Genomic DNA, 265,903 nt, shown 5'->3' on the forward strand with positions numbered 1-265,903 from the left:
AAGAAGGGTGAATACTTTTGCAAGCCACTGTATGCTTTATTGCTACACAAGATATTTTTTCATGTTTAAACTATGAACGGATGAACAAATAAAACACAGTCAGAGCCTTTGGGCCACGTTCCTATGATGAGTATTTAGTGACTTTTTTCCACTGTATATTTTTGTATGCAAGAAACACAACGTATTACAATTCCAGCAGTGCATATGGGATTTATATAATATCTCATGACTACTGTGCTTTTTTTGATTTCACACTGCAAAAACTTACTTGCAGAGCGAATTAGAAATCCCCAACCTTTTATTTTCTCTTGCGGTAAATATACAAGTTATTTACAGATTTCCCCATAGATTTGAATGAGATAAGGAAACTCTGCAGATAAAAATAAGCATGTAAATCCGCACCCGACATCATCAACAAAGAGTTATGAAAATAGCAGGAAGGTCAAAACAAAGCAGTTTTATTTAAAACATGACATACCAAAAGGAGACAAAATGCAGCTGAAAAAAGACCAAGAAACATAAAAAAAAACAAAACACTCAAATGCAATGAGAAAATGCTAGTAAGCTAATTTGGCGAATTGGTTCAGAAATTCTGCAGCTTCAAAAACGCACCAAATACTCATCATGTAAACTTTGGTATAAAAGGTTCAATATACAACTGATCAGAGGTTTCTCTGGTTGCCACCAACATGATACATATCCTTAAAATAAGAGGCCAGGAAATGTTCAGTCTTTTATTTAAAAACTATAAACAGTCACCAAAGTAAATAAAGCCATTCTATAACATAAACTGTTAGGTCTATATCTTTACTGCACATCCTACGGACACAGCAGAAATGGTGGTTGGGAATTTTTCCACATTTTTGGATGCTAATACAACAGGCAATAGGCAGTTATAAATGGATACACTTCACGCCAATGTGAGAAGGTGGGAAAGGAAAGACAAATTTAAAGACGTGAGCAGGATCTGAGCAGGAATGTGGTACAGTATTAAGAATGGAAGAATAATACAATAAAATTCCACACTATATTAAGATAGAAAAAGTAGTGAAGAAAATATCATACCTGCACATAATGCAAATATAACACAGGAGAAAACCTGTATAAAAATCCATGTATTTAAACCAATTTACAAATACAAAAAATTCTGTACAAGCTCTGAGCCTGCACCATGACAAACGTTTACAGTGGATATATGTTAGAGGGGAAACCAAAATACCTTCAAATAGTTTTTCTTCTACAAAAATGACATGTGATATATTATTCCATACTCTTTCAGCCAGCAAATGAGTTCTACAAGGTGTATAATACAAATAATAAAATAAAAAAAAGTGTATGGGTGGGGGAGGAAGGAGGGATATCACAGTTCCACAAAACTGTTTTGACTTTACAGCATCAGTACCTTTTCTGAATTATTTACATAGATTTAATGAACATTCATCCACTGCGTAGAATATATCACAATTAGTTACAATTGACAGGAAAGTTTAGAAAACTTTAGAACCTAGTTATAATGCTTCTAGGACACCACAGAATGCGTCTCTTCCAGTGGCTGCAGTGGCATGGTGCTCTATTCACAAATATTTACAGGATCTATTCAGACTGGTAATTTTTCTTTTTATGATAATAAATACGTGAAAATATATTGGCTCAAGTAAGAAAACCAAGCTACTGATTTCTAAACAAAAACACACAATCCATAGCAAGAAATTGGTGGCACCCACCAACATCAAGGGGTTACGGGTGTGCTGACATTTTTTTTTAATTTTTTTTTATTCAAACCAGCTCAAACAGTTTTGTAAATATAAAAATGTGCTCCTTTTTGGATAAAGATAAAAATATTTAATGCTTCTATTTCATCTGCTCATGTAGGTTTTACAACGCTTCCAAGTATACTCCAATGTGGATGGTACTGACTTTTGAATGCACCAGTTTCCTTCAGGACTGATCAAGTGTGAAATACACCCCGCAGACCGCTGGTTGAAAATCCCAATGGCAGTTACTTTCCGTCTTCTTACACAGAACAAAGGGATTCCGCTAGTGATCCGAGTGTGATGCGTCCTCCCTGCGAACGTGGGAGGCGGAAACGCCATCTATGATCTCCATTAAGACTTAGTGCTTTCTTCAGTAACAGTACTTGAAATGTTCTGCGATTCCCAGTCCTAGCTGCACCTCAGGCTCCTCGCTCACTGTAGCATTTCACAGTCTGTTTCTTGTTCTGTACTATGAGCTGTATTATTGAGTTCATAAAGGCATTTGGCAAGTGTAGAGGAAGCTTCCATATTACTAAGGGCTAGAACCGATAAGTGATTTTCATGTCTCTTTAATGATCTATGCAGAAACAAAAAGCCAATGTATAGGTCATATAGTAATGCACAATCACCCAAGAGGAAAATTGCTACTGTACAATTAATACCAAACCACTGTAAGGCTATGTTCACAAATTGGGTTTTTTTAAGGCAAATTTTAAACTGTGTTTTACAGTAACAGCAAAAGCTATGGCATTTCAGAAATCTCATGTACACACATTGGGTTTTTTCCTGACTGACTTGGAAAACTACTGCCTTTTTGCAAACTGCAGAATGTCACTTTTTTTCCAGAATTTTTGCAGTTTTTTTTACCCGTTGATAGCAATGATTAAGTGCAAAAACACATATAACAATGCAGGTATCAGGTTATGATGCGTTTTTGGTGCAAAAACCTTAAAAGAAGTTACATCATGATTATTGGCCACTAAACTGTATCAGCATGCATAAGAGACAACACAGCAAAGCCTACTTTTCATAAGCAGCATTTTTATTGCCAAGAGAGCAGGTTTTGCCTTGAGAAAAAAAACGTAGCAAACACGCAACGAGTGAACTTAGCCTACGCAGACTACATATTGTGGTCACAGGATTACAAATCCTAAAACGTTTGGTATAGGAGGGCTCTGTGTACATTAGATTAACAAATCACTGGTTTTGCACTTACCTACGACCACATTCTGAGTGTTTTGCAACATTTTTTAATATTAAGGCAGCTGTTAAACGGATGTGTTTTGTGATTGGTCCCTCTTTTTCATCCTTTACAGAAGAAAAATAAAATACAAGAACATTTCACCACATGATTTACAATATACACCAGCATATTTAGCTAATTTACGATTACACTGGCCAACAAAAAATGTTCTTCAGCAATATTTTATGTGTTATGACTGCCAGCATAGCTCCCTGCACACAAAGCCAGATCTCCTGCCGAAAGTTAATGGTCACCAGGAGATTCTGTATCTGATACATAGGAACTTTGCCATGTAGCCGAGTGCTAAAACTTTAGGCTTTTTTTTATTATTAATCTCTTACCGCTGCAGCCAGTTTTTATTTCGTCACCCAGCATTTCAAGAGACATAACTTGTTTTTTTTCCCCATCGACATATGCCAGAGAGAGTAAGACTTTACTATGGCACCTTTTAACCCCTTCGTGACCCCAGCTTTTTTTCAGTTTTGCGCTTTCGTTTTTTGCTCCCCTCCTCAGAGCCATAACTTTTTTATTTTTCCGTCCATATGGCCATGTGAGGGCTTATTTTTTTTGTGGGACGAGTTGTACTTTTGAACGACACCATTGGTTTTACCATGTCTTTTACTAGAAAACGGGAAAAAAAATTAAGTGCGGTGAAATTGCAAAAAAAGTGCAATCCCACACTTGTTTTTTTGTTTGCCTTTTTTTTTGTTGCTAGGCTTACTAAATGCTAAAACTGACCTGCCATTATGATTCTCCATGTCATTACGAGTTCATAGACACTAAACATGTCTAGGTTTTTTTTTTTTTTTTAATCAAAGCGGTGGAAAAAAATTCCAAAGTTTGCTAAAAAAAATTGTGCCATTTTCTGATACCTGTAGCGTCTCCATTTCTCGTGATCTGGGGTCGGGTGAGGACTTTTTTTTTGCATGCCGAGCTGGCGTTTTTAATGATACCATTTTGGTGCAGATACCGTATTTTCCGGCGTATTAGACTACTTTTTAACCCCTAAAAATTGTCCCAAAAGTCGGGGGTCGTCTAATACGCCGGGTACGGGTGCACAGAGCGATCCTGGATGGTTCCCAGGGTCTGAAGGAGAGGAGACTCTCCTTCAGGTCCTGGGATCCATATTCATGTAAAAAATAAATAAAAATAAAAAATATGGATATACTCACCCCTCCGACGGACCCTGGCTCTCAGCGGTGCAAGCGTCTGCCTCCGTTCCGAAGAATGCAGTGAGTGAAGGACCTTCGATGACGTCGCGGTCACATGAGCGGTCACGTGACCGCCGACGTCATCGCAGGTCCTTCACTCACTGCAATCTTAGGAACGGAGGCAGACGCTTGCACCGCTGAGAGCCAGGGTCCGTCGGAGGGGTGAGTATATCCATATTTTTTATTTTTATTCTATATTTTTTACATGAATATGGATCCCAGGGCCTGAAGGAGAGTCTCCTCTCCTCCAGACCCTGGGAACCACACGCCGTATAAGATGACTGGGCGTATAAGATGACCCCCGTCTTATACGGCGGGTATATCCCAAATTCCATATTTTATATGGAAAAGTTGGGGGTCGTCTTATACGCCCATACACCAGAAAATACGGTACATTCTTTTGATCACCCGTTATTGCATTTTAATGCATCGTTGCGGCGATCAAAAAAACTTAATTCTTGCATTTTTATTTTTTTTTATCGCTACGCCGTTTAGCGATCAGGTTAATCCTTTTTTTTTTTTTAATTCATAGATCGGGCAATTCCGATACAAATACAAATATGTGTAGGTTTGATTTTTTTTTATTGTTTTATTTTGAATGGGGTGAAAGGGAGGTGATTTAAACTTTTATATTTTTTTCATATTTTTAAAAACTTTTTTTTTAAATTTGCCATGCTTCAATAGCCTCTCTATGGGAGACTAGAAGCTGTCACAACTCTATCGGCTCTGCTACATAGAGGCGATGCTCAGATCGCCCCTATGTAGTAGAATTACAGCATTGCTATGAGCGCCGACCACAGGGTGGCGCTCATAACAAGCCGGCGTCAACAACAAAGAGGTCTCAAGGAGACCTCTGGGTTGTTATGCCGACGCGCTGATCACCCCGATCACGTGACGGAGGTCACCGATGAGCGCATTTCCAGCCGGATGGACTTGTTAAATGCTGCTGTCAGAGTTTGACAGCGGCTTTTAACTAGTTATTATTATTATTATTATTATTATTATTATTATTTATTGTTATAGCGCCATTTATTCCATGGCGCTTTACAAGTGAGGAGGGGTATACATAATAAAAACAAGTACAATAATCTTGAACAATACAAGTCATAACTGGTACAGGAGGAGTGAGGACCCTGCCCGCGAGGGCTCACAATCTACAAGGGATGGGTGAGAATACAGTAGGTGAGGATAGAGCTGATCGTGCAGCGGTTGGTTGATCGGTGGTTACTGCAGGTTGTAGGCTTGTCGGAAGAGGTGGGTCTTCAGATTCTTTTTGAAGGTTTCGATGGTGGGCGAGAGTCTGATGTGTTGTGGTAGAGGGTTCCAGAGTAGGGGTGATACGCAATAGTTAATAGGTGCGGGTGGATCGCGATTCCACTCGCGCCTATTGCGGGCACATGTCAGATGTTCAAAACAGCTGACATGTCCCGGCTTTGATGCGGGCTCACTGCCGGAGCCCGCATCAAAGCAGAGGATCTGCCATCGGACGTACTATCCCGTCTGAGGGCAGAAAGGGGTTAATACAGCATATAACAAACTGAAAATCTAAATTTTTTTTTTAAGTTTATTTTTTTAATGGCACTAATGGTTTATCTGGATGTAATAGTTTTTGCCAATTGACTATATAAAAGTTTATTGGTGTAGGTTTATTTGCCCGTTTATAAGGGCCGACACATGAAGCCTTTTTACATCGGGCAATGTGCTGCTGACAACAATGATTTTCAAGCCTCCATAAAAGACCTGATACCTCAAGTATGAATGCATTGGCCAATTCAGAATAAACATTCTTATGATTATCAGGTCTTCTAAATGGACCATTGCTGTGTGGTAAAAATGAGGTTAACTATTGCGTCCATATGTAAGGTTACAAAGAAACCAAATGAATGCTTTTTTTTTTTTCTTTTATGTTTTCAAATAATAAATTGTTGCCATTTTGTGAAATGTTATTTTTCCATTGATGAAGTTGTGCGATTACCGTATTTTTCAGATTATAAGACGCACTTCTCCCTCCCAAATTTTTGGGGGAAATGGGGGTGCGTCTTATAATGCAGATATACCTTACTGTTACCGTTGCTGCAGGCCGCAGGCTGGGATGAAGGGGTGTCCGGTGGTGCTGCGGGGGCTCTGCCAACATCTTGTGAAAGGCCAGAGCCCCCGCAGTTCCATGGTTTCCAGGGTGGTGGACTCTGGGGAAAATGGCCCCGGGGGTTGGCGCATGCGCAGCTGGAGATCTCAGGAGATGAGATTTCAGCGCCGAGATCTCATCTCCCGAGATCTTGGTGCAGAGATCTTCATCTGCCCCCCAGCGGCCATTTTCCCCAGAGTCCACCACACAGGAAACCATGGAACTGCGGGGGGGGGGCTCTGGCCTTTCACAAAATGTAGGCATAGCCCCAGCAGCAGCACCAGACACCTGCAGCAGCGCGCCGCACATAGGAACACCCCCTCATCCCAACCTGTGGCTTCACCCCACTCCTGCCTCCTCCAGCAGCGACCCTGGGACCAAGCGTCACCGCTGCCACCAACCCCTGTAAGCAATAAGGCACATGGATTATAAGAAGCACCACCATTTTATTAAAAAATATTTTATTTCCCTATTTTTCTCAAAATTTGGGGAGCTTTTTATAATCCGGAGCGTCTTATAATCCGCAAAATACGGTACTTTGTTTTTTAGGTGATCTTCAATTGTCCTGAACTTGCAGGCTGAGGTCAGCTCTATAGCACAAATGCGCACCTCCATGAAAGGAAAGGACTCGGTAAAGGATTAAGGTTTTGGGCCTCAACAGTTTAAATGATTAAGTTATCCAATTACAATATTTTCAAGTCTGATATCCGGCACGTTCAATTTAATCGCAAAGATACGGATATCAGAACTGAAAACGCAGCATCTGAAATACTAGTATCTAAATGATACAGGAAAGATAAATATCTTGGTACCGTGTTAGCCAGTAGATAGAAAAATATTTAGAATTGAGAGTCCTCAGTGGTTGATACCTTTTAATGGCTAACTGAAAAGATGGTAACAAATTGCAAGCTTTCGAGACTACACAGGTCTCTTCATCAGGCAAAGACTAAAAGAAATTCTGAAGAATCACATATTTATGCACAACACAGCACAGCACCAGATCACAGCACCAGATCACAAGAGCCAAAAGAATATCAAGGAATCACCCGCTACATTACAAAGCTAAAGAAGAAAAGAACCGTGTGCCTCTAGTAGTTACCTACAATCCAAATCTGGAGGTGCTAAGGGGAGCTGCACGGAAATTACAACCTTTACTACAAAAAGATGCCCGCTCACAATCCATTTTTCCAGACCCCCCACTACTGTGTTTTAGGCAGCCCCCCAATCTAAGAAGCATCATTGTCAGAAGCTCTCTGTCCTCTCCAACAGCTGCCGGTACCTTTCCTTGCAACCAGAAAAAATGTAAAACCTGTCCATTTATAATGACCACGGACAAGATAATGATCCCCAGCTCACATCAGGACTACAAGATCCCAGGTACCTTCAGCTGCATCACATCTAATGTGGTGTACCTAATTATTTGTAGTAAATGTCCAACTGGGGGTCTGTATGTTGGGGAGACAGGGCAAAAAATGAGAACAAGGATAAATTCTCACAGCCATACAATAAAAGAAAAAAGAATGGATCTACCTGTGGCCAAACATTTTTGTATGCCTGATCACAGCATTATGGACATGAAATTACTTGTATTGAAAGGTAGCTTCAAATCTCAGAGAGACAGGAGAATCTGGGAGTATAAACTTATGATGACCTTTGACACACTCAGTGCAGGAATTAATGTGTCGCATGGATTTATGTCTTTTTACATCAATTAAGGAGTTTGCACTTCAGACAGAACCAGACCCCAGAGGACAACAAAACATTCACTCCTAATGTAGGAACTTTCCAATATTGACAGTTCTGTGCTATGTTGTGTGTAAATATGTGATTCTTCAGAATTTGTATTAGTCTATGCCTGATGAAGAGACCTGTGTAGTCTCGAAAGCTTGCAATTTGTTACCATCTTTTCAGTTAGCCATTAAAAGGTATCAACCACTGAGGACTCTCAATTCTAAATATTTTAGTATCTAAATGTACATTTAGCAAGTATACGAATGAACCCATCTGGCAAACATCCTTTAAGGTTACAATTAAACATACTGTAAAGTCTCTAAAAACCAGGTTCCTTGATCCCCGCCTCAGTGCCATGAGGGCAGCACTTGGATGGTTCACAATCGCTTTTTGAGTTCGAGGGTTGGATGTCCCTGATGGGGTTTGTCTAGAGGGGAGAAAATGAATACTAGTTAAAATGTCAGCTCCTTATCTAAGACATTAAACATCTACATGTAGCTACACAATTCATCCTACACCAAGATTGTGTGCCATAGACCATCTACTAGAAAACAAAACAGCAGTATTGGCGAGTCTTAATGTAGCTTGTATGAAGGCATGAGAATATCTAACTTATTTACTATTACAAGGATCATCAGGAAATCACATTTTTGGTCCATAGGGTTGGAGCTATATAAAATAAACACCTCAATACTGGCTGCTATATCATTACTGAACAGGCATGAATGGACATTAAAGGGGTTGCTCATTACCATACAACACCTGCGTGAACAAATCAGGGCCCCAGAGAAAATAAAAACAACATAGTAACCAGCCACAACAGTGTTGTTCAGTGATTCTGAAATGGCTATTCCTGGGGAGTCACATGACTGCTAAAGAAAATCAGCAGCTACTGATCAGCTGCAGCTCATTCATTATTCTCAGAGCTAATGACAAAACAGTAAAGGCTGCAACTGATCAGCAGTAGCCGAATGGCTGCTGCATCCACTTGACACAACAATATTACACAATTACCCAGAAATAGCAGCTCCATCATCACTGGAATAGCACGTCACGCCAGTCCTGGGAGGGCCAGGGCTGACACCACTGGAACGTCACCGGGACCTAAGGTGCGTATAGGCGTTGTAATTTTACTAGGGGAAAACATCGAGATTCAGGAGAAATTGTACGAGTACTGGACAACCCCTTTAAGCAGGGTTTGTCCAGTGGTCATCCTTTTCCTGGAGAACTCCTGAAAGGCTTGTCTAAACAAGCATCTAGTAGTGTGAACAGTCAAAAAATGAACTTACCTGATTAATGCGTTCATGCACTCTTAATGGTATATAATTTGCTGCCAAGTACAGTACATATCAAATAAGAGATCTTGAAATAATAATAAGTTCAACAAAAGATGTGTCAAAAAATGTTCATGTGCCGAGATAAACTTATAAATGTGTTTCTGCTAAGTACTGTTATTTGCTGTGTCCAACCATACCGAGCTCCTCCAGTTCATAGTCCAAACAATCCACAGCTAATGGCCAGGGAAAGTAGCAAAAGTCTGCCTCTTATCACAGGAGTGAGGGTTTCTGCTGCTTCTTCAGTCATGTAAACTCATCATAAATCAAGTCAGTGACATATAAGTTTCGCACCTCATAGAGCTCTTATGTCACTGACTTGGTTTCCGATGAGCTCAGAGTGCTGGAGACATGGCAGAAACAGGTAATAAAGGAAGGTAGGGAAATGTGTTTTTTTACGTGAGAAAGTAGCAGAAACTTATGCTTCCTCCTCTTACCAGGAGCTGTCGTATGTGACGAACATGACACATACATACATATTACACCGCTCAAAAAAAGGGAACACTTAAACAACAGAATATAACTCCAAGTAAATCAAACTTCTGTGAAATCAAACTGTCCACTTAGGAAGCAACACTGTTTGACAATCAATTTCATATGTCACATGCTGTTGTGCAAATGGAATAGACAACAGATGGAAATTATTGGCAATTATCAAGACACACTCAATAAAGGAGTGGTTCTGGAGGTGGGGACCACAGATCACATCTCAGTACCAATGCTTTCTGGCTGATGTTTTGGTCACTTTTCAATGTTGGTTGTGTTTTCACACTCATGGTAGCATAAGACGGACTCTACAACCCACACAAGTGGCTCAGGTAGTGCAGCTCATCCAGGATGGCACATCAATGCGAGCTGTGGCAAGAAGGTTTGCCGTGTCTGTCAGCGTAGTGTCCAGAGGCTGGAGGCGCTACCAGCAGACAGGCCAGTACACCAAGAGACGTGGAGGGGGCCGTAGGAGGGCAACAACCCAGCAGCAGGACCGCTACCTCAGCCTTTGTGCAAGGAGGAACAGGAGGAGCACTGCCAGAGCCCTGCAAAATGACCTCCAGCAGGCCACAAATGTGCATGTGTCTGCACAAAAGGTTAGAAACTGGCTCCATGAGGATGGTCTGAGTGCCTGACATCCACAGATGGGGGTTGTGCTCACAGCCCAACACCGTGCAGGACGCTTGGCATTTGCCACAGAACACCAGGATTGGCAAATTCACCACTGGCGCCCTGTGCTCTTCAGATGAAAGCATGTTCACACTGAGCACGTGACAGACGTGACAGTCTGGAGACGCCGTGGAGAGCGATCTGCTGCCTGCAACATCCTTCAGCATGACCGGTTTGGCAGTGGGTCAGTAATGGTGTGGGGTGGCAATTCTTTGGAGGGCCGCACAGCCCTCCATGTGCTCGCCAGAGGTAGCCTGACAGCCATTAGGTACCGAGATGAGATCCTCAGACCCCTTGTGAGACCATATGCTGGTGCGGTTGGCCCTGGGTTCCTCCTAATTCAGGACAATGCCAGACCTCATGTGGCTGGAGTCTGTCAGCAGTTCCTGCAAGATGAAGGCATTGAAGCTATGGACCATTTCTCAAACCTGAATCCGATTGAACACATCAGGGACATCATGTCTCACACCATCCACCAATGTCACGTTGCACCACAACCGCCTCATCAGGAACATGCCCATTAATTGTAGGGAGGTCGCACAGGCCCGTGGAGGCCACACACACTACTGAGCATCATTCCCTTGTCTTGAGGCAATTCCACTGAAGTTGGATCAGCCTGTAACTTCATTTTCCGCTTTGATTTTGAGCATCATTCCAACTCCAGACCTCGATGGGATGTAGTTGTGATTAACGTTGAAAATTTTTAGGATTTATTGTTCTCAACACATTCCACTATGTAATGAATAAAGATTTACAACTGGAATATTTCATTCAGTGATATCTAGGATGTGGGGCCTTAGTGTTCCCTTTATTTTCTTGAGGTGTGTGTGTGCATATATTCTTTATTTTTATATAGCTCTAACATATTCCACGGTGCTTTACACACACAGACAACACACAATTGCAAAACGTTTTATTATTGTAGAAATTGTTATTAGTCCAAGATCTATTGTTTAAAACATTACTTTGTGGGAAAAACCCCTTTAAGCAATAAAACAGAGGTTCAGAACATAGGAGACCTATAAAGTGTGCTTTGGAATTGTATGGCCAATTTACAAAATTTGTGCTTTGGGCATGCAAGACATTTATTGTTCTTACTTAGTGGAAGTTTTTTGATTTCCAGCATGGGTCTGCTCTTCTTGTTTCAATCCAGCAAGGAGAGCTTCTCTTGAGCAATGTTTGTCCTGTAAGCACACCAGAATTATACAACTAATTCAAACACATAAAACAAAGCATTCTGTGCATAAATCATCATTTTATGTTAAAAACCCAGCTCTTTGCCCGCAACCCTAACAAATAAATTAAAAAACTACTTAAACAGGGTAAAAACAGACAATTTAGTGTTTCATTATGCAGATTATCAGCATGTATGGAAGTGACTTAAAGTGATCAAGCTGCCAAGTCTAATGAAATGCAGTAAAGCTCATTGCTTGATTCTTTAAAGGCTACCCGTCACAAGGTGAGACCAATATGAGATACGGCTACCACCTTTCAGGCCTGATATACAGCATTATTTTTATAATGCTATAATCTGTAAGAGAAGAAAAAACTTATTACACTCACCTGCAGGACAGTCAGGTCAGATGGATGTTGCTGGCCTTGGTCCGATGCCTCCCTTCTTAGGATCACCGCCCTCTTTCTTGCTTCGTGTGGATGACACGTCCCTATGTCATCCATAGTCTCCCCCGGCCTCGTGCTCCTGCACAGGTGTACTTTTCTGGCCTGTTGAGGGCAGAGTAAAGTACTGCAGTGCGCAAGTGCCGGAAAAGGTCAAAGAGCTCCGGCGCTTGTGCACTGAAGTACTTTACTCTGCCCTAGGGACGCGTCATCCACATGAAGCAATGATGGTGGCGATCGTAATGAGATGGGACGCGCCAGACCAACAAGAGCGACACACCTCCGACCAGACCGCTCCTCAGATGAGTATAATAACATTTTTCTTCACTTGCAGCTCAGGTTGGGGGCAGATATACAGCATTATAGAATGCTGTATATCAGGCATGAAAGGTGGTGACTTACCTTATGGTAAGTAACCTGGTGACAGGTTCACTTTAAGCCAGGTGAGCTCAGGTGACAGCTGTATATGGCGTATGGCCACTTTAGCCATACAGTAACTTACCTGTAAGTGAGTAATAAAAGAAAACCTCTGTCTCTGAAAGGGTTCACAACCTTCCCATAGGCACTGCCCAGGATATGCATCTTTACTACCATGCTCTGTTGCAGCATGGTAGAACACTTGGGACGGAGTTTCAAACCACCTTATAAAAAGCAGGGGGGAAAGATTACTCAAAAATTACAAAAATGTTCAAAATATATTTGTAATCTGCTAGCTGTAAACGGTTGTTACAAGACAGGCTGACTGAAGACTCTTCCCCAATATCTGACTTCTGGAAACCCCCGTATAAAATTACAATGTCCATAAGATGTGGAAGCATTTAATAGGTATATAAGTGCTTAATAAATAAAAAAAAGATTAAGAAGCACATTGCTGAATGTGAACCTCATTTCATAACCCTCATACCTTTTGCACGATTGCCACAGGCACATGAAGTTTTGTCCTGGTTTTTTCGTTTGTTCTGCAGGGTGACTTAATGTTGTGGTAGGAGGGTAAGGTGAGGGCTGAGAACCAACTATATGGCCGTGAACTTGTAATGCTGGTAGTGCCGTTACTGGAGTCGTCTGAAGATTTGAAAAATATTTATTGTTATGTATAATCATCAAATCCTTGCATGGCACAAAACATATCCAATTTATTCTACAAGCAAACCTAGTCAAACGCAATCCATTTTATTACACATGCGTAGAGTTAGGAATACATTTCTACAGTTCAAAGAAGACAATCCATAATGTACAGTACATTATCAATTAAACGGCAATCCTACAATTCAAAGTTAGCCCTTATCCACAGATCGAGAATAATTCTATGATCGCTGGGGTCTGACTGCATGGACACCCACCAACAAATCCCAAGATCACAGCACTATCTGCAATTTTCTTCTACATATTTATCAAATTTCTATCTTTAAACTATGGACTGGTATACCCTTACAGACAGACATATTAGACTAACGTTATTATACGTTTCCCACATGTGTACTTTATGTCAGCATCATTTTTCAAATCTTATTTTATTTTGTAGGATGTTAGAAGAATTAACACTTTAGCAGCAATTTATATTCTCAAGGAAATTGACAAAAAACAGACCTATTCAGTTTAAAAAGAACTTTGAGGGACCTATATATTGGAAAATCCTCCAAAGTGATAGCATTTTAAAAATTGAACCACTCAAGTCATTCAAAACTTCTGTCAGGAAGATTATTAGCCCTTCAAATATTTCACAAGAATTTAACAAAAAAAAAAAAATTTTGGGAACTAAAATATTTACTTAGCCTTGGGTTGACATAGGATCCATAGGCATCCCATTGACAATCACAGGGTGTGGCAAGGAGGTTGAAGAGAGTGCCCGTTCGCTCTGTTAACCACTTAGATGACGCTATTGACAGAGGCATACAATGATTTAAATGGCCACGATCCAAGCTAATACAGATCGCAGCCAATGCAGCCGTGTGTCAGCTATAATACAAAGTTGTTATCCGCTGTATTTTCACCTGTCAAGGGGTATGCTGTATACTTATTTCTAACAGTGTTTTTGGTTACCATACAGGAAAGAAATATATCTTGGTACCGTGTTAGCCAGTAGATAGAAAAATATTTAGAATTGAGAGTCCTCAGTGGTTGATACCTTTTAATGGCTAACTGAAAAGATGGTAACAAATTGCAAGCTTTCCCCTGGTAAAGGATACACCCAGCTTCATTCAGGACACAACTGACCTATTGAATAAACTATCAGCAATAGGTCCTCTACCAGAAGGAACCATCCTGGCCACCATGGATGTGGAATCTTTGTACTCCAATATCCCACACCAGGATGGATTAATGCCTGCAAATTCTTCCTGGAAAACACAGGGACTGATGCAAATTCTGTGGTGAAACTTATAAAATTCATCCTCACCCACAATTACTTTGAGTTTGACAAGAAGATCTATCTACAGGAGACTGGCACAGCAATGGGAAGTAAAATGGCCCCACAGTATGCAAATCTTTTCATGGCCAAGCTTGAAAGCGACTTTTTGTCCTCATGTCCCATCAGGCCTCTGGCATACTACCGCTACATTGATGACATTTTAATCATCTGGACGGAGTCTGAACCACAGCTAAAGACGTTCCATGAACAGTTTAATCAATTTCATCCCACCATCAACTTGACACTCAACTACTCCTGCACTGAAATTAACTTTTTGGACACCATCATTAAGCTGCAGAACAATAAAATAGAGACATCCCTGTATCAGAAGCCAATCGACCGTCCAACATACCTTAAATGGGACAGTTTCCATCCAAAACACAAACTCCATTGTCTACAGCCAAGTCATCAGATACAATCGTATATGTTCCAACCCAATGGATAGAGATGAACACCTTGGTCGCCTCAGAAAGACCTTTTTGAATCAGGGCTACCATCCAAGAACAATTGAAAATCAGATCACAAGAGCCACCAGAATATCAAGGAATCACCTGCTACATTACAAAACTAAAGAAGAAAATAACCGGGTACCTCTAGTAGTTACCTACAATCCAAATCTGGAGGTGCTAAGGGGAGCTGCACGGAAATTACAACCTTTACTGCAAAAAGATGCCCGACTACAAGCAATTTTTCCAGACCCCCCACTACTGTGTTTTAGGCAGCCCCCAAATCTAAGAAGCATCATTGTCAAGAGCTCCCTGTCCTCTCCAACAGCTGCAGGTACCTTTCCTTGCAATCAGAAAAAATTTAAAACCTGTCCATTTATAATGACCACGGACAAGATAAAGATCCCCAACTCACATCAGGACTACAAGATCCCAGGTACATTCAGCTGTGTCACTTCTAATGTGGTGTACTTAATAATATCTACTAAATGTCCAACTGGGGGTCTGTATGTGGGGGAGACAGGGCAGAAACTGAGAACAAGGATGAACTCTCATCGCCATACAATAAGAGAAAAAAGAATGGATATACCTGTGGCAATACATTTCTGTCTCCCAAATCATAACATTATGGACATGAAATTACTTGTATTAAAGGGTAACTTCAAATCGCAGAAAGACAGGAGAGTCTGGGAATATAAACTGATGACGACCTTTGACACTCTAAATGCAGGAATGAATGTGTCACACGGATTTATGTCTTTTTACATCAACTAATGAACTTGCCCATCAGACCATGTGGGGTCATCACAACAGAACCAGACCCTAATCACAGATTAGAACCAGACCCTAAGGACAATAAAACAATCCTTATCTAAGAATTGGCCCAATATTTATGGACGTAACTGTTTATCACCCATGGTAATTCTGCTTCATGTCACCTGGCTTATCCATGTTTTTTTTCCCCTCTCCCCTTTTTTTTTTTTTTTTCCTATACTATGTTGTGCATAAATATGTGATTCTTCAGAATTTGTTTGTCTTTGCCTGATGAAGAGACGTATGTAGTCTCGAAAGCTTGCAATTTGTTACCATCTTTTCAGTTAGCCATTAAAAGGTATCAACCACTGAGGACTCTCAATTCTAAATATTTGGTTACCATAAAATCTGTTTCTCTGAGCCTTCACTGGGGGACACAGGAAACCATGGATGTGTGCTGCTGCCACTAGGAGGCTGACACTATACACAAAAAAGTTGGCTGCTCCTCAGCAGTGTACACTCCACTAGGTTAATCACATAGTGAGAAAGCAGTAGGAGAAGCAACATGTAAAAGAGAACGAAAACACACAAACTGTAACAATATAATACAGTAAGGCTACTTTCACACATCAGTTTTTTGCCATCAGGCACAATCCAGCGAATTTTGGAAAAACGGATCTGGAGCAAACTGTGATAAACTGATGCAACAGATACCTTTATTTTTTTCCACCCCGGGATAGAGTTTGGACTTCCTGTTCCAGGGAGAGGGAGAGAACCAGAATGGAAAATTCAGGATTTCTGTAAATAAAAAAAATGGATTCGGTCGCCGGATGCGATTATTTCACCTCATGTTTCGTATGTTTTTAGCTGGATCCATCGCTGGCCGTTTTTTTGCTGGACAGAAAAAACGTTCCTATGTACGTTTTCTCTGGCCGCCGGAAAACGAATTTTAGACGGATCCGGCAAAAAACAGATGAAACGTGAGGCCATCCATAGCAATTCGATGCTAATACAAGTCTATGAGAAAAAAATGGATCCGGCGGCAACTTTTGCCGGATCCGTTTTTTTTTTTTTTCAAAATTCGCCGGATTGTGCCTGACGGCAAAAAACTGATGTGTGAAAGCAGCCTAATGGTGTTGTTTCCCCCAATGAAGGCTCCGAGAAACAGATTTTTACGGTGAGTAACCAAAAATTCTGTTTTCCCTATCGCTTCATTGGGGGACACGGGAAACCATGTGACGTACTAAAGCAGTCTAAGGCGAGGGAACAGCAGAAAACTCCATTCAAGCTGGAGAACGCACCACTGCCACCTGCAAAATCCTTCTACCTCGTTGGCGTCCACCAAAGCGTAGGTATGGACCCTGAAAAATTTGTTGAACACGTGGATGGAGGACCGGTTGTTGCTCTGCAGAGATGCAGGGCGGAGGTCCTATGTGTACTGCCAGTAGGTGCCCACTGCCCGGGTAGAGTGTGCCTTAAACCCAGGAGAAGGCGCTCTGCTCTGATCTGACATGCCTCCAAATTGCCGTCTGGATCCAGTGAGCAATCGTTGACATGGAGGTTGGAAGGCCTCTATGCGCACCCTCAGGAAAGACAAAGAAAGAGTCCGTCTTCCAAAAGGGGGCGACCTGAGCCAGGTAGACGCGCTTCACCCTGATCATGTCTATCCTGATGAGAGAATGCTACGGAGGACGAGTCAGAGCCAAACGAAAGGGAAGGGAGGATAATATCCTCATTTAGTTGAAAGTGGAACACCAGTGGATAAGGAAAGAAGGCATTAGATTGCAAGCCACCTTACCCTGGTAAAAAAAGCTACCAAAAAGGGAGGAGACAGAAAAGAGCCACCATCTCCGAGACACCTAATGGAGGTGATGGCCACAAGAAACACTACCGTCCAAGACAGAGACTTCTCGAAGTAGCTCAAAATGCGAACTCCTAAGGGCCTCCAGGACTAGATGAGGTCAAGGGAGTCCAGAGGAGTCTGATACAGGGGCATGGCATGCGTCACCAACATTTCTGGTGACAGATCGGCACTTGGGAAAAAAAGATTCAGTCTGACTGGGAGCCTACAGGGGGCGTCCGCGAAAAGAATGACGACTTTTGTGAAACAAGACCTCCTGGGCCAATTTGATGCTAAATGAGAAACCGGCACTCCTTGAAAAACGAAATTCGAGAATGAAGGACGGATCCATGATGAGAATGTCAGCGAGGTAAAGGAAAGGTAACAAACTGAAAATGGTCCTGCCCACCGCAAAACGCAGGAGTCTCTGATGCCCTGAAGAAATAAGGACATGGACAAAAGCTTCCATGGAGAACAATAACTCCTGCGCTTCCAAGGAAGCAATTACTTAACGAAGAAACTTCATCCTGAAATGATAAAGACTACTTTGTTCAGTAATCTAAGATCCAGGATGAGTCATGCAGAGGAAAATCTAACAGGACTGGTCCAGGGGGGGTCTACCCTGCGTGTTACGGAATCGCCCGGAGGAGGGGAAACGCCCTGAGGATTTAAAGTAAATCTTTTCCCTAACCTGGAAAGCATGTGGCATGTACCTAAACTCGTGCATCAAAAGGAGAACGGCATGGTTTAGCCTGAGAAAGGAGAGAGCTCGCCCCTCCGATGGCCTCCTTAATAATTTGGTCCAACTTGGAGCCAAACAGATGGGAACCCTGGAAAGGCGAGCTGGTCAGAGACTTCTTTGAAAATAAATCCGCCTGCCACTCATTAAGCCAAATGGTCCTTCGGATGGCCACTATATTGCTGTACGCCCGAGCAGCACATGAAGCAGCGTCCAGGGAGGTGGATACCATGTACTTCCCTGCATGAGTACTTTGGTCTGAGAGGTTGGCCAATTCCTCTGGTTAGGCTCCAGAAAGAATGCCCTGACCGAGCTGCTTAACCCATGCCGGTATAGACTTTGCCACCCAGGTGGAGGCAAAGGCAGAACACGATGTAGAGGTGGCCGTTTCAAAGGCTGACCTGGAAAAGGACTCTATGAGCCCATCATTGGAGTCCTTGAGAGATGCTGCATCCTGAAAATGAAGGACCATATTGGTGGACAATCTATAAACCGGAAGGTCCACATTTGGTGAAGTGGTCCAGTTTGCAGTGAGCTCAGGGGAGAAGGGATATAGGATGCAGAGGCGCTTCCCTCTTTAGCGCCCTGTTCCTTGGAAAGTACCTTCTCAAATTCTCTATGAGGGGCAAAGACCTTAGGAGCTGGTCTCAACCGTCTAAACAAAACCAAATGTTCTGCAGGTTCTGTATCAGTATCCTTAAAGGGTACCTGTCACCAGGTATGGCTGATACGAGTTACGGCCACCCCCTTTCAGGGATTATATACAGATTTCTATAATGCTGTATGTAAGCCCCCGATCCGACTTGTAAGAGAAGAAAAATAGGCTCCCTGGAATCACGCTCCTGCGCAGGCGTACTTATCTGCCCTGTTGAGGGCAGATAAGTATGCCTGAGCAGGAGCGCAATTCTGGGGAGCCTGTGTGTAAGACGCGGGGAGGCGTCATCCACATGAAGCAAGCAGGAGGACGGCATCACAAGAAGATGAGATGCACCGGACCAAGACCAGCGACACCCATCGGACCAGACCACCCCCAGGTGAGTATAATAAAAGCTATTTTTCTTCACTTACAGGTCGGATCGGGGGCTTATATACTGTTGCATCAGTATTTCCACATAATCTTCTTTTCTCATGAAGCCATGTATTTTATGAAGTGCACCACTCTCTCCTGCAGCAAAACAACCCCACAACATGATGCTGCCATCATGTTTCACAGTTGGGATGGTGGTCTAAGGGTATGTTCCCGCAGTCAGTAAACGCAGCGAGTTGGACGCTGGGTACATCCACAGCGGCCAGATGTTCCAGTATTGTGGCTGGGATTTCAAGAAATTCCATGCCCACTATGCGTGCACTGGCAACAGATGCTTCACTGCGGAGACGGACATGCTGCGCATCTTTCCAGACCACAGCATGTCTATTTATCATGCGAAGACGCTCAAGTCTCAGATGTTGCAAAAAGCTTCCAAACACATGACATCATCATATGGGGGGCCAGAAATGTTTTTAAAGCATAGTAATCTTAGTGTATGTAAACTTTTGACTTTGCAGTAAGTAATAAAAATCTTTAAAACATATTCTCTCTCACATTATTCTGGCATTTGTCAAATAATAATTATGGTAATCCTAATTGACCTAAAACGGGAAAGGTTTATTCTGATTTCATTTCAGATATTGAGAAAAACATACATATGTGTCTTTTTATATAATGTATGTAAACTTCTGGTTTCAACAGTACATGGAAGGCAATCATGTGACCCTTAGTTAAACTGTAACAAGTTACATTTATAAGATATGGGGCAAGTCACTGCCTATCACTGCTTACAAAACCAAATAATACCAGTGCAGAAAAATGGTATACCAGTTGTGCAATGCTTGCATGGGCTATCTAAATTAAACTAAAGCCCTGCATTCAGTTTATCAACAAGCCATTACGTGAATGAGGACACATCCATTCATATGGTAACTTAATTGAAATCAGCCCTGATCAGGTCATAGGACTTCCGGCACATGTCATGTGATCACAACCAAGTTCTATTATTCAACCCTATAAACTATGCCAGGGGTTATCACTGCGTTCTATGACAATGTTAGAAGTGTCCTGCGTGCCTATTGTCTATACTTACGGAGTCTAGTGCACGGATATAAAAAGGTTTGTGGGCAATATTGTAAACTCATGTAAGTCCCCATTTTATAAAAGACCAGAATATGCCTTGAATGCATAGATATTGTTAATAGGGTTGTTCACTACTTGGACAACCCTTTTGTTAAAGGGAACCTGTCAGCAGGATTGTGCACAGTAACCTACAGACAGTGTCAGGCAGGAGCGGTAATACTGAATACAATGATACTTGGGTTGATGAAATCCGTCTTGTGGTTGTTGTTTAATTTTTTAATTTAACTTAATGGGATTCTGGTGCTCTGGAGGCAGCCTATGGGGGGGTCTTTATGTAGTGCTCTGCTTACATATTCATCTGTATAGCTTATGACAGACAGGTCACTGATCCATCACTGACTTGCCCCCTATTTTACATACTGCATAGAATATGTTTTGAAAAAAAAAATGCCTGAGTTGCAGCATGATCACATGTATAATATTAATTGAATTATTTTATTTGGTGATATAAATTTCTTCAGAAAAAATATACATATCTCTCTCAAAATGGTGATGCTTCAGCAGAGCACCACAAGAAGACACCCCCATTGTCCACCCTGTAGCATGAGAATTTCATTAACTGAAAAAGATTACACAAAAAGACTGATTTAATCAGCCAGGTATCATTTTAATCAGTATAATGGCGCTGACCTGACATACTCTGTAGGTTACTCAGCACAGTACTGCTGAGAGGTTCCCTTTAAATTCTGCAGTCCAATTAGAAAAGGGGGGGAAAAAAAGCTGATACCAGCAATCCTGGCACTCGTGTGATACTGTTATGTCATGTGAATGCTGCTAGCAAAGTCATGCGAGCGCTGAGAGACTGGCACTGTGCGTATTAAAAGAATAAATAAATACCTTTATGTTACTAGTAAATACTTGGATGTATTATATATACCCCTTTTCACATGTAAAGCGCCATGGAATAAATTGTGCTATAATAATAAATAATAATAATAATGTAATACTGGAGCTACCAGGGGTGCTGAGGTAAGAATAGGCTGCCCACACATTTGCCAACAGTCCTTCTGATCTAATACTGGAGTTGGCAAGTGTTGAAGTAAGAAGAGGCTGCTCACACTACTGTCCACCCCATCTAGCTTATCCAATAGTGAAGATACCAGGGGTGTTAAGGTCTGAAAAAGATGCTCACACTGCTGTCCACCATGTCTTTGTGATCTAACACTGGAGTAACAAGGGGTACTGTGGTAAGAAGAAGCTGCTCACACTGCTGTCCACCATGTCTTTGTGATCTAACACTGGAGTAACAAGGGGCACTGTGGTAAGAAGAAGCTGCTCACACTGCTGTCCACCATGTCTTTATAATCTAACACTGTAGTAACAAGGGGTACTGTGGTAAGAAGAAGCTGCTCACACTGCTGTCCACCATGTCTTTGTGATCTAACACTGGAGTAACAAGGGGCACTGTGGTAAGAAGAAGCTGCTCACACTGCTGTCCACCATGTCTTTATAATCTAACACTGTAGTAACAAGGGGTACTGTGGTAAGAAGAAGCTGCTCACACTGCTGTCCACCATGTCTTTGTAATCCAACACTGGAGTAACAAGGGGTGCTGTGGTAAGAAGCTGCTCACACTGCTGTCCACCATGTCTTTGTGATCCAACACTGGAGTAACAAGGGGTGCTGTGGTAAGAAGAAGCTGCTCACACTGCTGTCCATCCCGTCTTTCTGATCTAGTACTAACAATACCAGAAGTGCTGAAGTAAGAGGTGCTTATTCTGCCTTTCTGAATGAAGAGTGGCTGCTGTGACCTAGAGATAACTTGACAGTACAAAGTTTAGGTTAAAGGGATATTCCCATCTCCAAATCATACCCCAATAAGTAGTAGATGTAATTATATTAGAAAATACCTTCAATTAAAAATGTAGCATAGTTCTTCTGATAAGCTAGGTCACTTACCCCATGTACAGGACATTTCAGTAGAGTAACTATGGATAGCTAAGCTAATGCACTGGACGTGGGTAAGTGACATAGCGAATAAAAAGAACTAAACAAAATTTCTAATTTGAGTTACTTGTTAATATTTTTATTACTACACCTACTACATATTTTGGACAGGATCTTGGATTATCCCTTTAAGAGTCCAATCCACAGCAGCAGAATTTCCGACTGCACATGCTCACTGGTACCTGCCCTATTAACATTCTTAGGCCAGGTTCACATTGCGTTAACAGCAGCCCGTTCAACACATGCATTAACGGGCTGCTGTTAACACAAGTGCCGGTATGTCAGCGCGCTAGCGCAGATAGAGCTAGCAGATGCTCTATCTGCGCTAGCAGTGACCCGGAAACGCTTCAGCCTGCGTCCCATGGTCTGTCACTCAATGACGGCACATCGCTAGCGCCCGCCCATTGTGGGCGTGCGCTAGCGATGCGTCCAATATTGGACTTAATGGCAGCGTTAACGGGCTGAGTTACACCGCGTTATGCCGCAGTGTAACGTAGTCCGTCTAACGGACGCCTCTAGCGCAATGTGAACCCAGCCTTAGACAGATTTCTGTTGCTGTAAGGCTATTTTCAAACGTTGTATTTTTGCAGCTTTCTAAAATGTTTTTATGCAAATTTTCAGCTGTGTTTTACAGTACCAGCAAAGGCTATAAGGTTTCAAAAATCTCATGCACATAGCTTATTTTGATTCCAGTTTTGTCAAAGAGCTGCGATGTTGCAAAATGCAGCATGTCACTTCCAGCATTTTTTCAACATTTCTCATTAAAAGCAATGGGTAGAGCAAAAAACGCTGTAAAAAAAACACAGGTATCAGGTTGAATCAGATTAATTTTTTTATGCACTAAACTTGATCAGCATGCACAAAAGATAAATGTACCCAGACAAAAACGCAGAATTAAAAAACAAACAATAAGACGCACCGGACTATAAGACGCACCCAGGTTTTAGAGGTGAAAAATAGGGAAAAATATATTTGAAGCAAAAAAGGTGGTAAAATATTTAATAACATAAACATACTATTATATGTGCTGTTGTTATATATAATAGTATGTTATTATGTTGGACGCTGCGGGTAGAAGATGGTGCTGCGGGACCAGTGTGGTGTCTGTAAAGTGCTATATGAAGACGCTGGAGGGTGAGTTTAAGAATGGGGGCACAGGGCTTATATTTAAAGCATCACTCCAGCACTGAAAAAATAACACTGGAGTGCTGCTTTGAGATCCCATTGGGAGAACTATAACTCCCAGCATGTCCTGCAGATCCTATGGCTATGGAGTTATAGTTCACCACAGAAGTGGCAGAGTGCTTTATTTTGTGTTTGTAGTGACTAATCTTTTAATTATGGCAGCCAGCCAGCTGTGGTGAGGTAAAATGCTGGAGCATCCCATCCCATGACACCACAGAGCGCTCCCTCTTGTTGCCTCTCCACAGCACAGGAGTAAGCTTGCAGATTGTAGTGTGGTGTCTGCAGGACCTGTGATGACATCAGAAGAGGGAGGGCTCTGTGCTGCCATGTGATGCTCCAGCCCGCCCACTCTTGACATCACACAGGTCCTTGTGCTGGAGCACTCAGCATCCAGCACAGCCCCGGCAGTCAGGTATGCAGCGATCTTGTCCCCTCTGGTCCCTGCCTCCTCCTCCACCAGACACACAGATCTCCCCAGCTGCTGCAGGAATCCAGCGCTGGGGAAACCATGTGTGTCCCTGTGAAGCAGTATTAATTTGCTGCTGACAGGTGGGCGGGGAAGCAGCTAATGAATATTCACTGCACTTTGATGATCGGGACCATGTGGTTTCCCCAGCACTGATTCCTGAAGCCAGGCAGGGACATTTTTCTGACTCCTGCCTCCCAGTGCAATCCCACTCACTGCTGCCCCCTCCCCACGTTACATCCCTACCATAAGACGCACCCACACTTTCCTCCAAATTTGGAGGAAAAAAAGTGTGTCTTATGGTCACAAAAATACGGTAATTATATTCTCGCTGCAGTCCGTCACTTCCAGTTATAGAGGAAGGGTAGGGATCAGTTACAGTCACACCAACTCACACTGAAGAGCGGACAGTGAAAGTGCCAGGCAGCGTTTACAGCACACTCACCGTAAACTGCGGGAGCAAGTGGCTGCGGGGAGAATATAAAACTTCATCTTCCGTAGCAGCTAATCCAGTAAACTGGTTAGACAGGATTTAAGGCCCCGTCTCACTAAGCGATTTACCAACGATCACGACCAGCGATATGACCTGGCCGTGATCGTTGGTAAGTCGCTGTGTGGTCGCTGGGGAGCTGTCACACAGACAGCTCTCTCCAGCGACCAACGATCAGGGGAACGACTTCGGCATCGTTGAAACTGTCTTCAACGATGCCGAAGTCCCCCTGCAGCACCCGGGTAACCAGGGTAAACATCGGGTTACTAAGCGCAGGGCCGCGCTTAGTAACCCGATGTTTACCCTGGTTACCAGCGTAAATGTAAAAAAAAACAAACAGTACATACTCGCCTTTCGGTGTCCAGGTCCCTTGCCGTCTGCTTCCTGCTCTGACTGAGATCCGGCCGTACAGCGAGAGCAGAGCGCAGCGGTGACGTCACTGCTGTGCTCTCACTTCTCACTGTACGGCAGGGAGTCAGTGAGAGCAGGAAGCAGACGGCAAGGGACCTGACGGACATCAGAAGGCGAGTATGTACTGTTTGTTTTTTTTTACATTTACGCTGGTAACCAGGGTAAACATCGGGTTACTAAGCGCGGCCCTGCGCTTAGTAACCCGATGTTTACCCTGGTTACCAGTGAAGACATCGCTGGATCGGTGTCACACACACCGATTCAGCAATGTCAGCGGGGCCTCAACGACCAAAAAAAGGTCCAGGCCATTCCGACACGACCAGCGATCTCGCAGCAGGGGCCTGATCGCTGGTACGTGTCACACATAGCGAGATCGCTATGGAGGTCGCTGTTGCGTCACAAAACTTGTGACTCAGCAGCGATCTCGCTAGCGATCTCGCTATGTGAGACGGGGCCTTTAAACACCATTTACCTGCAGATGACCTCTATCTGTAGGTAAATAGTATTGATGGAGGTGAAAGATTCTCTTCAAGTGTTTTCCTTCTCTCTGCATAAATTCTGATAAGGTAGAAGCCATGCTTTCAGGAGAATCCCACTGATGTCAAAAGGCATAGCTGCATGGTCTTACAAGCACTGCCACTGTGTATCTAGCATAGCTCAAAATTGTATCATATGCAGGAGTATAATTTTTGAGGCCCTCATCAATTACATCCTTCATTGTGTATCCAGGTATAGCAATATGTATACACAAGTTTTATTGCATCAGAGATTAGCCAACAATGACAATTTTGGAAAGCTCAGCAGGTGCATGAACTATCTTACTGTAAATCACATTGCACTCTACCATTCTGATGATAAACACATTTCATTTAGAAGTACTCGGGGATTTACAAGGTATTGCTTTAGTGTGTACACAGGTTTCATGAGGGTGGAAAAAACATGAGTGGTTATTAACAGCATGAAAAAAAAAAAACACTCCACAAGCCTTACAAGCAGTAATTAATGACTCTATACACACTAACATCATGGCTCCAGTTTATAAAGGAAACCATAGCACTGTGACAGGTACAATTTTAAATGGACCAAAACTCGCACCCCCTAATCCAACGGACTATAATGGGGAGTATCAGGCATACAGCAGGTTTGACAGAAATGAAGTGTTGAACGCAGCAATAATCTTTCCATAAAGAGTAGCGGAAGGATTGATGGAATGCCCCCAATTATAACGGTGGAAAAAAGATGGAAATCAGAGTACACTTTCCCACAATACCAAAATGTCTTAACAGAGATACCAACATGTGTGTGATGTTCGGATAACACTAGAAACACTACAAGATTTAATGCCGTTGGGCATGCCTAAAATTAGAATGGTAATTTACATGGAAATTAATTATTCCATTTTTTTTTTTTTTTTTAATCAGAAGCAAAAATTCCAACGCAACTATGGACGCCAAGGATTACCATGACACAATGCAATCAAAATTGGATATGACAAGTCCAATGTTACTCAGCTATATATGCAGATTTATGCTTTAGAATGAGCATCAATGATAAAACGACAAACACTTGCATTGACTGGGCTTTCTAGTGAGACTTACCTGTGCAACAACTGTCTGTACAAAGGTATGTGGATGCTGCTGCTTTTGCTGAACAGCACTTTCTATTGCTACTTTAGCTACAGTGCTTGGATCTACGCCTGCTGGCACAGCGACCATGGTAGCACTGCAGCCAGCATTATTAGGGTCACTGATTGTAACAATCCTTACTCCCACTTTATTGGGAATGATTGGGACAGATTCCCGGTCATTGTCCTCTACAGGTCGTTTAACAGCTTTGCATTCTGCTGTGCCATTGGTAGAACGGGTATCTGTCGGCAGAGCAGGTTGGGTAATCCTAGTTCCTATATGGGGCACTGCAATAACTTGATGACCCGGTAAAACAGAAGCCGCAGACTGTGTTGAGACAACTACAGTCGGACGTTGCTGAGGCACATCTGAATTCAAACTGGAAACTAAAGGTCCATTGGGCAAGTCTGTTACATTACCACACTGTATCTGGATTGCAAGGTTAGAAATGTCATTTGTACTACTCGCAAAATGCGCCAAACTGTTGGGAAATATAGGTCCATTGGAAAGCTTCTCCACTTGATCACCTTTGGCAGTAACTTGAGCAGAATCCAGAAGGTCCTTTTGCTCCACTGGAGAGATTTCACCATTTCCTACATGATTGGAAGCTTTGTGATTAGGAATGTTTTTGCTCAAATGAGAAGAGTCTCCCTTTTCAAAATCACAAACCCCATTAAGCTGTGGCTTTTTTAAGTCTGTTTTAGCATCCTGTGGATTGCTCTGTTCAGGGTTTTGTTTTAATGAAGCTCCATTTTCCCCCAGTTGCACAGATGTCCCATTAGTGACCACTTGACTGGTCTCATTCGGAGTTTTCCCTGAGTGTGAAGGAGGTAGACTGGAGTCAAACTTTTTACCATTCAACAGGTTTCCCACTTGAACTTCATTTTCATTAGCTTCCCCATTGCTGGTGCCAACAGAACCTTTCGGACAAGAAGGATTTTCCATTACTTCAATTTTACGTTCATGCACGTGTAAGCCAGTAGCTTCTTTTGCCTCTTCCTCCTTTTGGCAAATAATTTTATCACCCTTAAAAGGGGGAGAAGCAGCAGATGCGGGTAGTTGCCCACCTGGTTGTGTAAGAGCAGCTGGAAGGGTTTGTACCTGTAATCCAACTCCAGGTTGTGTCCCACTCATTGGTGCAAGAATCTGAGGTGTAGTTCCCTGGCTTACAGTTGCAGTAGCAAAACTGGTGTTTGGCACAACTGTTATTGTGACTTGGTTGCCAGAAGTTCCTTGAAATATTGTAGCTGGAGAGTTCGAGATCAATTGACCTGGCAAAATCTGTAAATTTGAGATTGGAACAGTCTGTACAGCAGTTTGATTCTGCACTGTACTCTGGACTAACTGCACATTTTGTTGCCCCATCAATATTTGTGAAGTCGCAGTTTGCCCTTGCACACCAAATGAAGGAGTCTGATTATTGGCCACTTGATATACCACCTGAGGGCTTGGTGCTCTTGTGTTGTTGGGAGGTGGTATCTGCGGAGCAGGAAGGATGAGTTTTCCTCCAGGCGTTGAAGGTCCTCGTTTGGGAAGCAACAACTGCTTAATGAGGCTGGACTCAGCAGGACTGGAGAGTCCAATACCTCCACTTTGGGTCTGCTGCTGAACCTGTACTTGTACCTGTTGGGACGGCTGTGATTGCTGAGCCTGCACTTGTGCCTGCGGTTGTTGCTGCACTTGTGCCTGCTGTTGGTGAGGTGCTGGTGACAACTGTTGCCTTTTTACTGAAAGCATTTGGCTAACAGTAGGAGGGGGTCCTTGTGACAGTGCAGTGGTCTGAGGAGAAGTTATTACTGGGGGGAGTTGATTATTTTGAGTTGGGATTGGGGAAGATGAAGGTGTTATACTTGTCTGTCCAGTTAACTGAACAGTTTGTCCAGCCTGAATTGCAGTGGGATTAGTAAGAACTATTTGGTGAATGGCTGGTGCGTACGCTTGTCCAGGCTGAGCTGGCTGACTGACAATGACTACACTCTGCTGGGGTTGCTGCTGTGATGGTTGTTGAACTACGGCTGTTGATGTGACTTGATGAGAAGAAAGAGGTTTCGGAGCAATGTTTTGAAACCCAATTCTAGAGGTCTGAGGGCTCTGAACACCAGCTATTGTCACCACTTGCCCTGTTGCGACGTGAAAACTTTGTACAGTTGTAGCAGACACAATGTTAGAAGATGAAGTAGTAACATATTGTTGTGGAGTTAGGATAACTGTATCTTTTTGCTGGTTGGAAGCTGGGGATTGTTGGGATGGGACATGAACAGTTTGCGATGATGTGGTGATTAATTGTTGACCATGTGGAAGTCCAGATGTACCTGCTGGCATACTTTGCACCCTGCCAAATATATGTCCTTGAGGGACAGTTTGTTGTATAACAGCTACTGGAGTGCCCGATGCTAACTGGCCAGGTACCACAGTGTGTAAAGGTGATTGCTGCTGAATAACAGACGGATGGTGAAACAAGGCCTGAGAACCCACAACTGTAACAGATGCCTGATGCCCTGGATTGCTGCGATTCTGAACCAGAGAAGCTTGTGTCGATCCTCCCAAAGCAATACTGACAGGAACTGCTGAATGTTGTACAGAACCCTGTATTACTGCTGCCTTCACTACTTCACATGAAATTGGAGTTTTATTCTGTATAACAGTCACTGTGGTATTTTGCTGTTGCGGGGCCTGGCCGTGAAGATTATGTGGCATACGGCAAACTGTCTGAGCCACACTGTGGACACCTTGAATAGGGAAAGACATCTGTGTTGCAGTTAGATTAGGAGCCTGATTAGCTGCTACAGTTCTCTGGAAGGGACTTCCTGCTCCTTGTGGCACTGCTGGGAACAAAAAAATATAAATAAAAATCAACAAATCATTGATTACATGAAACAGACAAATAATTGTGCATGTATCTGTATAATGTATCTATCTAAATAAACACACATTCTATCGATTTTGTTGTATTTATCAGATACTATTTAAATATATACAAGTATGTACAGAATATTTTTGTCTCTTAAACTATGTAGATTGCATATAACTGCTCACAAATAAGCAAAGTAGAAAAAAAAAGCCTTGTACACTTACCTCCTGCATTTGTGTCCGAAGGTACATTAGAAGTTGGTTGCTGCTGATAGTACATCTGGATTGGAAGTGGTAAGGTCCTTCGTTTCACACCAGACACATGAATATGAGCTTGTCCATTATTGCTTGCATCTTCTACTTTCTTGATGTTGTGGTTTGGAAATACAGACCTGTAAAAAAAAAAAAAAAGTGTATACCATCAAGCACAATTCCTGCAATCTGTGTTTCCATACAACATTCTGGGTAAGTCCTGGTCACTTTAGTATAACAATTCCAAACATTTAAAAAGGTGGGCAATCTGCTTACATAGTAGCAATAATCTGGGAAGGACAAGAGTACAAATAAAAAGTAAAATTATATTCATGGAAAGAAGAAAATAAACACAAAAACATACCCACTTCACTAAAAGGCTATTCACCTTTCTACATATTTTGTTATTTATTTTAAACTCTGCTGCACATACACATTTTTATTTTATTTTGGACTCTGTATTATTGTTTTGAGGAACAGTATCTGTGTCTTATAATATGATGCACAAAAATCAACAGCAAGTTGTAGTACCGTAGGCATTTGTAGAATCCAGATGAAGTTAGAATTCCACCTCTAGCCAATTTACTACAAGTAGATAGATATTCAGAATACATATCTGATCTTGCCATTGAAGAATCTGGATTCACTTCAAAATGTGCATTCAACCTGCAGGAAAGACACAATACAACACATTTAAATCAAGATTAAATGGGAATGTATCAGACTGTTCACCACCCATTCCTGTAGACTGCTTTTGTCTACTGACACGTTTCTGAATAACAATGCTCATCCATTACTGTGGCCACAAAGCAAACACACCCTGCAGTGTTCTTAACCATCCTAAAAACACAAATTCATATTTTATTTATTTTTCTTTAGTTTATATGGTGCTTTACAGTTTTCTTTTTTTAAATCCATCTTTCTAAATTTTGTAATATCTTTCCTTTACATGGAGTAAAAGTTTCAATTTTATTTACGGCAAAAAATATATAACTTTTGCTTAGATACATTCTGGAGTTTGAAAATGTGTTGTGGGTTGTTAGCGGCCACTATTATCTAATTCAGTAAGATCTCATTTAGACATCTGTTTTTCACACAGAAACACAGAAAGAACACATTCATTATTATAAGGCTGTTCGTGTATTTAACAAATTTTTTATTTTTATTTTTTACAGCAACCTGTTAAATTTTCTTCCCAAGTCACGGATCCAAATCAACCATTCAAGTCCATGAATGTGTGAAAGTCACTTACAGCACATTGTGCCATCTGTCTGATGTCCACTTTTAACACTGCAATGGGTAAGAGAAGCTTTGCAATTATTTATTTTTATTCTCTTTATACTGATGAAACATTAATGGTGAAAACAAACACTGACCAAACACTGCTGAAAATCAGACCCAAAACTGATGAAAAGTCACTTCGATGTCTGAATGAGTTAGGCTACATGTGTTTTAGGAACTGCATTTTTCTTTTCCATCATAGCAGCAAAGCAATTTAATGTCTTGACAGATTAGTTACAGGATATCCTTAATAATCTACATACTTTGGACAGAAAGTAATAGCACAGCATGCTGCAATATTTGTTGTAGCATGTTTTATGCCATCTGCCACAGAGACCTGAAGCCGAGCAGCCAACGCGGATGTGAAAAAAAGGCTAGTATCCCAACAAGAGGGTCTAGCGGGTTCCTATGAAAATAGAATAAATCTTTTTGTTTACCTTTTCTTCATAATAAAGAGCTAGTAAGCAAAAAAAAAAAAAGGCTGATGAACTAACCCCATTGTTCCAAGCTTTCCTGCTGCTTAGTCCTCCCTATGAAAACTGTCCCCCAAATGTGAGCAGTGTCCTAGGCATTACCCTGAAATTCTGTGGCCCAGAAATCCCTTCATATGGTTGAATTTTTTATTTAACGTTTCTACATAACTCTATTTGCTGTTCCGGAGAGATTAAGTAATTAAACAGGGTCGATAGGATAAGTGTCTGATCATCACTAGTGGTCCCACGAGTAGAGCTCACACCTTAGGACAGTGGGGGTGGTGAGCCCTATTAAAATACAGCAATGATGCATGCGCACTGCTTCTCCATACATTGACTGTGGAACTGACAAAAAAAAGCGAAGCACTGTACTTTGCTGTCTCTGCCAGTCCACAGCAATAGGAGTGATTTATGTGCACTTATTGATTTAGTCATATGAATGGGGCTTGTAGAAATCTATGGGCCTGCAGCCAAAATAATCCCACTCAGATGTGTGAAATAGATTTTTAGCTGCGTAGACTTATGAAACAAACCTACCAAAAGTAAAATTCACTCTTAGGCCTGGGTTACCCAGCAATGTTTTTTGTGCTTTTGATTGATTTTTAACTATTTAGTGGCAGCTGCATTCCACCCAATTGCATACTATTCAATAGATTGCTTTGGACTGCAGCTGTAGCTAAATAGTTAAAATCAAATCAGTAGTGCTCCAAAACGTTTGTGTAGCGAAGACCTAATCTTACCAGATTGATCCAAAACCCAACACTTTTGCAGCCATATAGACGGAGAACATTTGCTATGGTATAAATAAAATGGCTGATTGATACATAAAAGGAATTGACCATCTTTGGGGACAACTTTTTTTTTTCCTTTAAATGCCAGCATTTGGGGCTACAATCATTTTTGAAAAATCATATTCCTTTAAAAATGTTGCAGCATTTTGCTTTTACAGGCTCGGTTTCCCTTTGATTTGGTCTGTGATTATAGCGGAGAGGGAATCAGAAGAAAAAAAAGAAGAAAAAAGTAGTCTTCCGGTCAGTCCATAATAGCAGGCATTGATTCTCAGTAAAGCCACTCTGCTGCCAGCAACAGTCAGTACAACACAAAGGCTACAGAAGGCAAACTGCAACATTTTTAATTAAACTCCATTGCAAAAATGATTTTTAGCCCAAAATACATGGATTTAAGTAATTTAAAACAAATTGAAAGATTTTTCAGCCCCACATTGCACTTAATTGTCTTAACTCCAGTAACATCCCATTTTCACACAGGGCTTGAGCTACTTACCATTGACATCCAAACTTTTCACTGTCTATTTCCACAATTCCAGGAGGAGGCACAGCATGTGCATTAACTGGTCTGGAAGCTGAAGGTATAACAAAATGATGCATTATCTATATAAAGTGTCTACATACAGCATAGTAGTCCTACAAGCAAGTCGTGGACCACCAAGTGTGATACCTTGGTAATAAGCAGATGAGATATGCTAGACAGGATGAGCTTATAGAACTCAATGGATGTCATATATCAGTTAGAAATAAGACTTATGAAAATCAAACAAATAACTATTTTGCGGATTAGAATAGGTTTATAATACATTTTGGAGTGCAAAATAGGGATTTTTTTTAATATAATGGTGTTGGGTCTTATATTCCCTTTTAATGGTAGCCTAGCTGTGGGGCCGGCTGCAGTGGAGTGGGGTCACAGGAGGCAGGGTTGCTGCTTCAGGAGGCCGGCAGCGGCAGGAGCAGGGCGATGATGTGATGCCTGGGAACTCAGAAGGTGTCGGCGCTGGTGAGCGGAGTCCATTTTCCCAATGATATCCCTGGTGTGGGCTTAAGGAAAATGGACGACGGAGGGGCGCATGCGCAGATTGAGATCTTGAAAGATCTCAATCTGCCCATGTGCCGCCAGAGGAGGCCATTTTCCCAATGCCAACTGCAGGGATATCATTGGAAAAATGGACTCTGCTTACTGGTGCCAACACTTTCTAAGATCCCAAGCACCACAGCATCGCCCAGCTCCTGCCACCGGTCTCCTGAAGCAGGGACCCCACTTCCTGTGACCCAGCTCCACCGCCGTCGCCCCCCGTAAGCTCACCTCAGATTATAAGACGCATCCCCATGTCCTCCCAAATTTGAAGGGAAAAAGCATGTCTTATAATTAAAAAAATACGATAATGTCTTACATAAAAAGGGAAAATATTCAATTCTAACCTGGAGCAGGGTTAGCATTAGCAGAAGGGTTAACATGCTCTACTGCTTGAGGACGAATCTCAGAAACCACTTGATGACTGGAGCTCTGATGTTCAATAAGCTTCACTGCCGTTAGAGCATCAGGGCCAAACATTTGGATGTCCATAGAAATAAGACAAACCAAGGTGTCTACAAAAAAAAAAAAAAAGTAGAATATTGACATTTATGACCATACAAGCAGAATTTAACATCAAAACATAGTATTAGCTGCATAAAAACAAGCCACCAAGGTACCAATTTGGATCTAGTGGAACACATTTTCTTTCTTAACATTGTTTTATATAACGTAATGCACACTAGCATACATAAACATATGAAATGTAGACATGTTTTACCTATGCTTCGCTCTACATTTGCTATCTTCACACAAGCTACTTCTCCCAGTTCTGTAAGCATGTAGAGCACCTCAAGAGTGGAGATTACAAGTAGTACATCCGGGAGAGTAAGATGACACATGATTTCCTTGTAGCTGTCCTGATCCACATACTCACATATAAGAACTCCATTATCTTCTGCCTTACATAAATTACTTAAGATTTCCATGCCTTGCAAAGCAAGAAAAAAGTCTTAGACACATCAAATAACATAAGTTATAACAAATAAGTATGCTTAAAAGATTTACCTCTCATTTTTAAAAATCTATCCTGTGACATTAGACATTTTGTTATGGTGTGGAACATTAGGTGAGTGGTTTTGAAATCAACAGGATCTAATTGAAGCTGTAGAAGAAAGACATAAAAGGAGTTATTATGCTGCAAAAATCAAATAGTAATGAATATCACAGCAGCTAATATCAATTATAATGATTATAGACACACAAAAAGGTACACCATGCATCTGACAGGTGGGGCTGTTATTTCAGAATTCACCCTTGTTTTCTGATGATTTTTAAACTCAAATCATACACACGTTTCTAAGAATAAATTACCACATTACGGCCATTGAACTAAGAGTGGCCATACACTTCAGACAGCTGATGGTTCAGCCCAACAGTTATTCCTCCTGACCCCATACACCTGGGCTATACTTGGCATCATATGTTCTCAATGGGGAGAGGGCAAAATTCCACTGCCAGACAACTTGGGCTGTGGCTTACACCCTGTGAGAACATCATATCAGGCATGCCCCATACACATTCAATTGTCAGCTTTCTTTATGGCCACATATTTATATCAGCACTTCCCTCCTGTATGCACTTTGATCAAGCAAAACTACACATCTATACCAGATGTATACCAATGTTACTAGATGGTGGCCCGATTCTAACGTATCGGGTATTCTAGAATATGTAGGTAGTATATAGCACAGGCTACATACTATATTGCACAGTGATGTAGTATATAACACAACCGACGTAGTATATAACAGAGCTACGTAGTATGTAACACAGCGTACGTACTATATAACACAGCCACGCAGTATATAACATAGCCACGCAGTGTATTGCACAGCTACGTAGTGTATTGCACAGGAACGTAGTATATTGGTCAGCCACGTAGTATATAGCAAAGCCACGTAGTATATAACATAGCCATGTAGTATATAACATAGCCACGGAGTATATTGCACATGCACATAGTATACTGCACAGCCACGTAGTATATAACACAGTCACGTAGTATATTGTGGAGGCACGTAGTATATTGCACAGCCCACGCAGTATATTGCACAGCCATGTAGTGTATATCAGAGCCACGTAGTATATTGCACAGTCACGTAGTATATTGCGGAGGCACGTAGTATATTGCACAGCCCACGCAGTATATTGCACAGCCATGTAGTGTATATCAGAGCCACGTAGTATATTGCACAGTCGACGTAGTATATAACAGAACCAACACAGCCACATAGTATATTGCACAGCTACTTAGTATATAACACAGAGCACGTAGTATATTGCACAGCCCACGTAGTATATTGGACAGTCACGTTGTATATTGCACAGTCACGTTGTATATTGCCCAGCTACATAGTATATAGCACAGAGATACTATAACACAGTTCCCCCTTTGTATGTGGGGAAACAAAGGCATATACAATGGAATAAAATTGAAAATACTTTATTAAACAGACGATGAACAACAATAAAATCCATGAAAATAACCAAACAACGAGTCTCAATAAAAACAAGCAGACATAAGGCCAACACAAAAAACCTAGTCACTAAAAAAAGGGATATTATTGTGAACCTATTGTGAACATTTAAATAAACACCAGCCAATGTTTTGTATAGACTAAAAAATTAGTCATACAATAGAATGTATATTACCTGACCACAAGCAGTTAAGAACTGCCAAAAGATAGCGGACCTGTAAATAGCAGTGTCATATGACCAAAGTTGTGTGGGCCATATAAATAAGCTGAAATATATGTATACAGCCGAGGATTATAAAACCAAAGCCGGTGCAAATATGGAGAAAATAAGCTTAAATTGAAATATGGCTGTAAAACTAGGTTTTAATATGAAGACTACTGCAGCAAAACAATCTAAGTTTGTATTAAGGATATGCCGTATAGTGCAAACAGTGCTAAAAACCTACGGTTGAAATGCAACCTGATAGGTACAAAACGCTATCCCTGTAAGGATACTGCAGATGTCATAACATCTATACAAATTGAACAACAGCCATAAATCAAAAAGTGGTTCACATATAGATGAGGTTTAACTTACATGAATACAGTGACCGGTATCGTGTGCCTATGCTGCAACCCCGACAGCGCCGTTTCGCCGCTCAGGCTTCTTCCATATGGGGGCAAGTGTGCTGTGTATGGGAAAGTGCTCTTTATAAATGGCAAAAATCAGCCTAAGTGCTGCGAACAGCTGATAGCTACGGTCGCGTCCCGGATGTTATACGGCGCATGCGCTGGTTATGCGCCGCTCATGCAAAGTAAGTGGCTTTCCAAATCCCGCCCCTGACACGCAAGCGTGTAACGCTCGCGTCATCCTGTGGGCGGGGCTGGAAGTCACTGAGTGGCCAAATCCAGGGCATGCGCACTAATCCAAATATGCGATCAATGTATACAAGTATCACTGCTAAAGGTAAGTATCGCTGCTAAAAAATTGCAGCTTGTGAAAGACGTGATGAAATATGAAAAATAAATATAATTCATATATCTTACCATAAATTATACCAAAATATAAAGATAATAATCCTAATATGTATATGAAGAAAGAAAAATTGCACAGCTACGTAGTGTATTGCACAGGAACGTAGTATATTGGTCAGCCACGTAGTATATAGCAAAGCCACGTAGTATATAACATAGCCACGTAGTATATAACATAGTCACGTAGTATATAACATAGCCACGGAGTATATTGCACATGCACATAGTATATTGCACAGCCACGTAGTATATTGTGGAGGCACGTAGTATATTGCACAGCCCAAATAGTATATTGCACAGCCATGTAGTGTATAACAGAGCCACGTAGTATATTGCACAGTCAACGTAGTATATAACAGAACCGACACAGCCACATAGTATATTGCACAGCTACTTAGTATATAACACAGAGCACGTAGTATATTGCACAGCCCACGTAGTATATTGGACAGTCACGTTGTATATTGCACAGTCACATTGTATATTGCCCAGCTACATAGTATATAGCACAGAGATGTAGTATATAACAGAGCCCACGCAGTATGTAACACAGCCCACGTAATATATAGCAATGTGGGCACAATATGCGTGGTTAAAAAAGACTTAAAATAAAAAATAAACATATATAAAAAATAAACATATACTCACCTTCCGAAGGCCCCTTGAAGTCCTGGCGCCTGTGTGCGGTGCACGCGGCAGCTTCCGGTCCCAGGGTTGGTATGAGCGCAGGACCTGTGATGACGTCGCGGTCACATGACCGTGACGTTATGGAAGGTCCTTCTCGCATAGCATCCTTGGCACCGGAACCTGCCGCTTGCACTGCCAAGGACAGTGCATGACGTCGGAGGGTGAGACTAACCTTTTTTTATTATTATTATTATTATTATTATTTGTAACTTTAGATCTTTTTACTATTGATGCTGCATACGCAACATCAATAGTAAAAAGTTGGTCACACAGGGCTAATAGCTGCGTTAACGGAGTGCGTTACACCGCGGCATAACGCAGTCCATTAACGCTGCCATTAACCTTGTGTGAGGGCTGACTGGAGAGGAGTATGGAGCGGGCACTGACTGCGGGGAGTATGGAGCGGCCATTTTGCCGCCAGACTGTGCCCGTCGCTGATTGGTCGTGGCTGTTTTGCCACGACCAATCAGCGACTTGGGATTTCCGTTACAGACAGACGGAAGTTACCCTTAGACAATTATATAGTAGATTCTTGCAAAGCTTGATCATTTTCTTTTGTACCTATAGTATAAGATAAAATGTGGTCACTGCTTAGCATCTCTGTTAGACGTCAAGTCACTTATTAAAAAAATATAAATTTAAGGATATCCTTTATTTATTTATTTTTTTTAATTGCCACATCGTTAAAGTGAACCTGTCAGCAGGATTATGCAGTGTAACCTACAGAAAATGTCACATTGGATACTGATTACAGTGATACATTGGTTGATGAAATCCGTCTTGTGGTTGTTGTGTAATCTGTACTTTCAGTTTTGAGTTGATAGGATTCTCGTGCTCCGGGGCGGCTTCATGTGGTGCTCTGATTAGGTATTCATACTGATGGCTTATGACAGGTCACTGATCCCTCAGTGACCTGCTCCCCTATTTTACATACTGAATATTGTATGGATTGAAAAAACAAAAATCACATTCAGCAGGCAGGAGGTGGCGCCTGCGCTGCAGCATAATCACATTAAATAAATAACACACAGTGTACCCACAGTTGGTTAAAAAATTCTTTCCATCGTATTGTCTCTCAAAAAAAAGGAGGTAACTTAATAAAATTTAAAAATATTAAAACCACCAGGGTGCGCTGTGCCCGATTGCAATGAAAAAACCACTGCACAAGCATATACCAAGACAATGCAATACCACACGGACCAAAAGAAAAAGAATATATACAAAGCGTAGGAATATTAAAATACGGCTTTATTTAAGGAAATGCCAAATAGTTTACATAATCAGGAAGAATACACAGTTTTTGTTTTTTTGTTAAAAAATATATAAACAAACACAACCGCGCAGCAACAGGATTATAGGGCTGTATATATTAACCAGCAATATGACCCACAATACCAGGATTCTTTAGGGGCTGTACATTACGTACTATAAAGTGCAAGTAAGGGGGAAACCGAACATGTAAAATTATCTTCATATAAAAAATATAAAATATTTTGATGATGTGCACATTACTCACATAATAATATAAAGTGCAATAGTATATAATGTGTGCTACACAAGTGAAACTAAAATCAAGTAAAACTAAAATCAGCCAATGTGTACAAAATTATATATGGGGAAGGGGTTATTATAACCCTATAATGTAGATCACAAAACCTCAAATAAAGTGCACTCAGAAAAAAGTGACACAGTGCAAACCTACTCCAATTCAGTGATGTGCACACTTGCAAGCAGTACCAGATTTAAAAAGTGATGCCGTCCACCCAATTAAGCATACCTCAGTATGCAACTGTACAGCCACAATAAAGCAAATGTTACCTATGCCTGGGTTTTTTTTTCCTGTACCAGCGCGTGCCCGACGCGCGTTTCGGAATTATCCTTCGTCACCCCCTGACGAAGGATAATTCCGAAACACGCGTCGGGCACGCGCTGGTACAGGAAAAAAAACCCCAGGCATAGGTAACATTTGCTTTATTGTGGCTGTACAGTTGCATACTGAGGTATGCTTAATTGGGTGGACGGCATCACTTTTTAAATCTGGTAGTGCTTGCAAGTGTGCACATCACTGAATTGGAGTAGGTTTGCACTGTGTCACTTTTTTCTGAGTGCACTTTATTTGAGGTTTTGTGATCTACATTATAGGGTTATAATAACCCCTTCCCCATATATAATTTTGTACACATTGGCTGATTTTAGTTTTACTTGATTTTAGTTTCACTTGTGTAGCACACATTATATACTATTGCACTTTATATTATTATGTGAGTAATGTGCACATCATCAAAATATTTTATATTTTTTATATGAAGATAATTTTACATGTTCGGTTTCCCCCTTACTTGCACTTTATAGTACGTAATGTACAGCCCCTAAAGAATCCTGGTATTGTGGGTCATATTGCTGGTTAATATATACAGCCCTATAATCCTGTTGCTGCGCGGTTGTGTTTGTTTATATATTTAAAAAAAAACAAAAAACTGTTTTCTTCCTGATTATGTAAACTATTTGGCATTTCCTTAAATAAAGCCGTATTTTAATATTCCTACGCTTTGTATATATTCTTTTTCTTTTGGTCCGTGTGGTATTGCATTGTCTTGAGCATAATCACATGTATAATATGTATTAAATTGTTTTATTTGCTGATATAAATTTATTCAGAAAAAAAATCTGTCTCAAAATGGCCCGGCCACGCCTGCGCAGTAGCATCTATGACAGTGCCATTTTGAGACAGAATTTTTTTTCTGAATAAATTTATATCAGGAAATAAAATTATTAAAATGCAAGTTATACATGCCATCATGCGGTAGCGCAGGTGCCACCACCTGCCTGCTGAATGTGATTTTTTTTTTTCAATCTATATAATTATCAGTATGTAAAATAGGGGGGCAGATCCCCGAGGGATCAGTGACCTGTCATAAGCCATCAGTATGAACACCTAACCAGAGAACCACATGAAGGCCCCCACAGAACAAGAATCTCATTAACTCAAAACTGAAAATAAAGATTAAACAACAACAATCACAAGACAAATTTCATCAACAGAGATATCATTTTAATCAGTATAACGGCGCCGACCTGACACTGTAGGTTACTCAGTACAGTCCTGCTGACAGGTTCCGTTTAAGGTTACGCTTACGCAGAGTACTTTGCAATATCTACTATATAATTGTCTAAGGGTCACTTCCGTCTGTCTGTCTGTCACGGATATTCATTGGTCGCGGCCTCTGTCTGTCATGAAAATCCAAGTCGCTGATTGGTCGTGGCAAAACGCCCACGACCATTGATACGACCAATCAGCGACGGGCACAGTCCGGCGGCAACATGGCCGCTCCTTCCTCCCCGCAGTCAGTGCTCGCTCCATACTCCCCTCCAGTCAGCGCTCACACAGGGTTAATGCCAGCATTAATGGACCGCGGTGTAAAGCACTCCATTAACGCAGCTATTAACCCTGCATGACCAACTTTTGATGCTGCCTATGCAGCATCAATAGTAAAAAGATCTGTTACAAATAATAATAATAAAAAAGGTTATTCTCACCCTCCGACGTGGCGCGGTGTCCTCGGCAGTGCAAGCGGCAGGTTCCGGTGCCAAGGATTCTACGCGAGAAGGACCTGCCATGACGTCACGGTCATGTGACCACGACATCATCACAGGTCCTGCGCGCAAATGACCTGCCATGACGTCACGGTCATGTGACTGCGACGTCATCACAGGTCCTGCGCTCATACCAACCCTGGGACCGGAAGCTGCCGCGTGCACCGTACACAGGCGCCAGGACTTCAACAGCACTTCGGAAGGTGAGTATGTGTTTATTTTTTATTTTACGTCACTGGGCAATATACTACGTTACTGGGCAATATACTACATACTACGTGGCTGGGCAATATACTACGTGGGCTGTGCAATATACTACGTGGACATGCATATTCTAGAATACCCAATGCGTTAGAATCGGGCCACCATCTAGTGAATAAATAAAAAGCATGAAAATCCAGCACGTTACAGGCAAGACAACCTAAACTCATGCAACCTGTTCGCTTTTGTTATTGCACAGAGCAATTCTAAAGGATAAGAAATGAACAAAAGCCCTCACCCAAACACTAAAGCACAGAGGAAGCCAATATTCTAGGTAGAATAAGTAAAATCATTCTTTCACATTGAACCGGTAACAGTTTAAAATGCCGATAGTCAAATCTAAATTACATTTAGAACTTGAACATATTTTATGAGGAGTCCATTAGGAACTCAATATTGGGTACAGATAAAGAAGAAACCGTATCAAAAAGTAAAAATGTTACTTATTACACGTCATTACATATCTGCCACATGTACACATCTTACCTCTGCTGCTATATTCCCCAAAGTATCAAGTCCGAGTTGTCGGAGAGAAATAAAGTGACTATGAGCAGACAGTAACAAGAAGCGGAGACATGTCCGATTAGCTGCCAGAAGTTTAACGTTGCTTTCTTCAAAGGAAAGATTCCGCAAAATTACTGCTATCTGGAGAACACGTTGTCCTTCAATATCATTAATGCCCAGCTTTCTAGGAGGATGAAATAAGGAGTCCCATAAGGACTCTGGAGATGTACCTTCTGCAAAACAAAATATATAAACTAGTGTAGAAAAAAAAAATACATGTACAAATACAAAAGATGATAGGGCTGTCCTACAATTCCAAGTAGTAAAGAACTAGCTATGCTGCGTCAAAACATTTACATTCTAAAATATAACATCTGTGAAACAGAATGCTAAGTAGTGGTTTTATTATTGTATTCGGCTTAAATTGTACAAAACTTATCAATTTTGTAACAATTTTCAAGGTAATTTTTTTGGGAAAAGAAAAACAGCAAAATATACCTCCCCAGTCTGATAATATCAACTCAAAGCTCTCTGTCTGTTTTATCTTTGCTGGTTACCAAAGATGAGGGGATTCCCACATCACTGTTTCATTTATTAGGTCAATTCATGTACAGTAGCTACACATGCAAGGCACTGCAAGTGTAGCTTAATAAAACTGAAAACTGCCTTATTTGTATCTTTTTCCTGTTTGTTTATTAAACTACTTAAAAATTTATTTTAAATAGAAAAAAGGCACTAATCATATATTACATGGGTATCTATCTATCTATTTACCCCATATCTCTCTATATATTTGCACACCTTTAACACCTAAAATCTTTAATTTCTATTTTGCATTCTGTTTAGGGATGTGTCACACAGATGGCTCAGCCTCCACCTGAGGTTGTAAAACAGTTAAATGCTGCTATCAATCACCGACAGTGGGGTTTAACACACACCAGACAGAAGTGCATCATTCATACGGCCCATGTCACGTGATCACGAGGAGCCGAGAGGTTGACATAACAGCTGAGGGTCTGCTGAAGATCCACATGCTTTTCCTTACAATACTCTTAGTAGGTGTTCATAGAAGATTGTTATTTCTGCTATACATACACAAGTGTATAGAAGAAGCAATCGGATGATTGTTTACTAGTACCCTTAGAACTAAGCTGCAAAGTTTCATTTAAAAAAAAAAAATGTAAAAAAAAAAAAGTATGAAAAAAAAAGTTCAAATCAAAAAGGGGGTTTTGATGCATTAAAAATGAAACAAAAAAACCACACATTTGGTATTGCTCTTTACAGAAATGTCCGATGTATCAAAATAGCTAACACATTAATCCAATCTGTAAATGGCGCAACAAGAAAAAAATAAAAGTGCCAGAATTATGTGGGTTTTTGGCAGCTGCAACATTGTAATAAAATGCAATAAGAGGTGATCAAAACATTGCATCTACCCCAAAATGGTATCGATAAAAACATCAGCTCAGTGAGCAAAAAATAAGCCCTCACTTAGCCCCAGATCCCAAAATATAAAAATATTAGGGGTCTCAGAAAATGGTGACAAGCAAAATAATTTTTTCTTACAAATTTCTCCCCAACGTAAAACCTATATATGTTGGGGAGGAAAAAACGAAAGCACAAAAACAGAAAATCGCCAGGTCATAAAGGGGTTTATTAAAACTTCCCTAGCATCTTATTGCGTACATGCTTATTCACATCAAGTTTTTACATCCAGTAGGAAGGTACTGTTTTTCTTTTCCAATAAAAAAATTACCTTGAAAATTGTCAAAAAAAAAATCAAAGGTTTGTTGGATGGTAGGGGGAGTCAGGTGGTTATATAACCAATGATGCACAGGAGCTTATTAAGGCCATGGTTTTAGTTGACACAGGACAAAACTGGCGGCAGGTTTTCTTTTCAGCTGATTGCAATAGTATAACCACCCCTTAAGCATGTTGTTTCACAGGTATGTTTTTTTTTTTTTGTAATATAAATGTTTTCATATGCTTAATAGCTGGTTCTTTATAAAAAAAAAATAAATAAAAAAAAGAGTATTTTTGTGTGTGTTTTTTTATTTTATTATTCCACTTCTAAGTCAGCTGCAGGCTGGTATTTTTAGGCTGGGAAGGACCCAATAGCCAGGAACCTTACTGGCCTGATAATATAAGCTCAGACCAATCACAGTGATTGCTGTATGTGTTCAAAGATGTTTGGTCCCGGGTTGGCTAGCTGTAAAGATGTTTGGTCCCGGGTTGGCTAGCTGTAAAGATGTTTGGTCCCGGATTGGCTAGCTGTAAAGATGTTTGGTCCCGGGTTGGCTAGCTGTAAAGATGTTTGGTCCCGGGTTGGCTAGCTGTAAAGATGTTTGGTCCCGGGTTGGCTAGCTGTAAAGATGTTTGGTCCCGGGTTGGCTAGCAGTAAAGATGTTTGGTCCCGGGTTGGCTAGCTGTAAAGATGTTTGGTCCCGGGTTGGCTAGCTGTAAAGATGTTTGGTCCCGGGTTGGCTAGCTGTAAAGATGTTTGGTCCCGGGTTGGCTAGCTGTAAAGATGTTTGGTCCCGGGTTGGCTAGCTGTAAAGATGTTTGGTCCCGGGTTGGCTAGCTGTAAAGATGTTTGGTCCCGGGTTGGCTAGCTGTAAAGATGTTTGGTCCCGGGTTGGCTAGCTGTAAAGATGTTTGGTCCCGGGTTGGCTAGCTGTAAAGATGTTTGGTCCCGGGTTGGCTAGCTGTAAAGATGTTTGGTCCCGGGTTGGCTAGCTGTAAAGATGTTTGGTCCCGGGTTGGCTAGCTGTAAAGATGTTTGGTCCCGGGTTGGCTAGCTGTAAAGATGTTTGGTCCCGGGTTGGCTAGCTGTAAAGATGTTTGGTCCCGGGTTGGCTAGCTGTAAAGATGTTTGGTCCCGGGTTGGCTAGCTGTAAAGATGTTTGGTCCCGGGTTGGCTAGCTGCAAAGATGTTTGGTCCCGGGTTGGCTAGCTGTAAAGATGTTTGGTCCCGGGTTGGCTAGCTGTATGGTATGTCTCCGATGTAGGTGCAGTGAAAATTTAAATCAAACAGGTTTGGCGCAATGCAGTAAGGCACTGCATCCCTCGACCCGCATGTATGTGACTTTGCATTTAGGGATTGTTCAACTTTGGTACCAATATTAGTTTACTTACACAATATATTTTAGACTAAAAAAAAAACAAAAAAAAAAACAATCGGTCTTCATTACAAATTTGGGGTCATTTTGCTTTTACAGGCTCTTTATTTCTCTGCACATTCAACTTTGATGTCTTCTGTGGCCATAAAGCAGCTGAGAGGAGCTTAGAAAAAGACAGATTAAAAAAAAAAGTGTTACATCCATCAGTGATCTTGTTCTGACAGTCTAACAAGAAAATGTCTAACTTTTTATCTGTTTTTTTCAGAGATCCTCACCCGATTAAGGCCACAAACTAAGCTAAGGTTGAGTTGAATGTGCAGAGGAAAAACCTTTTAAAGCAAGATGTGTAATGAAAACCAAATGCAAAAATGTTTTTAGCATAAAATACATGCATTTATGTAAAAAATAAATAATAATGTATCCCTAAAATGTGGAAAAACCTTTTAATTTTATATTGCATTTAAAAGGCAAATGAAGAAGGATACAAATCTAGTGTGACAGTATGAACATCTGGTCATTACAAAGCAAAACTGTGCTGTAAAGATGAATACATTTTGTTTATGTAGTTTTCTACAGATGAATAGAGAATCCCACCTTGAGATCTGCACTTGTCATATATGAGGTCACGTACTTCATTATCATCAACAATATCCTTCCAGAACTAAAAGGGGAATAAAAAAAAACATTAACGATATATAAAGAACTAAAGTCAGAATTATCAGCACAAAAAAACAACAACTTTGAATTTTATGTTTCAGCACAAGCTTCCACCCCCTCTCATCTCATCACATTCGGATAGCCATAACTTTTTACAGGAACTACCGGATGACAGGCCTGGGTGCCTAGATTAGGCCTTTTGGGTGCCCCGCCTCTCAAAAGGGAGCCTGTCAGCAGGATTGTGCACGGTAATCAGTGGTTGTTTAATCTTTATTTTCAGTTTTGAGCTAATGATATGCTCGTGCTCTGGGGCGGGGCTGGAGTCGAGGTAGTGGGGGGCTTCATGTGGTGCTCTGCTTAGGTATTCATCTGTATGGCTTCTGACAGGTTACGGATCCCTCAGTGACTTGTCCCCTAGTAGTTTACATAATGATTTTATATACATAGTGCGTGTGTGTGTATATATGTGTGTGTGTGTGTGTGTGTGTGTGTGTGTGTGTGTGTGTGTGTGTGTGTGTGTGTGTGTGTGTGTGTGTGTGTGTGTGTGTGTGTGTGTATATATATAATATCTATATATCTATATCTATCTATCTATCTATCTATCTATAATCACCAAAGATAAAAATACGAGCGGCACAATCTTTACTCCGAGACTCTATCCAGGGTCTATGGCCAGATGTCACTCATCCATATGCCGCTGACTTACGACTTCGGGTGCTCCTCCAGAAAAAAGACTTCTATGTATATAATCTTTATAAGGACAACAATGAGGGCACTAACCAGTCTACAAAAAGTCACTTCTTTATTCACAACAATATCCAGATAAAATTCATGGCCGGGGGAGAAGGAGTCGAAGCTCGTGCGAGCAGGGGAGGACGACGGCCGTTTCGCGTTGTGCCTGCGCTTCTACGGGTCGTGACTTTTTGAAGACTGGTGAGTGCCCTCATTGTTGTCCATATAAAGATTATAAATATATATATATATATATATATATATATATATATATATATATATATATATATATATATATATATATATATATACACACACACACACAAACACACACGTGTATATATATACTATATCTATATATACACATACATACATACACATACAGTTATATGAAAAAGTTTGGGCACCCCTATTAATCTTAAGCTTAATGTTTTATAAAAATTGTTTTTTTTGCAAAAGCTATTTCAGTTTCATATATCTAATAACTGTTGGACACAGTAATGTTTCTGCCTTGAAATGAGGTTTATTGTACTAACAGAAAATGTGCAATCTGCATTCAAACAAAATTTGACAGGTGCATAAGTATGGGCACCTCACCAGAAAAGTGACATTAATAATAAGTAGATCCTCCTTTTGCAAAAATAACAGCCTCTAGTCGCTTCCTGTAGCTTTTAATGAGTTCCTGGATCCTGGATGAAGGTATTTTTGACCATTCCTCTTTACAAAACAATTCCAGTTCAGCTAAGTTTGATGGTCGCCGAGCATGGACAGCCCTCTTCAAATGATCCCACAGATGTTCAATGATATTCAGGTCTGGGGACTGGGATGGCCATTCCAGAACAGTGTAATTGTTCCTCTGCATGAATGCCTGAGCAGATTTGGAGCGGTGTTTTGGATCATTGTCTTGCTGAAAGATCCATCCCCTGCGTAACTTCAACTTTGTCACTGATTCATGAACATTATTGTCAAGAATCTGCTGATACTGAGAGGAATCCATGCCATCCTCAACTTTAACAAGATTCCCGGTGCCGGCATTGGCCACACAGCCCCAAATCATGATGGAACCTCCACCAAATTTTACTGTGGGTAGCAAGTGTTTTTCTTGGAATGCTGTGTTTTTTTGCCGCCATGCATAACGCCTTTTTGTATGACCAAACAACTCAATCTTGGTTTCATCAGTCCACAGGACCTTTTTCCAAAAAGAAATTGGCTTCTCCAAATGTGCTTTTGCATACCTCAGCCGACTCTGTTTGTGGCGTGCTTGCAGAAACGGCTTCTTTCGCATCACTCTCCCATACAGCTTCTCCTTGTGCAAAGTGCGTGGTATAGTTGACCGATGCACAGTGACGCAAGTTGATGCTGCAGCTCTCTGGAGGTGGTCTGAGGATTGTCCTTGACTGATCTCACCATTCTTCTTCTCTGCCTTTCTGATGTTTTTCTTGGCCTGCCACTTCTGGCCTTAACAAGAACTGTACCTGTGTTCTTCCATTTCCTTACTATGTTCCTCACAGTGGAAATATCTCTGAGACAGCTTTTTGTATCCTTCCCTTGAACAACTATGTTGAATAATCTTTGTTTTCAGATCATTTGACAGTTTTTTTGAGGAGCCCATGATGCCACTCTTCAGAGGAGATTCAAACAGGAGAACAACTTGCAAGTGGCCACTTTAAGTAGCTTTTCTCATGATTGCATACACCTAGCTATGAAGTTCAAAGCTCAATGAGGTTACAAAACCAAAAAAGTGCTTTAGTAAGTCAGTAAAAAGTAGGTTGGAGTATTTAAAACAAGAAAATGATAAGGGTGCCCATACTTACGCACCTGTCAAATTTTGTTTGAATGCAGATTGCACATTTTCTGTTAGTACAATAAACCTCATTTCAAGGCAGAAACATTACTGTGTCCAACAGTTATTAGATATATGAAACTGAAATAGCTGTTGCAAAAAAAAAACAATTTTTATAAAACATTAAGCTGAAGATTAATAGGTGTGCCCAAACTTTTTCATATAACTGTATGTGTATGTATATATAGATCTATATATATAATTGTCTAGGGGTCACTTCCGTCTGTCTGTCACGGATATTCATTGGTCGCGGCCTCTGTCTGTCACGGAAATCCAAGTCGCTGATTGGTCCCGGCAAAACGCCCATGACCAATCAGCGACGGGGACATCCCAGCAACGAAATGGCCACTGCTTACTGCCCTGCACACAGTGTCCTGTCCATACTCCAGTCAGTGCTCACACAGGGTTAATGGCAGAGTTAACGGACCACATTATGCTGCGGGTAACACACTCCGTTAACGCTGCTATTAACCCTGTGTGACCAACTTTTTACTATTGATGCCTATGCAGCATCAATAGTAAAAACATCTAATGTTAAAAATAATAATAATAAAAAAATGGTTATTCTCACCTTCCGACGTGGCCCGCTATCCTCGGCAGTGCAAGCGGCAGGTTCCGGTGCCAAGGATACTATGCGAGAAGGACCTGCCATGACGTCACAGTCATGTGACCGTGATGTCATCACAGGTCCTAAGAGCATAGCAACCCTGGGACCGGAAGCTGCCGCGTGCAACGCACACAGGCTCCTGGACTTCAAGGGGCCTTCGGAAGTGTATGTTTATTTTTTATTTTAATTATTTTTTTACCACGCATATAGTGCCCACATTGCTATATACTGCGTGGGCTGTGTTACATACTGCGTGGGCTCTGTTATATACTACATCTCTGCGCTATATGCTATGTAGCTGGGCAATATACTAAATCGCTGTGCTTTCTACTACGTAACCTGTGTTATATACTCCAAGCAGTGTTATATACTACGTGGCTGTGCAATATACTACGTGGCTGTGCAATATACTACGTGGCTGTGCAATATACTACGTGGCTGTGCAATATACTACGTGGCCTGTGCTATATACTACCTACATCTTCTAGAATACCCGATACGTTAGAATCGGGCCACCATCTAGTATGTGTATATATGTGTGCGTGTGTGTATGTATATATATATATATATATATATATATATATATATATATATATATATATATATATATATATATATATATATATATATATATATATATTTTATACATATATATATTTTATACATATATATATTTTATACATATACACACACTAGATGGTGGCCCGATTCTAACGCATTGGGTATTCTGGAATATGTATGTAGTTTATTTATGAAGTTTTCAGAGTAATGAAATGTATACAAAGGATTCGTCCCGACCAATTAGCGAAGCGCGTTTCAAACTCCACACCAATTTGCGGGCGGACTGCGACTGTCGCGGATTGGCCCCCCTCTTTAACACATACCACGATTCATGAGGCACAGATACAGCAAAGAAATATACCACAGCCAAGTAGCATATAACAAAGCCCACGTAGTATATAGCACAGCCACGTAGTATATTGCAGAGACGTAGTATATAACACTGCCCATGCAGTATATAACCCAGGCCACGTAATAGAGCACAGCCACGTAATATATACCACAGCCCACGCAGTATCCAACACAGCCCACGCAGTATCCAACACAGCCCACGCAGTATCCAACACAGCCCACGCAGTATCCAACACAGCCCACGCAGTATCCAACACAGCCCACGCAGTATCCAACACAGCCCACGCAGTATCCAACACAGCCCACGCAGTATCCAACACAGCCCACGCAGTATCCAACACAGCCCACGCAGTATCCAACACAGCCCACGCAGTATCCAACACAGCCCACGCAGTATCCAACACAGCCCACGCAGTATCCAACACAGCCCACGCAGTATCCAACACAGCCCACGCAGTATCCAACACAGCCCACGCAGTATCCAACACAGCCCACGCAGTATCCAACACAGCCCACGCAGTATCTAACACAGCCCACGCAGTATCCAACACAGCCCACGCAGTATCCAACACAGCCCACGCAGTATCCAACACAGCCCACGCAGTATCCAACACAGCCCACGCAGTATCCAACACAGCCCACGCAGTATCTAACACAGCCCACGCAGTATCTAACACAGCCCACGCAGTATCTAACACAGCCCACGCAGTGTCTAGCAATGTGGGCACCATATCCTTGTTAAAAAAAAGAATTAAAATAAAAAAGTTATACAGTCACCTTCGGTTGGCCCCCGGATTCAGCCCAGGCGTTTACCGATGCTCCTCGCGACGCTCCGGTCCCAAGAGTGCATAGCGGTCTCGCAAGATGATGACTTCGTCATCATCTCGTGAGATTGCAATGCATGGACCAGAATGTCGCGAGGAGCGGGAAAGGCCTTGGCTGGATCCGGGGTCCGACAGAAATTGAGAATAGCACAATTTTTTATTATTTTTAACATTAGATCTTTTTACTATTGATGCTGCATAGGCAGCATCAATAGTAAAAAGTTGGTCACACAACCCTGCATACCGCGGTCCGTTAATGCTGCCATTAACCCTGTGTGAGCGCTGACTGGAGGGGAGCATGGAGCAGGCACTGACGGCAGGGGAGTAGGGAGCGGCCATTTCGCGACTTGGGATTTCCGTGACAGACAGACGGAAGTGACCCTTAGGCAATTATATAAAAATATTATATATATATATATATATATATATATATATATATATATATATATATATATATATATACACACATACACACACATACATATATATGTATACATACATATATATACACATATATATATATATATATATATATATATATATATATATATATATATATATATTATATACACACACATATATACATACACACACACTACGGTTATAAAGTTTAGGGTCACCGAGACAATTTTGAATTTTCCATGAAAACACATACTTTTATTAATCAACTGGGTTGCCAAATGAATTGAAAATCTAGTCCAGACATTGACAAGGTTCGAAAAAGATTTTTACTTGAAATAATAATTTTCTCCTTTAATCTTTGCTTTCGTCAAAGAATGCTCCCTTTGCAGCAATTCCAGCATTGCAGACCTTTGGCATTCTAGCAGTTAATTTGCTGAGGTAATCTGGAGAAATTTCACCCCATGCTTCCAGAAGCCCCTCACACAAGTTGGTTTGGCTTGATGGGCACTTTTTGCGTACCATATGGTCAAGCTGCTCCCACAACAGCTCAATGGGGTTGAGATCTGGTGACTGCGCTGGCCACGCCATTACAGATAGAATACCAGCTGCCTGCTTCTTCCCTAAATAGTTCTTGCATAATTTGGACGTGTGCTTTGGGTCATTGTCCTGTTGTAGGATGAAATTGGCTCCAATCAAGCGCTGTCCACAGGGTATGGCATGGCGTTACAAAATGGAGTGAAAGCCTTCCTTATTCAAAATCCCTTTTACCTTGTACAAATCTCCCACTTTACCAGTACTAAAGCAATTCCAGACCATCACATTACCTCCACCATGCTTGACAGATGGCGTCAGGCACTCTTCTAGCATCTTTTCAGTTGTAGCATCTCACAAATGTTCTTCTGTGTGATCCAAACACCTCAAACTTGGATTTGTCTGTCCATAACACTTTTTTCCAATCTTCATCGGACAAAGGTCTGTGTTCTTTTGCCCATATTAATCTTTTTCTTTTATTAGCGCACTCCGATATGGCTTTTTCTTTACCACTCTGCCCTGAAGGCCAGCATCCAGGAGTGCCTCTTCACTGTAGACGTTGACACTGGCGTTTTGCTTGTACTATTTAATGAAGCTGCCAGTTGAGGACTTGTGAGGCGTCGATTTCTCAAACTACAGACTCTAATGTACTTATCTTGTTGCTCAGTTGTGCAGCGGGGCCTCCCACTTCTTTCTAGTCTGGTTAGAGTGGTTAGAGCTTGTTTGTGCTCTCCTCTGAAGGGAGTAGTACACACTGTTGTAGGAAATCTTCAGTTTCTTGGCAATTTCTTGCCTGGAATAGCCTTCATTTCTAAGAACAAGAATAGACTGTCGAGTTTCACATGAAAGGTCTTTTTTTCTGGCGATTTTGAGAGTTTAATGGAACCAACAAATGTAATGCTCCAGATTCTCAACTAGCTCAAAGGAAGGTCAGGTTTATAGGTTCTCTAATCAGCCAAACTGTTTTCAGCTGTGCTAACATACTTGCACAAGGGTTTTCAAGGGTATTCTAACCATACATTAGCCTTCTTACACAGTTAGCAAACACAAAGTACCAAAAGAACACTGGAGTGATGGCTCTTGGAAATGGGACTCTATACACCTATGAAGATATTGCATTACAAACCAGACGTTCGCAACTAGAATAGTCATTTACCACATTAACAATGTATAGAGTGTATTTATGAATCATTTAATGTTAGCTTCATTGTAAAAAACTGCTTTTCTTTCAAAAATAAGGACATTTCTAAGTGACCCTAAACTTTGGAACGGTAGTGTAGCTTGGAGAAAAAAAAAAAAAACCTTCTGCAGGCAGGCGGAGGCACCTGCACTGGTGTCTGATCACATATCTACTGTGCACATAAATAATTTGATGTAATTCTGATATTCATAAAAAAAAAAAACATCTGTTTGAAAATGGTGCTGGCCACGCCTGTGCAGGAGGAGCTATCAGCAATCGCTGATAGCTGCTACTGTACAGGCGCAGCCATCTTGGAGCAGGAATTTTTTTTCTCTAGCAAGATGGCATCGCCGATGCCTGTGCAGTAGCAGCTACTGGTGATCTGATAGCTGCTACTATGCAGGCACAACTGACGCCATTTTCAAACGGATTTTATTTAAATGAATATAAGGATTACATCAAATAAATGAATTATATGCACAATAGATATGCGATCATGCTGCAGCGCAAGCGCCGCCACCGCCTGCCTGCAGAAGGGTTTTTATAATGTTCATCATGTAAACTAGGCGGCAAGTCAGAAGCCATACACAGGAATACCTAAGCAAAAGCCAACAAAAATCTGAGTGACATCATATTTCAAAATATTGGTACATATTCAATAATAATATCATCACTACTGATAGGACTAGTAAATGGCCAATCATCAATTACCAAACTAACAACCAAACGAACAAAGGATGATTTAAAGGCCCAAGTATGATGAAAAAATATATTTTTATTAGACACAATTAAAAATACAAAAGTGAAATAGTGGATGAGACCACAGTGCATATAGACAACAAAACCGGGATGGGTGAACCGCGGCTGTAAATAATAATAAATTACAAATACATTTGTGCAAAAATGCACATAAATAGATTCACAGTACACAAATCATTCTGTTACCCCCATATATAGCCAATATAATCAGTGTTTCTGCCGATGGTCATGGCTAGAATAAACACAAGAACGAATCAATTGAAAATCATGGAACATACCAAGTTAGAAAAGTACCAGACGCCCGTCCAGCTAACAGGGGGTGCAGAAAGGAGCCAGCAGTCACCACATCACCCCGATGCGCGTTTCGGCGCACAGCCTTCGTCAGGGGGCATGGAGACAATTGAATGTGTGCACCTTAAAAAGAGGGCCCGAACCAATGGCCGATAACCGGAAGTGATGGCATGTTACCATAGTATCGGACTGTTTTGGAAATGCCGCACAATTAACATCATAATAATAATGATGGTACAATTAACATAATAGTAATAATGATAGCACTACTGCCCAAAATTCACAAGAATAGTGCCAACCCACCCGGACGTCCCATTGTCTCTGGAGGGGGGAATTTCTTGGAACATGTCGGTCGGTGGATTGATTCTATCTTGCAACCAATCGTAGAGAGTCTTCCATCATTCCTGAAAGATACAGGCGCCTTCCTCAAATTGATAGATGGCATCCAGATTGACCCTGGGGCCGTCATGGTTGTAGCAGATGTTGAATCGCTTTACACCAGCATTAGGCACCCTGACGGTCTCAGGGCCATTAAATACTATCTAACTATGTCCAATTTTCCTATTTCTTTTCAAAACTTTATATTGGAGGTACTTGAGTTTTCCTTGACTCACAATTTTTTCACCTATATGGGGGTAACAGAATGATTTATGTACTGTGAATCTATTTATGTGCATTTTTGCACAAATGTATTTGTAATTTATTATTATTTACAGCCGCGGTTCACCCATCCCGGTTTTGTTGTCTATATGCACTGTGGTCTCATCCACTATTTCACTTTTGTATTTTTAATTGTGTCTAATAAAAATATATTTTTTCATCATACTTGGGCCTTTAAATCATCCTTTGTTCGTTTGGTTGTTACATGAATACCTAATCAGAGCACCATATGAAGGAACCCCCCCCACAAGCCCGCTCCGGAGCATGAACATATCATTAACTGAAAACTGAAGAAAAAGGTTAAACAACCACAACATGGATTTCATCAACCAAGGTATCATTTTAAATCAGTATAACGGTGCCGACCTGACACTGTCTGTAGGTTACTGTGCACAATCCTGCTGACAGGTTCCCTTTAATTCTGCAGCCTTTGTAATTGCTGGGGCTATCAGGGTAATTAAAATGGACCTTTCTATTCTGGATGATGCAACCAGTTTTTAATTTCGGCATCTATCACCCATAGAACCCACAAGCATTTCACAAAACACACAATCCAAACATCTAGCCAAAATGTATAGGTTACTGAAGCAGTTTCCACTATTACAGACACTACTAAATTCTACGGTAACACAATCAGGAAGAAAATCAAAAACTGTCTAATAGCAACACTGGCTCAGTAAAACGTAAATAATAATAACTAAATATTAATTGTAACTCAAAATTGACAATAAAACACTTGAATGATTTTGCTGAACTTGTAAAGATTTTTTTCCCGGCATTGTATTATTTATAGAGAAATATTATATAGCAAAGAGGAACTTAAGAGGCATTCAGTACATCCATTGGATCTTATGCAAGCAGCTAGTAGTATTACAACACATTTGTTATTTCCGAAAACGCAATTTATCCAGTCCTCTATTCTAATGGTGTTGTCCAACAACCCTCTTGTTGCAAATCATAGAAACATTTTAGGATAGTCACTTAAAACTTGAGGTTACCTGTACAAAATCACGGTCCGTTTTTTCCTTCCATTCATCACCAAACACTGCAGAAAATGTTCCCAGGGCTATTGAATAATAAACAGAATTAGGTCACAATAAATAAGGACAAGAAATTTTTCTTTTGTTTTTTTTTTTTTATAATGGATTAAAAAATTTTTTTTTCCCAAAATTAACATTCTTTGATAGAGAATTTTGCTGTCGGAACTTAGAGAATTCAAATTAATTTTTTTTTAACTCAAATAAATTTTTATTAAGAATAACATTACAATTAACATGTTACATTCTTGTTTTCAGTACAAAGTTTTCCCCCCAAATGAACCCCGCAATCCCAACTTATCCCGCCCCGCAATAAGACAGCCCACCTTGATTAATAGCTCCACACTCAAATCAATAGGATGACTATCCCCTCAGTTAAGACCATAGGCCACGTGTTATATTTTCACCAATTCAGGGTCTTGATTCACCCGGTCTCTAACAAACCTATCCCATGGCAAGCCACGGAGACCACAGCTTATCGAACATTTCAATTTTCCCTCTTTTCTGATAAAACCCCTTTTCCAGTTTCAGGCCCTGCTTCACATATTGGAGGAATTCTCTTCTTGAAGGCGGCTCGTCCTTAATCCAATTTCGCGCTATTACCTTCTGGGCCATATACAGCAATCTGGCAATAGCGGTCTTCAGGTTGTTATCCACTCCAATGTCATCCACGCACCCCAACAAGCACACCATCGGGTCCCTTGGCACCGTGCATCTATATGCTCCTTCCACACGACTCAAAACTACCAACCAAAAAGCAGCCAGTCTCGGACACGTTCACATCATCTATAATATAACGGTGGGAGCGTCACTCTGTCCGAAGCCTTTATAGACTGCACAAGCGCCGGCGCAGTCTGGACCCCACAGAGCGACGCTCCCAGGAGATCGCGGTATGCGTAAGCGCTGAACGCACACCGCGATCTCCAACGGAGAAGCAGGGACGAGCCAGGAGGCGGAGGGTGAGTATACTTACCTGTCCCGTTCCACCGACGCGATTCCGGGCCATGAATGTCCCCCTGCTCCCGGAATCGGCGCCTGCACAGTCCGCGCTTTCTGGCGCCATTTTATTGAAGACACATTGCAGTGTGTCTTCAAGAAAAGGCGCCGGAAAGCGCGGACTGCACAGGCGCCGATTCCGGCACCAGGAGGACACAGAAAATGGCACCGGAAATGAATGAGGTAGCGCAAGTAACAAATTGCTGTGCCATGAGGCTGTGGCACTTCATGCCACAGCTATTTGTTACTTACACCACCTGATTCATTTCCGCCGCCATTTTCTTGGTCCTGCTCCCGGAATCGGCGCCTGCGCAGTCCGCACTTTCCGGCGCCATTTTCTTGAAGACACATTGCAGTGTGTCTTCAAGAAAATGGCGCCGGAAAGCGCGGACTGCGCAGGCGCCGATTCCGGGAGCAGGACCAAGAAAATGGCGGCGGAAATGAATCAGGTGGCGACAGCCGCCGCACCCAGCACAGCCACCCACAGCCGCCGCACCCAGCACAGCCACCCACAGCCGCCGCACCCACCACAGCAACGCACAGCCGCCGCACCCAGCACAGCCACCCACAGCCGCCGCACCCACCACAGCCACGCACAGCCGCCGCACCCAGCACAGCCTGACCACACAGCCGCCGCACCCAGCACAGCCACCGCACCCAGCACAGCCACCCACAGCCGCCGCACCCAGCGCACCCAGCACAGCCGCCGCACCCAGCGCACCCAGCACACCCAGCACAGCCGCCCGCACCCAGCGCACCCAGCACAGCCACAGCACCCAGCGCACCCAGCACAGCCGCCCGCACCCAGCACAGCCGCCCGCACCCAGCACAGCCGCCGCACCCAGCGCACCCAGCACAGCCGCCCGCACCCAGCACAGCCGCCCGCACCCAGCACAGCCGCCCGCACCCAGCACAGCCGCCCGCACTGATGGGGGCGCAGGATGGAGCAGCACGTGATAGGATGGGGGCGCAGGATGGGAGCACATAACAGGATGGGGATGCAGGATGGAGCAGCACATGACACGGTGGAGCAGCACATGACAGGATGGGGATGCAGGATGGAGCAGCACATGACACGGTGGAGCAGCACATGACAGGATGGGGGCGCAGGATGGAGCAGCACATGACACGGTGGAGCAGCACATGACAGGATGGGGATGCAGGATGGAGCAGCACATGACACGGTGGAGCAGCACATGACAGGATGGGGGCGCAGGATGGAGCAGCACATGACACGGTGGAGCAGCACATGACAGGATGGGGGCGCAGGATGGAGCAGCACATGACACGGTGGAGCAGCACATGACAGGATGGGGGCGCATGATGGAGCAGCACATGACAGGATGGGAGCAGCACATACCAGGATGGAGACCATATACCAATATAAATGCTCGCCACCCGGGCGTAGAACGGGTTCAATAGCTAGTATGAAATATATCAGCATCTGTAGATTTACACCTCGGACACTCAGAATCATCACGCAAACCTGCCTTATATAATACCTTCGGAGATTTGTAAACTCTGTGTATTACATAAAGCTGTGACAGCCTATACGGTTCGCTCAGAGACAGCCATGGAACCCACTCCAGCACCGACTCCCAAGTTTCATTCTCCATTGGGCCCAGATCCCTCTCCCACTTAGCTCTCGCCAGTATTGGAAACCTTAATAGGAAAGTGTGCAGCAAGTCTTTATAAAGAGTGGAAATAACCCCCCCCAGTAGTCCCTTCACCACACAATACTCTAACACTATATCCCTTTGAATGCTGATGCCGCCGTCCCTATTCTGAGCTCCAAATGCGTGTCTCATCCTCAAATATTGATATTCCCCCGCAGACCCGAGATCAAATTCCACGTGCAAATGGGAAAATGATTTCAACTCTCCCTGCTCAATTATCTGATAGACATATTGAATCCCCCCTTGGCCTGCCATTCTGGTAGTACCCCCATTGCCACAAACTCCTTTAAATTATTATTATGACATAGCTGGAAGAATCTGGTCAGACCCGTAATCCCACGTATATGTTTAAGTCTACCCCACAGCTTACATATCAATAACAGTCAGATACAATTTCCCCAAAGCCCCCAGGGAGCCATCCTCCAGACATTGTACTGCTGGCCTTCTTTTTGTCACCTTTTCCATTAATTGCTGTACCGCCCCGGACGACCCTTCATGCACCCAGCCCTTTAAGTGCTGACTCTGGGCTGCAAGAAAATATACTTCAGGGTTAGGCAATGCCAAGCCCCCATCTTCCTTGGGTCGCTGAAGTGTCTCCAGTCTGATACGTGGATGTCTCCCCCATACCAAATTCCTGAACAGGGAGTTAATCTGCCGAAATTTCCCGCGCGGTATCCAAACTGGCGCATTATGAAGAACATACAGAATCTTCGGCATCAAAATCATTTTGATAAGATTCACCCTGCCCACCACAGATAAATCCAGCTTAACCCAAGCATCCACTTTTGCCTTAAGAACACCTAAGATCGGAGTCAGATTCCTATGTATGTAATCCATAACCGGCATAGATACCCATATCCCAAGATATTTAAATTGACTTACCACCTTCAGTCGCCCATCCTCCAGCAGCTCACTCCCCTCCTCTCCTACGCCGTCCACTTTAAACACAATAGACTTACTCCAGTTTATCGTCAGTCTTGACAGTGAGCCAAACCTTTCAATAATCCCAATAGCCCCCCCAAGGAAGATACCGGGTCAGCTAGAAACAGTAGAATATCGTCCGCATACAACGCCACCCTCTCTTCAATCATCCCATATTTAAACCCAGACACCTCGTCAGACTGTCGAAGTTTAGCAGCCAGTGGCTCCACGGCCAGAGCAAACAAAAGAGGAGAGAGCGGACACCCCTGCCTCGTCCCTCTAGCTAATTGTATAGTCCGTGATAACTCCCCATTCACCCGGACTCTGGCCATCGGCTGCGAATGCAGCAGCCGAACCCAGGACACAAACCGCGAGCCAAACCCCATATATTGCAACACCTGCCAGAGATATCCCCATTCCACACTGTCGAACGCCTTATGGGCGTCTAAAGATGCAATAACTCTCTGGCCACAGTTATCAGACCTAAGCTGCAGATTCATAAATAGCCTCCGTAGGTTGATCGCCGTGGATCTATCAGGCATAAAGCCAGATTGGTCTGGGTGCACCAGGCCGGAGATCACACTCGTCAACCTCATCGCCAACACCTTGGCCAGAATCTTGACATCTATAGTGAGCAAGGAGATTGGCCGATATGACTCAGGTTGCCCCAAGTCTTTCCCCTCCTTAGGAATCACCGCTATTATGGCTCTCTCATGGATGTAGGCAGACACTCCCTAGTCTTAGCCTCCTCTAGGACCGCCTTTAATCTGGGAATTAGCACCTCCCCCATATGTTTATAGATCTCAACAGGAAACCCATCTACTCCAGGCGCCTTCCCATAAGCCATAGACTGTAATGCCCAACCCAGTTCCTCCTCCGTGATAGGAGCCTCCAAGCCCTCTCTATCTGCATCACTCAACCTCGGGAGCTCCAGTCCCTCAAGGAACGCCACGGTGTCTCCCACCGTCCCATCCACCCGTGAGGAATATAGGTCCTCGTAAAAATTTGCAAAAACCTCCAAAATCTCTGGAGTCTCAGAGACACTCGTACCACTTCCGGAAACCAGAGAATGGACAAACGAAGTACTTCTCTGTGCAGAAGACACCAGCGACAGCATGTGACCTACAGTTTCACCCTCCTGATAATAAGCAAGCTTCATGAATTCCAGCTTCCTTTCAGCTTTACCCAGCAAAATTTATTCCAGATGACTTTGAGCTGCCTTTAATCTCTTCCCAGCTTCCCGGGTACCCAGTGTCACCATCTCATCCTCCGCTGCTTTCAACCCATCAATCACTGCCTTCTCTGCCTCTCTCGACTTCCGCTTACATCTACTAATGTCTCTAAACAACAGCCCTCTTAAGTACGCCTTCATGGCTTCCCATACAGTAAGAGTATCTACACTCCCATCATTCAGCTCAAAAAATTCCACCAACTCCCGTTTTATCTTATCTAGATCTATACTGTGCAGCCAGTTAGGGTGAATCTTCCACTCTCTCCTGTTCACGGCCCCTGTCCCCATCGGCTGAAACTCCACCTCAATTGGACTATGGTCTGAGAGGGCCCTAGGCAAATATCTCACATCCCCTACCATCGTGTCCAACAGACGGTTGCCCAGTGCCAAATCGATTCTGGATAGAGTACCATGAGCCGATGAATAACATGAATACCCCCTTTCTGCAACATGCCTAGCTCTCCATAGATCAGTCATACCCACCTTCACGAATATAAGTCCCAAACGAAGTAATGTGTCCCACTGTCCTATTCTGGGAGTTTTTATTTTTATCCCAAAAGTCATCACATATATTATTAAGATCCCCAATAATTAGAAATGACATCGGGCCCCAGATTTCCACCCTCTCCAGCACCTCTCTAATTTTCTTACTTGAGTATGGAGGCGGAATATACATCGCCGCTATACACATCAACACTCCATTTATTTTGCATTGCACCACCACATACTGACCATCCACATCCTCCCGTACCGTCACCTCTTCATACTGCACTCCCACAGGTACCAACACCGACACACCCCTAGAGTACGTAGAGAAGGTAGAATGGTATGCCCTCTGTACCCAGCGCCTGTTCAATACATCCACCTTTTCCCGCACTAAATGTGTCTCCAGCAGGCATATCATTGAGACCCTCTGTTCTCGAACATACTGCAGACTAGCCGCCCGTCGAGTTTTATCCACTATGCCTCTTACATTCCAACTCAATATTTTAATGCGGTCCCCCATCATACGGCTCATCATCCTTCATAGTATCCACTTTTCCAAGTATGAGCTGTCTAATCCATCCCACCCCCCCACCAACTCCCAACTTGCCCCCCTAACCCACCCAATACAACACATTCTTCCTCTCATCAAGAGTGGGGCTCCACCGCCCATTGCGAACACTCTCCCTTACTTAACCCTCTCCATGCGCCTCTCGCTGCAGTAACAATCCGAATTTCCCACAGTTTTTGTTTTTTTCCCAACATTCCAACTTAAATAACCATGTGGAGAAATTACCAAACCAATTTGCAGTACCCGGCATAACCCACCTCCCCCATACTTATTAATCATTACTATCCCCTCCGGTCAATCACTCAATATGGCACAGCCGAGCCCTCAACAGCTGCGCAACCCTTTAACCAATGTGCCATTAAACGCAAATCTCTCCTCCAGCAACAGAGAAACAACTCCCGTCCGGATCTCGCCGAGATGTCAATCGCCCTATCCCTTAAGTTTTTTCGCATTAGTATCAATCCACTGGGTAGCGTCCTCTGGTGTCAGGAAAAAGTGGGTCTTATCAAAAGCAACCAGTCTCAACTTTGCGGGGAACAGCATAGAGTATTGCACTCCTAGTTCCCTCAGTCGTCTCTTCACCCCAGTGAATTTCATCTGTTGTTTCTGAACTGCAGCAGAAAAATCCGGGTAGATGGCAATCTTTTGACCTCCAGCCGTCAGATCCTCCATTTCTCTAGCCTTTCTGAGGATAATGTCTCTGTCCCTGTAGTTCAGTATTTTGGCAAGCATGGTACGGGGATTCGCTCCTGGGGCAGGGGGCTGCGGCGGGACTCTATGAGCTCTTTCAACAGCAAATACTTTTGTCAGCACTGTGCCCCCAATTTTCTCCAGCAGCCAGCTTTCAACAAACTCTGTGGGGTTTCTCCCCTCAGTATTTTCAGGCAGCCCCACTATACGTATATTATTCCTTCTGGATCTATTTTCCAGATCCTCATTCTTGGCAGCGAGCTCTGATATTGCTTGGGCAAACTTTTTCTCAGCTTTTTGCAGTTTAACTATGTGGTCTTCTGCCGTGCTCACCCTCTCCTCCACAGCTCCTATACGTCTGTCCATCTTTTGCAGGGCTGCATTAATCTGTGCTGTGTCCCCTTTTACCTCCGGCATCTGCAGGGCTAGGGAGTTCAAGGATTGCTGGCACGAGGATATCAGCACAACAACGTCTCTGTGGGTCGGCTCCTCTTTCTGCATTAAGCCTTCAGGTCCCCCCCCCTGACCCCACCATGCTGCCTCTCTCCTTCCCCCTCTGTACCTCATGCTTTGCAGCCAGGACTGTATTCTCCTCCTACTAATCAGCTCCAGCTCCGGTTCCTTGCTCTGCCTCCTCCGCAGCTTCCACTCTGGCATACTGCTGAAGCTTCGCCGCCACCTCCATGCGCCGTTGACATGCGGTGTTCTTCCTGTCAGCTTCTTCTCTGACCTCGGCGCCATCTTGGCTGGCTCCTGCATCGCCAGCACCTGCGTCCTTCTGCCTCCGTCTGGTCATTGCCACTGATGCCGGAACCAGCACTCAGCACCGCTTTGCTCCCCAGACCTTCAGCTAACCGGTTTGTGGCAAAAAAGTCCGGAAATCAACGTTTGCACAGGATATTTGTACCTTTAGCAGCGGGAGCACTCTTCCCTGTGTCCACTCACATGGCCAGCTAGGACACGCCCCCCAGAATTCAAATTAATTTGATTTAGTCCTTTAGTCCGCTTATCACTACATATGAAATAGGTGACATCCAGGATGCCACTATACTAAAAATGGTCGTAATTTAGCAGCTTTTGTGTGGCTATAAACCAAAGCGCCAAAGGGGTTATGCAGGACTTTAAAATTGATGGCCTATTGTTAGGATAGGTCATCACTGTCTGATTGGTGGGGGTGCTTCACCCGGCACCCCCGCCAATCAGCTTTTCCGGTGTTGGTTGAATAGGGGCTGTGGCAGAGTTATGCACATTCACCCTGCAACCACTATACAGTTAACAGAGCTGTTCTGTGCAGCTCCTAAACTGTTCCCCTGACATCGGGAACAGCTAATCGACGAGGGTGCCTGGTAGAGATAAGCGAATTTGCTTGGGTTCCCTCTTATTCAGCAAGCTATAGCGCTTGCCAAATAAGCTGCAGAGGGAACCCAGCTTCCTGGATCGCGCCGGCCGATCAGCGCCGCAGCTGCATGTGTTGCGGCTGTGTCGCAGTCACGACACATGCATGGAGAGCTCAACAAACAGGTTCTCCATGCATGTGTCGTGACTGTGACACAGCCGCAAAACATGCAGCTGCGGCACCAATCGGCTGATCAGCCGGCGCGATGCAGGAACCCGAGAAAGTTTGCTCATCCCTATTCTAATAGGCCATCAATGTTAAAGTTCTGGAAAACCCCTTTAAAGAATCTGTCAGCACAAAATGACTGTTCAAACTAAACCATAGACTCCTGCTGCACCATTGGCTTGGCCAAACAGTTCAGTGCAGTCTCAACCTATAGTCTTGATTCATCAAAACCACCAATTTTCACACCGGTCTTCAGGTTTGGAGTAAGATGTTAGATTCAATAAGAGGTGTACGCCTCTTAAAGGGAACCTCTCACCCCGGTTTTTCACTCTGAGATAAAAATACCGCTACATAGGGCATGAGCTGTGCTTTACAAACGTGTTTTTTTCTACCCTGATTCCCCACCTAAGCTGCCGAAATTACTTACCAAAGTCACCGTTTTCGCTTGTCAATCATGCTGGTCTGATCTGATGGGCGTGGTGACAAAGCTGTTTCTTCCCCCAGATCTTGCTTAGGTTTCCGTTGGTGGCGTAGTGGTTTGCGACTGCGCAGGTGACGAAAAAGAGCGCCATCTGTGCTATATCCCTGGTGATCGGTGGGGGCGGCCATCTTCCTGTGGCCGCGCGTGCGCAGTTGGAGCGCTCTGCTGCCCGGGGCTTCAGGAAAATGGCCGCGGGCTGCCGCGCATGCGCAGATGGAGATTGCGGCGGCCATTTTCCTGAAGCAGAGTTTTCCTGAAGCCCCGGGCAGCAGAGCGCTCCAACTGCGCACGCGCGGCCACAGGAAGATGGCCGCCCCCACCGATCACCAGGGATATAGCACAGATGGCGCTCTTTTTCGTCACCTGCGCAGTCGCAAACCACTGCGCCACCAACGGAAACCTAAGCAAGATCTGGGGGAAGAAACAGCTTTGTCACCATGCCCATCAGACCACACCAGCATGATTGACAAGCGAAAACGGCGACTTTGGTAAGTAATTTCGGCAGCTTAGGTGGGGAATCAGGGTAGAAAAAAAACACGTTTGTAAAGCACAGCTCATGCCCTATGTAGCGGTATTATTATCTCAGAGTGAAAAACCGGGGTGACAGGTTCCCTTTAAAGAATCCTCAGTATCTGACAAATGGTTTGAACCTCCGTATTTCTGGCGTGAAGTACTCCAAAGCTCGTCATTTTGACGGAGCTGGATAAAACTGGCATGAAAATAACTTACATTGCTTTGATGTAAAGGAGCCTGTGTGTTTTGAATTTATATTCACCACACCTCTTCCTTGACTGACAGACTTGTCATCACAGGAGCCAAATAAGGAAAGAGATAGATGAAAAATAAGTAGGTGGACCTAACAAAGAGGCAATCCCTGCATGTGCTGCAGCTGTCAAACAGCCACGAGACATGTAGCTGCGTGGACTTGAACATGTTTTTCAAGCACGCCGAAGACACACTGATACTACACAAGCATGCTCGGATAACACCTTATCCAGGCACGTTTGCTCATCACTAATTAATACTCAGCTTACCGATCATCTCGGCTGCTCGATCTCCCTTGTACAGTCCTCGGCACCACTTACCTCCACCAAGTGATGAAACCCCTGTCATTTTCATAAGCTAGGACTTAAAGCCACGATTAGGTCCGGGATGTCCCTCGCATTTGAGCTTTGACATTAGCAGGGACACTCTAGGCCAAGATATGTCTGTACATGCATGTTGTAGGGTTGTGACGTCACTGCAACCATACAGTGTGCCTGCATAGTGATACCCCAGGCCTAGCCCTGAGGTGCGTACTCTAGGCCGGGAATTCTGGATGCAACTAGTCCCGGGATGACACTTAAGTTGTGGCCAGAATTCTCAACCTAGTATGAAGAAGTCAAGAGTTTTCAGCATGTGGCAACGGTAGCAATAGATGCAAAGGACCGCATAAGGGACTAAGTACATGAGTGGTGAGGAATTAAAGTTTTCAGCTTTTTTTAATACATCTTGTGTTTAATATATCCTGGGATTTCTTCAAATCTCAGAACATATTAAGGAACATTCAATTTGTGGAGAATAATTTTGCTGCAAATCAAATTTCTCTGTAAAATCAGTGTGATTTAAGGAATATATACCGTAGATAAGTTATAGATGCCAAATAAAATGTGTGTTTTATTTCAGGATAACTCAATATCGCAGCCATATATTTTTCCCTAAAAAGACACGTGTGATCTTCCTGCAGCTAGTTATCTAATAAACTAATACAGGATAAAGCCAGAATACTTGTAAAATTATCTACAAAACCTGCAACTATCCATTGAAAAATGTTGTCAGATCACAATTACAATACGTTTGCTCTTCAGTAGTGCACAGATTATTCAAACATATGGAGTGTACGAAACTATACATTTGCTGGGTAAACGACATTTAAAAATAAAACACGAACATAAAAAGACTAAATTTTGTATCATTTCAAATAACAAATGGCTTTACTGTTTAAATCTTCAAAAGGTAGTGACTGGAATACAAGCCTCCTGGAACAGGACACCAGATTTCCTAAAGGCCTCAATTTCATAAAGAGATTTATTAACAGACTAAAGCCATAGTAAATAGGAGGGGGACACGTCTGCCCTTCTATTAGCCACATAAAAAGGTTCCTTAGGCTTCATTTACACTTACCGGGTTTTTTTGTGGCCCGTTATTGCGGGCCTTATCGCCGCTATTTTCACAGTCTGCCGCAATAACGGACCGCAAAAAACTTGCGGATCGCTGTTTTACGGGCTCCCAATACTATAGCAAAAGTATTGGGGAAAAAAAAAAGCGGGCCGCAAAAATGGAAGTCACGGAGCACCGCAAAAACAACCTTCCGTTATTTTTGCGGCCCCATTGATTTTCAATGGGGCCTGTGTCTGTAAGCTGTGAAATATATAGAGCAAGCTCGTTTTTTTTTTTCACGGCCGTAAATACAGCCCTCACGGCCTTACGGCGTACGGTGCTCCTATGAATTTTTGCGGCCCCATAGAAATGCATTGGGGCCGAAAAAACAAGGCAAGTGTAAAACCAGCCTTACAGTTAAAAGCAATCTAACACTGGACATTTAACTATCCAACACAGTGATGAAGCACTCTTCCCACTGCACACAGCAGTGACTGACAGGTGGCTGCATATATCAGCATAAAAGCAGCCGATCTGTTATGGTCCTGAGGGTTGGTATATGTACAAGGCAAAAATCATACAGCTGTTCTGCACAGATGTATACAAATGTGTGTGGAGTCAGATAAACAAAAACTCAACATATACTCACTATCATCAAATACACCAGCATTTGCAAGCAACAAAGTGACAATTTTGGGGTCCTTTTCAAGCTGCATAACATGCTTGCTTTCATTAGACAGTAGGGTGCAAACATTAATTGCAAAGTCCACTTCATTCGGGAGCCCGGATAATAGTGAAAGCACCAGTTTGTTGTAATCATTTGGTGTATTGAAGTCCATTGTAAGCCCATAACTTTGACGCAAATAATCTGTTGGAAAAAAAATAGATAAATAAAACATAGAATAAAAAAATGTACTTTATTAAATGCACACAACTAATTGTAGTGATTCACATAACATTACAAGACCACTATTATTTCTTTTAGGGCACCAATGATTCCAGGGTGCTGTAGAAAGGAAGGGGTAACAAACAAAGGAATATAGATTACAATTGACAAACTAACAATGACAGACAGGTACAGAGGGGAAAGGGCCCTGCCCTTTTGGGCTTACAGTCTACAGAATAATGGGGAAGGAAACAGTAGGTTACGGGTTGCGGCAGCGTGTCATTGCTGGTGGTAAGCTTTCTTGGAGACATGGGTTTTCAAGTTTGGAAGTTTCGGACGAAACTTCCAAATATGGTGGATAACTATACAAGATGGGGCACAGAATTTCAGAGGATTGGGGGTACTCGAAAGAAGTCTTTCAGGCAATTGGGTGAGGAGCGCACAAGTGTGGAGGAGAGAAGGAGGTCTTGGGAGGACTGGAGATTACGTGTGGGAAGATATCGGGAGGACCTAATAAGTTCCGAAAGCTGGATGTGTAACATCAGTTTTTTTTTTTTTTTAGCCATTAAAAGGTATCATAACTACAAGATCTTGTTTTTCACAGTGAGAGCATTATTCAGTCGATAAGGAGCACGGACGTCGGCGGCTCTGGCTTGCTGGACACGATTTTCTCTGGTGCCTGAGGGCCGCACTATGGAGCCTCAGGGGCTGCATGCAGCCTTGTGTGTTTTGAGGCCCCTGGCTTAGGGTACTGTCACACATTGAAATTTCGATCGCTACGACGGTACGATTCGTGACGTTCTAGCGATATCGTTACGATATCGCTGTGTCTGACACGCTACTGCGATCAGACACCCTGCTGAGAATCGTACGTCGTAGCAGATCGTTTGGAACTTTCTTTCGTCGCTTGATCACCCGCTGTCATCGCTGGATCGTTGTGTGTGACAGCGATCCAGCGATGTGTTCGCTGGTAACCAGGGTAAACATCGGGTAACTAAGCGCAGGGCCGCGCTTAGTAACCCGATGTTTACTGTGGTTACCAGCGTAAACGTAAAAAAAACAAACAGTACATACTCACATGCCGGTGTCTGTCCCTCGGCGAAAGCTCCTCTGCACTGTGTAAGCACCAGAGCCGGAAAGCGAGCACAGCGGTGACGTCACCGCTGTGCTTTCCGGCCGCTGTGCTTACACAGTGCAGAGAAGCACAGCGCCGAGGGACAGAAACCGGCATGTGAGTATGTACTGTTTGTTTTTTTTACGTTTACGCTGGTAACCAGGGTAAACATCGGGTTACTAAGCGCGGCCCTGCGCTTAGCAACCCGATGTTTACCCTGGTTACCCGGGGACTTCGGCATCGCTCCAGCGCCGTGATTGCAACGTGTGACAGCAGTCTACGACGCTGGAGCGATAATAGTACGACGCTGCGACGTCACGAATCGTGCCGTCGTAGCGATCGAAATTTCAATGTGTGACAGTACCCTTAGAGGAAAAAGGAAGATATGGCTGATAAGACACTCTGGGATTCTGGACAGCAGAGAGGTGACGTCTGGGCAAGAAATATAGATCTGAGTGTTACTAGCAATATAGTGGAGGTGACGTCTGGGCAAGACATATAGACCTGAGTGTTACCAGCAATATAGTGGAGGTGACGTCTGGGCAAGACATATAGATCTGAGCGTTACCAGCAATATAGTGGAGGTGACGTCTGGGCAAGACATATAGATCTGAGCGTTACCAGCAATATAGTGGAGGTGACGTCTGGGCAAGACATATAGATCTGAGCGTCACCAGCAATATAGTGGAGGTGACGTCTGGGCACGACATATAGATCTGAGCGTCACCAGCAATATAGTGGAGGTGACGTCTGGGCACGACATATAGATCTGAGCGTCACCAGCAATATAGTGGAGGTGACGTCTGGGCAAGAAATATAGATCTGAGCGTCACCAGCAATATAGTGGAGGTGACGTCTGGGCAAGACATATAGATCTGAGCGTTACCAGCAATATAGTGGAGGTGACGTCTGGGCAAGAAATATAGATCTGAGTGTTACCAGCAATATAGTGGAGGTGACGTCTGGGCAAGACATATAGACCTGAGTGTTACCAGCAATATAGTGGAGGTGACGTCTGGGCAAGACATATAGATCTGAGCGTTACCAGCAATATAGTGGAGGTGACGTCTGGGCAAGACATATAGATCTGAGCGTTACCAGCAATATAGTGGAGGTGACGTCTGGGCAAGACATATAGATCTGAGTGTTACTAGCAATATAGTGGAGGTGACGTCTGGGCAAGACATATAGACCTGAGTGTTACCAGCAATATAGTGGAGGTGACGTCTGGGCAAGACATATAGATCTGAGCGTTACCAGCAATATAGTGGAGGTGACGTCTGGGCAAGACATACAGATCTGAGCGTTACCAGCAATATAGTGGAGGTGACGTCTGGGCAAGACATATAGATCTGAGCGTCACCAGCAATATAGTGGAGGTGACGTCTGGGCACGACATATAGATCTGAGCGTCACCAGCAATATAGTGGAGGTGACGTCTGGGCAAGAAATATAGATCTGAGCGTCACCAGCAATATAGTGGAGGTGACGTCTGGGCAAGACATATAGATCTGAGCGTTACCAGCAATATAGTGGAGGTGACGTCTGGGCAAGAAATATAGATCTGAGTGTTACCAGCAATATAGTGGAGGTGACGTCTGGGCACGACATATAGATCTGAGCGTCACCAGCAATATAGTGGAGGTGACGTCTGGGCACGACATATAGATCTGAGCGTCACCAGCAATATAGTGGAGGTGACGTCTGGGCAAGACATATAGATCTGAGTGTTACCAGCAATATAGTGGAGGTGACGTCTGGGCAAGAAATATAGATCTGAGCGTCACCAGCAATATAGTGGAGGTGACGTCTGGGCACGACATATAGATCTGAGCGTCACCAGCAATATAGTGGAGGTGACGTCTGGGCAAGACATATAGATCTGAGTGTTACCAGCAATATAGTGGAGGTGACGTCTGGGCACGACATATAGATCTGAGCGTCACCAGCAATATAGTGGAGGTGACGTCTGGGCAAGACATATAGATCTGAGTGTTACCAGCAATATAGTGGAGGTGACGTCTGGGCACGACATATAGATCTGAGCGTCACCAGCAATATAGTGGAGGTGACGTCTGGGCAAGAAATATAGATCCGAGCGTTACCAGCAATATAGTGGAGGTGACGTCTGGGCAAGAAATATAGATCTGAGCGTCACCAGCAATATAGTGGAGGTGACTTCTGGGCACGACATATAGATCTGAGCGTCACCAGCAATATAGTGGAGGTGACGTCTGGGCAAGAAATATAGATCCGAGTGTTACCAGCAATATAGTGGAGGTGACGTCTGGGCAAGAAATATAGATCCGAGCGTTACCAGCAATATAGTGGAGGTGACGTCTGGGCAAGACATATAGATCTGAGTGTTACCAGCAATATAGTGGAGGTGACGTCTGGGCAAGACATATAGATCTGAGCGTCACCAGCAATATAGTGGAGGTGACGTCTGGGCACGACATATAGATCTGAGCGTCACCAGCAATATAGTGGAGGTGACGTCTGGGCAAGAAATATAGATCCGAGCGTTACCAGCAATATAGTGGAGGTGACGTCTGGGCAAGAAATATAGATCTGAGTGTTACCAGCAATATAGTGGAGGTGACGTCTGGGCACGACATATAGATCTGAGTGTCACCAGCAATATAGTGGAGGTGACGTCTGGGCAAGAAATATAGATCCGAGCGTTACCAGCAATATAGTGGAGGTGACGTCTGGGCAAGAAATATAGATCCGAGCGTCACCAGCAATATAGTGGAGGTGACGTCTGGGCAAGAAATATAGATCCGAGCGTTACCAGCAATATAGTGGAGGTGACGTCTGGGCAAGACATAGATCTGAGTGTTACCAGCAACATAGTGAATCTCCCTTCGAGAGTTCTGTCTGAGTCATGTACTTCAGAGACTTAGACGTTAGACGAAAACCTCGATGTAAGTGTGCATTGTAGAGCTCAGAATATGAACTGAGCCTTGTTGCAATCTTTAGGAGGCAGAACGAATCACCAGCAGTTGAAGATTTATTTTTTTTTTAAGACAATTATTTCTCAGGTCAGAGACACCAAATGTCCAAGAGTTTAAATAAAAATATGTTTTTTGATGCATCACCATATTTTGCATTTTTTTAAATCTTTTTGCATGTCAACAGTATTGTGAGGGCTTGATTGGTACTAGGTACTAGATTAGGTTAATAGTATTTTTCTGATTGTGTTGTATTCCAATTTGTTTCATTTTTTTTCTCTTAATTATGCCTTTCACCGTGCAGTAGAAAGGATGATATCGCTTTAAACAATTACAATGATTCCACATTTAAATAAATTATTTTTTATAAACATAAAAGCTAATAGAAAAAAAAAAGTGCCACTTTTTTTTTTTTTTTTTTTTTTAATAGTGGTCAGTGTAAGGCTGCGTTCACATTACGTTAGTGGTGTCCGTTAGACGGACTACGTTACACAGCGACATAACGCATTGTTGAATCCAATGTCGGACGCAACACTAGCGCCCGCCCACAATGGGTGTGCGCTAGGGATGTGCCGTCATTGAGTGACAGACCCCGAGACGCGGGCTGCAGCGTTTCTGGGTCATCACTGCTAGCGCAGATAGAGCTAGCAGATGCTCTATCTGCGCTAGCGTGCTGCCATACCGGCACTTGCGTTTACAGCAGCCCGTTACCGTATGTGTTGAACGGGCTGCTGTAAACGTAATGTGAACCTAGCCTAAGGGGTTAAAAGGTGTGACATTTTCTACATCAGGTTGTTCAGTACATGGTGATACAAAATACGTATACTTGTTCTGGTTTGTTTGTGAAATGTGCATTTATTGGCATAATATTTTTCACTCATATTGTGGGGTTCATTTTAATAGTTTCGATTTTTTTTTTTATTTTGCTTTTCTTTTTTGAAACTTAGTCCCTCTATGGTTACATATAGTTACATAGTTATTAAGGTTGAAGGAAGACTTTAAGTCCACCTAGTTCAACCCATAGCCTAACCTAACATGCCCTAACATGTTGATCCAGAGGAAGGCAAAAATAACCCATGTGGCAAAGAGTAAGCTCCACTTTGGGGAAAAAAATTCCTTCCCGACTCCACATACGGCAATCAGACTAGTTCCCTGGATCAACGTCCTATCAAGGAATCTAGTGTATATACCCTGTAACATTATACTTTTCCAGAAAGGTATCCAGTCCCCTCTTAAATTTAAGTAATGAATCACTCATTACAACATCATACGGCAGAGAGTTCCATAGTCTCACTGCTCTTACAGTGAAGAATCCGCGTCTGTTATTATGCTTAAACCTTCTTTCCTCCAGACGTAGAGGATGCCCCCTTGTCCCTGTCTCAGGTCTATGATTAAAAAGATCATCAGAAAGGTCTTTGTACTGTCCCCTCATATATTTATACATTAACATAAGATCACCCCTTATCCTTCGTTTTTCCAACTAAATAGCCCCAAGTGTAATAACCTATCTTGGTATTGCAGACCCCCCAGTCCTCTAATAACCTTGGTCGCTCTTCTCTGCACCCGCTCTAGTTCAGCTATGTCTTTCTTATACACCGGAGACCAGAACTGTGCACAGTATTCTAAGTGTGGTCGAACTAGCGACTTGTATAGAGGTAAAATTATGTTCTCCTCATGAGCATCTATGCCTCTTTTAATACATCCCATTATTTTATTTGCCTTTGTAGCAGCTGCCTGACACTGGCCACTGAATATGAGTTTGTCATCCACCCATACACCCAGGTATTTTTCATTGACGGTTTTGCCCAGAGTTTTAGAATTAAGCACATAGTTATACATCTTATTACTTCTACCCAAGTGCATGACCTTACATTTATCCCCATGGGGAATCTAACTTTTATTTGCCGGATGACTGATTGCTCTAATGCACTGCAATACACATGAATGCAATGCATTAGAGCTGTGAGTGACACTAACAGAACGCATTTTACACAATGCTAATGGCATGGTCTAATAGGCCACTGTAGCTGGCAGACCCGGAGGTAGTTATTTGATCTCTGGCTGCCATAATTAACCTCCCTGTGGTCTTGTTGTGTGGGGTGTTGATGGGGTAAGAAAGGGAGCAACCTCCCTCCCTCAACCTTCTAAATGCTGTGATCACTATTAACAAAAAAAAAAAAAAAAAAAACTATGCATGTTTGTAATCCCTGTGAACATAGTGACCTGAATTAATCATATTAACAGGTCATGTTTACTGTGTATTCAACATTATGAAAAAAGTGCAATTCCACAATGGATTGTCATTTTTCTTTACCATTTCGCCACACTTGGAATTTTTTCCTGCTTCCCAGTCTATCACTGAATAAAATGAATTGAATAGCGTAATTCAAAAGTACAACTTGTCCCACAAAAAAGTAGCAGTCATACGTCGACAAAAAAAAATTCATATCTCTTGGAAGAAAAGAAAAAAAAGAAAACTCAAAAATGGAAAATAGCCATGTCAGGAAGGAGAGAATACTCTGTGGAACGATATGATTTATGTATGGATTGTGCTCTGATTTTCCGGCTTTCTCCGGCCTGTAATGTCAATCCCGAGGAGGAATATTATTTTTATTCCCAGGTCAAAACACTGGGTATGGTCATTGTGACTCACTCTCAGTGGGGCTGGCACTTAGCAGAACGTCCTACAGTGACTGAACGGAGGCGGGAGAGACAGGGTCAGTGTAAGGGTGCATACACACGCCTGCGTTTCAAGGTACATGTACAAATTGAATTTTCAGTAACAGCCAAGGGTCTCTTGACGTGAACTCTTCAGCCAATGCAGAAATCATAGTCCACACTCAAATGTGTGAAATCAGCAAGTAACTGCAGCTTCAGAAAACTTAAAGATATGTCATAAGGGCGTTACGACGCAAAACCGCTAAAATGAAGAGCTAGTAGGGGTCACCTCAGTGCTGCACTCTTCTTTTGAGACTGAAGATGGACTCTGTGACAGTCTTCTAAATCCGTGTAATACTGTACATTCTCAGTTTTGAAAGACGATAGCAATCTCACCCTGAGCGCTTCTGTCTCTTAATGTTAGCAATCAGTAAAAGTCTCATCATTCAGACCCCCACAGATAAAAAAATTAAAAAAACCTTATGCGTCTCTGCTACTCTATAGGACAACTTTGCATACCTGGAACAACATGCTGCTGGTAGTTGTATGTGCATGGTATTGCACCAATGGGGAGCTGAGGTTTGGGATTGCCAGGCTGGACTTCCTCATCATCTTCACCAAAATGATGTACTTTTTCATACTTTTCCAAGTAGCTGCAAGTAAAATATAATATAACATCTGTTAATAAAAAGAAAATATGTGCACACACTAGGATATCAGCACTTAAAATGACTCAGTAAGTGAAGTACAAATAATTATGACTCACACTGACGGAACTCCCTCTAAAGGCGTATACACAATGACAATTTGGACAAACTCGTAGAAATGTGGTACAACCACTTCCAGAAGCAAGCTTCAGACCATGTTTACATACAGTATCCAGATACCGTATATACTCGAGTATAAGCCGACCCCCCTAATTTTGCCACAAAAAACTGGGAAAACTTATTGACTCGAGTATAAGCCTAGGGTAGGAAATGCAGCAGCTACCGGTGAATTTCAAAAATAAAAATAGATGCTCCATACCGTTCATTATTGCCCCATAGATGCTCCATATAAAGCTGTGCCACATATAATGCTCCATACCGTTGATTATTGCCCCATAGATGCTCCATATAAAACTGTGCCATATATAATGCTCTGCACCGTTCATTATGGCCCCATAGATGCTCCATAGAAAGCTGTGCCATATATAATGCTCTGCACTGTTCATTATGGCCCCATAGATGCTCCATATAAAACTGTGCCATATATAATGCTCTGCACCGTTCATTATGGCCCCATAGATGCTCCATAGATAGCTGTGCCATATATAATGCTCTGCACCGTTCATTATGGCCCCATAGATGCTCCATATAAAGTTGTCCCATATATAAAGCTCTGCACCGTTCATTATGGCCCCATAGATGCTCCATAGAAAGCTGTGCCATATATAATGCTCTGCACCGTTCATTATGGCCCCATAGATGCTCCATAGAAAGCTGTGCCATATATAAAGTTCTGCACCGTTCATTATGTCCCCATAGATGCTCCATAGAAAGCTGTGCCATATATAATGCTCTGCACCATTCATTATGGCCCCATAGAAAGCTGTGCCATATATAATGCTCTGCACCATTCATTATGGCCCCATAGAAAGCTGTGCCACATATAATGCTCTGCACCGTTGATTATTGCCCCATAGATACTCCATGTAAAGCTGTGCAATATATAATGCTGCTGCTGCAATTAAAAAAAAAAAATCACATACTCACCTCTAATCGCTCAGGACGCCGGCGCTTTCAATTTTTACCTGTTCCTCGTGCGGCTCCGTCTCCAGCACTGACGCTCAGCAGAGGGCGCGCACTGACTACGTCACCGCGCCCTCTGACCTGAGCGTCACAGCCAGAGGACGCTGATGACTGAGCCGCACCGGAACGAGGAGCAGTAAATATCGCGCAGCGCTCCCCTCCCCGTATACTTACCTGCTCCTGGCGCTGTGTCCCTGCTTCTTCCACCGCTGCATCTTCTTCCTGTATTGAGCGGTCACCGTTACCGCTCATTGCAGTCATGAATATGCGGCTCCACCTCTATGGGAGTATATACGGTAAACTAGAACATCTTACAGAACAGAGTATGCTATAAATTGGAGTATCTGCAGGTCGCCCTCAAATCTTGATTTTGTTTTACTCTGCATTAGGCCACGTTCAAACGTTCAGTATTTTGCATCAGTATTTGTAATCCAAAACCAGGATTGGGTGATAAATACAGAACTGGTGACGTGTTTTATTATAGTTTTTCTCTGCTGTTCAACTCCAGATTATGGATTACAAATATTGATGTAAAATAGTGACCCAATACTGAACATCACAGTAACATTGGATTTTGTATCGTGTTATTAACTTTTATTGTAGAAGAATGTTCAAAAGCTAGTTTTCACCTTCTACAGATTTGTATGGTATTTTTCACTACATACAACCTTTGGGAGGATGGCAGGTGTCTTTTTAACATCATTTGACATAGTATAAATAATACAATTTTATTCCGGTGGCTCAGCGGTTAACACTGTTGCTTCGCAGTGCTGGGGCCCTGGGTTCAAATCCAACCAAGTACAACATCTGCAAGGAGTTTGTATGTTCTCCCCGTGTTTGCTGGGGTTTCCTCTGGGTTCTCCGGTTTTATCCCACACTCCAGAGACATACTAGTAGAGAACTTAGATTGTTCACACCAGTGGGGACAGTGATGACAATATCTGTAAAGCGCTGCGGAATATGACGGCACTATATAAGTAACCATAATAAATAACATTCCATAGGCTGTTAAAGGGGTTTTCATGATTTTACATTTCTTCACCCAAAAGACTTGCGCTAGATAACAATAAATTCAGCGTTCCTCACCTTCCTCTAGAGGAACAGCAGCTCTGTGCTGCTGCTCTCTACTGCAGTGATATCGCGACTATAGCAGATGTTACCGCTGCAACCAATCATTGGGCTTAGCGGTATTGTAGAGGTCTCTGCTGTAGCCTGTAAACAATCACAGGGAGCAATGGCGGAGTGCCATTGTGTAAACTTACGCTAGTTATTCTTTTTAGCTAGTGGAAGCTTATGTTTTTAAGAAACTTGAAAGTGGATTAAACCCTAAAGATTGTGCATAGAAAGGTAGGATATCAAACCCCCAAAGATATGCAATTTTTATGTAAAAATGTTATCACCGGGGGGTGGCACGAATATCACAGGGGGCACATAGCTGAGGGGCACAGATCACCAGCAGAAAGGCACAGAGCTGTGGGCACAGAAACCACCAGCACACAGGCACAGAGCTCCCGGCACTCGCTCTGGACTCTCTGGCAGCAGCCAGACAGGAGGACGGGAGCGTGTGCTGCGTGGCACGAGTGCTATAGGTTCGCCATCACTGGCCCAGGCCATCTTTATGTAGAGCAACAATTTTTTTTAATTTTTTTTTAAAGGTCCTCAGAGTTCTTTGCATGAGGCGTCATGTTGAACTTCCAGTGACCAGTATGAGAGCAATAACACCAAAATTACCACACCTGCTCCCCATTCATACATGAGACCTCCTAACACTAATGAGCCACATGTTTATTGCAGAGTTGAAGAGTGTGTCTATATATTTTGCAGAGGGTCAGTGTGTACTTGGGGGCGGGGAGAGTATTAGGCAGTGAAGCATTGTGTATGTGTATATGTATTTTGTAGAGAGGCAGGGTGTGTGTGTGCGCGCATTTTGCAGAGGGCCTGTGTGTGTGTTTGTACACTGCTCAAAAAAAATAAAGGGAACGCTTAAACAACAGAATATAACTCCAAGTAAATCAATCTTCTGTGAAGTCAAACTGTCCACTTAGGAGGCAACACTGTTTGACAATTTCACATGCTGTGGTGCAAATGGAATAGACAACAGATGGAAATTATTGCCAATTATCAGGACACACCCAATAAAGGAGTGGTTCTGCAGGTGGGGACCACAGACCACATCTCAGTACCAATGCTTTCTGGCTGATGTTTTGGTCACTTTTGAATGTTGGTTGTGCTTTCACACTCGTGGTAGCATGAGACGGACTCTACAACCCACACAAGTGGTTCAGGTAGTGCAGCTCATCCAGGATGGCACATCAATGCGAGCTGTGGCAATAAGGTTTGCGGTGTCTGTCAGCGTAGTTTCCAGAGGCTGGAGGCGCTAACAGGAGACAGGCCAGTACACCAGGAGACGTGGAGGGGGCTGTAGGAGGGCAGCAACCCAGTAGCAGGGCAGCAACCCAGTAGCAGGGCAGCAACCCAGTAGCAGGACCGCTACCTCAGCCTTTGTGCAAGGAGGAACAGGAGGAGCACTGCCAGAGGCCTGCAAAATGACTTCCAGCAGGCCACAAATGTGCATGTGTCTGCACAAACGGTTAGAAACCGACTCCATGAGGATGATCTGAGTGCCTGACATCCACAAATGGGAGTTGTGCTCACAGCCCAACACCCTGCAGGATGATTGGCATTTGCCACAGAACACCAGGATTGGTAAATTCGCAACTGGCACCCTGTGCTCTTCACAAATGAAAGCAGGTTCACACTGAGCACATGTGACAGACGTGACAGAGTCTGGAGACGATGTGGAGAGCGATCTGCTGCCTGCAACATCCTTCAGCATGACCGGTTTGGCAGTGGGTCAGTAATGGTGTGGGCTGGCATTTGTTTGGAGGGCCGCACAGCCCTCTATGTGCTCAGCAGAGGTAGCCTGACTGCCATTAGGTACCGAGATGAGATCCTCAGACCCCTTGTGAGACCATATGCTGGTGCGGTTGGCCCTGGGTTCACCCTAATGCAGGACAATGCCAGAAGTCATGTGGCTGGTGTGTGTCAGCAGTTCTTGACTGAGCATCATTCCCTTGTCTTGAGTCGACCACTGAAGTTGGATCAGCCTGTAGTTTGATTTTCCACTTTGATTTTGAATATCATTCCAAATCCAGACCTCCATGGAAAATTAATTTTGATTTACATTGATCATTTTTATTGGTCTCAACACATTCCACTGTGTAATGAATAAAGATTTGCAACTGACATATTTCATTCAGTGATATCTAGGATGTGGTATTTTAGTGTTCCCTTTATTTTTTGAGCAGTGTATATCTTGCCGAGAGGAAGTGTGTGTGTGTATTTTGCAGAGGGGATGTGTGTGTATTTTGCAGAGTGGCTGTGGGTGTGTGTATTTTGCAGAGTGGCTGTGGGTGTGTGTAGTTTGCAGAGGGGATGTAGGTGTGTGTTTTGCAGAGGGCCAGTGTGTATGTATATATTTTTAAGAGGGCCAGTGTGTGTGTGTGTGTGTGTGTGTGTGTGTGTGTGTGTGTGTGTGTGTGTGTGTGTGTGTGTGTGTGTGTGTTTTGCAGAGGGCCAGTGTGTGCATATTTTGCAGAGGGGCTGTGTGCGCATATTTTGCAGAGGGGCTGTGTGCGCATATTTTGCAGAGGGGCTGTGTGCGCATATTTTGCAGAGGGGCTGTGTGCGCATATTTTGCAGAGGGGCTGTGTGCGCATATTTTGCAGAGGGGCTGTGTGCGCATATTTTGCAGAGGGGCTGTGTGTGCATATTTTGCAGAGGGGCTTTGTGCATACATATATTTGGCAGAGGGGCTGTGTATATATTTTGCAGAGGGGCTGAGTGTGTGCATATATTTGTCAGATGGGCTGTGTGTGTATTTATTTTGCAAAGGGGTAGTATGGGTGTGTGTATATTTTGAAGAGGGTGTGTGTGTATATTTTGAAGAGGGTGTGTGTGTAAATTTTGAAGAGGGTGTGTGTGTAAATTTTGAAGAGGGTGTGTGTGTATATTTTGAAGAGGGTGTGTGTGTATATTTTGAAGAGGGTGTGTGTGTATATTTTGAAGAGGGTGTGTGTGTATATTTTGAAGAGGGTGTGTGTATATTTTGAAGAGGGTGTGTGTGTATATTTTGAAGAGGGTGTGTGTGTATATTTTGAAGAGTGTGTGTATTTTGAAGAAGGTGTGTATTTTGAAGAAGGTGTGTATTTTGAAGAAGGTGTGTATTTTGAAGAAGGTGTGTATTTTGAAGAAGGTGTGTGTTTATGTATTTTGAAGAGGGTGTGTGTGTGTGTATTTTGAAGAGGGTGTGTGTGTGTATTTTGAAGAGGGTGTGTGTGTGTGTGTGTGTGTGTGTATTTTGAAGAGGGTGTGTGTGTGTGTGTGTGTGTATTTTGAAGAGGGTGTGTGTGTGTGTGTGTGTGTGTGTGTGTGTGTGTGTGTATTTTGAAGAGGGTGTGTGTGTGTGTGTGTGTGTGTGTGTGTGTGTATTTTGAAGAGGGTGTGTGTGTGTGTGTGTGTGTGTGTGTGTGTGTGTATTTTGAAGAGGGTGTGTGTGTGTGTGTGTGTGTGTGTGTGTGTGTGTGTGTGTGTGTGTGTGTGTGTGTGTATTTTGAAGAGGGTGTGTGTATTTTGAAGAGGGTGTGTGTATTTTGAAGAGGGTGTGTGTATTTTGAAGAGGGTGTGTGTATTTTGAAGAGGGTGTGTGTATTTTGAAGAGGGTGTGTGTATTTTGAAGAGGGTGTGTGTATTTTGAAGAGGGTGTGTGTTTATGCATTTTGAAGAGGGTGTGTGTTTATGTATTTTGAAGAGGGTGTGTGTATTTTGAAGAGGGTGTGGGTTTATATATTTTGAAGAGGGTGTGTGTTTATACATTTTGAAGAGGGTGTGTGCTTATATATTTTGAAGAGGGTGTGTGCTTATATATTTTGAAGAGGGTGTGTGCTTATATATTTTAAAGACGGTGTGTTTATATAATTTAAAGAGGGTGTTTGTGTTGCATGCCTCCTGTAATGTTCGCACCAGCCCCAGGTTAAATTGCTGTGTGGGCACTTTGAGATAAATAAGTGGGTTTTGGGTTGCTGTTTGGGCACTCTTTCTCCAAAAGGTTCGCCATCACTGCCCTAGGATATCACAACCGCAACAAGTATGTAGATTGAATTATGATGCATTTGTTAGGTAAAGCTCAACTATGCCGCTTCCTGCGAAGTACCATCAACTTTTCAGAAAAATGCCTGTTAAAGGGAACCTGTCACCCCCAAAATGGAAGTTGAGCTAAGCCCACCGGCATCAGGGACTTATGTAGATAAGCCCCCGATGTAAGCCTTACTTATGTAGATAAGCCCCCGATGTAACCTGAAAGATGAGAAAAAGAGGTTATATTATACTCGCCCATGGGCGGTCCCGCTGCGGTGGGCGTCGCGGTCCAGGGCCTCCCATCTTCTTACGATCACGTCGCTGCTCCGGCGCAAGCGTACTTTGTCTGCCCTGTTGAGGGCAGAGCAAAGTACTGCAGTGCGCAGGCGCCAGGAAAGGTCAGAGAGGCCCACGCCTGCAGTACTTTGCTCTGCCCTCAAGAGGGCAGACAAAGTACGCCTGCGCCAGAGCAGCGGCGTGAAGACAAGAAGAGGACGCCATCCTATGAAGATAGGAGGCCCCGGACCACGACGCCCATCGGACCGGACCGCAGCGGGAACGCCCCTGGGTGAGTATAATCTAACCTCTTTTTCTCATCTTTCAGGATATCAGGATACATCGGGGGCTTATCTACAGCATTACAGAATGCTGTAGATAAGCCCCTGATGTCAGTGGGCTTAGCTCACCTTCCATTTTGGGGGTGACAGGTTCCCTTTAAGTAAAAAGGTCAAAAGATTAAAGCTGCAGTTACACTGCAATGTTAAACAACCGTTGATAGTCAATGGTGTGGGTGTTGGTTTATTGGACTGTTTAGATACACCAATTCGGTTTCAGATATGCACAGCTCGATCTGTAATAGATGGTTCGGTGTTCATAGGCTGCCATTGTTCTCTGCAGCACATGTACTGTTTGCACAGGACTATGCACTCCTGAGAATGATGATCTTTTGTGCAGTCCAAAAGATCATTTCACCTCTCCTTAACAGGAAAGGAGTGCTCGTATTAATACCCATAAGGTTCTTTTACCCTGCACCTTTAAGGGGCCAATTCATCAAATAGTTTGCAACAGAATTCTGTCCCAAAACTGAAAGGTAGTACAATTTTTGCAGAACTTGTAGTTGCACTACAAATTCAATATATGCCAAATAGTGTTCTCTTTGCACACTGTGTTCCAATGTTTATTTGCATATATTTGTTATTCATTTTTAATTAAATAATAATCTTTATTTTTAGATAGCGCTAACATATTCCGCAGATGTTTACAGTTTGCACACATTATCATCGCTGTCCCCGATGGGGCTCACAATCTAAATTCCATATCAGTATGTCTTTGGATATGCATACATATTTTTTCATATTAAAGTGGCTAATGTCTATTTTCCCCCAAAAGTATAAATCATGTAACCCATATTTCCTTTTTACAGGTCTTCATACACACTATAACAGTTATTTTCACAACGTGCTAATTATAGTTGACATGATCGCATTATTAACCCTTTCCTCAAATTTGCCGTACACACATGTTACATGAGGGGTGTGGGTGTATGGAGCGCATACCATCCTCAGCAGATGCTGGCTGTGTTTTACAGCTAAGCTCTGACTGCTGCTGGTAACTCCTTTAAATGCCACTGACAAGTCCCCTGACTGCGGGGCGATTACAGGGCTCCAACTGACAATCAGGTTGTTACCCGGGATACCCAGCCACAGGCTAAGCTATATAAGAGATTGTGATTTTACCTACCTACTATAAATACTATGGTACTGCAGCATATAGATCAAGCAGTCACACTATGAAGGTTAAAGTTCACTAAGAGGACTAAAGAAACTATCAAAAAGGTTTACAAAATATTAGAAAAAAAAAAAATCACTCCCCTTTTTCCAACTCTACAAAAAAACATTCAGTATTGCAGTGTCCAGAATAGATAAAAACTTACTTAACCGTACGATAAATATCGTGAAGAAAACAATTTTAAACAACAGAATTGCGTTTTTTTCTCTGACCTCCCTCACAAGACATAATGCAATAAAATGAAATCAAAATACGTCCCAAAAATGGTACTAATAAAAACATCAGCTTGCCATGCAAAAACAAACCACCAGACAGATCTGTTAGCATAATTATTAGGCTATGTGCACACTTTGCGGTGTGCTCTGCGGGTTCTCCCGCAGCAGATTTGATTAATCTGCAGGGCAAACCCGCTGCGGTTATCCCTGCAGATTTATCACGGTTTGTTCCGCGGTTTCCACTGCGGGATTACTCCTGTACTATTGATGCTGTATATGCAGCATCAATAGTAATGTTAAAAATAATAAAAATTGGCTATACTCACCCTCTGACGTCGCGATCTCCTCGGCGCTGCACCCGGCGGTCCGGTTCCAAAGTTGCTGTGCCGAGAAGGACCTTCGTGACGTCACGGTCATGTGACCGCGGCGTCATCACGGTCATGTGACCGTGACGTCACCGCAGGTCCTGTTTGCACAGCAACTGAGACCGGGCGGCCACGGGCAGTGCTGAGAGGTGAGTATAGCATCATTTTTTATTTTAATTCTTTTTTTTTTACACTAATATGGTTCCCAGGGCCTGGAGGAGAGTCTCCTCTCCTCCACCCCGGGTGACAACCGCGCATTATCCGCTTACTTCCCGCAACGTGGGCACAGCCCCATGCGGGAAGTAAGCGGATCAATGCATTCCTATGGGTGCAGAATCGCAGCGATTCTGCACAAAGAAGTGACATGCTGCGGGTTGTAAACCGCTGCGTTTCTGCGCGGTTTTTCCCGCAGCATGTGCACTGCGGTTTGCGGTTTCCATAGGGTTTACATGTTAATGTAAACGCTATGGAAACTGCTGCGGACCCGCAGCATCAAAATCGCCGCGGATCCGCGGTAAAAACCGCGAAGTGTGAACATGGCCTTAAGGTTGAAGGAAGACTTTAACTCCATCTAGTTCAACCCATAGCCTAACCTAACATGCCCTAACATGAAGATCCAGAGGAAGGCAAAAAAAACCTCATGTGGCAAAGAGTAAGCTCCACTTGACTGAAAATAAGAAACAAAACAATATTAATAAATTTATATATAGATATATATATATATATACCGTATATACTCGAGTATAAGCCGAGATTTTCAGCAGCAAAAAAATGGGCTGAAAGTGCCCCTCTCGGCTTATACTCGAGTCATGGAAGGTGGGGGGGGGTCGGCCGCTGAAGGGGAGCGACGCCTGTCAAATACTCACCTGCTTCCGGCGCTCCTGATGCGGTCCCTGCATGTCCCACGTTGTTCAGCGCGGCAGCTTCAAGTTCTTCCCCTCTTCAGCAGTTACGTGGTACCGCTCATTAAAGTAATGAATATGGACTCCACTCCCACAGGGGTGGAGCCGCATATTCATTACTGTAATGAGCGGTGCCACGTGACCGCTCACTACAGGAAGCTGCCGCGCCGTACACCGTGGGACATGCAGGGACCGCGTCAGGAGAGCCGGGAGTAGGTAAGTATATTTACCTTCCCTCGTTCCACCGAAGCTCTGTCTTCCCGCCCTCTTGCTGTGACTGTGCAGGTCAGAGGGCGCGATGACGTACGAGTGTGCGCGCCGCCCTCTGCCTGAACAGTCAGTGCGAAGAGACAGGAAGCTGAGGAGCAGCGACGAGAGGTGAGTATGTCGTTTTGTTTTTTTAGTGCAGCAGCACTACATGTGGCACAATGCTATATGGAGCGTCTATGGGGCCAAAAAGAACTGCATGGAGCATTATATGGGGCATCTATGGGGCCAGAACTGCATGGAGCATTATATGGGGCATCTATGGGGCCATAACTGCATGGAGCATTATATGGGGCATCTATGGTGCCATAACTGCATGGAGCATTATATGGGGCATCTATGGGGCCATAGCTGCATGGAGCATTATATGGAGCATTATATGGGGCATCTATGGGGCCATAAAGAACTGCATGGAGCATTATATGGGGCATCTATGGGGCCATAACTGCATGGAGCATTATATGGGGCATCTATGGGGCCATAACTGCATGGAGCATTATATGGGGCATCTATGGGGCCATAGCTGCATGGAGCATTATATGGGGCATCTATGGGGCCATAACTGCATGGAGCATTATATGGGGCATCTATGGGGCCATAACTGCATGGAGCATTATATGGGGCATCTATGGGGCCATAGCTGCATGGAGCATTATATGGGGCATCTATGGGGCCATAACTGCATGGAGCATTATATGGGGCATCTATGGGGCCATAACTGCATGGAGCATTATATGGGGCATCTATGGGGCCATAGCTGCATGGAGCATTATATGGGGCATCTATGGGGCCATAACTGCATGGAGCATTATATGGGGCATCTATGGGGCCATAGCTGCATGGAGCATTATATGGGGCATCTATGGGGCCATAACTGCATGGAGCATTATATGGGGCATCTATGGGGCCATAACTGCATGGAGCATTATATGGGGCATCTATGGGGCCATAAAGAACTACATGGAGCATTATATGGAGCATCTATGGGGCCATAAGTGCATGGAGCATTATATGGGGCATCTATGGGGCCATAACTGCATGGAGCATTATATGGGGCATCTATGGGGCCATAGCTGCATGGAGCATTATATGGAGCATTATATGGGGCATCTATGGGGCCATAAAGAACTGCATGGAGCATTATATGGGGCATCTATGGGGCCATAGCTGCATGGAGCATTATATGGGGCATCTATGGGGCCATAACTGCATGGAGCATTATATGGGGCATCTATGGGGCCATAGCTGCATGGAGCATTATATGGAGCATTATATGGGGCATCTATGGGGCCATAAAGAACTGCATGGAGCATTATATGGGGCATCTATGGGGCCATAGCTGCATGGAGCATTATATGGGGCATCTATGGGGCCATAACTGCATGGAGCATTATATGGGGCATCTATGGGGCCATAACTGCATGGAGCATTATATGGGGCATCTATGGGGCCATAACTGCATGGAGCATTATATGGGGCATCTATGGGGCCATAACTGCATGGAGCATTATATGGGGCATCTATGGGGCCATAACTGCATGGAGCATTATATGGGGCATCTATGGGGCCATAGCTGCATGGAGCATTATATGGGGCATCTATGGGGCCATAACTGCATGGAGCATTATATGGGGCATCTATGGGGCCATAACTGCATGGAGCATTATATGGAGCATCTATGGGGCCATAGCTGCATGGAGCATTATATGGGGCATCTATGGGGCCATAGCTGCATGGAGCATTATATGGGGCATCTATGGGGCCATAGCTGCATGGAGCATTATATGGGGCATCTATGGGGCCATAACTGCATGGAGCATTATATGGGGCATCTATGGGGCCATAACTGCATGGAGCATTATATGGGGCATCTATGGGGCCATAAAGAACTGCATGGAGCATTATATGGAGCATCTATGGGGCCATAACTGCATGGAGCATTATATGGGGCATCTATGGGGCCATAACTGCATGGAGCATTGTATGGAGCATCTATGGGGCCATAACTGCATGGAGCATTATATGGGGCATTATATGGGGCCATAACTGCATGGAGCATTATATGGGGCGATAACTGCATGGAGCATTATATGGGGCCTTAAAGAACTGCATGGAGCATTATATGGACCATCTATGGGGCCATAATTAACCGCATGGAGCATTATATGGGGCATATTTGTATATGGAGCATCTTATGGGGCCATAATGAACTGTATGGAGTATTATATGGGGCTCCTGACTCATTATGGATATTCAAAAACACAACCTACTGATGTCTCAATTAATTTTACTTTTATTGGTATCTATTTTTATTTTTGACATTTACCGGTAGCTGCTGCATTTTCCACCCTAGGCTTATCCTCGAGTCAATAAGTTTTCCCAGGTTCTTGTTGCAAAATTAGGGAGGTTGGCTTATACTTGTGTCTGCTAATACTCGAGTATATACGGTGTGTGTGTGTATATATATATATATATATATATATATATATATATATATATATATATATATATATATATATATATATATATAAAACCCGTCCATTGGCTGTTTTCAGTCCATATATATCACAAAAGCAGGCTTGAGAAAGGCTCAGTCAGAGCCGAAACGTTGCATGGAGATGTGGGCTTAATAAACACCTGCATATTGTCTCAAAGAATATGGAGTGCTGCCTGCTTTTGTGATATATATATGGACTGAAAACAACCAATGGACGGGTATATATATATATATATATATATATATATATATATATATATATATCTCTATCACACACACTATCTCCAATCTGTTGGAGAATCATTTATTTATGCTGAGCACTGTATATAAAATACACACACATGTATGTATGCATGTAGCGTATAGATACAGCTATATAATATATACATACACAGGAGTGTATAATGCCTCTGGGTATATACACACATATACCTGTGTATAATTTGTATGTGTATATATAGATATATTTATAAGATACATATCTATGTTATAAATACACTCAAGTGTATACCTGTATGTGCAGCTAGGTCTAGAAATAACTGGTCAGCGACACAAGTTTTTGGCATTTTAGCGTTTTGCCAAAATTATCAAGATACAGTTATGTAATCAATACGTGCTTAAAGTACAGATTGTTCGCTTTAATTTGAGGGCAGTCACATCCTAATTGGAGTAGGAGTTTAGGAATTACAGCTTTTTATTATATGTAGCTGCCTCTTTCTCAAGTGACCAAAAGTAGTATGACAGGAATCTCAAAAGCTATTTAATAGGCTGCATGGGCTATTCCCTCATTAATCCATCATTTCCATCAATTAAGCAGGTAAAAGGTCAGCAGCTGATTTCAGGTGTGGCATTTACGTGGCAGTGGATGCTGTTGCTGTGAACCCACAACATGCGGTCAGGGAAACACTCAATGGAAGATAAAAAGATCCACATGAGGCTGAAAAAAGAAGAAATGTATCTATCGTATATACTTGTGTATAAGCAGAGTTTTTCAGCACATTTTTTGTGCTGAAAACGCCCCCTCGGCTTATACACTAGTCAATTGTCCCAGAGGGCCAGCGGTGGAGCAACGGGTCACAGGAGGCAGGAGCAGGCGGCTGCTGTGCCCGCTGCTAAAGAGAAATGAATATTCATTTGTCTTATAGCGTACACAGTGACATCCGCAGCCGCCGGCTTCCAGAAGACATCCTACTCACCTTTCTGAGCGCCCTCGCTGCATCTCGCTGGTTCTGGCATCAGCAGAAGTTCTGGCATCAGCAGAATTTCTGGCCAAGCGATCACGTGGCCCCGCTCATTAAGGTGATGAATAGGCACACCTCTCCACTCCCATAGGCGTGAAATGAATATTCCTTACCTTAATGAGGGAGCCATGGATACAAGGATAGGGGGATAAGGAGCCATGCATCCAAGGACAAGGGACGGGGGAGCCATGCATCCAAGGACAAGGTATTGGTGAGCCATGCATACAAGGAACCGGGGAGCCATGCATACAAAGACAAGGGACCAGGGAGCCATGCATCCAAGGACAAGGGATCGGGGAGCCATGCATACAAGGAACCGGGGAGCCATGCTTACAAAGACAAGGGATCGGGGAGCCATGCATACAAGGACAAGGGTTTGAGGAGCCAGGCATACAAGGAACCGGGGAGCCAGGCATACAAGGAACCGGGGAGCCATGCATACAAAGAGAAGGGACCGGGGAGCCATACATACAAAGACAAGGGACCGGGGAGCCATACATACAAAGACAAGGGACCGAGGAGCCATGCATACAAGGACACGGATGGGGAGACATGCATACAAGGACAGCGATGGGGGAGCCATGCATGCAAGGACAGTGATGGGGGAGCCATGCATACAAGGACAGGGACCGGGGAGCCATGGATACAAGGATAGGGGAATAATGAGCCACGCATACAAGGACAGGGATGGGGGAGCCATGCATCCAAGGACAAGGGACCGGGGAGCCATGCATCCAAGGACAAGGGACCAGGGAGCTATGAATCCAAGGACAAGGGACCCATGCTTACAAGGACAAGGGACCAGGGAGCCATGCATACAAGGACAAGGGACCGGGGAGCAATGCACACAAGGATAGGGGATAATGAGCCATGCATACAAGGACAGGGGAGCCATGCATACAAGGACAAGGGATCGGGGAGCCATGCATCCAAGGACAAGGGATCGGGGAGCCATGCATACAAGGACAAGGGACCGGGGAGCCATGCATCCAAGGATAGGTGATAAGGAGCCATGAATATGAGGACAGGGATGGGGAGCCATGCATACAAGGACAGGGATGGGGAGCCATGTATACCGGGGATAGGGGTGAGGGAACAATGCATACCCGGCTTATACCAGAGTCAATAAGCTTACCCAGTTTTTCGTGCCAAAATTAGGTGACTCAGCTTATACTCAGGTCAGCTTATACTCTAGTATACACGGAAAGTCTACCATAAAGAGAAATCTTCATTACATCAAATACAGAGGGGGCTCAGTGCAAGGTGAAAAATCAGCCTTAAAAATAGAAAGGCCAGATTAGACTTTTCCAAAAAAAATCTAAACACAGCCCAATTCTGGAAAGTATTCTTTGGACAGATGAAACGAAGAATGGTGGGAAAAAGTATAGAAGAAAATATGGAGAAGGCTTGAAACGGCTCATACTCCAAAGCACACCACATCCTCTGTAAAAAGTGGTAGGCAGTGTGATGACATGGGCATGATTGGTTCCATTGGCACTGGGTCACTAGTGTTTATTCATGATAGACTGAAGCAGCCAGATGAATTCTGCAGTGTACAGGGCTATACGTTCTGCTCAGATTCAACCAAATCTAGTAAGGTTGATTGGACGGTGCTTCACAGTACAGATGAACAAAAACCCAGAACATACTGCAAAAGCAACCCAGGAGATTTTAAAGGCAAAATAAGTGCAATATTCTGCAATGGCCAAGTCAATCATCATATCTCAACAACAGCAAGCGTGCATTTCACATGAATAAGGCAGAAAGAACCACAATCAACAAGTGAAGGCAGCGGCAGTAAAGGCCTGACAGAGCAACACCAAGGAGGAAACCGAGTGTTTGGTGACATACGTGGCTTCCACACAGTCATTGCTTGCAAAGGATTCTCTAAAAAGTATTAAAAATGAACATTTTATTTATAGTAAAGCTAATGTTTCCAATTACTTTTGAGCCCTTGAAATGAGGCTTTATAGAAAAACGGTTGCAATTCCTAAACGTTTTACAGGATATTTTTGTTCAACTCCATTAAGTTAAACCTGAAAGTGTACACTTCAAATGCTTCTCAGTTTAATTTGAAATAAAAAAAAAATAGTGGCAAGCAGAGGCCAAATCACGATGATTCAGTCAGTCACTGTCCAAACATTTCTCAACCTAACTGCATACGCTGCATAACTTATTCCCAGTCTAGTGTTACCAACTGAAGAGTACATGTGTTTTTACAAAATGGTTGCTTTACAAAAAAATATATATTGCTTTACATTTTCCCCTTCTAATCGGATGAGGCAATATAAAAAGACCAAAGGCCCCCATACACAATAGACTAACATTGCAGGGCTTGGTAGACAGTCTAATGTGTATAGAGGCGTCTCTACCCAAATAAATTATGTTGAGGGAAATAAGGATTAAGAAAGTCGGATTTCGCACTGCCAATTCTTTTGTTTGCAGCGAGATAAGTCACCGCCAGGTGTCGCTCTCTCATAGAAAACACATTACACTTTAGTGCAGTGAGTGCTCTTGTGACTGGAGGAGTTGGGAAAGATGGGTGACCTCAGAATAAGAGGAGCAATCATCTTTCGACTGCTAGCTATTGTATTTGGGGTCCCCGACTTTTCAGAAGAGAAAGGCACAAGCCGGCGAATTTTGAAAAAAACGGATCCGTCGCAAATTGTGGAAAACTGATGCGACGGATCCATTTTTTTTGCCGGATCCTAGTTGCTGATCTGGGGAGAAAATCCAACTAGCTGATCTGGGAGGGGAGAGGAGAAGAGACCACAATGGAAAATGCAAAAATCGGTGCATGCTCAGTTTAAAAAAATGGAATCCGTCGCCGGATTCCATCATATGAGGGATCCGGCGCCATAGGCTTCCATTCTAGCAAAAAACGGATGGCCAGGATCTGTCGCGGTCTGTTTTTTCGACGGACACAAAAAACGTTACTATGTCAGTTTTCTCCAGCCGCCGAAAAATAAATTTTGACGGATCCGGCGAAAAACGGATGAAACGTGAGGTCATCAGGCGCAATCCGTCACTAATACAAGTCTATGAGAAAAAAAAAAACGGATCCGGCTGCAACTTTTGCCAGATCTGTTTTTTTTCAAAATTCGCCGGATTGTGCCTGACGGCAAAAAATTGATGTGTGAAAGCAGCCTTATGAACGAGTTCTTACACATGAAGATTGTGAAGGAGATTTGACAGGTTATCTATGAACCGAAGTCTTCTCAAGCTGACATCTTAACCAAAAAGTAAGAAAAATATTTACAGAAAGATTTTATACTCCATTAGCAAATAATGGGCCCCATAGCGCTGGGGACAAAGACTGTTCAGAGGGTTAGCTCAGATTGCAACTACAGCACGATTCCTCTCCATATAGCCTCATACTCATAGCAAACTAAAACAATCAGATTGCTGCTTCCATCTTTCTAGTTATCCAATTTCTTGCTATGAACCAATGCTGGTAATTCCACTAGTCAGTATAAAGTGTTTTGCATACTTTTCAATATCACAAAAAACTGACCAGCACCTCTAACAGAACAAACCAAGTGTGACCAGGTATAAGCAGCTAAGATTGCAGCACTCTGTAAGGCTATGTTCACACATTGAGTTTTTGATGCGCTTTCTTCCTAAGGCAAAACTTGTTCTCTTGCCAATAAGAAACTTGCTGCAAAAAAAGTATGTTTTGCTTAGCTTTTGTCAGGGTAAATTTGCCTCTTGTGCATGCTAGGGCAGCACGGTGGCTCAGTGGATAGCACTGCAGCCTTGCAGCGCTGGAGTCCTGGGTTCTAATCCCACCTTGGACAACATCTGCAAGGAGTTTGTATGTTCTCCCCGTGTTTGCGTGGGTTTCCTCCCACACTCCAAAGACATACTGATAGGGAATTTAGATTGTGAGCCCCAACGGGGACAGCGAAGATAATGTGTGCAAAACTGTAAAGAGCTGCGGAATATGTTAGCGCTATATAAAAATAAAGATTATTATTATGCTGATAATGTTTAGTGCATAAAAAAAAATCTAAAAAAATTCTTCTTCTGGTTTTGGCACCAAAAGCGCAGCCATAAGCTGATACCTGAGTTTTTGTAGTGTTTTTTACAACACACATTGCTTTCAATTGGTGAAAAATGCTGAAAAAAACGCTAAGAGAATTGAAAGGCTGCATTTGGCAGAAACCAAGGTATTGCACAAAGTCCAGAGAACAAAAACACCAAGCTGTGTGCATGCTGGTGCATTTTGCTGGTACTGTAAAACACTGAAAATTTGCATAAAAATAAACACGTTGAAAATAATGTGAACATAGCCTAAGCACTCTATTCCCACACAACTAGACGAATATTATAAATGACTTGGATAAAACGTCACTATTTATTAATACTAATTAGGGGATTGAAAACCTGCAGGGTTCATACCCCTATGAACTTCACTCACATTGCAATTCTCTGTTAACATGCAGTGATAGAAGGCGGCTGTACTGCCCTCAATTGTGCATCACCTCCCAGTTTATCAGGGCATAACACCAGGGAAATCCACAGCAGCAAATCTGCGAAAGGTTTCAATTTTGTTGTGGTTTTGCCAGATGATTTTAAAGGTCGTTAGTTTACAACAGAGCAGGGCAAACTGCGGCCTACAATCCGCTTTCACCACTATTGTCGGGTGTCCCGGGATAGGGGGCTCCTTCTATGTCCCTAAGGCTAGGGAACCCTAGCTTCCCGGATTACTTGTGAGCGTGAAGATGCCGATACCACATACCTTGCCTTAGCTCCTGAATCCGCCCTCAGTCTGTAACCCTCCCCCACCGAGGCAAGAGGGGAATAGTAGTCTGGTGGATGTATTACTATACACCAAGGTAATACGAACCGGGATAACGGAAAATACTAATCATACAAATATGCACACAAACAACAGGGGAGTGGAGATTGGGGTTAAACCAACGTAGGAGAAGAAAAGGAATTATCCCACACCAAGCAAAAGTCACAGATCCACCAAACCCTTTCTCCAATAACAACCACCTACAACCACCAGCCATGCAGCATAATCTAGCTCTGACAATGAGTGCTAGCCAGAACCCAGTTTATATAGGATATGGGAGAGGCTATTAAATCCTGCACTGCTAAAAGAAACCTGCTCGGTTTAATATAATAATAATAATTTTTATTTATATAGCACCAACATATTCCGCAGCGCTTTACAAATTATAAGAAGGTGAAGTGGATTCTAATCAATGCAGCAGAAGAAATCTCACACTGCATTCTTCTGGCTTCTCTCTGTCACAGTAGAGCCATGACAATCCCCCCCACCCCACCCCCCCCACCCTTCCACGAGGGACCTCCGGAACCTCAGAACCGGGTTTATCAGGATGTACCACGTGAAAAGACTGGATCTGTCTGGCTGCATGGATGTAAGGTGCTGGTACTCACTTCCTCTCTTCAGGTCCATATCTCTTCTAGTGTACCAGATACTGAAGCACCAAACTAAGAGAATCAATGATCTTAGCTATTTGAAATTCCAAAATTCCATCTGCAATGACTGGAGATGGCAGTAGCAGTGACGGTACAGAGGACGCAACATATTTTTGAGTAGAGATCAATGAAACACATTATGGATCCTAAAAGTGGACCGCAAAACAAGGAGGAATGCTACAGGATTGAAGACTGTCACAATCTTATAAGGGTCGATGAACGTGGGACCCACTTTCCAAGAGGGAATCTTCAACTTAGGGTATGTGCACACGTATTCTTGGCCACTTTGGATTTTTACGCAGCAGTTTTGATAAATCTGCAGGGCAAAAATGCTGCGTTTTTGCTGCAGATATATCAAATTTACTGCAGTTGTTCTGCGGTTTTTACAACTGCGATTTTCCATAGGGGTAGCTGTAAAACCGCTGTGTAATCCGCAGAAAGAAGTGACATGCTGCGGAATGTAAACCGCTGCGTTTCCGCACGTTTTTTTCTGCATCATGTGCACAGCGTTTTTGGTTTCCCATAGGTTTACATTGAACTGTAAACTCATGAGAAACGCTGCGGATCCGCAGCAAAATCTGCATCGTGTGCACATACCCTTAATGTTCCTTGAGGACAACAACACCAAGTCACCAACAGTCAGGTCCGGACCCACCAAACGTCTCCGATCAGCCACACTCTTATATTTGGACCCAATCTTCATCAAATTATCAAAAACACCTTGCCACATAGACGTAATTGATAAAGAAAATCGTTCTTCCGGTATTCCAGAAGAACGCGTCCTATTAAATGCGCTGAACACAGGATGAAACCCGTATGCACCCAAAAACGGGGACTTACCAGTAGACTGATGACAAAGCTTATATACCGCATATTCAGCTAGAGGTAAGTAGGTAACCCAATCCTCCTGATTCTCAGACACAAAACACCTAAGATAAGTCTCAAGATTCTGGTTAACCCGTTCAACTTGCCCATTAGACTACAGGTGAAATGATGAAAAGAACGACAGATGGATCCCTAAAAGAGTGCAAAACGACCTCCAAACGGTAGGCATCCATGTAATTTTACAATCTCTCTGATGAAAATTTGCGCCAAGATCTTGGAGTTAGAAAAAGCGGGTAGCGTAATAAAATGTGACATTTTACTGAATAAGTCCACCACCAAAATTACAGTATTACTTGCTGACATGGGTAGATCAGTGATAAAATCAACCGATAAGAGGAGTCCAAGGTCTACTAGGAATCATCAATGGTTGGAGAGACCCCGACGGACGAGTATGAGAGGTTTTAGAACATGTAAAGACACTGGAGGCGGCTACATTCTGATGCATTCCTGACCACCAAAACCGCCGAGTAAGAAGATCTGTGGTGGCTTTATTACCTGGATGTCCAGCCAAGACTGAATCAGGATGTTCACTAAGAACTCGCACACTAAGAACTCTCAGACGGAGATTCACAGGTACAAACAGTTTCCCTAATGAACAGGCAGCAAGTGCATCCCCCCTGAGCCTCAACAATCTCCTTCTCAAGATCGGAGCATATAGATGCAATAACCACCCCTTTTTGTAGTATAGGAAGCAGTTCACAATTATCTCCACCCACAAGAAAACAAAGGGATAAGGCATCTGCCTTAATGTTCTTGTTCCCCTGCCTATATGTAACAAAAAAGTTAAACCTGGTGAAAAACAATGCCTATCTTGCCTGTCGAGGCGTTAAGACATTTCACAGACTCTAGGTATACGAGATTCTTATGATCCGTGATTACCATAACAGGATGAACTGGCCCATACAAAAAAAATGACACCATTCTTCAAAGACCCACTTGATTGCCAAGAGTTTCCGGTTACCAATGTCATAATTTCTCTCCGCAAATGGCAGGTTTTTTTTTGTTCAGACAAGTCAACTTTTACAATAAAAGGCTGAGTGACGTCAGGCTGTATGAGAATCGGCGCAGATGCAAAATACTCCTTCAAGGTATCGAATGCCTCCCTGGAGGGACTGGATCACTTGGAAAAGTCTGTCCCTTTCCTTGTCATAACCGTCAAATGTTTGGCCACTAACGAAAAGTTTTTGATGAACTTACAACGGTTTTTGGATTTCGCCAACTACTACTGTAATTCCTTCAAATCCTCAGGACGATCCCAATCCATTACCACCCGGACTTTTGTCAGATCCATGCTAAAACCGGTGGATGATAAAACATATCCTAGAAAAGCGATCTCCTCAACCGAGAACATACATTTTTCTAGTTTGACAAATAATTTATTGTCTTGGAGTATCTGCAAGACTTGTCTGACATGTACCTGATGTGACTCAAGGTCAGGTGAATAAATTAGGCTGCCATCACACTAGCAGTATTTGGTCAGTATTTTACATCAGTATTTGTAAGCCAAAACCAGGAGTCGGTGATAAATGCAGAAGTGGTGCATATGTTTCTGTTATACTTTTCCTCTATTTGTTCCACTCCTGGTTTTGGCTTACAAATACTGATGTAAAATACTGACCAAATACTGCTAGTGTGACGGCAGCCTTAATGTCATCAAGGTAGATTACCACAAATTTACCTACCAGGTGACTAAAAAGGTCATTTAGAAAGTGCTAAAAGACGACGTGAGCATTAGTCAACCCAAATGGCATCACAAGGTTCTCATAGTGTCCCTCAAGAGCATTGAAAGCAGTTTTTCACTCACCCCCTCTTTAACCCTCCGTCAGGGGCAACTGATCTGACAGGTGCAGCTCACTTAGTTTCATTTCTCTATTTTCAGTGGTTTGTCTGGAAAACACCCTCCTCCCAGTACCTTCCTAACTTTAAGGCTATGTGCACACGTTGCGGTTTTTACCGCGGAACCGCAGCGATCTTGACGCTGCGGGTCCGCAGCAGTTTCCATTGCGTTTACAGTTACATGTAAACCTATGGAAACCGCAATCCGCTGTGCACATGCTGCGGGAAAAACCGCGCAGAAACGCAGCGGTTTACATTCCGCAGCATGTCACTTCTTTGTGCAGAATCGCGGCGATTCTGCACATAGGAAAGCATTGATCCGCTTACTTCCCGCATGGGGCTGTGCCCACGATGCGGGAAGTAAGCGGATCATGTGTGGATGGTACCCGGGGTGGAGGAGAGGAGACTCTCCTCCAGGCCATGGGAACCATATTTGTGCTAAAAAAAAAAAAAAAAAAAAAAAAAGAGTAAAAATAAAAAAATTATGATATACTCACCTCTCAGCGCTGCACGCGGCCGTCCGGTCGCAGGGTTGCTATGCGAGCAAGGCCTGCGATGACGTCGCGGTCACATGACCGTGACGTCACGAAGGTCCTTCTCGCACAGCATCTTTGGAACCGGACCGCCGCGTGCAGCGCCGAGAAGATCAGGACGTCAGAGGGTGAGTATAACCATTTTTATATTATTTTTAACATTACTATTGATGCTGCATATGCAGCATCAATAGTATAGGAGTAAACCCGCAGCGGAAACCGCAAAACAAACGGCGATAAATCTGCAGGGATAACCGCAGCGGTTTTGCCCTTCAGATTTATCAAATCCGCTGCGGGAGAACCCGCAGAGGACCCTCCCTACGTGTGCACATAGCCTAAAGGCTGTGTGAAACCTGAGAAGCCACTTGTGCTTCAGAGCTGCAGGAGATCAGATATCAGTGTTTTGGCTTCTCAGGCTCATTGCCCCTGAATGCGTCACACCTTTGACAGTTAAAATTTGCTGTTTTTATTCATCTCAATTGTTTTTTTAGCTTGTCTTATGAATAGCTAGTGCTAAATTTGTGGATTTGTCATAGAAGGTTTTGTTAGAAATAAGAGTGTGCTTCTCAGGCTCATTGAGCCCTAACACATATTCTCTCTCTTGCTTCAGCTTTTCTTCCGAAATGGCGAGGAGAATATTTGACTTGTCAAATGCCCTTCATGTTGAGCAAGTGCAAAATATACTGCTTGATGAGACAGACCCCTTACAGCTAGAAGATTTAGGGGAAGAAAGTGACATTGATTCAGAAGATGATGTGGTAGAATGTGCAGATGTGTCTGATACAGATCAAGATGGAGAGAGTGAGGAGGATGCTCAAGACATAGAAACATATTACTTTTCTGGTTATTAAACATTTTTTTTTCCACCCGATTATGTGTATTCTCATTTATTACATTCCTATTAAGGTAACTGATCACTTTTAGAGCATTGAAATTTTTAAAAAAGGAAAATAAAGCCAATTTTCTAGCCTGTGCCGGACAGGCGCAATGCCCCTAAACTCGTTATGAAACATATTGCCCCTGACGGAGGGTTAATAGGAATGTGATGATATGCCCACTAGTGAGGAGACAGTATACTTGTTGCTCGGGTTTTCCCCAGCATGCTCGGGTGATCTCCGAGTATTTATGACTGCTCGGAGATTTAGCTTTCCTTGCCTCAAAAAGATGATTTGCGGCTACTAGACAGCTTGATTACATGTGAGGATTCCCTAGCAACCAGGCAACCCCCACATGTACTCAGGCTGGCTAACAGCCATAAATCATCCAGCTGAGGCAAGGAAAACTAAATCTCAGAGCAGTCATAAATGCTCGGAGATCACCCCAGTATATTCGCTCATCACTAATGTCCACTGAGATCCAGTTTAGAAAACCATTTTGCTCCTACAATCTGATTAAAGAGGTCCAGGGAGAGAGGGAAAAGATAAGTATCCCGGACGGTGATCATATTGAGTTTGCAGAAATCTAGGCAGGGGTGTAACCCCCCCCATCTTTCTTCTTTACAAAGAAATTCCCTGCAGCAATGGGGAATGAGGATGGTCTGATATGACCCTTTGGGCTCATACTCACATGCGATAAACTCGGATGAGTCTCGCACGTCAATACCCGGCACTCAGGAGCGGAGCGTGCGGCTGCATGTATTGCTACATGGCCGCACGTTTCGCTCCTGAGTGCAGTGCCGGGTATTGACGTGCGAGACTCATCCGAGTTTATCGCATGTGAGTATGAGTCCTTTGTCAAACTATCCACAATATAGTCCTTCATGGCCTGCCTCCCTGGACCAAAGATATTAGGCTATGTGCCCACGTTCAGGAAAGTGTGCAGAATTTTCCTGAGTAAATCTATTTTCGCAGGAAAACCGCACACGTGTTTTTTGCGGATTTTTCACTTTTTTTCTGGAGCTTCCCATGCAATAAAGAGGGAAATACGCGAAAAATCTGCAAAATTAATGAAAATGCTGTTTTTTTCCACAATCCATTTTTATAGCGAAAAAAACGCAACATGTGCACAAAAATTGTGGAATGCATAAAAAAATGATGTGATGCTTAATGTAAACGTTTTTGCAGCGGAAAACAGCCTAAAAAATGCAAAAACAATGCGGAAAATCCAGAACGTGTGCATATAGCCTTAAGGTACCTTCACACTAAGCGACTTTACAACGATAACGATAGCGATCCGTGACGTAGCAGCGTCCTGGATAGCGATATCATTGTGTTTGACACGCAGCAGCGATCAGGATCCTGCTGTGATATCGCTGGTCGTTGCTGAAAGTTCAGAACTTTATTTGGTCGTCAGATCGGCGTGTATCGTCGTGTTTTACAGCAAAAGCAACGATGCCAGCGATGTTTTACAATGGTAACCAGGGTAAATATCGGGTTACTAAGCGCAGGGCCGCACTTAGTAACCCGATATTTACCCTGGTTACCATTGTAAAAGTAAAAAAAAAAAAAAACAGTACATACTCACCCTCTGATGTCGGTCACGTCCCCCGGCGTCCGCGCTGCTGCACAGAGCTTCCTGCACTGAGTGTGTCAGTGCCGGCCGGAAAGCAAAGCACAGCGGTGACGTCACCGCTGTGCTCTGTACTGCCGGCGCTTACACAGTGCAGGGAAGCGGACGCCGGGGGACGCGAATGTAAGTATGTAGGGTTTGTTTTTTTACATTTAACACTGGTAACCAGGGTAAACATCGGGTTACTAAGCGTGGCCCTGCGCTTAGTAACCCGATGTTTACCCTGGTTACCCGGGGACTTCGGCATCGTTGGTCGCTGGAGAGCTGTCGGTGTGACAGCTCTCCAGCGACCAAACAGCGACGAAACAGCGACGCTGCAGCGATCGGCATCGTTGTCGATATCGCTGCAGCGTCGCTTAGTGTGAAGGTACCTTTAGTCTGCTCTTTGGCAACTTGGCCACAGAGACCAGAAAAAAAATCTTCCACTGTGTGAAGCCACTGAGATTCAGACAAGAGAGAGAATGCCCATACTTGGGTGTTACCCTGAAGGAGAGAGATTATTTTCCCCACACATTGCTCCTCTGTTCCTGAGGAACAAGGAAGCACCCTGAAGTATAGCTTACAGGCCTCCCTGAAACAAACTTGTCACGCCCCCTAGAGAACCTGTTAGGCAAAGCAATCTTGGGCTCCACTAAGGGTTGCCTGGGAGTCATGGTCCCCAAACCTGATGTGTTGGAGTGCTGTAAAATGACAGTGCGTAGATCTGCAATCTACAGGTTGAGCTGCTGCAGTTGTCCTGTCAGAGCAGTGATAGGATCCATAAATCGATCAAAGACCGGTTTCCGTCAGAGCTAATGTCACAAGTCTGCTGTCAGGTGTCCCGAGACCAGGGGCTCCTTCCATGTTTCTAACAATAGGGGTGCCCAAGCTCACCCTGTTCCCTGGATTACTTCTAATAGCGAAGACAGCGGGGCCCACGTACCTTGCCTTAGCTCCAGAATTTACCCTCAGACTGTAACCTTCCCCCACCAAGGGAAGAACCATAGTACACCAACCAGACTAAAGGTACCTTCACACGAAGCGACGCTGCAGCGATAGCGACAACGATGCCGATCGCTGCAGCGTCGCTGTTTGATCGCTGGGGAGCTGTCACACAGACCGCTCTCCAGCGACCAACGATGCCAAGGTCCCCGGGTAACCAGGGTAAACATCGGGTTGCTAAGCGCAGGGCCGCGCTTAGTAACCCGATGTTTACCCTGGTTACCAGCGTAAAAGTAAAAAAAACAAACAGTACATGCTCACCTGCGCGTCCCCCAGCGTCTGCTTCCTGACACTGACTGAGCTCCGGCCCTAACAGCAGAGCGGTGACGTCACCGCTGTGCTTTCACTTTCGGGCCGGCGCTCAGTAAGTGTCAGGAAGCAGACGCTGGGGGATGCGCAGGTGAGCATGTACTGTTTGTTTTTTTTACTTTTACGCTGGTAACCAGGGTAAACATCGGGTTACTAAGCGCGGCCCTGCGCTTAGTAACCCGATGTTTACCCTGGTTACCAGTGTAAAACATCGCTGGTATCGTTGCTTTTGCTTTCAAACACAACGATACACGGCGATCGGACGACCAAATAAAGTTCTGGACTTTATTCAGCGACCAGCGACATCACAGCAGGATCCTGATCGCTGCTGCGTGTCAAACTAAACGATATCGCTAGCCAGGACGCTGCAACGTCACGGATCGCTAGCGATATCGTTACAAAGTCGTTTCGTGTGAAGGTACCTTAACAAGGTAATATGATCAGGGATAACGGAAAATACTAATCATACAAATATACACATGTAAACAACAGAGGCAATACACTGGGGAGTGGAGGATGGGTTTAAAACAAAGTAGGAGAAGAAAGGGAATTACGGTATCAAACACTCAAAACCTAGCAACAATCACAGATAAATCCAACAAACACCTTCTCCAAAAACAACCAACAACTACAACCAGCCATGCAGCATAAGCTATAACTAACAACAGATATTTACTATGCCCAGGCAACGCCGGGCTCCTCAGCTAGTACATATATATATATAGATATATACACACACATATATTCTATGTGTATATATCTATTCTAACCTGTCAGAGTGATTTTACTGTATGCGCACAGGAATTGCCAGCTTTTCTATCCATTCATCAAATAGAGAGATATTATTAAATAAACAAAAATATATATATACAGTATATATCCCTAGACAGCTATCAAGCCTCCTATTAGCCTTCTTTTTGCAAGCTAAACATTCCCAGATCCTTTGACCATCCCTCATAGGACATACTGTGTATGCTCGTGTATAAGCAGAGATTTTCAGCACTTTTTTTGTGCTGAAAATGCCCCCTTCAGCTTATACACGAGTCATTGTCCAGAAAGACAGCGGGGGAGGGAAGTGGCGGAGCAGCGGCAGGAGCCGGCGGCTGTGACATCATACTCACTCTCCTCGCGCCGTCACTGAACGTCCCTGCATCTCCGTTGTCCAGTTGCGGCAGCTATCCCTGTGCTGAGCGGTCACGTGGTACCGCTCATTAAGGTAATGAATATGCACGCGTCTCCACTCCCATAGGCATGGTGCGCATTTTAATTACCTTAATGAGCGGTACCACGTGACGGCTCAGCACAGGAGAGAAGAGCTGCAGGGACAACGGAGATGCAGGGACGTGCAGCGACCGCGCGAGGAGGGCAAGTACGACGAGCAAGGACGGGGGAAGCCCAGCCATGCATACAAGGACAGGGAAGCCTAGCCATGCATACAAGGAAGGGGGAGGACGGGATGAGCCCAGCTATGCATACAAGGATGGGGGGAGCCCAGCCATGCATACATGACGGGGGAGGACGGGGGAAGCACAATCATGCATACAAGGACGGGGGAGCTCATCCATGCATACAAGGATGGGACGGAGGGAGCCACACAGACCAGGACAGGGATGAAGGGACAATGCATACCTGGATTATACGCGAGTTGTTAAGCTTACCCAGTTTTCCGAGGCAAAATTAGGTGCCTTGGCTTATACTCGGGTCGGCTTATATTCGAGTATATACGGTACTTTACAGTCCGCTCACCATCCTGGTAGCTCTTCTTTGAACTTGCTCCAGTTTTTCATTTTTTTTTTTTTTTTTTAAATGTGGTGCCCAGAACTGAACAAAGTATACCAATTGAGACCTGACACACACACACATATATATATATATATATATATATATATATATATATATATAGTCTGGATCACGTGAAGTAATTATCCCCCTGTACTTCCCATCTTATACATACGCCAATTCTGGCACTTAGCCTCGCTCTTCCCATTTGCCCTGTAGCGGTGGCAAGTGGGGTTCATGTCACCTTTGTATTGTCAGGTGACATCAAGCCCACAGGTTAGTAATAGAGAGACATCTATAAGATACCTCTCCCTTACTAACTCCATAGTGATATTGTACAAAACACAGATACCCAGAATCAAAAAATAATAAACCAACATATAATACTATCCTGTCCAACACAGTCCATTTAATACCGAGTGTCCCACGGTGATTTCACGTGTAGAACAGTCACATTGGGAGATGCGACCGCTCTACCCGGCCTCCGGCGATACATTGCGCAAGCGATTACCTTCTGTCAGTGTATCACTAAGCTGCCGTGAGAGTTCACAGGAGTTCATCAGGTACGGTGCTCTCACTTACGGCAGTATCGCTGCGTGAGAACTTTCTCATGCAGCAGTGCCGTAAGTGACAGCACCTCAGATGATCAGCTGATGAACTCAGGTGAACTCTCACGGCGCCTCAGTGATATACTGCAGGAGCGATCACCTCCTGTCAGTGTATCGCCGGCGGCCGGGTGAGATAGCCGTGGGACACTCGGTATTAAATGGACTATGGCAGAAAGGTGAGTATATGTTGGTTTATTATTTTTAATTGTTTGCAGGAGACACGTGCATCGGGGATTAGGCGATCGGTGATTATGTATTTTGTATGCGAGTATGTATGTAGTTATGTAAATGTTTTTATTTTTTTTATTTTTTTATACAAATGAACACAGGCGCCGGATGATGAGACTATTCTCCCATCATCGGCTCATGCTGTCTATGTGACAAAAGACGTAGCCGGATGGGAGTAGTAGTCCCATCAGATGACGCCTGGGCACACACACACACACACAGGCACATATTCTCCGCCCACACACACACCCACATTCTCCGCCCGCCCATACCCACATTCTCCGCCCGCCCACACCCACATTCTGACATAATTTCCTTTGACAAATTGCAGCGTTTTTGGCAGCAAATCTAAACCAAATAAGCAGATATACGCAAACTGTTTTACACCTGCGTTTTTGCTGCAGATTTGACTGACTCAATTTAAGTCAATGAGTCAAAAATGCTGCAGAAATGCAAAGATAATTGTCATGCTGCAGAAAATAAAATGCTGCAAATACGGATGGAAATTTACTGATCATGTGCACAACACTTCAGGATTGTCATTGCATTACCTTGCAAAGTATTCCATTGCGTTTTTGGACCATTTACGTGCGTAAAAAAACGCATCGTGTGCACATAGCCCAAAACTTAAAATAACATCCTCATCAAATGTTTTATCTTTTTAGTAATACTTACCAATCACCTTCTCTGCCCATGACTTATAGCATTCTGGTCACTTTTTGTACCATGTGACCACAATTCAAATTGATAGCGACTTGCAGTCCACAAATATGATATGTGAGCTGACATGTATGAATTGTAGACACATAGTGCAGAAGGGGACAGGTACAGAATAAATCATGGAGAAGGCATTGATCAGTAAGTATGCTAAAGCTAACCTGTCAGCTGATGCTTGCTGCCCAAAACTTGTCATTTGTAGGAGACTGTTCCAAGCATGCTCTGACAGGTGTTGAGATCACCATGTAGAGAGGTAGGGACTTTAGAGCTTAACAGTATGTTGCAAGACCGTGACGGGCTATATACCATTACTTGACAATATGTTAAAGGGGTTTTCCGTTTTCAGAAAACCCCTGCCCTGAGGTTTAGAGTATACATCAGTGTTTCCAATCAGTAATTCAGAAACCAGAAGAACCTAGGTTGTCTGTATTTGATCATCTACAAAAAAGTCACCTCTACATCACCTTTTTCAAACTAAAGATTACTATTTCAATTAGTATGATATTTCCTGAACCTTTTCAACATTATTTTCAATGTTTATCATACACTTCCAAAGCTTTAGGGTACAGAAGGTACATTATGTAATGTAAATTGTGTGACACTACACCCAGCAAGTCTAGGCTTCCCAGCCCTTGGGAATGGTGTGACATGTAGTAGGTATGAAGCAAGACAACTATGTGCCACTCATTTTGGACCACTTGGAGTTCCACAAATTAAGGTCCAAGGGGAAATGTTTCTCCTTGTGGAGAGTGACATGCCTTGCCTGGCATGCCAATGTGAGTAGACTCTTAAGCCTTGCAATGCTCCTCTTGGAAATTATATATGAAAATTCCCTCTTCAGAGAGGAAGAGGACTAGAACTCTAGTGCAGCCTATAGGAAGTACCAATCTTCAAAGTCAATACTGACCCTTTAACGGGCACCGTTCTCATCCATGCAATTATTCAAATACATACTATATATGGAGAACTACAGGGAGCGTATTATACTATATATGGAGGACTATGGGGAGCGCATTATACTATATATGGGGGACTACGGGGAGCACATACTATATATGGAGGACTACGGGGAGCGCATTATACTAGATATGGAGGACTACGGGGAGTGCATTATACTAGATATGGAGGACTACGGTGAGTGCATTATACTAGATATGGAGGACTACGGGGAGTGCATTATACTATCTAGATGACTATGGGGAGTGCATTATACTATATGGAGAGTGCACTAGACTACATGGGGAACTATGGGGAGTGCAATATACTATATGGAGGCCAAAACGCAGTGCATGTAAATACAATTAAAGTGTTTCTGGGTGATGGGGCCCCACTTTGTCTAAAACCCGCCCCGGTCTGCAGTAAATGTTGGCGAGGGAAAAGTTTAGGAACAAAGTCAGACACAATTTTTTGGTAACTGAAATCTGATAGCTAGATGTGAACAGTGTCACTTTCCGCACAGTGCAATAGGAAAATACAGCAAATAAATTCAAATCCTTCTTTCATTTTTTGGGGGGTGGGTGGGGTGGGGCTATTTATGGTGTCCATTGCATGATAAAAAAAAATTGCCTGTCATATTTATTGATACTATTTGAAGGTATGTACACACTGTTTTCATTGGTAATGACATTTTTTTTGAAGGTGTGGTGAATGAAAAATTGCAATTCAGGATTTCAAATATTTTTCTGTTTAAGGCATTTACCATAAAGGCTCATTTTACACTTTTACAGCCTGGACTTTTAACGATGTGTTGATACTATTTTTTTTATTTATTGTTAACCCCTTCAATACGTGGCAAGTTTCTATTTTTTCAATTTAGTTTTTCCCTCTCTTCTTCCAAGAGCCAAGAGGTTTTTTAAATAGCTTTATTTGTAATGGGGCAAAAGGGGTCGATTAGACATTATTTAAAACTTTTTTTACTGTATTAAATAAGCTGCAACCATGTGATTGCTTGTGCCATCACGATCTCCTATGAATGCCAGTTAACAGCTTCAGCAGACCTCTGGCTGTCATGACAACCCATCGGCGCTCTGCGATCACGTCATGGGCACGCCGAGAGACTGATCGTGGGATTTAACAGATTAACAGCTGCTGGCGAAGCTCCGCTACACCTGTGGCTGCTAGAGGCACAATATAGCTGATTAAATTGTCTGGGAAAAATGTGTGCTCTGTGTGCAAGCCGGCGTATGACATACCGATACGATTCATTTTTTGTATTCCTCAGACCTGTGTAACGAAGTACAAGTGTATTGATAATACTCACGGATCACCATTTTCACTCTATGCAATTCTAAACAGCCAGATCACACAGAGCTCTATGTGCAAGTCGCTATTACAATATGAAGCATCAGAACGAAGCTCAGAATGACCCTCCATACACTTCCATAGTAAGAGCTACGGTACTTGCAGCTCACACATATAACAACGTGTGAGCCGGCTGTTCAGAATACCGTATTTTCCGGCATATAAGACGACTGGGCGTATAAGACGACCCCCCAACTTTTCCAGTTAAAATATAAAATCTTCTTAAAAGTCGGGGGTCTTCTTATACGCCATATGTCGTCTTATAGGGCCGGTGACTAATGTGCCTTTTGGGGGGGAGTGGTCCTGATGATGAAGAGGGGGCATCTCACAGGAAAGTGTGAGTGGAGTATCCCCCATTACCTCATTGTAGCTGCAGTGTGGGGTGCTGGGGAGCGGCGGCGGCCACCGCCCCACAGCACAGCACCCATGCGGCACAAAGAGGAGCAGCAGCTGCCGCCTCTCCCCAGCACAGAGACCCCATGCTGCAGCTACAATGAGGTAATGGGGGATATTCCACTCACACTTTCCTGTGAGACGCCCCCTCTTAATCATCGGGACCACTCCCTCCCACCCACCATATACACATTGGTGTCTGCATTCGGCGTACAAGACGGCACCCGGCGTATAAGACGACCCCCGACTTTTAAGAAGATTTTCAGGGGTTAAAAAGTAGTCTTATACGCCAGAAAATACAGTAGATATCACGTGACTGAGAAGAGCACTAGAGCGGTGCTGAGAAACAGGTTCAGGGTAAGTTCACACTAGGCGCTTTTTCATTTTTTTTTTTTCCTGCAACAAAACCGGAGTTCTTGGCAGGATAGAAGCTGCAGAAAAAAGCAGGTTTTCCTTGCGCTTTTTGCTGTGGTTTTGGAAAGCTAGATTTGTCTCTTGTGCATGCTGATAAAGTTTAGTGTTGGAAAAAAAAAGTCCTATTGTATAGAATCAGGTTTTGGCACAAAAAATGAGCAGCAAAACCGGATACCTGCATTTTTTTTTTCAGAGTTTTTCAGCACCCACTCATCTCAATGGGTGAAAAACGCTGAAAAACAACGCTGAAAGAAGTGACATGCTAAATTGTGCAAAAACCATGCAAAGAACAAAATTCTGATGACAAAAGACAAGCTACGTGCATGAGATTTCTGAAATCTCAGACTTTGCTGGTACTGTAAAACGCAGCTGAAAATTTGCACAAAAAAAAAACATTAAAAAAAAACACTGCAAAAACGCCTGGTGAGACCTTAGCTTAACCCCTTTCTGACATTGGACGTACTATCCCGTCGAGGTGGGGTGGGCCCGTATGACCACCGACGGGATAGTACGTCCAGCGCGATCGGCGGCGCTCACGGGGGGAGCGCGGCCGAGTGTCAGCTGACTATCGCAGCTGACATCCGGCACTATGTGCCAGGAGCGGTCACGGACCGCCCCCGGCACATTAATCCCCGGCACACCGCGATCAAACATGATCGCGGTGTGCCGGCGGTATAGGGAAGCATCGCGCAGGTAGGGGCTCCCTGCGGGCTTCCCTGAGACCCCCGGAGCAACGCGATGTGATCGCGTTGCTGCGAGGGTGTCCTACTTCCTTCCTCGCTGCAGGTCCCGGATCCAAGATGGCCGCGGCATCCGGGTCCTGCAGGGAGGGAGGTGGCTTACCGAGTGCCTGCTCAGAGAGCAGGCGCTGGTAAGCCTGCAGCACTGTAAGTCAGATCGGCGATCTGACAGAGTGCTATGCAAAAACGTCAACTCGTCCCGCAAAAATCAAGACCTCACATGACTCTGTGGACCAAAATATTGAAAAATTATAGGTCTCAAAATGTGGAGACGCAAAAACTTTTTTGCTATAAAAAGCGTCTTTTAGTGTGTGACGGCTGCCAATCATAAAGATCTGCTATAAAAAATGGTATAAAAGTAAATCAACCCCCCCTTCATCACCCCCTTAGTTAGGAAAAAATAATAAAATTAAAAAAAATGTATTTATTTCCATTTTCCCGTTAGGGTTAGGGCTAGGGTTAGGGCCAGGGTTAGGGCCAGGGTTAGGGCCAGGGTTAGGGCCAGGGTTAGGGTTTGGATTACATTTACGGTTGGGATTAGAGTTAGGGGTGTGTCAGGGTTAGGGGTATGGTTAGGGTTACTGTTGGGATTAGGGCTAGGGGTGTGTTTGGATTAGGGTTTCAGTTAGAATTGGGGTGTTTCCACTGTTTAGGCACATCGGGGCGCTCCAAACGCGACATGGCGTCCGATCTCAATTCCAGCCAATTCTGCATTGAAAAAGTAAAACAGTGCTCCTTCCCTTCCGAGCTTTCCCGTGCGCCCAAACAGACGTGTACCCCAACATATGGGGCATCAGAGTACTCGGGACAAATTGGACAACAACTTTTCGGGTCCAAGTTCTCTTGTTACCCTTGGGAAAATATAAATTTGGGGGGCTAAAAATCATTTTTGTGGGAAAAAAAAGGATTTTTTATTTTCACGGCTCTGCGTTGTAAACTGTAGTGAAACACTTGAGGGATCAAAGCTCTCACAACACATCTAGATAAGTTCCTTGGGAGGTCTAGTTTCCAATATGGGGTCACTTGTGGGGGGTTTCTACTGTTTGGGTACATCAGGGGCTCTGCAAATGCAACGTGACGACTGCAAACCAATCCATCTAAGTCTGCATTCCAAATGGCGCTCCTTCCCTCCCGAGCTCTGCCATGCGCCCAAACAGTGGTTCCCCCCCACATATGGGGTATCAGCGTACTCAGGACAAATTGGACAACAACTTTTGGGGTCCAATATATCCTGTTACCCCAGGGGTGGGATTCAAATTTTTAACAACAGGTCCTCTAAGTCGTGGCGGCGGGAATTTTGGCCACGCCCATTTTCAATAACCCCGCCCATACTAATAAGCCACGCCCAGTGGCACGATTCTCCAGACTCTGGGAGTCTGGAGAATAAAAAAAAACCTCTCAGGGTGATTGGCAAAAACCTGGCCATAGTATGAGAGGTAAATTAAGGAAGTGGAAAATCCCTTTAATGTCTGTTTGAAATCTCAATTTTATTGGAGGAAATAATTTGCATAGATTTTAGGACTTATTGAACATGATGTAAAAATCTGCAATAAGTTATGGATTTCTTCTCAATTCCAACCTAAGCAAAGGGACGTTACAAAAGTGAAATACAACCTGCAGTGAACACGACCATGGATAGAGTGGGAATTCATGCTGTTAGGATGGGCATGCCACAATGTAAAAGCTGCTAATAATTTCCATACATCTATTACACCCACAGAATAGGTGATAACTTGCTGACCGGGGGGGGTCCGGCCCCTGGGACTCTCACTGAACCTGAGAAGGTGGCTGTGACATGCCCCGACAGAATGGCGTGGTGGCGACCCATGCATGCCACCCCTCCACACATTGGCTATGGGACTGATGCAGAAAGCTGAATGCTGTTCTCCTGAGGACTGGCTAATAACTTGGATTGTTGAGTTTAACCCTTTAAAGTTCTGTTCACATTGATGTTCGGACACTCCATCTGACTGTTCTGTTTAAGGAACAAACAGAATAAGTGATCCGCTGTATCAGGTATGCCAGTGGAGACGAGAGAGGCCTCATTGATAGTTATGGGGTTTGTTTGGATTTGGTTTCTTAAGGACTTTTTTCTGTTCTAAAAAAACCAGACCCAATCATGATCACTGGGGCCACTCTGTCAACAATGAGCACGAAGGATGCAGCAGATCACGTATTCCATTTATTGGTCCCTAAGACAGAACAGACACCGGGAATGTCGGCGCACCATGTGATCAGAGCCTTATTATAGGAAGATGGCAGACGCCCCCGTGCATTGCAGCTTGCGGAGTGCGGGCAGTGTAGCTGCACATCACATATTACCCGAACGACAGATGATTATCATGGATGCATTGTATACACCGTATCACCAAGCACAACCATCATTAGCCTGCAGCGAGGCAAAAGCATCATCCATACGGCGGAGAACAACAACTGCAACCACCGGTATAACCAGATACGTACACTCGTCAGTCTATCTACACAACATCAATATACAGGTCCGCTAGACACCTGCACATACGGAGGTCTGTAACTGGGGGCACTGACATTTCTCCACTTCCTGTCACTAACCCCAATGAAGAAAACTACCATCAGTTTCTCCCTAGAATGGAATGGCTGCTACCAGAGAACAGTAGAGCATGAAGGCCAGATCCTGCACACAGTGTGGAGAGGAGCACAGGCAGCCATCTTAAGGTACCGTCACACTAGGCGATATCGCCAGCGATCCGTGACGTTGCAGCGTCCTGCATAGCGATATCGCTATGTTTGGCACGCAGCAGCGATCTGGATCCTGCTGGGATATCGCTGGTTGCAGGGAGAGTGGACGAACTTTCTTTCGTCGCAACTCTCCCGCTGACATCGCTGGATCGCCGTGTGTGACGCCGATCCAGCGATGTCTTCACTGGTATCCATGGTAAACATCGGGTTACTAAGCGCAGGGCCGCGCTTAGTAACCCGATATTTACCATGGATACCATGGTAAAAGTAAAAAAAAAACACTACATACTCACCGTCTGTTGTCCGTCACGTCCCCTGGAGCTTGCCGTACTGACTGTCTCAGCGCCGTCCGGCCGTAAAGCAGAGCCCAGCGGTGAACCTGCAGTAACAGCGGTTCACCGCTGGGCACCGCTGTTACGGCCGGCCGGCGCTGAGACACAGTCAGTGCGGCAAGCGCCGAGGGACATGAAGGACGACAGAAGGTGAGTATGTAGTGTTTTTTTTTTTTTTTACATGGGGACTTCGGCATCGCTGAAGACAGTTTCAGCGATGCCGAAGTCGCTTGGTCGCTGGAGAGAGCTGTCTGTGTGACAGCTCCCCAGCGACCACACAGCAACTTACCAGCGATCACGTCGCTGGTCGCGATCGCTGGTAAGTTGCTTAGTGTAACGGCACCTTTACATGATGCGGACAGTGATCGGCACAGCACAGCTGCAGGACAGGAGAGGTAACTAGTGACAGATCTGCTGCCATCACCATCATTACCAGGGGACGCTCCGCTCAGGGTCTTCTCCGCCCGGTGACAGCTGCGGCCCGAAAGGTGTGAAGCCCCCGTTCCTTGCGGTAGATCAAGGCCTCGCCGCTCGTACAGTCAGCGGCTGCATCCTCGGCAGGGTCCGGACCCCGGCCCTTGCAGGCTCCGCTGCGCAGCTGTTGTGGGTCCAAGCACTGACGTCTGTTACGTCATCACCCGGCGCGGGCTCTGGCGCATTGGTTGGAACAGTTGGCAGCGGGAGGGGACAGAGCCGTGCGCTGCCTGCTGTAGCCATGCGACCCCGGAGCGGCAGCCCGTCACGTGCCTGCTGTCAGTTGCTATGGCCCCGGGGGCGTGGCAACCATTTTCAATTACCGGAACGCTGGCAGATAGAAATTTTAGTAAACGGCTGCCCCGTACCGGGTCGTACCGGCTGAATCCCACCCCTGTGTTACCCCTGTGAAAATACAAAACTGGGGGCTAAAAAATCATTTTTGCGAAAAAAAAAAAAAAAAGAATTTTTATTTTCACGGCTCTGCGTTATAAACTGTAGTGAAACACTTGAGGGATCAAAGCTCTCAAAACACATCTAGATAAGTTCCTTAGGGGGTCTACTTTCCAAAATGGTGTCACTTGTGGGGGGGTTTAATGTTTAGGCACATCAGGGGCTCTCCAAACGCGACATGGCGTCCCATCTTAATTCCAGTCAATTTTGCATTGAAAAGTCAAATGGCGCTCCTTCCCTTCCGAGCTCTGCCATGCGCCCAAACAGTGGTTTACCCCCACATATGGGGTATCGGCGTACTCAGGACAAATTGCACAACAACTTTTGTTGTCTAATTTCTTCTCTTACCCTTGGGAAAATAAAAAAATGGGGGCAAAAAGATAATTTTTGTGAAAAAATATGATTTTTTATTTTTACGGCTCTGCATTATAAACTTCTGTGAAGCACTTGTTGGGTCAAAGTGCTCACCACACATCTAGATAAGTTCCTTAAGGGGTCTACTTTCCAAAATGGTGTCACTTGTGGGGGGTTTCAATGTTTAGGCACATCAGGGGCTCTCCAAATGCAACATGGCGTCCCATCTTAATTCCAGTCAATTTTGCATTGAAAAGTCAAATGGCGCTCCTTCCCTTCCGACCTCTGCTATGCGCCCAAACAGTGGTTTACTCCCACATATGGGGTATCGGCGTACTCAGGACAAATTGCACAACAACTTTTGGGGTCCAATTTCTTCTCTTACCCTTGGGAAAATAAAAAATTAGGGGCGAAAATATAATTTTTGTGAAAAAATATGATTTTTTATTTTTACGGCTCTGCATTATAAACTTCTGTGAAGCACTTAGTGGGTCAAAGTGCTCACCACACATCTAGATGAGTTCCTTAGAGGGTCTACTTTCCAAAATGGTGTCACTTGTGGGGGGTTTCAATGTTTAGGCACATCAGGGGCTCTCCAAACGCAACATGGCGTTCCATCTCAATTCCAGTCAATTTTGCATTGAAAAGTCAAATGGCGCTCCTTCCCTTCCGAGCTCTGCGGTGCGCCCAAACGGTGGTTTACCCCCACATATGGGGTATCAGCGTACTCAGCACAAATTGTACAACAACTTTTGGGGTCCATTTTCTCCTGTTACCGTTGGTAAAATAAAACAAATTGGAGCCGAAATAAATTTTGTGTAAAAAAAATGTAAATGTTAATTTTTATTTAAACATTCCAAAAATTCCTGTGAAACACCTGAAGGGCTAATACATTTCTTGAATGTGGTTTTGAGCACCTTGAGGGGTGCAGTTTTTAGAATGGTGTCACACTTGGGTATTTTCTGTCATATAGACCCCTCAAAATGACTTCAAATGAGATGTGGTCCCTAAAAAAAACGGTGTTGTAAAAATGAGAAATTGCTGGTCAACTTATAACCCTTATAACTCCCTAACAAAAAAAATTTAGGTTCCTAAATTGTGCTGATGTAAAGTAGACATGTGGGAAATGTTACCTATTAAGTATTTTGTGTGACATATGTCTGTGATTTAAGGGCATAAAAATTCAAAGTTGGAAAATTGCGAAATTTTCAAAATTTTAACCAAATTTCCGTTTTTTTCACAAATAAACACAAGTTATATCGAAGAAATTTTACCACTATCATGAAGTACAATATGTCACGAGAAAACAGTGTCAGAATCGCCAAGATCCGTTGAAGCGTTCCAGAGTTATAACCTCATAAAGGGACAGTGGTCAGAATTGTAAAAATTGGCCCGGTCATTAACGTGCAAACCACCCTTGGGGGTGAAGGGGTAAAGAGAGCAATTGGCGAGTATATCAATACACTTAGGGTATGTGGACACGTTCCGGATAATATGCGTATTTTTTCGGCTGTTTCCCACGGCAAAAACGCATAGAAAACACATACATTAAGCAGCCCATCATTTTGAATGTATTCCGCAATATTTGTGCACATGTTGCATTTTTTTCCACGGTAAAAACGCATCGCGGAAAAATAAGCAGCATGTTCATTAATTTTGCGGATTTATCACGGATTTCCCACTATTTAATGCATTGGGAAGCTTCGGAAAAAAAACACGAAAAATCAGGAAGAAAAACCCATTCGGATTTTATGCAGAAAATCTCCGGTTTTGTTCCGGAAATTTCTGCATAAATTTCTGATATTTTTCCATAAACAAACACAAAACATATCAACCTAAATTCACCATTATCATAAAGTATAATGTGTCACAAAAAAAATCTCAAAATCACTGGGATTTGTTGAAGCGTTCCCGAGTTATTACCACATAACATGACACTGGTCAGATTTAAAAAATTTGGCTCTGTCACTAAGGGCTTAAAGTTTTTTTGTTTTTTTTTAACTTTATTATTTTCTCTGAAAAAAGCACTATGAAGTTGACTGACAGCAGTAAAGCCTCATTCAGACATCAACACATCTGAATGAGGACTTCCACTGACTGAGCAGAGATGAGTCAGTGTTCAGAGCGGGGTTATTTCACTTCTGTGAGCTCAACACTGCTTTGGTTAAAGCAAGTCGGGCAGTCTGGTATTGTCCTACTTATGCGAGGCTACCAACCTGGAAGAAGTCACCCCCACAGTACTACTCAGAGAAGATTGGTAGAAGTAACGTCATCCAGTGGTGAGAACAGCTTACTGGCCTGGCATAAGCTGGACAAAGCCAGGCTGCCAACCTTGCTCACCGTCGCTGCCCTCAACCTCCTGTCAGCTCTTGCCATTGAACACTGTAGCACTGGGCCATACATTGGGCAGCCATAAGTATAGTAGATGCAACCATAGTCTCCTATGCTCTGTGTCTGCCATATTCGTGGTGTCGTGCTGAGACACATACCAGCAAATAAAAATAGCAGCCCCCCAGTGGCTGCAGAAATTAAATTAAAAAATAAACATTAAAAATATTACATTTTATTATCGTTTTAAAAATAAATGCTAATATAGTTAATAATTAATAAGAAAAAAATAAAAATCGTGACACATTCACCTTAAGGTCACAAAGCAAGACAATATTTTGGTCAATGTATCAAAATTTGCACACAAACACCAGGAGCAGAATCAAAACACAGAAGTGGTGCTAGTAAAGTTTCCATTATAGATTTGCTTTGTTTTTGTTCCACTCCTGGTTTTAACTTACAAATACTAATGCAAAACCCTCACTAACATACTGCCATCTGGGGGTGAATGTAGGATCTTACAGTCAGTGTCTGTTGCTAAGCAGTGGACAGAATATATAATTAGGCGACTGCCCAACAAAGATGACAAGTCACAGAGCTCAAGGAATGTTCGTCTTGATACATACATAATACAGGAGGACTGGATCCTGTACTCACTTCAGATTTGCCCATAATGGCCAGGATAAGCAGTGATTCTTTGAGACGTATATTACATTTTTTTGCAATTTTGCCCATCTCAGTGATCTGTATGTATATTTCTTTCATTCTAGATAGAGAAGCAGGAGGGCACCGCATATCAATTCAAACAGGAGAGTTCACCATGGGTTTGCAGAAAGACATTACAAAACCAAGAAAAGATCATGCCCATACAGATGGGAACACCTCACAATATGTATAAAAAATGCAATGCTTTATTGGTAGAAAATAACACACAGCACAAAGACCATTAAAAACATTAAAAGTACAAAGAAGATACCTATACAAAGACCATGCCCAATTATGGGAGCAAGGATGACTCACACCAAAAATCCCCAAAAAATATCTAAGTACAAATGACGCATTTAATATGCAATAAATATATTTAAAAAATGGCTCCCAAAATGTTCAATTTTAGTATAAATAAGTCTGCATCACAATGGGCAGCTTGTACACCAAATCACAGTACCATATGAGTTTAACCCCTTCACCCCCAAGGGTGGTTTGCACGTTAATGACCGGGCCAATTTTTACAATTCTGACCACTGTCCCTTTATGAGGCTATAACTCTGGAACGCTTTGACGGATCTTGGCGATTCTGACATTGTTTTCTCGTGACATATTGTACTTCATGTTAGTGGTAAAATTTATTCGATATAACTTGCGTTTATTTGTGAAAAAAATGGAAATTTGGCGAAAATTTTGAAAATTTTGCAATTTTCCAACTTTGAATTTTTATGCCCTTAAATCACAGACATATGTCACGCAAAATACTTAATAAGTAACATTTCCCACATGTCTACTTTACATCAGTACAATTTTGGAACCAAAATTTTTTTTTGTGACGGAGTTATAAGGGTTAAAAGTTGACCAGCAATTTCTCATTTTTACAACACCATTTTTTTTTTAGGGACCACATCTCATTTGAAGTCATTTTGAGGGGTCTATATGATAGAAAATACTCAAGTGTGACACCATTCTAAAAACTGCACCCCTCAAGGTGCTCAAAACCACATTCAAGACGTTTATTAACCCTTCAGGTGTTTCACAGGAATTTTTGGAATGTTTAAATAAAAATGAACATTTAACTTTTTTTCACACAAAATTTCTTTCAGCTCCAATTTGTTTTATTTTACCAAGGGTAACAGGAGAAAATGGACCCCCAAAGTTGTTGTACAATTTGTCCTGAGTACGCTGATACCCCATATGTGGGGGTAAACCACTGTTTGGGCGTATGGCAGAGCTCGGAAGGAAAGGAGCGCCATTTGACTTTTCAATGCAAAATTGACTGGAATTGAGATGGGACGCCATGTTGCGTTTGGAGAGCCCCTGATGTGCCTAAACACTGAAACCCCCTACAAGTGACACCATTTTGGAAAGTAGACCCCCTAAGGAACTTATCTTGATGTGTGGTGAGCACTTTGACCCACCAAGTGCTTCACAGAAGTTTATAATGCAGAGCCGTAAAAATAAAAAATCATATTTTTTCACAAAAATGATCTTTTCGCCCCCAATTTTTTATTTTCCCAAGGGTAAGAGAAGAAATTGGACCCCAAAAAATGTTGTGCAATTTGTCCTGAGTACGATGATACCCCATATGTGGGTGTAAACCATTGTTTGGGCGCATGGCAGAGCTTGGAAGGGAAGGAGCGCCATTTGACTTTTCAATGCAAAATTGACTGGAATTGAGATGGGACGCCATGTTGCGTTTGGAGAGCCCCTGATGTGCCTAAACATTGAAACTCCCTACAAGTGACACCATTTTGGAAAGTAGACCCCCTAAGGAACTTATCTAGATGTGTTTTGAGAGCTTTGAACCCCCAAGTGTTTCACTACAGATTATAACGCAGAGCAGTGAAAATATTTTTTTTTTTCTCTCAAAAATGATTTTTTAGCCCCCAGCTTTGTATTTTTACAAGGGTAACAGAATAAATTGGACCCCAAAATTTGTTTTCCAATTTGTCCTGAGTACGCTGATACCCCATATGTGGGGGGTAACCACTGTTTGGGCGCATGACAGAGCTCGGAAGGGAAGGAGCGCCATTTGGAATGCAGCCTTAAATGGATTGGTCTGCAGGCGTCACGTTGCATTTGCAGAGCCCCTGATGTACCCAAACAGTACAAACCCCCCACAAGTGACCCCATATTGGAAACTAGACCTCCCAAGGAACTTATCTAGATGTGTTTTGAGAAATTTGAACCCCCAAGTGTTTCACTAAAGTTTATAGCGCAAAGCCGTGAAAATAAAAATTCTTTTTTTTTTTCACAAAAATGATTTTTTAGCCCCCAGTTTCGTATTTTCACAAGGGTAACAGGATAAATTAGACCCCAAAAGTTGTTGTCCAATTTGTCCTGAGTACGCTGATACCCCATATGTGGGGGGGAACCACTGTTTGGGTGCATGACAGAGCTCAGAAGGGAAGGAGCGCCATTTGGAATGCAGCCTTAAATGGATTGGTCTGCAGGCGTCACGTTGCATTTGCAGAGCCCCTGATGTACCCAAACAGTACAAACCCCCCACAAGTGACCCCATATTGGAAACTAGACCTCCCAAGGAACTTATCTAGATGTGTTGTGAGAACTTTGAACCCCCAAGTGTTTCACTACAGTTTATAACGCAGAGCCGTGAAAATAAAACATCTTTTTTTCCCACAAAAATGATTTTTAGCCCCCCAAATTTTTATTTTCCTAAGGATAACAAGAGAACTTGGACCCCAGAAGTTGTTGTTCAATTTGTCCCGAGTACGCTGATAACACATATGTTGGGGTAAACCCCTTTTTGGGCGCACGGGAGAGCTCGGAAGGGAAGGAGCACTGTTTTACTTTTTCAACGCAGAATTGGCTGGAATTGAGATTGGACGCCATGTCGCGCTTGGAGAGCCCCTGATGTGCCTGGACAGTGAAAACTCCCCAATTCTACCTGAAACCCTAACCCAAACACACCCCTAACCCTAATCCCAACGGTAACCCTAACCACACCCCTAGCCCTGACACACCCATAATTCTAATCCCAACCCTAATCCAAACGTAAATGTAATCCAAACCCTAACCCTAACTTTAGCCCCAACCCTAACTTTAGCCCCAACCCTAACTTTAGCCCCAACCCTAGCCCTAACCCTAACCCTAAACGTGACTGAAATACATGGCACTGAAATACGTGGCACTGAAATACGTGATACGTGGCACTTAAATACGTGGCACTGAAATACGTGATACGTGGCACTGAAATACGTGGCACTGAAATACGTGGCACTGAAATACGTGGCACTGAAATACGTGGCACTGAAATACGTGGCACTTAAATATGTGATACGTGGCACTGAAATACGTGGCACTGAAATACGTGGCACTTAAATACGTGGCACTTAAATACGTGGCACTTAAATACGTGGCACTTAAATACGTGGCACTTAAATACGTGGCACTTAAATACGTGGCACTTAAATACGTGGCACTTAAATACGTGGCACTTAAATACGTGGCACTGAAATACGTGGCACTGAAATACGTGGCACTGAAATACGTGGCACTTAAATACGTGGCACTTAAATACGTGGCACTGAAATACGTGGCACTGAAATACGTGGCACTGAAATACGTGGCACTGAAATACGTGGCACTGAAATACGTGGCACTGAAATACGTGGCACTGAAATACGTGATACGTGGCACTGAAATACATGGCACTGAAATACGTGGCACTGAAATACGTGGCACTGAAATACGTGGCACTATGACTGTCAGAAAATGTTCATTAAACGGTTAGGGGTGAGGTTAGGGGTAGAGTTAGGGTTAGGGTTTGGATCCCTTTATCACCTTGATGGTGGTGGGTGGCTTTTCAGTGTGTTTTCTGTTTTTTTTTCGATAAAAATGCATGCGTTTTTAACGCAAACAAACGCATGTGCTTAAAAACGCAAGAAAATACTGCAGGTTGTATTTCGGAAAATGAACGCATGCAGAAAAAAACCGCATGCGTTTGAAAACGCGACCAAACGCATACAAAAAAACCGCATGCGTTTTCAATGTTAAATATAGGGAAAAAACGCATGCGGTTTTTTGTGCAAAAAACGCTACAGACAAAAACGCAAGTGTGAAACCAGCGACGCTTTTTATAGCAAAAAAGTTTTTGCGTCTCCACATTTTGAGACCTATAATTTTTCCACATTTTGCTCCACAGAGTCATGTGAGGTCTTGTTTTTTGCGGGACGAGTTGACGTTTTTATTGGTAACATTTTCGGACACGTGACCGTTTTTGATCACTTTTTATTCCGATTTTTGTGAGGCAGAATGACCAAAAACCTGCTATTCATGAATTTCTTTTGGGAGAGGCGTTTATACCGTTCCGCGTTTGGTAAAATTGATAAAGCAGTTTTATTCTTCGGGTCAGTACGATTACAGCGATATCTCATTTATATCATTTTTTTATGTTTTGGCGCTTTTATACGATAAAAACTATTTTATAGAAAAAATAATTATTTTGGTATCGCTTTATTCTCAGGACTATAACTTTTTTATTTTTTTGCTGATGATGCTGTATGGCGGCTTGTTTTTTGCGGGACAAGATGACGTTTTCAGCGGTACCATGGATATTTATATCAGTCTTTTTGATCGCGTGTTATTCCACTTTTTGTTCGGCGGTATGGTAATAAAGCGTTGTTTTTTGCCTCGTTTTTTTTTTTTTTTTTTCTTACGGTGTTTACTGAAGGGGTTAACTAGTGGGGCAGTTTTATAGGTTGGGTCGTTACGGACGCGGCGATACTAAATATGTGTACTTTTATTGTTTTGTTTTTTTTATTTAGATAAAGAAATGTATTTATGGGAATAATATATATATTTTTTTTTTATTATTTATTTAGGAATTTTTTTTTTTTTTTTTTTTTTTTTTACACATGTGGAAAAATTTTTTTTTTACTTTTTTACTTTGTCCCAGGGGGGGACATCACAGATCATTGATCTGGCAGTGTGCACAGCACTCTGCCAGATCTGCGATCTGCTGTGCAGGGCTGCAGGCTTACCAAGTGTCTGCTCTGAGCAGACACTCGGTAAGCCACCTCCTTCCCTGCAGGACCCGGATGCCGCGGCCATCTTGGATCCGGGACCTGCAGCCAGGAAGGAGGTAGGAGACCCTCGCAGCAACGCGATCACATCGCGTTGCTCCGGGGGTCTCAGGGAAGCCTGCAGGGAGCCCCCTCCCTGCGCGATGCTTCCTTATACCGCCGGTACACTGCGATCATGTTTGATCGCGGTGTGCCGGGGGTTAATGTGCCGGGGGCGGTCCGTGACCGCTCCTGGCACATAGTGCCGGATGTCAGCTGCGATAGGCAGCTGACACCTGGCCGCGATCGGCCGCGCTCCCGTGAGCGCGGCCGATCGCGTATGACGTACTATCCCGTCGGCGGTCATACGGGCCCACCCCACCTCGACGGGATAGTACGTCAGATGTCAGGAAGGGGTTAAAGAGATCCTATTTGTATACTAGCAGAAAATTGCAATGAAAGAATAAAGAAGCAAATAAATGAAGAGGGCTGAAGCGAAAAGATGCCCAGTCCTTACGCTAGTATATCCTAACTTCCATGGTCCAGAGGTTTAGAAGCGAAGCCAACATTGATAATAGGGGACAAGAGGTGTGGGACAGGATCCCAAGCGTATCGCCGCAGAAGGAGCGGCTTCCTCAGGGAAGGATCGCAACCTATTTATACTAAAATTGATCATTTTGGGAGCCATTTTTTAAATATATTTTTTGCTTATTTATTCCATATTATATACCTCATTTGTACTGAGATATTTTGGGGGGATTTTTGTTGTGAGTCATCCTTGCCCCCATAATAGGGCATGGTCTTTGTATAGGTATCTTCTCTGTACTTTTAATGTTTTTAATGTTCTTTGTGCTGTGTGTCATTTTCTACCAATAAAGCATTGAATTTTTTATACATATTGTGAGGTGTTCCCATCTGTATGGGCATGATCTTTTCTTGGTTTTGTAATATATTTCTTTCATTGTAACTAAACATATCATTGCATATGTCTGCATTGTATATTTTCTAATGTATGTAGAACACGGGACGTGATTAGAACCTTAGCAGCACATTTATAAAGCTAGCAATGCAATTTGCTTTTTTTTTTTTTTTAAATAATTCATACAGTTATTTGGGCCTCGCTTTTAAGGTTCAGTAACATTTAGGGGGCAAAAAATCTTGAATCTTACCAATTAATAAACCTAGGGAACATAACATAGTGGAAATATAGTACAAGATACCACGTAGCAAAGTATTAGCCACGCTATATGCACATATAGCAAAAAAGCCCAAATACTCGTCGGCTCCTATTTGTGAATACTGTATAGTAGCTGACCCGTGCACCCAAATTCTAACTTTCTACTAATAAGCAATTGGCAAAAGACAAGAAACAGGCAGCTACGCCAAGATTTCAGAGTAGACCTACGAAACCCAGACTGTGTACGCTGCTGTAGTCACTACAGATTCACGTGTGGAGTCAATCTAGGACAGCCAATAGGAAGGCAGCCTGAGCAGCGAGAGCTCCTGGAGCCAGTAACACAAGCCATGTGTAGGATGCGTGTGATGACAGCCTGAGTATACACATCGCCTCTCTCAGCTAGAAGGACGCTACATACAGACTACCCGAAGCTCGTACAACAGATCATGAAGGCAAAGCCTAAACATATCACAAAGTGACAAAGTACTGGGCAAAACTAAAAGCAAAAAAAGACAATACTATCATATAGCAAAGCAATCAACATGCCTAGCACTCTGTAAATATGGAGTTAGAAGACCAGCAGTATTCCAAAACTAACATGTCACAGTGCTCTATCATGGTAAGATAAGGAAAACTAACCTGTGTAACAGTAAAAGTAATATGACTGAATCCAAGTACTAGAGAGCCAAAATGTCCAGCACAAACTACGTTAAGTTGGAAGTGATCTCCCTAAACCAGAAGATTGCTCTATAGGCAGGACAAATGTTATGTGATGCTTTGATGCAACTGTGTTCTCAAATCAGTTTAGAGGTAGAAGGCTGAAATCTGGCTGCTATAGGCCACAAGGTCAGGCAATATTTTCTCTCAGATGGTTTTAGTAATAAAAATCAAAAAATTAACAGAAAAAAAGTGTATATGTTATATGCGTATAATTAAAAGGGTCTGTCAGCACAGAATGAGGGTACTTTCCCACGACCTGGAAGTAGCAGTTCTTTGGATGCAGGGTATTTTCGCTGCGTCCAAAACGCCAAGTTCTAATCAAATCTGCTTGTGTTCAGTGACCCTCACGGATTTACCGCTTCCAAATACATTCTACTGTTGACATTTCTCTTGTGGAGACTAGCATCTCTGCAAGACAAGTTGACATGCTGCGGCTCGTAAACCCGAGCCGCATGTCAGTCTCCGCGGGCGATCAGCAGGTGCACATACACGCACAGTGGACATGGGAATTCTAGATATCTCCTCTACTATGCTGTAACATCTGCACACTGCAGTTTTGACGCTGCATAAATACGGAGCGTTAAAACCACAGCAATTCCTGACCGTGGGCACATACCCTGACTGTTCAAACTAAGTCCTGCTGAACGGTGAACAAAGGTGGGGCCAATCATTTATACATACCCTTCCACCGGCTTGTCCTGCCTCAATCTCCAGCACCTCACCCCCTCTTCCATGATTGACAGCTCTAGCTTCAGAGCCAGAGAAGGACGGAGATATAGGGAAAACAAACAGATGGGAGGGTTTATTTGAGTCACTGGCCACGCCATAATGCACTAAGCACCTGTACTCGCTTCTGTTTGAACAGTCATTCTGTCCTGACAGAGTCACTTTAAAACCAAGTACAGGCGCTTGGAGCTACACGGCGGGGCCAGTCACTTAAATTCACCTTCCCACTTGCTTGGTTTTTCATCTATCTCCTCCCTTCTCTACCTCTATGGAGCCAGGGCTGTCAACTAAAGAAGAGTTGGGGCGGAGATTGAGGGAAAGGTGTATATAAACGATTGGCCCCGCTGTGCAGCTCTGAGACGTAGTTTGAACAGTCATTCTGTACTTACAGATTCCCTTTGAAGGGGTCGCCAGGCACTCTAATTTGACTAAAGATTCATGACACCATGTGGTATGCCCACAGGCACGCTTCACCAGTATTCTGCATGCATGTGATTGCTTACCTGCAGTCACGTGCCAACAACACACGGCCAATTTCTGTCAATAGAAGTGAATTGAGAGTACTCAGGGGGGTCTCATCAGAACATGGCTCCAAGTATGCAAATCGCATACATGCTATCATGAGACCACCTGCTCGCAACGGGAAGACCAGGGAATCGTGCCATTGTGCACACCACACAGTTACAATTTGGCAGTCTCCAGTCACATAGCGACTGCCTTTAGACACTTGCCCAAGCCTGGACAACCCCTTTAAGATATTCATAAGGCTGCCTATGTTAGCCAGTAGAATGAAACTCTCAAAAATTACACATTGTTGCACTTTTGTCATTATGAAATGCTTCTTCAGCATCCAGCACAGGTAGCCAAGTACAAAATGCAGCATTTCTTTCTGCCGATTATTATCCAATAACAAAACAGAGGGGTAGAAGGAAAAGTCAGCTCACCACATGAAGCAGCACCTTGGTTGTATGTAGATCATCGCACGGAACCGTCCTAGTCTGGGATGTGGAAATTCAACAGGCAGAAAAAAAAAAGAAAAACTTGTCCTCCAGAGATGATTGGTTCAGTTAAAACCATAAAAAATATTTATTTATATATTGTTAAAATGAAAAAAATACACTGGTCACCATAGAAATCCAGGGTACATAACTGAGGCTTTTTAGCTACAAGCCTAAGGGCTTGTTCACACTATCCTTTTTTTCCTGCGGATTTTTCAGGTCCTGATTTGGAAATCCCACAGTGCAAAAAAGCAGTGGATTTCCCTGCGGTTTTTTGTGCGGTTTCTTCTGCGGATTCCACTGCGGTTTTCCAACTGCACTTTCCTATTGGTGCAGGTGGAAAACAGTTGCGGAATCCGCAGAAAGAAGTGACATGCTACTTCTTTTTTTCCGCAGAAAATCAGTGCGGATTTTCCAGCGGAAAAAAGCAAAGTGGGAACAGCGGATTTGGTTTTCCATAGGGTAACATTGTACTGTACCCTGCATGGAAAACGTCTGCGGATCCGCAGCAAAAACCGCAGCGTGTGAACATAGCCTTAAAGGGACACTGTCACCTGAATTTGGAGGGAACAATCTTTAGCCATAGGGGCGGGGTTTTCGGGTGTTTGATTCACCCTTTCCTTACCCGCTGGCTGCATGCTGGCTGCAATATGGGATTGAAGTTCATTCTCTGTCCTCCGTAGTACATGCCTGCACAAGGCAATCTTGCCTTGCGCAGGCGTGTACTATGGAGAACAGAGAATGAACTTCAATCCCATATTGCAGCCAGCAGGTAAGGAAAGGGTGAATCAAACACCCGAAACCCCCGCCCCTATGGCTAAAGACTGTTCCCTCCAAATTCAGGTGACAGTGTCCCTTTAATCACCATTATCTAAATAAAGATGGTTTTTGCTTATTTACCTGAACCAAGCATTGCTGGAGGACAATTTTCTCTTTTCTTCCGCCTGTTGCTTATTATCCAATGGGTCACGATTTTTAATACAAAGAATGAATTTAGTCCATACCCACAGGCATTTCCCTTCTGCTTGTAAACATTTCCTTACAGTTTTTATGGAACGGATGGTGAGGCGAGAGGAAAAGCCCAAATGCTGCAAAAACAAGTGATGCCTTCTGACCACAGCCTGATTACTGACCTGTGACACCAACCAGCAATTCCATAAGAAGTGAATATTGTGCCACGGCCACACCAACAGCTAAAGAACCAGAGAGGACAACCCAGAAGGAGACATTTCCCAAAGCGGCAGACATATCAACGCCAATATGTGATCAAAATGTACAAAAAACAACGCACAAATCATCGGCAGCACAAACGGAGAAGTCCAAAGGCAAATGCATGAGGTAACGGGGGCCGATAGCCCACTGGGCACATACTGTACCTGGGGCTGGCCAGCACACAACTCACCGCAAGTAATACTGTTTGAGAGCAAAGGCAGCATTGGCGCAGGCCCGGGGGAAGCCGAACTCCTCTGCGATTTCTCCCCACTGGTTCTTCTCCGAGATCTAGGACATGAAGCAGAGCACAGCTGTGACAGAGGGCGGGGCCGCAGCGCAGTGTGTGAGCGCACCGGCAGGGGGCGGGCGGAGGCCGGGCGGCCCTCCCCCAGCCGAGCCGCCCCTCCCCCAGCCGAGCCGCCCCTCCCCCAGCCGAGGCGCCGGGCTCTGGGGACGATTAGCGATGTGGAACGCTTTGCCCGCTAATTTTGACTTGCGCGTAAAGTAGTGAGTGAGGGAAGCTGCACACATGGAGCCGCGGCCGGCCGAGGGCCAACTGGCATGTACGCCGCGGCCTGGATTTCCTGCTAGGCCCACAAGTGCCTCCTCATACAGCTGGCCTGGAGCCCCGGGGACGCTGCCACTACCAGCTCCACCGACCCACGGGGCTGACATAGGCACAATTACGGGAAACCGCCCTGATAACACTGCAGTCATGTGTTACCTCTCCAGAAACAGTCATATCAGCTGGGCAGGGGTAAACATCAGCTGGGCCCATGTATACAGCATAGAAATGGGTATATATATCAGCTGGGCACATGTATACAGCATAGAAATGGGTATATATATCAGCTGGGCCCATGTATACAGCATAGAAATGGGTATATATATCAGCTGGGCCCATGTATACAGCATAGAAATGGGTATATACATCAGCTGGGCCCATGTATACAGCATAGAAATGGGTATATATATCAGCTGGGCCCATGTATACAGCATAGAAATGGGTATATATATCAGCTGGGCCCATGTATACAGCATAGAAATGGGTATATATATCAGCTGGGCCCATGTATACAGCATAGAAATGGGTATATATATCAGCTGGGCCCATGTATACAGCATAGAAATGGGTATATATATCAGCTGGGCCCATGTATACAGCATAGAAATGGGTATATATATCAGCTGGGCCCATGTATACAGCATAGAAATGGGTATATATATCAGCTGGGCACATGTATACAGCATAGAAATGGGTATATATATCAGCTGGGCTCATGTATACAGCATAGAAATGGGTATATATATATCAGCTGGGCACATGTATACAGCATAGAAATGGGTATATATCTCAGCTGGGCCCATGTATACAGCATAGAAATGGGTATATACATCAGCTGGGCACATGTATACAGCATAGAAATGGGTATATATATCAGCTGGGCCCATGTATACAGCATAGAAATGGGTATATACATCAGCTGGGCACATGTATACAGCATAGAAATGGGTATATATATATCAGCTGGGCACATGTATACAGCATAGAAATGGGTATATATATCAGCTGGGCTCATGTATACAGCATAGAAATGGGTATATATATCAGCTGGGCTCATGTATACAGCATAGAAATGGGTATATATATCAGCTGGGCTCATGTATACAGCATAGAAATGGGTATATACATCAGCTGGGCACATGTATACAGCATAGAAATGGGTATATATATATCAGCTGGGCACATGTATACAGCATAGAAATGGGTATATATCTCAGCTGGGCCCATGTATACAGCATAGAAATGGGTATATATATCAGCTGGGCACATGTATACAGCATAGAAATGGGTATATACATCAGCTGGGCCCATGTATACAGCATAGAAATGGGTATATACATCAGCTGGGCACATGTATACAGCATAGAAATGGGTATATACATCAGCTGGGCCCATGCATACAGCATAGAAATGGGTATATATCAGCTAGGCACATGTATACGGCATAGAAATGGGTATATACATCAGCTGGGCACATGTACAGCATAGAAATGGGTATATACATCAGCTGGGCATGGGTATACAGCATAGAAATGGGTATATACATCAGCTGGGCCCATGTATACAGCATAGAAATGGGTATATATCTCAGCTGGGCCCATGCATACAGCATAGAAATGGGTATATACATCAGCTGGGCCCATGCATACAGCATAGAAATGGGTATATATATCAGCTGGGCACATGTACAGCATAGAAATGGGTATATACATCAGCTGGGCATGGGTATACAGCATAGAAATGGGTATAGACATCAGCTGGGCACATGTATACAGCATAGAAATGGGTATATATCAGCTGGGCACATGTATACAGCATAGAAATGGGTATATACATCAGCTGGGCACATGTATACAGCATAGAAATGGGTATATATCAACTGGGCATGGGTCTACATCAGCTGGGCACCTGTATACAGCATAGAAATGGGTATATATCAACTGGGCATGGGTATACATCAGCTGGGCACATGTATACAGCATAGAAATGGGTATATATCAGCTGGGCATTGGTCTACATCAGCTGGGCACCTGTATACAGCATAGAAATAGGTATATATCAGCTGGGCCCATGTATACAGCATAGAAATGGGTATCTACATCAGCTGGGCACATGTATACAGCATAGAAATGGGTATATATCAGCTGGGCACTGGTGTATATTATATATATATCAGCTGGGTATGGGTATATATCAGCTAGGCATGGGGGTGTATATATATGCACACACACACACCAGCTGGGAACGTGTAGACAGCATAGAAATGGGTATATATCAGCTGGGCACATGTATACAGCATAGAAATGGGTATATACATCAGCTGGGCACATGTATACAGCATAGAAATGGGTATATATCAACTGGGCATGGGTCTACATCAGCTGGGCACCTGTATACAGCATAGAAATGGGTATATATCAACTGGGCATGGGTATACATCAGCTGGGCACCTGTATACAGCATAGAAATGGGTATATATCAGCTGGGCATGGGTCTACATCAGCTGGGCACCTGTATACAGCATAGAAATGGGTATATATCAGCTGGGCCCATGTATACAGCATAGAAATGGGTATCTACATCAGCTGGGCACATGTATACAGCATAGAAATGGGTATATATCAGCTGGGCACTGGTGTATATTATATATATATATATATATATCAGCTGGGTATGGGTATATATCAGCTAGGCATGGGGGTGTATATATATGCACACACACATACCAGCTGGGAACGTGTAGACAGCATAGAAATGGGTATATATCAGCTGGGCACGGGTGTATAATGTATAATTATATATATATATATATATATATATATATATATATATATACACACACACATCAGCTGGGTATATATATATCAGCTAGGCATGGGGGTGGGTGTGTGTGTATATATATATACACATACACACACACATATCCACATCAGCTGGGCACGTGTAGACAGCATAGAAATGGGTATATATATCAGCTGGGCATGTAAACATCATAGAACTGGGTATATATCATGTATATATTGACTGAACATGTATACAGACTAGAACTGGGTATATATCACATATACAGCAAAGAAATGGGTACATTAGTGTGTAGTATAAATATAATGTGTACATGTACTATATATATATATATATATATATATATATATATATATATATATATATATATATATATATATATACATACATACATACACACACACCCACTTCCATACTGTGTACATGTTCCCAACTGATAAGAGGTATGCGGTATATATCCATCTAATTAGGCATACACATATACATTTTCCAAATGGAAATGTATGTGTGTATATATAATATACACCATGCTGTGTACACATGCCCCGCTGATCTCTACATTATCTGGACGTGTGTTAATACGGAATGTTTGGTGTGTATAGGGATACACATAGCATAATCTATTGTATACAAACACACAGGTTCCTCCTAAGGATCAGATGGTGTCATGTATACTGGGCTTAGTAAAGACCAGACTGTGTGCGTTATGTATACCAACACCCTGCTGTGGCAGAAAGTCGACCCGAAAGGACCATAGACATGTGGCAGGTTCCTAATGACTGTGCGGAGGGATAGTAAGAACACATAAATAACATGTGGAGTGCATACAGAGATTCATCTTGGTTAGGATACAATATATGCCCCAGGGTCATGGGTCAGCAGACATCTGCACCACATGGAAAGTTTCCTTACCTTTGCAAAGCCTCCCAAAGTAGTGACCCTGGTGTAGAGAGTGTGCAGGTCCAGCTCTCTGCCCCCAACCGCAGGGATCTTCCGGAAGCGGGACCTGCTAAGACATGGAAAGGAGCGCAATGTGAAAGCCAGTGTATGGGCTATTCGCATTCAGTATATTCTCATTATTGCTTTACAACCTGCAATAGGTGAGGCCTAGCTTACCGGGGGTTTCCAGTATTGTAACATTTCGATAAAATATAATTGCTGTAAGAAAAAAAGGCACCCATCCCCAGCCTGGAACTAATTTCTATAAGTAGGCAATGCAGCCATGGGTGATTATTCTTTTTAGGCTCTGATCAGCTCATGCTACAGTGATACATCGGAGGCAACAGCAGTCGCAACTCTGAATACTCAGCGCTAGTGTTACAGGTACTTTTAGACCCGTGGAGTTTGATAAAGGTCATTATTTACACATTATATACTGGACCACACAAAGAATTCTTGTATCATCTACCCAAGACTGCAGGATTCTTTTCCACATGTATATTTATGGGATGGGGCCCTATCTGAGCACATATATACCTCAGGAGTAGCGGTGGACATCCCATTGGTGGTAACTGTGCAGCTGTATAGGGGCCCAAGAGGCTATGGGGCCCACTTTCACCTCGAAAGCTGCTTCTGTCAGAGACATTGACCTGCAAAGCGCCCATATACTGCTCTTGTACAGGGGCCCTCTTCTGTCTGTGTCCATCCCTGGGTATACATCAGTATTCCCCAACACGTAACTCCAAAGTACGTCACTGCAAAGCCATACAGTGGTATTTGTCGACCACAGGCCTTATTTTTTCCTCCAAGTTTTTTTTTTAACTTTAATTACATGTGCATTTTGCTGTTCCTTTCTATACAGAATGTGAAAAAACTTGCTGAATATAAAAAACATTGAAGGCCAAAGGTCACTTTTGGCCTAAACTAAGTCAATGGGAGCCTATGGTTAAAGTTGGTGTAATTGGCAGGAGTTTTCCCAGATGTGTATGCTGAATAGGTTCACAAAGCATACGCAGTGTGAACTCAGGCTTATCTATGATTCCAGTGGTCAAACTCACCATCAATTAGATCTGGCACAAGTAAACAGTGGCAAGTGCAAAAATGTCCTGGATAACACCTTACATATGGCAGTATGCCAACATTCAACTGCAAACAGCTGGTCTCAGAAAGCCTGTGTGTATTCTATTTCTATGGTAATCGGTGTGGCAGCATATACGCGTGTGTATGGACTACTAAAGCAAAGTATATACCCCCGCAAGCTGTGCGGCATCTATATACACGAGTGCCATGTTCTGAAATGTGGGCGATCCCTGCCACACAGATGAGCTGTTATTTATGGGTCAGGACCTGCATACAGGTGGAGCTGTACAGCCGGCAGTATGTGTATATACACTGTACATAGAGGGGTCACAACGTCATGTGCTCATTAACAGGAACACAACAAAGAAGCTTATATATCTCCTGTCGATAACCAGGGACAAGTTAGTGTCATGTCTGGCCTTCTCCATCCAGCTATGTGACAACACACAATGTACATTATATACCCTAAAAGACATTACAATATAAAGACGTAATTCAGAACAATATAACCCATGGCCTCCTAAGACCCAGACCAGACTATGAGTTTGGGACTTCTGGGAATTGTAGTGTATAAGATATTGGGTTAGTTTTCCAGTCAGCTGTCTCTTCTGAAATCCACGTCTATGAGGATGTATCTCATACATGATGATGAAATTATCATGATGTATGTATGAGAGTATGATGATGTATGTCATACCTGATGATCAGAGTATAATGATGTATGTCATACCTGATGATCAGAGTATGATGGAGTATGTATGAGAGTGTGATCAGAGTATGAAGATGTATGTCGTACCTGATGATAAGAGTATAATGATGTATGTCATACCTGATGATCAGAGTTTGATGATGTATGTATGAGTGTGATGATCAGAGTATGATGATGCATGTCATACATGATGAGTGTATGATGATGTATGGGAGTATGATGATGTATGGGAGTATGATGACATATGTATGAGTGTATGATGATGTATGTCGCACCTGATGATCAGAGTATGATGATGTATGTCATACATGATGAGTGTATGATGTATGTATGAGTATGATGATGTATGTATGAGAGTATGATGATGTGTGTCGCACCTGATGATCAGAGTATGATGATGTATGTATGAGAGTATGATCACGTATGTCGCACCTGATGATCAGAGTATGATGATGTGTGTCGCACCTGATGATCAGAGTATGATGATGTATGTATGAGAGTATGATGATGTATGTATGAGAGTATGATGATGTATGTATGAGAGTATGATGATGTGTGTCGCACCTGATGATCAGAGTATGATGATGTATGTATGAGAGTATGATCACGTATGTCGCACCTGATGATCAGAGTATGATGATGTGTGTCGCACCTGATGATCAGAGTATGATGATGTATCTCATATGGACGTAGCGGAGCTAAATCTCATTTTCCAGCTCTTACAAACTCATTGTAGGACACAATACACATGTAAAGTGAATCAAGTGCAGCTCAGTATTTTCCTTACACAAACTAAAATCCATACTGAATCCCACAGCAAGGTAATAGTCTACAGATGGGCGGCTACGTCACCTGTAATGTAATAAACCTGCTGGAATAATTGAGCCCTGCTGCCAGGATCACCAATGAGGAGTCAGACAGCGCCTGCTCGCTTTCAGTAGAAGAGGCCACAGGTTGTATTGATCCGGGGTTCGCACACTCTGCTGAGAGTTGTAGTTTCCCAGAAAGTTCCCAGCAGGGCAGCCCGTGGCCATAGTAAATAACATTCCGGCGTGCAGAGTTGCCCGTGTGTGACACTAGGTCACCCCCACAGTCAGGGGCCCCCTCCGTGTACACACAGGCATGCACACACAGGCATGTGCACGGTCTCCCTCCATACATACCCCCGGTTAGCTCCCCTCCCCCCGGTGATCAGTCCCGCTGCATGTGCAGCACTCTCACCCTCGGCTCTCGTGGAACTGCCGCAGCTCGTCCAGGAAAGCCTGCCCCTTCCTCCGGTGATCGGGCTCCGATTTTACCGTCGAGTTAGACATCGTGCGAGCTGGCTGCAGGAGACCGGGCAGTGTCCTCAGATAACCGATTAGTGGTGTGGAGGTGCAGGGAGCGCTAGTGACTGCGGGAGGCGAGCGGCTCCGAGGCGAGGGGTGGCGGCCTCCCGCTCCTCGGCTCTCAGGAGAGGAGGGAGCCAGCGGCCGGCCCGAGCCCGCTCATGGACCGCACAGGAGGCGCTGGCAGGAGCGGGGGAGCCGGTCCGGGGAGAGGGGGGCACACGGAAAAGTTCAGGCCGCGGCCACAGAGGGGGGCTTCACGTAGATAAGTGTTCGGCGACGGCGGAGGGTCGGCCCGCCGCTGACCGGACACCTCGGTCTCACGGTCTCCCTTCTTCAGCACGGACACCCGGCTGACTGCTGCCTGACACGGGGCATGTTTTGCCGGGCCGCTGCGGGCTCCAGGTCTCCCTTTGTGTTAACGGCTGGGCTGCGTGTGCGCTGCTGTCCGCGGCCTCCTGCGCTCTCCGCTCGGCGGCTTCTCTCTCATGTACCCGCGCTACGGCGGCTGAGCTGAGCTGCCGCGGAATCGAGCGCTCCTCACTCTGCCTCACAGACAAAAAGACCTAAGGCCGCGGCGGCCACTGCTGCTCCTGCTGCTGGTGGTGGAGAGGGGGCAAAAAGCGCAGAACAGCGACCCCTTAGCGTCGGCCGCTGGTACTACAAGCAGGGCCTGCACCTCGCACAGAGAGAGCGCGACCCCGCGTCATGCTCGCGTACGTACCGGTGAAGAGGGAGGACGTGACCGAGCACGAGGGGGAACCACTGAGGGCACACGTGAGCGCGCGTCTATCGGGGACTGTGGCGCGGTCGCGGCGGGAAACAATAGGAAGGAAAAGCAAAGCTTGTGTGCTGCCTTAGGGGAGGGGAATAAAGTGACGAAAGCGGTAGAGGACGAACCAAACTCTCACAACATGAAAGCGACCGTTGGGACCGCCAAGGGACTGTGGTGAAAGAGTCACCAAACTGTAGACGTCACGCTCCACGCTGCTGTTTGCTTTGGCTGAGAAGTGATGGCCATGTGGAGCCCGGAGCCGTGATGTCACGGTGTGGCCGAGGTTCTCCTCAGCCGTCAGTGGGCATAATATACATCCATGTCTGTGTGAGGAAGGGAGCATGGAGAACTCACAGGAAAGTGATGGCCGTTACACATTGTGAAAAACTGATGCGATGGATCCGTTTTTTCGCCGGATCCAACTAGCTGATCCGGCTAATTGAATCCTAAAAAAGCAGAGCATGCTCAGTTTAAAAAACGGAATCCATTGACGGATCCGTCGCTGTTTGTTTTTTCGACGTACACAAAAAACGTTACTATGTCCGTTGTCTCCAGCCGCCAGACAAGCAATTTTCGAAGGATGCGGCGAACGACGGATAAAACGTGAGGCCAACCGTCGCTAAGACAAGTCTATGAGAAAAAAACGAATCCGGCGGTATCAGTCTCTGGATCCGTTTTTTTCAAAATCTGACAGATTGCGACTGATAGCAAAAAACTGTTGTGTGAAAGGGGCCTTAGGTCACCACAACAAGCAAGACACAAAAAAACAGCAGATCCAATTGGTGGTCGTGTGGCGTTTACAGCGACCTACTCACTTATATCGCACTGTGATGTAGCAGCGACACCTGGAAACCTTTGGCCCGAACAGGTCACTGAGCGAAAGAAATCATATCTGATGTGTGTAGGCCATAATTCTTGTGAGGACATCCACACTGTTCACTTTATAAAAGGATGATCACTTCAGTCACAATACTAGTTTCAAAAAAGTCACAGACTCATCAACTTTCTTATTTCAATGGAAATAAGTGCCCCAGTTTTCCTGATTGTCCGGGAATTTCTGGAGGATTAGCATCCCTGGACTTTATTCAAATAGTTACCATATGGAAGTTTGTCAATCATTGAAGAGCTACTGTCAAAAACTGAAGTTATTCCTCATGCACTGGATAGTATTGGGGGTAACGTTAGCCCCATCGTAAATGAGCGGAGGTGTGTACGAGCAGCCTCCTCTCCATTTCATGGTTTATAGGACTGTTTGGTTTCTTTATGCTATTGATTTCTTCCAGGTTCCGGGGCGTGTGGTACCTGGAAGAAATCTTTGTCTCCTGTTTAAATTTTTGTACCAACTCTCTCCCAGCAGCACCACAGTGCCCTGTGACGTGTAATGGTGGCCCCAGAATCCCGCACCCCTGCTGTGCACAAGTGTGATTTTTATGCATGCCTTTTCTGCCCGTCTATGGGCATTGGCTTCAGCTTTCTTCAGCGCAGGCGTGCGTAGCTGTAAGGTGCTCTCTCCACTTCTTTTCTCCCTGCACAGGTAGAAACCATGAAAACCCACAAATACGAGCAAGTATATTAAGGAAAAAACATTCTAGAGCAAGGGGTCTCAAATTCGGCAGAGTAAATGGGCAGCACATAAAAAAATATTTAAGTTGGCGGGCCGCATTCTTTTCAAACTTAATACAATACACATAGTATATAGCAGCCTACGTAGTATATAACACAGCCCACGTGGTATATAACACTTCCCACGTAGTATATAACAGCCCATGTAGTATATAACAGCCCACGTAGTATATAACAGCCCACGTAGTATATAACACAGCCCACGTAGTATATAACACAGCCCACGTAGTATATAACACAGCCCACGTAGTATATAACAGCCCACGTAGTATATAACAGCCCACGTAGTATATAACAGCCCATGTAGTATATAACAGCCCATGTAGTATATAAGAGCTCATGTATATAACAGCCCACATAGTATATAACAGCCCACATAGTATATAACAGCCCATGTAGTATATAACTGCCCACTTAGTATATAACACAGCCCACATAGTATATAACAGCCCATGTAGTATATAACACAGCCCACGTATTATATAACAGCCCACATATATAACCGCTCATGTAGTATATAACAGCCCATGTAGTATATAACAGCCCACGTAGTATATAATAGCTCATGTAGTATATAACAGCCCATGTAGTATATAACACAGCCCACGTAGTATATGACACAGCCCACGTAGTATATAACAACTCACGTAGTATATAACAGCCCACATAGTATATAACACAGCCCACGTAGTATATAACACAGCCCACGTAGTATATAACAGCCCACGTAGTATATAACAGCCCACGTAGTATATAACAGCCCATGTAGTATATAACATCTCATGTAGTATAACAGCCCATGTAGTATATAACACAGCCCATGTAGTATATAACACAGCCCATGTAGTATATTACACAGCCCACGTAGTATATAACAGCCCACGTATATAACAGCCCACGTAGTATATAACAGCCCACGTAGTATATAACAGCTCACGTAGTATATAACAGCCCATGTAGTATATAACAGCCCATGTAGTATATAAGAGCTCATGTATATAACAGCCCATGTAGTATATAACAGCCCACGTAGTATATAACAGCCCATGTAGTATATAACAGCCCACTTAGTATATAACACAGCCCACATAGTATATAACAGCCCATGTGTTGTGAATTTGCTTTTTGCTCCCTCTAGTGGTTACTAGTTTTTTGACTCTGGTTTTTCTGTCATTCCTTTTATCCGCACCTGGGTCGTTAGTTAGGGGTGTTGCTATATAAGCTCCCTGGACCTTCAGTTCAATGCCTGGCAACGTAGTTATCAGAGCTAGTCTGCTGTGCTCTTGTCTACTGATCCTGGTTCCAGTTATATCAGCTAAGTCTGCCTTTTGCTTTTTGCTATTTGTTTTGGTTTTGTATTTTTGTCCAGCTTGTTCCTAATCTATATCCTGACCTTTGCTGGAAGCTCTAGGGGGGCTGGTGTTCTCCCCCCGGACCGTTAGACGGTTCGGGGGTTCTTGAATTTCCAGTGTGGATTTTGATAGGGTTTTTGTTGACCATATAAGTTACCTTTCTTTATTCTGCTATCAGTAAGCGGGCCTCTCTGTGCTAAACCTGATTCATTTCTGTGTTTGTCATTTCCTCTTACCTCACCGTCATTATTTGTGGGGGGCTTCTATCCAGCTTTGGGGTCCCCTTCTCTGGAGGCAAGAAAGGTCTTTGTTTTCCTCTACTAGGGGTAGCTAGATTCTCCGGCTGGCGCGTGTCATCTAGAATCAACGTAGGAATGATCCCCGGCTACTTCTAGTGTTGGCGTTAGGAGTAGATATATGGTCAACCCAGTTACCACTGCCCTATGAGCTGGATTTTTGTATTCTGCAGACTTCCACGTTCCTCTGAGACCCTCGCCATTGGGGTCATAACACCCATGTAGTATATAACACAGCCCACGTATTATATAACAGCCCACATATATAACCGCTCATGTAGTATATAACAGCCCATGTAGTATATAAGCCCATGTAGTATATAAGCCCACGTAGTATATAATAGCTCATGTAGTATATAACAGCCCATGTAGTATATAGCACAGCCCACGTAATATATAACAGCCCATGTGGTATATAACAGCCCATGCAGTATATAACAGCCCATGTAGTATATAACAGCCCACGTAGTATATAACAGCCCACGTAGTATATAACAGCCCATGTAGTATATAACAGCCCATGTAGTATATAACAGCTCATGTAGTATATAACACAGCCCACGTAGTATATAACAGCTCACGTAGTATATAACAGCCCATGTAGTATATAACAGCTCATGTAGTATATAACAGCTCATGTAGTATATAACAGCCCATGTAGTATATAGTACAGCCCACATAGTATATAACACAGCCCACGTAGTATATAACACAGCCCACGTAGTATATAACACAGCCCACGTAGTATATAACAGCCCACGTAGTATATAGCAGCCCACGTAGTATATAGCAGCCCACGTAGTATAGAACACAGCCCACGTAGTATATAACAGCCCACATAGTATATAACAGCCCATGTAGTATAAGACGCAGCCCACGTAGTATATAGCAGCCCATGTAGTATATAACAGCCCACGTAGTATATAACAGCCCACATAGTATATAACCGCCCATGTAGTATATAACAGCCCACGCAGTATATAACAGCCAACGTAGTATATAACAGCCCATACCTTGTCCTCCCAGCCAGGCTCTGCATCCCCCCCCCCCCCCGCAATGCTTTGCTCCAGCCTAGTGCACGCTAGAAGAGAGGAGGCGGCACAGAGCTCTGGGAGTTTCGCAGCTGCCCACAATTCATGACTCGTCGCCATGGATACGCAGAGTGACTTCCGACCGTCACAGGTGCTGCACACTGCTGCACGTCTTCCTGCTTGGCGACACGCGGTTTCATTATCCATGGCGACGCGTCATGCATTGTGGGCAGCTGCGAAACTCCCAGAGCTCTGTGCCGCCTCCTCTCTTCTAGCGTGCACCGCGGGCCGCAGATGCCTGCCTCAGGGGCTGTATGCGGCCCGGGGGCCGCGTGTTTGAGACCCCTGCTCTAGAGGCACACTCCAAGGTAAACTATACAACCAACAGGAAAGAATGAGTGTAAAAAGTCTCATAAAATTAACGTATTTATTAATAATAAAGTTACAATGAACAACATACAAAAAAAAGAGATCAGGGTCTTCCTAAGGTATTGGGCCAGTACACCCTTGAAGTGTATATCAATACATAAGGTTTAAAAAGGTGTGAGTTTCCAGAGTGTAATGAATCCCCTAGTCTAGAGGCTTATGCTGAGACTTGTCCATAGAGGACCTGGTAGTACTAAATAGGTAAGTAGTACTTACATCTTAGTGATGTGTCCAGAGGGGAAAGGTATATGTGACAAGAACCAATGGCCCCAACGGGCGTTTTACCCGCAGCTTCGTCAGGGGGCGTGTTAAGAACCATACAGTTTCTGATGTCCCGGTCATCCATATATGCATGCTGGAGAGAGCACCTTGTCACCATGCACGCCGGAGGTCACTGCAATGAAAGTAGCAGTGACTCGCCTGCTCAGAAGAATGCTGAAGCCAATGCCCATAGAAGGGAGGAATAGGTACATATATTCGCTTTATTGTGGGGTGCTGGATTCCGTGGCCACTATTACACGTCACAGGGCACGGTGACACTCATAGGAGGGGGTGGTACACAATTGAAGACAGGAGGCAGAGATTTCTTCCAGGCAGCCTGGAAGAAATCATTAGCATAAAAGACAATTTATCAACACAAAACCACAGATATGAGGCATATCTTAAAATTTCTATCAGCTGTGTGCCCATATTAAGAGGTTATATACAGGTGCATCTCACAAAATTAGAATATCAAAAAGTTAATTTCTTTCAGTTCCTTAATACACAAAGAGAAACTCATATATTAGTCATTACATACAGAGTGATCTATTTCAAGCGTTTATTTCTGTTAATGTTGATGATTATGGCTTACAACCAATCAAAACCCAAAAGTCATTATCTCAGTAAATTAGAATACTTTATAACATCAGCTTGAAAAAATTATTTTAAAATCCTAAATGTTGGCCTACTGATATGTATATTCAGTAAATGCACTCAATACTTGGTCGGGGCTCCTTTTGCATTAATTACTGCATCAATGCGGCGTGGCATGGAGACAATCAGCCTGTGGCACTGCTGAGGTGTTATGGAAGCCCAGGTTGCTTTGATAGCAGCTTTCAGCTTATCTGCATTGTTGGGTCTGGTGTCTCATCTTCCTCTTGACAATACCCCATAGATTCTCTATGGGGTTAAGGTCAGACGAGTTTGCTCGCCAATCAAGCACAGTGATTAGTGTTGAGCGATACCGTCCGATACTTGAAAGTATCGGTATCGGAAAGTATCGGCCGATACCGGCAAAGTATCGGATCCAATCCGATTCCGATACCCGATACCAATACAAGTCAATGGGACTCAAGTATCGGACGGTATCCCTGATGGTTCCCAGGGTCTGAAGGAGAGGAAACTCTCCTTCAGGCCCTGGGATCCATATTAATGTGTAAAAGAAAGAATTAAAATAAAAAATATTGCTATACTCACCTCTCCGACGCAGCCTGGACCTCAGCGAGGGAACCGGCAGCGTTGTTTGCTTAAAATTCGCGCTTTTCCTTCCTTACGTGAAGTCCCAGCTTGTGATTGGTTGCGTGCCGCCCATGTGGCCGCGACGCGACCAATCACAGCAAGCCGTGACGTAATTTTAGGTCCTTCAGGATTTTAAAATTACGTTCTGGCTTGTGATTGGTCGCGTCGCGGTCACATGGGCGACGCGACCAATCACAAGCCGTGACGTCACGGGAGGCTGGACACGCGCGCATTTTAAAATGCGCGCTTGTCCTGCCTCCCGTGACGTCCCGGCTTGTGATTGGTCGCGTCGCCCATGTGGCCGCGACGCGACCAATCACAGCAAGCCGTGACGTAATTTTAGGTCCTTCAGGATTTTAAAATTACGTTCTGGCTTGTGATTGGTCGCGTCGCGGTCACATGGGCGACGCGACCAATCACAAGCCGTGACGTCACGGGAGGCAGGACAAGCGCGCATTTTAAAATGCGCGCGTGTCCAGCCTCCCGTGACGTCACGGCTTGTGATTGGTCGCGTCGCCCATGTGACCGCGACGCGACCAATCACAAGCCAGAACGTAATTTTAAAATCCTGAAGGACCTAAAATTACGTCACGGCTTGCTGTGATTGGTCGTGTCGCGGCCACATGGGCGGCACGCGACCAATCACAAGCCGGGACTTCACGTAAGGAAGGAAAAGCGCGAATTTTAAGCAAACAACGCTGCCGGTTCCCTCGCTGAGGTCCAGGCTGCGTCGGAGAGGTGAGTATAGCAATATTTTTTTATTTTAATTCTCTCTTTTACACATTTTTACATTAATGTTGTTTCGATACCGATACCCGATACCACAAAAGTATCGGATCTCGGTATCGGAATTCCGATACCCGATACTTGCGGTATCGGAATGCTCAACACTAACAGTGATACTGTTGTTTTTAAACGATGAATTGGTACTTTTGGCAGTGTGGACAGGCGCCACGTCCTGCTGTAGAATTAAATTTCCATCTCCAATAAGCTTAGCGGCAGAGGGAAGCATGAAGTGCTCTACAATTGACTGGTGGACGGCTGCGCTGACTTTGGTCTTGATAAAACAGTGGACCTATACCAGCAGATGACATGGCTCCCCAAACCATCATTCATTGTTGATACTTCACACTAGACCTTGGTAATCAATGTCCCAGAGTCTGAAGGAAGAGTGGAGAGGCACACAATCCAAGCTTCTGGAGGTCTAGTGTGAAGTTATCACAATCAGTGATGGTTTGGGGAGCCATGTCATCTGCTGGTATAGGTACACTGTGTTTTATCAAGACCAAAGTCAGCGCAGCCGTTTATCAGGAAATTTTAGAATACTTCATGCTTCCCTCTGCCGACAAGCTTTTTGGAGATGGAAATTTCATTCTCCAGCAGGACTTGGCACCTGTCCACACTGCCAAAAGTACCAATACCTGGTTTAAAAACAAAAGTATCACTGTGCTTGATTGGCCAGCAAACTCGCCTGACCTTAACCCCATAGAGAATCTATGGGGTATTGTCAAGAGGAAGATGAGACACCAGACCCAACAATTCAGATGAGCTGAAGGCTCATATCAAAGCAACCCGAGCTTCCATAACACCTCAGCATGAAGGTGTTATAAAACCTATATGATAGCCTCCATACCACATCACATTGATGCAGTAATTGATGCCAAAGGAGCTCCGACCAAGTATTGAGTGCATTTACTGAATATTAGTGATGAGCGAGTATACTCGTTGCTCGAGATTTCCCGAGCATGCTCGGGGGGTCTCCGAGTATTTGTAAGTGCTTGGAGATTTCGTTTTTGTTGACGCAACTGCATGATTTACAGCTGCTAGCCAGCATAAGTACATGTGGGGGTTGCCTGGTTGCTAGGGAATCCCCACATGTAATCAAGGTGTCTAACAGTTGTAAATCATTCAGCTGCGTCAACAAAAACTAAATCTCCGAGCACTTACATATACTCGGAGACCCACCGAGCATGCTCGGGAAATCTTGAGTAAAGAGTATACTCGCTCATCACTACTGAATATACATTTTGGTAGGCCAACATTTTGGATTTTAAAAGCATTTTTTCAAGCTGGTGTTATAAAATATTCTAATTTACTGACTTTTGGGTTTTCATTGGCTGTATGTTAGGGGTTGAGTTCCTGCCTCTGCACAGGGGGAATCTCGGGCCATCTCCGCTGCGGTCTCCCATTCTTCTCCTGCCGCAGTGGAGCCTGCTCAGCAGAGACGTCGGTCCCAGCGTCTCGCTCAGTCTGACTCTGTACAAAGAGTTACTGCTGCTTTTCCTGCTTCTGCTATTGAAGTCAGTGCTGGGCAGCGGCGAGCAGACGCTTCTGGGACTAAGTCCTGCTTTTCTCGTTCTGAGCATGCCCAGAGTAACATCTCTCAGTGGAGATCGAGGGTCACATGATCAGATACTGCAGCTAAGGCCATTGGTCCTTCAGGAAGGTCCTGTAGGTGCTCACGCTCTGTGGCAGCCTCTCATTGGTCCTAGGAAGGTCTTGTACATGCTGCAACTATTTAAGGCTCGCATGGCCGCACGGCCATGCGCTAGTATTGTTCTATGTTATGTGCTTTGCGCCAGTGTGGTCATGTGAGTTTGTGTTCAGGGACCAGGCTGAAATAAGCCCCTAGAATGCTGGCACCTCCGGCGAGGAGTTTGTGTGCATGCATGACCACTGACTGCTCTCTGTTTGGGCAGATAGCCTGTGCCTCTGTGAAGTCAAACAGGGTGCAGTGCTTTGAGTTCACGGCTACTCTGTGAAGTAACAGAGCTAGCTCATACCACCATATAGTGAAATAGATCACTCTGTTTGTAATGACTCTAATACATGTTTCACTTTTTGTATTGAAGAACTGAAATACTGTAAATTAACTTTCTGATAATATTCTAATTTTGTGAAATGCACCTGTATGTCCCAGGGGTGATAGATTCCCTTTAATGAATGGAATCTAATTGGTGTTGTACCAGGTGGATCTAGCAGAGTAATGGCTAGATTGCTGTTAAAGTGAACTTGTCAGAAAGATTTCGGAATGTAAAGTACACATAGCTGTAATGCAGAATAATTTGATACCTTTAGTGAAGAAATCCATGTTGTTGTTCATTTTTATGCACTATTTGAAGTTTTCTGCAAATTAGACTTCAGTATACAGGGTCGGACTGTACTCTGGGAGAAGACCTTGTCTGTGATTCCCAGACTCCTCTACCTGCTTCTAGTCTTTGAATAACAGGTCACTGCCTTTCCAGTGACCTGTCTCCTATGTTTGAAAGTGTTATGCACAATTGGAGAGAGACACAGCAAAACTGGTACACAAGCAGAAAAGACGCAGCCACAGACTAACTTTGCGCAAGCTGCCCCAGCTAAGCGAACCTTAAAGGGTCGGGATACTCTTCACCTAGCCTCCAGTAATTGGGAGGGGGATATTAGTAGAACCCTTCCCAGGCCCACTGTCGCCAGGCAACTGGCATCTGTTTATGTGGTCGGAGCATAGTCAAGAAAGTAAATTCATCTGCGAGAAACCCTGGGAGTGCAGCACAAAGAGAAAGGGAAACAAACCCGAAGACCAACCCTGAAAGAAAGCAACCAGTACTTCAAGCACCGCTCACCACCACAACACCTAGGGACTGCAATAAACAGCAAAGACTTGTGCTGAGAACAGGGTTAAATAGCCTGCCTGATGCTGAAAGAAATGATCAGGTGTTGAATACCTCCCAATCATCGCCAGACAACCATTTCCTGCTAACTAGCACAGCAGAATGTACACAATCTCACCACTCCCTACTGCCAGACAGAGCAGCTTCCTGCGTTGCCTGGCAACCAGGGAATACAATGTCTCATCTTCCTAGGGCAGTGAAATCTGTTGGAGATATGGCGTCGCATGTCCACACACATCCTACTACTCCAGAATGCAATGCTCCATAATGTTGGGACTTTGTCCCTGCACACATTGTAGCTCCACCTCCAGGGTCAGGACAGTTCCAGCACATGTGATGGGAGTAGTTTAGCAGCGGACCTTATCCAATCGAAGGTGGGAGCACAGAACCACAATTCCTAATGGTACCCCACTCCCTAGGAGAGGCCTCTGGGCTCACCATCCACCTTGTCTGGGAACCTCTTATGGAACTCAGCGATGAGATGCCATATACAGTACAGACCAAAAGTTTGGACACACCTCATTTAAAGATTTTTCTGTATTTTCATGACTATAAAAATTGTAAATTCACACTGAAAGCATCAAAACTATGAATTAACACATGTGGAATTATATACTTAACAAAAAAGTGTGAAACAACTGAAAATATGTCTTATATTCTAGGTTCTTCAAAGTAGGCACCTTTTGCTTTGATGACTGCTTTGCACACTCTTGGCATTCTCTTTATGAGCTTCAAGAGGTAGTCACCGGAAATGGTTTTCACTTCACAGGTGTGCCCTGTCAGGTTTAATAAGTGGGATTTCTTGCCTTATAAATGGGGTTGGGACCATCAGTTGTGTTGAGCAGAAGTCTGGTGAATACACAGCTGATAGTCCTACTGAATAGACTGTTAGCATTTGAATTATGGCAAAAAAAAAGCAGCTAAGTAAAGAAAAACGAGTGGCCATCATTATAAGAAATGAAGGTCAGTCAGTCCGAAAAATTGGGAAAACTTTGAGAGTGTCCCCAAGTGCAGTTGCAAAAACCATCAAGCGCTACAAAGAAACTGGCTCACATGAGGACCGCCCCAGAAAAGGAAGACCAAGAGTCACCTCTGCTTCTGAGGATAAGTTTATCCGAGTCACCAGCCTCAGAAATCGCAGGTTAACAGCAGCTCAGATTAGAGACCAGGTCAATGCCACACAGAGTTCTAGCAGCAGACACATCTCTACAACAACTATTAATAGGAGACTTTGTGCAGCAGGCCTTAATGGTAAAATAGCTGCTAGGAAACAATTGCTAAGGACAGGCAACAAGCAGAAGAGACTTGTTTGGGCTAAAGAACACAAGGAATGGACAGTAGACCAGTGGAAATCTGTGCTTTGGTCTGATGAGTCCAAATTTGAGATCTTTGGTTCCAACCACCGTGTCTTTGTGCGACGCAGAAAAGGTAAACAGATGGACTCTACATGCCTGGTTCCCACCGTGAAGCATGGCGGAGGAGGTGTGGTGGTGTGGGGGTGCTTTGCTGGTGACACTGTTGAGGATTTATTCAAAATTGAAGGCATACTGGACCAGCATGGCTACCACAGCATCTTGCAGCGGCATGCTATTCCATCCAGTTTGCGTTTAGTTGGACCATCATTTTTTTTTCAACAGGACAATGACCTCAAACACACCTCCAGGCTGTGTAAGGGCTATTTGACCAAGAAGGAGAGTGATGGAGTGCTACGCCAGATGACCTGGCCTCCACAGTCACCAGACCTGAACCCAATGAAGGTGGTTTGGGGTGAGCTGGACTGCAGTGTGAAGGCAAAAGGGCCAACAAGTGCTAAGCATCTCTGGGACCTCCTTCAAGATTGTTGGAAGACCTTTTCCGGTGACTACCTCTTGAAGCTCATCAAGAGAATGCCAAGTGAGTGCAAAGCAGTCATCAAAGCAAAAGGTGGCTACTTTGAAGAACCTAGAATATAAGACATATTTTCAGTTGTTTCACACTTTTTTGTTAAGTACATAAATCTATATGTGTAAATTCATAGTTTTGATGTCTTCAGTGTGAATGTACAATTTTCATAGTCATGAAAATGCAGAAAAATCTTTAAATGAGAAGGTGTGTCCAATCTTTTGGTCTGTACTGTATATTACCTTCTGAGACACAGGACTGTACTCTCTTCCAATGAATCAAATACTGAACGGTGTTCTGAACTTTGAGAGTCCACAATACTTTATATCTCAAGTTCTTCAGTATTGTCTACCAGAATAGGAGGAGGAGGATCCTGGGTCACAAGCGGAGTAACCACCTTCTTTAATAATGTCTTGTGAAAAACATTGGGAACTCGCATAGAGGAAGGCAGACCTACCCAAAAAGCCACCTTATTGACAACCTCGTTAATGGGAAATTGTCCTCTAAACCTTGTGAGCTTAGGAGATGGTATCTTAATCTTGAGATTCTTACTAGCCTCCCAAACTCTTTCCCCCTCTCTGAGTTAGCAACCTTGCTGCCGATGCCTATTGGCCTTCCTCTTCATGCTTTCCCCTGCTTTCTTGAGATGGGTACAGGCCTCCTCCCAGACCTTCTGGAGGCGGTGGATAGTTACAGAGGCCGCCGGAAGTACATAGTACCCTCCCTCAAAGCATGGAGACCTAGGATGATATCCTTGATTACAGAAGAAGGGGGTCATTTCCAAGCCCTTGTGGTGTCTATTGTTTAGGGCAAACTCTGCCAAGGCTAAGTATGATCCCAAATCGTGCTGAGTATGGGAGCCAAAGTATCTTAGATAGGACTCAAGACACTGGTTGGTTCACTCAGCTTACCAATTAGATTAAGGATGGTAAACGGATGAAAATGAGAGTTTCAAGGCTTTTAAAGAAAGCCATAAATTCACTGAATTATTATAAACTAAATATCTCCAAGGAATATCACCAATAATTCACTGTCTAATCTAACTGAAGTGAAATGTAGAGTTATAAAACCTAACTTTTAATATTTAATTTTAAAATGGATAAACATACATTACAACATCTATACAAAAGTTCAAAATTCTTTCAGTACACAGACTATGTATCATTTTATTTCTGTAACAAAGTATTTGGGCCTGCCCGACTATATTAAATGGTTAGTATATTAATATTCTGACCTCAATAACCCTGGTCAAACATAACCACTTATTCATATTAAAGGACACCATAAAGCTTCAATCAACTACTAGAATATACTATCCTTAATTTAGCTTTAGATATCAGCTATATTGAATACTAAAATAACTGTTCACTATAATCAATAGTATCTTGATCAATAACTAGACCCATAGCATGGGTGTCCAACTAGTTGTTTACCAAATAGCAACCATTGCTATTTTGATATACAAAGGAACTCACAAACCCTTAACAGCACTAATCACTTTTACAGAATCATAGCCTTAAGACTAGAAATATCCCTATGCGTTTCATCAAGCATAGTTTGCTGCCTTGATTCACCAGGGGCTGGCAGTGTTTCCCTATAATACTGTATGCAAATTGCTTCTTCAAAGAAAAAGAGGACTTAAACTCTATAGCGCCACCTGTTGGAAGTAGCGATCCTACAAGTCACATTCAACCCTTTAACGAGTCGTGCAATATGACAGGATAAAAGCCAAATCAGTATCTCAATTCACAGACACAGTGTTTTGGGCTGTTGGCCCTCGTCAGTGCGAAGCATGGGAACTATGTTGGCTAGGTGAGAGGCTCTGGACTGAGGTCTAAGGGGTAAGATTTCTCCTTGTGGAGAGTGACATACCAGCTTTGGCTTATCAAGGTAAGGAGGCTTATTCGCCGTGCAATGCTCCTCTGGGAAATTTAAAGGGAATCTGTCACCCCAAAAATCGTATATGAGATAAGGCCACCGGCATCAGGGGCTTATCTACAGCATTCTGTAATGCTGTAGATAAGCCCCGGATGTAACCTGAAAGGTAAGAAAAACAAGTTAGATTATACTCACCCAGGGGCAGTCCCGCTGCGGTCCTGTCCGATGGGCGTCGCGGTCCGGGTCCAGCACCTCCTATCTTCATACGATGACGTCCTCTTGTCTTCCTGCTGTGGCTTAAGGGCAGAGCAAAGTACTGCAGTGCACAGGTGCTGGGCCTCTCTGACCTTTCCTGATACCTGCACACTGCAGTACTTTGCTCTGCCCTCAACAAGGCAGACAAAGTAAGCCTGCGCAGGAGCCGCGGCAGGAAGACAAGAAGAGGTCGTGATCGTATGAAGATAGGAGGACCCGGACCGTGACGGCCATCAGACCGGACCGCCCCTGGGTGAGTATAATATAACCTGTTTTTCTTACCTTTCAGGTTACATAGGGGGCTTATTTACAGCATTACAGAATGCTGTAGATAAGTCCCTGATGCCAGTGACCTTATCTCATATACGATTTTTGGGGTGACAGATTCCCTTTAATATGCCTGAAACCCGTGTCTGCAAATTGAGGTACTGATTTGGCTTTTATCCAGTTATATTGCACAACTCCATAAAAGGGTTGATTGTGACTTGTAGGATCGCTACTTCCAACAGGTGGCACTATAGAGTTTAAGTCCTCTTTTTCTCTGAAGAGGCAATTTGCATATTAAATTTCCCAGAGGAGCATTGCACGGCGAATAAGCCTCTTTACCTTGACAAGCCAGAGTTGGTATATCACTCTCCACAAGGAGAAACCTTACCCCTTAGATCCCAGTCCAGAGCCTCTCACCTAGCCAATTTAGTTCTCATGCTTCGCACTGACGAGGGCCAACAGCCCGAAATACCGTGTCTGCAAATTGAAATACTGATTTGACTTTTATCCTAAGTCATATTGCCCAACTCCATAAAAGGGTTGATTGTGACTTGTAGGATCGCTACTTCCAACAAGTGGCGCTATAGAGTTTAAGTTCTCTTTTTCTCTGAAGAGGCAATTTGCATATTAAATTTCCCAGAGGAGCATTGCACGGTGAATAAGCCTCCTTACCTTGACAAGCCAGAGCTGGTATGTCACTCTCCACAAGGAGAAACCTTACCCTTTAGGGTATGTGCACACGTTGCGGATTTTGCTGCAGATCCGCAGCGGATTGGCCGCTGCGGATTCGCAGCAGTTTTCCCTGAGTTTACAGTACCATGTAAACCTATGGAAAACAAAATCCGCAGTGCACATGCTGCGGAAAAAAACGCACGGAAACGTAGCGTTGTTTATTCCGCAGCATGTCAATTCTTTGTGCGGATTCCGCAGCGGTTTACACCTGCCCCATAATAGGAATCTGCAGGTGTAAAACCGCAGGTGGAATCCGCACAAAATCTGCAAAAAAAACGCGATAAATCCGCGGTAATTCCGCAGGTAATCCGCAGTGCGGTTTACCTGCGGATTTACCAAAAGCAGTCCGGAAAAATCCGCACCACTTTCCGCAAGTGTGCACGTGGCCTCAGACTATAATACTGATAAGTGATGAAATATCATATTGGCAAGATTGCTTTAAAAGAAAGCCCTCCAGAAACACCGGAGATAAACTGGGACCCACGGTCGGAGACAATATTCATGGGAACCCCTTGTTAGCTTACCACCTGAACAAATCTACGAAGTCTTATGCTAAAAAAATAGATTTTTATGGCCAGTAAGCACTGTGAATGGGTGCTTAGGTCCCTCAAGGAGGTGCCTCCATTACTCCAAAGCTAACTTGATGGCAAAAAGTTTACGACTGCCGATGTCATAATTATGCTCTGGTGGTGAATTGTTTGAGAAAAAAAAGCTTGAGGCCTCAAATGTGTTCGATTGTGGATCCTTGGGAGAGCATCGCTCCCACCCCTACCTCGGAGGTGTCCACTTCCACCACAAAAGGCTTATTGACATCAGACTGGAGCAGAGAAGTTTTTCAAATATTCCCGAATATATTCCTTCATGGCTTGCCTTTCGGGTTCTGACAGGTTAAAAATGTGGCCCTTTGACAACTTTGCTCCCTCAATGAGCAGCCATAAGTTCTATGTGAAGGTAATTTCTAGTAGGCCTCCTCAGAGAACATCTGTGGGAACTCTGCCATATACTCTACCAGAGCCTGGGAGGTGGAACCTACTACCTTTTGGGGGCCTAATAATACAAAAGGATTGGCAATTGGAGGACCACTTAACAATATCCCCCTTCTCCTAGTCAATAATAGAGTTATGGATGTGAAGCCAAGGTTGACCTAACACCACAGCAGGAGAAGGATCCTGTAAAATATAAAAGTATGCCTCTTCCTTGTGCAGACAACCTGTGGTGATAGACACTTGTTCTGCATTACCGCCATAGAAAATGGGAAACATTGCTATAAAATTACAGTAAAAAAGACCTAGCCAAAGCAGTTCTCATGCTTCGCACTGACGAGGGCCAACAGCCCGAAACACCGTGTCTGATTTGGCTTTTATCCTAAGTCATATTGCACGAATCTTTAAAGGGTTGATTGTGACTTGTAGGATCGCTACTTCCAACAGGTGGCGCTATAGAGTTTAAGTCCTCTTTTTCTCAGAAGAGGCAATTTGCATATTTCATTTCCCAGAGGAGCATTGCACGGCGAATAAGCCTCCTTACCTTGACAAGCCAGCTGGTATGTCACTCTCCATAAGGAGAAAAGTTACCCCTTAGACCCCAGTCCAGAGCCTCTCACCTAGCCAAATCAGTTCACATGCTTGCATTGACGAGGGCCAAAAGCCCGAAAGACCGTGTCTGCGAATTGAGATACTGATTTGGCTTTTATCCTAAGTCATATTGCACAACTCGTTAAAGGGTTGATTGTGACTTGTAGGATCGCTACTTCCAACAGGTGGCGCTATAGAGTTTAAGTCCTCTTTTTCTCAGAAGAGGCAATTTGCATAGTAAAAAAGAAGGTGATTAGTGCATAGATTGACCAATATATGTGTGCCCAACTACCAACGTCAAGGTGTCCTTCAAAATTGGGTCCACGTCCTGATACGTCACCTCTCCTGGGCAAAAAACCTACAATTTATGGGGCAGGAATGGACCAGCTAGCTACTTAACATCACCTGTAGCTGATGGGAGTAGGTGTGCACATGTCTAAAAAGGGTTGATTAAAATAGAAAAAAAAGGACCAGGACACCTAAGCTGGTCCTTTTCTTAGTATTTCATGGTGCAACCTTATAGTTTTTCACAATAGACACTGGTTCGGCTGTGGGATACTCACTACTCTCGACAAGGGGAGAATTATCAAGACAATCTAATAGATGCATCCAAGGAGATAAGAGAATTTTCAACTCCATGGCCATGGCAGCATTAAAAAACATATCAGCCCCGCAATCAACAAAAAAATGACCCTCCACACTCTTACCGTTAAAAGTGACAACAATAGGTAAAAGTCATAAAGTCATATTTTTGTTAGGGATACTTGAGTTCCTAGATGGGGATCTCTGAACCCAGTTATGCGCCGTCATTTCCCGCTGGCTCCAGACGTGGACACTCATAAACTAGGTGATGTGAGGAACTGCATAGAAGGCACTGTCGCTGACGCTATCTTCACTGCCTTATCTCCTGAGAGGTACCAACTCCACCAAGCTGTGTGGGTTCTCCCTCAGCCACAAGACTGGCAGAGGGTATGGATGAACTCCGTCTGAAGAACAGTTTCTCCTGAAATCTCTCCCATCTTCTCCGATAAAGTCACACTGCTAATGTCATGGCGGCCTCCAAAGACCAGGGAGCAGAGTGGTTCCCTAGCATATGTTTAATATGGTCATTAAGCCCAGACAGGAAGGTACTGTGAAGAGCAGCATTGTTCCACCCTATGTCCCACCTACGGAACTGTTAGCAGTAGTCCTTCGCTGTGAGGTCCCACTGACAAGAATCCTAAAGGTTGGATTCAGCCAAGGTCAAACGGTCTGATTTGTCATAAATCTGACTCATAGCCTCAAAAAAATTAATCCACTGATGAGAGTATGATTGCTCCTTAGGGTAATCAAAATGCCCAGAACTGGGGATTCGTTTGAAGAAGTGAAATAACAAGACCAAGCCGAGTACCTTCGTTACCAGAGGAAAAAAGGCAAAGTTGTAAGTATAATTTGCACCCCTCCTTGAAATGATTACAATGTCCCACCAAAAAATCAGGAAGGGGCACCTTAGGTTCTATGGGAATGACCCCGCTGCAGGACTGGGGTTAGAATTTACCTGTGTCTGAGGAACCCCCTGAGCCAGTGTCTGGTTGTTCTGGTTCACAGTGCCCACCAAATCCTGAAACATTCCCAGAAGACCCTGCATCTGGTCCTTAAGCTGCTTGACTGTATCCATTTAAAAAAATAAATAAATATGGCTGTTTATTCTGTTATTCATAAGTGCAAAGTAACCCAGTAAGACTGGCACCAAACCAGCAAAAGCACAGCCACAGATGCGCTGGCACAAGCTGCCCCAGCTTAGCGAGCCTGCTCCCAGTAATTTAGGAAAGGGACTTAAGCAGAGCTGTTGTGAACTGTGTTTCTGGGCTCCCTCTGGTGGTCACTAACGGTATTGTGTTAGGTATGTCTTGTTGCAGGCCTGAGCTCCAGCTGTGTCGTTAAGCAGCGGGTGTTTCCTATTTGAGTCTCCTCTGGACTCAGTCTCTTGCCTGGCATCGTTGTATCCAGACCTATTTGGTCTCCTCCGGATTCCTTTCAGTCTGCCTCATGCAAGAAAAGCTAAGTCTGCTTTGTACAATTTGGATCGTTTGCATTATTCAGTGTTTTTGTCCAGCTTACTTTATATTTGATTTTTGACTCGCTGGAAGCTCTAGGGGGCTGATATTCTCCCTCCACACCGTCAGTCCACTATCTATTTTCTGCTATCTAGACTATTGGGCCTCACTTTGCTGAATCTAGTTCATCTCTACGTTTGTGTTTTCCTCTTGCCTCACCGTTATTATTTGTTGGGGGCTTTCTATATCTTTGGGGTTCAATTTCTCTGGAGGCAAGCGAGGTCTTATTTTTTCCCTTTAGGGGTAGTCAGTTCTCCGGCTGGCTCGAGACGTCTAGAACCAACGTAGGCACGTTCACCGGCTACTTTTAGTTGTTTGTGTCAGGATCAGGTATGCGGTTAGCCCAGTTTTCCACCTCCCTAGAGCAGTATTTATATGTTTTCTATCTTGCCGGAATATCAGAGATCCTCTGCCATTGGGATCATAACAGAATGCCAGGCCTAAAAGAAAATGTTTAATGCATCGCAGAAGCGGGATTAAAAAGAAGTTCTGAGTTTTTGTTTTTTTTTTGCTGCAGTTTTCTTAGCTTCTTCCATCCCCTTTTTCTCTGAGTGGCCGAAACTCTGCTGCAGATATGAATGTCCAGACTCTGACTTCTAGTGTGGATCAGCTTGCTGCTAGGGTGCAAAGCATTCAGGATTTTGTTATCCATAGCCCTATGTCTGAACCAAAAATACCTATTCCTGAGCCGTTTTTTGGAGATAGATCTAAATTCCTGAATTTTAGGAATAATTGTAAATTGTTTCTGTCTCTGAAGCCTCGTTCCTCTGGTGATTCCGCTCAGCAAGTTAAGATTGTTATTTCCTTCTTGCGCGGCGACCCTCAGGATTGGGCCTTCTCTCTGGCGCCAGGAGATCCTGCATTGGTGAATGTTGATGCGTTTTTTCTGGCACTTGGTTTGCTTTATGAGGAGCCTAATCTTGAAAATCAGGCTGAAAAAATGTTGCTGGTTATCTCTCAGGGTCAGGACGAAGCTGAGGTATATTGCCAAAAATTTCGGAAATGGTCCGTGCTTACTCAATGGAATGAGTGTGCACTGGCCGCAAATTTCAGAAATGGTATTTCTGAAGCCATTAAAGATGTGATGGTGGGGTTTCCTATCCCTACAGGTCTAAATGATTCAATGGCTCTAGCCATTCAAATTGATCGACGTTTGCGGGAGCGCAAATCTGATAATCCTTTGGCGGTGCTGTCTGAACGGTCACCTGATTCTATGCAATGTGACAGAATTTTGACCAGAGCCGAGCGACAAAATCATAGACGTCAAAATGGGTTGTGTTTCTACTGTGGTGATTCAACACATGTTATCTCAGCATGCTCTAAACGTTTAAAGAAAAAAGTTAATCCTGTCCGCCATTGGTACTTTTCAGCCTAAGTTTATTTTGTCTGTGACTTTAATTTGTTCATTATCTTCTTACTCAGTTATAGCTTTTGTGGATTCTGGTGCTGCTTTAAGTCTGATGGATTTGTCGTTTGCCAAGCGCTGCGGTTTTATCCTGGAGCCTTTGGAAAATCCTATTCCTCTTAGAGGAATTGATTCTACGCCATTGGCAGAGAATAAACCTCAGTATTGGACGCAGGTGACCATGTGCATGACTCCTGTACATCAGGAGGTGATTCGTTTTTTGGTACTGCATAAAATGCATGATGATGTCGTTTTGGGTCTGCCATGGTTACAGGCCCATAATCCAGTTTTAGATTGGAAAGCTATGACTGTGTCTAGTTGGGGGTGTCAGGGGATTCATGGCGATTCTCCATTGGTGTCTATTGCTTCTTCTACTCCTTCTGAGATCCCTGAGTTTTTGTCAGACTTTCAGGATGTATTTAATGAGGCCAGGTCCAGTGCCCTTCCTCCTCATAGGGACTGTGATTGTGCTATAGATTTGATTCCTGGTAGTAAGTTTCCTAAGGGACGACTCTTTAATTTATCTGTGCCAGAGCATGCCGCGATGCGGAGTTATATAAAGGAGTCTTTGGAGAAGGGACATATTCGCCCATCCTCGTCCCCTCTTGGTGCAGGATTCTTTTTTGTGGGCAAGAAAGACGGGTCTCTGAGACCTTGTATTGATTATCGTCTTCTGAATAAGATCACTGTTAAATTTCAGTATCCTTTGCCATTGTTGTCTGATTTGTTTGCTCGGATTAAGGGATCCAGTTGGTTCACCAAGATAGATCTTCGTGGTGCGTATAACCTTGTGCGCATAAAGCAGGGAGATGAATGGAAAACGGCATTTAATACGCCTGAGGGTCATTTTGAGTACCTGGTGATGCCTTTCGGATTATCTAATGCTCCTTCTGTGTTTCAGTCCTTCATGCATGACATCTTCCGGAAATATCTGGATAAATTTATGATTATTTATCTGGATGATATTTTGTTTTTTTCTGATGATTGGGAGTCCCATGTGAACCAGGTCAGGATGGTGTTTCAGGTTTTGCGGGAGAATGCTCTATTTGTGAAGGGCTCAAAATGTATCTTTGGGGTACAGAAGGTTTCTTTTTTGGGTTTTATTTTTTTCCCCTTCTACTGTGGAGATGGACCCAGTTAACCCCTTCACCCCCGGAGCTTTTTCCGTTTTTCCGTTTTCGTTTTTCGCTCCCCTCCTTCCCAGAGCCATAACTTTTTTATTTTTCCGTCAATTTGGCCATGTGAGGGCTTATTTTTTGCGGGACGAGTTGTACTTTTGAACAACATCATTGGTTTTAGCATGTCGTGTACTAGAAAACGGGAAAAAAATTCCAAGTGCAGTGAAATTGCAAAAAAAGTGCAATCCCACACTTGTTTTTTGCTTGCCTATTTTGCTAGGTTCACTAAATGCTAAAACTGACCTGCCATTATGATTCTCCAGGTCACTACGAGTTCATAGACACCTAACATGACTAGGTTATTTTTCACCTAAGTGGTGAAAAAAAATTCCAAACTTTGCAAAAAACAAAACAAAACAAAATTGCGCCATTTTCCGATACTCGTAGCGTCTCCATTTTTCGTGATCTGGGGTCAGGTGAGGGCTTATTTTTTGCGTGCCGAGCTGGCGTTTTTAATGATAGCATTTTGGTGTAGATACGTTCTTTTGATCGCCTGTTATTGCATTTTAATGCAATGTCGTGGCGACCAAAAAAACGTAAATCTGGCGTTTCGAATTTTTTTCTCATTACGCCATTTAGCGATCAGGTTAATGCTTTTTTTTTATTGATAGATCGGGCGATTCTGAATGCGGCGATACCAAATATGTGTAGGTTGGGGGTTTTTTTTATTGATTTTTTTTGATTGGGGCGAAAGGGGGGTGATTTAAACTTTTATATTTTTTTTATTTTTTTCACATTTTTAAAAACTTTTTTTTTTTACTTTTGCCATGCTTCTATAGCCTCCATGGGAGGCTAGAAGCAGGCACAACGCGATCGGCTCTGCTATGCAGCACCGATCATAAGATCGCTGCTACACAGCAGAAATGCCGGTGTGCTGTGAGCGCCGACCACAGGGTGGCGCTCACAGCCACCGGCGATCAGTAACCATAGAGGTCTCAAGGACCTCTATTATACAATGGAGGAGCATCGCCGACCCCCGATCATGTGACGGGGGTCGGCGATGCGCTCATATCCGGCCGCACGGCCGGATGCGGTAGTTAAATGCCGCTGTCTGCGCTTGACAGCGGCATTTAACTAGTTAATAGCGGCGGGTGATCGCGATTTCACCCGCCGCTATTGCGCGCACATGTCAGCTGTAAAAAACAGCTGACATGTCGCGACTTTGATGTGCGCTCACCGCCGGAGCGCACATCAAAGCGGGGGTCCCGACATGTGACGTACTATTCCGTCACATGTCGGGAAGGGGTTAAGGTCCGTGCCATTCATGACTGGACTCAGCCCACGTCTGTTAAGAGCCTGCAGAAGTTCTTGGGCTTTGCTAATTTTTACCGTCGTTTTATCGCTAATTTCTCCAGCGTGGTTAAACCTTTGACGGATATGACCAAGAAGGGTTCTGATGTTGCGAATTGGTCTCCTGCGGCCGTGGAGGCCTTTCGGGAGCTGAAGCATCGGTTTACTTCAGCGCCGGTCTTGTGCCAGCCGGATGTCTCTCTTCCCTTCCAGGTTGAAGTTGATGCTTCTGAAATTGGTGCAGGGGCTGTTTTGTCGCAAAAAAGTTCTGATGGCTCCGTGATGAAGCCATGCGCCTTCTTTTCAAGGAAATTTTCGCCTGCTGAGCGGAACTACGATGTTGGTAATCGGGAGTTGTTGGCCATGAAGTGGGCATTTGAGGAGTGGCGACATTGGCTCGAGGGAGCTAGACATCGTGTGGTGGTCTTGACTGAACATAAAAATCTGATTTACCTCAAGTCTGCCAAGCGCCTGAATCCTAGACAGGCCCGTTGGTCGTTGTTTTTCTCCCGTTTTGACTTCGTGGTCTCGTACCTGCCTGGTTCGAAGAACGTGAAGGCTGATGCACTTTCTAGGAGTTTTGTGCCTGATTCTCCGGGAGTCTCTGAGCCGGCTGGTATTCTCAGAGAGGGAGTAATTTTGTCTGCCATTTCCCCAGATTTGCGACGAGGGCTGCAAAAATTTCAGGCTGATAGGCCTGATCGTTGTCCACCAGAGAGATTGTTTGTCCCTGATGGATGGACCAGCAGAGTCATTTCTGAGGTTCATTCTTCGGTGTTGGCGGGACATCCTGGGATTTTCGGTACCAGAGATTTGGTGGCCAGGTCCTTTTGGTGGCCTTCCTTGTCGCGGGATGTGCGTTCTTTTGTGCAGTCCTGTGGGATTTGTGCTCGGGCTAAGCCTTGCTGTTCTCGTGCCAGCGGGTTGCTTTTGCCCTTGCCTATCCCAAAGAGGCCTTGGACGCACATTTCCATGGATTTCATTTTGGATCTTCCGGTGTCTCGGAAGATGTCTGTCATCTGGGTGGTGTGCGATCGTTTTTCTAAAATGGTCCATTTGGTGCCCTTGCCTAAGTTGCCTTCCTCCTCTGATTTGGTTCCTTTGTTCTTTCAGAATGTGGTTCGTTTGCATGGCATCCCTGAGAATATTGTATCTGACAGAGGATCCCAGTTTGTGTCCAGATTCTGGCGATCCTTTTGTGCTAAGATGGGTATTGATTTGTCTTTTTCGTCGGCTTTTCATCCTCAGACTAATGGCCAGACCGAGCAAACTAATCAGACGTTAGAGACTTATTTGAGATGTTTTGTTTCTGCTGATCAGGACGACTGGGTTACCTTTTTGCCACTGGCCGAGTTTGCCCTTAATAATCGGGCTAGTTCTGCCACCTTGGTTTCACCCTTTTTCTGCAACTCTGGTTTTCATCCTCGTTTCTCCTTGGGTCAGGTTGAGCCTTCTGACTGTCCTGGGGTTGATTCTGTGGTGGATAGGTTGCAGCGGATTTGGAACCATGTGGTGGACAATTTGAAATTGTCACAAGACAAGGCCCAGCGGTTTGCCAACCGCCGCCGCGGTGTGGGTCCCCGACTTCGTGTTGGGGATTTGGTTTGGTTGTCTTCTCGGCATGTTCCTTTGAAAGTCTCCTCTCCTAAGTTCAAGCCTCGCTTTATCGGTCCTTATAAGATTTTGGAAATCCTTAACCCGGTGTCTTTTCGTTTGGATCTTCCAGCGTCTTTTGCTATTCATAATGTGTTCCATAGGTCCTTGTTGCGGCGGTACGTGGTGCCTATGGTTCCTGCTGTTGAGCCTCCTGCCCCGGTTTTGGTTGAGGGCAAGTTGGAGTACGTGGTGGAGAAGATTCTGGATTCTCGTATCTCTAGACGGAAACTCCAGTATTTAGTTAAGTGGAAAGGCTATGGTCAGGAGGATAATTCCTGGGTTGTCGCCTCTGATGTTCATGCGGCTGATTTGGTTCATGCCTTTCACGCTGCTCATCCTGATCGCCCTGGGGGTCTTGGTGAGGGTTCAGTGACCCCTCCTCAAGGGGGGGGTACTGTTGTGAACTGTGTTTCTGGGCTCCCTCTGGTGGTCACTAACGGTATTGTGTTAGGTATGTCTTGTTGCAGGCCTGAGCTCCAGCTGTGTCGTTAAGCAGCGGGTGTTTCCTATTTGAGTCTCCTCTGGACTCAGTCTCTTGCCTGGCATCGTTGTATCCAGACCTATTTGGTCTCCTCCGGATTCCTTTCAGTCTGCCTCATGCAAGAAAAGCTAAGTCTGCTTTGTACAATTTGGATCGTTTGCATTATTCAGTGTTTTTGTCCAGCTTACTTTATATTTGATTTTTGACTTGCTGGAAGCTCTAGGGGGCTGATATTCTCCCTCCACACCGTCAGTCGGTGTGGGGGTTCTTGAATGTTCAGCGTGGATGTTTTGTAGGGTTTTCTGCTAACCGCATAGTCCACTATCTATTTTCTGCTATCTAGACTATTGGGCCTCACTTTGCTGAATCTAGTTCATCTCTACGTTTGTGTTTTCCTCTTGCCTCACCGTTATTATTTGTTGGGGGCTTTCTATATCTTTGGGGTTCAATTTCTCTGGAGGCAAGCGAGGTCTTATTTTTTCCCTTTAGGGGTAGTCAGTTCTCCGGCTGGCTCGAGACGTCTAGAACCAATGTAGGCACGTTCACCGGCTACTTTTAGTTGTTTGTGTCAGGATCAGGTATGCGGTTAGCCCAGTTTTCCACCTCCCTAGAGCAGTATTTATATGTTTTCTATCTTGCCGGAATATCAGAGATCCTCTGCCATTGGGATCATAACACAGAGCCCTTCCCAGGCCCACTGTCGCTAGGCAGCTGGCATCTGGTGACGTGAGCCTAGTCGAGAAGGTAGATTCCTCTGCAACAAACCCTGGGAGTATAGCACAAAGAGAAAGGGAAACAAACCCGAAGACTAACCCTGAAAGAGAGCAACCAGTACTGCAAGCACCACTCACCACCACAGCATATAGGAACTGCAATACACCGTGCTCCAAATTATTATGCAAATTGGATTGAAGTGTCATAAAGATTTAATTGTTTTGTTTTTCAAATAATCTGATGGATGGTATTGTGTCTCAGGGCTCAATGGATCACTGAAATCACATGAAACACATGTGATAATTAGTTTTCCAGGTGATTCTAATTAAAGAAAAACTACACCGTGTTCCAAATTATTATGCAAATGGGATTTAAGTGTCATAAAGATTTAATTGTTTTGTTTTTCAAATAAACTGTAACAACCCTGCTGGCATCACTGCATCGCCTCCCATCCCTCACCTGCATTACACTCAAACTCACTTACTTCTCTGGGCCTTGTTGTGACTTCTCTCTGCTGCCAGCTCCATGCTGTGTGCCTCATGTCTGCTGCTTGCTCTGTGCATGCTCTGTCTGTGTGCATAGGGGGCGGCGCCAGCAACTCCTGTGTCTTATTGAGACTGTGCACCTTGCTAAGGTGTCCCCGGCCAATTGCCATAAGGCTTCCTGTATTTAAGACTTCCCCACCCATTGGTGGGGGCCTGTGCAGCTTACTCCCTCAGTCAGTTCTTAGCTGCTGAGGTGCCAGGCCCTGTCTCTGTTAATCTTGTGTCTGCCACCCAGGGGGGGGGTGTTGTACCCTGGTCTGTGTCCTGTGTAGCCACCCAGTGGGGCTTAGTACCCTGGCCTAAGTCCTTGTGTAGCCACCCAGTGGGGATTCGTACCCTGGCCTATGTCCGCCACCCAGAGGGGCGTCGTACCCTGGCTTGTGTCCATGCCTCTGTGCCTTGTCCTGTTCCTGACTTTGTCTTAGCCTAGTCCTGTCCTGTGTCCGTTTATATCCCTGCCTTGGTTTCCTTTCCCTGCTGTGCGTACTTTGTGTCCTGCTTTGCTCTGCTTTTGGCTCCTCTCTCTGCGACCTTGCTTTGCTCTCAGGTCTGCACTCTGTGTCTTGCTCTGCACTCAGCTCTGCACTCAGCTCTGCACTCTGACTTTGTTCTGCTCTCATCTCTGCACTCTGGCTTTGCTCTCAGCTCTGCTCTCTGTAACTTTGCTCCTCACTCTGACCTTGCACTACACTCTGTGGCTTTGCTCTGCTGCTCCGCTCAGCTCTTGCTCTGCGGCTCCGCTCCTTGCGGTTCTACCTGGCTCCGCTCCTTGTGGTTCTACGTCTCTTGCTCTTGGCTCCGCCTCCTGCGTTTCTGCACTTGGCTCCGCCTCTTGCTCTTGGTTCCGCCTCCTGCGTTTCTGCACTTGGCTCCTCCTCCTGGCTCCGCCTCCTGCGTCTCTGCTCTTGGCTCTAGCTCCTGTGCTGTTGCTCTGCATCCGCTCTTGCGATCTTTCTCTACCTCTTAAGTCCTCCTGTCTGAACAGTTCTTACCTGTTTTACATACCTGCCTGTAGACCGGTCCCTACTGGTTCTTCCAGTGTACCAGCCTTGTCCGCCTGTCCTGCCAGAGAGCCAGCAGTACCTGCCTGCCTACCAGAGAGCCAGCCGTGTCCGCCTGCCTGCCAGTGTCTCTGTTGTACCCATCTGCCTGCCTGTGTCCCAGCCGTGCCTGCCTGTCTGCCAGAGTGCCAGCTGTGCCCACTTGCCTGTCTATGTTCCATTCTCCGGTGGGATCAGCAGCCACAGCCAGACACCACCCTGGAGTAGCACATGGTAGCTTCCTGCCGCACAAGTCTGACCTTACCATCATTGGCTCCAGCGAATACCAAGGAGGCTACTTAGTTACGCCCCTTCCAAGGTAGTCTGGTCTGTGGTCCAGTGGGGCCACACCCTCGCACGCACACGCCAACCAGTCTGGGCGCGAGCGTGACATAAACTCTTGGATGCTATTGTATCTCTGGGCTCAATGGATCACTGAAATCAATCTTTTAAACACACGTGATAATTAGTTTTCCAGGTGATTCTAATTAAAGGATAACTACTTAATGATGTTCCACATTATTAAGCAGGCCACAGTTTTCCAGTAATATGAGAAAGAAAAAGGATCTCTCTGCTGCCGAAAAGCATCAAATAGTGGAATGCCTTGGTCAAGGGATGAAAACATTAGATATTTCCCGAAAACTTAAGCGTGATCATTGTACTGTTAAGAGATTTGTGGCTGAATCTGAGCATAGATGTGTTCATGCTGATAAAGGCATAATGAGGAAGGTTTCTGCCAGGCAAGTTCATCGGATTAAGAGAGCAGCTGCTAAAAAGCCATTAAAAACCCGCAAACAGATATTTGAAGCTGCTGGTGCTCCAACCTCAAGGTGTAGGATCTTTCAAAGGCTTGCTTTGGTTAATAAACCTACTGTTTGGCCACCCCTGAACAGTGTTCACAAGCAGAAATGGTTGCATTGGGCCCAGATATACTGTACATGAAGACTAATTTTCAGTCTTGTTTACTGATGAGTGTCGAGCAACCCTGAATGGTCCAGATGCATGGTTGGTGGATGGCCACCATGTCCCAGCAAGGCTGCGACATCAGCAATGAGGTGGAGGAGTTATGTTTTGGGCCCGAATTGTGGGGAAACAACTGGTAGGGCCCTTTAAGGTTCCTGAAGGTGTGAAAATGACCTCTGCAAAGTATATAGAGTTTCTGACTGACAACTTTCTTCCATGGCCTTCAGGAGCAAAATCATCTTCATGCGTGACAATGCATCTCATGCTGCAAAGAATACCTCTGAGTCATTGGCTTCTATGGGCATAAAAGGAGATAAACTCATGGGTGGCCACCATGTTCCCCTGACCTCAACCCTATTGAGAACCTTTGGAGTATCATCAATCTATGAGGGTGGGAGGCAGTTCACATCAAAACAGCAGCTCTGGGAGGTTATTCTGACTTCATGCAAGAAATACAAGCAGAAACTCTCCAAAAGCTCACAAGTTCAATGGATGCAAGAATTGTGTAGGTGAAATCAAAGAAGGGTTCCTATGTTAACAAGTAACTTGGCCTGTTAGGATGTTTTAGAGTTAAATAGCTTTTTTGTTCAGTGAATGTGACCTCCTAATGCTGCAAATTCAATAAATGAGCATTTTCAGTTCTTTAAAACATATCAAATGTTTAGAAATTCTACTGTGCCTAATAATTTGGAACAGTGCATTTTGAGTTTTTATTCATTTTGGAGATTATACTGTTATCATTGGGAGGTTTCTTCAATAAAATTCGATGTATACTCTAACGGGTGATGACTTTTATTAGACTGACTGTCCTTTGCACCGACCATTTAGGAAAATCCAAGAAAAATATCATTTGCATAATAATTTGGAACATGGTGTAAACAGCAAAGACCAGAGCCTGGAACAGGGTTAAATAGCTCGCCTGATGCTGAAGGAAATGATCAAGTGTTGAATACCTCCCAATCATGCCCAGACAACCATTTCCTGCTAACTTGCACAGCAGAATGGACACAATTCCACCATTGCCTAGTACCAGAAACAGTAGCATCCTGCATTGACAGGCAACCCGGGAACACAGCGTTCCTTGGGCAGTGAAATCCATTGGAGATATGGCATCCCATGTCCCACACATTCTACTACTCCAGAGCGCAACACTCCTTAATATTGTGACATTGTCCCTGTGCGCGTGGTAGCTCCGCCTCCAGGGTCAGGACAATTGCGGCGCTTGTGACAAGAGTAGCGTAGATCCGATCCATTCCCAGGTGGGAGCATAGAACCACAATTCCTAATAGAAAGCTCCTCTTCAAACAGCGGAGGCAGGTGGAGGGCTTGGAAATCACAGAGAGAGAAAAGAAGACCTAGAGTATAATCCGGCCACTGTGCACCGAAATATGCTGATGTTGCTGTTAAACTCTAATTAAGTGAAAACTACTTCCAGTAAGATATATTTCACTGATTTAAAGATCTCTCTCACTACTTTACACTGTTCAATAGGTCAGCCACAAAACAATAGGCCACACAAACTTGAATGTGAATTCAAAGAATTATGCAAAAATAATGAATATATAAAGAATATTAGTAGGTAAGAATACTCCTATTGGGAGGAAAGGCATTGAGATCAATGTAATCGAATATGGCACAAAATGAGGCACATAGAAAAGATGTACCACCAGGAGCTTAACAAAAATAGCCACATTAAACGAGTAAATGAACAGCCTGATGAGACCAAGTTCCCCACGCATATCGCTACATGGCTGTAGCTTCATCAAACGGGCATAAATTCTCATAACTGCTCTCCAAATTCCTGTGGAAAGTCTCTTTGGAAAAGTGATGTCCGTAAAAGCCATAAAGGGGGGCCCAACTCCATGGTAAGTCCAATAATTTTGGAGTGGGATTTTTAACCTACCCAGTGTCCGCATACCTTTGGCCATACAATCTTGAATGTTTAGAAAATAAATCCTCTACTGAAACTCATTTTGTGCTTTTTTGTAATCAAACATTTTGGTGGCAAAAAGCGCTGCAGTTTCTGCTATTCTTTGCCTTAAACATAACAAAACTGCTGACAGAAGCCCTAAAGGCACATGGTTTTATTACACCTTCTTTGTATGGAGTCTCTGCACACTGTCCAGGCTCCATGCAAACAAACTGTGAAATGTGTATTCATGCCAAAGGTCCACATACACATAGATGAAAATAATCTGAAACTATCAATTTCAGCTAGACCAGCTGAATGTTTATGTCGTCTTCCTGACTCTCCCCAACAATTAATGGCGGAGAGAAGAATCCTCCAATTGAAATTTCAACTCCAGATGTTTTTCTTTTCAAAGGAGATAAGTTGTCAATAATGGTACTTTTTAATGGATGGTTATAGTGTTCTACGGGTGTCCAACTGGCTATCATTGATTAAACAGAGAATTGCAATAGTGGAATTCTATGCACCCAAAGGATCATTCAGAAAAACATAAGTTTTTTACGCACACTTCCAGACCTTTCACTTTAAGCAAAAAGCAGTGTACATAGTTTGGTAGGGTGGAGAAATGGCAGAACACAGTCATTTGTTAAAACCCCTACCATTGTTGCAGAACGATTTAGAGCTGTTGCAATATATGATACTAGCTATTGAACATGTTCTATGCTCGGGTGGCGAGCATTGTTCTTGGTACATTTTTGTCTCTCTCTTTCTGACTCTCACTCCCCACCCTCTGTCCTTACCCTCTCTCTTTCTCTCTCCTCACCCTCTCTCTCTCCTCACCCTTCTCTCCTCTCTCTCTCCTCACCTTTTTCTGATCACCCTCTCGCTGATCACCCTCTCTCTCCTCAACCTCTCTCTCCTCTCTTTCCTCATCTTCTCTATCTCATTACTCTCTCCTCACTCTTCGGACAGAAGGACACATCTCCTGTTATATCATAGATTTGTTGAAGGGTGGTTCCATCTAATCATGTATGTTACTTCTCAGAAAATAGGTTCTGGCCCAAAGTAAAAGGTAGTGTACATGCTTTGGTGGGGGTGGGGAAGTGGCAGAACACAGGATATATGGTCGATGAAAAAAAAATCAGTAATTTGTTAAAACCCCACCATTGTAGCAGACTGATTTCGACCTGTTGCAATATAGGATACTAGCTATTGAACCTGTTCTACTCCTGGGTGGTGAGCATTTTTATTGGTACACTTTTGTCTCTCTCGCTCTTTCACTCCTATCGCTCTCCTCATCTTCTCCTCACCCTCTCTCTCCTCACCGTCTCTCTTTCTTTACCCTCTCTCTCTTTCCTCACCCTCTCTTCTCACTCTCTTTCCTCACCCTCCTCACTCTCTCCTCCCTTTCCTCACCCTCTCTTGGTCTCTGTGTCTGTCTCCTCACCTCTGGTGAAGCTGCTCTTACTGACGACTTGGAAATAATGACATTGTTGTGCTGCATGCGCTGACTCCTGTGGATGCGCCAGAGGCTTCGGATAAAAAGACACATCCGGTTGCATTATAGATTTGTTGAAGTGTGGTTTCATCTAATAGTGTATGTTACTTCCCAGAAAATAGGTTCTGTCCCAAAGCAAATTTACATGAGTAGAACCAGAAGCCACTTCATGATCCAAAAATAGTTGTTAAATGCGGGACAATAGGTGCATGGATTGTGGGTACCGTATTCTTTGATTAAATTGTGAACATGGACATCTTTCAGCAATTCTATGCATAGTTAACTCATCACAAAGAAGAGTACTGTTTTCTAAGTAAATATACTTCTAAAGGTGCTATTAGCTTGGATTGTCACCAGATGTCGGTAACAATCCCTCCAAACCACACAAGCAAAGAAATCAAAACATAGATGTCCATAAATTAATTTATGTGTAAAAAGTATTTACCACATGAAGAAATAGAGGTGCAAAAAGACATGGAACATCATGACACCAGTGTCTGTCACGCAACATGTAGGAAAGGCTAAGTGCAACATGAAGGGATAAGCGAAAGGGAACCAAACACTAGATAAGGGGGGAGTGGCGACCCCTAGACAGATCTAATGTCACCCTGTCTACCCTATCATCCCTATATAGGTTTTGCACTTATCACCAAGCATAATACCTAATCCCTGCATGACCCTGGTGATAAACCCCACACCGGGAATGACAGGATGAGCTCTAGTCAATTCTCACTATCTCTAAAGACAACTGGGATAGACAAACGAAACAATGGGAACATTTAGCTTGAGTAGACTCAGAGAGAAACACCAACGTCCTCCAAACTCCAAAGAGGACGATAGCTGACTGCTACAGCTCAAAGCCTCAACACGGAAATGCAAATGTAAACTCTTAACAGAAAGATTGGAGTTATAAACATCCAGATCCAGGTGTGACCTTAAGGCCATGTGCACACGTTCAGGATTTTTTGCGTTTTTTTTTGCGTTTTTTCGCTATAAAAACGTGATAAAAACGCGAAAAAAACGCTAACCTATGCCTCCTATTATTTACAGTGTATTCCGCATTTTTTGTGCAAATGTTGCGATTTTTTCCACGAAAAAATCGCATCGCGGAAAAAAAAAGCAACATGTTCATTAAAAATGCAGAATTGCGGGGATTCCGCACACCTAGGAGTCCATTGATCTGCTTACTTCCCGCACGGGGCTGTGCACACCATGCGGGAAGTAAGCAGATTATGTGCGGTTGGTACCCAGGGTGGAGGAGAGGAGACTCTCCTCCACGGACTGGGCACCATATAAGTGGTAAAAAAAAAAGAATTAAAATAAAAAATAGTGATATACTCACCTTCGATGTCTTCCCGCCTCTCAGGTGCATGCTGCCGCTTCGGTTCCTGTAGCTGGTGTGCGGTGAAGGACCTGCGATGACGTCACGGTCCTGTGATTGGTCGAGACCGGTCATGTGACCGCTCACGTGACCGCGACGTCATGGAAGGTCCTGCGCGCACACACCATCTATACGAAACGGACGCCGCTGAGGTCTGCAGGTGAGTATAAGCATTTTTTTAATTTTTTTTATTATTTTTAAACATTCTATCTTTTACTATAGATGCTGCATAAGCAGCATCTATAGTAAAAAGTTGGTCACACTTGTCAAACAGTATGTTTGACAAGTGTGACCAACCTGTCAGTCAGTTTTCCAAGCGATGCTACAGATCACTTGGAAAACTTTAGCATTCTGCAAGCTAATTACGCTTGCAGAATGCCGAAAAAAAACGGAAAAAAAAACGCAAAAAAAAAAAATGCGGATTTTTTGCAGAAAATTTCCGGTTGTCTTCAGGAAATTTCTGCAAGAAATCCGGACGTGTGCATATAGCCTTAGAGCCGGGGAAGGTGGCCAATGGGTCCTAGAATCAGAATGACCACTGGGTCCTAGAATCAGAATGACCAGTCAGAAGTCTGCAAAGCAAACTGCTGAGACCTTCTGCAGACAGATGCAGTGCAATGGTCTGCAGGATCTGACACATCGGTGACAGTATCAGTATTAGTAATCAGAAAGGAATAGTGCCACTTATTAAAAAATAATATCAGCTGGTACAACTCATGGCCTATAAGAAGATGTCTCATTACCAAGGTGCCACACAAGAAACATCTCATGGTTGGTAAAAACTAACTTGTCTCAAGACCTTCGCAACCTAATTGTTGCAAAACATACTGATGGCATTGGTTACAGAAGAATTTGTAAACTACTGAAGGTTCCAGTGAGCACCAGTGACACTGTTGGTGTCATAATCTGGAAGTGAAAATGACATAATTTCACCTTAAACTAGTCACGACCAGGTGCTCCCTTCAAGATTTCAGACAAAGCCGTGAAAAGAATTATCTGCCTGTTTGTTACGCAATCCCCACATGTTTTGAGGCTGTCTAACAGCCGCAAATCATGCAGCTGCAGAGACTATAACATAATATACAAGCACTCCCAGATGTTCGGATAACACCCAATCGTGCTCAGAAAAGACGTTATTAGAGCATGTTTGCTCTTCACCACTCTGCACCTATATTCTGTTTCTTTTTAGGAAGTAGTTGGCATATTTTTTAAAACTACATATTAAATCCCTTATTTTGTATTTCGTGATTTGTTTTCTTCACTCTGGGACCTTTTTCAATTTTAGCATACTTTCTTTTCTGTAGGTAATTTACACTCTGCTCTCTGGTTCTTTAGAAGGAACGTAAAGTGCTCAACAGCTTTTCAGGCAGCATTGGTTCGCGTTGCTATCGTATAGTGTGTGGTGAGGGTTATCTCAGCTCATGTAGGAACCATTAGGGACTGCGGGGTCAGGATCTTTAGTCTGTACAGGTAGCAGCAGGGTGAATTGCAGCTTTCAGTGTGTTACCTATTATCCTGAGTGAGTTGCTGCACTATCATAACTCCAAGAGGCACTGCATATCACTCCGAAAACACCATATCAATAATGAAGTATGGAAGTGGGAACATCATATTGTGGTGCTGTCTTACAGCATATAGTATAGAAAACTTCATATGATTAAAGGGAACCTGTCATTTCCCCCCCCCCCCAGTCGTTTCAAACTAAAAGAGCCACCTTGTGCAGCAGTAATGCTGCATTCTGACAAGGTGACTCTTTTAGTTCTGGGTGCTGTAACTGCCGAAATAATCAGTTTTATAATTTGTCCTAAATACCTTGTCTTCAGTCAAGGAGGCAGGCGTTTCCTCCCTGCTTCAGATGCCACACAGCCGTCAGTCATGTCTTCTTGGCGCCGCCTCCTCACCGCTGTTTTGAAATCTGCCGGCGCCTGCGCTCTTTTCTTCTGCTTTGAGCAGGCACAGTGAGCGCTGCCCGTCCGTCCTCATATGCAGTCTAGCTGACTGCGCCTGTGCGGCCACCCTGCCTGTGAATCCCAGCCCCGCAATGTGAACAATTGCGGGGCTGGGATTCACAGGCAGGGCGGCTGCACAGGCGCAGTCAGCTAGACTGCATATGAGGACAGAGGATGGGCAGCGCTCACTGCACATGCCCAAGGCAGGAGAAAAGAGCGCAGGCTCCGGCAGATTTCAAAACAGCGGTGAGGAGGCGGCGCCCGGCGCCAAGAGGATTTGAGTGACGGCTGTGTGGCATCTGAAGCAGGGGGGAAACACCTGCCTCCTTGACTGAAGACAAGGTATTTAGGACAAATTATAAAACTGATTATTTCTGCAGTTACAGCACCCAGAACTAAAAGAGCCACCTTGTCAGAATGCAGCATTACTGCTGCACAAGATGGCTCTTTTAGTTAAAAACGCCTGGGGGGGGGGGGGGGGTGACAGGTTCCATTTAAAGGAAGGATGAAGGTACCGATACATAGAAATCTATTGCCTTCTACCAGGGTGATGAAACGAGGGTGAACATTTCAGCAAGACAATGATCCCAAACACACAGCCAAACTCAGTTTCAGAGAAAGGAAATAAAGCAACTAGAATGGCCCAGTCAATCACCTGACCTGAATCCAATAGAAAGCTTATGGAAGACACTAAAGCTCAGAGTTCATAGAAGGAGTGCACTGAACCTTCAGGATTTGATGAGTGTTTGTGTGGAAGAATGGGCCAAGATCACACCTGAGCAATATAGTTTGTGTGAGGCATCTTGAAGATGTGATCACCAACAAAGGCATTTGTTCAAAGTATTAAATACATTTCAGTAAGCATGTTCAATACTTTTTCCCCATTTCATTATTACAAGTAACTTAATTTATGGACATCTATTGTTTGATTTCTTTGCCTGTTTAGATTAGATGGGTTGTTGCTGACATCTGGCGATAATTTCATGTCAATAGCACCTTTAAAAGTATATTTATTTAGAAAATTGGTGATGTGTTCAATACTTATTTCACCCGCTGTATAAAATGCCCATAAAATATACTAGTATTGTAAAGACTTCCTAGTGTCACATGATTGGGTCTTTATTTCATTCAAGCTACAGTTTAATATACTTTAATTTCAACCTGTTTTAGATGTATAGGGAAATTGCCATACATAATTAAATCAATCTTTTTCCGAATAATTTTTGTTGTTGCTTTTTAAGACCATGAATAATTTCTGCTTCACAAATATATACACTTTGTCAACAATAGCTAAATATGTGTGTATAAATCTGTAATATGATGCCCATGGACTGCTATGAGACAATTTTTTTTTGTCATGGATTTGATGACATGTTGCACTACATGCTGCATATCTATGATGCCTTATTGAGGTATGCTGCTGTATGTGGTCCATACACAAGTCTTTACTTTACCTACAAGTACCTTTTAGAGAAACTCTGACAACTATTTTATGCATAATAAGACAAGTTATCTACAGTGGGTGCGGAAAGTATTCAGACCCCTTGAAATGTTTCACTCTTTGTTTTATTGCAGCCATTTGGTAAATTCAAAAAAGGTCATTTTTTTCTCATTAATGTACACTCAAGAAAGCAAAACTTCTGCAGGGCTATGTAAACTTTTGAGTACAACTGTATGTATTCCTCTGTTAGATCTTATTGGATGATTCCTCAATATCGCTGTCATGTTTTGGCAGAAGTGTGAACAGCTGGAATTATATGGATATATATTTATTTATGTAATTATACTTATATGTCTCTTTACCTCATAATTTTTAGCTTTGCCCCCTGGCGGATTGGGATTCTTTGTTCCATACTCCCATTCTTTATCAGATCTTTACATTTGGTGGGAGTATCCCATTTAGTTGTTGTTTTATGCATTTCATAAATTACAATCCTTCACAAAGAGGGCTTTGAGTTAGTATTGCTAAGCAATAATGGAGTATTACAGCTTGTTAATCACCAAGGAGCTACCTTACATTTGCACTTTCTCCACACATTATAAATGAAATATACAGTGGGTATAGAAAGTATTCATATCCCTTTATATTTTTCACTCTTTGTTTCATTGCAGCCATTTGGTAAATTCAAAAAAGTTCATTTTTTTCTCATTAAACTCTGCACCCCATCTTGACTGAAAAAAACAGAAATGTAGACATTTTTGCAAATTTATTAAAAAAAGAAAAACTGAAATATCACATGGTCATAAGTATTCAGACCCCTTTGCTCAGTATTGAGTAGAAGCACCCTTTTGAGCTAGTACAGCCATGAGTCTTCTTGGGAATGATGCAACAAGTTTTTCACACCTGGATTTGGGTATCCTCTGCCATTCTTCCTTGCAGATCCTCTCCAGTTCCATCAGGTTGGATGGTGAATGTTGGTGGACATCCATTTTCAGGTCTCTCCAGAGATGCTCAATTGGGTTTAGGTCAGGGCTCTGGCTGGGCCAGTCAAGAATGGTCACAGAGTTGTTCTGAAGCCCCTCCTTTGTTATTTTAGCTGTGTGCTTAGGGTCATTGTCTTGTTGCAAAGTGAACCTTCGGCCAAGTCTGAGGTCCAGAGCACTCTGGAAGAGGTTTTCATCCAAGATATCTCTGTACTTGGCCGCATTCATGTTTCCTTCAATGACAACCAGTCATCCTTTTCCTGCAGCAGAAAAACACCCCCATAGCATGATGCCACCACCATGTTTCACTGTTCGTATTGTATTGGGCAGGTAATGAGCAGTGCCTGGTTTTCTCCACACATACCGCTTAGAATTTTCACCAAAAAGGTCTATCTTCGTCTCATCAGACCAGAGAATATTATTTCTCATTGTCTGGGAGTCCGTCATGTGTTTTTTTAGCAAACTCTATGCGGGCTTTCATGTGTCTTGCACAGAGGAGAGGCTTCCATCGGGCTACTCTGCCATAAAGGCCCGACTGGTGAAGGGCTGCTGTGATAGTTGACTTTGTGGAACTTTCTCTCATCTCCCTACTGCATCTCTGGAGCTCAGCCACAGTGATCTTGGGGTTCTTCTTTACCTCTCTCACCAAGGCTCTTCTCCCACGATTGCTCAGTTTGGCTGGATGGCCAGGTCTAGGAAGAATTCTGGTGGTCCCAAACTTCTTCCATTTAAGGATTATGGAGGCCACTGTGCTCTTAGGAACCTTGAATACTGCAGAAATTCTTTTGTAACCTTGACCAGATCTGTGCCTTGCCATAATTCTGTCTCTGAACTCCTTGGCCAGTTCTTTTGACCTCGTGATTATCATTTAGTCTGACATGCAGTGTGAGCTGTGAGGTATGTGCCTTTCCAAATCAAGTCCTATCAGTTTAATTAAACACAGCTGGACTCCAATGAAGGAGTAAAACCATCTCAAGGAGGATCACAAGGAAATGGACAGCATGTGACCTAAATATGAGTGTCTGATCAAAGGGTCTAAATACTTATGACCATGTGATATTTCAGTTTTTCTTTTTTAATAAATATGCAAAAATTTCTACATTTCTGTTTTTTTCAGTCAAGATGGGGTGCAGAGTTTAATGAGAAAAAAATGAACTTTTTTGAATTTACCAAATGGCTGCAATGAAACAAAGAGTGAAAAATATAAAGGGATATGAATACTTTCTATACCCACTGTATATTTCATTTATAATGTGTGGAGAAAGTGCAAATGTAAGGTAGCTCCTTGGTGATTAACAAGCTGTAATACTCCATTATTGCTTAGCAATACTAACTCAAAGCCCTCTTTGTGAAGGATTGTAATTTATGAAATGCATAAAACAACAACTAAATGGGATACTCCCACCAAATGTAAAGATCTGATAAAGAATGGGAGTATGGAACAAAGAATCCCAATCCGCCAGGGGGCAAAGCTAAAAATTCTGAGGTAAAGAGACATATAAGTATAATTACATAAATAAATATATATCCATATAATTCCAGCTGTTCACACTTCTGCCAAAACATGACAGCGATATTGAGGAATCATCCAATAAGATCTAACAGAGGAATACATACAGTTGTACTCAAAAGTTTACATAGCCCTGCAGAAGTTTTGCTTTCTTGGCCTTTTTACAGAGAATATCAATGATAACACCAAAACTTTTTCTCCACTCGTGGTTAGTGGTTGGGTGAAGCCATTTATTGTCAAACTACTGTATTTTCTCTTTTTAAATCATAATGACAACCCAAAACATCCAAATGCCCCTGATAAAAAGTTTACATACCCTGTTGATTTTGGCCTGATAACATGCACAGAAGTTGACACAAATGGGTTTGAATGGCTACTAAAGGTAACATCCTCACCTGTGACCTGTTTGCTTGTGATCAGTGTGTGTGCATAAAAGCTGAGTGAGTTTCTGGGAGCCAGACTGACTCTTGCATCTTTCATCCAGCCACTGACGTTTCTGGATTGTGATTCATGGGGAAAGCAAAAGAATTGTCAATGGTTCTAAGGTAGTTGAACTATATAAAACAGGAAATGGATACAAAAAGATATCTAAGGAATTGATAATGCCAGTCAGCAGCGTTCAAACTGTGATTCTTGTGAAATAGGCAATGGTTGTATACACGCTTTGACATCTACTTTCCCTTTAGGCTACCAATAAAATCTGGAAAAATTTCTGCTCTTTGGTCATTGGAAAGAATAGGCCCAAGCTAAGACATTCTGGCTAAGAACTTTAGCAATGAAGGAGAATCCTTTGGGTGAAGAATTTGTTGAAGGAAAAATAGAAGCAAGGACACGTTCAGGTTCTACGAGAGGGTGTTTCTTCAAAGATGTCACATGGATCAAAAAACTGGAAAGAGCATGTTTTTTGTCTTTTGACAGATTGACAGACAGTAGGTGAAGATAAAGCCAGTCACTAGGCATTAAGGACACTGCTCTATCCTGGTTCTCCTCCTATCTTTTTGACCGCTCCTTCAGTGTTCTGTTCTCTGGCTCCACTTCATCTCCTCTTCTTCTCACTATCGGGGTACCTCAGGGCTCAGTCCTTGGCCTCCTTCTCTTCTCCCTCTACACAGCCCCAATTGGACAGACCATCAGCAGATTTGGCTTTTAGTACCATCTTTATGCTGATGACACACAACTATACACGTCATCCCCTCACCTTACCCCCGCTGTACTACAGAATGCCAGTGACTGACTGTCTGTCTGCAGTCTCCAACATCATGTCCGCTCTGTATCTGAAAAAAAACTGAACTTCTTCTGCTCCCGCCATCTACTAACCTCCCTAAATCTGACATTTCCCTCTCCGTGGGTGGCACCATAATAACGCCCCATCAGCAGGCGCGCTGTCTGGGTGTTATTTTTGACTCCAATCTCTCCTTCACCTCCCATATACAATCTCTTGCCCACTCATGCCGCTTACACCTAAAGAACATCTCTAGAATCCGCCCTTTTCTCACCATGGAAACAACAAAAACCCTCACTGTCGCCCTGATCCACTCCCGCCTGGACTACTGTAACACTCTATTAATAGGCCTCCCCCTCACTCGACTTTCCCCTCTCCAGTCCATCCTTAATGCAGCAGCCAGGGTCGTCCATCTGGCTAATCATTACTCGGACGCGTCCGCTCTTTGCCAGTCGTTACACTGGCTGCCCATTCATTACAGGATACAATTCAAAGTACTTGTTCTCACCCACAAAGCTCTCCACACATCTCCTCCCTCATTTCTGTCTATCGGCCTAACCGACCACTGAGCTCTGCAAGCGACTTTTGACAAACCTCTGCACTAATCCGTACCTCCCACTCCCGACTCCAAGACTTCTCCAGCACTGCGTCAATTCTCTGGAATGCTCTACCCCAAGATATTAGGACCATCCACAACTTGCATAGTTTTAGGCACTCGCTCAAAACACATTTAACAATCTTTATTTTTATATGCGCTATATATATCATATTCCGCAGCGCTTTACAGGTTTGCACACATTATTGTCGCTGTCCCTGTTGGGGCTCACAATCTAAATTCCCTATCAGTATGTCTTTGGAATGTGGGAGGAAACTGGAGTACCCGGAGGAAACCCACGCAAACACGGAGAGAACATACAAACTCTTTGCAGATGATGTCCTTAGTGGGGTTTGAACCCAGGACTCCAGCGCTGCAAGGCTGCTGTGCTATCCACTGCGCCACCGTTCAGAGCAGCCTATCATGTTCACTAATCAAAGTCATTTTATGTTTGTGTGTAGCCCATTCACTATCTCCATCTATCCCCCACCCCCTGAAGATGGCTGGACCATCATTGTAAATACATCATTGTAAATACACACCTGTACTTTGTATCTCCCCCACCTCATTGTAGATTGTAAGCTCTCACGAGCAGGGTCGTCTTATTTCGCTTTAATTATTGTATTGTTAACGTTGTTACTTATGACTGTTGTGTTTGAAACTGTTAAACTGTAAAGTGCTGCGGAATATGTTGGCGCTATATAAATAAAGATTATTATTATTATTATTATTAAACAACAAGAAGAAAAGTAATCATTAAGCTTGTCAGTGATTCAGACTACAGGTTGACTGTAAATACTCCAGATTTGTATTGTCTGAATGAATGCTAATAGGTAACTTAGCTTCCTCAAACAGATGATGCTGCTCCTCCATAGTTAATTTTGTGGCTAAAAATTTTCAGTCACCATTATAGTACTTCCATTCTGCCGGAGATAATTTCTTAAAAAAGAAACTGCAGGAATAGCGTCTAGATTCAGAAGAATTTTGGAAAATAACTGTTCCCCAGCAGAGACTTCCACTTTAAGGAAAAATGGCCTGCTGATATCTGGGTGGTGTAGAACAGGAACAGAGAAAAATAAAAATGTAAAGTGTTTAAAGGTATGGATTGCAGAATTTGGCCAGTTTCAAGAATTAGTATGCTTCCGAGTGAAGGCAATAAGGTGAACTATCACTTGAAAATATTAGAATTTCTTTAAGTCGATGTGCTGACCTCTAAAAGAGATGATACAACCCAGAAATTGCAGTTCACAAAGATCAAGGAGAAATTTTTCTGATTTGATGTAAAATGATTTTTTTAGTCTCTGTAAAGGTACCTTCATACATAACGATTTCGTTAACGATATCGTTGCAACGTCACGCTTTTTTGTGACGTAGCAACGATCCCGCTAACGATCTCGTTATGTGTGACAGCGACCAACGATCAGGCCCCTGCTGGGAGATCGTTGGTCGTAGGGAATGATCAGGACCTTTTTTTGGTCGCTGATCACCCGGTGTCATCGCTGGATCGGTGTGTGTGACGCCGATCCAGCGATGTGTTCACTTGTAACCAGGGTAAATATCGGGTTACTAAGCGCAGGGCCGCGCTTAGTAACCCGATATTTACCCTGGTTACCATTGTAAAAGTAAAAAAAAAAAACACAACATACTCACATTCCGATGTCTGTCACGTCCCCCGCCGTCAGCTTCCCGCACTGACTGTCAGTGCCGGCTGTAAAGAAGAGCACAGCGGTGACGTCACCGCTGTGCTCTGCTTTACGTCCGGCGCTGACACAGTCAGTGCGGGAAGCTGACGGCGGGGGACGTGACAGACATCGGAATGTGAGTATGTAGTGTTTTTTTTTTTACTTTTACAATGGTAACCAGGGTAAATATCGGGTTACTAAGCGCGGCCCTGCACTTAGTAACCCAATGTTTACCCTGGTTACCCGGGTGCTGCAGGGGGACTTCGGCATCGTTGAAGACAGTTTCAACAATGCCGAAGTCGTTCCCCTGATCGTTGGTTGCTGGAGAGAGCTGTCTGTGTGACAGCTCCCCAGCGACCACACAACGACTTACCAACGATCATGGCCAGGTCGTATCGCTGGTCGTGATCGTTGGTAAGTCGTTTAGTGTAACGGTACCTTAACACTGAAGTTAATGTTAATCTACATTTTTGGAAATTAGAATGTCATCCTGATAGACCAAAGGGACATTTGCACTGCAACATATTTGTGAATGAAGACACAAAAAAGCACAGTGAGGTCAAAAATACTCTGTTGTAAAAAAATCACAGTAATAAGCAAGTGCTAGTCAAAAGATGTAAAGAAAACAGGGTATTTAGTTGATACGTTTTTTTGCAAAAAAATGTATACTAAGCTGCTCCACCAAATCGCCAAGGTATACCCTTATAGAGCAGTCCTAACTAATGTATGCAATCCCTATCTGATGTATTTAAAACCTGATTATCTGTATAGTACCTGTATAAGCAGGGTTCAGAGAGAAAAAAATATACATGTGGACATGCAGGATGGAACAGCTTAAATGCAAATGACCCACAGAGGAGTGGTGGACTCCCCAGTCTTGTAGAAACAAGAGAACAATTATAGAACCAGAAACACATGGGCCACTTGCACACTGAACAAGTCTGTAGGAACCTGTTCAGACCACCAGAAAACTTGAAGACACAAAAAAGCACAGTGAGGTCAAAAATACTCTGTTGTAAAAAAATCACAGTAATAAGCAAGTGCTAGTCAAAAGATGTAAAGAAAACAGGGGTATTTAGTTGATACGTTTTTTTGCAAAAAAATGTATACTAAGCTGCTCCACCACTTTTTTTACAACAGAGTATTTTTGACCTCACTGTGCTTTTTTGTGTCTTCAAGTTTTCTGGTGGTCTGAACAGGTTCCTACAGACTTGTTCAGTGTGCAAGTAGCCCATGTGTTTCTGGTTCTATATTTGTGAATGAGTCTTGTTTCAGGATTATCTTGCCGTGTAAACAGAGTGCCTATCATATGATGAACGAGCAAAGTGCTCATTTATCAGGTGAAATTATCTTTTAAGCAGCAAAAAAGATAATTGTCAGTGCTGCATCATCCCTTGTAAACAGGACTTGCAGTGCTGAGAAAGATGGCAGCCTATATGCAATGAGCAATCCAGTATGGATCGCCCAGTGTGCATCATTTACTTTGGTCTGCTTGTGAAAACAAGCATTGAAATGTCCACTGATCGGTAAAAGTTTGCCAAGCGGAGGTCGTATTGTGACGACATTCGATGTGTGTAAAGAGACACTAAGGCTGGTTTCAGACTTGCGTTCCTGTGTACTGCGGAAATCCAATGTTAAAGATAGGTACGCAGGGAAACTCTGGACACAGGCGGCAGTAGGCGGAGCTTCACGGAGGAAGCAAGGAGGAAGCATGCTGCCATCCACAGCGCACAGGAACGCAAGTCTGAAACCAGCCTAAGACATACTGGTTCAAGATATCACAGAAGATTTATTTACAAAATTTTGAAACACAAGTGGAGCATTGCAAAATCCGCTAGGCATGACAAAATATTCATAGTGACCATCACCTGTGATGTGGGTTACCGAGCTGCGTCACGTCAATTTCTCTTGTGGGAACAATCAGACACTACTTCCAATAGGTGGCGCTATAGAGTTCAAGTCCTCTTTATCTCTGAAGAGGCAATTTGCATACAGACTTTTGTGTGGATTTTCCCCATAGACTTGCATTAGATATGGTAAATTTGCAGTAAAAAAATCATAGGCAATGCAAGTGTGAATATGCAGATGTTTTAAGCCTGGTTTTAATAAATACTTAATTTTAAAAAATGACGTTGGGCCCCCCTACATTTGATAACCAGCCAAAGTAAAGCAGACCGCTTACATTACATTATCAAGGTGGAAAGGTCCCTGGTTATTGGGGCCTTCCCAGCTTAAAAATACAAGGCCACAGCCACCCCAGAATTGGCGCATCAAAATAGATGTGCCAATTTTGGTGCTTTGCCCTGCTCTTCCCAATTGCCCACGATGCAGTGGAAATCGGGAAATGGTAGCTGGGGTTGATGACGGCTGTGTTTTGTCAAATATCACAGCTGCCATCAACCCCTGGGATTAGTAATGGAGAGGTTTCTATCATCATTACTAACATGGCAATAAAAAATGAAATTCCACATACAGAAAAAAACACTTTAATTGATCAAAGACTCCCCCACACTCTCCCTCGTTCTCAAAATTATTGATAAGAAAAAGTAAAAAAAAATACAATGCAGGTCCGCCATAATACAAAAAAGGGTACCTGAAAAGCATAAAAACACAGAAGTAAAAGAGACAGTCCCTCGTTCACTAATTTAGTACCCAAAATGTTCTTACGGAGCTCCACTTTAGTTCATGTTCTTTGAATCTTGCTCTGGCATCTGGGAAAAGCAGTAAAGTGACTGCTATTCCTAGGCACTGGATAGTGACGACAACGCTCATCATTGTCGCCGGTTCTCACTGTGCTCAGCAAGACTTGGTGGTTTTGAAGATCAGTGAATATTCTCTATGATGTCTTTGTCAGGGCTATTCCTTACTTATGATGTTACTCCTCTCTGCCTATTCTTTCCTTCTTTTTAGCGATGGTTTGTGCTATAGCAGGGGAAAGGGTACCTTTATACTCGCCTCAATAAATCATGACTAAGACAGGATGTCGAAACGCGTTGATCGCTGAACTACTGTGCTAGTGTGTATGAGCTGGATGCCATATGTTTGTTAATTTTATTCATATGAAATAAAAGTTAAATTCTATAGACCAATGTCAATTCGCTGGATCCCTATTCTCATTTTGAATAAACCACAGCAGTGCAATACTAGAAGATCTGTTGCCGGACATATACGCTGGTTTTTCAGTTTGTATTTCTGCTATTGACCTCTCAAACTGCACTGGTGTGATTTATTGCTACTTGAATGAAAGGAAAAGGCAGAGAGGAGTAAAGCCATACCCATAGAATGACCCCTGCCAGTGTCAACAATAGAGTATATTGATTTATCTTTTCTCCCTTTTTCTGTGGACTCATTATGAGTAGAGTGAGATGATCTACGTGGTTAGGCATAAAGGTACCTTCACACGAAGCGACGCTGCAGCGATAGCGACAACGATGCCGATCGCTGCAGCGTCGCTGTTTGATCGCTGGAGAGCTGTCACACAGACCGCTCTCCAGCGGCCAACGATGCCGAGGTCCCCGGGTAACCAGGGTAAACATCGGGTTGCTAAGCGCAGGGCCGCGCTTAGTAACCTGATGTTTACCCTGGTTACCAGCGTAAAAGTAAAAAAAACAAACAGTACATGCTCACCTGCGCGTCCCCCAGCGTCTGCTTCCTGACACTGACTGAGCTCCGGCCCTAACAGCACAGCGGTGACGTCACCGCTGTGCTTTCACTTTCACTTTAGGGCCGGCGCTCAGTAAGTGTCAGGAAGCAGACGCTGGGGGACGCGCAGGTGAGCATGTACTGTTTGTTTTTTTTACTTTTACGCTGGTAACCAGGGTAAACATCGGGTTACTAAGCGCGGCCCTGCGCTTGGTAACCCGATGTTTACCCTGGTTACCAGTGTAAAACATCGCTGGTATCGTTGCTTTTGCTTTCAAACACAACGATACACAGCGATCGGACGACCAAATAAAGTTCTGGACTTTATTCAGCGACCAGCGACATCACAGCAGGATCCTGATCGCTGCTGCGTGTCAAACACAACGATATCGCTAGCGAGGACGCTGCAACGTCACGGATCGCTAGCGATGTCGTTTCGTGTGAAGGTACCTTAAGACTTACACAGAACATAGCAACATGGAACCTTACACAGAACACATCAGTGTATCTCTGATCAGCAATATTACTATAAAGCACATCCAATTATGAAAATGCTTAATTTTCCATTATCTATCGATTAAACACTTTTGTTCGTGGGGTAACCCCATTAACAGCACAGGATCCTTTTTTTCCAAAATGTATTTATATGGGAGAAAAAAACACACCTAGAACATGTAATGATTTTAAACAAATAGCAGCAGGGATATAATTGAATGAAAACATGGTCAAACAGAAATACTTTTGATTGAATTGGAATATGAATGTTGTGCCGGGGAAGAGACTGATGCACTCTACGTTCATGATAAGAAATCTCTCTGTTGTGTGAACAGGAAATCATATTTTTTTTCAATTCGTTACAGAAAATAGCTATTGCAAAAAAAAGAAACAGACAAACTGCTGTATGAGAATACAGAGGTGATTTCTGGTTAGCTAGTCATCAATCAACTTCATTACTGTAATCATACTCATAGTTTATATTACTCACCTAGTTCAAGCACCAGGTTTTGTTAGGTATCTTGCCAGTATCCTTAATTGGTTGCTGAATAAGTAGTGTCAGTGTCAGGTCGGCACCGTTATCCTGAATAAATGATACTTTGGTTGATGAATTCAGTCTTGTTGTTGTGTCATATTAATGGTGATTTTTTTTTTCCATTGCAACACAGGAAAATAATAGGCACTAACCGATAAGAGAAAGTGCGCAGGTGCCGCCATTTTGATTAAGTGACATTCTTTTTTCAAATACATACATTAACCACCTCTACCGACAAGCCTACAACCTGCAGTAACCACCGATCCACCAAACCACTGCACGACCAGCTCTATCCTCGCCTACTGTATCCTCACCCATCCCTTGTAGACTGTGAGCCCTCGCGGGCAGGGTCCTCTCTCCTCCTGTACCAGTTGTGACTTGTATTGTTTAAGATTATTGTACTTGTTTTTATTATGTATACCCCTCCTCACATGTAAAGCGCCATGGAATAAATGGCGCTATAATAATAAATAATAATAATTAGTATATTCATTATGCAAACTAGGGGGCAGGTCAGTGAGGGACCAGTGATCTGTCAGCACTCTGCGTTAGGAATATATAATCAGAGCACCACATACATGAACCCCGCCTTAGGGCACGAGAGTCTCATTAACACAAAACTTAAAATAAAGATTATGAAACAATAACAAAACGGATTTCATCAACCAAGATCTCATTTTATTCAGTATAACGGCGCCGACCTGACACTGTTTGTAGGTTATTATGCGCAATCCTACTGACCGGTTCCCTTTAAAATGATATCTGGCCTGGCATCATATTTAAAGTGTAATTATCCAGTCATGTCTTGTCTGGTGTTTAAATTTCATCCTTGGCTCTTGTTTCTGTGGATTATTTTTGTCTTTTATATTGATCCTGAACTTAGCTTTGTTCTTGACCTCACATTGCCTTGTCCCTTAGGTTACCTCTACTTGTAGTTCTACGTCTTGCTCAGATGCTTGACTTTTGCTTACTATGCTCTTATCTCTACCTTTGAAATATTGAAAATTGCTATCCTGGTAATGACGCTTGACTTTATTCCAGATCATGCTAGTGAATGAGTAGAACTTTAAAATTAAAATTCATTAGCTTTGCTGAGTTCTCTAAAAAAATTTGATTTGTGGCAAACAAATTTGCTGTGAATCTCAAGACTGTAAATCCTGTTATTTCTCTGAAAAATATGAGGTTTCTTATGACTGTAATTAAACCTTTGTGAATTGTTTAATGCAAACACAAACTTACATTAAGGTCACTTGGACATTACTACTTGGCTGGGGGAAATGTATAGTAACCGGTAGTAACTAACAGCTTATTTAACTGTCATGGGGATACTGAGACAGAGAGGGGCCAGAAGATCACAGCATCAGGTTATATAAACCCCTGCACACATTAGATCTGCTTCACCTTCCTTTTAGTAGTGCAGGTCTTCCTTGCTCTGTTTTTGCAAGGGTTAATCAGGTCTGTCTATCTCCTGGAGCTCTCTGCCCTGTATTGTCTCAGCTATTCAATGTTTGCCACTTCTCTCAGGTATATATTCTCACTATTTGCACTAGGGATTTGCTGGTGATAGTTTTCAACTTTCTGGTTTGGTTGTGAAGGAGCAGTCTGATTTAGTAGCAGGTTTTTTTTTTAGCAATCTGCGTAGATTTGCATATTGTCTGTTTTATCCTATTCATCTTTTCCATTTTGTTTATCCCTCCTACTGTTCCCTTGATTCCCACTCAATCATTTTGTGAGTATATTTGTATGCTTGTAATTTTCTTTATCCCCGTCTGTTTCACAGAGAACAAACAAGGTGGAGGTGTTGGTCTGATCTTTTCATCACAGTGTGCTTTCCAGGTTATCCCCCAGGTACTCTCACTTATGTTTACTTCCTTTTGAAGTCCACGCTATTAGACTCTTCAACCCTTCTCCTTGTGAGTGCCAGTTGTATATTTCCCTCCGGCCTTTTTGTTTCTGTTATTTGCTCCCCTGCTTCCCAAAGCCATTACGTTTTTACTTTTCCATCAATATGACCATATGAGGGCTTGTTTTTTTTTGCAGTACGAGATGTACTTTTGAACAACGCCATTGGTTTGACCATATCGCGTACTGGAAAACAGAAAAAAAATCCAAGCGCTGTGAAATTGCAAAAAAAAAGTGCAATTTTACAACTTTTTTTTTTCTTACCATGTTCACCAAATGCTAAAACTGACCGGTCATTATGATTCTCCAGGTCAATACGAGTTCATAGATACCACACATGTCTAGGTTGTCTTTTATTTAAGTGGTGAAAAAAAAATCCAAAGTTTGTTTAAAAAAAAAATTGCGCCATTTTCCGAGACCTGTAGTGTCTCCATTTTTCATCATCTGGGGCTAGTTGAGGGCTTATTTTTTGCGTGCTTTGCCAACTTTTCTTATTGATACCATTTTGGTGTAGATAATGATCTTTTGACCGCCCGTTACTGCATTTTAATGCAATGTTGTGGCGACCAAAAAAGTAATTTTGGTATTTTTACTTTTTTCGCTACGCTGTTTACCGATCAGATTAAATCTTTTTATAGCTTGATAGATCGGGCGGTAACAGATATGTGTATTTTTATTTGTTTTATTTTGATTGGGGCGTGATTTTAACTTTTATGTTTTCATATTTTTAAACACTTTTTTTTTTCATTTTCACTTTACACTGGCTTCAATAGTCTCCATGGGAGATTAGAAGCTGCGATCATCCAATCACTTGTGCTATGTCTATGTAGCAGAAATGCTCACTTGCTATGAGTGCCAACTGCTGGGTGGTGCTCATAGCAATCAGGCAATAATAACCATAATGGCTCCTGCAGTGCATCGCTGAAGAGGTTACCTGAGTTCAGGCTCACTTTACGGCAATGCCGTGTGGTAAATTTCTCACACAGTGCTGCCGGTGAGAAAATGAACTCGGGTAACTTCTCTCCTGGCAGCGGTGGAGGGATACATCGCAGAGGATTACCTCCGCCTGTCAGTTCATCGCGGAGGCCCTGTAGAGCACTGACATCGCCCGATGTCACTGTTCTACACGGGAGATCATCGTGGGACACTCGCTATTAACTGGACTACAGCAGAAAGGTAAGTATAGGTTGGTTTATTATGTTATTTTTATTACAGGCGATCGAGGGCTTCGGGGACTAGATGATTGGTGAGTATGTACTGTATGTTGTATGTACTGTTTGTAATGTATGTCCTGTATATGTGCTGTATGCTCTGTATGTGTTTTGTTTTTACTATTGAACACATGCATTGTCTGATGGAACTACTTTCCCATCATCGGCAATGCTGTCATTGTGAGCATTCATAGCCGAATGGGAGCAGTAGTCCCATCAAAAAAATGTCTGCTTACGCACACACACACTTACTTCCCTCCTCCCGATCTGCAGCGTTTCTCGCATCCACGTCTGCAGCAACTCCACAGATCTTTTTAAACCTGCGGTTTTGCTGCGGATGTGCCTGACTCAATGGCTGCAGAAACGCTGCAGATCCGCAAAAAGAATTGACATTAGTGATGGGCAGTCCGGCTCTCATGGCTCCGCTCACCAAAAAGAGCCGGCTCTTTCGGCTCACGAACCGGCTCTTTTTGGATCCTAAATGGATCCCTATTCAATATCTATTCAGGCATCCGAAACTCCGCACACTCACCGAAGAAACCCCGCCCACTTCTTAGAGCCAATTAAATTGAAGTGTGGGCGTGGTTTTGCTCAGGTGGGCGGAGTTACACATGCCGAAGCCCGGGATTTTACGCCCAGTGAGAGCCATTCAGGAATTTTAGTGGCTCTCACTGGTGTGCCGGCTCCCATCGTTCACAGCAGGGAGCCGGCTCTTTGTGTCGGCTCGTTCGTGAACGACACATCACTAATTGACATGCTGCGGAAAATATTATGCTGCAAATCTGCGTGGATTTTTCTGCAGCATGTGCACAACAATTTTTCATTTCACATAGAATAACATTGGTAGTGCACTACACTACTGATTTGATGCAATTCCACGCTTCCAAAAACACTGCGGATCCGCATCAAAATCCGCAACGTGTGCACATAGCCTTGTTTAGAATATTCTATATGGCCAGTAAATCCTTTCCGATAATAAGATCAATTAAATTTAGGGAATGGAGTATTGTAACCACTTACAACCAATCTCGAGCAAGTATTCAAAGGTTATTAAGTTAAGTATTGGATCATTTTACAGGCTGTCCCAATTCTTTCAAACCATTTGCCCAACAGGCCGAATATTGGTTATTGAAGAAACCTCAATTTGCGGAGTATGGTGCCACCTAGCAATATTTTGGAATCAAAAGATGCAAAGGAGAAACCCATGAATTCTAATTTGGGCTGTTATACTTGCAACACCCCAAAATGTCTGTGCTGTAGCACAATTGTTGGTGGAGCCACCTCTTTCAAATCACAAACCACTGGGGAGAGCTTCACCATCAATTGCAGGGTGGACTGTCAGTCCACTTATGTTGTTTATCTCCAGCAATGTACGTGCAGCCTACAATATGTGGGTCGCACTATTCAGGCGATGCATGCTAGATTAAACAAGCATCGTCACAATATACGCAATGGGTTTCAACAACATAGTGTGTCCAAACATTTTTGCACTTTCCATAAAAAAAAACAAAATTCCTAAAACATATAATTATAGATCAAGTAGTTGTTACTGCTCTGAATCATTATAGCAACTTGATAAAGAGAGAAAGTTTTTGGATCTTTAAATTGGATACTTTGAGTCCTGAGGGTTTGAATTTAACCATTGAGAATGTGGCTACACTGTGTTCCAAATTATCATGCAAATTGTATTTGTGTCATAAAGATTTAATTGTTTTGTTTTTCAAATAAACTCGTGGATGGTATTGTGTCTCAGGGCTCAATGGATCACTGAAATCAATCTTAAACACATGTGATAAATAGTTTTCCATGTGATTCTAATTAAAGGAAAACTACATGAAAATGATGTTCCACATTATTAAGCAGGCCACAGGTTTCAAGCCATATGGGAAATAAAAAGGATCTCTCTGCTGCTGAATAGCGTTAAATAGTGCAATGCCTTGGACAAGGTTTGAAAAAATTAGATATTTCATGAAAACTTAAAGGGAACCTGTCACCTGAATTTGGCGGGACCAGTTTTGGGTCATATGGGCGGGGTTTTCGGGTGTTTGATTCACCCTTTCCTTACCCGCTGGCTGCATGCTGGCCGCAATATTGGATTGAAGTTCATTCTCTGTCCTCCGGAGTACACGCCAGCGCAAGGCAATATTGCCTTGTGCAGGCGTGTACTCCGGAGGACAGAGAATGAACTTCAATCCAATATTGCGGCCAGCATGCAGCCAGCGGGTAAGGAAAGGGTGAATCAAACACCCGAAATCCCCGCCCATATGACCCAAAATTGGTCCCGCCAAATTCAGGTGACAGGTTCCCTTTAAGACTGATCATCATACTGTGAAGAGATTTGTGACTGAAACAGAGCACAGACAGAGTTCATGCAGATAAAGGCATAATGAGGGAGGTTTCTGCCAGACAAATTAATTGGATTAAGAGAGCAGCTGCCAAAATACCATTACAAAGCATCAAACAGTTATTTGAAGCTGCTGGTGCCTCGGGAGTCCCTCGAACCTCAAGGGGTAGGATCCTCAAAGGCGTGCTGTAGTGCATAAACCTACTATTTGGCCACCCTTAAACAGTGTTCACAAGCAGAAACGGTTGCAGTGAGCCCTGACATACATGAAGACTAATTTTCAAATAGTCTTGTTTACTGATGGTCAAGATGGATGGAGTAGTGGATGGTTGGTGGATGGCCACCATGTCCCAACAAGGCTGCAACGTCATCAAGGAGGTGGAGGAGTCATGTTTTGTGCCAGAATCATGGGGAAACAGCTGGCAGGGCACTTTAAGGTTCCTGAAGGTGTGAAAATTACCTCTGCAAAGTATATAGAGTTTCTGACTGACAACTTTCTTCCTTGGTATAAAAAGCAGAAATGTGCCTTCAGGAGCAAAATCATCTTCATGCATGACAATGCACCATCTCATACTGCAAAGAATACCTCTGAGTCATTGGCTGCTATGGGCATAAAAGGAGATAAACTCATGGTGTGGCCATCATCTTCCCAGACCTCAACCCTATAGAGAACCTTTGGAGTATCATCAATCAAAAGATCTATGATGGTGGGAGGCAGTTCACATCAAAACAGCAGCTCTGGGAGGCTATTCTGACTTCATGCAAGAAATACAAGCAAAAACTCTCCAAAACTAACAAGTTCAATGGATGCAAGAATTGTGAAGGATGATATCAAAGAAGGGTTCCTATGGTAACATGTAACTTGGACTGTTAGGATGTTTTGGAGTTAAATAGCTTTTTTGTTCAGTGAATGTGACCTCCTAATGCTGCAAATTCCACAAATGAGCATTTCAGTTCTTTAAAACATATCAAATGTTTAGAAATTCTACTGTGCCTAATAATTTGGAACAGTGCATTTTGAGTTTTCATTCATTTTGGAGATTATACTGTTATCATTGGGATGTTTCTTCAATAAAATTCGATGTATACTTTAACGGGTGATGCTTTTATTAGACTGACTGTCATTTGCACCGACCATTTAGGAAAATCTGAGAAAAATGTCATTTGCATAATAATTTGGAACACAGTGTAGTAAGGATAAAATAAACACACTGTATGGTAATGATTAGAAAAGGATAGGAGGAAAGGACTAAATATGCATTTCCTCGTCAGATTGCAGATGCTAAGCAGGTTGAGGCTGGGAGACTGGCTGGGAATCCCTGGTTGTGACCTTAATAAAAGAAAAGGTAAAAGGGATTAATTCATATTTCCTTTGTGTTCTTATAGTTTTTATATAAGAATTTTGTTTGCTACAGTATAATCTGTTATTAGTATTTTTAGATTGTGTATGATAAATATTTTGTAAAAATGTTTTGTAGGTGGTTGAATCACTTTGAAATATAATCTTTAGGTCAAATATTATATTTTATCATGATATTGCTATATTTTATATACTTTTACATCTACATATTGTACATTTTATATTTTATATCACTTTATTTTTTGACCCTTTTTTTTGACTATTTGATTTTCATTTTGGTTTCAATTGCTGCATTTCTGACAGCTGACCGCTGGTATACAAAGCATTAATAAACATTATTGAATGCTTCCATCCTATTGGTCACTACCCCTATTTAGTGTGTCACTTCCTACACTGTCTGTAAATCCGCCTGAGGAAGGTAGTGGTCCGCTGCCAAAACGCGTAGTGGTTTAATTAAAGGTTTGTTTACCACAAATCCATTGCAGTGTGCTCTATAGCCATAGCGCTCCTTAAATTGACCACATAAGTATTTTTTCCAAAAAACTTTGATATTCCCCTTTAGGCATTGTCGCCGGAGCAGCTTGGGGCCATAGACATCATCACCAGGCAACAGGACCGGAAGTGACGTCATATCCTGTGAAGTGGCATCATGTGACTGGATCTTGGGCCTACGTGACCAGACCAGGAAGCACAGTACAGGAGCGGTCCTGGAGCAACAGAGCAGGAGTGCATGGAGACATCCACTCCGGGAGTTGTGTAGGGGTGCACAACCCTTCCAGGTGAGAGGCTAATTTCCCCCCCACCTTTCATTGGAACATCCCCATTAAACCACCTGGTGCTTCTCATGCTGCGTTCTTCCATGTTTATTGTCTTACTCTCAAGTGAAGGGCTTCCATCTGACAGCATGGATTTGAGAGGTTGTTACTGAGTTGGCAGGGATTCTCACCAGGGCTAGTCTCCACCCTGTTGAAAAGTAGAAAGCCAATTACATCAAAGATCTATGGTGGAATTTGGAAGAAATTCCTGGAATTTTTAGGGCAGCCCTTGGGGGATGAAGCTTCGGTAAGGGCTATTCTAGAATTTCTAAAGTCGGGATTGCAGCTAGGTTTAGCAACTAATACACTCAAGGTGTAGGTGTCGGCCTTTGGTGCCTTGTATAATTGCAACCTAGCATCCAATAGATTGGTGTCCCGATTTATAAATTAATTTAGTAGATCTAGACCGGTTATAGTTCAGAAAATTCCTCCATGGGACCTGAACTAAGTTTTAGAGGTGCTAACTAGGCAACCATTCGAGCTCTAACAGGAGTTATCTGTGAAATTCCTCATGCTTTTAACGGTGTTGCTAGTGGCCTTAACATTAGCCCGTAGGGTGACATACAAGCCCTGTCTATTTGTCCCCCGTAAACGCAAGTGTTTGAGAACAGGGTTGTTCTAAGACCAGATCTGGCTTATCTCCCAAAGTAGTTCTTAAATTCCATAGGAGCCAGGAGATCACCTTACCCTCGTTCTGTGATAACCCAAAAATCCAGGAGAGGAAAAATTCCATACCTTAGACGTAAGGAGATCCATGTTAGAGTACATGTCCATGACTAGTCAATGGAGGAAATATTAATTCCTATTCATAGTTTTCCAGTGTAGCAGAAAGGGTTACGGGGTATCTAAGGGTACCATTGTCAGATGGATCAGGGAGGCCATTAGCTTATCCTACTCTGCGAGTGGCACTCCAGTTCCTGAAGGCATCAAGGCTCACTCCACCAGAGCCGTGGCTACATCCTGGGCAGAAAAGGCAGAGGTATTGATTAGTGATGAGCGAGTGTACTCGTTGCTCGGGTGACCTCCGAGTATTTATGACTGCTCGGAGATTTCGTTTTCATCACAGCAGCTGAATCATTTACAGCTACTACCCAGGCTGAGTACATGTGGGGGTTGCCTGGTTGCTAGGGAATCCACACATGTAATCAAGCTGTCTAGTAGCTGTAAATCATTCAGCTGCCACAATGAAAACTAAATCTCCGAGCAGTCATAAATACTCAGAGGTCACCCAAGCGTGCTCGGTAAAACCCGAGCAATGAGTACACTCGCTCATCACTAGTATTCATTGATCAGATCTGTAAGGCTGCTACCTGGTCCTCACCATCTACCTTCTTAAAGCACCACAGACTGAATCTGTCCTCCTCGGCTGACCTAACCATTGTTAAAAGGGTGCCCCAAGCTGTGGTCCCTCTCTAAGGTGATGTCATTTCTCCAAAACATCTCTCAGATGTGCTGTCATGGGTGAAGGGAAAACAGCAAGGTTACTTACCGGAAGCCGTTTTTTTCCAGAACCCATGACGGCACCCATATATTCCCCCCCTCCCCCCTTTTTACCTCCTGGGTGTGCACTATTGTTTGGGTGGTTTTTTTTGTTGATACAATGTGGTGTTGGTTTTCTTTGTAAATTAACCGGAGGGATTCTCATGCGATGTAGCCCAACTAAAGCGAAGGAGAGGTACCGCCCTTTTATTTCAGTAGATTTCCTGTCCTGGCTGGGCGGATCCCTCTCTCAGGTGTGCTGTCATGGGTTCTGGGAAAAACCGGCTACTGGTAAGTAACCTTCGTGTTCCTCCCGTCTGCTAACCTAACTCTGCCTAACATTGAAATTACCTTGGAGGATTCAACCATAACTTCTGAGCAGCATGCCCGCTGTGTTGGGATTATATTTGACACAGAATATTCCTTTGTTCCCTATATCCAATTGCTCATTTCACTTGCATATTAAAAACATCACCAAAATCCAATATTTCTCACCTTTTTAAACAGTTAAAACTCTTACTGTTGCTCTTATTCATTCTCCCGTAGACTGCTGCAACGCTCTATTGATCGGTCTCTCTCTAACTAAGTGTTCTCCTCTCCAATCTGTCATGAATGTGACAGCCTGGGTCCTATTTCTGTCAAACTGCTTCACTGATGCTTCCACCTTGTGCTAGTCATTACACTGGTTGCCCATTCGCTACATAATACAATATAAACTCATATCTTTCACCCACAAAGTCCTCCACAGCTCTTCACCACCCTATATCTCATCCCTCATCTGTCTATCGCCCTACATGTGCCCTCTGTTTTGAAACTGACCTAAGGCTAACATCCTCCATAATCTGAATGTCACATCTCTGTCTCAAAGACTTCTCCCATGCTGCGCCAGGTCTCTGGAATGCACTACCGAGACTATCTGACTGATACCTAGATGTAGAAATACAGGGTTAGTGGGTGCTCTCGTCCGCTGGCCCATCTGTCTTTAGAAAGACCAGTGCTCATACCACTCAATGCCTGCTCTTTCTCTCAGTGGGCAGAATACTGCTCAGACAACACAGGGTCAGGGTAAAACAGTGTGGCAATAATTTATTGAACCACCAATACATAATAGCATATAGACCAGTCCCAGCAAATAGCCAAAATGGTGCAAAATACAGAGTCTCACCCTTCCGCTAACTCGCCGGGATTAGAGAGGTTTCCAGAGCCAAGTACCCCCACCAATGACTCCCAGCTTTTTACGGTCCCTGTAATGTATGTAATGCATTCAGACCAAGACAGAGCAGCATTGCTGGTCATACATTTACAGACAGACAATGCTCATAGGGACGCAATCTTGAGAACTATTTACTCATTTTCTGAAAGCTTGTACCTCACAAACAGTTCTGTTTTCTCTGTTTGTTTTTGTAAAACATGAAGGTTTTTTTAACCTCTGTCTGTGGTGGATTTATCTAATCCTTGTGGGTTTTTACATTCAGTGTTTATGGCCCATCTTTTGATGGTTGCCTGGTATCTCTGATACATCTGATTTTGAAAACTGGATGGGGAAGGTGAAACCAGAGTTACTACATAGTGTAAATCACTATATAAGGCCAGAGAAACATGACTAAGACACAGAAACTTGGGTACCTGTGCTTGTATGTATACAGTGTTGTGATACCTTCATAAGTGGGGATGCCTTGCAGTGTTCTGAATTTTCCAGGGGTTCTTTGTCTTTGTGTTGATTCTCTAAAATTCCAGACAGATGATGTTTAAAAGCTCCTTGGTGATGATGTGAGTATATGTAGTTAATCTTTATAGGTCTTTAATCATTTTATGTATTGAATCTCTATATGTAAATAACCTTTGTATGTTGACATATACAAAAGTGTATGCAATCATACTATTCCTTTAATTTTGTAACTTGAAATAAAATTGCATTATATCGCAAGTAGTAGCCTTCATTAAAGCAGTATCCGAACCATAGTGTTTAAAAACTTGGCAATACAGGCCCCCACAGTGAGCAGGTAATGACAAGCTTAGGAAGATGATAGTCCATTGCAGTTTGAGGCCAGGTGACTTGATTGTCCCAACCTAGATTCTCTAAACATATGAGGGTTCAGTGATGGTCAATGAAGCAGCTCTTTATTTCTTCAGTTGGAGCCATGATGCCATGAATTCTATAATGTGGAGTCTCTCTGAACACAGGCGTACCTGCCTTTTTATAGGTCACAACTTTTCATTTAGACATTCCACCACAGGCTTGATTACAAAGGACAAATGGGTCATCAACTTATTAACAAACATTCAAACATTGTGCCTTTGTTTCCCAAAGATAATAGAACAATACTAGGTCTGCTTTACAAGGACAGATACAATAGGTAATCAGTAGTGATGAGCGAATATACTCGTTACTCGAGATTTCCCGAGCACGCTCGGGTGTCCTCCGAGTATTTTTTAGTGCTCGGAAATTTAGTTTTTATTGCTGCAGCTGAATGATTTACATTTGTTAGCCAGCATAAGTAAATGTGGGGATTCCCTAGCAACCAGGCAACCCCCACATGTAATTATGCTGGCTAACAGATGTAAATCATTCAGCTGCGGCAATAAAAACTAAATATCCGAGCACTAAAAAATACTCGGACACCCGAGCGTGCTCGAGAAATCTCGAGTAACGAGTATATTCGCTCATCACTAGCAATCAGCAGCCAGTCTACAAATGGCAGCCATTGAACATTAATTCAGTGACAATAAGGATCAACACCAGTCACTCTCACATTAACTCTAGCTTATGTCCCTGGGTCTACCAAAATAATGGCTGGATAATTAAAATTAAATGCGATGTCCCCACACTAGCCCCAAGGTTTTTAAGCGTGTTTAAAAACATCTCTTTAAATAGACTATCACCTCAACTCACTAACCTAACTATGCATTGTCCCATCCTTCTAAATATTATTCAGAAGCTGCTCCCTCCTATTCATCTGTTTCCACACCCTCCATGCACTTGATAATTGCACTTTAACTTACTGGCTGATCACTGGATCATGCAGCTTTATATGAGAATCTCAGTTTATTATAATTGCTGAACCTGTAAACTTGCAAGCAGGGCTCTCACTCCTACTGTAACTGTTTAAACTGTCTTACCTTGCATTGAATTTACTGTCTGAATATGTTACCTCTTAATTGTGAAGTGCTGCAGAATATGTGGGCTCTGTATAAATAAAATTATTATTATTCGCCTCTCTGTCAGGTTAGTGTTATCCTATACACTTCCGTACCTTCCTGGGTGGGGGAGGAAACAGATCAGTGTGCATTTAGGAGCCTAGCAAGGTATGAGATCCCAGTATCTCCACCTACAGAGGTCTTCCTAGCTTGAGGGACAGAAGGAGCCCATTGCCCCAGGAAATCTTGCTACCGAACTGTGACATTATCACCAGCCCATATCTTTTTGGATCAGCTATGGATCCTGTGGCTACTCTGGCTGGGCAGTTACAAACACTTAGCTTAAAGGTAGACTTGTGCACAATTGCCTTGCAACATCCAAGGACTTCAGGCATGGAGTCCGCTGCCTTCGGTCAACCCCTGTTGTAATTAAAGATAGCTTTACCGGATAGGTTCACTGGGGGGCACGGGTAAGTTTGTGGTTTTTATAGACTCCTGAAAACTATATTTTAGGTTTCGTCCTTATTCCTCAGGTACCGGGGAACAGCAGGTGGGGATTGTAATCTCTCTTTTCGACCCCCAGGCCTGCCCATTTTCTCTATCGCCGGATTCCGCGTCACCTCAGACGGTCGAGGAATTGTTTAATGCTGTGATTTATGATGACCCCCAACTGTGTCTCTCTTGCTGAGTCTAAATTACGCTGGCTTCAGCAGGGAGACCAGCAAGTGGAGAAGTATTGCATCGAGTTCCATAGGTGGAGTACGGATACTAGGTGGAATGATCCTACGGTCATAGCCTGTTCTTTATGAGACGTGTGTCTCCCTTGAGGCTGCCATGTCTCTAGCAATCTGAGAAAAACACCTTCTACAAGGAAGACAAAAAAAACACCTCAATCTTCAGGGGGTAAGGCATCAATGGCTCTAGGCCTGAGTCTACCGAGGAACCTATGCAGTTAGGTGGTACGACCCGTGGTACCAGTTCTTCTGCAGTCCAGGGTAAAGAGGAAGTGTTTTTTGTTTGTTTTTTAGTGGCAAGAACGGTCCTTTTGTGGGCTCCTGTCTGTCCTTCCTAGGTTGCAAACAAAGTGTTGGAAATTTAAAAAGCCCAGGTTGTGGGTATCAACCCGGATGTACATATTTCCTGTGTGCAGGTTTCAATTATTTTTACCTGCCGAGATCCATTTAGAATAAAGTAAGGTGGTTATTTCGGCCTTTTAGGACTGTGAAGTGGAGTTTAATCTGGTTGTCGCCCGATTCGTCCAGGATCAGGGTCTCAATCCTCATATATTGTCTAGGCCTATACCAATAATACCTATTGATTTCGTATCTTTTAGCCAGGGGTATTTTATTCAGGTCGTTCGAGTGATGTGTCTGCAGGTAGGGGTCATGCACTCGGAATGAAAATATTTGCTATGTGTTTAGAGGGATTGCCCTCTCCGGTGTTTCTTGTACTATTTTGGCTGATGTTTCACAATCCCGTGGTCAACTGGCAGACTCAGGAGGTAGTAAGATGGAGTGATTACTGTCAAGAACACTGCATATGCACCCATATAGCCAGGGTTACCACTTGGTCTCTAGAAATACCTTGAGGATGTTTTCTCAGTACAGGGGTGTCAAGAACTTCCACCTCATTGATCATATGATTACTCCATTAATTTAATTTCTGGGGCCAAGTTGCCTGTAAAGGAAGTGGTGGGACCACTGTGCTGTGGTCCAAGGAGAGCCTGGAGGGGTATAACTAGGTGAGCACCTGACACTTCACTAGAGCTCCTAGTGGTGGGGTTAGGCTTGGCTCCTGATGTATATCAGGTGCTACACCAGAACAGACCTCGGACACACGCAGCTGAGCTTAAGGGGCAGGTAGATGGAACGGCCCAGTCAGTGAGTACAGCTGATACTTTCAGGCACGACGAAAACACAGGAACCACAGATGCTGGCAGGTATGGCTGGTGTACAGACAGGCACTGGCAGGTGCATGCTGGTATACATATAGACACTGGCGGCAGGTATACAGTCAAGTGGGCTGAAATACATGCAGGCAGGTGCTGGTGGGTACGGCTGAAATACAGGGACACAAGTCAAGTATGGGCAGACAGGTACTGGACAGGTAGACTGACTGGCGGGTACTGGGGACCTGACAACTAGCAAGCGTGAAATAGATTAACTATACAAGTTGCTCAGGCATCTCCATTCAGTTGGAAGTGCCTTAAATTATATGTCTCCCAGCATATGTCTCTTTAGAACTGTGCGGTCCCTTTAAGAAGGAGGGAGCGTGCACGCACGCGCTCTAAGCACAGTGCCCAGGGATCTGAATACTATATGCAGACCCCAGGCAGCAGCTGGAGGAGGAAGAAGTGCAGGCCGTGGGCCGTGAAGCTGACTGAGTCGCGTCCCTGCCGGCGGAGTGGAATAGTGTGCAGAGACGCCTGAGCTACACTGACAAAGAGCAAGTTACGGTATATAACATTTCAAGTCTGGAGAAGCAAGCTATGAAGCACTACATCACTGAAAGTCTGGCTAAGGGTCATATCCGACCATCCTCATCTCCCGTTGCAGCAGTGTTTCTTTGTTAAGAAATAGATGGGGGGCTATGTCCCTGCTTATATTTCCAAGAACTAAATCGGATCACGATTCGGGATCCATATCCTCTCCCTCTCATTCCGGATCCCTTTAATCAAATCATTGGAGTTATGTGATTTTCCAAACTTGACCTTGGGGGGCCTTATAATCTCATCCATATTTACCACTTCACCCCGAAGCATATTTTCATCTTCCTGGCCAGGCCAATTTTTACAATTCTGACCACTGTCACTTTATGAGTTCATAATTCTGGAATGCTGCAATAGATCCCACTGATTCTGAAATTATTTTCTTGTGACATATTGTACTTCATGATAGTGGTAAAAATTTCTTTGATATGACTTGCGTTTTATTTGTGAAAAAAAAATGGAAATTCAGCAAACATTTTGATAATTTCGCAATTTTCAAAATTTTATTTTTATGCCCTTAACCCCTTAAGCCCCGAGGGTGGTTTGCACGTTAATGACCGGGCCAATTTTTACAATTCTGACCACTGTCCCTTTATGAGGTAATAACTCTGGAACGCTTCAACGGATCTTGGCGATTCTGACATTGTTTTCTCGTGACATATTGTACTTCATGATAGTGGTAAAATTTCTTTGATATTACCTGCGTTTATTTGCAAAAAAAATGGAAATTTGGCGAAAATTTTGAAAATTTTGCAATTTTCCAACTTTGAATTTTTATGCCCTTAAATCACAGAGATATGTCACACAAAATACTTAATAAGTAACATTTCCCACATGTCTACTTTACATCAGCACAATTTTGGAAACAAATTTTTTTTTTGTTAGGGAGTTATAAGGGTTAAAAGTTGACCAGCAATTTCTCATTTTTACAACAAAATTTACAAAACCATTTTTTTTAGGGACCACCTCACATTTGAAGTCACATTTAGGGGTCTATATAGCAAAAAATACCCAAAAGTGACACCATTCTAAAAACTGCACCCCTCAAGCTGATCAAAACCACATCCAAGAAGTTTATTAACCCTTCTGGTGCTTCATGAGAGCTAAAGCAATGTTGAAGTAAAAAATGAAAATTTAACTTTTTAGTCATGAAAACGATCTTTTAGCAACATTTTTTTTATTTTCCCAAAGGTAACAGGAGAAATTGGACTGCAAAAGTTGTTGTCCAATTTGTCCTGAGTACGCTGATACCCCATATGTGGGGGGGTACCACTGTTTGGGCTCATGGCAGGGCTCAGAAGGGAAGGAGCGCCATTTGACTTCTTCAAGCTAAAATTAGCTGGAATTGAGATCGGACGCCATGTCGCGTTTGGTGAGCCCCTGATGTGCCTAAACAGTGGAAACCCCCCACAAGTGACCCCATTTTGGAAACTAGACCCCCTAAGGAACTTATCTAGATGTGTGGTGAGCACTTTTATCCCCCAAGTGCTTCACAGAAGTTTATACCGCCCGTATGTGAAAATAAAAAAACGTATTTTTTCCACAAACATGATGGTTTAGTCCCCAATTTTTAATTTTCACAAGGGTAACTGAAGAAATTGGACCACAAAAGTTGTAGTCCAATTTGTCCTGAGTACGCCAATACCCCATATGTGGGGCGGAACCACTGTTTGGGCGCATGGCAGGGCTCAGAAAGGAAGGAGCGCCATAAGACTTTTTCAAGCTAAAATTAGCTGGAATTGAGATTGGACGCCATGTCGCGTTTGGTGAGCCCCTGATGTGCCTAAACAGTGGAAACCCCCCACAAGTGACCCCATTTTGGAAACTAGACCCCCTAAGGAACTTATCTAGATGTGTGGTGAGCACTTTTATCCCCCAAGTGCTTCACAGAAGTTTATACCGCCCGTACGTGAAAATAAAAAAACGTATTTTTTCCACAAACATGATGGTTTAGTCCCCAATTTTTAATTTTCACAAGGGTAACTGAAGAAATTGGACGACAAAAGTTGTAGTCCAATTTGTCCTGAGTACGCCAATACCCCATATGTGGGGGGGAACCACTGTTTAGGCGCATGGCAGGGCTCAGAAGGGAAGGAGCGCCATAAGACTTTCTCAAGCTAAAATTAGCTGGAATTGAGATTGGACGCCATGTCGCGTTTGGTGAGCCCCTGATGTGCCTAAACAGTGGAAACCCCCCACTAGTGACCCCATTTTGGAAACTAGATCCCCTAAGGAACTTATCTAGATGTGTGGTGAGCACTTTTATCCCCCAAGTGCTTCACAGAAGTTTATACCGCCCGTGCGGGAAAATAAAAAATCCTATTTTTTGCCCACAAAAATGATCTTTTAGTCCCCAATTTTTTAATTTCCCAAGGGTAACAGGAGAAATTGGACCACAAAAGTTGTTGTCCAATTTGCCCTGAGTACGCTGGTACCCCACATGTGGGAGAAAACTACTGTTTGGGCACACGTCAGGGCTCGGAAGGGAAGTAGTGACGTTTTGGAACGCAGGCTTTGATGGAATCTTCTGCGGCCGTCACGTTCCATTTGACGAGCCCCTGATGTGCCTAAAAAGTGGAAATCCCCCACAAGTGACCCCAATTTGGAAACTAGACCTCCTAAGGAACTTGTCTAGATGTGTGGTGAGAACTTTGAACCCCCAAGTGTTTCACTAAAGTTTATACCGCCCGTGCGGGAAAATAAAAAATCCTATTTTTTGCCCACAAAAATGATCTTTTAGTCCCCAATTTTTTAATTTCCCAAGGGTAACAGGAGAAATTGGACCACAAAAGTTGTTGTCCAATTTGCCCTGAGTACGCTGGTACCCCACATGTGGGAGAAAACTACTGTTTGGGCACACGTCAGGGCTCGGAAGGGAAGTAGTGACGTTTTGGAACGCAGGCTTTGATGGAATCTTCTGCAGCCGTCACGTTCCATTTGACGAGCCCCTGATGTGCCTAAAAAGTGGAAATCCCCCACAAGTGACCCCAATTTGGAAACTAGACCTCCTAAGGAACTTGTCTAGATGTGTGGTGAGAACTTTGAACCCCCAAGTGTTTCACTAAAGTTTATACCGCCCGTGCGGGAAAATAAAAAATCCTATTTTTTGCCCACAAAAATGATCTTTTAGTCCCCAATTTTTTAATTTCCCAAGGGTAACAGGAGAAATTGGACCACAAAAGTTGTTGTCCAATTTGCCCTGAGTACGCTGGTACCCCACATGTGGGAAAAAACTGTTTGGGCACACGTTGGGGCTCGAAAGGGAAGTACTGACGTTTTTGAATGCAGACTTTGATAGAATCGTCTGCGGGCGTCATGTTCCGTTTGCAGAGCCCCTGATGTGCCTAAACAGGAAAAAAAACCACAAGTGACAACATTTTGGAAAGTAGACCCCCAGAGAACTTACCTAGATGTGCCAACTTTGGAATTATTCTATTTCCTGTAAAGTAAATTAGTAGTGCATGGAGGTGTGGTACAATTTAAAGCAATCCTTCATACACAGGCCAGGTTTGTCGGGGCAGGTGTCGCATTGATAGATGGTGTCACTTCGAATTCCTCTTTTGTAGCACACTCGGCACCTTTTTTGCAGCTTACCTTTTTTTTCAGTTGGCGGGACCACCCCAGGAAAATGCTGGCCTGGTACGACACGTGCACCTTCAGTTCCAGAAGTACTGGAGCCCGCTCCTTCCCTCGTGCCAAACATCAGGGCCTTAACCACTACCTCCTGGAAATGAAGGTACGACGTATCGGTGTTGCGTGCACATCGTGACAGCAGGAAAGCGTTGAGCATTGCCATTTGTACGATGTGCACGGACAGCTTTTTGTACCACACCCTGGCCTTTCTCAAAGCACTGTATGGTTGGAGGAGTTGATCGGAGAGATCAACGCCCCCCATGTTTTTGTTGTACCCCAGTACACAGTCCGGTTTGCAGACCTGTGCAGAGGTACCCCGTACAGTGCTGAGGGCGCTGCCATCACCGTGTATGGTGGTCAACAGAAGGACATCCCTTTTGTCCTTGTACTTGACAACCAGCAGGTGGTCGCTACATTGGGCTTTGCTCTCGCCTTTTCTGAGAATCTGCCCAAGTAGCGTCTTCGGGAGGCCTCTCTGATTTTTGCGGACAGTACTGCAAGCTGCGGTACCTCGCTCAAAGAGAGATTTGTAGAGTGGGATGCTGGAATAAAAGTTATCGGTATAGAGGTGATAACCTTTATCCAGCAGTGGGTGCACCAAATCCCACACAATTTTCCCACTCACTCCCAGGATAGAAGGACACTCAGGCGGTTCAATCCTGCTGTCCTTCCCTTCGTAGACTCTAAAGCTGTGGGTGTACCCTGAGGTACTCTCACACAGCTTGTAGAGTTTGATTCCATACCTGGCCCTCTTGCTGGGCAGGTATTGACGGAATCTAAGCCGCCCCTTAAAATGAATTAAGGACTCATCCACGCAGATGTCCCTTTGAGGCACGTACACTTCTGCAAACTTTTTGTTGAAGTGTTCGATGACCGGCCGAACTTTGAACAGACGGTCAAAGTTGGGGTCATCACGTGCGGGACACCGTGCATTATCGTTGTAATGCAGGAACTTATGGATGGCCTCAAAGCGCGTCCGGGTCATGACCATTCGGAATACTGGAGTGTTATATAAAATATCCACACTCCAATATTGCCGAAGTTCAGGCTTCTTCAGGATCCCCATGTGGAGGACCAGGCCCCAAAACTGCATCATTTCAACTGCGTCTACAGGAGACCAGTTAGAATATGATGAACCCGAGTTTTGGTCCAAAAATTGCCGAGCATACAGATTAGTTTGCTCCACCATGAGGTTGACGAAAGCCTCAGAGAAAAAGACTTTGAAAAAGTCTAGTTCTGTGAGGCCGGTGGTGTCAAACTTGATTCCTGATTCTGCCACAAAATCAGGAATCAGTGGCTCGTAATTTTCAGGTGGCGAGGTCCATATGGGGTCCGCAGTGGGGTGCGCTGATTCGTCTTCAGCAATGGTGGGCGCTTCATCTTCATCTTCATCAACGATGGGCCTAGCCTCATCTTCTGTCCTGCGGCGTCTGCGTGGCGGTTCCGCAGGGCCGGAGGAGGAAGATGAGGAGTGGGAAGAGGATGAGGAAGAATCAGAAAAATAAAGAAAAGTGGGATCCTCTCCCTCGCTATCAGTGTCGGAGGCAAGGAAAGAATATGCCTCCTCCGCTGAATAGCGCTGTTGGGACGAACGAGATGAGCGGGACATTTTTTTTGTAAGTGTGGTGCTTGGGTGCACTTTATTGGTAACTGTGTAAGTGTGGGGGGATAGTGTTTGGTGCAAACTACTCTGAAAAGAAAAAGCTAAAGGAAAAAAAAAATACCTGTGAAAGAAAAGTATAAAACAGCAGGCCCTAGCTCTGATAAGTGAACCGCGTCACTTATCAAAGTTTGGCGGCTGCTGGGTGTGTGAACGGGGATGTGAAAAAAAAAAACGCAGGCACGAGAGCTCTGATAAATGAACCGCGTCACTTATCAAAGTTCAGTGGCTGCTGGGTGTGTGAACGGGGATGTGAAAAAAAAAACGCAGGCACGAGAGCTCTGATAAATGAACCACGTCACTTATCAAAGTTCAGCGGCTGCTGGGTGCGTGCACAGGGATGTGAGAAAAAAAGAAAAAAAAGCACGGGTTAGATGCGGCGGGGTGAGCGCACGGAGATGTGGGGAAAAAAAAAAAAAAAGGAAAGCACGGGTTAGACGCGGCGGGGTGAGCGCACGGAGATGTGGGGAAAAAAAAAAAGGAAAGCACGGGTTAGATGCGGCGGGGTGAGCGCCCGGAGATGTGATGAAAAAAAAAGAAAAGGAAGGCAAGGGTCAGATGCGGAGGCTGGGTGAGCGCACGGGGATGTGTAAAAAAAAAAAAAAAGAAAACGGCAGGCACGAGAGCTTTGATAAGTGAACCGCGTCACTTATCAAAGTTCGGCGGCTGCTGGGTGTGCGCACAGGTGTGGTGAAAAAAAAAAAGGAAAACGGCAGGCACAAGCTCTGATAAGTGAACTGCGTCACTTATCAAAGTTTGGCGGCTGCGGGATGGGTGTACGGAATTGGGCAAAGGGGGCTGCTGAAAAAAAAGCGAGCACGAGTGTTGATCAGTGAACTGCGTCACCAATCAACGCTCGGCGGCTGCTAAAAGTGCGCACGGCGGCGACGCAAAGAGGGACGGAGGGGGTAAAAAAGAGGGGGGAAGGGGGGAGGGGGGGATGGGTGGATGGAGGGGGGGATGGGGGGGTGGATGGAGGGGGGGATGGATGGAGGGGGGGATGGGGGGGTGAAGTGAGACCGGGTAGGGGCTGTTAGCACTTACCTTTTGTAGTCTCTCTTCTTTCTTTGGTTTTCTTTCTTCTTTCTTTCGCTTTTTTTGTATCGCAGGGGATTGTGGTGTTACAGGCTTCTGTAGCACCACAAGGCCCAGCAAGACAGGATCTGGCTGTGTGACCGCTCAGCAGGAGTCCCTCAGCTAGAGTGAGGACCCCTGCAGAGCGGTCACACAGGTCACCTGCAGGTGACAGACAGGTCACAGAGCGGTCACACCGCTGCTGTGAGCTGTCATTGGTGGGATCGAATGATAACATCGATCCCACCAATCCCTGCAGGGCTTGGTGACCATGGCAACTGCCTTGGATCTCTCCTATCCTAGGCAGGTCACTGCCAGGTCACCAGCAGGGCACACACAGCGGTCACAACGTGACCGCCGCTGTGCCCTGTGATTGGCGCGATCGTCGATCGCATCGATCGCGCCAATCAGCACCTGCAGGCCCTGCTGGGCCTGCACTAATCACTGGCCTGTGATCGGTGCCATTGCAGCACCGATCCAGGCCGCTACACCGGGGGACAGCAGGGAGCAGGGCGTACGGTACAGAAAGGCACAGCGGCGGTATTACCGCCGCTGTGCCCTGTGATTGGCGCGATCGTCGATCGCATTGATCGCGCCAATCAGCTCCTGCAGGCCCTGCTGGGCCTGCACTAGGCTCTGGCCTATGATCGGTGCTATTGCAGCACCGATCCAGGCCAGTACAGCAGGGCACAGCGGCGGTAATACCGCCGCTGTGCCTTGCGATTGGCGCGATCGATACGATCGGCGATCGCGCCAATCCGGGGGGGTTGTGCCGGTGCCTGGCGTTGCCAGGCACCGGCCCTAGGATCGAGTACATCGGTACTCGATCCTAGCCTGCGACCTCATTGTTTCAGCCGCTCCGATTGGCTGAAACAATGAGGAACGCTGTGATTGGCTGTTCAGAATTGAATAGCCAATCACAGCGATCCAGAGGCCTGGGGGGCGGAGCCAGGCCCGGGGATGTCGGCGCCATCTTCATCCAGGTAAGATGGCACCGGCAATTTAATGCGATCACCGCGACTTAAGTCGCGATGTCGCATTAAACAGTATGACGTACTATACCGTCGGTGGGAATTAAGGCCCACCCCACCTCGACGGTATAGTACGTCAGATGGGATTAAGGGGTTAAATCAGAAAGTTATGTCACACAAAATAGTTAATAAATAACATTTCCCACATGTCTACTTTACATCAGCACAATTTTTGAAACATGAATTTTTTTTTTCTTAGGAAGTTATAAGGGATAATAGTTAACTATAATTAGCAGACGCCATGTCATGTTTGGCGAGCCCCTGACGTGACTAAAGAGTGGAAACCCTCCCCAGGTTACCCCATTTTGGAAACTAGACCCCAAACTAGGCTATGTGCACACATTTATGTGCACATCTAGTTTGGGGTGAGCTGGACAGCAGAGTGAAGGCAAAAGGGCCAACAAGTGCTAAGCATCTCTGGGAACACCTTCAAGATTGTTGGAAGACCATTTCCGTTGAGTACCTCTTGAAGCTCATCAAGAGAATGCCAAGATTGTGCAAAGCAGTCATCAAAGCAAAAGGTGGCTACTTCGAAGAACCTAGAATATAAGACATATTTTCAGTTGTTTCACACTTTTTTGTTAAGTATATAATTCCACATGTGTTAATTCATAGTTTTGATGCCTTCAGTGTGAATTAACAATTTGCATAGACATGAAAATACAGAAAAATCATTAATGAGAAGGTGTGTCCAAACTTTTGGTCTGTACTGTAGATAAATCCCTTTCAGAAGGAGGAACCAGGGGCAATCAAACAACCCTGGTTCGTGACAAATTGGTGTGAGTAGTGGAGATGATAAAGATATCCTCCTCGGGATCCCTGACATACTGCTGGGATCCGTGACATAGTGTTGGCAGCGCGGTGTGAACCGTGTCAGTAGGCATTTAGAGAGTGTAAAGACACACACTGTGTGTTCTTCAATGGATCACTGCACGTGAAATGTAGGACAGCCAGGGAATGCACAGACACCACAGTGCTCGAGGAAAAGCGGAGCAGGACCTGACAGATCACGTGACGGCCGAGAAGGTGCCAGGGGGCAGAGCCAAGCTCAGAGAACGGATGAGAACCGACAGCTTGGTGAACACTGGGTACATAGTCAGGCAAGCCGGGGTCAGAAGCCAGGAAGACGAGCAGGAGCCAGGGACAAGACAGAAGGATGGTGGGGGACAAGCCAAGGTCAGTAGCCAGACGGGAGCACAGTACAAAAGAACAAGACAGAGAGTTGTCAAAGACAGAGTCAGGGGTCAGAACTAGAGAGTACAGAGTGGTACCGAATCAAGAGGCAGAAACAGAAACAGAGTCTAAGCCGGGTCATACACTGGATACACAAGCACACAGAGGCACAACGATATCAGAACGATAACCTGGGTCAACAACTCAAGCCGGGTAAGCAAAAGTATCACTGACACAGAACCAGGCCAGCGGCAGACCTAAATAGCCCTCCCTGAACCAAAGAGAGGCTAAACAAGGTTAACCCGTACCTGACCAGGATGGGAGAAAAACCCCGTCCTGTGTCATGACAGAGAGTTGTTGAAGAGATTGTTGCGTGAAGTTTGTTTGTGTGTTCATCCTCATCCTCTCCTATTTGGTTCCACTCTGTTGTTTGGTTAATGTATTTTATATGATTGAGTTGATTTATATGATATGAGTTTTCATTTATCCCTGTCCATCATCCATTGTTTGTCTGGTTACTGTTATCCTATACACTTTGGCCTCTTACCTCTCTGGGTGGGGGAGGGAACAAATAAGAGTTAATACAGAAGCATAACAAGGCACATGACCCTAGCGTCTCCACCTTCTGGAGTAATCCTGGTGACTGGGATAGACTAGTGCGCCCCTAGTTGGAGGAATTGGGTAGGCGTCCACAGTACCTAATCACTACATGACAAGTATAACATGTAGTTTGTTTACAACATTTTTATAGCTCACTTAACCAACCCTAGAAAAATATGTAATTAACCAGAAATGCTAGTTAGCATACACATAACAGTCAAAAGGAGTGATTTCACACATGACAGCCTGTAATATTGGTTTGGCTTTTAAAGTATGTTTTTCTATGAAACCCCACAGTGTTTCAGAGTCAAACATACCTGGCTGAGATCATACAGCCTTTGCCTGATACATGCTGACCGTGGATTGGACAGTTGTCAAATTGAAGTATTAAAACAGCTTTGCAAAAACTAAAACATGATTATAATGTTGTCATGCCTTTGTATATTTTAAAAAATACTATTATCCCCTCTTTCCCCACAAAACAGTATCTAGTTTGGTAAGTACACACGGAAAGAAACCTGTGGAAACATACCGCAGTATTTTTGTGGCACATACTGTACATTTGTTAAATTGTATTAGTAAACAGTTATGCAAAAAGAAATTAACCTTTTCTGTGTTTTTTTTTTTGTTTAAATTCCTTCCTCCACCTCTCACTGTGACAAAAATTTCATAACCCTAAAAACCTGTTGCTAGGAAGGTACACACATGTAGAGTTAGTTGCATTTACAACCAACAGTATTGTTGCTGCTCGTACAGATGTTAAATTGGACTAGTAAAACAGATGCAAAACCTGAACTTTTTTGTATTTTCTTTTATTTTTTATTATTTATTTATTTTTAATCATCCCCTATTTGACCAAAAATGCAACAGAACCCTAAAATGCTATGATGTTAAATAGATTCATGCCTGGAAAGGAAGATGCATCAACAGCATGCAGTATGGTTGTGGGATGTACGGTTGCTATATTGGACTGTTAAAATATGTGTTCAAATATTAAAATGTATCCTTTTTTTAAAGAAAAAAAAGACAAAACACTACCAAAAGGGATGGGTTAACAAAAGCTAGGTAGATTCATGTCCCAAAATCAAGCACCTGCAACAGTCTGCCGTATTCAGGTTAATATTGGAATATTAGGGTATGTACACACGTTCAGTATTTGCAGCAACAATATGATGTTTTGGCAGGAAAAATGCTGCTTAAAATTCACGCTTTTTGCTTATTTTTAAGATATTTTTTGCATGTGTTTTTGATGCATTTTTTCTCCTGTTCATTAGAATGGGTGAATAACGCAACAGTAACGCTGGAAAAATTGACTTGTTGCAGATTTGAAACTGCTTGAAATGTTTTGTCGGATAGCACTCATCACAATGTGATACTATGGGGCATTTTTTTCTCATGCCGATTTTCATTAGAAAACCATCACAGCATGCTGCGAGTGCATCCGATCATCGGGCCATGTGCACTCACACAAGTCTATGAGTGCATGTGAAAAATCGGACTGCGCTCGGAAGTAATCTAAGTGCAGTCTGATGTACACTCACAGAGACAATGGAAAAGATGGACAAATTAAGTTCTCAACCTGTGCTGCGATTCTTCTTGCTAGAGAATCGGATCACAGTAAGATGACACTCAGCTCAAACTCTGACAGAATTTTAGCCGAGTGTCATTAGCGTAATCGCACTGATTCTCTCCCATGAAAGAATATATGGTAGAGTGAGTGGACCCTCAGACCTAGTGTATCATTCAACATTACTGTAAAGATCTGAGGTTGTGGGTTATAATAATCACCTAGGCAGGTTAACAATGTAATAATATCTATTCCTCGCATCCACGATCTTACATAAATTCTGGTTAGATGGTCACAATGCAATGTCTGCAATGTCCCCAGTTCACAAGATCCCATCCTGGGGCCAATATTTCCACTGCCTCCATACCAGGAGATACCCATGGACTCCCAACTTTTGGTTGGCCCACAACTTTTATATTTCCTGCCGGTATAGTCTGCAGTCACAGTCCATGCTCCTCCAGACGATAGATATCATGACCCTAGCATATGTATCCCACTCCAGCCAGCAAAAACAGTCTTTAAAGGGAACCTGTCACCAGGTGTGGCCAATACGAGTTACAGCCACCACCTTTCAGGGCTTAGCTACAGCATTGTATAATCTGTATAATGCTGTAGATAACCCCCTGAGCTGACCTGAAAGAGAAGAAAAATAACTTTTATTATATTCACCTGGAGAGGTCCGGTCCGATGGGTGTCGCAAATTCTGGTCCAGTGCCTCCCATCTTCTTATGTTGAGGGCAGAGCAAAGTACTGCAGTGCGCAGGTGCTGGGCCTCTCTGACCTTTCCCGACACCTGCACACTGCAGTACTGTGCTCTGCCCTCAACAGAGCAAATAAGTACGCCTGCGCAGGAGCACGATACCGGGGAGCCATGACGCAAGCAGGAGGGTGGCATCGCAAGAAGATGGGAGGCCCCAGATAAGAACCTGCGGCACCCATCGAACTGGACTGCCCGCAGGTGAGTATACTAAGTTATTTTTCATCTCTTACAGGTCGGATCGGGGCAGATATACAGCATTAAAGAACATTTCAGAAAAGAACATCGGCCTGCTGCAAAGCTGCAGACAATTTAACTGGCCTGCAGCTTAGGTGTAAGGATAGGATTACATGGTGACATAGCATGTAGCATGACACAGTGACAGAAATCACAGAGTTGAACTGAAGTGTGTTGCGTGTGACTTGCGACCAGCGAGAGAAAATCCAACACTTTTTCAACACTGTGTCAATCGCGGTAGATTGCAAGTCACAATGCAATAGCATAGGAAATCATTAGATGAGATATCGCACATAAGCCGGTCAGAAGTTGCAAGCGACACACTTGCCATAGCCTTCAATGCAAGTGCCATTGGACTTATCTTTGATTTGGCGGAACTGCAACTCTAAGGGTATGTTCCTACCATTAGTGTCTGTTCAGGCTTTCAAGCAGCTGAACTTCTGCATAACTCCCACTCCGCAGCTCACTTAAGCTTTTCCTTGCGTTTTTTTAATGTGTTTTTGACGCATGTATTTTTAACGCTTAGGTTTTTGTCTCTCTTTGGCATGTTAGATTAGATGTGAAAAAATATAGGAAGATAGATGGATAGATAAATATCTGTGAGATATATAATTAGTGCTTGCATGTGTAATTTACTGTACATATATTAAATAGTGGTGAGCAAGCGTGCTCGTTACTCGCTCAAGCATCAGTGTGCTCCAGATGCTCGTCACTCGGCGAGTCATTTTTGATTCCTCTGTACCTTATCGCTAGACACATGGCATGAACTGTCTCTCTACACCTTGAAGGTCATGACCTGCCCTGCCTCTAGCGTTTTATCAGAGCGGGTTTTTCATGCTACCGGGGGTATTATTATTATTATTTATTTATATAGCACCATTGATTCCATGGTGTTGTACATGAGAAGGGGTTACATACAAATTACAGATATCACTTACAGTAAGCAAACTAACAATTACAGACTGACACAGGGGGGAGAGGACCCTGCCCTTGCGGGCTTACATTCTACAGGGTGGTGGGGAAGGAGACAATAGGTTGAGGGTTGCAGCAGCTCTGGTATTGGTGAAGCAGTAGCTCCGGTAGTGGTGAGGAGGCAGAGGGGTCAGTGCAGGCTGTAAGCTTTCCTGAAGAATTGGGTTTTCAGGTTCCATCTGAGGGATCCGAATATGGTTGATAGTCAGACATGTTGGGGCAAAGAATTCCAGAGTATGGGGGATGTTCGGGAGAAGTCTTGGAGGCGTTTAGGTGAGGAGCGAATAAGTGTGGAGGTCTTGGGAGGTCCGGAGATTACGTGAGGGAAGATATAGGGAGATTAGTTCAGAGATATATGGAGGAGACAGATTATGGATGGCTTTGTAGGTTAGTATTAGTAATTTGAACTGGATACGCTGAGGGAATGGGAGCCAGTGAAGAGATTTGCAGAGGAGGGAAGCGAAGGAGTAGTGAGGAGAGAGATGAATTAGACAGGCACCAGAGTTAAGGATGAACTGGAGAGGTGCAAGGGTGTTAGCAGGGAGGCCACAGAAAAGGATGTTGCAGTAGTCAAGGCGGGAGATGATGAGGCCATGCACAAGCATTTTAGTAGATTGACGGTTGAAGAAAGGATGGATTCTGGAGATATTTTTGAGCTGGAGGCGACAGGAGGTGGAAAGAGCTTGGATGTGCAGTTTGAAGGACAGGGCAGAGTCGAGGATTACTCTGAGGCAGCGGACTTCCGGTACGGGGGAAAGTGTGATGTCGTTATTTGCAATAGATAGGTCAGGTAAGGAAGATCTATGAGATGGAGGAAAGATCATGAGTTCAGATTTATCCACATTGAGTTTGAGGAAGCGAGAGGAGAAGAAGGAGGATATGGCTGATAGACACTCCGGAATTCTGGACAGCAGAGAGGTGACGTCTGGGCCAGAAAGGTAGATCTGAGTGTCATCAGCATAAAGGAGGGGGACTCCAATAGAGAGAGGGTGGGATGAGGAGTTAGTGTGGGAGACTCTGAATGTGCGGTTGGAAAGGTATGAGGAGATCCAGGATAGGGCGAGGTCTTTGATGCCAAAGGAGGAGAGGATCTGTAGTAGGAGGCAGTGGTCAACTGTGTCGAAAGCAGAGGACAGGTCTAGAATGAGGAGTACAGAGTATTGTCCGTTAGCTTTGGCTGTAAGTAGGTCGTAAGTAATTTTGGTCAGGGCTGTCTCAGTTGAGTGATGGGGCAGAAACCAGATTGTAGATTGTCAAAGAACAAGTTAGATGAGAGGTGGGAGGAAAGTTGGATCGAGGGTTGGCTTTTTAAGGATAGGCATGATTGTGGCCTGTTTGAAAGCAGAAGGGAAGGTGCCAGGTGGTGAGGTGCGATTTGGGGAGGAGACAATTAAGCCCCCCTTCAGTGATGTTGGATAGGGAGGTTATGGGGTTTGGGCATTGGTCTGGTATACAAAGGGGTTGTGGTGGTTGAACAATGAAGACTTGCCTTGTTTGGTCGATCTTATTTTTAAAGGGGGTGGCAAAGTCCTCAGCAGAGATGAGGGAGGTCAGGGGAGCAGTGGGGGAGGAGGGAGTTAAAGGTTTTGAATAACTGATATAACTGATAGGGGTATCCTCCTGTCAACTGAAAATGCTGACAGGCTGACTCTTATAAAAATGGTTGGATTGGGCTTGACTTATGTACACCACAAGATGAGAGCAGCGGAAAATAAACTCAAGTGCAGTGTTTTTTTTTGTTTTTTTCTGGTGTATTCTCATGCACCCCTTCCAACCAATTATGGTTATACACTTCAGTATTTAGTCTTTTTTTGTGTCATCCTCCTCCACCACCATATCAGCAGAATTATCATGCTACCCTCGCTATACATTTTTTAAGAGTGTTTATCATGCCCGAATTAATAAGTTTTAGAGACCTACCAGGGGTAAATGTTTTTCGGCTCAAGCACTTTGTGCATGGGCATTACCTGTCTAGGATACCCATTCCTTAATTATGGGAAAAACATGTTTTCTGGGGCCTTTCACTACATCTCTTCAAAGGGATATTGGAGTGCCTCCTTCTAATTTTTGGAGTTCCTTGCACTTAGTGCCTACGCTTTACCAATGTAGGAGACCCACTCCTTTAGTAATGGAAAAAATGCTTTTCTGAGGCTCCACCTTGATGGAACATTTTTGGAAACCAAAAGAGCTGGTTGGTTTTATTAGTAATATATGATCCAGTGCCTTGTTGTGGGCCAGGGCCGCCATCAGGGCATTACAGTCATGATGAGCATATGGGGCCCGGTGGGCAGAGGGGGCCCGCATCGGGCCCCGTCTAATCTGCTCACCGGGCCCCCCCTGCAGGCGCTGCGGCACACTATTGACGTGCGGGCCCATGCCCGCACATCAATAGTTAACAGCCGCCGCCAGCCAGTCGGAGGCTGGCAGCAGACTTGAGTGGCCGCAGTGCGCAGTCGCACTTCGCCTTCATCTGACGTCATTGTCAGCCGCCGGCGAGTGCGTCCTTCACCTGCGTGGAGGAAGTGAGCTTCGCCCGCCGCAGGAGCACACGGCCAGGTAAGAAGTATTTGGGTTTTTTTTGGTAGCGGCGATCCAGGGGGGGGGAGGAGGGGGCCCGGGGCAGTATGCTGGACACGGGGGCAGAATGCTGGACACTGGTGCAGAAAGCTGGACATTGGAGCAGAAAGCTGGACACAGGGGCAGAATGCTGGACACGGGGGCAGAATGCTGGACACGCTGGGGCAGAGGAGATGCTGGACACAGGGGCAGAATGCTGGACAAAGGGGCAGAAAGCTGGGCAGAGGAGATGCTGGACACAGGGGCAAAATGCTGGACAAAGGGGCAGAAAGCTGGACACGGGAAGAGGAGATGCTGGACAAAGGGGCAGAAAGCTGGACACAGGGGCAGAGGAGATGCTGGACACAGGGGCAGAATGCTGGACAAAGGGGCAGAATGCTGGACATGGGGGCAGAATGCTAGATACGGGGGCAGAAAACTGGACACAGGGGCAGAGGAGATGCTGGACACAGGGGCAGAATGCTGGACATGGGGGCAGTATGCTGGACATGGGGGCAGTATGCTGGACACTGGTTCAGAAAGCTGGACATTGGGGCAGAAAGCTGGACACAGGGGCAGAAAGCTGTACACGGGCAGAATGGAGATATGGGGCATGATTGGAGACACAGGGGGCAGGATGAAAAACATGGCGGCATGACTGGAGACATTGGGGCATGACTGGAGACAGACGGGGCAGGATTGGAAACAGATGGGGCAGGATTGGAAACAGATGGGGCAGAATGGAGACACAGGGGGCATGATTGCAGACATGGGGGCATGATTGGAGACGGGGCAGAATGGTGATACGGGCATGATTGGAGACACTGGGGGCAGGATTGGAGACAGATGGGGCAGGATCATGGGGCAGGATGGATACGATGGAGACAGATGGGGCAGGATGGAGAGATCATATGGGGCAGAATGGATACTCATTAGGGCAGGATGCGAGAACATATGGCTGATGCCATGAGACACACGGGGGCTAGGATGGCGAATATTATTAACATAGGGGCTAATTAAGGGATATTATTACTGCAGTGATGTATTTATTTTATTTTTTGAGTATACTGTTTTAAATGGGGGGCGGTCCTGTTACTGTGTAGAGTGATACTATGTTGCCTTCTTCATGTGGTGTAATGTAGAAGTTGGGAAAATTAAGTAATGTGTTCTGCAAGTGGAACTCGAGATAACTGTGTTATTCCCTGCAGAAACGAGTCCTAGCTGGATGAAGTGATGGCGATCTGTTCTGGATGAAAGATGAAGGACTTCACCTAGAGACGTCACTGGTGAGTCAGTGTGTTACCTATACACTGACACTACACTGTACACTATATACAGAGCTCCTGTGTATAATGTCACCGGTGATCACTGTATTACCTGTACACAGACACTGCATACTAAGTACAGATCTCCTGTGAATACTGGCACTTATGGTGATAGTATTGTGGGGTGTTTTTTATTACTCAGTATTGTAGTATTCAGTCACTATGTGGTGGTAATATGTGGTCTGGTCATGGTGCTGTGGTATTTGTTCCTTGTATGTGGTATTATAGGTCATTTTAAAAATTGAAAAATAAATAAAAATAGACCTAAATTGTATTGCATATTTTAACAAATATTTAATAGGCTACAGTAGAGTAGGGCCTGGCCAAAAGTGTCTACCTTGTCATTTTGGTGGCTTAAAAAATCTTTTGGCCAAAACAAAAGCTGCCGGCTTTATGTGTGATCTGGTGATAGGGACTGCCAATGTGTGATAGGTGAGAAGTGGAGATTTTCCAAGAGAGAGCGGTGGGACTGTGGCCAGTTCGAGGGGTGGAGTGTGGAGGCGGGGCTGGGGTGGAGCCTGGGTGGAGTCTCAGAGGGGCCCCGAAAATTTTGCCAGTATGGGGCCCCGAAATTTCTAGTGGCAGCCCGGTTGTGGGCTGTTAGGTGTTTGTTAAATAGGGAGTTCTCACACTACATATGTTAGAATTAGTGTTGAGCGATACCGTCCGATACTTGAAAGTATCGGTATCGGAAAGTATCGGCCGATACCGGCAAAGTATCGGATCTAATCCGATACCGATACCCGATACCAATACAAGTCAATGGGACTCAAGTATCGGACGGTATCCCTGATGGTTCCCAGGGTCTGAAGGAGAGGAAACTCTCCTTCAGGCCCTGGGATCCATATTAATGTGTAAAATAAAGAATTAAAATAAAAAATATTGCTATACTCACCTCTCCGACGCAGCCTGGACCTCACCGAGGTTAATTTTACACATTAATGAATGTTGTTTCGATACCGATACCCGATACCACAAAAGTATCGGATCTCGGTATCGGAATTCCGATACCCGCAAGTATCGGCCGATACCCGATACTTGCGGTATCGGAATGCTCAACACTAGTTAGAATCTGTTTTGTTTTTTTGAGCATCCGTCATCTTGTTGTGGTTTTCTGGCTGCTGGTCTTTTCCCCCTGGTGCTGGGTTGTCTTAGGTCAGGTGATTGTATCACAATTTATTACCCAGCACCTGCCTCCCATTCCTTGCTGGACAACAGTGTAAGGCTACTTTCACACTAGCGTTGTTTGGAATACGTCGCAATGCGCCACTGTGGCAAAAAAACGCATCCTGCAAACGTGCCCGCAGGATGCATTTTTTTGCCCATACACTTACATTAGCGGCGCATTGCGACGTATGTCCATATGTCGCAAGCGTCGCACACTGGAAGTGTCGGCCCGTCGGCACAAAAAAGTTACATGTAACGTTTTTTCGTGCGTCGGGACCGCCATTTCCAACCGCGCATGCGCAGCCGGAACTCTGCCCCCTCCTCCCCAGACTTCACAATGGGCAGCGGAAGCATTGTAAAACTGCTTCCGCTGCCCACGTCGGGCATTATTTTCACAACGGGCATCGGCATGTCGGGCCGACGCATAGCGACGGCCCCGTGCCGACGCTAGTGTGAAAGTAGCCTTAATCCGCTTGAGTTCTGGCTAGGTGCTTTAATAGCTTTCTGTGTTTGATATTGAGCAGTTTTGGGATCCCTGGTTCTGCTATCTTTAGTTTCTGTTTTCAGTTGGTTTCTGCAGCCGTCTCTGTGCTTCTATTAGGAGGTGACCTGTTTTTATACCCAGTCCTTAGATCTTTCAGGGACCTCCTTCCTCCTATCTATAGGTCTTCTCTGAGATTAACCTAGGATCGTCGGTGGGTCTATTCGCAAGGAATGGGTCGCCCACTCCATCGTAGGGTATCAGCATAGTCTCAGTGCAGGGTCAGTTTTCCCCCTTCTATCCTAGTTCTGTGTTGCAGTTCCATAACAGTTTGTCCAGCCAAACAAAAAAAAAATTATCTCCCGGATTCCTTCAATATGTGCAGCGTCCAAGAACTTGCTCAATGCTTGCAAGGGTTAACTTTGGAAGTAGCCGACCTGCAACAGAACGTGAGTAATTACTCTGGAGCATGCTCTGAAGAACCTAAAGTTGGATTACCTGAGTTTTCTTCTGGTAAACGGCAGGAATTTTTTACATTTAAAAATGCATGTTTAATATATTCTTGGCTTATACCCAGATCCTCAGGGAGTGAATTACAGCGTGCAGGGATTATTATGTCTTTATTGTGAAATGAACCCCAAATCTGGGCATTTTCATTACATCCTGATGATCTTTGTTTGACATCAGTAGAAGCATTTTTTTCTGCTATGGGGTTGTTATATGATGATCCTGATCAGGTCACATCAGCTGAGGCAGAGCTCAGATGGCTTAAACAGGGTTCTGTTGATGCTGAGAGGTATTGCACCCAGTTCAGACGATGGTCCGCAGAGGTCAGGTGTAATGACCCAGCGCTCAAGAGTCAGTTTTTCGCAGGTTTGAGTGAAAGAGTTAAAGATTTGCTCATTGCATATCCTGCACCTGATACTTTGGAAACTGCTATGCAGTTAGCTATCCGTGTGGCTAGAATATTGAGAGACAGACATAATGAAGAGAAGGCTTTTATAATGCTGAACCCCGTCTCTCAGGATAGCCCCGTCGACAGCGGGGAACTGATGCAACTTGGGGCGATGTCCTCTCGTTCCCAGGAGAGGGAGAAGAAGTTTTCTGAAGGGCTATGCTTGTATTGTGGTAAGGCTGACCATTTTATTAAGCAATGTGAGGTTCGCATAAGGAAAGAAAAAACAGGTCAGTAGTAGTAACACTCCAGTTCGTATTGCATTTTTACGATCCGCAGGAGTTTTTTTTTTTCTGGCAATACCACATATCATGGTCATTCCATTGATTTTTCAGGTAATGGTGGATTGTGGTTCTGCACTTAATTTGATTGATCAACAATTCCTAGACAAATATAAGTTTGGTTCTGAACCATTGTCATCTCCTATTCCTGTTGTGGCTATTGATAACACTCCTCTGGAACATGGGTGTATTTCTCGAAAGGTTACCGGGTTCCCACTTACAGTGAATATGGAACATCAGGAGTGTATAGACTTGTTTGTCCTTGCTAAATTACCTTGCCCAGTCATCCTGTGTTTACCCTGGTTAAAAATGCACAATCTTTTGCTAGACTGGTCATCTAGTACTATAAGGTCCTGGGGTGTTATGGTAATTGTTGTAATGTTCACATTGCTGCTGTTGTGAAGAGGGATCTACCTGAAGCCATTCAGGATTTCTGGAGGGTATTTTCGGAGGTTGAGTCACAAGCTCTACCACCTGTAGCGTGGCTAAAGGTTGTCTAGTCGACGGGAGATATGTGTCACATAGGTGGCTTGCCGCTGTGATGTAACCATGCCTAACTATATGTGTTTCAGGACCTGTGGTGATGTCATAACCATATGTCTAATCATGTGATGGGTTCTGGGTGTGGTTAGACCTATAAAAGAAAGGTTAATACTTAACACAGGGGATATGTGTGGAGGTGTAAGCCTCCAGAGTGTGTTAAGGCTCCAGGACTGAGCCTGAACGACTGGACATTTGTTTTTCCTTTTCCTGAGCTAAAGGCTATTTGTTTTCTGTTGTTTCTATGTGTTTATGGAGCAATAAACCCTTTGAACTTTTAATGGAACGTGCCTTCTGAATGTCAGCCGTCACACCTGAGCGAGTGAAACCCCACACACCCCATAGAGATTACGACTGCGCTATTGAGTTCGTCCTAGGTGCCACACTTCCTAAGAGTCTTTTATTTAATCTGACGATTCCCAAGAAGGAGGCCTTAAATGAATACCTACAGACTAGTTTAGTTGCAGGCCATATAAGACCCTCTAAGTCCCCTGTGGCTGTAGGATTCTTTTTTGCCAAAAAGAAGGATGAGGGCCTTAGGCCGTGTCTGGATTTTCGGGAGATTAATAAGATCACTGTGCGCAATTCCTACCTGTTACCGCTGATTCCGGATTTGTTTAACCAACTTACCGGAGCGAAGTGGTTCTCTAAGATTGACCTTCGTGGGGCATATAATTTGCTGCTGGTGAAGGAGGGCGATGAATGGAAGACAGCCTTTAATACCCCAGAAGGTCATTTTGAGTGTCTGGTGATGCCTTTTGGCCTTACTAATGTGCCTGCGTTTTTTCAATATTTCATTAATGACATTCTGAGGTCGTTGATCGGTAGGAGTGTTATTGTTTATTTGGATGATATTTTCATCTACTCTTCCGATCTGGAGTCACAGTGGCAGAGAGTTTGCAAAGTTCTACAGATTTTGAGTGAAAATTCACTCTTTGCTAAATTGGAGAAGTGCGAGTTTGCTGTACAGAAAATGAGTTTTTTTGTGTACCTTGTCTCCAGTGATGGGTTTGAGATGGACCCGGTGAAGGTTCAGGTGGTATTGGAGTGGCCTAGGCCTGAATATTTGAAGTCGGTTCAGAGATTTTTAGGGTTTGCTAATTATTACAGAAAATTCATAAAGAATTTTTCTGTGATCGCTAAATCTATAACTGATCTCGCCAAGAAGGGTTCCAATACTGTCCAATGCTCCTCTAAGGCTGTTAAGGCTTTTGAGCATCTCAAGGAGAGGTTTAGCTCTGCTCCTGTTTTGATCCAGACAGATGAGACCAAGCCATTTCTGGTAGAGGTTGATGCCTCTTCAGTAGGGGTGGGGGCAGTTCTGTCCCAAGAGGGAGAGGATGGGGTGCATCCCTGTGCTTTCTTTTCTAAAAAAGATTCAGAGACTGAGCTCAACTCTGATGTTGGGAACAGAGAGTTGCTGGTTATTAAACTTGCGTTTGAGCATTGGCGACATTTTTTTGGAGAGGGCTATACATCCGATACAGGTTTTTACTGATCATAAGAATCTGATATATCTGGATGCTGCTAAACGTTTAAATGCCCGTCAAGCTAGGTGGGCACTGTTTTTTGCCCAGTTTCATTTCTCCTTAACATATATCCCTGGGACGAAGAATGTTAAAGCGGATGCTTTGTCTCGTAGCTTCTCTCCAGCAGTTAATAATGAGAAGGAGGAATGTATTTTGCAGAGAGGGGTGGTGGTGGCAGCATTGGGTTCTGAGTTGGAGAGTAGCATCCTACAGGCTCAGATTGCTGCACCAACTACCACTCCATATGGTAAATTATTTGTTCCTAGAGCCTTGCGGAGAGCTTTGTTTGCTGAATGTCATGAGTCTCCGTTGGCAGGTCATCCAGGGATTTCGGAAACTAGAAAGTCGATCGGTCGAAGATTCTGTTCCGCTTGAGATCTGGCTAGGTGCTTTAATAGCTTTCTGTGTTTGATATTGTGCAGTTCTGGGATCCCTGGTTCTGCTATCTTTAGTTTCTGTTTTCAGTTGTTTTTTTGCAGCCGTCTCTGTGTTTCTATTAGGAGGAGACCTGTTTTTATACCCAGTCCTTAGATCTTTCAGGAACCTCCTTCCTCCTATCTATAGGTCTTCTCTGAGATTAACCTAGGATCGTCGGTGGGTCTATTCGCAAGGAATGTGTTGCCCACCCCATCGTAGGGTATCAGCCTAGTCTCAGTGCAGGGTCAGTTTTCCCCCTTCTATCCTAGTTCTGTGTTGCAGTTCTGTAACAGCATACAGGATTTCACAGCCAGGATGGAAGAGTTTGTACAGAAGATCCTGGTCTCCTCCATATCCTGAGCAGGTGCAAAACACTTCACTGTGTTCCCCAACAGGGTTAATGACATGACAGTCCTTGATGCTGCTGCTATAAAATAATCACTTTGTCCAGGGCTAATTCAAATAGATTCTATTTTGTTATAAGAATACCGCTCTTATCTGCAATTCATGTAGGGAGAAGTGTTGTAGTGTGTATCACGTATGACAGGCATCTAGTCAGGGATTATAGCCTTATAAATTTTAAGCCTTGCTGCTGCTTTTTTCCATGAATTCATTGACAGATTCATGTTTTTTACGGTGATCTGTACTCAGAATTTCATCATAGCTGGCAGTATTATTTGCGTTACTCTACAGTTTGGTGCTGCCACGTACAAGAAAAAAAAACTTTTCAGGGCTGATTCAAATCCCTTCTATAATCTACAATAATACCATTCTTATCTGCAATTCATGTAGGGTGAGGTGTGGCATTAGGTATAGCGTATGACAGACATCTAGTCAGGGATCATTGCCTTATAAATCCAAAGTATTGCTGCTGCTTTTTCCATGGACTAATTGATCGACTCATTTTTTACGGTGTCCTGTACTCAAAAATTCATCAAAGCAGGCAACATTAACTGATTTTATGTGTCAATTCACAGTTTCTATCTAGCATTTGTATGTAAAAGGTGGTGGTGGGAGACTTTACCACTTCTGAACTCTCCAGTGTTTTTTTTCAATCTATTTCTTAGTGGTTCTTGAAGTATGTTTGGGGTCATTGTCCTGCTGAAAGACCCATGACCTAGGATGCAAATTCAGCTTTCTGACCCTGGGCACTACATTGCGACTTAAAATCCTTTGGGAATCTTCACATTTCATGATACCTGCAACATTGTCTAGGCACCCAAGGCCAAAGGCAGTAAAACCACTCCAAAGTATCTTTGAACCTCAACCACATTTGACTGTAATTACTGTGTTCTTTTAACTGTAGGCCTCATTCTATTTACAGTAAACAGCAGAATTTGCAGTACCTAAAAACTCTATCTTGGTCTCATCTGTCCACAAGATACCAGCTGACCCTCTAAAAATAGAAAGGGCAGGCTGATGGCCGCCTGACAGGGCCGGACTGGGACTAAAATTCAGCCCTGGCATTTGAAGTCACACAGGCCCACTTGTCACATGGTGACTGTATAATATCTTTGTACACTTGTAGGCTACAAGAAGTCAGGGGAGTGTAACACGACTATATCTATATATATAATTGTCTAAGGGTTTTTCCGTCTGTCTGTCTGTCTGTCTGTCTGTCCTGGAAATCCCGCGTCTCTGATTGGTCGAGGCCGCCAGGCCTCGACCAATCAGAGACGGGCACAGCATGGCGACGATGATGTCATAATGGAAATCCCACGTCTCTGATTGGTCGAGGCCGCCAGGCCTCGACCAATCAGCGACGGGCACAGTATCGACGTAGATGTCATAATGGTTGCCATGGCGACGATGATGTCATAAAGGTTGCCTCGACCAATCAGCGACGGGCACAGTCTGCCGCGAATCACATACTACGGGGACATGCATATTCTAGAATACCCGATGCTTTAGAATCGGGCCACAGTCTAGTAACATATAATTACAGCTGTATCCAGCTTTACAGCTCAGCCCCCATAGAATGTAATACAGCACAGCCCCCATAGAATGTAATACAGCCAGCCCCCATAGACTATAATACAGCACAGGCCCATAGAATGGAATGCAGCACAGGCCCATAGAATATAATGCAGCACAGGCCCATAGAATATAATGCAGCACAGGCCCATAGAATAGAATGCAGCACAGCCCCATAGAATATAATGCAGCACAGGCCCATAGAATGGAATGCAGCACAGGCCCTAGAATATAATGCAGCACAGGCCCATAGAATATAATGCAGCACAGGCCCATAGAATGGAATGCAGCACAGCCCCATAGAATATAATGCAGCACAGCCCCATAGAATATAATGCAGCACAGGCCCATAGAATGAAATGCAGCACAGGCCCATAGAATGGAATGCAGCACAGCCCCATAGAATATAATGCAGCACAGGCCCATAGAATGGAATGCAGCACAGGCCCATAGAATATAATGCAGCACAGGCCCATAGAATGGAATGCAGCACAGGCCCATAGAATATAATGCAGCACAGGCCCATAGAATATAATGCAGCACAGCCCCCATAGAATGTAATGCAGCACAGCCCCCATAGAATGTAATGCAGCACAGCCCCCATAGAATGTAATGCAGCACAGCCCCCATAGAATGTAATGCAGCACAGCCCCCATAGAATGTAATGCAGCACAGCCCCCATAGAATTTAATGCAGCACAGCCCCCATAGAATGTAATGCAGCACAGCCCCCATAGACTATAATACAGCACAGCCCCCATAGAATGTATTGCAGCACAGCCCCCATAGAATGTAATGCAGCACAGCCCCCATAGAATGTAATGCAGCCAGCCCCATAGAATTTAATGCAGCACAGCCCCCATAGAATGCAATGCAGCACAGCCCCATAGAATATAATGCAGCACAACCCCATAGAATATAATGCAGCACAGCTCCCATAGAAAGGAATGCAGCCAGCCCCATAGAATGTAATGCAGCAAAGGCCCATGGAATGCAGCCAGCCCCATAGAATATAATGCAGCACATGCCCATGGAATGGAATGCAGCCAGCCCCATAGAATATAATGCAGCCAGCCCCATAGAATGTAATGCAGGCAGCCACCATACAATATAATGCAGCACAGCCCCCATAGAATGTAATGCAGGCAGCCCCCACAGAATGTACTGCAGGCAGGCAGCCCCCACAGAATGTACTGCAGGCAGGCAGCCCCCATAGAATGTACTGCAGGCAGGCAGCCCCCATAGAATGTACTGCAGGCAGGCAGCCCCCATAGAATGTACTGCAGGCAGGCAGCCCCCATAGAATGGAATGCAGGCAGGCAGCCCCCATAGAATGGAATGCAGGCAGGCAGCCCCCATAGAATGGAATGCAGGCAGGCAGCCCCCATAGAATGGAATGCAGGCAGGCAGCCCCCATAGAATGGAATGCAGGCAGGCAGCCCCCATAGAATGGAATGCAGGCAGGCAGCCCCCATAGAATGTACTGCAGGCAGGCAGCCCCCATAGAATGTACTGCAGGCAGGCAGCCCCCATAGAATGGAATGCAGACAGGCAGCCCCCATAGAATGGAATGCAGGCAGGCAGCCCCCATAGAATGTACTGCAGGCAGGCAGCCCCCATAGAATGTACTGCAGGCAGGCAGCCCCCATAGAATGTACTGCAGGCAGGCAGCCCCCATAGAATGTACTGCAGGCAGGCAGCCCCCATAGAATGTACTGCAGGCAGGCAGCCCCCATAGAATGTACTGCAGGCAGGCAGCCCCCATAGAATGTACTGCAGGCAGGCAGCCCCCATAGAATGGAATGCAGGCAGGCAGCCCCCATAGAATGGAATGCAGGCAGGCAGCCCCCATAGAATGGAATGCAGGCAGGCAGCCCCCATAGAATGGAATGCAGGCAGGCAGCCCCCATAGAATGGAATGCAGGCAGGCAGCCCCCATAGAATGTACTGCAGGCAGGCAGCCCCCATAGAATGTACTGCAGGCAGGCAGCCCCCATAGAATGTACTGCAGGCAGGCAGCCCCCATAGAATGGAATGCAGACAGGCAGCCCCCATAGAATGGAATGCAGGCAGGCAGCCCCCATAGAATGTACTGCAGGCAGGCAGCCCCCATAGAATGTACTGCAGGCAGGCAGCCCCCATAGAATGTACTGCAGGCAGGCAGCCCCCATAGAATGGAATGCAGGCAGGCAGCCCCCATAGAATGGAATGCAGGCAGGCAGCCCCCATAGAATGGAATGCAGGCAGGCAGCCTCCATAGAATGGAATGCAGGCAGGCAGCCCCCATAGAATGTACTGCAGGCAGGCAGCCCCCATAGAATGGAATGCAGGCAGGCAGCCCCCATAGAATGGAATGCAGGCAGGCAGCCCCCATAGAATGGAATGCAGGCAGGCAGACCCCATAGAATGGAATGCAGGCAGGCAGCCCCCATAGAATGGAATGCAGGCAGGCAGCCCCCATAGAATGGAATACAGGCAGGCAGCCCCCATAGAATGGAATACAGGCAGGCAGGCAGTCCCCCCCCCCCAATAGCTCCACAATCCACTCATCACTCTTTGTTAAAAAAAAAACAAAAAAACACTCTACTCACCTCTCTCCTCGTGCCCCGCGCTGCTCTCCTCTGGCTCCGGTCTCAGCAGCTGCAGTCTGCCCGGCGCCCGGTCACACTGCAGGTGCGCGATGATATGACGTCATCGCGCACCCGCACTGTCAGCGGCAGGCAGAGCGGGGAATGATGGGAGAGGGGGCGTCAGCAGACGCACTCTCCTCCATCATTGCATTCAACTGTACCGGCGTCTATGACGCCGGTATAGTTGAATGCGGGGCCGGGAGTGTGCCGCGACAGCGGGGGGAAGAGTGCCGACAGCGGCACACTCAAGCGGCCCACTACTGCCATCGGCCCTTCTGGCATTTGCCAGAACTGCCCTATGGCCAGTCCGGCCCTGCCGCCTGATGACCCTGAACAAAAAATTGTGACTTTCAATGTGTCTGATCATGTCTCACACACCACATGGCCAGATAAAATATTAAAATTACATTTCCTGTTGAATGTTTTTTTACCATTGAAAGCAATGCAAACATGCAAAAACACTGCACGTGATCATAGCCCAAGATGTGGAGGAGCATTTTTTTTCCTCTTCTCTTATTTTGCCTTATATACAAATCATTATCCAGGAAAGAATGTTTCTTAACATTTTTTCCAGTGAAATCACTGGAATCATTTTATCTTTGGTTTTGTATGTTTTATTGTCAATCTGTAAAAGCACCGTAATACTCTGACAACATTGTTCCCAGCAGTGACCTGGGAATTAGAGATGCTTCCATGGGTCTTCCCCATGCTGTACCCATGCCATTTCAGCCATCCTTTCATAGTTTTCAGCAATTTTTATGCCCCATCCAGACATCTGGGAGGGGGGGGGGGGGAGAAAGACAGACATAAATAAAAACAAGAGACAGCCCCAGCTTTGTTTCAAGCATGTGATACTCGTTCAACTTCAACAGTGGCAAGTAACAAATGTGGACAATATGAAAATCACACCTGAAACTAGATAAAAAGGGGAGAAGTTGACTCAATCTTTGCATTGTGTGTCTGTGTGCCACACTAAGGATGAGAACAGAAAAAGGAGAAGATAACTGTCTGAGGTCTTAAGAACCAAAATAGTTGAACAATATCAGCCATCTCAAGGTTACAAGTCCATCTCCAGAGATCTTGATGTTCCTTTTTCTCCGGTTCACAACACAATCAAGAAGCTTACAACCCGTAGCACTGTAGCTAATTTCCCTGGATGTGAACGACAAAGAAAAATTGATGAAAGGTTGCAACGCAGGATAGTCAGGATGGTGGATAAGCAGCCCCAATCAAGCTCCAAAGAAATTTAAGCTGTCCTGCATGCTCAGGGTGGAACACTGTCAGCGTGAGCTATTCGACAACATTTGAGTTAAATGAATGCTATGGCAGGAAACTCAGGAGCATCCCACTGTTGACACAGAGACCTAAAAAAGCTAGACTGCAGTTTGCCAAAATGAACATGAGTAAGCCAAAATTGTTCTGGGAAAGCATCTTGTGGACATATGAGACCAAGATACAGCTTTTTGGTGAAGCACATCATTCTACTTTTTGCCAAAAACAGAAAGAGCCCTACAAAGAAAAGAACACAGTACCTACAGTCAAATATGGTGAAGGTTCAATTATGTTTTGGGGTTGTTTTGCCGCTTCTGGCACTGGGTGCCTTGTCTGTGTGTAAGGTCTCATGAAATCTAAACATTACCAAAGGATTTTGGGTCGCAATGTAGTGCCCAGTGTTAGAAAGCTGGGTTTGCATGCTAGGTCATAGGTCTTGCAGGACAATGATCCCAAACATACTTCAAGAAGCACCAGGAAAAGGATGGACTCTAAGTGCTGGAGTGTTCTGAAGTGGCCAGCAACGAATCTGGATTTAAATCCCATTGAACACCTGTGGAGAGAACTTAACCCCTTTACCTCCAAAGTTGGTTTGCACACTAATGACCAGGCCAAGTTTTACAAATCTGACCACTGTCAATTTATAAGGTAATTTATAAGGTAATAACTCTGAAATGCTTCAACAAAATTTATTCGATATGACTTGTGTTTATTTGTGTAAGAAAAAAGGAACCTTAAATCTTTATGCCCTTAAATCATAGACATCTGTCACACAAAATAGTTAATAAATAACATTTCCCACATGTATACTTTACATCAGCACAATTTTTTAAACTTTTTTTTGTTAGGAAGTTATAAGGGTTAAAAGTTGGCCAGCGATTTCTCATTTTCACAACAAAATTTACAAAAACTTTTTTTAGGGACCACCTCACATTTGAAGTGGCTTTGGGGGGTCTATATGATAGAAAATACCCAAAAGTGACACCATTCTAAAAACTGCACCCCTCTAGGTGTTCAAAACCACATTCAAGAAGTTTATTAGCTCTTCAGGTGCTTTACAGGAATTAATAGAATGTGAAAGTAAGAAATGAACATTTAACTTTTTTTTCACAAAAATTTTACTTTAGTCTAATTTTTTTTATTTTTCACAAGGATAACCGGAAAAATTGAGCCCCAATATTTGTAAAGCAATTTCTCCTGAACCAATACCCGATATATAGCGAAAAATCACTGCTTAGGCGCAGGACAGAGCTTGGAAGAGAAGGAGCGCCGTTTGACTTTTTGAATGCAAAATTTGCTGGTATAATTAGCGGATGCCATGTCGCGTTTGGAGAGTCCCTGATGTGCCTAAGCAGTGGAAACTCCTTACAAGTGACACCATTTTGGAAACTAGACCCTTCAAGGAACTTACAGTGCCTTGCAAAAGTATTCGGCTCCCTGGAACTTTTCAACCTTTTCCTACATATCATGCTTCAAACATAAAGATACCAAATGTTAATTTTTGGTGAAAAATCAACAAGTGGAACACAATTGTGAAGTTGAACGAAATTTATTGGTTATTTTAAATTTTTGTGGAAATTCAAAAACTGAAAAGTGGGGCATGCAATATTATTCGGCCTCTTTAACTTAATACTTTGTTGCTCCACCTTTTGCTGCGATTACAGCTGCAGTCGCTTGGGTTATGTCTCGATCAGTTTTGTACATCGAGAAACTGAAATTCTTGCCCATTCTTCCTTGGCAAACAGCTCGAGGTCAGTGAGGTTTGATGGAGATCGTTTGTGAACAGCAGTTTTCAGCTCTTTCCACAGATTCTCCATTGGATTGAGGTCTGGACTTTGACTTGGCCATTCTAACAGCTGGATACGTTTATTTGTGAACCATTCCATTGTAGATTTTGCTTTATGTTTGGGATCATTGTCTTGTTGGAAGACAAATCTCCATCCCAGTCTCAGGTCTTTTGCAGACTCCAACAGGTTTTCTTCAAGAATGGTCCTGTATTTGGCTCCATCCATCTTCCCATCAATTTTAACCATCTTCCATGTCCCTGCTGAAGAAAAGCTGGCCCAAACCATGATGCTGCCACCACCGTGTTTGACAGTGGGGATGGTGTGTTCAGGGTGATAAGCTGTGATGCCTTTACGCTAAACATATCGTTTGGCTTTGTTGCCAAAAAGTTCGATTTTGGTTTCATCTGACCAGAGCACCTTCTTCCACATGTTTGGTGTGTCTCAAAGGTGGCTTGTTGCAAACTTTAAACGACACTTTTTATGGATATCTTTGAGAAATAGCTTTCTTCTTGCCACTCTTTCATAAAAGCCAGATTTGTGCAGTGTACGACTGATTGTTGTCCTATGGACAGACTGTCCCACCTCAGCTGTAGATCTCTGTAGTTCATCCAGAGTGATCATGGGCCTCTTAGCTGCATCTATGATCAGTCTTCTCCTTGTTTGAGATGAAAGTTCAGAGGGACGTCCGGGTCTTGGTAGATTTGCAGTGGTATGATACTCCCTCCATTTCAATATGATCGTTTGCACAGTGCTCCTTGGGATGTTTAAAGTTTTGGAAATCATTTTGTAACCAAATCTGGCTTTAATCTTCTCCACAACAGTATCACGGACCTGCCTGTTGTGTTCCTTGGTCTTCATGATGCTCTCTGTGCTTCAAACAGAACCCTGAAACTATCACAGAGCAGGTGCATTTATACGGAGACTTGATTATGCACAGGTGGATTATATTTATCATCATTAGGCATTTAGGACAACATTGGATCATTCAGAGATCCGCAATGAACTTCTGGAGTAAGTTTGCTGCACTGAAACTAAAGGGGCCGAATAATATGGCATGCCCCATTTTTCAGTTTTTGAATTTCCACAAAAAATTAAAATAACCAATACATTTCGTTCAACTTCACAATTGTGTCCCACTTGTTGTTTTATTCTTCATTAAAAATTTACTTTTGGTATCTTTTATGTTTGTCGCATGATATGTGAGAAAAGGTTGAAAAGTTCCAGGGAGCCGAATACTTTCGCAAGGCACTGTATCTAGATGTATGGTGAGCACTTTGAACCCCCAAGTGCTTCACAGAAGTTTATAGCGTAGAGCCGTGAAAACAAAAAATCATATTTTTTCCACAAAAATGATCTTTTAGCTCCCAATTTTTTATTTTCACAAGGGTAACTGGAGAAATCAGACCCCAAAAGTTGTTGTGCAATTTTTCCTGAGTACACTGAAACCCCATATGTGGAGAAAAACTGTTTGGGTGCACGACAGTGCTGGGAAGGGAAGCAGTATCGTTTGACTTTTTCTATGCAAAATTGGCTGGAATTGAGATCGGACGCCATGTCGCGTTTGGAGAGCCCTTGATGTGCCTAAACAGTGGAAACCCCCCACAAATGACCCCATTTTTGAAACTAGACCCCTCAATGAACTTATCTAGATTATCTTTTAGCCCCCATTTTTTTATTTTCACAAAGGTAACCAGGGAAATTGCACCTCAAAAGATGTTGTGCAAATTCACCTGAGTACGAGGAAACCCCACATGTGGGAGAAAACTACTGTTAGGGTGCACGTCGGGGCTTGAATGGTAAGGGATGATGTTTTGGAATGCAGACTTTGATGGAATGGTCTGTGGGCATCATGTTGCATTTGCTGAGCCCCTGATGCACCTCAATAGTGGAAATGTGCCACAGGTGACCCCATTTTTTAAATGATTTACTGTTTCCTATCACAAAACTAATAGCAAAGCCACAAAAGAGAACTGAAAATCCTCCAAAAATACAGCAGAAAAAAGGGCAACACTGCTGTATCTACTGTTTTCTAGTATGTGAATTTTATAATGTAGTGGCATACGTGAGTTGTGTATTTGTCAGGATGCCATACGTCAGTTGTGTAGTGTTCGTCAGGTTGTCATATATCAGTTGTGTAAGTCAGAAATGATTTTAGTAGTCCATGGATGTGTGGTACAGTCTGAAGCATTCTTTGATACACAGGCCAGGTTTTTCTGAGCAGGTGTTGCATTGATAAATGGTGTCCCTGTGTATTTTCCTTCTGTAACACACTCGGTACCTCTTTTGCAACTTACCTTTTTTTCCACTTTGAGGGACTTCCCCCAGGGAAATGTTGGCCTGGTACAATACGAGCGCCTTCAGTTCCGGAAGTACTGGGGCCCGCTCCTTCCTGACTGACAAATATCAGGGCCTTGATCACTACCTCCTGGAACTGAAGGTATGACGTAGCAGTCCAGTCTGCCTGCACATCAAGAAAACGTTGTGCATTGCTATCTGTACGATGTGCACAGCCAGTTTCTTGTACCATACCTTGGGCTTTCTCAAAGCACTGTACGGCTGGAGGTCTTTATAAGAGAGATCAACGCCTGCCATGTTTCTGCAGTACCCCAGTACATAGTCTGGTTTGGTGACCTGTGTAGAGGTACCATCACATGTACAGTGGTCAAGAAAAAGCCATCCCTCCTGTCCTTGTACTTGACCATCAGAAGGTGGGTTCTGCATTGGGTTCTGCTGCCACACCTTCTGGTGCATCTGCCCAAATAGCATTTTCAAGAGGCCTCTCTGATTTTTGTGGACAGTACCACTGGCTGCGGTACCTCTCACAGAGAGAGACTTGAATAGTGGGATGATGGTATAAAATTATCCACGTAGAGATAATAAACTTGATCCAGCAGTGGGTGCACCAAATCCCACACAATTTTGCCTTACACTTCCTAGGACAGGGGGGCATTCAGGGGGTTCAATCCAGGTGTCCTTCCCTTCATAAACACTAAAAATGTGAGTGTACCCTGACTCTCCCACAGCTTATAGAGTTTAATTCCATACCAGGCCCTCTTACTGGGCAGGTACTGCCAGAATTTGAGCCTCCCCTTGAAAAGGATTAAGGACTCATTCATGCAGATGTCCCTTTTGAGCATGTACACCTCAGCAAACATTTTGTTGAAGTGTTTGATGACTGGCTGAACTTTGAACAGACAGTCAAAGTTGGGGTCATCTCAGGGAGGACACGGTGAATTATCTGTTGTGAATTCGGTTTGTGGGCTCCCCCGGTGGTCTGTTATGGTAGTGTCTCTTATGTGCCTTCCTCCATCTCTGATTATTACCTGTCGCCACCCTCTTGGGGAGTTTCCTATTAAAGGCTGCTTGGCTGTTAGTCACATGCCGGCCATCAATGTGCTAGTAGCATTCTGTTGCATTCACCTGCCTCAAGTTCCAGTTCAGCTAAGTTGAATTTTGTTTCTTGTTTTGCTATTTTTGTCCAGCTATCTGCAATGTGACTCTTCAGTGCTGGAAGCTCTTGTGGACAGAAAATTACTACTCCAGTGGCATGAGTTGTCACTGGAGTTTAAAGTAATTTCTGGATGGTGTTTTTGAATAGTGATTTTTAGGTCGACCGTGAAGTAACTCTTTCCTGTCCTTCTGCTATCTAGTAAGCGGACCTCACTGTGCTAAATCTGCTGTTCATCCTACGTATGTCATTTCCTCTGAACTCACCGTCAATATCTGTGGGGGCCTACTATCATCTTTTGGGGTTCCTCACTGGAGGTAAGGCAGGCCTGTATGTTCCTCTTATAGGGGTAGTTAGATCTCCGGCTGGCGCGTGGTGTCTAGGGCATCGTAGGTACATCCCCCGGCTACTGTAAGTGTTGGGTCAGGTTCAGGTCACGGTCGACCTTAGTTTCCATCACCCGAGAGCTAGTCCGTTTTGTATTTTTTTCCCATGGTCATTGGGGTAACCATAACAGTTTGGCCGGCCAGTAAAAAATCTATGTGTTAAAATATGCACTAAAGTAGGAAGGAGAAGAAAAGGTTTTTTTTTTTTCTGTGTTTGAAAGTGCACCTTAGTTTGATCATTTGTATTCCTTGCTTAAACTGCAGTCTTCAGCCTTTTTTTTTCTCCTCTCCTCTTAACCTCTGAATGCTTGGGTTACACCCATTTGAAACATGGATCCACAGAGTTTAGTTGCGGGTTTGAATAACCTTGCGACAAAAGTACAGAACCTACAAGATTTTGTTATACGTGCTCCAATGTCTGAACCTAAGATTCCTCTGCCTGAATACTTTACCGGAGACAGATCCCGGTTTTTGAGTTTCAGAGAAAATTGCAAATTGTTTTTGTCTCTGAGATCTCACTCTGCTGGTGATCAGACTCAACAAGTTAAAATTGTTATCTCTCTACTGCGCGGCGACCCACAAAGTTGGGCATTTGCATTATCGCCAGGGGATCCTGCGTTGTTAAATGTAGATGCGTTTTTTCAGGCTTTGGGGTTGCTTTATGAAGAACCTAATTTGGAGATTTTGGCTGAGAAAGCCTTGATAGCTCTTTCCCAAGGGCAAGATGAAGCTGAGATATACTGCCAGAAATTCCGTAAATGGTCGGTGCTTACTAAATGGAATGAGTGCGCTTTAGCAGCTAATTTCAGAGAAGGTCTCTCTGATGCCGTGAAGGATGTCATGGTGGGGTTCCCTGTGCCTACAGGTCTGAATGATGCCATGAAATTGGCTATCCAGATTGATCGGCGTTTGCGGGAGCGCAAATCTGTGCACCATATGGCGGGGTCTTCTGAGGAAGAATCTGTGCACCATATGGCGGTATCTTCTGAGCAAAAACCTGTGCACCATATGGCGGTGTCTTCTGAGCAAAGACCTGTGCACCATTTGGCGGTGACCTCTGAAAAGGCATTAGAGCATATGCAATGCGATCGTGTTTTGTCTAGAGGCGAACGTCAAAATTACAGGCGCAAAAATGGATTGTGCTTCTACTGTGGAGATCCAGCTCATGTTATATCAGCATGCTCTAAACGTATAAATAAGGTTGATAAAAAGGTTGATAAATCTTTTTCTACAGGTACCTTGCAGTCAAAATTTCTTTTGTCCGTGACATTGATTTGTACCTTATCATCTGTGACTGTGAATGCTTATGTGGATTCTGGCGCCGCTCTGAGTCTCATGGATTGGTCCTTTGCCAAGCGTTGTGGGTTTGATTTGGAGCCGTTGGAAGTTTCTATTCCCCTGAAGGGTATTGATTCTACACCTTTGGCTAGCAATAAACCACAATATTGGACACAAGTGACTATGCGTCTTACCCCAGACCATCAGGAGATTATTCGTTTCCTTGTATTATATAACCTACATGATGTCTTAGTGCTTGGATTACCATGGTTACAGATTCATAATCCCGTCTTGGACTGGAAATCTATGTCTGTGTTGAGCTGGGGATGTCGGGGTATTCATGGGGATGCACCTTTGGTTCCTATTTCTTCATCTACTCCCTCTGAGATCCCAGCATTTCTGTCAGATTTTTATGATGTCTTTCAAGAGCCTAAAGTTGATTCTCTCCCTCCCCACAGAGAGTGTGACTGCGCTATTGAATTGATCCCCGGTAGTAAGTTTCCTAAGGGTCGCTTGTTTAATTTGTCTGTACCTGAACATACTGCTATGCGGGAGTATATCAGAGAATCCTTGGAAAAGGGTCATATTCGCCCCTCGTTGTCTCCACTAGGGGCAGGATTTTTCTTTGTAGGTAAAAAGGATGGTTCATTGAGACCTTGTATCGACTATCGACTTTTGAATAAGATTACAGTTAAATACCAGTACCCGTTACCTTTACTGACTGATCTGTTTGCTCGTATAAAGGGGGCTAAGTGGTTCACTAAGATCGATCTACGTGGTGCGTATAATTTGGTGCGGATTAAGCAGGGGGATGAGTGGAAGACCGCATTTAATACGCCTGAAGGCCATTTTGAGTATTTGGTAATGCCTTTCGGTCTCGCAAATGCCCCTTCCGTTTTTCAGTCCTTTATGCACGATATTTTCCGTGAATATCTGGATAAGTTTATGATTGTGTATTTGGATGATATTCTTGTTTTTTCGGAGGACTGGGAATCTCACGTTCAACAGGTCAGGAGAGTTTTTCAGGTTTTGCGAGCTAATTCTCTTTTTGTAAAGGGCTCAAAGTGTAGTTTTGGAGTTCAGAGAATTTCCTTTTTGGGATATATTTTTTCCCCTTCATCTATGGAGATGGACCCTGTCAAGGTCCAGGCTATTTGTGATTGGATGCAACCTACTTCTTTGAAGAGTCTGCAAAAGTTCTTGGGTTTTGCTAATTTCTATCGCCGATTTATAGCGGGTTTTTCTGCCATTGCTAAACCTTTGACTGATTTGACCAAAAAGGGTGCTGATGTTGCTAATTGGTCCTCTGCGGCTGTGGAGGCCTTTCAAGAGCTTAAGCGCCGCTTTTCTTCCGCTCCTGTGTTGCGCCAACCTGATGTGTTACTTCCGTTCCAGGTTGAGGTGGATGCTTCGGAGATCGGAGCAGGTGCAGTTTTGTCGCAGAAAGATCCTGACTGCTCAGTAATGAGACCATGTGCGTTTTTCTCCCGAAAATTTTCGCCCGCTGAGCGAAATTATGATGTGGGAAATCGGGAACTTCTGGCCATGAAGTGGGCGTTTGAGGAGTGGCGTCATTGGCTTGAGGGTGCTAGACACCAGGTGGTGGTCCTCACTGACCACAAGAATCTAATTTATCTTGAGTCGGCCAGGCGTCTGAATCCTAGACAGGCGCGCTGGTCGTTGTTTTTCTCCCGATTTAACTTTGTGGTGTCATATCTGCCTGGGTCCAAGAATGTGAAGGCGGATGCCCTCTCTAGGAGTTTTGAGCCTGACTCGCCTGGTGATTCCGAACCTACCGGCATCCTGAAGGATGGGGTGATATTGTCAGCTGTCTCCCCAGACCTGCGGCGTTCTTTGCAGGAGTTTCAGGTGGATAGGCCTGATCGCTGTCCGCCTGGTAGACTGTTTGTCCCTGATGATTGGACCAGTAGAGTTATCTCGGAGGTTCATTCTTCCGCGTTGACAGGTCATCCTGGAATTTTTGGCACCAGGGATTTGGTGTCTAGGTCCTTCTGGTGGCCTTCTTTGTCTCGAGATGTGCGCATGTTTGTGCAGTCTTGTGATGTTTGTGCTCGGGCCAAGCCCTGCTGTTCTAGGGCCAGTGGGTTGTTGTTGCCCTTGCCTATTCCTAAGAGGCCTTGGACGCACATCTCTATGGACTTTATTTCTGACCTTCCGGTTTCTCGTAGGATGTCTGTCATCTGGGTGATTTGTGACCGTTTTTCCAAGATGGTTCATTTGGTACCTTTACCCAAATTGCCCTCCTCCTCTGAGTTGGTTCCTCTATTTTTTCAGAATGTGGTGCGTTTGCATGGTATTCCTGAGAATATAGTGTCCGACAGGGGTACTCAGTTTGTGTCTAGATTTTGGCGGACGTTCTGTGCCAGGATGGGTATCGATTTGTCTTTTTCGTCTGCATTCCATCCTCAGACTAATGGCCAGACTGAGCGTACTAATCAGACCTTGGAGACTTACTTGAGGTGTTTTGTGTCCGCTGATCAGGATGATTGGCTTGACTTTTTGCCATTGGCAGAGTTTGCCCTTAACAATCGGGCTAGTTCTGCCACTTTGGTTTCTCCATTTTTTTGTAATTCAGGGTTTCACCCTCGGTTTTCGTCCGGTCAATTGGAGTCTTCGGATTGTCCTGGAGTGGATGCTGTGGTTGATAGGATGCATCAGATTTGGGGACAGGTTGTGGACAATCTGAAGTTGTCCCAGGAGAAGACTCAACAGTTCACTAATCGTCATCGGCGTATTGGTCCTCGTCTTTGTGTTGGGGACCTGGTGTGGCTGTCTTCTCGATTTGTTCCTATGAAGGTCTCGTCTCCTAAGTTTAAGCCTCGGTTTATCGGCCCTTATAGGATTCTGGAGGTTCTTAATCCTGTGTCCTTTCGTTTGGACCTCCCAGCATCTTTTAATATCCATAATGTTTTCCATCGGTCATTATTGCGGAGGTATGAGGTACCGGTTGTTCCTTCTGCTGATCCACCTGCTCCTGTGTTGGTTGAGGGTGAATTGGAGTATGTGGTGGAAAAGATCTTGGACTCCCGTGTTTCCAGACGGAAACTTCAGTATCTGGTTAAGTGGAAAGGTTATGGCCAGGAGGATAATTCTTGGGTGACAGCATCCGATGTTCATGCTCCCGATTTGGTTCGTGCATTTCATAGTGCTCATCCAGGTCGCCCTGGTGGTTCTGGTGAGGGTTCGGTGCCCCCTCCTTAAGGGGGGGGTACTGTTGTGAATTCGGTTTGTGGGCTCCCCCGGTGGTCTGTTATGGTAGTGTCTCTTATGTGCCTTCCTCCATCTCTGATTACCTGTCGCCACCCTCTTGGGGAGTTTCCTATTTAAGGCTGCTTGGCTGTTAGTCACATGCCGGCCATCAATGTGCTAGTAGCATTCTGTTGCTTTCACCTGCCTCAAGTTCCAGTTCAGCTAAGTTGAATTTTGTTTCTTGTTTTGCTATTTTTGTCCAGCTATCTGCAATGTGACTCTTCAGTGCTGGAAGCTCTTGTGGACAGAAAATTACTACTCCAGTGGCATGAGTTGTCACTGGAGTTTAAAGTAATTTCTGGATGGTGTTTTTGAATAGTGATTTTTAGGTCGACCGTGAAGTAACTCTTTCCTGTCCTTCTGCTATCTAGTAAGCGGACCTCACTGTGCTAAATCTGCTGTTCATCCTACGTATGTCATTTCCTCTGAACTCACCGTCAATATCTGTGGGGGCCTACTATCATCTTTTGGGGTTCCTCACTGGAGGTAAGGCAGGCCTGTATGTTCCTCTTATAGGGGTAGTTAGATCTCCGGCTGGCGCGTGGTGTCTAGGGCATCGTAGGTACATCCCCCGGCTACTGTAAGTGTTGGGTCAGGTTCAGGTCACGGTCGACCTTAGTTTCCATCACCCGAGAGCTAGTCCGTTTTGTATTTTTTTCCCATGGTCATTGGGGTAACCATAACAATTATCATTATGAAGAGACAGCAGGTAAAGGAGGATGCAGGGACAAATGGGAGCCAGAAAGCAAACAGCGTTTGTAACTTTTCTTTTAACTTCCAACCAAAAAGATAACAACAGTTTTCCACGCAGGGAACTTGAGTACAAGTCTACAATATCACAGTCAATCCTAACTACTATATAGGAGGCCTGAACTATACCCGAAGAACGCGGCAGCGCCTCACTAATACCTCCCCTACTAAGGTAAAGTCAACAACGTTCACTTATCAGTGCTGTTTCAGCGATGTAGTCCCGGTGGTGAGGCTCCGTCAGCGACGTAGTCCTAATGGTGAGGGAAGGCGGTGTCCTCCGACGTCGAGCCCAGGTGTAGATTCGAGTCCAGAATGTCTTTTGCGGTGCTGCGTTACCTCCCACAGGCGGACGTTGATCCGGGGTAACAGTTTCCACGTCCAGAGAGGAGTCTTTTTGAGGAGAATTAGCAGAATGATCAGTATCAGTCACAGCTATGAAAATCCCAGGAGGGTCCGGAACACTCTGTGGCAAGATGCTCCCGGGGAGCACGGTAATACTGTCCCTGAGCTGATCAGCGCTACCCCTCTGCCTGGGGGGTCGCTGACGACGAATGCGCCTCTTTTTGGGGGCTCTGATAATTGCCCGCAGTGTCTGTTGCACGTTTTCCCCCTGCTTCCAGCAAGTCTCACTGCGGCCTGCACACACACGACAACTGCGCTGCAGTTTCCTCTCCTCAGAGATTTCCCGCGCTTCTCTGCCCCTGCTTTCGCGCGTTTTGCTTTTTATCCTCTCCTCTCCCTGCGTCACTCTGCCTCCTGTCACATGAGCCTGGCTTCCCCTGCGCCCCTCAAATCCGTCCCCCGGAACCCCGACTCCCGGCAACAATGGTTCCACCCGTCTGCACAGCTCACCAGGTCCCTGTCCCCTACATTCCCCCACCCTGTATGCTCGCCAGTCCCCGGGCGAGGCCTTCGCACTGACAGGTCGCCCACCTGACGGGTTGTTCCACACTTGGGTCTGTCTAGTGTGTAAGTCAGGACTGTAGCGAGTTGGGGGTCTACCGGCAGTAGAACGTTCAGAACGTCGTGGCTCGGGTCCTTGTGTAGGGGGTGTTGGGGGAATGTCGTCAGCGGAAGGGTGACTGGTCAGGGGTAGTGTAGTAGTCGAGATAGGGGGAGTATTTTGGCGCCGCTCTTCTTCTTCATCATCTTCTTCATCCCACCAATGGTTGTTGGGGGACTCAGTCGTAGGTGGCTCTTCCCTGATTGCGGATTCCGGGGTGTCCGAGTCAACAGAGCGACACAACCGGAGCATGTTGCGATGAAGAATGCGAGTACCTGTACTTCCGGGGGCCTCAGACTGTACTTCATATACAGGTCCATGCGGGTCTATATGGCGAAGCACCCGATAGGGTGTTTTTTCCCAACGATGGTCTAACTTGTTTTGCGGTCTTTGCTCTCGAACGAGTACTCGATCACCTGGCCGGAACTCTGGGGGTTTTGCTGTAGGGGTGCTCCGATGCTCCACTTCCCGAATTCGAGTGTGTACCAGTCGGTGTAAGGTCTGCAGCCGATGCCGATGATCACGCACCCACGAAGCCATCCCTGTTCGGGGGCCTTCTTCCTCCGAAGACAGTTCCAGATCTGTCATGCCTTTTCCTGGGCGCCCAAAGACCACTTCATACGGGGTGCGTCCTGTGACTTGATGAACTCTATTGTTGTAGACCCACACTAGGTCAGACACATACTCCGGCCAGCGGGCCTTCTGATCTTGTTCTAGCGCACGCAGCATTTGAAGCAAAGTCCGGTTAAACCGCTCACAAGCCCCATTTCCCTGGGGGTGATACGGTGTGGTGCGTGACTTATCAATGCCGTAGAGGCGATGCAGCTCTTCCATGACTTTGCCCAAGAAACAGGCGCCTTGATCCGAATGTATTCGCCTCGGACAGCCGTAAACTTGAATAAAGTTCTTACAGATAGCGCTCGCCGCCGACTCAGCTGTCTGATCACGGGTAGGGGTGACTACGGCGAATTTTGAAAAATGATCTACCATAACGAGGCAGTGTTCGTAGCCTTGATGCGCTGCTCCAATGGTAATGTAGTCTATCATTAATACTTCAAAAGGGGCAGACGTCGTGATGCTCTGCACAGGCGCCCTTTCCTCCGGTGACTTGGTTAGCTCACATTGTCGACATTGTCTACAGGCAGTTTGTACTTCCGCAAGCAGCCGAGGATGATAGAACCGAGTTTGCAGCCACTTAAACGTCCTCTTCACTCCGAAGTGTGCCCCAAACTCATGAGCTTCTTTAGCAACTGCGGCCACCACGGGCCCTGGTAAGACCATCTGCCAGGTCGGCTCGGAATCTGCCTGAGCCATGGTTAAGTGGCATAAGAGCCCGTCCTGAAGAGTTAGGCGCTCCCACTGCCGCAGAAGAAGGTTCAGGTCTGACGGGAGAGTTTGTCCAGGGGTTCTCACGGGCAATAGACCATTCGTTATCCACTGTCGCAATGGAGCTAGTTCCTGGTCTTCCTGTTGCAGCCGTATCCATTCGTCCCGACTCTGAACCAACAGTCCTGTAGCCGTTCCGTTCCCGGTCTGTTCCCGGCTCACAGCCGTCCGAGCAGCGCCCCCGATGGCGTAGGGGATTTCTTCTCCCTCCAGCTCCTCATCTCGGTTAGTTCTTGGGGGGTTCTTCCGCAGACGAGATAACACGTCAGCATGAACATTCTCCGCTCCTCGCTTGTAGAGGATACGATATCTGTACTTGGCCATCCGGGCTACCCAGCGCTGTTCCAGGGCACCCAATTTTGCATTTTCCAGATGTGCCAATGGGTTGTTATCCGTGCGTATCAGCACCTCGGAACCGGCCAGGTACTCAGCGAACCGCTCCGTCATAGCCCACACCACGGCCAGCAGCTCCACCTTGAAAGAACTGTAATTGTCCGGGTTCAACTCAGAGTCATGAAGAGACCGACTCGCATAGGCGATCACTCTCTCCCGCCCATCCTGAACCTGAGACAACACAGCCCCCAATCCCTGAGAGCTGCCGTCGGTGTGTAGGATGAACGGTTGCGAAAAGTCCGCATAAGCCAACACCGGCGGCTCCATGAGAGCTGTCTTCAAGTCCCGGAACGCTGCTTCTTGTGGCTCCTGCCATTGTATCTTCTTTCCCCGTTCCTTGGGGGAGCTTCCTTTCAGCAGGACTTGTAGATTGTGAGAACGGCGAGCAAAGTTCTTCACGAAGCGCCGGTAGTACCCAGCGAGGCCCAAGAACGCCCATACATCCTTGGCGGTCTCCGGTGTGGGCCACTCCTGGATTGCGGCAATCTTCTCCTGTGATGGCCGGACTCCTTCGGCGGACACCACATGCCCCAGGTACTCGATCTGTTCCCGGAACAAGTGACACTTCTGGGGCTTCACCTTAAGCCCGTATTTCAGTAACCGGTCTAGTACCTGCTCCAGTCGGCACAGATGTTCCTCGAATGTTGGAGCATAGATGATGATGTCATCGAGATAAATGAGAGTGGCCTCGAAGTTCAAATCCCCCAGACACCGCTCCATTAATCGTTGGAAGGTGCCTGGAGCGTTGGCCAGCCCAAACGGCATTCGATTGAACTCAAATAGTCCCATGGGAAGGATAAACGCTGTCTTAGGACGATCTGCTTCTGTCATCGGGACCTGCCAGTATCCGCTGGCTAGGTCTAAGGTGGAAAAATATTTGGCCCGACCCAGCACGGAGAGAGACTCCTCAATACGGGGAAGTGGATAAGAGTCTCGGACGGTGCATGCATTTAGCTTACGGTAGTCCACACAGAACCGGAGCGTGCCGTCCTTTTTCCGCACCAGCACGATCGGGGCAGCCCACGGGCTCTGACTCTCGCGGATCACTCCCTTTTGTAGCATCTGGCCTAACAACGTCTTTACTTCCTGGTACATCTGCGGGGGAATCTGTCTGTACCACTCCCTGATGGGCACTGTATCTCCGGTCGGAATTCCATGTTCGATGGCCGTGGTACAGCCAAAATCATCTTCATGTTGTGCGAACACTTTAGCATAATGTCCAAGGAGTCGCTGCACTTGTGAGATCTGTGATGGATCCAGGCCCGATAATTCTGTCCGCATGTGCTCCAGAATAGTTTGACCCTTTCGAAACGCTATTGGCTCAGGATCCTGCGTAGACCGGACACTGACCATCCAGGGATCAGGGGAATCCACCGTTAACTGCAAAGTATCTGGAGGGGGCATCACTTCTAAAGGTCGTAACACTTTGGCCATCTCACTTCGGACCCGTAGCACGACATCGTGTTCGTCCACATTCACACATCGCACTGGTACGGCCCCATTTTTAACAGTAGCCAGGGATCGGGCCACCAGCAGTCCTGTGGGCAAAGGGGATGTAAAGGTGGGCTCAATCTGTACTTGTACTCCTTCTAGAGGGATGCGAGCTCGTATGGGCAGGGATATAACAGTCTGTCCTGGGGGGAACGTCACCTTTGCTGTCGGGGAAGTAATTACTCTCCCTAGTATGTCTCCCTCCTGACAGGTCTCTTGTACCCGGACTTCCCTCACTAACTGTCTGAACACGGAGCCCTGTGGTGTACTGGTCCCCCACTGATTGAGTGTCTCTTGTGTAGTCTCCCCTAACAGAAAACTGCCAAAATCTTTCAATACGTTCATCCCCAAGGTCACAGTATGTTGTGGGCCGGGATCTCCCCGTGTTAACACAACCCCCCGGCGGCCCAGGTCCTTCCCACATAAAGATATTTGCATCCAGGTGACCCCTTCCACTGGGATGGGCAGCTGATTGGCGGCCTGTAACCGAATTATGGGACCCCATTGGGGTCTGACTGTCAAAGGAAAGTGTTTTCTAAAATAAGCCTCGGGCATAGTCGTGACTTGGGACCCGGTGTCCACCAGACAACGGACAGCCCGCCCTTCAAACTCTGCCCAAACCAGGGGGCAGTTGGCAACCAAATTTCCGGGACTTTCACCACCCATCCGCGGGGACTCTGGCTCCGAGCGTCGTCCCCTTAGCTCGGAGCCCTCTAGTTTAACGCCTGACGGGACGAGGCCCTCCCTCTCCGGGGGCACTCCCGTGCGAAATGTCCGGCCTCCCCGCAACCATAACAAGCACCGGGGACCGGATAATATCCTGGACGAGCGCCACGAGCTGGACTCCCAGACCCTTGCCCCCGGGGTAGCTCCCTTGGGCTTCGCGCATTCTTTTTATCTTCAGCCAGTTCGTCTCTGATTTGTTTGAGCTCCTGCCGCATCTCCTGAACCCACGACGGCTCACCCCCTCCTGCGGCAGCAGTCTGGATAACCCGAGTCTCTCCTGTCAGGACCGTCACCCCCCTCTCTTGCTCCCGGGTGCGGGCCTCATTGCCTATGTCGGAGAAAGTCAGGCGCGGGTCGACCCGCACTCGTTCACGTAGAGCCTGTTTGGTCAACTCATCTCGCAGTCCCGTCACCAGCTGGTCGCGCAGGGTCACGTCAACATGTCCCATCCCCATACCATCTTTCCGCACGATTGCAATGTTTAGCTCTTGCAGAGCATTCATGTACTGAGTGACAGTCTCGCCCTCTTTTTGTCGCCGTCCAAACAACCGGGCCCGCAGCTCTCCCACGTCGGTGGGATCCCCGTGCGTCCCCTCTAACACATTTAACACCCCGGTAAAAGTATTCCGCTCTGTGGGGGGTCTCAACATCACTGAATCTCGGGCCTCTCCGTCTAAGGCCATAATGGCCACCTCTGCTTCCAGGGCCGGGGTCATAGGATGCATTCTCAGCAGCCCCCGCATCCTTTCAGTCCAACTCCACAACAACATGTTGCTCCCATTAAACTTGGGTAGATTATTCAACATGGCCCCCAATGAGAGAGACGCTCTCGGCCCAGCCCCATCCTCCGTATCTTCTGGCTCCCTCTTTGGATCCTGCATCCTGCCGACTACGCCAAATGAAGAGACAGCAGGTAAAGGAGGATGCAGGGACAAATGGGAGCCAGAAAGCAAACAGCGTTTGTAACTTTTCTTTTAAGGTACCGTCACACTAGGCGATATCGCCAGCAATCCGTGACGTTGCAGCGACCTGGATGGCGATATCGCTGTATTTGACACGCAGCAGCGATCTGGATCCCGCTGTGAAATTGCTGGTCGCTGCTAGAAGGTCTGCACATTATTTGGTCGCTAGGTCGCCGTGTATCGCCGTGTTTGACAGCAAAAGCGACGATACCAGCGATATTTTACACTGGTAACCAGGGTAAACATCGGGTTACTAAGCGCAGGGCCGCGCTTAGTAACCCGATGTTTACCCTGGTTACCAGCGTAAAAGTTAAAAAACAAACAGTACATACTCACCTGCGCGTCCCCCAGCCTCTGCTTCCTGACACTAAAGCGCCGGCCCTAAACTGAAAGTGAAAGCAACAGCGGTGACGTCACCGCTCTGCTGTTAGGGCCGGAGCTCAGTCAGCGTCAGGATGCAGAGGCTGGGGGACGCGCAGGTGAGCATGTACTGTTTGTTTTTTTAACTTTTACGCTGGTAACCAGGGTAAACATCGGGTTACTAAGCGCGGCCCTGCGCTTAGCAACCCGATGTTTACCCTGGTTACCCGGGGACCTCGGCATCGCTGGTCGCTGGAGAGCGGTCTGTGTGACAGCTCTCCAGCGACCACACAGCGACGCTGCAGCGATCGGCATTGCTGTCGCTATCGCTGCAGCGTCGCTTAGTGTGACGGTACCTTTAACTTCCAACCAAAAAGATAACAACAGTTTTCCACGCAGGGAACTTGAGTACAAGTCTACAATATCACAGTCAATCCTAACTACTATATAGGAGGCCTGAACTATACCTGAAGAACGCGGCAGCGCCTCACTAATACCTCCCCTACTAAGGTAAAGTCAACAACGTTCACTTATCAGTGCTGTTTCAGCGATGTAGTCCCGGTGGTGAGGCTCCGTCAGCGACGTAGTCCTAATGGTGAGGGAAGGCGGTGTCCTCCGACGTCGAGCCCAGGTGTAGATTCGAGTCCAGAATGTCTTTTGCGGTGCTGCGTTACCTCCCACAGGCGGACGTTGATCCGGGGTAACAGTTTCCACGTCCAGAGAGGAGTCTTTTTGAGGAGAATTAGCAGAATGATCAGTATCAGTCACAGCTATGAAAATCCCAGGAGGGTCCGGAACACTCTGTGGCAAGATGCTCCCGGGGAGCACGGTAATACTGTCCCTGAGCTGATCAGCGCTACCCCTCTGCCTGGGGGGTCGCTGACGACGAATGCGCCTCTTTTTGGGGGCTCTGATAATTGCCCGCAGTGTCTGTTGCACGTTTTCCCCCTGCTTCCAGCAAGTCTCACTGCGGCCTGCACACACACGACAACTGCGCTGCAGTTTCCTCTCCTCAGAGATTTCCCGCGCTTCTCTGCCCCTGCTTTCGCGCGTTTTGCTTTTTATCCTCTCCTCTCCCTGCGTCACTCTGCCTCCTGTCACATGAGCCTGGCTTCCCCTGCGCCCCTCAAATCCGTCCCCCGGAACCCCGACTCCCGGCAACAATGGTTCCACCCGTCTGCACAGCTCACCAGGTCCCTGTCCCCTACAATTATAACGCAGGAATTTGTGGATGGCCTCAAAATATGTCCAGGTCATGACCATTGGGAATACTGGAGTGTTGTAGAAAACATCAACACTCCAATATTGCTGAAGTTCTGGCTTCTTCAGGATTCCCATGTGAAGCACGAGGCCCCAAAATGTCATTTCAGCTGCGTCTACAGGAGTCAAGTAAAAAAATGATGAATCAGGGTTTTGTGCCAAAAATAGATGAGCGTATAAATTAGTTTGGCCCACCATGAGGTTAACAAAATCAGGAATCAGTGGCTCATAATTTTCAGGGGTCAAGGTCCATACGGGGTCAGTAATGGGACACACCGGTTCACCTTCTGTCCTGGGGCATCTTCAGGCTGCTTCACCTTCTGTCCTGGGGCGTCAGTAGCACCTGAGAAGGAAGAGGAGGAGTCTGAAAAGTAAAGAAAGGTGGGATCCTCTCCCTCACGGTCAGTGTCAGAGGCAAGGAAAGCATGTGCCTCCACTGTACAGCATTTTTGGGGACAAGCGGGATGAAAGTTTTTTTTATGTATATAGTGTTTGTGTCAGTACTTTATTCAGTTGTATGTGTGAGAGAGTGCTTGGTGTCAACTTTTTTTTTTAAATAAAAGAGGGAAGACGTAAGAAAAAAAGCAGCAACCAGGGAGAAAAAGTAGTAAGTGAAAAAAAAAAGTGTAGAACAGCAACGAGTGCTGATCAGTGAACTGCATCACTAATCAACCCTCAAGGGCTGCTGGATGTGTGCACGGAGGTAATGCAAAGGGTGGGTGGAGGGGGGTAAAAAGAGGGGGAAAGGACAGAGAGGGGGATTGGGGTGGATGAAAAGAGATCAGGCAGGGATCAGGAATCAAAAAACTTACAGTTGTCTTCTCTCTTCTTTCTTCTCCCTTCCTCTCTCTTCCTTCTTCTGTGTTCTTCAGGAACAGCTATTGTGGTGCCACAGGCTTCTGTTGCACCACAACGCCCATCACAGCCCATGATCGGACAGCATGACTGCAGAAAGGGGGAATAGAGAGGTGGGGTGGATGAGGAGAGATCAGGCAGGGATCTTGCTACAGATGTTTTCTGTCTTCTTTCGTCTCTTTCTTCTTTCTTATCTCTTCTCGAGCAGCGAGCTATTGTGGTGTCACAGGCTTCTGTGGCACCACAAGTCCCAGCACAGCACAGATTGAACAGAGTGACTGCCCTGTACAAATCCTCATCATCTGCTATGGGGATGTGCAGACACTGCAGAGCGGTCACAGACAGGTCACAGAGCTGTCACACAGCGTCTGTGTCCTGTGATTGGTGCGATTGATGAAAACATTGATCGCACCAATCAGAGCGGGTTCAGGCGATGCCTGGCGTTGCCAGGCACCAGTCTATGATCAGTGCTCTTAGAGCACTTTTAACCTGTTCACATATGTTCTGCCACACACAGGATTTGTAGAGTCTGTGCTTTAAAACCACCCAATCAATGTGGCTGCAATATACTGTTACTTGGTTTTCAGGTGCTGAATTTCCCAATTAGTCATCAACGTGCTGTGAATTTCTATCAGGTGTGAAATTATGAAACTGAGGGGCCATTTCCAATATCAAAAAGGCTTATTGTTATGGTAATGATTTGTAGAAGTGATTCACAATGAGGTTGAAAATTGAGTGGTTCGTAATCTTGAAGCTGCAAAGGCATAGAAAACTGTTGCTGAACATTTTAGCTGTTGCCACGATAAAGCTGTATCACTACTTTATATAGGAATAGCTAATGTTCACACATGGTGTACATAGAAAACACAGGGCCCCATGCAAAACTTTTAATTGCCCCTCCCCTCCCCAAAAAAGCATGGTAAAAATGTTTGCCTCTTCCTGATTTCCTACTCGTTTGCATGTTTGTCATATTTTAAATGTTTCAGATCACCAAACAAATTTAAATATTAGACAAAGATAACACAAGTAAGCATAAAATGCAGTTTTTAAATGAAGGCCCTGTGTGAAAAAGTGCTTGTCCCTTAAATCTACTGTATTTTTTGGACTATGAGATGCAACGGAGCATGAGATGCACTTGGGGCATGGAAAGCGGGCACACATGATCACCCATAGCCAGGTGCGGCTATTAGTCTGCATGCTATTAAACAGAATGAATATTCACTGCTCCCCATGCCCATAGTCCCTCCCACCCCTCGGAGCTTCATCAGTGCAAAGAAGTGGGAAGGACTGTGGGAATGGGGAGTAGTGAATCCTTATTTTCTTGAGCAGCGGGCACAGTGTTAGCCACTGCCCCATCTACAGCAAGACTATAAAATAAGGTACATCTGGACTGCAAGAAGCACCCCCACTTTCCTCCAAAATTTTGGAGGAAAAAAGTGAGTCTTATAGTCTGAGAAATATGGTATTAACGGGTTGTGCTATCAAGCGATAACTAGCAATCAGTCTTTTACTACGCTCTGGAGGAATTTTAGCCACTCATCTTTGCAGAATTGTTGTAATTTGGCCACATTGGAGGGTTTCTAAGCATGAACTGCTGTTTTAATTGGATTAAGGTCATTACTTTGACAGGGCAACTTCAAAGTCTTAATTTTGTTTTTCTTAAGCCATTCAGAGGTGGACTTGTGGGTGTGTTTTGGATCATTGTCCTGCTGCATAACCCAAGTGCACTTCAGCTTGACATTATAAACAAATGGCTGGACATTCTCCTTCAGGATTTTTTGCAGAAAGCAGAATTTATGGTTATATATATCACAGTAAGTCCTCCAGACCCTGAAGCAGCAAAATAGTCCCAAACTATCACACTAATACCACCATATTTTACTGTTAGTATGGTATTCCTTTTCTGAAATGCTGCGTTACTTCTACGTCAGATGTAATGGGACATACAACTTCAAAAAAGTTAAACTTTTGTCTCATCATTCCACAGAGTATTCTCCCAAAAGTCTTGGGGATCAGCAAGGTGTTTTCTAAGATGAGCCTTCATGTTCTTATTGCTCAGCAGTGGTTTTTGTCTTGGAACTCTGCCATGCAAACTGTTTTTGTCTCTTTCTTATGGTGGAGTTATAAACATTGACCTTAACTGAGGCAAGTTAGGCCTGCCCTGCTTTGGATGTTATTGTGAGGTCTTTTGTGACCTCTTGGATGAGTCGTCGCTGCGCTCTTGGGGTAATTTTGGTCGGCCGGCCACTCCTGAAAAGGCTCACCTCTGTTCCATGTTTTTGCCATTTGTGGATAATGGCTCTCACTGTGGTTCGCAGGAGTCTCAAACCTTTAGAAATGGCTTTATAACCTTTCCAAGACTGATAGATCTCAATTACTTTGTTTCAGAATTTCTTTGCTTTGCATGATTTCTAGCTTTTGAGAACCTTTTGGTTTACTTCACTTTGTCAGGTCCTATTTAAATGATTTCTTGATTGAGAACAGTTGTGGCAGTAATCAGGACTGGGTGTGGCAGGGGAATTTGAACTCCAAAAGATGAACTTCCAAAAGATGTGATAAATCACAATTAATTTATTTTTTTAGAGTGAAGAGAAATAAGTTTTTTCACACAGGGCCCTGTAGGTTTGGATTTCTCTTCTTAACAATAAAGACCTTCATTTAAGTGATAATGCTTATGAGAGCGAAAGAGAGAAAGAGAATGAGAATACATATGGCTAGGCTAACTCCTAGCACCTTACAAGACAAGCAAGAATCTCTCTTTGAAGAGAATGCTCAGGCCATGTGCACTAAACTGCTGCAAGTATCACTGGGTTGCTATGAACGATAGCTGTTAAGCTATGTTCACATTTGCATCTTTGGGCGCAGCGTCGTCGACGGATGCCAATGCATGCGTCATGCGCACCTATCTTTAACATGGGGGGCGCATGGACATGCGCCGGTATGCGTTGTCAAGCGTTGTCCGACGCATGCGTCATTTGGACGCAACAGACAGGGCGCAGCCGACGCTACATGGTGCAGTTTTTTCAGCGTCAAATTTCAAGTAAACGTTGAACGCATGCGTCAAAAAACGCTGCGTTGTGTATGCATTTTGCATTGCGTCGACGACGCTGCGCCCAAAGACGCAAATGTGAACATAGCTTTAGCTGTTTTGTGTGACAAAACTAGACTAGCTCATCTGTGTCTGAGCAGCCAAGGTTTGTATTGTTTAATTAGTGCCTGGACATGCCTATGGATTTTTTGTTTATGGTGTTTATGGTTTTGTTTTCATTACTGTGAAATCAGTAGAAATTAACATTTTTCCGTTTTTTTAGATAAAAAATGCTGTGGATTCATGTTCCAAGCAGCTACCTGTCAGAATGAACCCCTACAATATATACACACACATACATAGTGTGCATATAGTGTATATACATACATTATATATATATATATATATATATATATATATATATAGGAATTCCATCAGTATTCTCATCAGCGTTACCCCCTTATGGCCATCAAATAGTGTCATGCTCCAAAAATGCTGCCAACCTCACATGCAGAGTATGGTATCCCCACATTCAATACTTTGAACTCACAATTTCAACCCACACGTACAGTATAAATCATGATGCCCCTAAAGTGTCCTCCTATTGATTGATTCCCCATCAATCACCCCCACTGATGGCCTGTCATTATGATGTTCCACTCGGTATGATAGCCCTTCTCAGTATGATGCCCCACTGCCCTCCACACAGTATGATGATCCCTTAGTATACGTCCACAGCCTCTATTCAGAATGAAAGCCCTCTTTCAGTATGGTGGCACCCACAGCTAATCACCGAGTATGATGTTGCCTACAGTCCCCCACTCAGTATGAAGATAAACACAGCTCCCCAATCAGTATGATGGCCCCACAACCCACCACTAAGTATGATTGCCCCCACACAGTTATAATACTCACATTCTAATACTCAGTATGATGGTCCCCACAGTCCCTCACTCAGTATGATGAAGCTTACAGCCCCCCTCTCAGTAGGATAAGCCCCCACAGGTCCCCATGTGGTATGATGTCTTCACAATCCACCCCCTACTCAGTATGATGCCCCAACAGTCCATCCCCTCAGTATAATGGCTTCCATAGACTCAAACTTTGTATTATGTTCCCGCTGCCCACTCCCCACTTTGGCAGATACTTTCAGCATAAGGATCCCTACAGCCCCCCCATTTAGTATGATGATCCTGGTAGCCCCTCACCCAGCCAAACTCAGTATGTGTGCCCCCACAGCCCCCCACCCAGTATTATGACCTCCACAGCCCACCACTCAGTATGATGGTCTCCACTCAGTATGATAGCCCCATTCGGTCCATCATATAGTATTATCATCCCCACATCCACTCACAAAGCAGTGGATCAACCCCCTCATCTCTAATTGATGCTACTACTGGTAGTCTCTGTCTAGTCTGGACACTGCAACCTGTGTTTCTTCTTGCTGTAAAGTCCACATATTCTTGTAGTAAATAATTGACAAACCCCACTCACAATAAGCTATTTATTGGAACGAAGAAGCTTGGTTCCCCAACCATAAGTTCCAAGCTAAGAAATATGATGGCACCACCGACTCGGACTCCGCATGAGGGTCCTCACAGCCCCACACTTAGTATGATGCCAACACAAGTACTGGCATTGTCACGGGTGTGTCAGATGCAACAGACAGTCGCTCTGCATCTGGCTGCAGAAGTTCTCTGCGTTTGGCATTGCATACGCCTTCTTAATCCTTCTGATTTTTTAACCCAGTGGCAACCTCCCTCTGGCTCTAATTGACACACCTGGACCTGGCTGTTTATAGACTCCTAGTCTGCTTCAAGAAGTCGCCAGTGATATTCATATTTTTTCTTTGGAAGGTTTGGAGCTATAGCAGTCTGCTTACTTCCACTCTAGTGCTGTTGGAGGACGTTTGGTGTTACATCTCTGGAGTCAGCTGAAGCCAGTTTGCTTTACCCCTTCTTTGTCTCCTTTCTTATCTTTACTGTTCAGTGGGGACTGACCAATGTGTATCCCCCCTTCCCAAATCAGGGCCTAGCTCTAGGGATATACAGGACTTAGGTTCCTGCTCGGCGATAGGTGTGGAACCAATATAGGGATGGTAGTAGAGGCAGGGTGCTATTAGATCTGCCTAGGGGTCTCCACTCCCCCTTTCCCCAGCGTTTTGGCTTCTTTCCCCTCTTCCCCTTGTGTTGCACTTAGTCTTCGCTCACTGTGCATGGCAGACATTTAAAAAACAAAAAACACTACGCACCTCATGCCATTGCCTGAGAGTGCTGCTTGAGTCTGTGCATTGTATGTACAGAGGATTCTGCACAGCAGACATATTTCATGACATCTGCAGTGCACAGAGTCTCAGACTCACAGGTGCAAGGTTGAATGGTGGGTCAGTGTTGTGAACTGTGTTTCTGGGCTCCCTCTGGTGGTCACTAACGGTATTGTGTTAGGCATGTCTTGTTGCAGGCCTGAGCTCCAGCTGTGTCGTTAAGCAGCGGGTGTTCCCTATTTAAGTCTCCTCTGGACTCAGTCTCTTGCCTGGCATCGTTGTATCCAGACCTATATGGTCTCCTCCGGATTCCTTTCAGTCTGCCTCATGCAAGAAAAGCTAAGTCTGTTTTGTACAATTTGGATCGTTTGCATTATTCAGTGTTTTTGTCCAGCTTGCTTTACATTTGATTTTCTGACTCGCTGGAAGCTCTAGGGGGCTGATATTCTCCCTCCACACCGTCAGTCGATGTGGGGGTTCTTGAACGTTCAGCGTGGATGTTTTTGTAGGGTTTTCTGCTAACCGCATAGTCCACTATCTATTTTCTGCTATTTAGACTATTGGGCCTCACTTTGCTGAATCTAGTTCATCTCTACATTTGTGCTTTCCTCTTGCCTCACTGTTATTATTTGTTGGGGGCTTTCTATATCTTTGGGGTTCAATTTCTCTAGAGGCAAGTGAGGTCTTATTTTTTCTCTCTAGGGGTAGTCAGTTCTCCGGCTGGCTCGAGACGTCTAGAACCAACGTAGGCACGTTCACCGGCTACTTTTAGTTGTTTGTGTTAGGATCAGGTATGCGGTTAGCCCAGTTTCCACCTCCCTAGAGCAGTAGTTATATTTTTGCTATCTTGCCGGAATATCAGAGATCCTCTGCCATTGGGATCATAACAGAATGCCAGGCCAAAAGAAAATGTTTAATGCATCGCAGAAGCGGGATTAAAAAGAAGTTCTGAGTTTGTTTTTTTTTGCTGCAGTTTGCCTAGCTTCTTCCATCCCCTTTTTCTCTGAGTGGCTGAAACTCTGCTGCAGATATGAATGTCCAGACTCTGACTTCTAGTGTGGATCAGCTTGCTGCTAGGGTGCAAAGCATTCAGGATTTTGTTATCCATAGCCCTATGTCTGAACCAAAAATACCTATTCCTGAGCCGTTTTTTGGAGATAGATCTAAATTCCTGAATTTTAGGAATAATTGTAAATTGTTTCTGTCTCTGAAACCTCGTTCCTCTGGTGATTCCGCTCAGCAAGTTAAGATTGTTATTTCCTTCTTGCGCGGCGACCCTCAGGATTGGGCCTTCTCTCTGGCGCCAGGAGATCCTGCATTGGTGAATGTTGATGCGTTTTTCCTGGCGCTTGGTTTGCTTTATGAGGAGCCTAATCTTGAAAATCAGGCTGAAAAAATGTTGCTGGCTATCTCTCAGGGTCAGGACGAAGCTGAGGTATATTGCCAAAAATTTCGGAAATGGTCCGTGCTTACTCAATGGAATGAGTGTGCACTGGCCGCAAATTTCAGAAATGGTCTTTCTGAAGCCATTAAAGATGTGATGGTGGGGTTTCCTATCCCTACAGGTCTGAATGATTCAATGGCTCTGGCCATTCAAATTGATCGACGTTTGCGGGAGCGCAAATCTGTTAATCCTTTGGCGGTGCTGTCTGAACGGTCACCTGATTCTATGCAATGTGACAGAATTTTGACCAGAGCCGAGCGACAAAATCATAGACGTCAAAATGGGTTGTGTTTCTACTGTGGTGATTCAACACATGTTATCTCAGCATGCTCTAAACGTTTAAAAAAAGAAGTTAATCCTGTCGCCATTGGTACTTTTCAGCCTAAGTTTATTTTGTCAGTGACTTTAATTTGTTCATTATCTTCTTATACTCAGTTATGGCTTTTGTGGATTCTGGTGCTGCTTTAAGTCTGATGGATTTGTCGTTTGCCAAGCGCTGCGGTTTTGTCCTGGAGCCTTTGGAAAATCCTATTCCTCTTAGAGGAATTGATTCTACGCCATTGGCAGAGAATAAACCTCAGTATTGGACGCAAGTGACCATGTGCATGACTCCTGTACATCAAGAGGTGATTCGTTTTCTGGTACTGCATAAAATGCATGATGTTGTCGTTTTGGGTCTGCCATGGTTACAGGCCCATAATCCAGTTTTAGATTGGAAAGCTATGACTGTGTCTAGTTGGGGGTGTCAGGGGATTCATGGCGATTCTCCATTGGTGTCTATTGCTTCTTCTATTCCTTCTGAGATCCCTGAGTTTTTGTCAGACTTTCAGGATGTATTTAATGAGGCCAGGTCCAGTGCCCTTCCTCCTCATAGGGACTGTGATTGTGCTATAGATTTGATTCCTGGTAGTAAGTTTCCTAAGGGACGACTCTTTAATTTATCTGTGCCAGAGCATGCCGCGATGCGGAGTTATATAAAGGAGTCTTTGGAGAAGGGACATATTCGCCCATCCTCGTCCCCTCTTGGTGCAGGATTCTTTTTTGTGGGCAAGAAAGACGGGTCTCTGAGACCTTGTATTGATTATCGTCTTCTGAATAAGATCACGGTTAAATTTCAGTATCCTTTGCCATTGTTGTCTGATTTGTTTGCTCGGATTAAGGGATCCAGTTGGTTCACCAAGATAGATCTTCGTGGTGCGTATAACCTTGTGCACATAAAGCAGGGAGATGAATGGAAAACGGCATTTAATACGCCCGAGGGTCATTTTGAGTACCTGGTGATGCCTTTCGGATTATCTAATGCTCCTTCTGTGTTTCAGTCCTTCATGCATGACATCTTCCGGAAATATCTGGATAAATTTATGATTATTTATCTGGATGATATTTTGTTTTTTTCTGATGATTGGGAGTCCCATGTGAACCAGGTCAGGATGGTGTTTCAGGTTCTGCGGGAGAATGCTCTATTTGTGAAGGGCTCAAAATGTATCTTTGGGGTACAGAAGGTTTCTTTTTTGGGTTTTATTTTTTCCCCTTCTACTGTGGAGATGGACCCAGTCAAGGTCCGTGCCATTCATGACTGGACTCAGCCCACGTCTGTTAAGAGCCTGCAGAAGTTCTTGGGCTTTGCTAATTTTTACCGTCGTTTTATCGCTAATTTCTCCAGCGTGGTTAAACCTTTGACTGATATGACTAAGAAGGGTTCTGATGTTGCGAACTGGTCTCCTGCGGCCGTGGAGGCCTTTCGGGAGCTGAAGCGTCGGTTTACTTCAGCGCCAGTCTTGTGCCAGCCGGATGTCTCTCTTCCCTTCCAGGTTGAAGTTGATGCTTCTGAGATTGGTGCAGGGGCTGTTTTGTCGCAAAAAAGTTCTGATGGCTCCGTGATGAAGCCATGCACCTTCTTTTCAAGGAAATGTTCGCCTGCTGAGCGGAACTACGATGTTGGTAATCGGGAGTTGTTGGCTATGAAGTGGGCATTTGAGGAGTGGCGACATTGGCTCGAGGGAGCTAGACATTGTGTGGTGGTCTTGACTGATCATAAAAATCTGATTTACCTCGAGTCTGCCAAGCGCCTGAATCCTAGACAGGCTCGTTGGTCGTTGTTTTTCTCCCGTTTTGACTTTGTGGTCTCGTACCTGCCTGGTTCGAAGAACGTGAAGGCTGATGCACTTTCTAGGAGTTTTGTGCCTGACTCTCCGGGAGTCTCTGAGCCGGCTGGTATTCTCAGAGAGGGAGTGATTTTGTCTGCCATTTCCCCAGATTTGCGACGAGGGCTGCAAAAATTTCAGGCTGATAGGCCTGATCGTTGTCCACTGGAGAGATTGTTTGTCCCTGATGGATGGACCAGCAGAGTCATTTCTGAGGTTCATTCTTCGGTGTTGGCGGGACATCCTGGGATTTTCGGTACCAGAGATTTGGTGGCTAGGTCCTTTTGGTGGCCTTCCTTGTCGCGGGATGTGCGTTCTTTTGTGCAGTCCTGTGGGATTTGTGCTCGGGCTAAGCCTTGCTGTTCTCGTGCCAGCGGGTTGCTTTTACCCTTGCCTATCCCAAAGAGGCCTTGGACGCACATTTCCATGGATTTCATTTCGGATCTTCCGGTATCTCGGAAGATGTCTGTCATCTGGGTGGTATGCGATCGTTTTTCTAAAATGGTCCATTTGGTGCCCTTGCCTAAGTTGCCTTCCTCCTCTGATTTGGTCCCTTTGTTCTTTCAGAATGTGGTTTGTTTGCATGGCATCCCTGAGAATATTGTATCTGACAGAGGATCCCAGTTTGTGTCCAGATTCTGGCGATCCTTTTGTGCTAAGATGGGTATTGATTTGTCTTTTTCGTCGGCTTTTCATCCTCAGACTAATGGCCAGACCGAGCGAACTAATCAGACGTTGGAGACTTACTTGAGATGTTTTGTTTCTGCTGATCAGGACGACTGGGTTACCTTTTTGCCACTGGCCGAGTTTGCCCTTAATAATCGGGCTAGTTCTGCCACCTTGGTTTCACCCTATTTCTGCAACTCTGGTTTTCATCCTCGTTTCTCCTCGGGCCAGGTTGAACCTTCTGACTGTCCTGGGGTTGATTCTGTGGTGGATAGGTTGCAGCGGATTTGGAACCATGTGGTGGACAATTTGAAATTGTCACAAGACAAGGCCCAGCGTTTTGCCAACCGCCACCGCGGTGTGGGTCCCCGACTTCGTGTTGGGGAATTGGTTTGGTTGTCTTCTCGGCATGTTCCTTTGAAAGTCTCCTCTCCTAAGTTCAAGCCTCGTTTTATCGGTCCTTATAAGATTTTGGAAATCCTTAACCCGGTGTCTTTTCGCTTGGACCTTCCAGCGTCATTTGCTATTCATAATGTGTTCCATAGGTCCTTGTTACGGCGGTACGTGGTGCCTATGGTTCCTGCTGTTGAGCCTCCTGCCCCGGTTTTGGTTGAGGGCGAGTTGGAGTACGTGGTGGAGAAGATTCTGGATTCTCGTATCTCTAGACGGAAACTCCAGTATTTAGTTAAATGGAAAGGCTATGGTCAGGAGGATAATTCCTGGGTTGTCGCCTCTGATGTTCATGCGGCTGATTTGGTTCATGCCTTTCACGCTGCTCATCCTGATCGCCCTGGGGGTCTTGGTGAGGGTTCGGTGACCCCTCCTCAAGGGGGGGTACTGTTGTGAACTGTGTTTCTGGGCTCCCTCTGGTGGTCACTAACGGTATTGTGTTAGGCATGTCTTGTTGCAGGCCTGAGCTCCAGCTGTGTCGTTAAGCAGCTGGTGTTCCCTATTTAAGTCTCCTCTGGACTCAGTCTCTTGCCTGGCATCGTTGTATCCAGACCTATATGGTCTCCTCCGGATTCCTTTCAGTCTGCCTCATGCAAGAAAAGCTAAGTCTGTTTTGTACAATTTGGATCGTTTGCATTATTCAGTGTTTTTGTCCAGCTTGCTTTACATTTGATTTTCTGACTCGCTGGAAGCTCTAGGGGGCTGATATTCTCCCTCCACACCGTCAGTCGGTGTGGGGGTTCTTGAATGTTCAGCGTGGATGTTTTTGTAGGGTTTTCTGCTAACCGCATAGTCCACTATCTATTTTCTGCTATTTAGACTATTGGGCCTCACACGCAGTCCAGAATGGTTTAAAGGCATAGTAATTGTAATAATTATAGGGGATAACTCAGGAGACTCTTTGCGTGAAACAAGACAACTACAGCAACAGCTTACATGTCCAGCAAATGCAGAGGGGAGTAAACACGAGCAGCAGATGAAGGAGGATTACTGGAAACTGGTGTATGCAGCAGGAACTCAGAGCAGAGTAGCAGGATAACCACACAGGTTCACAGGAGCAGGTATATAGCCAGGGAGTCATCAGAGTCAGGAGCTGGATGCAAGGCAGAATGCTCTAGCACAGACTGAAGGCTGGGGTGGAGTTTTATAGCAGGAAGACACAGTGCACATGAGACCAAAGATGCCATCTTGAAAAAGGGCAGTAATGCACAAAAGGTAATAAAAATGTTCAGAGTCCTGACATTACTCCCTTCTTAGAAGCGGCCTCAGGACGATCCTGGACCTGGTTTCTCAGGGAATCTCTGATGAAAACGAGAAATCTTCTGTTGGGCATTGATGTTCTCCACAGGTTCCCAAGAGTCTTCCTCAGGGGGATATCCCTGCCATCTTATCAGATATTGGAGCCGATTCCTGCGAATCCTGGAATCAATAATCTCCTCCACCACAAATTGTTCTTGCCCATCAATCACCACAGGCTGCAGAGGTGGCAAAACACGTCCCTGGAAGGTATTAGGAGATACAGGCTTTGGTAAAGATACATGAAAAACTGGGTGTACCTTCATAGTCCTAGGCAGCTTCAGCTGGCAGGCCACAGAGCTCACAATACCGTTGATCTTGAAAGGGCCAATGAATTTCTGTCCAAGTTTTTGTGAAGGAACGTTTAACTTCAGATTCTTAGTTGCCAACCACACGGAATCTCCTACCTTGAACATGGGTGCAGGTTTACGGAATCTATCAGCTGATCTCTTATAGCGTTCTTGAGCTGTGGTCAGGGATTCCTTCAGAACCTCCAGATTTTGCCTCATCGCAGTCAGCCTTTCCTCCACTGCCGGAACCGGAGAATTAATTGGAGACCTAGGTAAGATACACGAATGATAACCCAGATTGGCAAAGAAAGGTGTAAATTTAGTGGAGGCGCTCTGAGAATTGTTATATGAAAATTCGGCTAACGGCAGCAACTCCAACCAATCATCCTGGAGATGGCTGACATAGCATGTTAGATATTGTTCCAGCGTCTGGTTGGTCCGCTCAGTCTGACCATTTGTCTGTGGATGGTAAGCGGAAGAGAGACAGACATTAATATTGAGTGCAGAGCAAAACCCCTTCCAGAATCTTGAAGTGAACTGTACTCCACAGTCAGAGATGATCTCATCCGGGACCCCATGCAAACGAAAGACATTCTGTATAACCAAGTTCACTGTATCTTTAGCTGAAGGGAGGCCGGCGCACGGAACAAAATGAGCAGCTTTAGTCAGGCGATCAACTACCACCATGATTGTATTCATGCCCCCCTATGTAGGCAGCTCCACAATAAAGTCCATTGATATAGACCCCCAAGGGCGGGACGGAACAGGTAAAGGTTGTAGAAGACCCGTAGGTGCCACATGAGGAGTCTTGTAACGAGCAAATACCTCGCAAGAGAGAACATAGTCCTTGGTATCCTTCAGGCAAGTAGGCCACCAGAAGAATCAGCTCAGAAACTCTTGTGTCTTCTGTACCCCCCTGTGACCAGCCAACTTGGAGTCATGTACCAACTTGAGGATCTGCAGATGGACGACCTCAGGGACGTAGATACGTCGAACTCTGAACCACATGCCACCCTTAAAGACAAGATTAATATCAACAGGTGGGTTGGCCAGAAATACATCACCGTCATAAGCCTCCCTGCACTCCCTCCACAAGTCCTGATCGTGGATAACTCCGATGAAATTGGCATCAGATAGAATGGTCTTGGATGGGGCTCCAGGTACGGAATTTGCAGCATGGATTCGGGATAAAGCATCAGCCTTCCCATTACGAGAATCTGGACGGTACGAGATAACAAAGTTAAATTGATTTAAAAATAAGTTCCAACGAGCCTGACGAGGAGAAAGACATCTAGCAGATCTAAGGAACTCCAAATTGAGATGGTCAGTTAGCACTATGATCTGTTGTGCAGCTCCTTGCAGATGATGCCTCCATTCTTTGAAAGCCGCAATAATAGCCAGCAATTCCTTATCTCCCACGTCGTAATTCTTCTCTGCTGAGGTTAGTCTACGGGAAAAGAAAGCACAAGGATGTAGCAGACCCTTCTCTCCTGTTCTCTCCAGTTCTTTGGGAGAGAATAGCCCCCAAAGCATTATCAGAAGTGTCCACCTCCACAATGAAAGAAAGTGTTGGATCTGGGTGTATCAACAGCGGTGCTGATGTGAAACAGATCTTAAGCTGATCAAAAGCTTCTTGAGCCTGTGATGACCACTTAAAGGGCTTTTCCTTCTTTGTCAAGGAAGTAATGGGATGGACAATATCAGAAACATTTCGAATGAAACATCTGTAGAAATTTGCAAAACCAACGTTGGACCTCTTTAACGTTCTTGGGTACTGGCCAGTCAAGGATAGCCTGAATCTTACCAGAGTCCATGTTCAGCCCCTGGGGAGAGATGATATATCCTAAGAACTGTATCTCAGAACGATGGAACTCACATTTCTCCAGCTTAATATACAGATGGTTCTCTTTCAGACATCTTAAAACAGTTTTGACATTTTCTTCATGTTCCTGTAGAGAGTCAGAAAATATTAATATATCGTCCAAATAGATCACCACAAACTGGTCCAAATCTCTGAAAATGTCATTAGCAAGGTGTTGAAACTTTGCAGGGGCGTTACAAAGTCCGAAGGGCATCACAAGATATTCAAATTGTCCATACTGGCATCTGAATGCTGTCTTCCACTCATCCCCTGGACGAATACGCACCAAATTATAAGCCCCACGAAGATCCAGTTTAGAGAACACCTTAGCATGGCGGACTCTTTCCAGTAATTCGGGAATCAGAGGCAAAGGGTAACGGTTTCATATGGTTACCTTATTAAGTTCCCGATAGTCAACACAGGGTCTCAGGGTCCCATCCTTATTCTTTACAAAAAAGATAGGTGCCCCTGCTGGTGAGGAAGAAGGACGTATGAAGCCTTTGGCCAGATTTTCATCAATATACTCCTTTAAGGCTTGAAGTTCAGGTGTCGCCAAAGGGTATACGTTACCAAAAGGAATAGCTTCCCCAGGAAGCAGCTCAATGGGACAGTCATAATGCCTGTGTGGAGGAAGCTGATCTGCACTCTTCTTGTCACAGATGTCAGAGAACTCTTTATATGCTGAAAGTAAAGTAAATACCTGTACATGTGGTTCCGTAGCCGTGGACTCAGGGACAGCTTCTGTTAATGCTGAGTTGCTCCTTGTTGGAAAGATAATCTCCTTGGTCTCCCAGTTGATAATTGGGTTCTGAGAACGCAACCAAGGAATGCCTAAAATCACAGGAAGATGAGGAGAAGAAATTAGCAAGCAAGAAAGTTGCTCCTGATGATTAGGCTCCAACAAAATTTCAAGGGGTACGGTCTCCTGATCCACAGGCCCAGAGATTAAAGGTGACCCATCCACTGTTTCCATCGTAATTGGAGAGGCTCTTTGCTGAATTTCAATACCATGTTCCTTGGCAAATGCGATATCCATGAAATTGCCACCTGCACCAGAGTCAATCATCGCTGCACTGGAAATCCACTGTCCTGAACACAGGATCTTAATAGGGAGAGAACAGTGAGAGTTCTTCTCCCTCAGCTCCTTGGGGGGTGAAGTCATAGAAAGTGAGTGGAATACAGCGTTTAAAGGCAGGCTACATTCAGAGATGTCAGATTCATCATCACAGTTGTCATATTTTCCTACCACTGCTAGCACCTTGTTAGGCCGCTTGGGACACTTGGGACAGTTGATTAAAAAGTGGTCAGACTGACCGCAGTAGAAACATAGACTTTCACGAAGGCGATGCTCCCGGGGCTCATTGATCTCGCGCCTCTGAACGGAATCAATTTGCATGGGCACCTCCTCCACCTCCCGAGAGGTTTTACCTGCAGGCCCTTTGGAAGGAAGGGAAAAGTTAGAAATACGGTTATATGCAGCATACTTCTCCTGCCTACGCTCAGTAAGGCGAATGTCTATGCGCACACAATGCTGTATAAATGTCTCTAGCTCTTGTGGTGACTCAGAGCAAGCTAGTTCATGTTTTACAATACTAGACAGACCCCTTTTAAAAATAGGCAATTGTGCATAACTGTCCCAATTGGTATCTACCGCTAATCTCCTGAATTCAGTGGCATACTCAATAACAGAACGTTTTGCCTGGCATAAAGACAATATAGCAGATTCAGCAGTTGCACGGTGATTAGGATCATCAAACATTAATGCCATAGCGGCCAAGAAATCATCCAAGTTATTTAACCGTGGGTCACGAGACTCAATCATCGGATTCGCCCAGGCGAGCGCTCGTGAGGTCAGCAGCATTATTACACACAATGCTTTGGATCTATCAGTAGGAAAACGGTCAGCATGTACATCATATATATATATAAATATAGCATACATTGATTCACAAAGCCACGAAATTTGTCGCGATCACCATTAAATCTGAATGGGGGCAACTTAGGTGGGCTAGCTGGTGGCGGTTGCCCAGAGGGTAAAGTCGCTTGTACAGCTATTTGCGTGCTTATGTCCTGAAAAGCCTGTCCATACTGGGACTCTAAGCCAGCAAGTTTTTTTTTTCTGGGCTGCCATGCGGTTGCTTAAGTCCTGCAAAGTTTGTCCAAACACTTGTTGATTGTGTTTAATGCTTCCAAACTTCTTTTGCAGACCTTCCACATCTTTCTGCAGTGATCTAATTATGGAAAACACCTGCTCTAATCTGCTCTCTGCAGTCATTGTTCCAGCAGTCTCCTTTTTTATGGCTAGAGTATCCTGTAATAATTATAGGGGATAACTCAGGAGACTCTTTGCGTGAAACCGTGAAACAAGACAACTACAGGACACAGTTTTATAAGTGGTAAAGTCTATATTATCACACGGTGATTCAAACAGGTGCAGAGAGAAAACTCAAGTCTACAACACTTGGTGTAAATATTAAACGCAGCTTAAACAGTCTATAGGGAACTTCAGAGGAAAATGCAATCACACAGATAGTCTATGAAGCACAATTATTCTTGAGGATACTTGACATGAATAAGTCCTTGTTTTAATCCAAACATAGATAGCTATGCTTATAAGGCAGTTCAAGCAATGTCTTATCTCAACCAGGAAGGCCTGGGTGATAATCTCAGGTTTAAGCAGAGCAGCAACAGCTTACATGTCCAGCAAATGCAGAGGGGAGTAAACACGAGCAGCAGATGAAGGAGGATTACTGGAAACTGGTGTATGCAGCAGGAACTCAGAGCAGAGTAGCAGGATAACCACACAGGTTCACAGGAGCAGGTATATAGCCAGGGAGTCATCAGAGTCAGGAGCTGGATGCAAGGCAGAATACTCTAGCACAGACTGAAGGCTGGGGTGGAGTTTTATAGCAGGAAGACACAGTGCACATGAGACCAAAGACGCCATCTTGGAAAAGGGCAGTAATGCACATAAGGTAATAAAAATGTTCAGAGTCCTGACAGTAATCCTAGTATATGTAAACTTTCTCTCTCTCATTATGCTGGCATTTGGCAAATATTAATAATTGTGGTAATGCTAATTGACTTAAAATGGGGAAGATTTTCTTTTTTCATGTCAGATATTGAGAAAAACATGCATATGTGTCTTTTTATACAGTGTATGTAAACTTCTAGTTTCAACTGTAAATAGTCCTCTATCCTGGTAATATGTCCCTTATCCTGGTAATACTGTATGTCCCTTATCCTGATATATATCCCTTATCTTGGTCACCATGCAGGTAACATCCCTTATCCTAGGCCCCATCCTGGTAAGATTACCCTTATCCTGGTATATGTCCCCTATCCTGGGCCTCTTGCTGGTATATGTCCTTTGTTCTGACGTTGTTCTTTATGGATAGAAAATAAATAAACCTTTATACTCGCCTCCTATCTGCTCCCCCACCACGCCGCTTTGTTATTTGGCCTGGCAGGTGGGTGGGGGGATCTATAATATAACCTGAGATATGTCCTTCTATCTGAAGCCGCAGGAGTATGCACATAATGGGGGCGCATGCACATAATGGCTCTGTTGCAGCGGTTCATCATAGCAGCTCTGTTGCAGAAGTGATGAGACACACACAGAGAGAGACACACAGAGAGAGATACACACGCACACAGATAGAGACACACAAATAGTGACAGAGAGAGACACAGCCACTCACAGAGACACACAAAGAGACTCACACAGAGACACACACACACAGAGTCACAGAGAAAGAGAGATACACACACAGAGACACTCAAACACAGATACACACATACACACTCACCAATAACATAGTGTAAAGCATAAAATACAGATTTTTGGAGCAGTCTGCAAAGGCAGCATCATAAATCTTTTCAATTATTTTGCTTGAAAGGGTTGCCACTACTTGGAAAATCCCTTCTCATTCCTCATGTTTGGCCCCTTTGAAATAAAAACACCTAAATTCACCTCCGGTGTCGGAGCCTTTCCAGCGGTGTCGACACTCGCGTTGCTGGTGCTCACATGAGGTGGTTACGTCACGTGAGCCGTGCGCCTAGTCAGTGCCCGTTTAACTTTTTTATTGTAAAGAACCAGGAGCCATAACATTTTTCATTTTCTCAGTGATAATTGAGGGGTTGTTTATTTTCCAGGATGGGTTGTATCTGTCAGTGGAATCATTTTGAGGTTCATATAACTTATTAACACATTTGTATTAACTCCTTATGGGAACGAATATAAACAAAGCAGCAGTTTTGCTTTTGCATTTTCGATTTTAGCTCATTCATGACCTATGACGTATAGGTACATCATAGGTCATGTCCCAGTATTTGATGTGGGCTACGGCGGTGAGCCTGCATATTTTCCGGCACATGACAGCTGATTATTTCTGCTGCACATAGCAGGACTGAAGCCCTGTTATGTGCAGCACAAGCAATCGGAAAATCGTAGCTTCAAGTCTTCTAAGGAGACTATTGAAGTCAGTAAAAAGTTGAAAAAATATTTTTAAAAACATAAAAAAATATAAAAGTTCAAATCACCCCCCTTTTGCTCCATTCAAAATAAAACAATAACATTTTTTAAAATACACATATTTGGTATCACTGCGTTCATAAACACCCAATCTATCAAAATATAAAAGCAATTAATCCGATTGGTAAATGGCGTAACGAGAACAAAACCAAAACCCTAGAATTGCGCTTTTTTGGTCACCACAGCATTGCAATAAAATGCAACAACAGGAAATCAAAACATCGAAACTACCCCAAAATGGTGTCCATACAAACGTCACCTTGGTGTGCAAAAAAATAAGCCCTCACCCAGCCCCAGATCAGGAAAAATGGAGACGCTATGGGGTTGTGTTTTTTTTTTTTTGCAAACTTTGGATTTTATTTTTTCACCACTTAAATAAAAAAAGAACCTATATATGTTTGGTATTTGCAAACTTGTAATGACCTGGAGAATCATAATGGCCAATCAATTATAGCATTTAGTGAACAAGGTTAAAAAAACAAAAAAAAAACAATTGCGGAATTACGCTTTTTTTTTGCAATCTCACCGCACTTGAAGCTTTTTTCCTGTTTTCCAGTACACCATATGGTAAGATCAATGGTGATGTTTAAATGTACAATTCGTTCTGCAAAAAATAAGCCCTCACATGGCCATATTGTCCAAAAAATAAAAAAGTTATGGCTTTGGGAAGAAGTGGAGCAAAAAAACAAATACACAAAAGCGGAAAATCCCAAGGTTGTGGAGGGGTTAGGCTATTCACTGTGCTTACTAATTTTGTACAATTAAATTGAATCTGTCACCAGGTTTTGCTAACCCATCGCTATACACAGAGCGGTGACTGAACCCATGCTGGCACTGCCCCATGATTGAAACTCTTTGCTATTATCCTGCAGATTAGGCTACTTTCACACTGGCGTTAACTGCATTACGTCGCAATGTGTCGTTTTGCCGAAAAAACGCATCCTGCAAAAGTGCTTGCAGGATGCGTTTTTTCTGCATTGACTAACATTAGCGACGCATTTGCGACGCAATGACACACGTCGCAACCGTCGTGCGACGGTTGCGCCGTGCTGTGGCGGACCGTCGGGAGCAAAAAACGTTACATGTAACGTTTTTTGCTTCCGACGGTCCGCTTTTTCCGACCGCGCATGCCTGGCCGGAACTCCGCCCCCACCTCCCCGCACTTCCCCGCACCTCACAATGGGGCAGCGGATGCGCTGGAAAAATGCATCCGCTGCCCCCGTTGTGCGGCGGAGACAACGCTAGCGTCGGGAACCTCGGCACGACGCACCGCGACGGGCCGAGCCCGACGCTAGTGTGAAAGTAGCCTAAACTCCATATCTGCAGGTTAATATTTTTTTTTCACGTGACCGGTTCACTTTTAGGCTGTGTGCACACGTTGCTGTTTTTTCACAGTTTTTTAACTTTTTTTCGCAATAAAAACGCTATAAAACCGCAAAAAACAGCATACAATATGCACCCCATCATTTAGAATGAATTCCGCAATTTTTGTGTACATGATGCGTTTTTTCCGCGAAAAAAACGCATCGCGGTAAAAAACGCAGCATGTTCATTAATTTTGCATTTTTTTTGCGGATTTCCCACTATAAAATGCATTGGGAAATGTCCGGAAAAAACCGCACCAAAAACGCGGCAAAAACGCGGCAAAAATGCATGCAGATTTCTTGCAGAAAATTTCAGATTTTTCTCAGGAATTTTCAGCAAGAAATCCTGAACGTGTGCACATAGCCTTAGGCTAGGGTCACATTGCGTTTATGGCTGAGCGCTAACGGACAGCGTTGCACGGGGAAATTAACGCCGTGCAACGCGTCCGTTAGCGCTCCCATTGCCCGCAATGTTAAAGCGCCTTGCTAGCGCGTGTTATTTTCGGCACGCGCTAGCGATGTGCCGGTCTTTTGTAGCGCGCCTCGGACGCTGCTTGCAGCGCCCGAGGTCCGTTCCCCGCTCTCGCAGATCGGGGATCTGCGCTAGCGGGGACGTTTAACGCGACCCCGAAAAAGACATTGCGTTAGCGCAATCCGCTAGCGCTTAGCGCTAAACGGATTGCCCAAACGCAATGTGACCCTAGTATTATACAATCAAATCAAAACTCATTTGTTTTTGGGTATCCATACTCTGAGAGCCATATGTTTCACAATCTTCTGTCAGCAGAGCTATATGAGGTCTTCTTTACTTGTGTGACAAGCTGTAGTTTTCATTGGTCCCATTTTTTGGTGCATGCGACTTTTTGATCACTTTTCCTTACACTTTTTGGGAGGCAAAATGTAAAGAAAAAATTCTAAATGTATCTAATTTTTTTCTAAACACTTAACCTTTAGGGTATGTGCACACGTTGCGGATTTCCCTGCGGAACCGCCGTGTTTCCGCAGCTGCGGGTCCGCAGTGGTTTCCCAAGAGTTTACAGTACAATGTAAACCTATGGGAAACGAAATCCGCAGTGCACATGCTGCGGAAAAAAACGCGCAGAAACGCAGCGGTTTATTGTCTGCAGCATGTCAATTGTTTGTGCAGATTCCGCTGCGGGTTTCCACCTGCTCCAATAGAAATCTGCAGGTGAAAACCCGCAGAGGAAACCGCACTAAAAACCGCGATAAATCTGCAGTAAAAACCGCAGCGGTTTTTCACTGCGGATTTATCAAATCTGCTGCGGAAAATTCCGCAAAGGAATCTGCAGCGTGTGCACATGGCCTTAGGGTATGTTCCCAAGGTTAGTAAACGCTGCAGGTTGGATGCAGCGTCCAGCCCGCAGAGGACAGATGTTACAGCATAGTGGATGGGATTTCAAGAAATCCCATGCAACCTATGCGTACTGAGACACCTCCGGCTTCCTTATGGAGACGCACATGCAGCGCATCTTTCCAGACCGCAGCATGGCAATTTATGTAGTGGAGGCGTTCCATCTCTGCTGCGTAAATTACCCATACACTATCATTAGATGCGGTAAAACCGCATTACCTTTCTAGTCACATGCGTATTAAAGGGACTCTGTCACCTGAATTTGGCGGGCTATGTAAATGCCCTGTGTCCGGTCCGATGGGCGGTGATTCCTCTTCTTTCATTCACCCCTTCCTTTCCCGCTGGCCGCAATATTTTCTTGAATTTCAGTAGGTTTCATCCGTAGTTCACGCGTGCGCAATGCAATCTTGCCTTGCACACGCGCAGTATGCTTTGCCCAACTGCAGGCAAAGCCAAAAAGCATTAGTGCGCATGCGCCGGTGCACTATGTCCCGAAAGTATTTGGCTGTGTTCCGGGACATAGTGCGGCGGCGGCGGCACTTTACTCTGGCTTGTTTACATATATGGGGGATCCCACGGTATTTTTTTGATTATTATTTATTTATTAAAAACGAGGGGACCTCTCTCTGCGCTTTCCTTCACTTCCTTTGTCATGTACTTTTGGTTGTGTCACAAGATTCACCATTATTTAACCCCTTAAGCCCCGAGGGTGGTTTGCACGTTAATGACCGGGCCAATTTTTACAATTCTGACCACTGTCCCTTTATGAGGTTATAACTCTGGAAGGCTTCAACAGATCTTAGCGATTCTGACATTGTTTTCTCGTGACAGATTGTACTTCATGATAGTGGTAAAATTTCTTCAAAATAACTTGCGTTTATTTGTGAAAAAAATGGAAATTTGGCGAAAATTTTGAAAATGTTGCAATTTTCCAACTTTGAATTTTTATGCCCTTAAATCACAGAGATATGTCACGCAAAATACTTAATAAGTAACATTTCCCACATGTCTACTTTACATCAGCACAATTTTGGAACTGAAATTTCTTTGTGTTAGGGAGTTATAAGGGTTAAAAGTTGACCAGAAATTTCTCATTTTTACACCACCATTTTTTTTTAGGGACCACATCTCATTTGAAGTCATTTTGAGGGGTCCATATGATAGAAAATACCCAAGTGTGACACCATTCTAAAAACTGAACCCCTCAAGGTACTCAAAACCACATTCAAGAAGTTTATTAACCCTTCAGGTGTTTCACAGGAATTTTTGGAATGTTTAAATAAAAATGAACATTTAACTTTTTTTCACACAAAATTTATTTCAGCTCCAATTTGTTTTATTTTACCAAGGGTAAAAGAAGAAATTAGACCACAAAAGTTGTTGTGCAATTTGTCCTGAGTACGACGATACCCCATATGTGGGGGTAAACCACTGTTTGGGCGCATGACAGAGCTCGGAAGGGGAGGAGCGCCATTTTACTTTTCAATGCAAAATTGACTGGAATTAAGATGGGACGCCATGTTGCGTTTGGAGAGCCCCTGATGTGCCTAAACATTGAAACCCCCCACAAGTGACACCATTTTGGAAAGTAGACCCCTTAAGGAACTTATCTAGATGTGTGGTGAGCACTTTGACCCAACAAGTGCTTCACAGAAGTTTATAATGCAGAGCCGTAAAAATAAAAAATCATATTTTTTCACAAAAATGATCTTTTCCCCCCAATTTTTATTTTCCCAAGGGTAAGAGAAGAAATTAGACCACAAAACTTGTTGTGCAATTTGTCCTGAGTACGCGGAGAGCCCCTGATGTGCCTAAACATTAAAACCCCCCACAAGTGACACTATTTTGGAAAGTAGACCCCCTAAGGAACTTATCTAGATGTGTTTTGAGAGCTTTGAACCCCCAAGTGTTTCAATACAGTTTATAACGCAGAGCCGTGAAAATAATATTTTTTTTTCACAAAAATGATTTTTTAGCCCCCAGTTTTGTATTTTCTCAAGGGTAACAGGATAAATTGGACCCCAATAGTTGTTGTCCAATTTGTCCTGAGTATGCTGATACCCCATAGGTGGGGGGGAACCACTGTTTGGGTGCATGGCAGAGCTCGGAAGGGAAGTAGCGCCATTTGGAATGCAGACTTAGGTGGATTGGTCTGCAGGCATCATGTTGTATTTGCAGAGCCCCTGATGTACCCAAACAGTAGAAATCCCCAACAAGTGACCCCATATTGGAAACTAAACCTCCCAAGGAACTTATCTAGATGTGTTGTGAGAACTTTGAACCCCCAAGTGTTTCACTACAGTTTATAACGCAGAGCCGTGAAAATAAAAAATATTTTTTTTCCACAAAAATTATTTTTTAGCCCCCAGTTTTGTATTTTCCCAAGGGTATCAGGAGAAATTGGACCCCAAAAGTTGTTGTCCAATTTGTCCTGAGTACGCTGATATCCCGTATGTGGGGGGGAACCACTGTTTCGGTGCATGGCAGAGCTCGGAAGGGAAGGAGCGCCATTTGGAATGCAGACTTAGATGGATTGGTCTGCAGGCATCACGTTGCATTTGCAGAGCCCCTGATGTACCCAAACAGTAGAAACCCCCCACAAGTGACCCAATATTGGAAACTAGACCTCCCAAGGAACTTATCTAGATGTGTTGTGAGAACTTTGAACCCCCAAGTGTTTCACTACAGTTTACAATGCAGAGCCGTGAAAATAAAAAATCAATGTTTTCCCACAAAAATGATTTTTAGCCCCCCAAATTTTTATTTTCCCAAAGATAACAAGAGAACTTGGACCCCAAAAGTTGTTGTCCAATTTGTCCCGAGTTCGCTGATACCCCATATGTTGGGGTAAACCCCTGTTTGGGCGAACGGGAGAGCTCGGAAGGGAAGGAGCACTGTTTTACTTTTTCAACGCAGAATTGGCTGGAATTGAGATCGGACACCATGTTGCACTTGGAGAGCCCCTGATGTGCCTGAACAGTGGAAACTCCCCAATTCTACCTGAAACCCTAATCCAAACACACTCCTAACCCTAATCCCAATGGTAACCCTAACCACACCCCTAACCCTGACACACCCCTAACTCTAATCCCAACCCTAATCCCAACCGTAAATGTAATCCAAACCCTAACCCTAACTTTAGCCCCAACCCTAACTTTAGCCACAACCCTAACTTTAGCCCTAACCCTAACTTTAGCCCCAACCCTAACCCTAACTTTATCCCCAACTCTAACCCTATCTTTAGCTCCAAACCTATCCCCAACCCTAACCCTAGCCCTAGCTCTAGCCCTAACCCTAGCCCTAACCCTAGCCCTAACCCTAATGGGAAAATGGAAATAAATTTATGGGAATAATATTTTTTTATTTTTTTTAATTATTTAGGAATTATTTATTTATTTATTTTTTTACACATGTGGAATTTTTTTTTTTTACTTTGTCCCAGGGGGGACATCACAG

General features: G+C 44.3%; 1 protein-coding gene across 4 annotated transcripts; it reads right to left on the minus strand.

The window, feature by feature from the left end:
* Positions 1-721: 721 nt before the first annotated feature.
* ARID2 (AT-rich interaction domain 2) lies at positions 722-133,227 on the minus strand. 4 transcript variants are annotated; one of them, XM_077265400.1, is made up of 21 exons: positions 132,254-133,227; positions 129,217-129,310; positions 125,128-125,225; positions 74,349-74,482; positions 66,867-67,085; positions 55,430-55,497; positions 45,628-45,694; positions 41,897-42,147; positions 34,383-34,479; positions 34,096-34,305; positions 33,722-33,889; positions 32,793-32,871; positions 30,286-30,420; positions 29,728-29,894; positions 26,626-29,474; positions 13,078-13,235; positions 12,676-12,814; positions 11,655-11,740; positions 8,374-8,491; positions 2,971-3,062; positions 722-2,331 (listed from the first exon to the last, which is right to left on the minus strand). In XM_077265400.1, exons 1-21 carry the CDS (start codon positions 132,343-132,345, stop codon positions 2,187-2,189), a joined length of 5,466 nt encoding a protein of 1,821 aa, XP_077121515.1. In that variant the 5' UTR covers positions 132,346-133,227; the 3' UTR covers positions 722-2,186. The 4 variants fall into 4 exon arrangements, with proteins under 4 accessions (XP_077121515.1, XP_077121513.1, XP_077121512.1 ...); XM_077265398.1 differs by having other exon boundaries at positions 129,217-129,313; XM_077265397.1 differs by having other exon boundaries at positions 26,626-29,477; positions 132,254-133,226.
* Between the last annotated feature and the right edge of the window lie 132,676 nt (positions 133,228-265,903).

Source organism: Ranitomeya variabilis, chromosome 5, assembly GCF_051348905.1.
Source record: "Ranitomeya variabilis isolate aRanVar5 chromosome 5, aRanVar5.hap1, whole genome shotgun sequence".
Classification (NCBI taxonomy): domain Eukaryota; kingdom Metazoa; phylum Chordata; class Amphibia; order Anura; family Dendrobatidae; genus Ranitomeya; species Ranitomeya variabilis.

Coding starts and splice junctions, on each gene's coding strand:
- ARID2 (XM_077265396.1), bottom strand. CDS start 132,345: ATGTCTAACTCGACGGTAAAATCGGAGCCCGATCACCGGAGGAAGGGG. Junction 55,498..66,866: donor TGCTGGTGTATTTGATGATA/GTGAGTATATGT, acceptor ATTATTCAATAG/CCCTGGGAACATTTTCTGCA. Junction 32,872..33,721: donor TAATGCTAACCCTGCTCCAG/GTTAGAATTGAA, acceptor TTATACCTTCAG/CTTCCAGACCAGTTAATGCA.